This window comes from Apteryx mantelli, chromosome 8, assembly GCF_036417845.1.
Source record: "Apteryx mantelli isolate bAptMan1 chromosome 8, bAptMan1.hap1, whole genome shotgun sequence".
NCBI classification, from domain to species: domain Eukaryota; kingdom Metazoa; phylum Chordata; class Aves; order Apterygiformes; family Apterygidae; genus Apteryx; species Apteryx mantelli.
Window position 1 is genome coordinate 12,458,168 of NC_089985.1, and position 238,206 is coordinate 12,696,373.

The 238,206-nt window shown below is 51.5% G+C and overlaps 1 protein-coding gene across 2 annotated transcripts; it reads left to right on the forward strand.

The window, feature by feature from the left end:
* The first annotated feature begins 25,916 nt into the window (after positions 1 to 25,916).
* On the forward strand, positions 25,917 to 188,526 carry PBX1 (PBX homeobox 1). Of its 2 annotated transcripts, XM_067300640.1 has the most exons (9): positions 25,917 to 26,433; positions 29,144 to 29,217; positions 156,201 to 156,445; positions 159,890 to 160,080; positions 161,173 to 161,308; positions 164,866 to 165,025; positions 172,992 to 173,104; positions 174,579 to 174,668; positions 183,374 to 188,526. In XM_067300640.1, exons 1-9 carry the CDS (start codon positions 26,243 to 26,245, stop codon positions 183,464 to 183,466), a joined length of 1,293 nt encoding a protein of 430 aa, XP_067156741.1. In that variant the 5' UTR covers positions 25,917 to 26,242; the 3' UTR covers positions 183,467 to 188,526. The 2 variants fall into 2 exon arrangements, with proteins under 2 accessions (XP_067156741.1, XP_067156742.1); XM_067300641.1 differs by lacking the exon at positions 172,992 to 173,104 and having other exon boundaries at positions 183,374 to 183,454.
* The last annotated feature ends 49,680 nt before the right edge of the window (positions 188,527 to 238,206 follow it).

The following is a 238,206-nucleotide window of genomic DNA, read 5'->3' on the forward strand; positions in this document are numbered from 1 at the left end:
ATCTTTGCTGTGTGGTCACCAATGGGCAGAGTATTTGCCTGCACCATTCATCTGACCATTAGCATGCAGGCTACTGTGTTAGCAGGAAAATACAGCAGGCAGGATCTCAGTTTTATAACTCACCTGAAAGGCAGTATCTTTAGCCACAGATGAACCCTGGCCCCATAGATGGGTGATGCTCTGTATCCGATGGGGAGGATCTCTGCTTCTTGCACCCCAGCTATGAGCTTCCCACCTCCACAGTGAGTGTCTCTAATGCTGTTATGTCCAAGAATCTTCCCCAGGTCATAGTCTGCCACCAGAGGAGATGAGGCTGCCGCAGCATTTGGCTTCTTCAGCAAGGCACCCGCAAGGTGAGGGGCCCCCCCTCACGCCTGGGTGGGAGGCATGAATGTCCCCCCACATGATGCCGGGAGCCCAGACTCGTTGCAGAGCTCCTGCGTGTCCCTGGGGAAGGCAGGGTGGGGATCGCCAGCCCTGTTTTGAACCTGGTGCTCGGGGGTAAAAGGTCGATGCAGTAACTCCAAAAAGAAAACTGCTAAACAAGAAATAGACTCCTTTAAAAAAAGTCCCTTGGAGAAAAGATATTTCAACCCCTTTTTGATTTATGACCTACTATAGGATATTGAGACATTATTTACAATCGATATATGCTCCTGCAAGACTCCCGCTGGAGCCATAGACCCTGCCTGTTAGAGTGGAGACTGGTCAGTGTGCTCCAGTGGAAGTGCCAGCCATGTCCTCCTGGAACAGGCTATAAAGCCGGACGCAGCTGTATATCTTTCAGAAAATGGACCTGGTTACACATGTCTTTGGGCAGCTGACACGGGGATATAGTTTAGGGCTAAGACAGCAGTTCAGTAGCAGAAATCAGCATTCCTCAACCTTGCCAATAATGAAATCTCTTGCGCAACGTACTGAGATCCACGGCCTTAAAGGTGTAAAATGGAGTTGTTCAGTTGACTTATAATGGACCTGGGCCAATTTTGAAGCAAGCGCTGGATTTTATTCTGGGATTTTATCTTTAAAGGGGGATTTGCAAACACTTTAAGGGGGGGAAAAAATTCATTCAGCGTAAAATTGTGTCCTGGCCAAATTCCAGTTTGGGTAATTACATTCTCTTTCTTTAGTGGCTGCAGGACAAAGGGCCATTCATCACGCTCTAAGCTGCTGCAAAGAGCTCCCGTGTTTCACCGGAGAAGTGGCTGCATTTGAATCGAAGCGAGAAAGTTTTCTCCCTGTGATCTAGGCTGCTCCAGAGAGTAATGGATCTTGGTACTATTTTAGGATCCTTTTGGGTGAGCTGCAGGGGCAAGAACATTGTCATGTGATGATCGGCCTCCAGCAAATCTGGGCAAGTAATACATTCAGCAAAACAGATTCCTTCCAGCCTCTTGTGGCTTGTCTTTCACTCCAAGGACATGCTTTGCTTTGCAAAGTGCCATTGGAGCTCAGAGAATCTTGCTAGAGCAGAGGGAGCCGGATTTCCTTGCTGCAAATCTTCCATTTTGGAAAAGCCTACAGGCAAGTGATAGGGTTGCGTACTGCTGAACAGGACTTGAGGACTTTGGGCTGCATTCGGAACGGGCACTGGGGTGCCCAGGAGGACACGAGTGCTCTGCCTTCCTCCTCCCAGGCCTCCAGCCCTGGATCCCAAGACAGCCAGGGAAGAAATACTTGCAACCCTTCCTCCACTTCCTAACTTGGAGAGGGGTCACACCTACATAGTGGACCACGGTATTCAGCAAAAGCAATCTAGCAACAAAACAACAGAGCATTACTTCCTTATCTCACTGGTATCACTCTTTGCAACAGCTCTCTGTCTTTAAAAGCAGAGCAAGGCCTCTCTCCTTAGCCCCAGTAATTGCAGCCTCGGTGATCAGGTACAAGCCATACGAGGAGAGAACAGCTACATGGGGTGAGGGGGACAGCCTGGCAGGGGCATGTCTGCTTGCCACCCATGAGCTGACCTGCTGGGGAGCATCTTTGGCCTATGTGCCTTGAGAGTGTCCCTTTAAAGCAATTTGTAGACTGTTATCCTGTATCATTAACCTAATTAGTGTAATTGCCGCCATTTATGTAATGAGTATAAATACTGGAGGAATCCCATAATTAGAAGATGTAATTAGGTAATTAATAGATGACATGGTAACAAAAATCCAGGGGAAACTTTGCAAGGTGGACACTGTGTGTGTGTGTGTGTGTGTGCGTGTTTGTGCCTGTGTGTACATGGCTATTCGCACGCATTGGTCCTGCCAGGGTTTGTAGCAGATGTGCTCTACAGTTGGTTTGCAGCTATGCTTGATCCCCCTTATATTACGCTGGCAATGTAAAGGGACCTTCAGGTGACATGGAGAGGCTCTGAGATCTGTATAATCTTGCAGAGGGGCTCTGGAGAGCCATGTCCTGCGTAGGGGGAACAGCAGAGGTATGGCTGTTGCCTTCCCATATAGGCACTCTTTGCTTTCAGATCCTGAGAGAAACAAGCTGAATATACCGGCGGTCTGAGACTTTCCTGGGCCCTAGACTGGAAGGTGGCTTGAAGTCATGTTTGCTCCATGATGCCTCTTTGCTACAACCAATGCTGGAATAGCTTGAAGGTCAGTTCCTAGACACGTAACCCACCCGATAGGAGGAAAGAGAAGGATACGCAGGGTTGTGCTTGGCTGGGTTATGGAGTCTTGTTTTAATTCTCTTATTGGTTTGGCTTGGCTTAGAAAAGTGATCTGAGCTGGAAACTGTGTGTGTGCTGATAAGGTTTCTGCTGTACTTGAAGAGCATTTTTTGAGGGGTGCTGAGCTGTGAATGTTTTAGCTGGACCCTTTCTAGTTGTTGAAATTTTTACTTTTTCCTGCTGCTTTTTGTCTCTTGCTCCTCAAAGCCTGTTCACGCTTCCAGAGTAGTTACACGCCCAGATGAGTCTGAAGAAAGTAGTTTGCAACTAAGGAAAGACTTTTTGTTGTGGATCAGTTGGATTCCCAGCTCGCACCTGCTGGGAGGAGTTGTTACAGCTGGCTTCATGGCAGGTGAAGAAATCTCTCTTTCACATGCACAAACCTCTCCAATATTGCTGTCTACTGTCTGGTCGAAGGGACCATCATGCTAAGATTTACAGATGTTTTCTCCCAAATTAGGGTCTTAAGTTTAGGTCTGAACATATAAAGATGATGTTGACTTCGAAATGTCAGTGCAACAAGCCAGGCCAACTGTGACCTTTCAGCCACCAGATTCCACTCCTCTAAATCAAGGCCCATCTAATTCTTCAAAAAGTAAAAAAGCTTTGCATCCCCATAGCAAAGCAGTTTCCTTTGCTCTTGCCTTCCTGCAACACAGTATAGGCTGCCTGAAGCTCTCAGTCTTCCTTCTAGCTGGCTCTGGAAAGGTCGCTCTCTTCCAGTCATCCCCACAGGAGATGTAGATGGGCATCATGCGGAGCTGGTTACCTTCTCCCTCTGACCTTCCTACTGACTAGCTCACTCCTGCGAAGACCCACTGATCTTCATGCAACCGACCTCCAGTGTACCAGGGATGAGCTCTTCCTCTGAGGCCAGAGTTGCCGGAACATTTTGGTGACATTTCTGACATTTTGGTGGCTCTGGTGCTAGCCCCAGAGTTGCAAGAGAGCCTTGGAGGACCGGTTTGACCTTTGTGAGAGCAGAGTGGCATAGCGCTGTGGTCAGGGCAGGCTGGAGATCTGCGGGCCACTAGCCTGGGAATGTGCCAGCGAAACAAAAAGGTGCTGGGGCAGGTTGTGCCTCTAGGAGATCTGTGCGACTGTGAGTGCTGCTTGAATCCTGCTGTACACCAGAGGGGTAAGCTTGACTTGAAGGGGTTTTTGTGGCTTTTAGCCGGGCTACTAAGAAGGGAAGTAACTCCCCTGTGTCTTGGCTGTGTGATTTCTCCTTTGGAGAGAGCCCTGGGCTCTCTGCACACCGTCTCCGTGATAATTAATCAATATTGGCTTGTTTTAAAAAGGCCATCAACCTTGTGGCTTTTACTCTTGGCCTCTCTACCTCCTTTTTGGTGCATGTCCTCTCCAAGAGTTTAGCTCATTTGCATTCCTTGGAGGAGCACTGCAGCCAGCAAGAAGTCACCCCAGGACCTTCAGCACTAAAAACGCTGGCCTGTATGAGAGGTCAGAGGGGAGCTTTTGCAGGCGTCAGGTGGTCAAAGGCTGCATAGTCCCCAGGACCAGCAGCTAGAGGGAGATATGCCCTCACGCTCAGGGCCAGAATTGTCTATGCTATTGATTTCTGTTGCAACGCCAAAGAAAATCCTCTGGCTTTCCAGTGTTTAGGGTCCATGTAATGAACGGCCATAATGCAGACTTCGTTGCATGGCATAAGTCATTCTTGAGATCAAAGACTTTTAAAATGGCTCCTGCTGGAATTTTTGCCAAAGTATTTCTTAGTCCCTGTCTACATGGGAAGTTACACCAGGAAGGCTCTGTCTAGACATTTTAATTCCAGTATAAAAAGGACCTTTTTCCCTTTAACCTAAATTCTCTTGCAAACGGCATTCACAAATGCACAGCCTGTTTTAGCAGTATAAGACCCTCCCTGTAGCAGTATGTTTAGATCTGTTTGAATTCCCAGCCTGGACTGCATCAAAACCTGCTTTGCCCTGATGCCAGGGTTTCTGGTCCTGCTGTGGCCCTGGCTCATGATGTCGGAAGTGGGTTAGGGTTTGGCAGCTGCTGGGCCAGAGGCAGCTCGTGGTGCCAGAAGGAAGCAGAGGGAGATGCTTCTCTGTGGTGTAATGCTTTTCCCGCCTTCGCCTGATGCTGCTGTTTCTCTGCGTAGGGGAGCCCTTGGGTGACTCCTTGTCTGAAAAGTGCCGCCCTCCCTAGGGATCGTCCCTGTGTTGGGCTGCGCACCTGAACCCAGCCAGCACTGGAACATGGTCACATTTCTCTTGCGGAGTGTTTCTGCAGTCCTTCTCCTTAACCCTGCTCTGCCTCTCCCTCTGTCCCGATTCATGGTGCTAGCCTTGTTCTAACCGCCATCCTCCCACTGCAATGGGATGTTTCCCATGGGGCACTCTTTAGTAAAATCTTCCCCAACTGAACCTCCCGTGATTCATCTAGGAAGCTGGTTTTGGGATTTATCCACTAAGATCTAAGTTTGCTAGAGTCATGTTGCATTTTGGCTCATTTTCCATGTAGTGACCTCTGAGTCCCAAATTATTTGACCTTCAAAATTTGTTCTGAAGCTTTCCAAGCTCTCGAGATCAGCCCACCAGGCTTGCAGAGCTGACAAGAGGTGCTGTTTTTCCTACCCTGCAGTCAAGGAGCAGGATTCCCATAAACTGGTTGTCTGAGCGTTTGCCAATGAGGAGTACCTGCCATCCCGTCTGGAGCATCCACACAGGCAAGGATCACTGCTGTTTCTACAGGCTCATTCCTTGCTCTTGCCCTCGCCAGGCACTGGAACCACAGGCAAAACACTGATTTGTTTTTTGAGGTCATGTCTAAACCTCTGCCATCAGTGTAGGGCAGCTGTACTTTGTCCCTTGCTCTTCTTTTATGGTGAAAATGCTTTTTGCTGTGTGTTTCTGTATCCTCTACCTGAGTCCTGCCAAGTTTAATTTTGTTCCTGTATTTCTTGATTTCCAGGTGTGTCTTCCTTTGCTGATGTCTCCCTCATCCCATCTATTTTGCTCTTACAATCTTGATGCTTAGGGTGAAAATCCTTTTTATTTTTAAGCATGGTTCCAGGCTCAAATCCTTGCTTGAATGGTTGTTCCACCTGCTTTTTGCTCTCTAACTACAAAGAAAAGAAAAAAACAGCAGTATCTCCCATGTTCAAGTCCTTAAACTCTTCAGTCATGTTGAGCATGTTAATAGTGTCTTAGTTCTGGCCTAGTTTTGTATCTCTTGCCGCTGAATTCAAGTTTCTCTATCCAGGGTCAACCTGAAGTTATTTTCTAGAAATGGCTGGCTGTTTGCCCAAACCCTGGCTAACGTGGTGTCAGAGGAAAGCACCAAAGAACGGGTGGAGGACTGGGCACTGCGAAAGCTGCATCCCCCGTTGGCCTGTCCACACAGCCTGCAGGGTGACGGCACTTGCTGTCTCCGCAGGGAGCAGAACTGGGGCCGCAGGATAGCGGGTGTCTGTGCTCCAAGGAAAACGGCCTTGGAGGAGGAAGAGGGCGGGAAGCTTTAGCTGGGAGTTGCTGACTATCTTCCTCTATAAGATTTGCTCTGGTTCAAAGCAAAATGTATTTGAGGAAGTCATGTGGCTTATGATAGACAAGAGGATCACAATGTTGGATTTTTTTTTTCTCCTAACTATCTCTATCTACATATTTATTGTAAGTCAGGTTGCCCGGAGTGTGTTATGGAATGATTACCCTGTGCTACCTTGCGATAACCTTTCCAAGAAAGTGTTTAGATAATGAAACTGCATGAACTAGTCATTAATATCTTATAGGTCAGAGTTAAGGATGTTGCATTGTGATGAAATATGTATTTCTTCCTATTTCTTAGGAAAATGGGCTTGTGAGACAGAGTAAGATTTATGATGTTCTTAATTAGTTATTTCCTACCTTTCAAAATGTTTGGGTTTCAGAGATGATATGATAGATAATTAAGTTGTTGTCACAGAGCGACTTTTAAAATGAAATGTTTGCTCTCAAAATATTATTTATCGCAATATATACATCGTATGCATGCCATGATACATACACACGTGTATATACATAGACAAATATATGGGTACACATCTCTGAAGCGTTTCCACGGGCGGCCGTAGGAGCAAGGAGAGCAACGCGTGCCTCTGCTCTGCCCGGCTCCAGAGTCGGGCATCGCAGCAGGTCCCGCCGGGGGCAGTGCGGGGGGAGCAGCGGCCCCAGCGGGCGCAGCCTTGCCGACGGTGACGTGCAAAGGGGAGCGCTGCCACGAGCGGCTGCTATTCTTGCCGTGTTTGTCCTTACTCTCCTGCTGGAAAGGAGACCTATAAAGGGGAAGGGAGTTGGCGTTCTGCCCTACCTTTTTTCTTCTGCTAGTTTATGATTTAACCCCAGAGTTTCTTTTCACTTGTTTTTTTACCTGTTTTTTTTGGTTACATCAGCAGGCGCTAGATGCCCACACTGGCCCTATGCACTGTGGGACTAGCCCTGCTCTCCTCCAGGCAGCACAGCATTCAGGAGGGAGGTTTCTGTGACACTCTTTTTCTTCTCTACTTTGCCCTAAAAACAGGAGGGGAGAGAAGCCTGAGACCTCCAAGGTCTTCTGCTAACAGCCTTTGGAAAGTCCTCCAGACCAGGCATCACCAGGGCCTCCTGCCAGTAAGACGGTGCTGCTGAGAGGTGGGCTTTTGTGACTTTTTTGCTGTAATAGTAAAACCTAAATGAAGGGAGCTGCATCCCTCATTGCTACGTCCCTTGGGGGCACTGGAGGAGGCTGGAGGGAAACTCCAGGGAAGGCAAAGGGCAAATGTCCACTGAATCCAATGGTCTTTGGAGGTGGTCCCTGAACCTGTGGCCATCATGATGCCTTGTCACTGCAGGGAGCAGGACTGCTGCAGAAGGAGAGAGGTCACCTGGAAGTTGAAATGTTTTTTTGCAGTTTTCATCAAAGCTTTATAAATAACAGACAAAACCCCTGGGGAAAAACCTCCCAACCAGCTGCCTGTTGCAAATACTCCAGGAAATGGGAGGCAGGGGGAGGAGGGAAGGAAGGCTAAACTGAGCAGACTTTATTTTTAACAAGGGCTATTTCAATCTGTTTTAACCTGCGTGAAAAAAAGAAAAAGTCAGAGTCATGAGAAGCTCCTGCCAGTGCTGTAAGAGTCTGTCGAGCTGAGCTGCGAGCCAGCTCCGGCCGGCGCAGCACAGACACGATGTCTGCGCCAGCCCCTGCTCCGGGAGATGACGGCTCAGACGCTGCCAAGGCCGTGGTACAGACGAGGAACTCAGGGACAGAGACGAAGAGATGTTTTCAAGGTCTCACAAGATTTGTCTAGCAAAGCCAAGAAATGAGCTTTTGTCCGCCCAATCCCTGGCCTGAAAGTGCAAGATCTTCCTTCATTTATGCAGCTAGCAAAAAAGTTAAAAAAAGAAGAAAAAAAAAAAAAGAAAAGAAGAAAAGTCCATGGTATGAAATTTTAGAGGACACTGCAAACCAAACACAGGTCAGTGAGAGTCCTAAAGTAGCCCTCCAGGCCTCAGTAAATGCTCTCAGCCTTGATGAGCGTTCGCCACTGGTCCTGCTTCTTCAATTTGATCCCGTTGTGCTGCTTCGATGCCAAATGCAGAGTGACCCTGTTCTTTGTGGTGTTGCTGGTGCCCCAAAGAGGCTAGAAATTTCCCAGAGAAACTGGAGCAGGCAGTGGTGAGCCATCACTTTTCTGCAGGGCTCTCGTATGTTCCCGGCTGTTGTGCCTGGTCCCTGGTACAGCACGGTAAAGTTTAAGTTAAAAAACAAACAAACAAGCAGAAAGCAACCCCCTGCTTTTATTTTGCTTTCAAAAAAATTCCATGACAACCTTTTTCCTCCCAACTGGCCCTCACTAAAGCTTGCTGTTTGCAGTACCTGAACTCGAGGCATATAAAATGACTTGGCAGCGTCCCTCTAATGTTCCCCTGGCACTCTTCTAAGAGCGAGGGTGTTAACCTTGGTGTCCTGGCCACGGTCCAGGGTAAGTAATTACATCGGCCTCTATAAATTAGCCCCGTGATCCTAGCTGGGAACTGTAGTCGTCACTTCCTCCAGAGCTGTGCAGCAGCGCAGGGTGCCTGATGTGCTCCACCCCAGGATCAGCTGCATTTCAGTGCACGGGATGGTGTGGAGCGTGGACAGAAGGAGCAATGTGTATTCGCTCATACTAACATTCAGTGTTCAAATTGTTTTGGGTTTTCCTGGGGTTGCAGATGCTGTATGACAGGCCTGATTCTCACTGCTCCTGCTTCTGTGTTTGGACAGGGAGAGTGAAGAGGGCAGAGCCGACTTGGTTCAGGCTCCCTATCCCATATGAGTGACCTGATAAATTGCCATCAGTCAGCTGAACCTCGGTAACAGTCTCTCAGCTCGCAGCTAAAATTGGCTGAAACGGCATGAAGAGAATTGCTGAAACCTCCACGAAAGCGATTTAAGCTGAGGCACATGACGTTGCGTTTGTCATGGGCCGAAGCACATGCGGGCCTGCTAGCACAGCTCAGTGGATGCGAGGTAGCACGTTACACCACGGATGCTTGAACCGTAAGTAACGTTATAGTGAGATAGCATGTTCTAGCTACCTATGACCCAACCCCACCTTTCCCTAGCACGGACAGAGATTAACTCATTCTGCCATGAGGGACTTCAGTTAGTTTCTGGTGAAAGCTGGAATTTGCCTGGATGTGCAGGAAAGGTTAATTTAGGATTAGCTACAACGTACTGTCCAAATTTCCCAGTGCAGATTGCAAGCTAAACCTACCTAATCAAGTTGGAGCTGAGATACAAAGTGGGGGATATGGATGGTACACCAGACAGAGTTAGAAGGTCTGAGCAGGAGGAGACATGGTGGCACGTTCCAGGCTATCTGGTCATTGTCCCTGTCAGGTTGGTTGTTTGGTCTTTAATTTCTGAGATCAGGTACTGAAAAGCAGTGGGATAACTGATAGCAGTAGGTGCTCTGGGAGGATCAATATTCAGTTGTTTTCTGGTGGCCTTTCCCCTTGTTCTCATGTGAGCTTTCCTCACTTCCTTCTCGAAGTCTTGCGTGTCTACCCAGCATAGGAACTCGGACAGTGTCCGCCAAAGCGAGCTGCCCACTGGGTATAAACCAGCATAAGTGGCCTGAGAGGCAAAGGCCTACATAGTTTTCCCATTGTGGACTGGCATGGCTTGCTGGAGAGCAATGGGGCAGATCCCTGGAGTGCAGGATGGGGTTTATACCCTGCGGGACCTGACTGCTAGGTGGTGCAGTGAGCTTTCCCTCTCTGACCTGTGAGCCGTTCCCCGCCGGGCAGCGCAGGCCACGGCTCCCCGCTGCGCTGCAGCTCCCGGGACCGCCAGCCGCAGAGCGATTCCGCCTTTGCATCGCTGTTCTGTGTGTGGGAAAGGATTTCAAGAAACAATTGACCAAATGAAACCTCCATAATGCTTCTAAATACTCAAACACATTAGACATGCCTGCCCAGCTCAGAGATAAATTAGAGCTATTATCACTAGAGCACAGACAAACAAACGGAGGGCTCTCTCCAAACAAGCCATTCACTCAAGAGACGGGATTTACAAGGGTCAGGGAAGCCGCATGAGCTGCAAGCACCTGCTTTCTTCTGAAACCTCTTTAAATTGGCCATATTGACTGGGGCAGAGGGAAGGGAGCGAATACGGCTCTGCCCGTTGGGATCTGGGGAGTCATTTCCACGCAGGAGTGTGGCGCTATGATTTGCTCGCTGGCATTTTGCTCTCCTTGTCCACAGTCAAAGCTGGAAATTGGACTGTTTCCTTTTCTCCCGCATGTGGTGACTGCAGGATTGAAGGGCTGGAGTGTATCTAGGATGCCAAGGCTTTTTTGCTTTTGTCTTGGATTTTGTTTCCATTTCCAAGGAGGGGAGGGGGAGCTGGTGGTATAGTGGTGTTGGGAGAAGTCAGCTCAAATCATCATCTCAGCCATCAGCAAAACTGCCTGAAAAGGGCATACAGAAGCCAGAGCAAGTATTTCGAATTTGCTTTTGCATGGCAGCTAGAGGAAGGAAGGATCAGAGGCAGAGACTCAAAAGAGTAAGGAAGAGATTGTTATTCTGCTTCACCAGCTCTGGCTGCTAGCGCTTGGGTGCAAGTGCATGCGCTGAGACCGGCCGGGGTGTGAGCAGGTCCCGGGCGCCTGTGAGCTGCCCGTGGGAAGGGGGAGAGAAGCTTTCTGGTGCGGCCACGCTGCGGGGGCAGAAAGGAGCTCCCTTCAACATCTGGGGCCTGTTCACGCCCTCCCTGTCACTGGCTGTGATTTTTGTCTGCTCATTTCTCCCCCGGCTTCGGGCCCAGTGGACTCCTGCCAGCCAGGCAGCGATGGGCTGCCAACCTCCCCTCTCCCAGCCTGATGTCCGCAAGGAGCCGCTGGGGCAGCGCCCACCTCCTGCAGGGCAAAGGCACGAGGGAGCCTGGGACTGGGGACCTGCTCTGGTGGCATGTCTGGAGAAGGGCCATGGTCAGAGCAGGGTTTCAACACTTGGCCAAAGCCTGGCGAGTTGGCCCTGGTGCGGGATGGGGGCTCTGCAGCGGCGCGATGCCCGCCCTGGCAGCGGAGTCGGCGTTGCCGGATGTTCTGCATAGCCCGAGGCGGTGCTGCCTGTAGTGTCTGGGATGGAGGGTGTTATTCTCCTCTGAAGATGCCCTTGAACCTCCAGGCTTGGTCCTGAACCAGAACGTCGCTTTTTGAAAGACGTCCAGGCTCCGTGCCTGACCTCTGACTGATGATGAATTTGCCATTTCCCTTGTTAACCGGACCTGGTGATTAACTACCCTCACGGTTCAAAAATGTCTTTTATTTCTCATTCAAGGTTCCCTCACTCAGTGTTGTCAACTCTCACTATTTATTTTGGGTTTTGCTGCTTACTGTGCCTTTTACCTGTGAGCCTAACGAACATGCCAATCTCAGCTATTTTCGCTCCGTCAGTATCTGGGATCAAGTCACAGCAAAGATCTTCTTTGACTGCTGAGCAGACAGAGCCCTTTCAGTCTTTTGCAGGGTTGACGCACAGGCAGAGTAAAAGCTGTGCTTTTAAAAGTGTACTTTTAAAAGCTTACCAGTGTCTCGAGTGTGTGGGGCTCACCCCACACAATCCCAATCTGTGCGCTTTTATTTAAGGTCCCAGCCTCTGGAATCAAGCAACTACAGGCACCTTTTCCACTTCATGAAGGCACATGTTACAGGCACCTTTCCCACTTCAGAGACAGCCTGAAGGGTGCAGGCGGCCTCGCCGTCAGCATCACACGCGCGGAGAGCACCAGAGTTTGTTTTCCATCGCACTTGCTGGCTTCCTTCGAGGGTCAGAGGTCTGCTGTGTTGTGTTGACCTCCCCCAGCTGAGCTAACGCACTTGAGAAAACCCACGGTTTTGGCTTTGTTTGTCTTCTGCCACTTTTGTCACTCTCTCCGTGTCTTCTGGCAGTGTCACCAGACGGAGCCCTGCTGTGGTTACCGCGCGGGCTCTGGCGCACTTCGGCAGGGCCAAGACTTTGCTGCTGCTCCCGCTGCCTTTCCAGGGCTGGATGGAGCTTGAAGAGAAGGAAAAGCTACAAACAGGAGAAAAACTTGGAAGGGAAGCAACAGAAGAAGGAGAGACCCTGTAGCCCTGTCCCCTACAGGAAAGGCTCTTTACCTGAGTCCGCTTTAATGCGGGAACCTCCTAGTTTGCAGTTTAAGAGCTGACGCAAGCTGAAATGGTTTATCAGGATGGCACCTTAAACTGAAAGCAGTGCTAGCATGGGCACTTGTGTGCCAGTGCAGCGAGCCTGTTCAGGGAACTGATCCTGCTCAAAACTGATGCTGTTAAAAGGTGATTTAGGTCAGATCAGGCCTCAGATCCAGCTCACCTGCAGTCTCAGCAGTAACAGAGCTAGTACACGGAGGGAGGCAGGAGCGTGGGTCTTCCAGCCCCCCTTGCACTGCTGGGTCTCTGCTGGGGAACCTGCACATGGGCTAGGAAGGCAGTGGTGGCGGCATGATCAGGAAAAGCTTGCAAGCCTCTTTAATGGGCAAATTATAAACCAGAAGTGTTTCTAAATGAAACAGCAAAATCCATTGTTTTAAAATATTGAAATTGTTTCCCCTTTATTCCTTCCTCTCTTTATACTTCTTTCTAGCAAAAAGCTATTTGTGAAGCTGGATCTAAAGAAGGAATAGCTTTGGTGAATGAACCCCAGATGATTTTCTGGTGATTAAAAACTGCAGCAAACTTTACTAATTGCAACCTGCCTCCCTAAGTTTCTTCAGCCCTTTCAGTGAGGCCTGATCTTGTCCATCATTTCCAGGCTTCAAGCTGTGGGTACTGTTGCCCACTACATCTGCTTTTAAAAGGACTTTGGAGGTTGGGAGGTTTCTTTAATGGGAGCATGTTTCTAAATACTATGGACATTGTGTATGTGTGCACATGCGCACACTCCTTTCCCTTCCACAAAGGGATCAACCAGGTGGTCATGCCCTGAGATCTTTAGGTATTTATAAAAAAGCTGCATCTGCATCTGCAGGGGTTGAGTTCTTAGGGGCTGGGGGAAGAAGAGGGAAGGCTCTGTGTGTGCATGTATGTGTTACACATGCACAAGTTCTCCTGGGATCCTTCAAGGTGAAAAAAAGGCCTGTTGGTAGCATATCACTAAGGTTAGTGCACTCACTTCTCACTTACTGTACAAGGCCTAACTGATAGTGTTGTTAAAATATTCTGCGGTGGATGTGGGAGACAGTGGTGACTTGTGTTTTAAGAAATGATCCAAGGACCAGAAGAGGTAGGTTGTGTCCTTGCATACACCTGGCACAACTTGACGAACTTGGGAGAGGCTGCTTAACCCCGGTTTTCAAGGACAGATGCTTAAAGATGGCCAGCTGTGCACCCCTCTTGGTACCCAGATGCCGAGTGTCAGCAGAGAGACTGACCCTTAGCTCAACTCCTTTGAAAATTATCTTGCTTATTTATGTGATGGCGGGGGAAAGATGTGTATTTAGATGTCAGCAAATAAATTAGTTAGAAGGCAAAGAATTAAACTAATATTCTTAATTTTCTTCTCTGTAAAGTAGACAGTCTTGGGTTTTAGTTGCTACGGGAGTAACTGAAAGGTTTCCCTAGCAGAAGTGAGAGCTCTACCCAGTGAAACCCTGTAAGAAAGAGTTCATGCCCCAGACGGGAGGCAGACAGACTAGACAGACGGTGCAAGGGAAACAGAGGCAGTGACTGGTGTTTCCGCGTGTCTGAGGGAGCCCACAAGCTCGGGCAGGGCCAGTCCAGGAGCCCAGGCCATAGGACTGGCCTGCTTTGCCCTACAGCGATGCTCATAACATTGACCAAGGCACGTCACTGTTGCCCCTGGTGTCACTGACTGAAAAGCACTTTTTGAGGCAATAGCAGCAGTGTGCTATTATTTCTAGGCTATAGCCATTCACACATTTTCTCTGCAAAATGGGACCCACCTTCCTTTATGTGCTTAGTTTGTGCTTGTCTGCTATTCCCCGCCCCTGTGGCGTCCAGCACAGTGATATCCTGATCTTGTCTGGGGAGCTAAAATAGTGCAAATTACCCTCATCCGCAGACCCTTTGGGTTTGAACCTGAGTGCTGCACTTTTGCTGTAGTTCTGTGTCCAAACCAGTGGAGCTAATGACCTGAAACCGTGGGGATGTTTGGACACAGGCTGCAACTCTGTCTCTCGGTAATGCACTTCTCAAAGGATTAGGAGAAGCTTCCCTGGCAGTGGGAAGGAGTCCAGCCTGGGGGACCTGGTGTGATAGGAACTGACAGGACTGGAAATTTGATTTCTGACTCTGTGTGTGTGCATTTCTTGTGAAAGAAGAAGAGGGAGAGGGAGCCAGGAGTACTTTGAATCCTGCAATCATTAAAACCAATTCCACTTTTCCTGCCCCTGCCCACCTCCTGATATGTGTGTGAAACAATCTTTACAGCTACACAGCCATCAGATGGTATCGACCCAGCGGTGGAAATTGCTATTGACTGCTGCTGGTGCTGCTCTCTGCACTTCCGTGGCTTTTAAAGCGACACTATTCAGGTGATTTCACTTTGCACATGGTACAGCTTGGGAAGCCGTGCCTCAAACAGGCCAGAAAGAGCATGTGATTTGTGTGTGCATGTATGTGCAACAGACCCCACAGTTCGTTGCTGTTTAGCTGAGGGAAGGATGTTAGAATAAGCAGGAAGGCATGCTGACACCAGAAGCAGTTACCTAATGGGAAGATTTAGAAATTTGTTTTTGTCTTTTGTCTGTCATGAAGGTATTCTTGTGTCCCACTAGAAATTTTTCCTTTCAGATCCACTGATTAAAAATCCTCTGCAACTGCAGCATCAAGACAAGACCAATCTTCTACCCTTATGAGGGTGAAACCCATGTTCCTAAATGGACTGTGGGACTGGATACATTGGTTCCTTGTTTTAAGGGACACCTCTAACACTGCATTATGAATTCCTGTTCAACTGCATTGGGTTCCAGAGAAAAAGCGGGAAATAAGGCAAATGATGATATTTGCCTTTTTAATGTAAGTAGTCTGTGCAGCCTAAAGAACTCATTTCATCATGAAGCACAAGAACAGGGCTCTGGCTCAGGACTGTAAAAATGCATGTTTGGTTTCCTTTGAGGCAATTTATTTGATGGTATTTGGGTATTCTGGCACTTGGGTTTGGCGCTAAGCAGTGGTGAGGGGAGATGATAAAAGAGCTGTGTAAGAGCTAGGGTTAGAGTCTAATCCCAGCTCTGCTGAGTAAATCTAGCGCAATGCCATTCTCATGTCCCTGGGATCACTTGGGTTCCTGGCATAAAGAGAAACCTGAGACTGAATGGAGTCAGCCTAACCATGTCTACACAGGGGTGGTTTGCTCCAACTTGCTGCTGTCTTTGAAATGACTCACTTTGACAACTTGACATCAAAATGCAGGCATGTCTTCACCGCTGTGAACCAAGCTTTGTTCCTGGTGAAGGGCTCTCCTGCATTGCTTGCGTCCGTCCGTTCACAGACGACCGGTGCACCACACAGTGAAGGCACCTGTCCTGCCTGCGGTGAAGATGTGGCGGGGCTGCTGAGGACATCACGTCTCGCACTGCCTTCTTCTGGACAGACTGTGATGATGGAGCCTCTCAGGAGGTGTTTTCTCCCGGGGTTTTGCTCTGGGACTGACAGTGGCACAGCAAGCTCTACCTGCAGTCTGTGTGCAGTTCATCTGCCAAGCACTGGTTGGACACTGACTCTCTCTACATTATATGGCTTTGCTGGGCTATGAAAATAGCCTCAATGTGCTCTGGTAAATGAGACTTCTCCCATCAAGGAATAAAACAGGGTGCTACCTGCAATAGTCTGCCTTGTGCTCCTGACCTGACCAAGCTTCCATCTTTCGTTTGCCAGCAAGGCTGGAGGTGCTGTTATGAAAGGGATGGATGTTGCTATTTCTCATGATGCTTTGCCTTTGCTGTCCCTTCAGGCTCATGCCTTTGACTTCAACCACGTGGTACTGGCAAGGAGCAGCAGCAGGCCAGATGTGTCTAGGAGTGTGCATGGAAGCAGTCCCCTTTCTTGGCTATCTGGAACAGGGAGAGCTTCTGAGCCAGTCTGTTAGCTCAAATGCTAGGGCAAATAACCAGGGCTATTAGCTCCGAGCAGCCCCTAACTGAGCCTTGTTTTCAGGTCACAAGATTAGCAAGTTGCCCGGGGTTTCAGGAGACGTGGCTTTTCAGGACCGACATGCAGTCTTTCCCCCGCTTTCCAGCCCAAGCCCTGGGAACTGCTCTCCCTGCTTTACACTGAACCCGGGGGTCCGTGTGGTGAGTCTGACCCTTCTCAGTCTGGCTCTGTCTCAGCTGAATGGGAAGAAGAGGGTGAAATAGAGCTGGAGATGTCGAGAACATGTCCCTGTGGGATGCTTTGCATTCCCAGCTCCCTTCAGGGAGTGTTGGGCAGGCTGCAAGGGGAGCTGGTGTAGGGCTGGGAGATGGGGTTAACCGGGAGTCAGCAGACCTGTGGGATGCTGAGCTGAGGACTTGGCAGTCTAGGCAGTCTGAGGTCTGGCCTAGAGAGTGGTTTAACGCATCAAGCGCTGCCCTGAACACTTGCAGCAGTTTTCCTCTGAGCAGAAGGTAGAGGCCACCTTTGGGTGAGCACACGTTCCTTTGCTGCCTTTGCATCTGCTGCCAACCTTTGGGCCAGTCATTTCAGTTGCGGGGGGTTGATGACAGTAAAATACCTGCATTCCCTTCCCTGCAAAACCAAAAGGCTGCAGCTTCCTCCGCCTTGCCTCCCTTTCCCCTCTGCTCAGGGAGGCCTGTATTTCCCAGTGTGTTGCTCTCATTTCTGTCCTCCCACCCCATCCCCATCCAGCTGCTTGGAGCCCGACACTGCCTGTTCCATGGGGATGGTAGGGACCTGGATGGGCACTTCCCCTCCCTACTCCTCCTTGGGCTCCGCCAGCATCTTTCTCTCTGCCCTAATTCTTGTATTGTTCCAGAAATAGACTATTCAAGTGGGGAAAGAACAATTAGCTGGAGGAAGGGGCTGAGCAGCCTGGAACGCCAGAGGAGTTTCAGCTCTTTTATTTGAGGCCAGGGAAATGCAGGCCTAGTTGGGTCTTCCTAGCCTGGGCCTTGAAATTCAGGCTTCATTGAAACACCCACTTGGGGCCTCTAAAATCTGAAAGCCAGATCTTCACTGCGGGTAAATTGGTACTGCTTCAAAGGAGGTTTATTGATTTACATCCTTTGGGGATCTTCTCCAGTCTGAGACTGGGGGGAAGGCAGCACGTTAAAGCCATCAGTAGCCTTCTGAGTTTTATGCGTCCTCCTTTCATTTTCCTTCTTGCTACAACCATGGTTCCCTCATCCTCTCTCCAAGCAGCAGCAAATATTTTCTGGCCTTCTCCCAAAGAGCCCCATCCCTTGGATACCTTGGCATTTATACTCATTAAATAGAGGGTGGGAAGGTGGAAGCTGCTGCTGGGCTGTGGCTTGCCCTCTGGGACAGTTGCTGAGCTGAGCAGTTCAGTGGGCCTCCCATTGAATGTGAGTGCTAGGTGGGTTTGAGCTCACTGCGGAGCCCTGCCTGCAAACGCAGGGCCTCCGAAAGCTCTGCATTTCCCGGTCCTGTACTTCTGAATTGTCTAATGCAGCGGGACTGCATTTTACCACCTTGCTCATCATAAAGAGCCTGTTTCCTTCCACCCTCGTTGTTTGATTTGCACACTTGTCCTGCAAGAAAGAAGGCACTGGTTTTAAATGAAAATTACAAGTAAAATTTTTGTTTTGAGTTTGGGGTTTAAAATCAAAATAAATATATCCTAGGGTAATTTGCTGATGCAAACAAACTTTTTTTTTTTTTTTTTAAAGCAGCAAACTCATCCTTCTGAATGCATGCTCATGAGCAGGGCTTCTGTCATCTAGAAGCTGATATACCAGTGTCCAGTGGGTTTGGTGGTTTTAGATTATGATGGTGTGTGTGGCTTAAAGGTCCTGGTGGTGTTTTCATTCTAGTCCAGGGAGAGACTGCCGGATCTGAACACTTGCTGTTTTGTGGGCTTTGCTCTCATTCAGAGATAGCCACAGCCCGTCCTTTCTGGCCTTTCCTCTCGGGCCTGTTCCTAGGGAAGGCAACTGGTTCCCCCAGCCCCCTCCAGATCCCCAGGGCCACAGCCACTGGATGCCGCTGGAGTATAGAGGTACCCTCGCTGAAGCAGCCTTTGATAGTTTCTCTTTGTTCTGGGCTTAACTTGCCTAAATCTTTTTGGGGTGGGATATGATATGCAACCTGACAGCAGTTCTAGGTGAGATTTTTGTCTCCTTTGTGGATTTTCTGCCCAGTCGACCAGGAAGAGTGAAGTTCTCGGTGAACAGTGACTGGCTCTGGGGGCAGGTTGCCTGCTGCTGTGATTTGTGTTTATAATCTCTGCAGCACTGCCTCCTTACTCACAAGTGAGGGGCAGGTGGCTTGGGCACCTCCTCAGAGTTTGGGAGCCAGAGGGAAGGAGGGGTTACATGTGTCTTGGAAAGACAAGGTCACCAGCAAGGTTGGGTAAATATTGTTGTTTGGGCTGACTGTACAAGAATCCCAACAATTATGAGGACTAAACAGTAATTAAAGTGGACACCCCAGTTTTAGGTTGTTGGCTATTTGAAACTGGTGCTTCCCCAGCTGGTCCAAAATATAAGGACATTACTGGGAAAGATACTGGTAAGATCAATAGATGGGCTTCACACCAGGACATCCTATCTGTCCTACAACCTTCGGTGTCTGCCGGGGGATGTGTTTCCTGGGCTGTGAAGAACCAATATGGGATGCAATCATATATCAGTGATTATATCGATCACTGTCGCAGATCCGTTCAGTCAAGGACACCAGTGCCTTTGGAAAGGAAGTGTCGTTCCTGCTCTGGGAGTCTGGGGAGGATGTTAAATGCGTGGCAGTGACTGCGTGAGAGGGGAAGTGACTCTGTTTTAGGGAATGCTAGGCCCATGCTCCAACCAATTAGTAGAATGGAGCTGAGTAAAGTACAGGAGGGACCAGACTGATAATAAGCAAAGTGCTCAAATATGGGAGGTTGGGGAAGAAGCCAAATGAAAATGAAATGAAAGGCTATGGTCCAACTCTGGCAGTCATGTAGAAAGGAGGGGACAGCTGACAGTAGGAAAGCCTGCAGGAACACTGGGTCAAAGCCCCAGCTAGAGAGATTGGAGGAATCTGTGGACAAGCCAAGGGGGGGGACTTTTATCGGAAAGAGAGTCAGCAAATTTGAGTTGTTGGCTTGCTTACAGCCATGGAGACCAGAGTCTGTTTCTCTGACCTCTTTTCTCACTGGAAGTTGTGCTTTGTGGTGATGGCCAACTTGAGGGATGCATGGGATGGTAGAGCTGTAACTCAGAGAGCAGCAACAGTCTCCTTGGTGTGAAGTCTTTGCACGGGAGGACACTTTCCTCCAACTTCGCTGCTGATATTTGGGGTGGCAGAAGGGCTTTGCCCTATCCCTTGATTCAGAGGGGTCTATCCTGGGTAGTGGGGGTTGTCTTTAGGGTAGCTCTATCCCCTCTTCTGTGCAGATGAAATCTGAAACCCAAGGTTGAGTCTCTTCATTGCAGCCTTTATCAGCCTTGGACATCTGTGGAAAGCTCATGAGAGGAAAACCAGCTTCTGCCTGCAGATGAACTCCATAAAGACCACTTGGAGGTAGCTGCTGTGGGAGAAAACAGCCCAAAACCATGAGTGTCCATCTGAGACAGGAAGAAAGTCATTCTAGATACCTATAGCTCCCATGGGGCAGCAGGGGCTTCTTTCAGAGACACTGTGTTCAAGGCAGCTACTGCATGATCACATCTAGGTGCCAATCTCTGCTCTTGCTGCTGCTTCACAGAGGTAAGGCCTTTCCTTTTCTTGTGCCTCCATTTCCCCATCAGTACAAGAAGGCTAGGGATACACCTTCTTTGTAAAGCACCTGGAAATAGACTTGTTACAAAAGTGAATCCATACTGACGGTGGTGAAGAGAAGGTCTCATTTGCCTGACTTGTGAGATCTCATGGGGTACAGTCATGTGCTTCCCTGCTAATGTGGCTTTCCCCTTTAAAAAGCGCTGTGCAGAATGGGAGACCCACTAGATAAGAGTGGATTTAATGGCTATTTTGTTACCCTTTAAGGAACAGCAGTGTATTAGTTGAAAGAGGGAAAAAGACCTTTTTTGTTGGGTCCAGAATGGACCTGCTTTTATTGCAGAACTCTATGACTGTTTTTGTTGATACTTCCTCTGATAGCTTTTACCTGACTTGTTTTCAAAACCCATGTTGAAATTTTTCAGTCTTCAGAAACAGCATTTCCTTGCTGAAATTCAAATTTGGGGTCTGGAAACATGTCCAAAGTCATTTTGTAAATGGCTTGCTACAATGTAGAAGATGCAGAAATAGGATATTCTTTAAGGGTCGTCACTTTTTTATTTCTGGGAGGGCAGAGAATTTATTTTAAACAATGTCATTTTCTTTTTAATTATAGACATTTTTGTGAAAAAAAATTGCAGGAGTCTCTAAGAAAGAGCATGTGATCACAATTAAAAGATGTGTTGTGCTGTATCAGAAGGTAGCATTTAAACTGAGAAAAGACTGAATATTGACTATAACTCATTGTAATTATACCATCTATTTCAAACATGTAAATATGTTTGGTAGCACTTACATGTTTATGTCAGCTATTGGGAAAAGCAGTTTTCCTTTTTGGTAAACTTCTGATGATAAGAATTTTGTTACTTGCATTTGAATAAGCAACAAACATCAAGTTTAGACACAAAAAATTTTTGTGTGAAAAGAAGTTGATCCTCTCTCCTATGGTTCTAGTATTTTATCCATATTAAGGTTGTTTGGAATAATATTGTGAGAAAGAGGTATTAAAAACAATGCAAAACCATGCATATCTTAACCAAATACACCACTTACCATACCAAGTCAATGTGAGGGGACTGAACAAGAGACTGGGAATGAGGCGACTGAGAATCTGTTTCGGGCTCTTCCACCGAGTGGCTAAATGTACACTAGCAAATCACTTCTCATGCCTCCTTCCTCACCCATTAAATGGGAATAATGATATTTAGCTCCTTCTGAAAGGGCTTTGAGATCTACAGATTAAGAGTGCTCCATAAGACCCAGGTACTTTGCTAAGGTCTGATACACAAACCCCATGAAAACTCGAACATTGATTTAACCTGACACCATGAGTGAAGTCATGTCTCTGCTAAAATTGATGAGAAAACTCCTTTAGCTTCTGGGGACTGGGGTCCTCTGCCAGGGGAAATTATTCCGAGCCCATTTCCCTTCCCTTTGACACTTTCTTTTGCTGGTGATAAAACAGAGTAAGAAAGAAGGTTAATAACTAAATTGACAAATAAACATTCAGTTCAAAAAAGCTACACAGCATTTCCAGGAATATTTAAGAATCTCCTCTGAAAACCAATTAGGAATTTAAACTCTGCTGCATTTCAACCCAAGAGAGACAATCCATAAGGAGCTCATCGTGTTATCATGGCTGCACTGGCTGGGAAACAGGAAGGGTTTCTTTTTTCCATGGAATATGTTAGAGAAAATTGCAGAACAGGGAGGGAAATGAATTCTGTCACTGTGGATGGAGGAGGGCATTGCCATGGGGGTGATGTGAGCACTGTTCCCGACGGTGGGGGCGAGAGGGTCTGTGGATGGGATGTGCCAGCCAGCAGGCAGAGGGGCTCTGTCGCAGCGGTGGCCTGGCCCCAGCGCAGGGTGGGAGGTAAGGCCCCACTCTGCCGGTGTCACGTACAATCTATATACAATCCGTCTCCGGGTATTCAGATCCTGGACAGCAAAGCAAAACATTCCGTGGAACTCAGACTCCCCTCACCAAAAAGAACACGTGTAGGGAGCTGCAGGCCGGGGGACTGGCTCGCATCCTCGTGTGACATGAGCGCTGAGGGACCAGTCGATGAACTTGGGATGACTGACACAAACCCACGAGAAGATGCTCCACTCATGGGTGTTCAGAGAAACAGAGTGCGTTTGGCCTTCGTTTTCGAGGGCTTCACTTTGCCACAGTAATGATACATTAACAACAGCTTGATTTACATTTAATAAATAATAGGAATGATGCTTAGGAGCCAAGATTTTAAACAAGGGGCTCCCGTAAACATTTTCTTCAGGAATCTGTGATAAACCAAAGATAGCATTAGACGTACTTACAGGGAGTGGGGAAGACAGACTTGGAATCCGTCCATCTGCTGCACCATTGAAACAAAACCACTTTATAATAACCACAGAGGAAAGGAAGCGATGCAGCTTGGCGTATACACTTATACTATGTGTGGTGGAAATGTTTATTCTTTATTTCAGAAAGATTTAGTGGGTGTAGAGATAATAGAGCATAGTGCTTGCTTGTATCGTGGGGAAGGAGGGGTGACGGTATTTGGGTTTTAAGGGAGTCCAGTGTCAGCTCCCATGGGGAATATTTTTGGTAATACCTATTGCAATCTCAGGCACTTGGAAAGCAGAAGGAGGCAGAGGAATGAAATGTGCTTTTCAGGAGAGGTGTTGTAAAGGCTGCAGGATTAGCTATGTCTGACAAGAAGGATTTTACAGACTCCAGTAGACGGCAGAGCCTTGGCCATTCCTGCCCTGCCCAGTTGCTCCCCCAAGGGCCCTGTGCTGGAAAGCCTCCCTTGTGGTAGGTCTCACGGCCTCCTGGGTCGCTTTCCCTTCTCCATGGGTAATGCTGGGGGGGCCACCCTGGACCCACAGACAGCTCATCTTCGGCACTTGCCCCCTTGTGTGCCTCATATCCCACCACTGCTAGCTGACCTGCAGCGTCTCCCTGCTCCCGTCCTCTCGCATCGACTTGATCGGCTGAGGCACTGCATTGTGACCTGGGAAACGGGGAAAGGACTTGTCCGTGGGGTCAGCAGGACACCCTGTCCCGTGGGCCCTGCTATCCCTGGGGCACCGCTGCCTGCCCCTCCCCACCACACCACTCCCTAGTCTGCAGCTCCATGCTCAGCTCAGTTGTGGCTCGTCTCCTTGGAGCTGCTCAAGATCAAATAGGAAAGACCCTGTCCTGACCTCTGGGGATGGGACAGTTCCTGCCAGATTTTTAGACAACACATGTCTAGACTTGGTGTGTGAGCAAGCGAGTGAATAGATGACTAAGTGTCTGAAAGTTTGGAACTTCGGAGAGGAGTCCCTTGGCTGATGCGTTTTTCTTGGATTAAGTTCCATTTCCTGTGAAGCCATGTAGATAATGGATATTTTCTCCCATTTTTTGGCCCTTTCAAAAAAGTAAAAAATATATAGATATATTTTGGGTGAGAAAACAGAAACCTTTGAAAAATTTTGGTAAATCAAGAAAAAAAAAAAGAACGTGTTGAATGAAACATTTCATAGTGACAAAAATCAAAACATCTCACTTTGGCTTCAACCACTTTAAAACATTTTAATGTTTCGAAAGGAAATTTCAAAATGAAAAGTCATCTTTTGCTTAAAACACTGGAAAGTGTTTCATTAAAAAAGAAGAGTGGAAGCAAACCTATTGCCTTTTTTTTTTTCTTTCCAATGAACTGGATGGCTCTTTTCCCAACCTGTGCTACAGTCAGGAACAGGGGATGGCCTGTCTTCGCTTGCGTTAAAATGGACCTGGAACTTAGCAACCCTCACATCTGTGAAAGGGACAATCTGAAGAAATTGTCCTCCAAGCAGGAAATTCTTGTGATTGCCAAAACTGCTTTCTATTCCTTAAAAATACAAGTTTGCAGGCCAGCCTTATCCTAGGGCCATCCCTGGTCACCTGCCAGTGCCTACAGAGGTCTTTTTAGCCAGGCGACAGTCTGAGATCCAGGGGAACACAGAAAGGGGCTGGGGAAGTCCTTTACTTCTCGAGTGCTGTGACGCCATAACCAGCCCGTGTAGATCTGAACAGCAGTTGCTGTGGCCTTAGGACCTCTGCTAACTTCCCCTGCTCGGAGGGCATAGCGGCTGGGCAGACCACTGGCTACAGAACAGGCTTGGGACTGTTGGGGGGTGTGTGGGTCCTGCTGGTGTTCAAGGGTAAGGGACACAGCAAATCGACAGGCTTGCTTCAGAGGGACATGGCCTTTCCAGACCTTCCTCCTCCTCCCAGACATCCCCCTGCAGGCCTATAAATGCAGGTGCCCTTTCTTCCTCAGGCTAGTGAGGCATCTGAGCAGCGGCTCATGGAAGAAGAGCAGAGGAAGAACATGAGGAGAAGATGGATATCCTCTGCCCGGCCCAGCTGCCCTCACCCCACTGTGTCCTGCTCCGTCAGCAAACACCCACCTTGCTCCTGCCCTAGTTCTCACCCCGTATTCCCATGTCCCTGTTCAGCCACCGAACGCCTGCTCCCCCCACCATGGCTGGAGACAAGATGCCTGCGTGTGGGTTGGAGAAACATCTGACATCTTCTAGGGTGGTGGATCCCCAGAAGCCCCCTCTTCCATTTCCGGGGCTGTTTTTGCTTGTCTGCCTCATCCCTCCCCATCCTTCCTCGGAAGGCCTTGGAGGAACTCAATGGCGTGTGAATATTTCCAGGCAAATCACGGCTCCTTCCCCCAAGCCGTGCAAGTCACAGCCCCATTTCATCCCGTGGAAGGAGAGCAAAGGGATCAATCAGGAAACAGAGCCCGGGCAGGGATCGCCTTGGGACAAGCCGGGGGACTCGCAACGTGGGGTGCGCGGGAACGGCCCAGCTCCCCGGAAAGGCCCCGCTCGTGGGGCTGCGCGGGAGCCCGGCGGACGAGGAAGGAGAGCAAGGAGAGGGCACGGCGAGGAAGCGCCGGCGGCCGCGGTGAGCGGGAAGGAGCCCGCGGGCGCTGGGCGGCAGCGGTGCTGCGGGGCCGCGGGCTGAGGGGAGGCGCCGCGGCCTCGCGGGCGGATTCAGCAGAGCGGGGGGCCGAGGGGGACGTGGAGGTGGGCCGGAGGGAGGCCGAGGAGGCGGGAAGGCCGGCGGCGGGGAAGCCGCGGGGCGGCAGGCAGGCAGGCAGGACGGCCGAGGCGAGGCGGCAAGGCCGCCCCTGGAGCCGCGGCGGCGGCGGCGGCGGCGGCGGCGGCGGGCGCTTTAAGGCGCGGGCGGGGCGCGGCCCCGGCCCACCTCTGAACCCGGAGATTGACGGGCGGGCGGGCGGCGCGGCGGGGCGGGGGCGGCGCGGGCGCGGGCGCGGCGGGGCCGCCCTTCCCGCTGCCGCCGCCAATGGCGCCGGGGGGGCGGGGAGGCGCCGCGGCCCCGGCCTCCCCCCTTCCTGCTCCTCGGGCTCCTCCGTGCCAGTTTGAGGAGTCCGGAGCCGAACAAAAGCGGGCGGCGAGCGCCGGAGGGGGGGAGCCGGCGCGCGCAGGCCCGGGGCAGAGCGGAGGCCCCGCTGCCGGGCGCGGCGCGGAGCGGAGCCGGCGGCGAGGCGGGCGGCGAGCCCCGAGCCCGGCCCGGCCGCGGGGTGGGGGAAAGTTTGGAGCCCTCCCCCGGTGCGCGCGGCCCGGCCCGGCCCGGCCCCGCTCCGGCCCCGGGCGCCCGGCGCTGCCATCGCGGCGGCCGCTCCGCCGCCGCCGCCGCCGCCGCCGCGGCCCGGCCCGGCAGCAGCAGCCCCTGCGCGGCCGCCGCAGCCCCCGCCTCGCCGCCCGCCCCCCGGCCGTCCCTCCCGGGCGGCAGGGCTGAGCTGCCCTGCTTTTGGAGTCGCCGCCGTTTCCCCTCCCATCCCCGGAACCCCCCCTCCCTCTCCCCTCCCTCCCTCCCTCCTCCATCCCTCCCTCCTCCAGCAGCCAAAGGGATTTTTTTCCCTTTCTTTTCTCTCTCTCTCGCTCTCCTTTTTTTTTTTTTTTTCATTTTTCCCTCCTCCTCCTCCTCTTCCTCCCCGCCGCGGAGCTGGAAGCCAGCGTGAAGGATAAATAAAAAGCAAAGAGGAAGAGGCTGGGGAAGAAGGGGGGGGGGAAGGAAAGAAGAAGAAGAAAGCGAGCAAGAAAAGAAAGCGAGCGCGGCGGCGAGCCCGAGCCCAAGCCCCAGCCGCGCCGCGCCGCCTCCCCGGGAGCCAGGGAAGAAGGCGGCGGAGGGGAGCCGGGGACTGGAAATGGATGACCAGCCGCGGCTGATGCACACGCACAGCGGGGTGGGGATGCCGGGCCACCCGGGCCTGTCCCAGCACATGCAGGATGGACCAGGCGGGGCGGAGGGGGAGGCCGGCAGGAAGCAGGACATCGGAGACATCTTACAGCAGATCATGACCATCACGGACCAGAGTTTGGACGAGGCGCAGGCCAGGTGAGCGGCGCCGGGGGGGCTCGGCCCGGCCCGCGGGGGCAGGTGGCGGGGCCGCGCCGCGCCGCGCCGGGCGGCGGCGGGGAAGTTTCCCGGGGCCGCGGAGCCGCCGGAGCCGCCGGAGCGGCCGCCGCCTTTTGTGCGCCCCGGCGCCCTTTGTTGTGCGCCGGGGGAGCCGCCGGCCCCGCTGCCGCCGGCCCGAGCCGCGGCGATCCCCGCAGCACCGGGAGGCCGGGCCGGGCAGACTCGTTTCTCAAGAAATGGGCCGCTTGGGGTGCGGGGGAAAAAAAGGAGGTTTTCTTCCTTTTTTTCTTCCTCTGCCCCCCCACCCCCCCAACTTTGGGGCAGTTTCCTGCGGGTTTGCGGCGCGGCGGGGCGGGCAGGGGCGCCGCGGCCCCTCGGCGGGCGGGCGGGCGGCGCGGCTCTGCCTCTGCCAGCCGTCGCGGTTTAATTTGAGAGCACGGTTTGTTTTGAAAACCCTGCCAGACTTAGGAGGAGGTAGATGTGTGTTGAATTCCGCCGAAAAATGCATAAAGTGCTGTTCCATTTTCGGGCGCGTTTTTTAATGTGTTCCTTGCGGGCCCTGTGTTATTATTTTTAGGGCCGTGTTTTTATGCTTGGAGGACGTATGTAGAGGCTTTAAAAGAAAACGCGGAGGTATTTAAAAGGAAGAAAGGCTGCAAAAGCCGGCAACTGAATCACCCGTGGCTTCAAGGAGCGCAAAGCTAATACGCACCTTCAAAGGCACTAGCAAAAGTTGGAGGCGAAAAAATCCAAAAATTGAGGGTATAGTTGGAAGAAAAAAAAAACAAGTTGCCCCAAATGGTCGGGGGTGCATTTGGGTTTTATTCTGCGCTGCCGAGCTGTTAGGTGTGGTGTCGTTCCCCCTGGCATTTATGCTCCGAACTGGAACAGATTGCTGGAATACATTGTTCCTGGAAAAACGCACCGCGCAGCCCCCTCGGCTCGCTTTGTGGGAACTTCCAGAGGGCTCGAAGTAGCCCCCAAACCTCTGTTTACATCCCATCTCCCTGCCTTCCCGCCTGGCGTGCAGCTCCTTGTTCCCGAAAACGTTGCTTATGGGGATGATCTTACTAATTCTTCTGTGTTCTTGCAGGGGCAGAGTAGATCTTAGGAGGAGGAAATACTGCACTTTCTCCCCGGTCAGCCTGGGGGAAGCGAGGGGTCTTTCTCCTGAGAGTGCCAGGAATCGTGTGTTCCTGCATGGGTAATTTAGTGCAGTTAATCAAATCAATAAAACCGAGCCAGAACAGATCTAGAAGAAGGCTTTATGGTTTTGCTTTGCTGGGCTATTTCAGCTGCTTCCTCACAGTAGTTTTTTTTTTGAGCTGCCAAACACGCAGTATTTATCAGTGATGTTTGGCTTTGTATTTCTTGCATCCATCCCTCTTTTGCATGGTTCTTTTGCTGCCTTTTTTCTTTTTTTCTTTTTTTGTGTGTTAAGTTTTGGGAAGTTGCAAAGTGCCAGTATTAATTGTAAGAGGGCCCCTAAAGCTTATGTATGTGATTTGTTTATACCCAAATGTCTGCGCCCATCTGGGTGTGCTGATAAGGGGATGCTGTGGTTCCGCGAGGGTATCTACCTTTGAGAGGCTTCATCGTGTATATATAAATCTTTTGAACATGTTGTGGGTGGTGGGGTAAGTAGTGTGAATGTTTGCCAGATGTTCACATCGTCTTCACATGTAATTTTGGTTGGTAAACAGAATTCCCGTAACTGACGCCTGATAGGAACAGCCCTTTATACAACTAGACTCTCTGCAAAATGATCGTGTGGCTTAAAAAATAAAAAAAAAGACTGCTGCTTTGCCTCAGCAGGCACATGGTGGGTTTCAAAACCATCAGATTAAAACCCTCCCCTTTCCCCCCTGCAGCTCCCCTCTTTCCTCGAAACCCGCAAAAGAACGGTCAGCTCCTAAATAATAACCGAAAACAGAGACATTGGATCAGACTGTCCCCTTCCCCAGAAGCATCTGGCTGGGTTTTTAAATGTGCCTGCTGTCCCAATTGTAAAGAATTAAATTTTAACACCTGCAAATAAGCTGGGTGCCCACGAGAAGCGTAGCATGAGCGTGGGGAAATGCATTTCTTTCTCCATATGTGCGTGTGCCTGTGGCTGTGCGTTTCCGTACTCCAAGTTGGGTGCTGAAATTCCCTGAATTGACAGCTCTAATCAAGGGATGTTTCCAACACTGCGAAAAGGGGGGCATTTTTTTTTTTTTACCCCCCTCCTCTCTCTTGCAGAGTGAACTGAATGAAACACATGGTTGAATTTAGTATCGGAGGTGGGAGACGGAAGGAGCCCTCTCCGTGCATGTGTGTTTTTGAGTAAGATAGTCAAACCAAGCTCGTCTTCCCACAGCTCCTGCCTTTGGCTCGGACCGCGAGGCTCTGCAAGCCTCTTGGTGGCAAATACTATTTTCAGGCAGTTTCCGAATTGGCATAATTCATCTCCCCCCGCTAGGCAGGCGGCTGCTGGCGACCCCGGCGCTCGCTCGCGGGCGCCTCGTCCCCCGAGTCCTCGCGGGGCGAGCGGCGCTGCCTCCGCGGCCGGGCCCGGGCGCCGTTCGGGCCAGCGGCCCCGGCGAAACGTCCCCTCCGCCTCGGGTGCGCGCGAGCGAGCGGCTCGGCGTTTGGAAACTTCTCCCTGGCATCCTAACCTCACCCTCCCTCCCGTTTTTTTTCTCTCCAGGAAACATGCTTTAAACTGCCACAGGATGAAGCCAGCCCTTTTTAATGTCTTGTGTGAAATCAAAGAAAAAACAGGTAGGAAATCAAAGCTGTTGGTTCTGTGTTTTCCTTTCTGCTCCTTAAGGGTATTTATCGTGCAACAAAGTTTGTGCCTCCCCCTCACCCCCCTGTGCATGTAGTATTATTTAAGTGGGGGGAAATAGCTACCCAGTGTTTAATGCTTCTGGCATTGGACTTGCATAATGTGGTTTGTGTCTGCAAGGGAGAATATCGTGGTTTAATTTCTATTGTATAGCTTCTTTTTATTTGTTGCTTTTTGGGGGGGGAGAGAAAAAAAAATCAAAACCCTTACATTTCTCTCTTGCTCTAGTTCCTTCTTTAAAACTTGGCACTGTTTTAAAAAAAAATCTGAATACAGAGTTAAAAAAGCAACAAAATGAAACTGTACGGTTTTGCTGCTATTACTAGTTATGTAAATCTGAAGGCCTCTTACTTTTATTTTTTAAGGGTTAAAATGCTTATGTCTGCCAATCATCCAGGCTAGATCACCTAAGAGCAAGTTGTCAGTTGCCTTTAGTGAAAGCAATATATTAGATTGTTAGTTACTTTAGGGTTCTGTTGTTTTATGACATGGGGTGTTCTCAGGCTTCTAAAGAAGCTAATGACATGAGAGCGTCGGTTCTGCTGTTTCCCACTTTCCAGACCTCCTACCATGTACTAACACACTTATAACACATCCCAGGGGGGCATTTAAATTTTAAAAGCAACAATTAAAAAATAGCAGTCATCAATCAAGGGTGATCTTAAACAACAGATGCTCAGGGAAGGACATTTAGCAACATGCACCACTTATTTATTTATTTGTTGGAATCTCTTTGAAAAAATGGGGGGAAAGAGGGGAAATTCAGAAGGGGGGGGGGTCGTCTCTGCTGTTGCCTTTCTGAGCCGATCGGAGGCGACCGGCAGGCTTCTCCGTGCTGATCCAGCTGCCTTGTTTTAGCAGGCTGCAAAGTACTTGACTTCCCCCCCTCCCCTTTTACAACAAGGACCGTAACAGTCAATAATTCATATCTAAACCATATAAGCAAGGGCATGACATGAATGAAAGTGACAATAAATATGATTGCACACCCAGTTGATATACATTGATAGTTACACATAAAGGGGAACAGCTTTCGAAAACCTGAATCTGAGTCTTACTTTTTTTTTTTTCCTTAAATATATATAAAACCACGTAGTGTGAGCAGCTGATTGAAAATACAATTACTTGACTCTTGCAATATATATAAAATGACTAAGGGGGCCCTTTGTTAAATGTTGTTTGTGCAGCTTGTAACCTAGACAAAGCACCTACTGATGGCATTCGGCTCTCTGAAGTCCTTAAGGCTGCGCTGCCATGTCTGACCTTACTGAGAAGTCGTTCATTATGTACTTTCCATAATATAATGTAATGGACTCTGTATGGGAACCTGTATGGAATTCATATGATGTTGTGTAAGGGAGGCTGTATAGAGATAAATTTTATGGGTGGTTTAAATCTCTCTCTGTGCTTCCCCCCACCTCCAAAAAAAAAAAAAACCCAAAAGAGAGGGAGAAAGGGACCATCCAGTTCCTTTCCATTCTCCCGCTTTCTTCTTTTATTTTCTTCTAGCCAAGGAAAATGCTCATCTTCCCTTTTTCTCGCAGTGCGTTTGTAATGCTGCATATGTTGCCCATGCAGTGGGACTGTTTAGCAGGGTATCTGGTCCATCGCGGCCTGGCTTTGCTGCGGATGCAGTCGCAAAGTTATGGGATGGGGAAGCCGGGCGCCCTCCTGCCTGGGGGTGCTGTGGGGTGGCAGGGAGCTGGGGACAGCTGGGAGGTGTATGCACCCATAGTGGCCGGGTGTGCTAATTCCCGTCTCCTGGGTAAAATCCAGAGAGATGGTAGGTTGAAGTATGAAAATGAAGGATATTGAGGTGCGGACTGGGGCTGTCTTACTTTTTTTTATTTTATTTGCCGTGCCTGGGTTATTTGGATTCAAGGCTGCTGTAAAGAGGTCTCTGAAGGGGTGCAATGGAGATGGCTTTAGGAGCACTGTTTATCTGCCTGCTGATGTGTTTACGGTGAATTATTTTGCTTTGCAAATTGGAAGACCTCCTCCCCTTCCCCTCATCTGCGTCCCCAAAAGTCACACTTTGTAAGCAAGCAAACGGCCAGATGGTATTTCTTTTTATTTTCCATCGGTGCTTTGTGGGCCCGAGTCTAGAAGGGAAGGTGGCCTTGAATTTCTGGGGATGAGGGTACCGCTTTCTTCTGTTTGCGTACTCCTTGCTGGTGGTCTCGGGAGGGTCTGCGCAGGTGGGCAGTGGTGAAAGTTGAGGCAACTTCTCTCTCTTCCCGCTTTTCATTTTGATTCCCATATTTTTGCATGTTGGGGGGGGTGTGTCACGTACGCTGCTGTTGTCTGAAATCCTGGTGCTTGTCTGTGGTCACTGGTGGGTGTTTGAAAGTGCGTGTGTACATCTTCCCCCCCTCCTCCCCAGCGTTATGATGTGCGGAAATGTGCATGCAGTTACCCACTGCCTGATTTAAGTGACTCCAGAGCCTTATGGAGACTTTACCACCGTCTCTTGCAACATTATGGCTAATATTTCATGGCGTTAACGTTGTCTGAGCAAACCCAAAGTGTCCATAAAGTTGTTAGAAAAAGAGGTCGTCTTTACTGGCCGAAGAATTCCCTTTTGCACGCAGACTCTTCAATTATTTTAAAGGATTTATAGACGTTTTATTTAAAAGCTCTGTTGTTGGAATCTGTCGGTTGTCTTTTGTCTGCAGCTTGGAGGTTGTCTCTTCTGGGGTGATGTCTGTTTAAAAGTAATAAAAGTTGAGAGATTTGATCCAAGTGGGAGCATGTAGGAAAAAATTGCTGCTTAAATATACATATAAGTTGTCTGCGTTCATTTGGTGTGTTTTCACTTGCTGTTGGTTGCTTTGTTGCAAGCGGAGGGGCAGGACTGCCTTCAAATGGCTGGCTGGCTTTTTGGAATAATAATTATGGAAATCGGAGGCATTGTTGTCCTAAATACAATTGATTCCTCCGTCAATAGGAATGGAAATTGGAAATTGGATTGCTGATTTATATATTAAAAAAAAAAAGTTTGAAGGTGGGGGTATGGGCTCTGTCTTTCTGTCTTTTTTTCCCCTTGTTTTTTTCCTCTCTCTCTCTCTCTTTTTTTTTTTTTTTTTTTTTTTTCTATTCTCTGCCTGAGCAGAATAGCTAAGCAGAGGAATCAGGCAAGGCATACGCAGACGTGGGGTCCTTGGATGGCAAACTGGAAAATATCTGCTGTCAAAATGCAGCAGCGTCTCTTTCAGCTGCGAGCCTTTCCCAACTCCCCGCTCGCTGGGTCGGCGCGGATCGGCGGCGAGAGAGGGTGCGCGCAGGATATATGACCGTTTAATCTGATTCCTCCTCCTTAAGAGCTTTCCGTGCCGTTTCACTTTCTCCCCGCTCTTTTGGGGGAGGTGAGGGCGGTTGGGCGAATTCGGCTTCTTAAAAAGCCCCTGACTTTTTATTTCAAATGCCCTGATTTTATTTTCTTAGCCCCCCTCACCCTCCTGTGTCAAAGTAATTCGGGTTTGGAAGAAAAACGTACATACCACCAACAGATAAAATTTACTAAGTGGAATATTTATAGACAGCACTGATTAGCCGTGCAATTGTTGTTGAATAATGGGTTTGTGTTTTTTTTTTTTTTTTTAATTTTAGAACATAATAGCTATATACGGTGCCTCTTAGCTACCTTTCCCTGTGCATTATCTTCACCAAACTTAACTCAAATCAGATCTTTGGAGGAGGTAGGATTTTTTTTTCCCCCTTCTTTTCTTCCTTAACACCCCTTTGTTCTCTCCAGCTCTGTGTTCAATTAACACCCCCATCACAGAACTGTAGTCTTTTTTTTTTTTTAATGTCTGTTACTGTATTTCACTTCTGACACCTCTCTTATTATTCTTGCCTGCCGTTTCTTTTTAATATAGCAATTACGTTATGGGGTTTCTTTCTTTCTTCCTCCCTCCCTTCTCTCCCCTTCTTTCACCCCCCCCCCCCAAAACCAAAAATCCCACCGAAAAGGAGGCAGAGGGGGGAGAGGGGGCAGGTGTGCTGGATGCAGAGCTGCATGTTTGCTGGGGTGCAGAGTGTGGCTGTAGGAGCGGGATGTCTTCTCCTGCCCAAGGCCCATCTAATGAAGTTTTTCACCGGGCGGGCTGGGGTGCAGCTTGCTTTCCTTCTCCCCCTCCCTCCCAGCTGTCGTTTAAACCCTGCCCTCAGTTTCTCATTATGCATTTCCACTGGGGTTTCCAAAGGTGCTGCGGAGAGTTAAACACCCCGATTTGAATTTCAGTGCAGCGCTGCACCTAAGGCTTAATTCTGCTCTCTCAAAAGCTCCTAATAAAGGTGCTCCGGCTGCAGCCCGGAGGATTGGGGGGGCCGCAGAGCGATGCCCCACTCCGCGGTTCGGGCGGTCCCGCCTGCGCCCCGCTGCTCTCCCCGCCGCCTGGGCGAGGAGGAGGCCTCGGCTCGGCCTTTCGCCTGGCGGGCGTCGAAGGGGAGCGTGCCCCCTTCCGCCGGCAGCGCAGGCCCCCGTTGGGGTCCGCCGGGCGCGTCGCGCGGCTGCGTTCGAAGGGGGAGCGGAAAATTCCCGTGGGCCGGCGCTCCCGCGGGCCGCGCCGAGCCGAGCCGCCGCGGACGGGAGACCTCTCTGCAGCTGGCGATTAAATTGCTTCCAGAAACCTGGCGTCCTTCAGGGAGAGGAGGGAAGGGAGCGTGCGAGAGGCTGGGCGGCTCGGGGGGTGCCTGGGCCGGGGGCTCTGTTATTGCAAGGGGGCGGCGGGGCCCGGGGGCTGCCGGGAGGGACGGAAACCCGCCAGCCTCGTGGGAAGGAGGGCGGCCGCTGTGCCCCAGGGGCCTTCGTGCTCGCGGCCGGCTCTTCTGGGCTGGACCTGTGAAACGACGGCAGTCCTGCCTCTGAGCTTTCCTCTTCCACCGTGCCGTGGTCTGTCAGGGGTTTGCTGAGGAGGCGCGGATAGCGCTGGAGAAATGTTTGCAGGGAGATTTCCTCTTTTTTTTTTTTCTTTTACTTTCTTTCTTTTTTTTTTTTAATTTTATATTTTCTTCCTCTCCCCTGGTAGCATGTGGTTGGAGCTCTTTGAACGGAGCAGGCTTAATTAGTTTAATCAAAATTGGCCTCCTGCAATCCACAAGGGGAGGAGGTGGAGAGCGCAGGGCTGCCAGCAGGCTGCTTCTCTCGCCTCCTCCCCCTCGGGCCTTGCAGCGAGGCGGCGAAACCAGGCCCGGCTCGGGCGCAGCGCCGCCGCTCCCGCCTGCCTCCCCGCGTGCCGGCGGGAGGCCGTTCGGGGAGCGAGAGGGCAGATCCCTTTGCTTTTCCCTTCCCAGGTTTCGGGTTTTTTGTGGGGGTCCGACGGCGACTGAACTTCGCGGTCGCGGAGAGCTGAGGGTCGGCGCTTGGTGCGGCCATCGCTCCGGCCCCCGTCGTGCGCGCCACGTGCCCGGCCTCCCCGCGCCGGCCCCGGGTTTCTCTCCGCTGCGGCTCCCCGTCCCTCCAAACGGCCTTGGCCGCCGCCAGCACGCCGTGCACGAGCCCGGGGAAAGAGATCTTGTTATTGGGCCTTGTAGCTCCGAACGAGAAAGTCGGAAGATCTTTCAGGCCTAAATTTCTCCAGGGAAAATGGCTCAAGTTCCCTTATTTGAGACCTGCGAAGGGATTTCCCCCCTGCCAGCGCTGAGTGTCTGCGAGCAAAGCTCTTGTAAACGGTCGCAAATGTGAGATTTATTCCTGTTAGCAGGCTCCGGCTCTCGGCGCGCAGGCCCCGCGTTTGAGGGCAGCGCTTGTAAACAGAAAGCGAGAGAAACTCTGAGACAATTTCATCGTGTTCCTTTCTCCTCGCAAGGAAATTACTGCATGCAGCAATTCTTGAGGGGAGCAGGGTGCTGTTTTAAATGTAAATGGTTTTATTTGCAATGAGATACACTAGACTGTGCCGCTGTTTGCGCTCCTGCCGAATCAGAGCTGGGGACTTTGGAGGGGGAAATGGAGAAATCCGAGATGCCTTCTCTGCCTTTGGTTCGGCACCTCGTTTCCCAGTTCCTCCTTCGATCCAGGACCTGCTGTGCTCTCCGTTAATGAAGCTCTGTAGAAGATTTTGTGATCTTCTGCAAATGTGCTGTAAAGCATTTTACTGTAGGTTTTTTCCCATCCTTCTCTTTAGGAGTTAGGGCCCTTCGGGATGCGGGAGAGGCCATGCTGTGTAGCCTGCGCTCTGTGCACGAGGGCAACGTTTGCAACCAGTGTGAAATATGACTCTCCCCTAGTGCCCGGTGGGAGCAGGGGGTGGGTTTGCATCGAGAGCAGTAATACATGTATATATATGTGTGTGTGTGTGTGTATATATATAATTTTTTTTCTCAACCTTTTTGGTTTTCTCCTGCCTCACATTCCCAATGCAGTATTCTGTGCAGCAAGTTTCACCCTCCTCGTGCCGCGCGTGCTTCGCGTTGGTCTTGGGCGTTACTGTGGAGGGAGGTGGTATGTGTAGCCCCAGCTCCGCGGCCGGAAGTGGGATCCCGCTGCAGGGCGCCCCCCGGCAGCCTCCGCACTTCTGGGCTGATGCTGAGATGTGCTGAATCCTTGTGCTTCTGGGCGCCTGGTGGGGAGAAGCAATACTCCCTTGTGCAGCAGGGATGTATGCTCTCCTGCGTGTACAGCACCTAGCACAAGGCGACTGTGGTCCTGGGTTGGGGTTTTGAAGGAGCTAATGTGATTTACAGCAGTGGGTCTGGTTAATAATCTATAGCAGCTTCTGTATACTCAGGGGCTGCTTTTATTCCCAGCCAGGTGTTTGCAGACCAGATCAATATGGCCCTATTTGCATGGGGCTATCCATAATCTAATAAACCCAGGCCCTTCCCAGCCTCAGTGTGTGTCCTTAGTTTTCCCCAAACGTACCCGCAGAAGCTCCCCCAGCAGGGTCGGACTGGCAGGAGGCCCCAGCGGTGGGTGAAGCTGCTCGTGAGCAGTATCTGGCCTCTTGACTGCCAGTTCGGAGTAACGCACGACGGCCGAACGCTGCCGGTCTGCGTGAGGTGCCAATATAATAACCTCTACCGGAGCCCAGCCTGCAGGCACACCTGTGTTTTTGGCTCTTTGGGTGATCGTGGGCGCCCGCGTGGTTTTGTGCAGACCGTCGCTTCCCTGGCACGCTCTGGCGACGGAGAGACCGGAGGTTTTTCAGTGAAATTCCTTCTCTGCTAATGTCGCCTTTGGGGAGCGTCTGCCTGGAACCGCGTTTGAAACCAAAAATGATGGTCTGAAGGGCCAGGCGGTCGGCTCGTGCCGAATCCTGCGCTGCGTGTCTCGGAGGCATTGCATCCCCAGTTACCGCAGTCAGCAATCTGCTGACTTAAATAATACAAGGTGGCGGGCAGTATAGGTATAAATTACAGAAAGCCGTGGCCTAAGGAGGCTGTAGGCTGAACACATTAAAGCGTGGTGGCGTCAGGCTGGGAGCAGGCTCGGGAAGGAATTCGGGAGCCGAGATGCACGGGGTGCGGGGAGACGCTGTGCTGTTTTCTTGTGGATGTGGGTGTTTGTTTGGGCCGGAATTGGCTTACTCTGGTGTCGATTAAAAAAGGCACTGAAAAATTAATCTCTTGGCCTTGTGCTTGTGAAACCTGCCCCTGGATTTTTTTTATTTTATTTATTTATTTATTTATTTATTTTTAAGCCAGTACAACGTGATCCTGAGACATGCAGTCCTGCAGTGATCTCAACCTTCGAAGGGGATGTGCCAGGGAGGGGAAAAGCCCCTTTCCACCCTGCCTCTGGATTGTGGGTCCCGGCTCTTCTCCGGCTGAGCGAACAAGTCTGCACATCTCTTGCTTGCTTTAAAATGTACCAGTCCCGCTCTGAAGCGGAGACGAGGGAGGCCCGGGGTGCTGCCAGCCGTGGGAATGGCCCCTGGGCGGCCCCGCTTAGCTCTTAGGGCAGCTCTGCCCGCTGGAGGGGTTTTTGCGCTCTCCTGCATGCCGGTGGGTTTTGATTAACTCTTTCGGGGACATCCATCGGCAGGTGGGCTCCAGGGGACGGGATCCTGCAGCTTCCCGGGGCGGTTCTCATCTCTGAGCCGCGGTTTTAAATCTGGGTCTCTCACTTTTCTCCCTGTAGTCACCTTTTCTCTGCTCACCGCTCGCTCTCCCGTCAGCGGTTGCTAATCTCTCTTCCCCAGCCCTTAATAGCTTTCTTCGGGCCTGGTGAACAGAGCGGGGGAATGAAGGGAAGAATCCAGGCAATCATTTTGCTGGGAAAACCTCTGAATACAGATTTTGCTTTACCGGCTCCTTTCCTTGGCGGCAAACATGAGGCGGCAGCAGCATCAGGCAGCCCTGCGGAGGGGATCGCTGCTGGAGGAAGCCGCTTTGCCAAGCTGCCTGTCTGCAGGTCTCTGCCAGCCGCGGGCTGTTGTGCATGCTGAAGAGCAGTTTGTTGTCATTGCTTCTCAGCATTTTGGGGAACTCGCCAAAGCAGATAATAGAAATCCCCTCCAACACCTTCCGAAAGCAGTGCGTTGTCTCCCCGCTCCATGTGTTCTGGGGCCCTGATCTTTTATTTATAGGTGAAGCCTTACCCAGAATATCTGTAAGCAGATATCCCTAAGCAGCAGGGCTCCCCCCCCCCATTTATTTATTTATTTATTTTAATATATATTGATAAATTGAAAGTCCCAGAACGGCCAATGCTGTGAGGAGTCACAATGATTTAAAATGATAAACTGTGCTGTTTTACTTCAGCATTGATGCAAATAAACTGAGTTGGCTTTGCAGGTGGAATCAGCCTGTCTTTACTGCTGTTGGCTGCGTTTTGTGTTTTGTCCAAGCCCAAACTCAGAAACTCAGTTCATCACTTTTACGTCCCCTTTTCAGTCGTTTCACAGGCAGCATTTTGTAACAAAACATTTGGCCTAGCCTGGCTGGCCTGCCTGTCCTTGTTATTAGAAGAGGAAAATCAAGTTTCTCTCCTGGTTGGATAACATTTTCAAATTCCAAAGTGATGTCGATTAGCAAAATTAGCAGTGGCAGGTTAACGGCAAAAATACCGTTCCAGTTGCTCAGTGTTCATTGTTCTTTGCTGGTTTCCTAACTTCAGTGGTCCCGATCCTGTGCGTGTTTACACAGTGCAGGATTTTTTCCCTCTTAATTCAGTGTGACTGTTTCCTTTGACATTTGATATTTACAAGGCTGGAGCCAAAATGAAAGCGAATCTGCCTAGAAGTCTCCGAAACATGCCTAATTTCAACATTAATGTTTCAAAACCCAAGCTGCTTGTGGGTGTACGTTTGCTTGTTTACACACCTCCTTCTCTCTCCATGTGCAGTGATTCTCTGGCGAAACATTAGGAACGATACAATACCTAGAGCTTGCTACTTCTGCCTCTGGATGGATAGGGCTCTGGGTTTACGCTGTGAATTCAGCTTTTAACTTGAGTAGCCTCTAACTGTAAAAGGTTGTAAATGTATTAACATAGTCTTTTTGTTTTCTTTTTTTTTTTTTTTTGGAATTTAAATGATATATATGAAAATCTCTAGGCAAAAGGTTCAGTCCACAAGTTAAAAGAATTGAGTTGGGAGATATTACAGTAATTGATTCTGACTTCCTAGCACCGGGCACACAGCGTCGCCCAGCACTTTTTGTATGAAGCTTGCGCTTTCTGCTTAAAGGGTGCCTTTTAGAAAGGCATTTGGTCTTGTGTAGAAAGTTGCAGGCAGTGGGAAATCCACCGCCATCACGGAGGTGGTGTTTTGGAGGGTTTAATACCCTTTGCTTTGAAAAGGGGTGTGTTTATTTCTGATCCGAATTTGCAGAGCTTTGTCTTTCGGCTGCTGAATTTTGCTATGCGTTTGCCTGCTCAGGCTGGAGAGCCTGCTGCGTTCCTGCTCCCAGCAAAGTTGTGCATGTGGGGGGAGCAGGTGGCAGGAATGGTGTTTTCCGTGAATGTGTTATTCCCCCGGAAAATCCTGTCTGTTAGATCTGGTCAGCAGATGTGAAGTGTTGATCAGCATCGGTGGTGGGAAGGGGAGTTACAGTATACTTTGCTAATGGAGAAAAATCCGAGGAGCAATTCCTTGATTTACGCGTTCAGTTATGTGAAATGAAGCAGTCTGAAGCGCTTTGCTCAGCAAGCTCTTAGTGGACTGCTTCTTCCCTTATATTTAATGCAGAATTTTCCAAAGTGGCTGTTTTTCAACTTTGTGACACGAATGTGGGCGCTCCCTTTGCAGATGCGGATAGGGAGGCGCAGAGCCTTTTAAACGCGTATGGAGAAACGTTGCCCCTTCAGGCTGTCGCCCGCCCGCAGTGCCCGCCGGCGTGGGACCAGGACTGAGGAGCACATTGCATAGCTCGCTCCGAAAGCTCCCGTGCAATTCTGTCCCCACGTGGCTCAAAAGGTCACTTAGCGCGATAGCAAATGTTTCATTTTTTTTTTTTTTGTGCCCTCCTCCAAATAATCAAATAAACATCTTTCCTCTGTTATGGGAGCTTCTGGTGGAAGCATCCCGAGAAGGATTATCAGCAGGAGCGTCTGGGCCCGGGCTGCTCCTCTCCCGAAGGTCTCCGGCTGCTATTTGCACATGCTGGGATCTGACCGCAGTTGGCATTTCCCCGGTTGGGTGGAATTTACTTTCCGCCTGGCAAGGGCATTCGGTAACATTTGCTCACCTGGGCTGCTTAAGCTTTGGAGGGGTTGGGGGATATGGCGGAGAAGGTCATGGGGCAAAACTGATCTTTTGTCTCTGCTTTCCTTATTGGCAGGAGGGAGTGGTGAGAGCAGCTGTAAAATACTCTGTGCTCTGCCTGGGCATTAAGCAGAAGGGGGAAAAATGCTTTATATAGCACAAAGGTACCCGTGCAAGCTTCTGGATCCTACTCGGTTTGACGTTGGGTAGATGAGGGATTGGCCCCTGCTGTGGAGAGCTCAGACCCTGCTGGGTTTCCTTCTGTGTTGGTGGATGGGTCAGGTAGACAACCGGGCCTGGGTTGTGGCTGCTTGGAAGGTGCTTTTTATTGCAGAAAGGGGTCCTGTGTTTCCATTTGGATAGGTTTAAAGTGTGTGTTTGGGAAGGGCACCTCTAGCCTGAGGTGGGATTCCTCATTAGAAATGGCAGTTCTGCTCAGATCGGCTGCTGAGACGAGCAGGAGACTCAGGTGCGACCTTGTCTCAGCCCAGCTCCCCTGTCCCTGGGCGAAGGGGCCTGGTAGACACTCTGCTCTTTCTGGCTGGTGCGTCGGGTCGATATTTTCACTGCGGTGTGGGGGAGCGGCGGGGTGGGGACAGCGAGGTCTGTGGAAATATTCGCTTGTCTTTGTGCAATGCCAGGTGTGCCTAGAAAACTGTACAGTCCTGGCCGGCTGGCTGGAAAGGGACACTGCAGCACAGCGGGGATGCAGCAGTGTGACAGCATGGTTGGAGGTTTAGGAAGACGAAGACTATCCCATGGGCAAACGTGGGGATCGTTTACCTTGGAAAAGCCGCAAACAGTACGGAATGAGATAAAATACAGAGAGCGATGGAGGCGGGAGGAAGACCCTGATCTTTTAATGCATATAAGGCAGGTGTCCTGTACACCAGGAAGGTGACACAGTCCACGCTGATGGAAGAACAAGCTTGATTTTCCCTTTTCTGCAGTGTTCGACTAGGCCTTGGGAATATTCTCTGGCAAAGGGAGCATACCCAGCTTGACTGGATGCTTTTGGGGCTAACAGCAGTAGCCAGTGATCAGGGCAGAAAGCAAGCACTGGAAGGGCTGTGACATTGTGTGCTTCAAGTCTTAATGCCTACTGGTTAGAAACTGTTGGTTTTGGGAGTACCAGCTGCTGGGGCTTGTGAAATGAATATTGAACTATGTTGAACTGCCTTATTTTAGGAGGGGAGGAGAAGGTACGGATCTGGAGCGAGCTGCCAAAGGCCTCTTGGAGATATTGTGGCAAACCGCTAATGGAAACCAAGCCTGGGCTTCCTCCTCCTTGCCCGTACAGTTCAGCCAGGGAGCACGCTGTATGCCTGTTTGGTGGAGCTCGCTCCATCTGGAATACCGAGGCGCGTGGCTGTAGGCAAGGGCGTTGGACAGACCCGCTTTATTATATGTAGGCTGTGATTGAGAAAGGAACTACACAATTAGGAGAGGTCCCTGTGGTTTGTGTTTGAAAGGAGCTTTATTAGAATAATTTTTAAGCTCCTGTTTAATCAGAAGGCTGTCTGCTGATTAAAATGGAAACCGCTTGCACAGGCACTGAGAGTTGCTGGCGTGTGCGGCTGCTCTCCTGTTACTCTTGTGTCCCCTCTTCCTGATCCCTTTCACTTTCCCTTTTACTGTTTCTCTTTCCGCTCTGCGCTTCAGGGCTGCTGGACCAGATTGAGGCCCCCATTCTTCTCTGTGAAGCCACAAAAATCTGACTTGGGCAGTTGAACTCCCCGTGGTCAGGTGCGCTCCTGTTATGTATCCACAGTCCCTCTCTGCCTGGCAGCCGGTGTTGACACCCCCATGAGATTGGTGGTGACGGTCCTCTGTTGGGCAGCTCTTTCTGGGTCCTTTCCAAGGGTCTCTTCGGCCTCTTGGCCTGAGGGCTGGGGTAGCGGTTTGCCTCGAGTCTAGTCTGCAGTGTGCTGCCTTTCCCCTTGACAAGGGAATCTTTTTCCTCTGCATGGGGATGGATGCTGTCTGATGCGTGTCCCTCTTCCCATGTTTCAGCTGGTGCCGTCGTCTTTTTCTTGCATCCTGGAAGAACGGGACCAGGTGGGAGTCACAAAACAGGGAGAGGTCTGGACCTGGGGGTAGTGGCTGAGGTGCCAGGTCTGAGTTTTGTATGCAGGAGACTTGTACTTCAGTGTGACTCAGCCTTCACAGCTGCAATTGCCTCCTTGCCTTCGAGTCCATGCCTTATCTCTGACCAGACAGTGCCGGCACCACGGGCCAAGAGGGATCCTCATTGGTAGTTTGCCTTCTGGATAGGGCTGGCTCTTGGGAAAAGCCTGGCCCCGCTCCTCTCCATTGCACAGTGCTTTGGAAAGCTCTCCTAGGTTCAGTGGGGGAGCATGCAGAAGATCTATGTGAAGAGCAGATGAGAGCCATATAAAGACAAATGGGAATCAGATTTAGGAAGCCGACGAGACAATCCTTTGGAAGGGGAAGGGGCAGGGGGACTGTTTGCTTTAATAAGTCTCCTTGGATTTCAGGCAATAACACAGCAGTGTTTTTTTTTGTTTTTTTTTTTCCTTTTACCCTCTCTTCCCCCTCTTTCCCAGTCCCCTCTCTTTTCTTCTTTTCCTCTTATTTACTGTTTTCAAAACATCTCTGGTTCCAACAGCAACAGCATCTCCTCTTTGGGCTCCCACCCTCTGTGATTGGGGTTACGGGCCAGTCCAGCTGACCTCTTGTCCAGTTTTCCCTTCTGTCTGGTTATCCCTGTCTGGAGCTTGTTCTCCCTGACCGGAGCCGTCTCGAGCCAGGCTGCCTTGGCAGAACTGCTGAGGAAGGGTTCCTTCCACCGCCACAGGAGCTTTTCAGCCTTTTTGGAGTGAGCAGTGGACCAGGCTTTTCCAAACTGAATGATGTTTTCTCTGTGGAGTTGATCTGTCCTGGCACGCTCTGCAGTCTCTAGGGACAGGCTGTGTATGGAGCAGATCAAAGTTTCTCTGTCAGAGGTCCCAGGCAGTGCCCCCAAGATGCTTGTGTTACCCCTAACATGTGCTCTGCAGGGACCCGGCAGTGACTGGTGACTGAAGGGGTGGCCGCTGTGTTCCCAGCCTTGATGGCCATGCTGTTTCTCTGACCGCTTCCCTTTGCAGAAATGTACTCTTTTCCCATTCCTCCCTCTTTTCTCTGTGGTCATCGTCTTTGGGTGCAGCAGGCAGATCTGCAGGGCGGTTGGAGCTGTACGTAGCTTTGGACAAAGTGAAGTCAAGCCTTTGATCCCTCCTACAGACCTGCAAGAGTCCCGGCACTCTCTACCCCTGTCCCAGGCGGTTTGCCTTGGTGAGAAATTGTCTTCGCAAGCAGAGAGGTGAGAGTGCAGCTGGAAATGGCAGTTGCCTTGACCATCTCCACAGGTCTCCTTCCTGAGCTGAGTATCTTGGGCACTGCACAAGGAATAAAGTTTTTCCTGTCTTGGATGGGAATGTATCTCCTCCGTACTGCTGTGCACGCAGTCAGAGGAGATCTCTCTGTTGCCTTTTGCGCTTTTGCTGATCCAGCATGCCGGACTGTTGTGGTTGTGTGTCAGGTAGAGCAGTTCGATCTGGAATTGTTTTTCTCTTTGGTGGCTGGCAGAGAGAAAACGGATCCAGAGGAACCTCCCATGCATTTTAGTGGTTTGAACGTGGATAGCTCTCAGATGCTCTCCTGGGCTCAGTTGCTGATGTGTTTGCAGGGCCTTAGTAACTCACTTAACCTCTATCTACCTAGGAAAGTAAGTTCCCCTGCTCTTTTGGGATGTGCTGGGAAGCCTGGTGATGAACAGCCTCAAGTGTGACCTTTGGATTTCCAATTGTTTGTGCCTGAGGCAGGTATTTTCAAAGTGGCAGAGCAAGAAACGTGTCCCCAGTCAGCCTGTGGATGGGGACTGTGTGCTCCCTCGCACGCCATTTCATGTGTGGACCTTCACGTCCAGAGAATGATCCTACGCAGCGTGGTGGGCTTGGTTTATATGGGCACCCTTCGTGTCTAACACTGAGCAGGTCTCGTATGAGTGCTGCAGAATTGCGTATACAGTTGCAATAATTTTCATGTGTGGCTTGGCATGTCTTGCAGATAGGCTTTGATGCTGATGATACTCGAAGGGCGCTGTGTCAGTCTGATCTTTGTGGTGTGGCTGTCCTGTGCTGTGGGTCCCCAGCACCAGCCTGCCTCTCCCTGCAGAGGGGGAGTACGCCCGCCCTTTGGGGTGAGAAGTATGTTAGCTGCTTCGCCAGGGCTCAATTTGGGAGAAAGTTTGTGGTGGCCTTGCTGTCATCACTGACAGCCCAGGAGGGACTGATTTAATTAAATCTGCAAGACTATCGCAAGGCTTTCCAGTTACAAACTGGTTTGGCTTTGCTCTGAAAAAGCAAAAGAAAGCCGAGCATGCCTCGCAGTAGCTTTTCCAGGTCCTTGAGGTTGGCACGGGGGGAATCGCATCCGTGGCAGCACAGGGGGGGGCCTCCTCCCCTGCTCAGTGAGAGTCTGCAGAGACAGAAGTGGTGCTTGTAAACCTTCGCCACTGGTATTTGGTTAGGATGTCTGAGGCCTTTTGCCTGTGCAGCTGCACTGTGGACTCTCATCTCCCCTAGCTCACGTAGGTGGGTGCCTGTAGGCGCCAGGGGAGCTCTTGGGTACGTTCCTGTGCTCCCAGGCCTGGCTCAGCCCTGGCCCTGGGTGTATCTGAGAATTCCCCATCCTGCATTTCTTTTTTCTGTGTTTCCACAGAGGTCTGTGCATAAGGTACCTCTTGTCACTGCCAGCATGCTTCACTTTAACCATGCCGTGGTGGTGCGTGGTTTTTGGAGTGGTTTTTTTTCTTTATTATTATTAGGAAATTCCCATTTGGTTGCTTTAAAAAGCAAGCCCTTGTGGCTGGCCCCTGGCCCGCCGCTAACAGATTTGTTTGAGAAAAGGCTGCGTTGGCATCCTGCTTTATTGAACATGCCTCCTGGGAAGGCGGTTTGAATATCCTTCTGTCTCCTCGGAGCAGGGAGCTCTCAGGACTGCTTGCCGCCATGGGGATGGGGAATGTTCTCCTCTCTTCTCCCTTTCCCTCCCACCCCTTTCCCTTGTTCAAGCCTCTCTTTTTTTTTTTTCGGAGGAGAGAGAGCTATGCACGGTGCGTTCCACTCCATGCGGCTTTTCTCTTTCCCCACGGAGTTCATCCAAAGTTCGTATCCAGACGATGAACAAAGTCACTCAGACCTTTTCCTGACTCCTCACCCTTTGTCCTCATCACTTAGTGACAGACAGGAATCAAACGCCACAGACGGGCTGACGGGACGGGGTGTGTGTGAAAATCCTCCGTTAAGGAGGAGCAGAGTGGCCCCAGATGGGTGTGGGGGCTGATATTAAACCCTGTCCCCTCCCCAGCGCAGAGCTGTATTTACTTTAAAGGACAGCGGGGAGGTGCAGCATTTCTTGGTAGAAACCAGAGAAATTTTTAGTGACAATAGACATGAGGAGGAAGGACTGGATGGAAGTAGCCCCAGTGTTCAGCGCTGGGTACGCACCCCATCTTAAATAGGGGAAGGAAGGGGTGAAGGGCCATTACAGATTGGAGGTATCCATGCCTTGGCAGGAGGGATGGAGGCTGCAAGCGCAGTGCTGCAGACGGAGCTTTCCTTGGAAAGGGGTCCCGTGCAGTGCACAGCTTAGCTCTCAGGCACTGCCATCTCCGATGGTGTTGCATGTCTTCATGCATGCGTTTGAGCTAAGCTCTGTGCTAGAAGAGGGCACTTTTCTGGGGAAGAGGACGGACATGGTCTCGGGCTGTTCTGCACAGTCCTTGTCCAGTTCTATTGTCTGCATTGCCCTGGCTTGGTCTTTGGTCTCACCTGGCTGCAGGGCTCCCCTCTGGGCGCAGGATGGTGCTCCTCTGAGACCGCACTGGGGGAGCGTAAGGGTTGACTTGCCAGTGCTGCTCCTGGGGAGGGCCCTGGAGGTCTCCCTGCCTGCAGGTGCAGTCTGGTTTAGCTGGGGTGCTGCCTTGGCTGTGCTCCTTTCTGTAAGCTGTAAGCTTGCTCCTGCCGAAAGGAACCTGCTGCCAAAAGTTGCAGCAAGACCGTTTCCTGAGCTGGCGTTTGAGGGTGCTCAGGAGATCCAGTTCAGGCTGGAAGAAAGGGGAAGATGAAACAGTTTAGCCTTTTTGTTCCTTAGCTCTTGTCCAACTCATTCATCTGGCAGATGCTTTGGATGCTCCTGATGGGTATTTAACCCTCTCCTTGGCCTCCTCCCCACCATTCGCCTTCTTTCCTCTCTTTTTTTGAATGAATAATAACAACAACTTAAAAAATACCAGGAATGTCTGGAAGTCTCAGACATGGAAAAGAGAATGGCAGCACCTCATGGCAGAGATCTTGCGGGTACTTTTGGAGAAGCCAGACTGTCTGTAGCACCAAGTTTGGCAGAGGTTGGGAGGGTCAGGATCTCTCCACAGAAAAAAATAGAAATCCTCTGCTTGGGGATACTGCAAAAGAGAGATTGTGGATTGCTGTGATGTTCCTTATGAGTGGCTCTGCGGGGACATGTTGGTCTGGGCCCTGTTTCAGTCTTGGAGCTTCTCTTGACTGGATGCCTCATTTCTGTGTCTAGAAATCAAGGGCTTGCCCTGTCTCCTAAGGGGATCTGGATTGGGCAGAAGGCCGTGGTCCCTTGGAAAGTAAAGAGCCCAATCCTGGCACGAATGTGTGCTCAGGTGCAGCTGGTTGAAGGATCAGGGCCTAAATCCTTCTGGCTTCCTATGCCCTGAGACGATGGTTCCCACTTCCATTTGTCAAGGGCAAAACAATCATTCTTTTCCATGTGATGATTTCTAGAAATGTCCTGGTGTTGCAGATGTTGCTGTTTGTTCCTGGTGTAGACGAGTAGTTGCAGCCTCCTCTAATGTGTTACTTGTTCAGCTCTCTGGAGCGAGTTTAAGGATGTTGTATGAGGCAGGGCTGTGGGGCTTCATCTGTTCTGAGGCCACCCCGTTGGGGAGGAAGACATTGCAAACATCCCTGGTGTAGACAAACTCTGTACCCTGCTGTCAAAGGCATTGGTATGAGAACAGGCAGGGAGGGGAAACACTGCTGTCAGAAAAGGAATCAGTAAGGAGCACTTTCATGGTCCTTAAATCCCAGGAAGTGCCCAGGAAGCTGCAGGTACGGTGAGAATCTCTTTGGTTCAGAGAGAGCTAGCTCTCAGCTTAAATGGACAAGAGCAATGCAGTCTCCTGTGTTAGAGGAGAAACCAAACTGCTCAGCAAGTCCCAGGCTCTGGCTGAGCTGGGCCCTGGAGGGACAAACTCACCCAGGGCGTGGCAGGCCGAGTCTCCGTCCCTGGCTGCAATGTCCCACCTGCCTCCTGCCAGCACCCACTCCTGGTGCCATCCTCGGTGACAGCACTGCTGCCTACCAGCGCTGCTTGTCAGGGGTCACCTCGGAGGCAGCAGGAAGGGACTGGGGAGGGCCAGGTTGTGCCCTGTTTTGTTAGCTGATTTTGCAGAGCTTGCTGATCTGGCCTCCAGCCAGCTCTTCTGACTCACAGGAATCTTCTCATGAGTCTCCTACGCCCTCCATTACCTGATCCGAGTGCTTCCCAGCATGTAGGCTCTCGCCGCTCTACCATCGCAGAGCCGTGGCCCTGAAGGGAGCCGTGTATTTACACAGCATGTGTCCACTGCGGACTCCTGCAGCATGTCGCTGGAAGGGAGCTGAGCCCAGGTCTCTGCTGTCTCGCTGAAGGACCTTTTTGCAGTGCATGCTCCCCTTTGCTAGGGACCATCTTTCCTGACCTAGCAGACAGCAGCAGCCTGTCTGTCTTTAGAGACATTTGCTCTGTTTGCAAGACAAAGTGAAGATTATACTTGTTATGAGGAACAAGTTTGGTGGCTTCTCTAGTAAACTCAATGGGACAACAGGAGGTGACCAGAGTCACAACTCCATGTGTTGATGCTGCAAGCACTGAAGTCCCTGTGGAGCAAAGGCAGGTGTGAGACATGCCTGGAAATCCCCGTGTTACGAACTGGGAAGTCTCCTTGAGTTCTTGGCTTGCCATTTGTGCCTTGAATTTTTTGCATGCAGCTTTACCTCCTCACCTCTGAAGGGAAGCAGCTGGGGTGTGTTCCCATCCGAATCTCGTACCCCTGCAAGATGCTTGGTTTGGCAAGGGTTGCTGTTGCATCAGGCTGGGCTGTGCCCAGTGCCTCCCAAGCACAGGGAGAAGGCGCTGAGGGAAGGTCTCGGCAGTCCTTGCCAGCTCCGACCGCCTGGAGCGTTGGTGCTGCCTGCCAGCCCTCTGTGGGGCAGAACCACTCCTCTCTCCGCAGGCACTGAAATGCTGCGCAAGCCAGGAGCTGATGCCTGATGGGGCTGTGCATGTGGTCAGGGGTGTCCTCCCTGCTGTGCCATTGCTTCCTGCCTTTGCAAACACATTTCTGCTCTTTTCCTCCTGCTCTGGGACTCCTGTTGCTGTATGCAGCTCATCTGGACTGGGATCTTCTGGCTGGGCTTATGGGATCTCAGAGCAGGAAAGAGAAGCTTATAGCAGGAGCATTGGCTCAGAAATAGTTTGATATCGTGGACCCTCTGGGAGCTTGGTGAGGGGTGTGTTTTTGTCGCGCGACTCCATGTGTGATGTGAATTTGTCTCCTGTGGGTCCCAGTAATTTGTAAGATCTGGGTGTTTTGGTGTCTCTTTCTGGTCTGTGTCTACCAAGCTGTGTGACATCATGCAAATAATTTGCATCGTGCCTTAAATAATTTACAAGTATCTCATAGAAGACCCCAGAGAACAGGGGGAGATGCTCATTTTGGTATTATCAGGGACTTGTATTCTCTGGTAGCCTTGGAACAAACCTCTCCTACAGACTGTGTGCCCACCTTGTGGGTGGCACAGCCTGGTGCAAAGGCAGGGAGGTGTTTTAGTGAGAAGGGGTGGTTCATCCCCCGTGCTTCTTGAAAGGGCTGACTGCTGAGAGGTATGGAGACAGCTCCTTGTTCTGTGATGCAGGAGCCAGAGCGGTGACTCACCTGGCTGGACCCCTGCAGAGAGAGGAGGCCTGCCCACAGCCGGTGGAGGGTGTGGGGACGTCCCTTCTGGATGGGTGGAATATCTCTGGCAGCTTGCTTCCTAGTAAGATGCTTGTGGTTCGCTTGATGTGATGAAGTTATTCAGTGAGCCCTGGCATTTCTGGATGATATCTAAGGGCAGGGTCTCTTGCTTGCCTTCCTCCCACTCCTCCTCCGGTGTGGACCAAAGAGCATCTCCCTAGGACTGGATGCAGCTGAGAAGGTACAACCACAAGGGCAAGTGTGGCACCTCCACCTTCCAGCGGTGAGAGTGGCGGCATAGGTAACCTGCTGCATAAGTTTCATGCAGAACTGTCCAAATTTTTGCCATTGCCCCGTGAGGATACTCCTGGTGACTTGCAGAGATCCAGGTTTGCCTCTGCTCTGGGTTTGGATATGAAGCCCGGATGCGTGATGAGCGGGAGTGGACTTCTGGGGGATTTAATGGCAGAGAACCAGAGATCTCCCCTTTTGCAGAAAGCATTGAGCAAGCAGAGAGTGGGGTACCCTTCTCTGGGATGGGGGCTGAGATTTAAGTCGCCTATAACTCGAGGTTCCTATTTGGGGGGGGCTTTTTGCAGCCTGTTGTTAAGGGGGGAAGGAGGTGTACTGAAACTGGTATCCAAAGTGACTTAGGCACTGATGTTTTACTGCCTTTTCAATGGAGCCAGAGTCCCAGGGCTCTTAAAAATTAACCACTTGTTTGCGGTTGCAAGCTCCCCTCTTAGCAGGAGGCTGGGTGCACAGTCCCCTGTGGCCAGAAGGGATTTAGGGTGCGGGGGAGCTTTGCTGTCTCTCCAGTATGTTCCCCATCGTGTGTCCCAGCCTCGTCAAGTAGGACAGCGCCGCTCAAGGTGCGGGATCCTTGGCAAGCTGGCCTTTCCCTTGGCGACGTTGCCGAGCCAGCCCTGGAGCCGAGGTCTCTTTCTCTCTCCTCCTACCCCTGCTTGCCTCCTCCGTGTCTGGGGCTTTGTGAGCCAGCCGGGTGTCAGTGCCAGAAACCCTCGGTGCCGCAGCAAACTTCTCTGAAGTGTCAGTGTGTAGCGTTTGGGTCCCGGCCCCCCTCCCCGCCTCTGCCCCAACATTTATCAACAACCTCCCTTCCCTCCAAGTCGCTGAATTCTTTCTTTGTGGCGTCATCCTCCGGCCAGAAGCCGCCCCATCCCTGCTCTCCCTTCCTCCGAAACGAGCCCAGAACTGCTGGGCAAACATTTCGCCTGTTGTTATTACAGTATTCCCATCTGCATACTTAGTCATAAACCCCTTTTAATTCCAGCCTTTTCTGGGGCGGGGTTAAGAGTTCAAACCCATCATTTTTCTTTTGGGGCTGGAGGCTTACAAAAGCTGCCTGCAGCGAGATTGTTCTGGAGGACGGGCCCGAGAGCGCGTTTCGGGGGAGGGAAAGGCGGGGGGACGAGGTGGGGGCTGTGTGCGGGGAGGGGTGAGCGCAGCGGTGCTGGATCCGGAGAAACCCCCCGGGGAAGGCTTTGGAAGAGGTTTGTGTGGATTCAGGCCGCGGAGCCAGCCTTGGCGCTGACGCACGCGGGGCGAAGGCCGCGGCATGGGGGTGCTCCTCGCCAGCCCGCCCTCCCTTTCGCTTCTGCTCGCGGCGCTGCGGCTCTCCCGAAAGCCGGAGGTGGACGGGGCTGGCCGTTGCTCAGAGAGGAGATGCAGAGTCAAGTCGCGCCTCTGCTGGGCGTGCTCTCGTTTGCCAGGTTCCTGGGATAGATTAACACCGAAACCTTGAGAGGAACACTTCCAAGTGAGAAGAGGAGAGGAGCAGCCCTGACATCTACGAAGGCCCTTACAGAGGCCCTCCATGCAAAAGGTGGTGCCCAAGGGGAGGCTTTCAGCCTCCTGGGAGGCAGTGTAAGCCATGCCACTGATATTTTAAAGATGAAAAATACATTGCTGCCTCCTTTTTCCCCTCCTCATTGTGTTCTTACTTTAAACCGGTGCCTTCTCCCAGCTCGGAGTGAGGAGGGTCCTGCACCAGGACCACTGGAGACGTGCTCTGCAGTTCCTGGACTCACCTCCCGCTCTGCGCAGGCATCCTCAGGGCCAGATAAGCCCAGGAATCTGTGTGCTCCTTGGAAAACGTAGGGATAGGTTGGTTGTGAGCCCACCTGGACTTAGTAGGTGGCTGAAGTCTTCCCGCCTTCTCTTAGGACCTGGCTGCTTTTATTACCCCTGTGTCAAAGGCTCCTGGACGTTAGCACTATGCGCTTTCTGCCAGCTCGATGCCATGCCATCGGGGGAGCAGGGAGGTAAAAGGGAGGGTGCTGGGGGGAGCAGTGAAGATTTGGCGCCTGAGAGAACTGGCTGCGAGAGGCAGCTTTGCTCCCCGACACCCACAGCAGTGAAAGAGCTGAGAGCGGAGCTGAGTTTGGAGAGAGGTGGATCCCACCTCTGTGGAGCTTTTCTCTAGCTCAGCGAGTGAGCAGACGGTTGCTGTACCAGGTTATGTCCCTCTATGTTTCTAAGGTTGCTTTTCTGGTTAACAAAAGAGACATCAACTTCCACCCTTTTTCTTGTCCCCATCCTCTGCCCTTGTATCCCCCTCTCTGAACTGGGGACTTGGTGGCCGCACAGTCCCAGCTTTCTGTTTGCCTTTCCGTGAGCCACCCAAAACTCGCCAAGTTGTTTGCACAGGGCGGTGTGAGGTGAGGGTGCTCCTAAGGACAGTGCTTAATTCCTGGAAGAGAAATGGTTTGCGTGTCCAGGCACTCGCCTGTACCAGTGCTGTGGCGCGGGCAGGCTCGACTCAGACCTGTGTGCAGTGGAGATGCTTTCTGCCTCCTTTAGCACCTTCTCCCTCCCTCTCTCTCCCTCCCTCTCTCTCCCTCCCTCTCTCTCCCTCCCTCTTTCTCCCTCCCTCTCTCTCCCTCCCTCTCTCTCCCTCCCCTAAATTTCTGTTCGTGCTGGCTCCTGCCCCATCTCGGTCCTCAGCCCTCTCGCCTGGAGGTTTCCAAGGCAGCTGCTTTCTTGGGGCTCAGAGGCTTGCTGGGTACGTGCTGAGATGGGGTCCTGCCTTTGCAAAGAAGGGACCTTCCGAGGCCAAGGTAGGGGTGCAACATGTGTAAGTTGGGACAATTTTATTCTTTCTTCTTTGCTATTGTTTTTAATTCTCCCTGTTATCGAAGAAGAATAACCCTCTCTGTCTGAGAGCTGTCTGCCCGAGCAGCTGGAGGTGGACCACCAAACGAGTCCCACCAGCAGAGCCTTGCCTCTTGCCCCTCTGCAGTTTGGCAGTGACCTCTTCCTTTACCAGGAATTGGGGGCTCCTCTCTTCCGCTCCAGGACCACAGGGGGTTCCTGCTGTCTGCATGTGGGAAGGGAATGGGGCCAGGGACCTCCAATAAGGGCAGCTCGATGCTGACCCTGCCATTTCTCCTGGAAAGCTTGCCTGGGTGCACTGATGGGTCTCTGCTGAGAGAGGGCTTGCGGCACATTTACCCGCAGCTTCATCTTCATGCCCTGCCGTGCCTCGGATGCGAGGCGGAGGGGCAGAGACTTGGGAGGGTGCTGCGCTCGCTGCGTGGGGCTGGTCCCACGTGCCGAAGAGCTTCCTCCAGGGCGTCCCCACCTCTGCCATGGGGCTGGGGTCTGGGCGTCCCCTCTGGGGAAGGAGCCAAATGCCTGCTGGGCTCCCTCCTCCTGCTCACATGCTGGGGGGCCACTCCGCACTTATGCAGGATCAGGTGTTTTTTCTGGACTTGAGAGGTATTACCAGCTTCTTTTTCCTTTGGGCAAAATGAGGGCTTTCTTTCCGCGCCCCCCCCCCCCCCACACACACACACTTAAAAGGTCTTGAGGAGGAAAAGAAATAATAATGTGTATTTGGATTGACAGAAACGTACAAATTTGTGCAGCTCAATTTCCCAACATGTTTCAGCATAGACAACTATCTTGCTTTGCTTTTGGGAAACAAAAAAAAGATGGAAATGTCTCATATTTGCATTTCTGAAATTAAGCCCTTGCATCATCTTTTAATAAAAGTTTTTTTCTGAAGTTTGACTTCAATTTTGTATTATAAAAAACTTAATCATAAATATAGGCATAGTTATGCCGTTTAAAAAAAAAAGTCTTCAGAGAAAAGGTATTTGAGCAATTCTATTTGAAAGTTATGAAAGTGAGGCTTCTTTTGTAGGGCTTTGGAGTATTTTTGTTTTGCTCAGGGTTTTTTTTGTTGTTGTTGTTGTTTTTCTAATTTATTTAGAAGATTGGTGGGAATGGAAAAGCTCAATTCAAAAAACCTCTCAACAAAACCACAACCTGCTAAAGGGAGATGAAGGCTGCAGAACTGCACATTCAAAGACAGGAAATGCCAAAGTGAAGTTTTTACGAACAACCTCCACTTTTCCTCTCTGTGCATATCCTGCCATTCAATCTTTAATTGTATGATCATGCAGTATTACCCAATTTGGATTATACGATAGCTTATCGTACGCAGTTCTTTCCCCGGTTTTCTTAGATGCACTGATTGAGTGCTTCATGGCACTATGGATATCGAACAGCTGAAGGAAAATAATCTGAGCAGCATGCTCCATATTTTAGCAGATCATGTAGAGGTTTTCTTAAAAGCTTGCCGGCATACATATATATAGGTACCATCATTTTGCAACTGTATCCATATGGGTGGAGTTGCGGGGTTACCCCAGGCAGAATTAGTGGTTTGAATTTGCATCTGAATTAGCTTTACCACTTGATCCCCTGAATCACCCTGAGAGCTGCACTTCTAGGTGAAGACATTCCTTTTCTTACATGGGTGCTCCATGGTTATTAAGCAGCTGTAGAGGGAAAAGACCTTGTCACGTGAGAAATTTGTCAAAAAAAAAGAGGCATGAAGAATGAATATTAGTGGAAGCTTTAAAAAACAATAGCTTTTACAGCTGTTTTTCTATATCTTAGTGTGGTAAAAAGAAATGCATGGTCTGGCAGGGCCTAGGCAGCTGCGTCCTGGCTCTCATAGTTTTTAGTCCTCAATAAAACTCAAGCTGTCATCCTTCTGGCCTGAATAGTTTGGTCTTTGCTTGCAGCTAACGTGATAAAGAGTCTTTGCATGTTAGAGATGTACTTTTTTGTTTGCAAATGCAAGGGTGGAAGAGGAAAGGCCTTGCTGCAAGCAAAAGTCACTTGTGATCTTTTCCGTACTGCTTTGACACTGGGAGCAGCAGGGTGGGAAGGAGGCAGGCTGGAGAGATTGGGTGGCTTTCCAGCTGTGAGCACGCCCGAGTTTGCGCACTCCGAGTGTTGGGCCATGCCTACCTGCCCTCTGCATGCTTGGCGAGCCGTGGCTTGTAAGCAGTGGCGGGCCCTGAACATGGGCTGCTTGAAGCAGTGCAGATCATTGGATCTTCCATCTCCTGGCTTAGGGGGAGCTGAGGGGGTTGGGGCAGTCCACCAGTTTCATTTGTGTTTTTGAGGGGTGCTGGTTGACGTTGCGAACAGCTTTGCTGTTCAGCTGATCGGCTTTGCTGATCTGGGCTGCAAAGTCAAGAGTTGATCTTTCTGCCACTGTGTGGAGCTTTGGAAAGGAGCTTTCCCCTCCGGTGATCAAAGGCAGGAGGTGCTTTGCCAGGCTCTGCTGAATGCTTGGAAATGCCCAGCTGGAGGCTTTGCAGGGTGCACACAGTGTTTCTATTAGACCTGTTTTGCAGGAAACTTGCGTCTCAAAAACTGACTGGCTTGCCTCTCCGGTGTGGGGCAGGGGAGTAGGCTCAGCTGTCACCAGGGAGCCAAAAGGTGTGGGTTTGGTTTCTGGGCATGATACTTTGAGTGATGCTGGTCAGGTCATTTTGCTTCCTTGTTGGCCTGCCTATGCAGCAGGGACATTATACTGCATCTGCAGATCTTGTGGCTCTTTGGTCAGTTAAAGCGTCTTAGGTTGTTGGCAGAGAGTGGAGAGGAGAAGAGAACCTACCTGTCGTCCTCTTCCTGCTGCCTTCTGTCATGCAAAAAGAGGGTCTAGCTGGGTTACTGGAGTCATATGCCTTACTGGTAGGAACCAGGTGGGATATTAGGCAGAAGATGACCACTGGTGGAGGTAATAGAGTTTTGATCTGTCTTCTGGAGAACAGAGCCTGCTGATCTCAGAGAAGCATTTGAAACTCTTCCCCACTTTCACATCCCCATCCCCAAAGCAGATATTTTGGTGCCAGATTTGAGTATTTACAGTCATCGTTCACCCAGAGGGGCAAAGCTGTGGATTGCAACGCCACCTCCTAATCCCTGTGCAGAGCTGGAGAACATGTGCATGGAAAGGGATGAGGGTTACATGACCTAGTGGAGCTGTCTGAACATTTTGTTAAATCAGGGTGAACTTTCGGTGTTGTGTCTGTGTGTGGTTTCCCATTGTTCTCCTGCAAGGAAGGCCTTGCTTGTCAGTCCCAGGAGCTGGTAACGTGGAATATGCACACTCCTCCTCTTCCTGCCTCCTTTTTTTTTTTTTTTTTTTTTAATGAGAGAACTGGTAAGATTTGTCCTCTCCCTGTGATCACCTGTGCCTTTTACCTTTCTGCTGCCTGATGCGTTAATTATGGCTTACAAAACGGTGTATGCCAGTAAATCTTGGAAGAGGTCGCCCCCATCTCTCCAAGCCATGTGCGTCACATTCCAGCTCCAGGAATGTCCGGGATGGGGAATGCTCTATCCTCCCGACTCCCTCCTTTCCACCCCATGATCCAAGGGCATGTTTTCATCTCTGCTGCTTTACATTCTCTCCCTCTCTTCTTTACGTGTTGCTTGTGTAATTGTTGGCTGTTTGTCTGCTAATGATTATAAATTAGCGGCCGAGTGTATAAAAAGTTAATGAAGTTCTGTTAGTGGAACCATTACGAGTTCCCAGGCTGGCACGTACAGGTCGGCTGAGCCGGTAAGAAAAGCCAGACACCAAGTCCAGCGTTTCAGGGTATCAGGTTTCAGCTTGCTCACTCTTTCCTGCTGTGTTTTTTTTTTCTTTCTGGATGGAGCCAAAGTTGAGCACTAGGAATGCCAAAAGGTGGCAGGTGATACTTTCTCTGCTACTGAGTGAAAAATCACCAAAAAGCTCTCATTTCTCTCCCCTTTCACTTATTTGCAGCCCACTCATTCCACCTTACCAAGGCACATGCTCTGTTCGTCCCTCCTCCCCTGCCTCTGTCCTGGCTATTTCAGGCCTGGGGTCCAGCATCTGAGGACCCCCCAGAGCCCTCAGTTCTGGCCTGTACTAGCTTTTCCTCTGCATCTGGGCTTCTTGGATAGAAATCAAATGTCTCAGATCCCCTCTGCTTCTGCCGCTTTGCCCCTTGGGTGTTAGGCCATATCACTGTGAGAACAGCTTCTATCACGGTGCTCGTGGGCTAGGTGTAGGAAGGGATGTTGGAAGAGAGAGCACTGATTAGAGATCCTGCAGATATAAAGCTTTCTGCTATAAACCTCCCACCCTCTTAATTTTTTCGTTACTCAGAACTTGGCAGGACTTAAACTGTGCGGCCTGGAATTTCCCCGGGTGGAGGTAGATTTGATAGCGCTTGCTAAAATGAACCAACTTGCAGAAAAATGAGATGAAGAAAAAGAAGATTTTGCTTTTCCTTCTTGCTGTGCGCGAGAGAGATTTTGGAGGTGCTTTTGAGACTTTCTGACACCCCCCTCTCCCTGGAAGCGCTGTGGAAATCTGGCAAATCTGGCAGTGGGATTGTCTCGTGTCACCATTACAAATTCAGTGGAATCCGGAGCAGTCACCCGTCTGTTCAGCCAGTCTCTATGGAGCCCGTGCAGCATTTTGGCAGCTAAACACTTGAGAGCGCCTGCCTGCCCCAGGCGTGCTCCGATCCGAGCGCTTGGAGGCTGCTCTTCCCCTTCGCTTGTTCCTCTGCCGTGCCTTTTCCTGGGCAGCAGCTGCCGCAGAGCTGGGAACTGAGGGCAGCACGCTGAAGTCAGGATCTCTCCTTTTCCTTTGGGAACAGCCTGCCTACTGTGCATCCCCATTGCTGCGTAATGTCTCCACTGTGGCTCAGCTGAGAAAAAGACGTTAGGAAAACCCTGACCATACTCGGCTCCTGGGAGTCGGGGCAAGTTCTATAGGATCAGAGACATCTTGGGACCCATCAGCTGGTGCCTCGTGTGGGATGAGCCACGGCACAGCAGGCAGCCGCCGCTGAATTGGTGGTTGAGCACCTTGGCGAAGGTGCCATCGTTTCCACCAGATTCAGATTTTTCCCAGATGGGATTATCAGCACTGTTGTGGTGCTTTTCCCAAGTTTAAGGGTGTTAACACTAGTCTCCTGGCACCGTTCTAGACTGAACGATTGCTTTCGCCATCCCTTATTTTCCCCCTGCTGCTTTCACTTAGGGCTGGAGTTCGGCTTCGCTCTGCAAGGCTCCTACTTACCTGTGCTTACCTGTGCCTGGGCTGTTCAGGAGCTGGTGGGCTCCATCCCAGGACTGGCTATGTCCCTGCAGAAATCATCCTCTGCCGAGTAATGCGCATGTATGGTTACTCAAAGGATGGAAGGAAGAGTGTGAGTGTTGCTGGACCTCTGAGATGTGTTTCAGGGTGGGCTTGAGTTGTGAGCCAGGTTGACTGTCTGGATAGAGGATGAAGTGGGGGAAGTGAGGCTGTGCTCGATGCAGGCTGTGAGCTTCATACAGGCTGCTTGAAGTCAGCAGGAGTCTTCCCTTTGATTTGACCACGGTTTGCGTTAGCCCCTGGCTTTTGGGAAGGGTGAAGTGAGGCTTGGAGAGAGCTGAAGAGGAGCAGCCCTGCATGCAGCTGCGCACGCAGGGATTAGTGCCGGGAGGCGTGGGTGAAAACCGGAGCTGGGAGCAGGGGAGCCAGGAGGCCTGGTGGCATCTGGCATGTGGCAGGGATTATGGGCAACCGTCCTGCTCTCCTCCTGCCTTCCCAGTGCCAGCGGTGCCCTGCAGACGGTCTGTGCCTGAGTCCCGAGTGTCATAGCACCAGCATTGCTGGTCTTTGCCTCATATGCTCACAGCCTCATCTTTCTTCTCCGTCATCCATGCCAACCCTTGTGTGTGGGGAAGCAGGAGGGGATGTGGGGTCTGTGTGTCCCTCCCTGCATGGAGGAGGTGGTGGAAGGTGCAGGGCTCATCTTGTCTTGGACCTGGAAAGCGGAGGTGGAGGAGAAGGGGCTGAAACGTTGACGGTGTGGATCTCGGATTTGGAGTGTGAACCGCTTGCTGGCAATCCAGCAAGGAGACGACAGGCGGGAGCTGATGCTCTCTGTCGGGGACCTGCTCCGTGCTAGCTGCAGGCAGCCAGGAGAGGACCGTGGGGATGGGATGGGATGGGCTTCCGTGGGTTCGCCCCCAGCCCGTCTTCACAAGCCTCATGCTCTCTCCCTGCAGCTAATTTTCGGCCTGGCGCAGGCATTCCAGGAATTTGTAAGGAATTATCGGGCGGATGGCGGCGGGAACGGGAGGAGGGGAAGAGCGGGAAGACTCCTGCAATATGAACCATCTGGTCTCAGTCTCTCCGAGCGGCAGTGTCTGGGATAAAGGAACTGATCGAAAGCAGACATTGTTTGAGACAATAAAACCGTATTACACGTTAATGAGAAAATACATTGGAGAGCCGAAGGCCTGGGGCGAGCTGGGTGTTCTCCTCCATTTCCTCTCGACCCCAGCACGGCCTGGTGCTTTGCCCGGGGGCCGCAGGCAGCCGGCAGCTCCCTTCCCCTCCGCTCCCGCAGGCTGGGGTCAGGACGGATCCTCAACAGGAGGAAACGTTGAGCTCCGTGGATTGACTCCTCCGGTCTCAAAGCTGGGCTCGCAACCCAGCGCGCTCTTACGGCTTGGCTTTCGGGCTTCCCGACGTGCTGGTTTTTCCAGCAGGGCCGACCTTTGCTGAGGGGTCTGAGGGGAGGGAGCTGTGGATAAATGCCTGTTATTAGCAGAACCCCCCTGATCCCCCACCCTGCGTGTTTTTAGGCAAGGGAGAGGCAGGGGTTTCAAAGGTGGGGATGGAGAAGAAAAGAAAGGCCGGGGGGGGAGAGAGCCTGGAGTCTGTACCTCCCAGTCTAACATTTTCTGAGATCTTTCTTCACCTAAGGCAGGAGTGAGGGAGCTGACAGTCCACAACAATGGCCCCTTTTCTTCTCCAGCGCTGGTGTTTTCATAGTGTTGGGTTACATCCCCCTCGCTTTGGGGGAGGGCGGGAGGGAAGGGGGCATTTATAGAACCTGACACAGGCTGCATGATGTAATGTTATTTTTCAGTGCTGAAATGAGGCAATTTTTCACTCAAGGTCAGCAGAATTTATGTCGAGCCCTGCCAGAGGGAGGGAGGCTGGGGCGGGGGGTACGAGATGGGGTCTCCAACCAGTCCCTACAAGCCCCCGGCACCCCCTCCAGGTCTGCCACAAATCACGATTCCCGAGCAGAGGTAACACACATGTAACCCTGGAGCCTTCCCTGCTCCCCCCTACCCTTCACCTCATGCTTGAACTTAAATATTTTAATTAAAATAAATTTGGTTGGGAGCGTGGAGCCAGGGAAGCCCACTGCAGACCCTGCCTTCGGTACCTCGGCCCTCAACATCTGTTTCCTATTGAAAGCTCTTTGGAAAGGAGACATCACCCCTCCTCCCACCCCCGAGTTTCAGTCCCTTTGGAGATCCGTGCACAGGCCTGTCTTTCCAGTGGTTTGTCCTCCTTTCAGCCTCCCCCCAGCCTAGCTAAAGTTTTGTTGAAATAAAAATAAACAAACGAAGTTGATTGCAATGAGGGCGGGCAGCAGGGAGGCTCACATCTCATCACATGCAAGAGCCCTTATCAGGATTTTCCCCCCACCATGCAACTGGTGGGGCTGGAGGAGCTGAGGATGGGGTCTCTGTACTCACCAAGCAAGGAATAGGCTCTTACAAAAAATAAGTGGGAGTGCCTTGTGGGGATGCACAAAAGTAGGGACTTGCTGCTATTGCTGTGCATGTGAAAAGCTGTTTGCACCCTGTAAAGGAAAGCTCTGCCTTCCTCTGACTCGGAAGAAAAGACAAGCTGATGCCCCTGGTGTGAGCATTTTTGCATGTTGATCCTGTGACTGTCCCTAGTCATGGTTTGCCTCCTAGTTGTGGTAGGAAAAGACTGGCCATGCCCTGAAGACCAGTGGCCTGGTGGTCTGAGGAGAAGGTGGATATGTCCCGCTGTTCCCACTTCTCCTGCTTGCATGCTGCCACCAAGACGGTTACTTCAGGGAGAGCCTCATAGCTGCTGCTCCACAAAGCATTTCCTGGCATGCTCTGTCTGGCTTAGATGGTTTGAGGTGTGGGCAGCTCAGGGTTGCCCTGAGTTGCTGTGGTCTGTGTGGAAGGCTGCTTGGAAGAAGCATCGCGAGTGGGTGGGGTGTTTGGTTGTGGGCCCTGTTGGCGTGTGGTATGCTGTGCCGCAGGAGCATCGCTGTGGTCTTCCAGCAGCATGTCAACATGTAAAAACTGCTAGTGTTTTGGGGGGGCAACTCTTCTGTGCATCCACTGTCTGATCCAGAACCTCCCTGCTATCGTTTGAGGCCTGGTTGTGCTATTTGTGTGCCCTCTGTTTGGAGAGGTGCCACCTGTGGTGGTGAGCTACAGCATTGTCAGCATGAGAACTTCTTTGATGCTCCTTCCAGACTTGGTATGCTCTCTTGTGATGGGCCTTAAGGCTGCTTTCCTAAGGAAAAATGGCAAACTAATGACTGAGCCTGTTGGTTCCTCCCCAGCCTTCCATGTTTCAAAGGAATTTTGGCCAGTTTTTACAAAATGGGACAGGACTTTGCTGTGCTCCCGAGAAGAAATGTGGCTGCGTGAATTCTGGGAAAATTGGGGCATGCAGAGGAGGGAGTGTAAGACCCATGCAGGGAAGAGACTTGACCTGGTGTCAGTGATGCAACGTCCAGTTTGGCCCCACGTATGGGCTGGAATGAGCCAGAGCACAGATGACCTCGTTTCGGTCTGGCCTGGCGCTGGCCGTGGCGCTGGTATGGCTGCGGAGGGCAGACGGTGCCGTGGCTGCCCTGGGAATCAGGCTTTGCTGGCTTTACCCTTTACGCAACAACCTGGTGACATGCGGCAGACTTGCACAGTTCGAGGAAGGAGAAGACCCACTAAGGCTATTTCAGTGTGCCAGTAAAGATAACAGGTCTGTAAACGCTTCTGTAAGCCTTCCTGGCACGTCGCGGTTGTGCTCAGTGGGTTGAGGAAAGGTGAGAAAAGCCCGACGGGGTGGTGTGAAACTTCAGATCTTGACACAGGCGGGTGAAGAGAACAGACTAGAAACTTCTGAACTCAAAAGTTGGGTCAAATCCCAGCAAAAACTGCAGCAGGCTTTCCTGCAGCTGTTGATTGTCTGGTTGCAGGATTTGTTTCTGTCCTGGTCACCCAAGAGATGCACTGGATGAATGTGGTCGTTGCAGTGACAAGTGCTCTCCAGGTGAACAAAAATGAAATAGCTATAGGATTTGAATGGATTTGTTGCTGTTGAGGTTATTTACTTTATTTAGTTGAAACTGGCTGTTTTGGTTGGTTAAACAAGCCTGGTAAAGCTGCTTTCTTCACTTTCTTGTGCAGAATCAACGGGCTGCACAACTTGAATCCTGGTCCTTCAGAGAAAAGCCAGGTTTAGGCATCTCTTTAAACTATATTTTTATAGTGAAGCCTCTGTGTCTCACCTATGTGATATGGCAAAGTCCAGAGGAATATGCATCTCACTTCCTTTGATGTGTTTTTTAAATAAACCATGTGTGTTTGCAGTCTAGAGTCTCTTCCTCTTCACCCTAACTCCCCTTCAATTTACTAAGCCAATGCATTTAAAACCCAGCTCTCTGGATTCGTGCTGGCAAAAGTTCTGGGGCCCCGTCTGGAGGAGTTGCCTGCCTCGCGAAAGAGTGGCGTGTCCCCGGCCCGGCCAGGGTAAAAGGGTCGCGGAGTTCAGCGGAGGGAAGGGAGATGGGTGGGTTAGCGAAGGGAGGGCAGGCGACTGCGTTTCCGGGAAGGTCGCTGCGCTGCTCGGGTTTGCCATATAAAGCCGGAGGTTGCAAAGATGTCCAGATGTGGAAAGGTCAATCCAGCGTGCTCCTGCCCAGAGAGGGGAGAGGTTCCCTCTGGCCATTTTAATAAAGCGCTGCCGCCATTTGGGAGCGCGGGAGGGAGGGAAACTGCTGGTGTTCAGGAGGTGGGGAGAGGATGGAGCATGGGGAGGGGGGAGAAAGGGAGATGGTTGAAAAACTACTGGAAAATAAATCTGTAGCATGTGAGAGCTGGTTCTTGCTACGCTGAAGGATTTGAAACAAGGTTGTTTCTCTTCCCTTTCCTGGAACTTTTTCCTGACCTCTCTCGAATCTGAAAGCATTATCTAATGTTAGTGGCTTTTCTTTTTTGCGATTGTTACTTTTGGCTTGAAAGCCAGGAAACAAACAAAAGCAATATGTGCTGTGCTGACTGTTGTAACCCCCCCTCTCCCCAAAACAATGGATGGTTTCCAGTGTCCGTATTTCAATGAAATGTTATGGTTGGGGCAGCAGGGAAAGAAGGGAGATTGCTTTAATGTGAATGAATACATCTGCTTGCTTAGAAAGACCTCGTGGCCCTTCTCTGGCTGTCGAAGGGCCCTGGGGCATTGCTGACCTCCTTGCAAAATGCCTGGGTGAGGGTGGTACATAGCTGTGTGGTGATTTAAGAAAGGAGACTTGGCTGAAATGATGATGCGATGAGCTGGTTTTGATTCCCTGGTCCCCCCTCTGTGTCTCTGGACCTCTTGGCGCAGGTTAGGCACCTAACACAGCTGTAACCCCTGCATGCCCCGGATTGCAGAAGGGGAGGCACAGGTACCCCATGACTTTCCCAGAGTCTCTCCCAAATGGGAGTATAGGGAATTTCGCCCCTTCCCCTGGACTCCTGTTCCCGTAGGCTACCAACTGATCCCACTGTCTCCTGCCCTGTGTTTTATCTTCCTGGTGATAGTTTCCTGGCTGTGATGCTCCTCTGGTATTGGGACCAGCTGCTGCATGAAAGCACGCGCATGTGCGAGACACAAAGGTTCTGCGTATGAATGAGTAAAAATTCAGAAAGTCTAACGCCACGTTTATCTCATAGAAGAGGAATTTTTTGGTAAAGACTCATGAAAACATCCATCTTTCCTATGTTGTTTTGTTGGTGGTGCCGCCCACAAGGATGTGTCCTACCTCTGTCTTAGGCATGTGGGGGCTTCTCTTCAGATGCGTGTGTAAAAAGCCTCTGGGCTGTCTTTGCTGTGCGTGTTTTGTTTTGTGTTTTTATTTTAATAAAATGTTGCGTGTTGCTTTGTATCTCCAAGCTGTCATGGTAGTAGTGGTGGTTGTGGGGTTAGCTCGCAGCAGCTGAAGAAAAGCTCTTGGTTGTTTCCTTCTTTTCACAGCCTCCTCCCCATCTTTGTATTAACATCTGGACAAAGATAAATGCATGTGGGCTGTTTTCGCTTGCTTTGACTTCTTCACGGCATTAATAAAAAGATCATTTCTAATTTGGAGGAGCGGTGGTATGGCTTGCGCTGGGGTTCGCTCCCCAGCCTCACCCCAGCTCTCCCCAGACAGCAGTGTGTTGAGAACAAACTCTGCAAACTTGGCACAGGCAGGGGGAGCGTAAGTGAAAGCTAATTGGAAGCAGCCCTAACTTGCACTCTGCTGGAGCTATTTACAATATCTTTCATGCAGTGACTTATTGAGTTATTCGCTCAAAGGAAAAAAAAAAAAATCCCTGCTTATTTATAGCAACAGTGGTAACCACTGATACATGAGCTGGCTTGGACATGGAAGCATCTGTCCTGGTCAAACCTTTGGCTATTAATTCATATCCTTCACCCTCCAGCCCTGGATGCTTTGAAACACACAGATGTCTGTCACAAATGCTGCTGTTTGGGGGGTTGCATTTTGGGTACCAGAGCCCTGGCCTTTCTCTTATGTTTTTGACCAAGGTCCTGTGTCATTGCACCATCCTGAGTTGTTGTTTCTAACACCCTTGATCTCATGCTGTTTAGTGCCTGGTGGGTGGTGGTTTTTCATCGTCAGTTTGACTGGGTTTATTGCTCAATTTTGCTTAGTCTGAGCTGGCCGGATGAGGGTGTTGCCTGGCATTGCATCGGACCATTTTTATCTTGGGGCTGGGGAGAGGGAGTGCTCAACTTTGATTTCGAGGGAGGGAGGAACATGTGCGTGTCTTGCGCTGGATACTCTGTTCAGGGCGTTTCTGTGTGGGACAGGGCTGTGCCGAGTAGGTTTGAGTGGTGTCCTGAGGACAGACGAATTGAAAGAGTTCAGCTTGGGGCTGTAATTTGTCCTGGAGACCTTTAGCCGCGTGCTCTCTCTGCACACACAAAGTTATTTGCATGATGGTTGATATACAGGAGTGTCTCAGCCAACACTTGGCTTTAAATCAGTTTGCCTGGATGTTGTATGTGGCCTTGATGTTCAGAACAAGGCGGGGGGAGTCCCTCTATCTGTGGCGGTCGTGTTGTCCTTATCTCCAGGGTGAGGTCTGGATCCTGCCATACTGACATGGTGGTTGCTCTGCTTGCCTTGGTGGTGGACCCTTGGAGGCTACTGTCCCCTTGCAGACTTTAGACTCCTTCCTACAGCAGGTGAGACCAGTGGCTGTCAGGTCTCCTAGTTCCTCCACTGTCCAGCCTGTCATGCTGGAGTGCCTCAGTGGTGGGGTGAGGTCCAGGTTGCTCTGGGATGGTTAAGAGGGGAGGCAGAGGGTGGCTGCATAGGACGGTCACTCTCATGGGAAGGGTGTGCTGGATCCGCGTTGGGGTTCAGAGCTGGAGTCTCGCTTCAGTCCTGGCCATGGCTTCCATTTTATCCCAACCCTGATGATGGTGATGGTGGTTTGAGATTTGTGATCTTGATTCATCCCTGACCTGCACCTTACCCAGATGCCAGGGGAAACGTGCAGTGTATGTGAAGTGTCTCCCTGCCTGGAGACGTATATTGTACCTTCCACGTCACCCTGGTTCTCCAGCAATTGGCTTCTGCCCCTGCCTCTCACCGATTTTGTTGTTATTATTTTAAGCTTAGTGCTGATGCTTTTGATGTTCCCTGCCTCATATCTCTGCACAACTCCTGCAGTACCAGCCCCGTGCCTTTCATTACTGCGTTAACAAACTCGAGTCGTGCCTAACGAGGATGCCTCATACGTTATGCTAATGATCAAGAGACATGTTAATGATATTTTAGAAGCCTAATTAGTGGAATATATAACTATATGCAATTTGGTAATGGACTGTGACAAGAAGTTGTTAAAAGGGGGCTTGACAAATCCAGTTGTATGTGGCCTCAGACAAACAGTTGCTGAGAATAGATGAGCAGAAACAGGGTCTTGGTGTGTGTATGCGCTTGTGTGTGTTATGTGGTCATGCTAAGGGGTGTGTTTTTGGTGCATGCACTCATCAGCCTGGCTGATACAAGCTGTTTTTGGCTCTAAATTTCCTATTTTGCTTCTTGAACTGACATGACCAAAGCTTCAATTTATGGGCACAGTAATTTTCTCTCTCCATCTGTCGATATCTGCACGCATACATATAAAATACAGTCAGTCTGTCTGTGGTGGGGAAACTGCTCTGCATATGGCCAGTGCTGTGCCGGAGGTGACATCCTGCACCGCCTGGGAGGAAGGAGAGAAGTCAGAACAGGACCAAGGCTCTCACATGTTGAATATGTCCCAAGAACAGCTCGCTTCATAGCAATCATCCACAAGCTACATGTCCGTGCTCAAGCATGCACAACTTCTGACCCACAGGAGGGCAGCAGGTCTGAGAGGCAGCATATTAAAAGCACTGCCTTGCCTAACACTAGCAGGAGGTGAGCTCCAGGGTACCCACTTCTCCTCCCTGAGTAGCGAAGTGAGCATCTGGCTGTAGGTATCTCCATGTGGACAATTACAGCTGTTTCCCAGACTTTTTTCATTTGACCAAGGCAGAGGTGTTTTGCACAAGACTTGAAACTTGGGTGCTTGGTTAAAGCCAGGGCTGAGTGTTTGGAAACTTGACCTCCTCTCTTGGCTAGGCCAAAGAGTAGTGTGAGCCCTAGACAAGCAGGCTAGATCTGGACTTGAAGAAGTGCCAGCTGGAGGGTGTAATATGGTGGCCAGTGTGTCGATGACTAGACTGCATGGCTTGCCTAGTGGGAATTTGAAAAAAACAAATCTCAGTCTCATGTTCTCTGCATCCTGGGCACTGCTCTGTACAGTCTGAGCAGAGACCTCCTGCTAACAACGGTGAGGCTGTTGGTTGTTATCCTGCCTATTTCAGACTCCCTGAGGTTGAAGACTGCTTCTTTGTGCATCTGGCATCTCTTTTGCTTAGTAGAAGGAGAGCCTTCTTCTGGCAGCTAGTGGGAGACGAGAAGCCGTCTTTCTCGCCTGTGCCCTGCTGCATCATTGCTGCATGACCTGGGGCAACTGGTGGTGTTGCTGTGCTGTGATTTCCCATATGGGAATAAGGTGGCAATCCTTCTTTGAGAGCAACTGAAAATAAGACTGGAGACAAACAGTTAACGATATGAATTCTTGTTGCCCATGAAGCAGTACCAATTATTAGATCTTATTTCTTGATATCAAGCCTAATTTTTGTCCTTCTTAATGATTTCTCAGTTTTCCCAGCTGTATCCTGAGAGCTGCACTGTTTCATTACTTTGTGCTTCTTCATATGCATGACTTATGTACCTGCCCTAAAATCAAGACTTTAATAAGATTAAACTCTCATTTAAACTCTCAGTGTCGTATATATGAACAACACATCTTTCTCTATGGGAAGGAGACACTGAATTGAAGGGTCAGGGAAAGATGTAGATAGCCTTTCTGTGGGTTTCATATGTCTTGAGAGAGGTTTTCTGTTTTTGTTTTAATTTAATATGGGAACAACCTGCTAAGCATCTGGACTTCAGGCCTCAAGCGTGTTTCTGCTCCTGAGTAAGGACCGGCGCGTGCTGACGGGGCACGGTGCTGCCCTCTGAGGTGCTCCGGGAGGACCAGCTGCAAGGACGGCAGGATCAGCCGGTCCCTGCTCGGTGTGAAGTCCGCCCGGGTGTCGGCAGTGCCAGGGCATTTTGTGCCTTTCGCAGCGGGGCTGCCAGAGCTGACGCCGCTAGTGGTGCCCTCTGGCATGTCCGAAAGCGATGGCAGGCTGTGACCTGTTGCCCGCGGTCTCCCTTCCTTCGTATTTCTCCCTGGCCTCCTGAGGAGAGGCTGCTGTGCGGTTGTCTCCTTAGCATCTCTTGCAGAAGAAGGTAAGGGATATTTCCAGACCTCCTGCTGCTCCCCACTGCTGATGAAGCCAGTGATCCCTTAATGTCATCTGTCCCTCCTCGCTGTGACTCCTTGGGGCCTTGTTTTGACCAGGGAGCCGCAATGTGATCCATGATGGGGAGCCGGTCCCGAGAGCAGCTCCTTGCCAGTGGAGCTGCCTGAAATGTTCGAATCAGGAGGAATTTGCAAGTGTTTTAAAGCTTGGAGAACTTTCCTGCTGTTGATTTTTCCTCCTCCCCTTAAATATTTTTTTTTTAATGTTGAAATTCTTTTACTTATTTGGTTTTTTTCCCCCCCTGCTAATAACTAAATTATAATGAGGCTCCCAGTGGGATTAAGAAAAGAAAAACCACAAAAAACCTTGCAGAAATTATTCCTCCCCCCCCCCTTTTTCTCTTTTCAGTGAAATCCATTCTGCATAATAGCTCTTTGTCTTGCTTTGCAGATAGGCACGGGGGAGGCCAGGAATGAGAAATGAAGCAGCCGCGTTGTGCGGAAGAGTTCAGGAGTTTTGCGCGGTTCTCGGGGCTTGTGCGCAGGTGGCCTGGGGCTTTGCAAGTTGCTGGCCAGCCGCTCGCTGGGAGCCCCACGTACGTCCTGGCGCTGGCCGGGGGACCTGGCCTGTGAGCGGCAGGGCTGGGGGGACGGCGGCGGAGCGGCTCGGTGTGCCGAGTCCCATGTGTTGCTCTGGGTCAGCCGAGCTCTCTCCGGAGGGTGAGTTGTTTCTGAACAACTTCTCCTGGCCACAAACTCCTCCTGGGATTAAACCTTCCAGCCTCAAGCTGCTGAGGGAAGACCTTTTTTTTTTTTCAAAATTGGTGCCTCCTGTTGTGTGGTGAGCACAAACTGTGCACCCCCCATCTCCCGCCAGCCGTGTGGAGCACGTGGGATTCGTGTCCAAGTGCTGCCCTGCCTCTTTTGTGCTGGGTCTAAGAGAAAACTCTGATGACCTCACCTTGGGTTTGCCCCAGCCTCCCCACCATTAGACAGGTGTAATAAAGGAGGAGAATCTTTACACTCCGTGATTTTATTCCATGGATCAAAGATCAAAGCAGAAGAATACACAGTGACCATAAAATTAACTGCTTTTTCAATTTTACAATGCTTTCAGTGATAAAGAATCATATAAATTTAATATTAATTAAATACTTAGCTTTTAACCTCCTCCTGCATCTACTTTTGGCTGCTTGTTGGGGAAAAATTAATTGGGCATCTTAAATCTTGTGTTACTAAATGCTTTGACAGGGGGTTTCAAAAGCACTTAGAACTTGAGCAAAATGTATTTGCACCATTCGTCCTTCCACTCACCTAATTGAAAAATCTTAGAGGGGAAAGGGAGGGGGCAGGGAATCGAAAAAAAGTACTGTTTTATGGGTTTGTTCCTTTAAAAAAGGGGAGGGGGAGAAAAAAGGCATAACTTATAGCTGCTCTTATGGTCTCTGCTTTAATTCAATCCCCCGTCACACTTAACACCTTGCAAAATGGAAGCGATTGATCTTCTATTACACATGGCCTATCGATCCAGAGCTGCATTGCTAGCAATGCATTACTGGTTACTTTCGTGATGTTCCTATGTCATGCATTTCTCTCTTTTTCCTAATTCTGCTCAGAAAAATGGTGTTGTGCATTCTTTGTGTGTGGAAGATATAAACATGAGTGTATGTCTCTCCCTGCCTACCAGTATGGTAATGTATATTATTAGCTTCCCGACCATTGAAATGCAGCTGCCTTTGGGGTAGAACCCAGCAAGCGGCTTTTTAGCGGCAAACAGCAACACTTCATAAATGTGTGAGGAAGGAATTGCAAAATACTACCATCGCGATCCAAACCGGAAAGATTCAGTGGGAGGAAAGCTCTTGGAAATCAGTAATGTTGCAAAAGACTTAAGGAGCACAGCAGAGAGCAAATTAGATGTGTTATTTGCAGTGCGGTTTGGCAAAAAGAGTGTAGCAGTGGGCTTTCTGGGCTGCATAGACCACACTTGATAGAGCAGGAGAAATCTTAGTTCCTTCTCCTAACTGGGTATGGCATGTGTCTTCGAACATCTTATTAATGGAATAGTACTGGTAAAATAAAGGGAATCTAAGGAACTCTGGAAGTATGGGACTGAATCTAGGGAGTTACTGAAAGAAATTCTACCTTCGTGGTAGAACCTCATTAATTTCCACAACTGATTGGGAGATCCACTAGCAGATGTTGTCCGAACAGGTATTAGGGTAGTAGAACCTAGTATGAAACACCTAGATTGAGAATTATGGAAACTCAAGGGAATAAATGAATGAGCAACTCCAGGATGCTGACTTGGAGCATATCTTCTGCTCATTGAACAAATGACATTTTATCTATTTGTGCTATTTCTTTGCACGGCAGTGGAGTTTCATGGCATCTTTTGTAAAAGCAAAAGAGTGGTAGTAACGGAAGATCTTTTCACAGGTGTATGTCTTGTGCTCTTGGCTGCGCTTTAAGGAGAGCTGGTCTCTGAGTGTGCAGTAACAGGGCTGCGCAAGCATGATGAAGGTTGCTTGACTGAGAGCCCATCAAATCAGAGGCACCTCCTAAGCGGTTTTAGGGATGGGTGGACATGGTTCAGGGCTAAATTTCTGGATCTGGATTTTTGAGCAATGCAAAATTAATGATTGTCTGGTCAGTCCTCTGGCTTTGGCTTGTTGCATTAGAAGTCTATTTCGGATTCTTGGTCTGAGTTTGAATTCAAGCTTTCCCCTTAATTTTGGGGGTGTTCAGACAAAGCTTTTTTTTCCAAAAAGAACCTTTTTCTTGCTAAATTCAGGGAGCATGTGTTGCCACACTGCTTCTCTCTGGATGAACTGATGAGGGATGTGGGTGTCAGGTGGTGAGTAATTATCTAATGCATAACACAGAGCTGTCCTCTGAATAGAAACTGAGGGGTGAGATTCAGGATGGACAGGTATAAATTGAAAACCAAGGCCAGAAGCAGGGCCCAAATAATTGCTGAGAATTATACTGCAGGGGGCAAAAGTGGTAAGCTGTGGGGCCTGAACGGATTTTGCAGCACCCTGTGTATTTGGTATGATCTTAAGTATCTCTTCCATTGCAAGCTCCCAATTGTTTGCCGAATCAATGTTAAACTGGGGAAGTTAGGGGGAAGCAGAACAGCCTGGTGCAGATCATCATGGACAAATACCAGGAGACTCTTTTTCCCCTCCCTTCCTTTCCCTTTCCCTTTCCCTTTCCCTTTCCCTTTCCCTTTCCCTTTCCCTTTCCCTTTCCCTTTCCCTTTCCCTTTCCCTTTCCCTTTCCCTTTTTCTTCTCTAAGGTTTCCCTTTCCCTTTCCCTTTTTCTTCTCTAAGGTTTCCCTTTCCCTTTCCCTTTTTCTTCTCCAAGGTTTCCCATCCCGTTCTTGGCTGGTTCAGTGCTTACGTTTTTAAGGGAGATCCCATACTTGATGCCATCCCTGAAGAGGATGCTGAGAACCATCTGGTCCAGCAGACCTGTTTAAGGACTAATCATTTCAAGGACCATTGTCACAGAGCGCCTAAAGTGGCTAGGCACTTTGCTGAAAAGACACATCCTCTATACACTGTAACATTCAGATACAACACTGGCCCAACGGGATCTTTTCTGTACCATTTTATGCTGTTGGAAAAACATGCAAGTCATGACACTGGTCCTCTATAGGCAAGCAGTGCCCTGATTTCTCTCTCCCAGGCCATATGCTTTGGAAGGCAGGCGCTGCTACTCTTCCTGTGCTGACCCCAAATCCCTCAATTCAGCCCTGGGAAAATTAGCTGTGACATCCGTGTGTGCTTTGCCTGCCAGGGTCTCACCCTTTCCTCATGAACCAAGGGGCTGCCACTCAGACTTAGTGTGTTGATTGATCGATTTATTCTTAAATCTCTTTGGGTTGGATGGAAGGCATTAGTGAAGGGCCGAGCAGTACTGATTCCACATGGGCTCTCACTGTTGGTGCTTGGGAGGCATGAGGAGCAGTCCTCTGACCTAGCTTCAGGTGTCTAGATGAATCCCAGACTCTGTGCATTTGAGATCTCGGACTCTGTCTTCGCTTGCAGACCTGTTATTGGTGTATTTAAAAAAAATGTTGCAAGTCTGGATGTGTTTTTGAACAGGACTAAATGAAGAATGTACCAAAGTCATCTTTGAGGTTCACTGTTGACTATCCCAAGTCACCAGTGCCACAAACGCTGCTCGCTTCCATCTTCCTCCTAGACATTACAGATGCTGGGCTAGAGACTGGTAGTTGCTTAAAAGGCTTGGGTTATCCCCAGTTTTCTGTATGCAGCAGTGGAAGCACTTTGATATGGTTTATGCTACAGGCTCTATAAGAAAAGTCATTGAGAAACAGCATTACACCACTGAGAGTTTTCTAAGTAGTCCTTTGTGTGTAAGTGTGTAAGATAATATTAATGGGCAAACACTACACAGTGCCGCTTACCCATGGTCCCCAACCGTGGCTGGCCCAGCAGCAGCAATAACAAGCTGCAGAAAGTGCTGTGGGGCCACTTTGTGCTTTGCTCTGCCCGATGACTGTAATTTTCAGGTTTTAATTTCTTTAGGATTGCCAGCAGCAGTGGAAGGTCTCCTGGGTGAAGCAGTGCCCTTGAGGCGTGGGTTGAGACCCTGCTGTGTGTGACTATGTGATACAGAGAAAGCGGAGGAATCTGGCACCATGGCACGGCCTGCACTAGGGCTTTGCACAGTCAGAGAGGAGATGCTATGAAGGAGGTGGGGCGGTTTTGTAGAGACCTCGCATGATATTGGGAAGGATCAGTAGCTGGCTTAAACCCCGGTAAACCATTCTGCTGATGATAGGGGAGCTTTACCGATTTATACCAGCTGGGACTCGTCTTGTTTTTTTGCTGCATGCCTAAAGCTGTGTGGGGCAGTCAGCACGGGACTGGGCCGTTATGCTGGTTTTGGCTTGTTTTTAAAGGCCCTTGGTAATGTTTCTGAATTGCCCAAGCCTTGCTTTCAGGAGAAGCTGAGAAGTCTCATTCATAGTAAGCTTTGAAAATCAGACTTGGGGTCTTAAATTGTTGAAATGCTTTTAAAAATGTTGATTCTCCTTTAGGATCTTAATTCTCAAATGGAGGTTTATTTACTGCATGCCTACCGTGTGTATATATGTCCATGCTAATTGTGGTAATGTGTAACTAAAACTTATTGGAAATGCTTTCATGCTTTAATGAAACTTATAAAACCTTAGACTTCGGTAAAAACAAGAAACGTTTCAACTTTGGGGTCTGAAGCAAGGCAGCTTGTGGGAGAGGCGAACGGTGGAGCTGGCTAGACGAGAAGGGCATCGGAAGGGTTGCTGCGGTGCTACTGGCCAAAGCTTGAGCGGACGCCAAAGAGGAAGCGAACAGCGTGGGCCATGCGTATGTTCAGGGCAGGTTTGCAGGAGCAAGAGGCATTGCAGTAAAAGGAAAATAAAAAAACGTGCTCTTGAATTCAGTGGGAGCAGCGCATAGGCCAAGACTGAACCTTGTTGGCAAGGTAATCCCACGGGTACAAAAACTGTGTCCGGTGTGGATTCTTGAAAATGAGGCACAGCTCTTCCCACGAGCCGTTACCCTGCCGGGAATGTGCCGTCCTGGCAAAACTCTCCCAGCCCGGGTGGAGCTGTCCTGACAAAGTGCCACTTGTACCCGATTCAAGAAGGCGCTCGGTGGGGGCCAAGCAACCTTGTCTGTTGAACGTGCAGCAGCGCCAGATCCGTCGCCCACGTGCGAGGCTCCGTGTCTCGTAGGGGCTGTGCTCCAAAGGAGGCTCATCTCCACAGATCCCTTTTGACTCGTAGGACGAGTCTGGGCAGCAAGGGGTTGAAGATGTTGCTGCAGATAAAAGCAAGCTATTTCTGCAAGCTGCTGGCTCTACCGGGCTGCGTTGGAGCAGTGGAGAGTTGGGCTCTTTGTTCTCGTAGCTTGCGATCTCCCGCTCTGTACGCTCAGGTTGCTGAGCCATGCTCAGCATATCCCCTGACCGTTTCTTGGGGGGCACAGGGGGACGCTATAATTAATCCTGAATTGCTGGGTTTCTCCCTGCTTTATTCAGGTTCTAAGTGGTGCCGAGAAGCGAAGGCCTGAAGGCGGATACAGTTCAGTTCTGGCCACTTTGCCAGTTCTGGCAGGAGGAAGAGAGTGCTTGAATTTGGGTCAGTCACTCACCGGCGGCTCCTCGGGGAGGGTCTGATTTCTTGTTCATGGCTCTCCAGGAGAAGCGGATCGCCCAGTTACATTCAAAAAGGCTCACTGGCCTTGTGAAACGTGCAGGAGTTCTTGTTACCTGCTCCAGCCACGGAAAATTAACTCTGTGCTTGCAGTTTGCTCTGGGGAACTTTTCAGTCTCTTGCCCTTAATTCAAAGTATTTTCCCTTGCTTCTCCCTTTAGTCCCGTCTCCATAAAAGCAAGTAAAAGGAAAAAGAAAGAAGGCAGTGGAGAGACTAGAGAGGCGACGGATGGGCTGATCTGTCAGCGAGGGGAATAGATCTACTCGTAAAGCAGTTGATCCCGCCAAGAGCGGGAATTGAATGTAACTGAGCCGGGGTTGGCAGGCCTGGGTGGGAGAAACGCGTGCGATTCCTGCCCGTGCGATTGCCTGCCAGTGTAGGAGGGCTTCGTTGCTCCTCGGTGCGAGTGTGCGCGCACACACGTGTGTGTACTGGCAAGAAGGATCGCAGCTGTGCTCTGGCCAATAAATATATATGTCAGAGAGCAAAGCTGAAAACCTGCTTTAATGTTTTGAGCTGAAATCCTTCCCTAGTCCATTTGAAAAAGATGTGGAAGTGAATTTGACTCAACTCGTAGTTAACACTGTGGTTTTTGGGATCATGCTTTGGTTGAACAGGGATAATTTGCCTTTATTTATTTTTAGCCCCCTTCCAGCACAAGCAGGCCCAAGGTGGCTGCCCGTGTGCCTGTGGGGAGGGAGCTGTTTTCCTGGTTTGTGGTCAGCCGTCAGCGTGGGAATGACTTGCCTCCGTGGTTTTTTGGCTCCTTGGCAAGCCAGCGCTATTCAGACCTGAAAGGGCAGTTCCTCTCCCAGGGCAGGCTGCATCCCGGCACTTGCAACACCTTGGGCCCAGCTTCCCGCGGCGTGAGGCTCTGCCCCCACGTTCCTCTGCATCGTGGGCCCCGGGTGCCTGGTAGGATGGGACCACGCGTGCCTGTCTCCAAGGGATGCCCTGGGGCTGCCGGTGATGTTGCCCTGCTCCCAGATCCTCAACCAGTGCTGCATCTCCATCCTGGTCCCATCTGAGGCCACTTTCTCCTTGGGCCCGACCTGCACCGCGTTGCTTCCCCATGGTATTTCCACACCTCCGTATGGAGCAGAAAGCTCCATGTCACAGCCAGGCAGACGGAGCGGGAAGGAGACCCCATGACCCTGCTCGGGCAAAGCCTGCTGTCTGCAGCCCGCGGGAACGTCAGTGCCTGCCTCCCCTGTCCATCTCCCCCTGCACACCCTCCTTCCTGCCGTCGGAAGGAGGGAAAGAAAAGGAGGAACAACCATATGAAAAAAATGTTAATTTATTAATCACGGAATATATAGCAGTTCATCTGAAATGCTGTTGCTATGCCAACACCCTGGGAGTTTATTTTCTTAATCCAGGAGTGAAGCGTTTGGTCCCCCGCTCTCCTGCTGAGCTATTTGAATATGTTGCTGCTGCCGCCGTATCTGTTTAAAAGGGGGAAGGAGGGAAAAAGGGAAAAAAAAATAAAGTAGGCTAAACCACCAAAGCAGTCAGATGCAAAGCAGTAAGAAGCCTTTCTCAGTACGACTTAGTAAAAATGACACAAATTAATATACTCTACTTAAACCAGACCAAGATTAATGCTTCTCTTTCAGAGCAGCTTAGTCCAACTGTCACTCGACAAGCGTTCGTCGGACAAAATCAACACTAATCAACATTTATTCCTCTCTTGCCCTTGGGTCTGAGGAGCGTAGAGCGGGCTGCGCCATTCTCCGGCTCGTCTCGCCACGCTTTTCACCCTCCATCCAGCTTCGCCATATATCACCCTTCCTCTCTGTGCTTCTGCTTGTACGGATCCACACGCTCAGCTATCAGGCTACATTAGAGGCATGATAGATTTTCTGTTTTAATTTACATCTATTATATTACAACATAACAGATCTTGATTCAGTGGAGACCAGTGTCTCCTATAGCCAGACTCTTTGGGAGGATTTCTGCATTAACTTATTAAGGCTGGTTAGAAAGTGGCTTCAAATAGACTTGCCTTTTCATTCTCCCTCTCTCTCGCCTCCGTGTGTTGAGCTAAGACGTCTTGGTTGCACCTCGCTTGGGGAAGCATGCGGCTGTCTCTGCTTCCTCTCGCAAGCTGGCCGCAGGGCTCGGAAACGAGGCCTTCAGGGGGGGCTGGACCCAGCCATGGTGTGGACAGGCCATTCAACACTGCCTGTTGCTGCTGCTTGACACCAGACTGGTTTTAACCAAAGCCTGAAGAGGGCCTACCCTTGCCTTCAGGTGTTGCTGTGTGCTCTAGACCACATAATGGGAGAGAGGGGAAGAAACGGGCTGTTTATCCCTGTTTTACCCCAGAAGGCCTTTGTGATGAAGGTAACCTGCCCAAGGTCACCAGGAGGATCGCTGGCAGAGGAGTGCAGATCTTGGGTCTGGATGGCGGGTCTTAACATTGAAACCAGTCAATGAACTCAAGAGGCCAAGGTTCCGATGGACCATAACCAGAATTGCAATTTTCTGTTTCTTTTCCTTGTGCAGGGTGTAGAGGTACTGAAATCATGAGTGTCTGACACATGTAGGGTGGAAGTGGTTTGTTAAAAGACGTGAATTCATGGTTCCTTTCTCATGACCAGGATACGAGTTCCTGCCATACCTTCATGGTAGGGAATGGATAGGTTTAATCTAAGTATGTGGCTAGGAGATTTCTCAAGATCTTGCCAGGGCTCCACTCTGGCTGACCATGCCTTTGAGCGTTGGGTCTGTCTTGTTTGGTTGTCCAGAGAGTCTGTGGAGAACAGAGAAAGGGATAGGAGTGAAAGAAACTGGAGAATGCTGTGTTTGTTTTCTCTCTAGTTAGTGGAAAACCAGTGAAGGTCATGATGCTATTGAGCCCATTTTGGCATAGTTTGAAGAGCTCTTCCTGTTCATGTAACCTTGGACTATTAAAATGGAGGAGAGGGAGTTCCTTCCTCCACCTTCCAATATCTGTACTTTGTGTTTAACACTTTTTCCCTGATTTACCAGGTAGGGCACTCACTTGGGGTTTGGATGATGTGTGTTTGATCTTCTTCTTCTTTTTTTTTTTTTTTCTTCCTCCGGTGCCACAGATACTCTATGTAATTTTGGATGGGACTCTTTGGCCTACAGTTTCCAAGATGAGAATGTATGGGAATTAGGCTCCTGGGGAGACTAAAAGCAAGGTTCTTCATCCTTTCATTGGTCTAAAGTAAGGACAGCAAGCATTCCCTTTCCTCACAGGCTGAAGGGGTAAATATAAGACCAGGAGCCAGGTGAGAAGTGAACCTCTCTAGTAACACACACAACTTCCAAGCAGCCTCTGCTTCAGGTTTTGTGTGCAAGTGCAGATCCCTCTGTGGAGGTGGTAGACTCACCTTTGCAGTGAGTCTACTTCTAACCAAGAACAGGTTAGAAGAGGGTAGTCAGGGATGTGCTGGGTACTCTTGTTCTAGCACTGGGGAAGGTGTTGGTCCATACCTGTCTTCCCACCCCTCCCAGCCTGCTGATTTGGGGTGTGAGGTGCCAGGCTGGTGTTCCCATTGGATCTCCCAGTACAAGGTTGGTGCTGATGTAGTTAGTTTCTGTTCTAGTCCTGCGGATCGTGGCATAAGCTGAGGTTGCCCTGTATTTGGACTGTGTTAGGCACAACCCAAAGTCTAGTAATAGCCCCTATGGGATAATATTCCTTTCCCCAGGGGTCCAGCCTGTGATTTCTGCATTGTTACTGCCAAGTTTGTCTCCCTGGCATGCTGTTATTGATGGATGGTTGGTCCCAGGGCAGGATCCAGTGAAGAAAATTGAGGTTATTCTCTCAGGTCAAAGCAGAGCTTGGTGATTTTGCTGGGAGTCCTGTGGCCCTGTTCTGCTGTAGATCCGTTTTGCCCACGTTGCTAAATTTAGTTTAAAAAGTTGTAATTTCTCCACTGCTCCTGGGTACCTCTGCCTCTGCTGAAGCTGTGATGGGGAGGCTTCCTCTGCCCTCTTCTCCCATCGTGGCCTCTGTCGAGGCTGCGGGCAGACAAAGCGCAAGAGCGCTCTTCTTCCAGCCCAGCCTCTTCCTCGGGTTGAGTCAAAGGCTGGGCTCAGGGAGCTGGTGGGATGTCTCTCTTCCTCTCTCTCTCTCCCCCTCTCTCTGCTGGTGTGAATGAAGATTTGATTAATGCGGGCACTTTAACACAAGTGCCATTTTCCAGGCTGTAGCTCTTGGCACAGGGAGCTCCAGCCTGACCGGAGCATAATGGAACTGCAGGCGGCGTCTGTGTGCCTGCGCGAGCGCCGGGGCGCTTTACGACGTGTTTGGAGGGGAGCGCCGGGCTTCCGTTTAACTTTCTTATTACTCAGCAATAAAGTAAATGACGCTTAGTATAACTTTGCACTTGCAGGACTGCAGCTCCATTTAAAAAAGCAAAGCTCCAGGAACAGGAGGGGCTCTGTAGCAAACTCGTCTCTGGAAACCGACCTCGTTAATTTTAATGGTGGGAGAAATTCTCCAGCTGGGGAGAGAGGCAGGCAGAGACGACGAAATGCGGCAATTTCAGTGCTGGCAGCCCTGCGGAGTGGGGGAGGACAGTAGTTAGACTGTGCCCATGGGAGATGGGCTGGGGCAGACATCACCGGGGAGCCCTGGCCGGTTTGATGACTCATAAATTCACCAGGCTCCTCTCCTGCTTGAAAAAATGGTCTTGAGCCAACGCGCGGTCAGAGCCTGCCGTCGCTGGATGCGAGCGGGCGGCCGTGCTCTCCGGACAGGGCCACGAGGCCGGATGCGGACCGATCGCTTGAAGGCTGCAGACAGCTGCAGGACTTTGCCAGCTCTTGAGGGAGGTTTTTGGAAAGGAGATAACGTGCACAGGAATTAATGCTGTTTGTAAAGCACTGGGAAGATGGAAAGAGCTATAGAAGTGCTGTAATTAATAGAGGCTGGCTAATTTAATGCTCTGCCTGGACATCATCTGTGCTGATATATATGTAAGGAAAAGTACCTCCATTAGCACTAGGGAAAACTGTTCCCCCTCCTGCTCTGGGGATAAAGCAGCCAGATTTATTTCTCTTAATTGCCTCCAGGAACTGAAGTATAAATGTCTCCGAATCTTGGAAGTGGACTTGTCCATGAGATAACGAAGCTTTGTGTTGGGTCTTTTCTTTTAATAGATGCTCAACTGCCCTGTTTTTGAAATGCTTGGCAGAGAACAGCCTGGATCAAGGGTGGCTAGGAAGTTACAGGACAGTACGATCCTTCAGCTCTTAGAGAAAGCTGTGGGGGTCTGGAACAAACTGGCTGTTACTGGGGCAAGTGGAGAGTTTGCCGCGGAGACAGCTCTGGGCTTTTCTCCTCACCGCCAAGCAGGACGAATCTCCCCATGCGGGGGGCGCAGAGAAAGCAGCAGCGCTCCGGCGAGCCCGTGGAGAACGGAGCAAAGCGTGACGTGCAGTTGTTCACTGGGGCCCGGGGACAAAGCCGCCGGGATGGGGGGGACGCGGGCCGGCCCTGCAGGACTGCCCTTTCTCAGGGCTCCCGCCGGTGCTTCTTCACCGGGCCAGGACGTGTCCATGGTAGGCTGCCGGGACTGGGCCGGGATGGCTGTGGGGTGAGCACTTTAGGTTCCTGGGGAAACTGAGGAAGGGGAACATCCTGCAAACCTGTCCTCGGAGGTGCCGCCCGCACCCGGGGCGGGGAGACATGCGGCAGAACGAAGAGGGTTTCTCTGGCAGCAGAACGTGGAAGTGCTGAGTGGGAAGAGGTGGTGGAGAAGGGGAAGTGGTGGTGGTGTTAAATGAGAGGAGAAGTCCCAGCTCATCCTGGTGAGACACCCAAGGAGAGGCAGAGACAACCAATGTAAAACTAATGCGAGGAAAATGTTCTTGTCTGCAGTTTGTGGATTGGGATTCTTGCAAGGCTCAAAGGTTCAGATGCTTGATGTTTTTCCCACCTGGATGTCAAATATTAAGCCAGATGTGGTGCTGCTTTGAACTTATGCTGTTACAGTAATGGTGCTGAGGGCTGTGCTTTTTAATGATGTATTTATACTGGAGAAAGTCTTGCTTATATTGCCCCCCCTCAAAAAAAAGCCCGTTGGTTTTGTTTCAGGATCTAGTATAAGCTGCGTGTGTTTAAAACCATGCCCTCGTTTACCTCGTAGTATGAATGGTGTGAGCTGTTTTGACAAGTCAGAGACATGCCCCTTTTGCTTTTCCTGCTGTAAATTCTTTCTTTAGTTTTCTAGTAACTCATTTTTGTAGCCACTTATCAAAAGTGCTGGTTAGCGCAGCTATGCTGCCTTTTCTCCTAATGTGAACCAAGCGCCAGCCTCCAAAATCCATATATAGTTCTCTAATAGAGGTTTTCTGAGATACTGGCTGGTCACAATTACGGCTAGTTTCTGTCCGGGTTTGGATGTGCTCGGCTCACTGGAAAGTTGGGTTATTCCCTGTGCCTGAGTATGGTGTTGGGGCCTGCCCAAGTCTGAAGGCATTGGCCTTATATGCATAGGAACAGGCAGTTTCTGTATAAATGTTTTTATAAGGGCTATAAACCGTGCTGCTTTGGAGTGCAAGCCAACCACTGAACACAAAGTTCAGGGGAAACTTCACTGGGAGCATCTTATTCCAAGCTCTTTCTCCACGGGGCATGTTGTGATGATTTCTGCAAAATCCCGAGCTGGCAGGCGACTGCGGAAGCGGGCAGGGATGGGGGTGAGCCGCGGCGGGGCTCGCCCAGCTCCTGCCCGCGGCTCGGCGCTGCTCGCGTGAGCAAAGAGCCCTGAAGGAGCTGGGGCGTAAAATGAGCGTGGAGCTTCCCAGCCGCCTCTGCCGGACGTGTGTGTGTGCGCGTGTGCATGCATCTGTGCGCGTGTCTCCTCTCCCCTCTGCTGCAAATTGGCTCCCCTCCCGGCTGAGGCCGGGCGACATTGGAGGTAGCAGATACCGCAGCAGGATTCGATAAGTGACCTTCTCCCTGGGTCACTGGCTGCCAGGGTCAGTTGGCTGCTAAGCTGCATATCAGAGATGCTTTTCCCTGCTGGTGAAAGAGCAAAGGAGAGATCCCGCAGGAGGAGGAGGAGGGGGTGGCGGAGGGGGAGGGCCGGCCGGCAGCTGCAGCAGACCTGACCCGCTGGAGGTGAGCAGCCTTCCTAGCTCCCGCTGCGCAGGGCCTGGGCCGGCTTTGTCTGGAGCTGGCCTGGAGGAGGAGGAGGAGCTGGGGCTGAGAGGAGAGAAAGGGGTGGTGGTGGTTGCCGCACAGGGCAGGCATCGGACCCTTTGACTTCAGCCCTGCTGCATTTCATGAGCCCGAGCCAGCCTGCCAGGCTTGCCCGAGCCTCAGTTTCCCCGGCTGTAAAGCCGATGATCAGTTCCTTGCAAGCCATCTTTATTTGCAAAATGCTATGGAGCCTTGGGTAGAAAGTCCTAAGGGGCCCGACACAACACGCATGCATCGAGTGAAGGCTTAGGTAGCCTAGCTGCTAAGGCTGACATTTTCCTTATGGGGGCTGCAAAGCTACAACTAAAGCAGGTCTCCCTGCAGGAGGCAGTGTGGCCCATCTGTGTTTAATGGGGACCACACAAAACGGCAGCTGGCCCCAGGCCCAGAGATATTCTTGTAACTTAATAGTGCCCTGCAGAGAGAAACAGTGCTGTTTAGGGAGTACAGATTTTTAAAAGGTTTTTAGGAACCCAGTGCTATGGAGAGGTCTCCTGCAGGACATTTAAAAGTGCTTGCTACCTACCTTTAATTGTGTGTCCTTACATATTCCCAAATTACTGAAGTTGAGTTCTCCAGAATGTCTCTGGCTCAGGGCCACAGAGATAACAGGTGCTCTTCTCCCATTGGGGCCTCGCCTCCAGGGACTTGAATAAGTCAGCCCGGAAAGGTCTCCGAAATCTGGGCCAAAGTGACTTAGAAGTTTCCAGTGGGACTGACACCCTGAGTCACAAGGGCATGTCTGATGATTTTATCCAAGATGCTTTGGGGCCCTCATGAGGCCCTCTTACCAGGAAGTATACGACGTTTGTCCTTGGAAAAATCAGGTGATCCAAGGCAATCCACCAGAGATGGTGCTAAAGGCCACATATTTCTCCATTTCTGTAAAACAGGCCAGGAGGACAAGCCTTCGTTTGCAGAGAAGCTCCATGGAAAGAGTTTGGTAGAGCTGTTATCATCTACTGAATTTGCTTAAGTGATTGAGCAGAGCGTGGGTCACTTCTAAGTGAGTTTGCGGTGAGAATAGGTGTGCGGTGCGAACTAGCTCTGCCGATGACCCAGCGCATCTGCTGTGGGGATGTATCCCCCCAGTGACCGTACAGTCAGAAGGGAATGGCTCTCGGGAGAGGCTGGAAGGAAACGTTTGTGGCCCAGCCTGGCTGAGCCAGTCCTGCTGAGGGGGACATGGGGAGCACTGTGGTCAGCTGTGAGCCACAGGGACATCCATCAATCCTCTGCCCAGCTGGCTCCTGGAGAGGTGTCAGAAGGCGACAGCTTTCAGTCGCTTTTGACCTGGGCTGGATTTGAACTTGTGACCTGGAGATAAAAGCCTTTCTCCTCCCTCCCCAGTTTCAATGTCCTTTTCCGCGAGTTGTCCAGGGTTTCACGCTTGCATCCAGCCAAGCTCACAATGGAGAGAGGTCATTTATTGTGGTGGCCTCCCTTTTGCATCCCGTTCTGATTCGTACCTTAACCACGAGGCCATCTGGCTTCACCGAAAGCCTACCTGCTGCCTCCTTTTCTTCCCTCTTGCCCTCTGCTCCCCCACGCTTTAGCTCGTGGAGGCACAGAGATGTGCTGGCAGGTACAGTGTGCCATGGCGAAAGGAGAAGGACTAGTGGTCCTTGGGTTGTTAGCAGGAGCTGTTGGAGAGCCCTAACAAATGATGGGACTGTGCTTTCACCAGCCCTCCATGGTGCAGAGGCAATCCGGGCATCCTGGAGGAGGTGTTGTAGTGTCCCCTGGTCCTCAGAGGGCTTGGGGAACTCTGTGCCCTCCCTGAATGAGGAGAGAGCTAGGGAGGTTCCTGCTAGAGAGCCTCTGGGCTCTTAGCACAACTTCATGAATTTGGGGGTTTCTTGGATTTGGGAGTTCTTCATGTCCCAGGGGCTCACAGAGCTGGAGGGGCTTGACAGAGTGGCGTAGGGATGGGAGACGTTTCCGCAGGCTTCCCTTCCCTCCCCACCTGGGGAAAGGAGCCGTAGAGCTGGGGAGGGAGAAAAGGGGTCCGCGCAAACGCACGTTACATCTGCTGTTAATTTTGTGATTGGAAACGAAGTAACAAAGGGAGGTGGTGCAGCGTGAGGATGGTTTAACCTTGATAAAACAGTGATTTCACCAAGGATGATGTTCTCCCATCTATCTTCATCCATCAAGGCGCTGCTGAAATATGCTGATGAAGCCTGTGGATAGGAGTACAGTGCAGTTAAATGGGGCGTTGCAAATGCTCTCTGTACCCCCGTGAAAAGGTGGCGTTACTTACTGTCCAAATTTAGTACAGAGAACCATGAACACTGCCTTTTGCTCCGTGGGCTGGGGCAGAATGCAGCCAGGGTGGTATCTCCTTTGGGGAGGAATCGGAGGTGGAAGTGGCATCTCAGCATGATCCCTTAACTCTCCCCCCTTTTTAGCGCTGCTAAGAGTTGCAAGTGCAGAAGCTTTGGACTAGCACTAAATAAATTTGACTGTGCTGTGCAAATGTCCTCCTTCTCCCATCAGAGGGAGAGATTTGGTTATGAAAGATGCCAGGTTTGCAGGTAAGGTGATGCTCCTTTTGACTCCAGTTGAACATCAGCTGGAGGGTCTGGTCTCTGAAGGAGTGGAGGATCCAGGAGGAAATCCCAGGGCTTTGCTGTTTGTTTGGCTACCATGTGTTTTGCCTGTATGTGCTGTGTTGGAGTAGCAGTAATTAAGCTTTATTTATATGGGGCTTCCCAGCTTGCAGGGTGGGAAGTCACTGTACGTGGGTGTGAGCGCTGCGTGTGAACTTCTCGTCAAGTTTGGGGATTAGCAGCACGGGCCTGAGTGCTGCAGTCTTTTTTGGTCAGGTATCTAACGCCAGTTTATTGGCCGCATGAGGAGATCTGAGTGTAAATGTAGATAGGTCAATGGTAAACTGAGCCCTGTAATCCAAGCTGTTGTTTTACCCAACTCCGCTGGGACTAGCGGCATTCTGTTGGGGTTATGGCTGTTGCACAAGGCTCCAGCATTTCCAGTCTTGACTTTCAGCAACTGCATCCCTGAGTCAGAGCCGGCTCGCAGCCTCTCGGCAGAGTGGGGAGTGCTGGATTCTGGTGTTCACAGGAGGAGCCAGGATCTCCTCACCCTGGGAAGGAGCGAAGCAGAGCTGGCAGGGACGGTTGTTCTGTTCCTGCTGCGTTAGGAGAGCAGGAAGGAAAGGGCAGCAAGGCTGCCGCTGCAATTCCCTCGTCCCAGGAGTAACCATGTCCTGTATACCCCAGCGTCTCCTTTGCAATAGCTGCCACCTTTGCTGAGCAAGGTTGATGGAAAGTGCTGTAGCTGGCTTGCTGTCTCTGGCAACCTGCTGTCCTTGGCAGATGTAGGGACGTGCTTCTCCCTAGAGCTGGCTCAGCCCTGCATTACGTATCTCCATAAATGTCTGCTTTATGTCCTGAGGCAGGCCATGGTGTGTGTGGATCTTGTGTCACCCGCGTGCGTGGTACAATATGAGGCAGGGCATCTCCGCCATCCCTAAGTACATGGAAGTGTGTTGGAGCCATTTTGGGACAAAGTGTGTGTGTGGGGGGGGGATCTGGAGATGGGTGCCACTGGTAGCATGGGGCCGTCCCTGACACTCAGAGCTGAGGGCTCAGACTGTGCTCAGAGAGCACTCCATCTCCAGCCAGCTCTTCCTATTGCAACTGTGTTTTCCTAGGTTGTCCTTCCAAGAGCTGACCAGGTGTGACCATGTTCACCTGCAGGCCTCCTTCCAAACTTGTGCTTACAACAAAGTAAAGTTATCTGAAAAGATTCTGCGGTCACCAGGGCTCTGACCCAGCTCCAGAGCTCTTTTCCATAAATAACCCAGACAAGCAGATGCCTCCTTACAGGCATGACATACGTTGAGGGCTGGGTAGCTCTCTGTGGACCAGGAGAGGGTAGCTCTTGAACGACATGTCCATGCAGTGGAGCGTAAGGCCTGTGTAACCTTCAATGGGGACGGCAGACAAGCCCGGTCAGAGTCTGAGCGGCAGAAGGAGTAGGACACCTGTTGAAGGCATGCAAGACTCTAGGGAGAGTAAGTGATGGAAGAGAGTGCAGCTCTGAACAGTCAGAGCTGCTGAATCTTCTCTGGCACAGCCCTGCCTTTGGAGAGCACAAGATCTCTCCTCTGGTGTGGCATGAGTAGAAAGGCTGGAAAGTTTAAGAGCAGGAGGCAGAAGAAGATTGAAGACTGACGTGCCGCTTTGTTTCAGGCACCCACCAGCTTTCCAGAGTAATGTGATTTCACATTCCCAGAGCTCCCTCCATATTTAGTCTTCTGGGTACTCTGTTGCCACTGCTCTGTGCCAGCCCTGGACCACACTTAGGGCTCTCAGCTGGCACTAGAGATGCTACTCAACTGTAGTGAGATCATCCTCAGCTTGGCTACCTCCAGGCATGGGCAAGGACATAGACATAGCACAAACTTTCAGCCCATGGATCTTCTCTATCCCACCAGCAAACTCCCTGTTCAGTGATAGTCAGACTTTGTGATGGCCTCCCTCTTCCTCAGAAATCTCATGGGACGTCTTGGGAGCTGGGAGTCAGAGTGGCAGGGTGGTTCAGGCCATAGGCTAGTCAGCTTATAACGCAGCTGATTTTTCCCTTTCTCAGCCTCTTGTGTTCCCGTTCTCCCATTGCTGCTTCTACTCCTGATGCATTTGGGAGCATTTGGAAAAAAAAAGTTGACAAAAGAAATGAATTATGCATAAGGAATTAATTTCCTTGATGAATAGGGACTTACAAACTCAATTGCCATTCGCTTTCAAGGGATGCTTGGGGGAGTAGGGGGAGGGAATAAAAGCAGAAGATGGAACGAAGGGTGAACGGCTGAGTCTGGAAGTGTTCCTGGCCTTTGAGTGGACTTCTGGAAACAGCCCTGGGTCATTTAAACCATATGATGGATCCCATGTTCCCATCAACGTGTGGGGTTCTTTACTGGTGTGAAAATCACAGTGCTGAAGATCCAGCAAATCTAGCAATGTGTCTGACAATAAGTCCCATCCTTTGCTTGGAGGAGGAGGGGGAAAGGGCCAGATGAGGGTTTTCCCTCTGTTTTAATATGTGGGGAAACTGAGGGGGCTGTCTGTGTGACTTGTTCAGATCAGGTACAGGTCAGGAGCCAATACAGGAGTAGATCTGTGGGTTCTTGTGCTCCAGAAGTTTGTCTTTTTTCCCCTGTGTGCCCTTCTCTCCTGTATGCTGCTAGGTCCTCGAAGCAGAAAGCAACTGAGTGAAGATGCTGAAAAAGCCTTCTGGAAACTTTGCCCAGCCAGAAAAAAATTGCCTACAAACCCAGGCAGAAAACTCAAATTCCTAAATGGAAATACCTGGCAACCCAAGGTGTTTGCCTTACATTGAAGAGCTGATCTCTTGTGCTGTGGTGTTGGCATACATGGGAAGAGGTTTCTTAGTGGAGTGATGGGACAGGTCAAAATTTTGGAGGAAAGGAAAAGTCTGCTTTTGCTTCCAGGTGCTCTTAGGATGGGAAGTATTTCATCTCACAAAGCACCATGGGAGTTGAAGGAAACTGTTCTGACTGTTGCGCGGGCTGATGAATTTGAGAAGTGGTGGGCTGAGCGAGGCATGGAGCGGAGCCATGCTTGACCCTGAAGTCAGCAAGAGACCAAGCAGAATGAATGCTTGGAAGGTCAGTGGCCCTATCTTCCCCAATATCTGGTTTCTCAAAGTCTGTATGGCTGTTCCTGATAAACTGCAAATAGTGCCTGCTTCTCCACCCAACCTTCTGTCACCCGGCTAGTTTGGAGCAGCCCTGCTATAACAACGAGCCTTGTCCTCCTGAAGGGTACCTCTCAGTGGAGAACCAGCAGGAGAGGGGACTCTGGAGATGAGTGAGGAGGGTGTGAGGCATCTCCCACGAAGCAGAGTCTTTTCTTTGGAAAGCATGTGGAGCCCTGCTAGAAGTGGTCTTTGGACACTGAAGAGAGGCCTTGCCATGCGTGGGTCAGCCAGACCCACGGGTGCAATGATGCTGTAAAAACTCAGCGTGTCAGGAGCACTGTCCATGCATGCATCCGTGCCCTTGTGTGTGCGCCGTCAATCCCGTGTTACACTGGTGTGGCCTCTCTGTGCTCTCCAGCTTGCTCTCCTCCCTGCTCACTTGGTTAACCCCGAGGGTCGACGGGGATTTGTACAGTACCTGTCTCACCTTGCTGTCCCCTTCCCTGTCCAGTTTGTGAGGGGTGGTGTGTGGGAGAGGTGTACCGCAGATGGTGCAAAAATAGCAACCCCGTAGACCCAAACCGTGGGGGCAGTTGCAGAGAGCGTGCGCTCACGCCTGGCCCGCTGGGAAGAGTTAGTACAAATTGGGTTTTTCTCGCTGCTTAAGCCGATTGAAGGAATGTGCGCGTTGAAGGAAGGATAGTCTAATGGCTATTTTTCTTCCCCTTCCTCTTCTCCCCCACCCCTTTGCTTTCCCAAGCGCAGGGCAAAGGGATCTGTGGAAAGGGGGCTTTGGAAGCTGTCGCTTTGCATTGCGTGGATGGGGAAAGGTCTCTACCTGCCTTATTTTGTCCCTTTTGCTTAGGCTGTCAGCGCTGACAGTGCTCATGTTTATTTCATCCGGCGTGGCGGCTGTCTCGTTTCCCTATCCTCCGATGTCATTAGCGCGCCGAGAGCAGGCCCTGCAGTGCTCAGCCTAATGAATTCCGCTGTGGCTCTTCCTCTCCCCACCTCGTTACCAAAGCTCAAGGTGTCAAATTAAACCCGGCCTGAGAAAGGAGAGCGAGAACAAGGCGAAAGAGGAGGAGGGGAGGTGGCGAACAACCGTCGCAGGGTGCGGGAAGAAGGGCAAGGCATGTTGCCGGGTTGATTGGGTTCTAGGGTTTCCCATTTCCCAGCTACTATTCTTTTTAAGTCGTTCTCTTTGCAGCTGGGATTTCTCTGGGTGGCTGGACATGCTGCAGTACCAACGGTAGTGAGGTTGTCCTTGCCAGAGTGTTATTTCTGGCCCCAGTCCTTTTCTGGTGGTTGGGGGAGGAGGAAACACTTTGTTTTTTGTCCCCACCACTGAGAAAACATCTTGGTGTCCTCTGTCTTGTCACCACTGGGTGCTCCAAGGTAATGTGGAAGGCATTTGTGGGCATGAAAGTGCCGTTTTAAAGAAAGCACGGCTGTTTTTGAGCTCCTAGCTTGCCTTCTGGGTTGTGCCCTCAAGTTGTGATTAGTTCTGCAGGTCGTTTTATGTGAAGGTGAGATCGCTGGCCTCCAGAAGCTGGCCGTTTCGGAGTGAACTGCTGTCTGCCGTGAGAGCTGCGCAGGTTGGGCCGAGCTGCTGGCAGCTCTGCTGCTGCCCTTAGCGCTGGGAAGCTCTTTTGGGTCGCATTTAGCTTTTCTTTAGTGTTTCTCACACCTTGCTCAGGAGGGCCGCGGTGCCCGGCCAGGGCTTCGAGGCTCCCCTGCCCTCCAGGTGCTGGCGTGGCAGCAGGGCCCAACACAGGGCAGTGCTGCGGGAGGCCAAGTGGGGTTTTCCTGCATGGCATGGAGGAGGGGAGTCTGGCCCTCTGCGGCCAAGGAGAGATGTCCGCAGCAGGCTTAGAGTGATGGCAGCCTGTCCCCATCCCTTCCCCCCCAACCCAACATCCGTCTTGGCTCTCATTGATTTAAAATAGTTTTGTAATGTAATTATCTCCTCATGGATAGCCTTTTTCATTACGTCGGCTGCTTCGGCTGTGGTGAGCATATTAATGTGGGATTAGTACCACAGCCGAGCGTGCGCTGGTGGTGGGGAGGGAGGGAGAACCAGCCCCCTCGGCAGGTGACCTGGCCCTGCCGCTCTCCCAGTGGCCGCTTCCTGTCGTTCACGCATAGCCTTCATCAGAGGATAAGGACCTGCGAGTGGCTCTGTGGTTTTGGAGACCCATTTTGGCAAGCCTGGAGAATTTGGCTTGAAAAGTGCCAGCCTGTGTGAAGCAGCTCCGTGGTCCCACTGTCTCCTCCAGCTGTGACTGACCCTGTCCTGCAGCATGGGCATCTCCTTACTTGGGTGAAGGGTTTTGTGGTTCTCCCTTTGGTCTGTGTCTCCTTGCTGGTTCATTGGAGACCTAAGGCCTCCAGCCTTGTTAAACTTCTCTGTAACAGTGTGGCCTCTTCCCTTGTCCCTGGCCTTTTTTGCAGATACAAACCTGATGGATAGAGAAAAACATTTCCTCAGTTTTCTTCCGCTCTCAAATCCCTGCCAGCTGTTGGGTCTTCAGCTTGTGGCAGGAGAAAACTTGTTCTCATCTCTCTTTAAAACCTAGAAATTAGCAACGGGAGAGAACTGGCTAGTCTGTTCCTTTGCTTGTACTTGAGTTAGTCATATTTTGTTAGTCCTCCTCTTCCCTTGGTCCTAACAGCCTTGGTGGGGGTGTGCTTTGGCTGCGTTTGGGCACTGCTTTTGGCTTGAAGGGTTTTTCTGGCAGGGGATGAAGCCATAATAGTCTGTCACGTTTCTTTTTGCTTTGCCTCATTTGCTGAGGGGGGACGCCCAATGAAAAAGGGTGACAGATGCCTGTTTCTGTGCTCAACAAACCTGCGTTTCCCTGGCCCTTCTGTCCCGGGAGGCGTCGGCGTCAGCGCGGCGCGGGAAGGACATGGCAGCATTGCCTGCCTGTGGGACCCAGTCCTCGTGCCCTCGTCCTTGTGCCCGTAGAGCAGAGCGCGATCCCAGTGTTCAAACCAGGCCCCCTCCTGCCTCCAGCTCTGTCAGGCACATGGCAAATCTAGAGCACAAGGAAGAAGACACGGAGGAAGGAGGTGTCAGACACTGCTCTCCCCTCTCTCCTTCGCGCAACTGGCTGCGAGAGCCGGTGCGGGACACAGGGCCATTGGAGTGGGCGTGGTTGGATTTAAGGGCTTGCAGGTGAGGCTGGCTGGGCTGTGCGGAGCTGCAATCAGGAAGCGCTCTCTTGCGCTGTCCCTCGGGTGATGGTCTTGAGGAGCCATTGACTTTACTGGCTCCTGAGATACTGTCACTTCTGGCAGTGGCTTTTAACCCCATGTGGGCAGCTGGGGCACAGCTGGGTGCAACAGGAGGTGAGGAGCAATTTCACGTGCAATTGGAACTGCAAAGGGAGAGTAGAGGGAGGCGCGATTTAATCGCCTCGGCTGGCTGCGGGCCAAGACCACCAAGGTTAAAACACCTCTCTGTTGCAAAGATGCCGGGGAGGACTAATTGTCATAATTCGTCAGCTGTTTGGCACCTTGTGATGTGTTGTCCATGCAGTGTCCTGGTGCTAGGGATTGGGTTCAGCCTTGGGGAGCATTTGAACGGCTTTGAGGCTTTTCTGGAAAGAGGATTAAATCTGCTGGCCTGGGTGACTCCAGGGGCCTTGGCTCTGGCTCTGGGGGATTGGTGGAAGGGCCTCAAAAATCGCCTGCCTGAAGGTGAGGAAGAGACGTCTGGTGGGTTTTGGTCTGTGGCCACTGTTGCTTGGGCCACTTTCTTGGGAGGTTGGCTCTCAGGTTGAACAGGTGTTTCAAACCCAATCCAAATGCCTGACTTGGCCCAACCACATTTGGCTCTTGAAAAGGGCTCAGTGCCAAAAATGCTGCGGAGGTAGGATGACCCTCTCCTGTCGCAGAGCAGCAGAGTATGGCTTCCTAGCTGGGACATTTGGCATGGCCCCAGTGAGCTCCCTGGGCATAGCAGTGCGGACCAGTATGGCACAGAAGATCTTGAAGAGGAGCTGAATGGTGTGAAAACCTGTTAAAGTGACGGACTGTCATAAAGCAGAAATGTTTTCCCTGTACTAGTCTGAATAAAGGTGAGAGAGAAGGAAATGCAAGTTTCCTCTTTTGATTTGACCCTTTGGTTTTGATACGATTCTGGCCTGTTGAAAGAAAGCAATTCCCCATGCAGCAAAAAGGTGTAAGTGTAGCCTAAAATGGACTCTATGTGAGTATCAGTCTGTTATGTGGAGATATTGCCACTTTTCCCAACCACGGGAGGCATTGAAATGCAGCCAAGACATCTTGATATGAGGGGTTTGTATCGTGTTCTCTCAGGTCACTGGCAGTAGTCTGGCTGTCTCTTTTCCCCTGAAGACCTAGGAAATCAAAGGCTTGGGTGACCAAACAGCTCCTTTTGTTGAGAAAGCATGCAGCTGTTGTATGGAAAGTCCCTGGGTTGTCTCTGCGAGTGGGTATCTCAAGATGTTTCAGGGTGGCTGTGCCAGCTCAGGTCGAAGGTACACCCAGCCCAGGATGCCCTCGTTGGCACAGGCTGGGGGCAGCTGCCGGGGGAAGGAGCATAAGCGGCAAGTCAGGAGAGAAGTGACCCTCCCCTGGTGTCCCTCCCAAATTTGAGCAGCAAGCGGTTCCAGCCAGACCTGAGCAATGCTCACCGCGGCAGCTTGGTGTTTGTATTTCCCGGAGCGTAGCACAAGTTCGCCTACTCAGCTGGGTTGCTTTTGTTTTGCTTTGGATTACAGGAGTGAGGATTGTTTTTGATAACTCTTAGTGACAAGTTTGCTGTTGCTGTTGTGATTCCTGTTAATGCAGGAGGATTATAGGGAGATTCTCCTCGTTATCGCTGAATGCTGTGGTGCTCAGCTTCCCAGCTACCTGTCCTGGAAACACATGGTCAGGGCAGGCAGCAGAACTGGGGGCAGCAGTTTAAAGCTTCTTATATGACAGGGAACAAGTCATTCTGCATCCATGCCTCGGTTTCCCCATCCATGCAGAGGCTGCTATACATTTGCTCCTGCTCTGGAGTGCAGTGGAGACAAATTCATTCAAGCACTTTGAAGTCCTCTGAAGAAAAGTGCTGGAGAAGGACAGAGGCTTATTAATTGTTGTTGAGAATATCTGTCAATCCAACATAAGGAGCTGCTTGCTGAATTTCTACTGTCTGCTTCTGTTGAGAAGAAGATAGTGACAGTATTAAGACAATCAGAATGAGGCTGTCATTCTTACGGAAATCAGTCCTGCAGGCTAAAAGCCCTCCTTGTTCTTAGAAGCTGTATATCAAAGTTGTGATGGGAAATAAAACCTTGTCCTGGTGCTTTTCTGGGGAGGCTTGGCCAGCCTTCAGGCACTGGTGGAGCCACAAACATGTAGACATTATTTCTTTTGTGGTGGCCTTCCTCTTCCAGGAACTTTCTGCACTTCTGCCTTCTGCTTTCTGGGAGCAAAGGATGGAAGAGCTGCTAGCTGGGTTTTTGGGTGCTTGGCCTTCCTGTTGACACCAGCCCATGTTTGACTTGTGACTTCCTAAAAAGCTGCAGGTCAGTCAGAATGGTAATGGGCAGCTGTCATCACATGTGCAAAACTCATGGCTCTTAGGGGTGATGGGTTTGTGCCTGACCACTACCCAGATTCGGTTACCTGATAGATTTACATTTCAGTGGTCTGAGGAGGGTTCTGTGCAGTTATTCTGTATGTCAAGAAGGCCTCTGCAGTCCTTTTCTGATGTAGTCTCTCCTGTGGTGTGCTTGGGCTCCTGAGCAGTCGCCCTCTCCAGCATGGTGTGCATGCTCCCCCATGCCCTGCTGATGTTGAGCTGATGGGTCGCTGCCAGCCCAGATGGTCCGCGGGCCAGATTTCCTTGGCTGGTCAGCTATCAACAAACCAAATGGTGACGGCTTCTATGTCCTACAGCAACTCCATCTGGCAGAACAGGGGCGGCATCCCAGCTGTCTCGGTGTGACATCAAAAATCGCCCATGGAGCCATGCTGCAATTCTGTATCTTTGATGCTGGCTCTGTGTGTTGTCAGTATTCTTCCAGCAAAGCCATTGGTGGGAGCTGGGCTTCCTAACCTGGCCCAGCTTGAGCCAGCATGAAGATCTCCTCTTTATTTTGCAAGTGGAAGAGTTTCTGGCACAGGAACCATACAGGTCTTGTAACCTTCTGCCTTACCAGGTGGCTCCAGTATTGAGGCTTGTAGTGCTTCTTAGTAATGCCCCTCATCCCTTCCCAGCCAGCCCTGGCCAGCACTGCCCTGCTTTGGAGGGTGTGTGAGCCCTCAGCTGACATAGCTTGTTGGTGGTGCTGGTCCCCAAGGCCCTGGTCTGTTCTACCCCACTCTGAGTGGCATCCCATGGCCTAATCCAATGGCTGCCACTTCTGGCTGGTGTTTTGGGTATACCACTGTCCTTCTCTGAGCATGCAGGTCTGTGCACCCTTCCTGATCCAGGAGGAGAGAGGAGAAGCATCTCCCTCCACCCTCCCCGGCTCCCAAGACCCGAGATAAGGTTACCCTCTATTTCCCTAGTGCCCTCTGAACCTAACCCCTGCTGTGCTGTGGACCCCTCGCCAGCCTACTAATTAGATGTGTGCTAGAGAAGTGATTAACCTCTCAGCTGTCTCATGCTCTGCCTTGATTCATGTGCATCTCGGGGTTCGTCGCTCTGTGCACAACTCTTCTGAAGGGGCGGTCGAGGTAGGAACTGCTAAAGCAGAGCTTGCCACTGGGTGCGTTCATGTCCTGGTTTGTGATGCTACCCAAAGAGCCTTTCGCTCGCAACTTGAGGAAGGAGCTGTGGACCCCGTCTTGGAGTGCTGTGCACCCAGTAGCAATGGAAGAGAAAGTCGTGGCGGGGACAGAAGTCCTTCTTTCCTTGAGCCAGCTCATTGCCACTTCTGTGCTTTCACCCTGGAAAGGGCTGCAGCGGTGATTTGTCTTGTAGGGTCTGACCCCTTGTCATGGGATGTTTTGCCTTGCTGAATGCAAAGAAGGCCAGGGTGAATTTGATATTGCGAACTGGGCATTGCTGATGGTGTGTCTCATAGTTTGGAAGCAAGGAGAGATCTCCACGCCCCAAGGCTGGTGCCAATAGGCAGAGTTGGAACAGTCGCTGGTGAGAGGTCTTGCTGGGGCAGCAGAAAAGAGCATCCCCCACAACGATGGCCATGGAGACCTGGCTGATACCAAACACCGTGTGTAGTTGGGTATTTCCCCTGCTGTCTGGATGTTGCCATCAGAGCCTAAACCATGCCCATAGCTCTGTTGAAATACCTCCTTCCCACCTGGAAGCGGCTCTACCACTGTTCATTCAGACCACCGCTCCGAGCAGGCTCTGGGGTACTTTTCTGGCAGCTGCCTGTACCCACCACCGCAGGTGCTGACCCGGGACGTCCCAAACTCGTCTTCTCACTTTGTAACCTGAGTTAGCCCAAAAAGCCACCTCCTTCTCCCCAGCTCCATCCAGCACTGTCCCCACCCCCTGCCTTGACACTTAACATCTTTCTAGTGGATGAATTTGGCAGTGCCAGGCTGGGCTTTCTTGCCAGTGTGGCAACAGCCACAGCTCCCAGCTTGTTAGACTGAAAGAATGTGCCGTTTTAATTAATGATATGTAAATATCCTTGAATGGGCCGCATTTGCATATTAAGAGAGATTTGCGGAATCTGCGGAGTAATATATTTTAATTAAGGATTAATTAAAAATAATGGGAATTTCATTTCGCCTGGCAGAATCCGTTTAGATCTTAGCACACGTCTGCTTGGGAGTCTGGTCTGAACACGCTGCCGACGCGGCCCGCAGCTGAGACCAGCGCTCGGGTGCCGGTCCTCTCCCAGGCAGGTCCCGAAACCGCCGGCGGAGGGGCAGAGCGGCTGGTCCCCTTCGCCGCGCAGCCCGGCTGCGAATTTTTCGGGCTGTTTTTTGATATTCTTTATGGCAAAATAAGCAAATGGCTCTGAGACACGGAACACTAGTTGTGTTGGCAATTATGTTAATAGCATGCTATTAGGCTATGATTCTATATGAGCAATTGGGGAGAAGAAATGCCTTACTGAGAGAGAATGATACAACAGACGTCTGTCTTATTGATATAGCTCCAGAGGAGCTTTCTGCGTAATTACACTCTGCCACTTTTCGGAGGTGGGGGAGAGGCTGCGGCCACGGGATGGAGGGGAGAGCGGGCCCCCGCGCGTGCCCATCTCCGTCCCCCGGTGCTGTAACTCGGGTGGCTCGTGGAGCTCCATCGACCCGCGATGGAGAACGTCAACGGGGAGCCTCCTTGGGAGAGCGGGCACGAGCGGGCGGCTGGGAGCTGCCGGGGTGGCCCAGGCGGGTGGGAGAGGAGGGGAGCGGGGCAAGGGCGCGGGTGCCTCCATCGCGCCGCGCTCCCCTGGCGCTAAGCTGGCTGCGGCGCGTCGAATGCAAATGGCGAAAATGCAGTTTGTGGTAAGTGTCCGCTAATAAATAACCTCGGAGTCTTCTCCCTATCAGGCAGTGACATCCTGCATTTCTCTTCCCTGCCGCACCAAGCCCAAGACATTTAATGATGTGGTGCTCCTTACGGGATGTGCTGTCCATGCTAAATATCTCCAGCCTCACAAAATGGTGGGAAGAGAGCCCAGCCCGGCTCCCGCGCCCCCGCGCTGCTCGCCCGCCCGCCTGCCCGCCCGCCCGCGGCCCCGGGCGGAAAGGGCAGCTCCGGCCCCGGCCCCCTCCCCGTGCCGGCGCCTCGCGCGGAGCCGGCCACCGCTCTCGCTCGCGGTCGCTAGAGGATTTCATTAACTGAATGAAGTAAAAAATAATCAATTTCAGATGTTCCCAGTGTTTGTGGTAATGGTCTCTCTAACCATTCTGATTAGCCGAGTGAAATGGAATTTTTCTTTTAAATTACAGTGCGTTGACATTAAATATAGGCAAACTTTGTGTGTGCAGGGGGGGAGGGGACAGGCTTTTTGCATTCATCCTTGTCCTTCTCCCTCCCTGTTCATCATTTTGTGTTATCTTTCCATCACCTCCCCCCCACCCAATCGTGCTGAAATCTCCAGCGACTTCTTTCTGCTACCCAGAAGACCGATTTTTCTTGGGTTTTATGAAATGTTCCCCGAGGTTTTGGGCTGGTGGGTGGTGTGGGTGTTTGGGTTTTTTTTCTTTCTTTTTTTTCCCCCCCCTCACAGTGTTTGGGGGCCAGCCTGGCTTGTAGGAACGATGCTGCGCAGCAGCGATGTTCTCCTCCTCCTCTTCCTCTCGGCTCTGTGGTTTTGCTTTGTTTTCGCTGGTGTATCCCTTTCTGATTTGCGGTTTCCTTCTGGTATTTTGACCGGAGAAATCTGCATGGAAATCAATAGCGAGAGCCTGCATGTTTGGAAACAGGTTGGGTTTGCTTCTGGAGCGCAGCGCCCCCCTTCTCCCACCCGCTCCCAGCCTCCCTGCCCTCCTCCGACGGAGCGGGCTTTGCCCTAGCTGAATTCCCAGCTCGGTAGGGAAGCTCTCCGGCATGCGCGTGCCTGTCCGTATGCCCGGTACCTTCCCTTTCTTCCCCAGACCCCTTCCCTTTCCGAAGGATGAATTCATTAGACTCCGAGGAGCCCACAGCGGCTTTTCCATTATTAATTTTTTCTTTTTATTTATTTTTCATGCATTCTTCCCCTACCTTCCTTTATTCTTTCTCTCTCTAGTAGGGTACGTGTGAGCGTGGCTGTGCTCTCTCTAGGTGTGTGTGTGTGTGTGTGTGCGTGCGCCTGTACAGTAGAGGAGCGCCTACTGTTTGTACTTTTCCTTTTGATAAGCTGTCATCCCCCGGCCCTGCGCGGGGATTTGATCAGAGCGCTCTCTCGACCCCGTGGAAGACATTAAACACCCTCCCAGACCCTTTTCTCTGTCTCCATCTCTGAACCTTTCACTCTCCTTTAATGAGAATTTCTCCTAATTATTTCAGTGGCTGCAGCACAGGGACCGCAGTGTAGTTAGATCTTGATACTGGGACGTGACTGTTATGCTGATAAAGGCAAAAGATCAATAATTTAGGCCCCAGCGTTAATGGCAGAGCTGAGAGCTTAAGTGTCTGTATTCAGGTTTAGTCCTGAAGGTTCCTGGAGTATTAATGATTTCAGGAGGAATTCCCCCCCTTCCCCTTTTCTTGTGCTGCCATTGCTTTTTCCTGAGTCCTGTATCTTTTAAAAGCCCTCTTTGCTCATTTTTGATTTTATTTTTGTGCTTTCTTCGTTGTTTCCCTGGCGCGGTGCTTTGCAGCCAGCATGCTTTGCTTTCGAGTTGCCCCTGAATTGCCCTTATAAAATTTATTTGGCCGTGCAGCAGTGTGTTAGAAAGCAAATGGGAGAGAGGGAACCTGGGGAGGGGTGGAAAGGGTTGAAGGGGGGGCATGGAGGGATAAAAAATGTCTCCTCCTGCCTCACTTTGGAGCCTGCAGGATGGGCCCTGCTCGGGAGCTGAGCAGCAGTGCTGCATCCAGGCCGTCACTTGGGTCGGAGCGTGTTTTACAGAAACTAGATGCCTCTTTGGTGTCTTCATAGGTGTCATGTAGCTGGAGATGCGAGGAAAACCCTCCGAAGGGGCAGGTGGAGTTTTCCTTAACCCCCTGGGCTTCATCCGAGCTACCAGCACCATCTCCCTGGTGGGAGCTCAGTACCTCCGAGGGGGAATGGAAAAATCTCTGCGCTTCTCTCTTCCCAGCCCCACAGCAGGTTTGCCTTTTTTGCAAGCTGCTGCTGCATTTTCTCCTCACCCTGGTCCGGATGGTCCGAACCATTCCTTGGCTGCCTGGCTATTCGGGAAGTGTTTTGAGGCCCAGGGTGGAAAGGGGGAAGGTTAGTGAGGGAGAAGGGAGTGGGGTGGGAAACGTTAACCAGTTTTCAAGTGAGTCATAAGTACTTCCCTCCTTGGGTTTTTTCTAGCCTGTTAGTACTTGAGGATTCAGGAAATACTGAGTTGATTTGAAAGAAGATGACAAATGATGAAGGGAAATTGGGGGATAAAGACTGTTATTTAGCCACTAGGAGCCACGGCTGGAAAACACTGTTATATGCATTAGCTGGTTAATGGGAATTTTGCCTGGGTTATCTCCATCCTGATTAGGGGGGAGAGGGTGGGGTGCTCAGATTCCGTTGCTTTTCGGTCTGCTTGGCGTCCCAGGCTGTCCTTTCGTGGCAAAGGGAAGCAGAAGGATCTGTTCAGAGCTGCCCTGCAGTACACAGCATCCCTTTCCTCACGTGCTCCGGCTGTTTCCCTGAGGATTGCTGCCCCCCTATCTGGGGTTGGTGCTCAGGCTCCTTCCTGAGCCTCTTCCATGTGCTGCTGGTTCTCTGCTGCTGTCCCCGGGCCCTGGCAGCTCACCCCAGCTCGGCGGGAATTCGCAGAGCATCGCTCATCCCTAGCAGTATCAAGAAGTGAGTGATGCGTCCTAAATTCCTTAGTGCCACAAACCGGACCTCACCAGGTTGAAATACTGATTTGTGTTTTTTAAGGATGTCTTAGGTGGGGGAGAAACCTCACCGTAGAGGCTTGGTCTGTCTGTCATGTCCTTCCTGAGGAACATAGTGTTGGTTTTTGTTCTCGTTCTGTTTTGTTTTCCAATACCAAGTGCTATGAGTCTCATCTCTCCCGAGACTCCAGAAGCTGGGGCTTTGGGGGGAAAAAAGGGCCAAAGAACGTGAGTATCCCAGAGAAGTGGAACTTGGCAGTACTGCAAATACCAACGAGCTCTTTGTTCCCAGCTGGAAATCTGAAATGCCTTCTGGTTTCTTTCCTCGCTCTTTGCTAGCGACTGAAGGGTCCTGTTGGCATCCAGGGGATGGCATGTACCTGTGTCTTGGCTGGCTTTGGACAGGCAGAGGAGACTGCAGCTTAGTAAACAGTCCTGTAGCTGCACGGTCCAGCTGGCTTCTCCTAGCTGCCTCGGCTTGGCAGGGCTAGCCAGAGTATAAATTAGTTTTAACTTATTGTAGTCACTGAAGTATACAAATATAGCTGAGGACATGCAGGGAAAACATCTGGCCAGTGCAAAAGTGCTTGTTGGCTTTTATGTGACGACCTTATGCGGGGTTGGCAGTGGAAAAACTTAAAAGCAGATTTTTTCGAAGAAGGAAAAGGTGTTTAAATGCTGCCCGATTCCATTCTGTTTACAAAATTATGCACACATTTATATATACATGTCTGTATGTATGTAAAATGTATATAAAATCACATATGTAGGAGTGCAAAGGTGTGATGCTGGGAGTCTAAGTTGGTGGCCTGGTAGATACAGGTTCTGTTGTAGAGATGTGCTCCAGGGAGTAAGGGAGCCCCAACATTACGTTTCTTCCTGAAAGGTGGGAACAGCGTGGTCTGGTCCCCAAAGCCTGCTGCTTCTGCTATAGAAAAAAAGGAGACGGACCTTGCTGGAAGTGTGGCATGCAGGAGCAGGGTAGTGTCGGGCCAGCCTGTGTCCCAGTGGGATGGGATGTGAGGGTGCCTCCTGGCCCGAGTGTGTCACATGCAGTCATTCGCTCTCTTCAGGATCTCCTGGTCCAGGGTGGCAGGGAGGCCTTTAAAGCATACGAGTGTGGGCTTTGACCCACTCCAGAGGTGCTCATTTCCCTGGTGTTGCAGGTGGTCATCTCCTGTTACCAGTCCAGAAGCTCAAGCACCATCTTCAAGGTCACTTTGGGTTTTGTTCTTGCTTTTTCTGATAGTCTTAATTCGTTCTCATGGGCAAGAAATAAGACTAATGTTTTGGCCTAATTGTTTTCCTGGCCAGGTTACGCGTTAACACCCAGGTGTTCGGGTGCCAAATTCTGTTGACTTCAGTAGGATCTTCCTTATCCAGGGCTGCCCGAGGCTCTTGATAGATTTTCTAGGGTTGGTTAGTAGGTGGATTTCTGGATGTGATGGCCTTAGGCAGTGTGTGTGTTGAATACATGCAGAGCTTGTCTCAGCAGGCTTTGGAGAAGAGAGGACTTTAAGGACAAATGTGAGTTGCTGTAGGTTTTTCGGGCTGCCAAAACGTTGGTAGTGAACTAGGGAAGGATTCCCCAAGCTCTGCCGATATTTGTTGTGGGTAGCCCAGGGGAGCAGGTATTTGTATCTGAAATGTTAATAGAGAGACTGAATTGAATCGTGCATACTGTCGGGGGAGCGGTAAAAGCCATTTACAAAAGAAGCCAAGAGAAGATCAGTAGAAATGCACACAAACCCTAAAAATCCCAATGTGACGCCTGAATAATCGCCTATTTGTCTGGGGAAAGAGATTAATCCAGCCAAGGTTCAGTTTAACAGGATTATTGAATGTGGAGGGGACAGAGGAAGGGAACGCTCTGGGATTTTTCCATATCACTTCAGACCATGGATCTTTGTACTCCAGTAGCCCGATCAATACTGGGAAGCTTCAAGAGTCAGGATAACTTCGCTAGGTGTCAGTGGGTTAATTGTACTGGGATGTTTGGCTTTTGTTTCAAGGTCATGGATGGGGTATGGCCATGGATGTGAACCCTGTATATATGGATTGGGCATTTCTAGAGGTGTAGTTATATGTGTGGGTGTCTTGGGAAGTTGTCGCTTGTGGTTCTCATGCACCAGGCTACAGGGAGCCAGCAGCAGGCTGGGACCCAGACGTCTGGCCTGAGACCGGCCCGTTCCTTCCCTCCTCTGTGCTCCTCAGGCCTCTTTGGTTAGACAAGGAGCTCTTTAGGGTAGAGCTGGGCTTGCACAGTATATACTGTGCTAACGCTTTTGCTCCTACGGAAACCTGCATTTCTTATTATGGATGTGGATAGCGGCAAAGCAGAGTCTTGCAAATAAGGAGGAGAGATTTGCAGCGCCCCAGTGATGGTGCAGACCTGGGAGTGGGGTTGGTGCTTCTGTGGCACCACACGTTGCATCTTTCTGTCTGTGTACCTCGGTCCTGGCCAGGGCATTGTGTTCCTTTGAGGAGTTCAAGACTGTCCTCAAAATTTGGCATTTTTTAACCCTAGCACTAAAAATATATATTTTTCCTCTAACCAATAGTCCCAAAATCTGACTGCAACTCCAAGGAGGTTACAAGCAGAAAAAGGCCTAACCCTTTGGTGTCCGTTGCAATGCTATGAGGAACTATTCTTTGGAAAAGTCAAGATGGAGATTTAGGGGGGATTTTGGGGAGGGACATAAGCCCTTGATCAGCCTCTTTTGAAGGTCAAGGAAGAGACTTCCCAAGGGGGTGGATTAGCTGTCAAGTGCCGTGGGACTGGCACTTCTTCTGAAGCAATTGATGTTGATTCCTGCTGGAGACAAAACCCTTTCATTGGGATCATGCCCCAAGAAGTGGGGGGGCTCATGGCCACTTCTGCCCTAAAGTGCTTTCTTGCCTTGCTGCCATGATCCTAGCAGCTTGTTTATTTTAAACTGTATTCTAGCCATTAATGTGTTGGGTTTTTTTTAAAGCCAGCTTTTTACTCTAAAAGCAAGCAGACATGTAGAGGAGAAGGGAGACAGTTCTGCTGCCTCTACAACATTCCCACAAAGCAGATCACACGGAACGAAGTGAAAGAAGTGTTTTTATAGTATTGCCTGTTTTACGTAGAGATAGAGTGTGTGTGCGTGTGTCTGTGTGTGTTTGTGTGTCTGCTTTATAACATAAAGCAACCCCAGTGTCTCTACAGCATTCCCAGAGAGCTGTTGATGTGCTCTCAGATATTGCTACTTCTTTTAAGTCTACCTTATGTGTAAGGTATCTTGAATACTTGGTGAACAGAAAAAGAAGCTAAAGAATAAAAAAACCTGTGTGTGTGGAGGGGGGGGGCAGAGATGAAAGTCACACGTAGGGATTAACTGGCTGTGCTTTTTGCTGAGCCCTTGTCTTCGCTTGCCTTTGGCATGTCTGGGGAAGCAAACTGCTTGTGGCCAGAGCTGGGGAGATGGGGGGAGGAAGCTGACTGTGACTGTGGTGGCTGCTGGGGCAGTTTTTGTCCTCTGTGCTTCTCTTTCCCGGACAGTGCAATCTGGCTGGCTAGTTTTACTTTGTGTATAGTCTGCTTCATTTTCCATTTCTCATATGTGAGGCTGGGTTTATTGCTCTGGAGTTGCCAGTGCTGCTGGGAGGGCAGAGGGGCTGAGTCCACTTCTGAAGCCTCCCTTTTCCCACTGTGATGCCAGTAAAATTCCTTAAATGCAGTAACAAGGACCCGTTCCCACTGTAAAGCAGTAAAGCCTGTCATTCAAAAGTTCACAGACTGTACAAGTCCACCATATGGTGTTACATGAGGATATGGCCTGTTCCGAGATCATCTCCTGTAGGACTGTGGTCCAGTAAGCGAGTTCATGCATGCTGAACTGGTGTGTATGGAGTCTCACTGTTGGAAAAACTGTGAAATATCTTGTGTTTGAAAACCCTTGCTCTGACTGTCCTGGGGTGTGGTGTCTCCCTTGCTGTGCTCCTCTGCCTTGTCCCTTCAGATGAATATTTGTTGGTCTTTTGGTGTGACCTTTTGGGGGGGAAGCACGGAGGAAATTCATGGACTGTGCTGGAGCTCCCCTTTTCCTTTTGGGGGTGGTGAGTATGTGCAGGGAGGAGAGGGATAAACACAGCAGCATTCACATAAACAGTATGTCACTATTTTATAAAGGCATCATTTTCCTATTATGCTGTTTCCATGCGTCTAACCCACCGATTATATGTAAAAAGCCTTTCAGCAAGCAGCATTGCTGCTTATACACATGTGAGAGTAATAGAAGTGATTTTGTCTCTTAAAACACTCTTTTCTGTCTGACTGCTCTTCCTCCTCTATGCAGCAAGGCCCCCAGTTCTTCTCCAGGACTACTTTGCTGCCCATATCCTCACTCCTGAGGTTCCCCCCTCTCCCTGCCCCAGCTCCCCTTGCTCCCACCTCTGTGTAGCTGCTGCATTTATTTGACAGTGCATGTGAGGAGCCAAGGACCAGTGATAGAGAGAAGATGCAGCCACCTCCATACCTGGCTGACTGCTCCATTCCTTGGGAATACTGTGGGCAGGAATGGGGCATTTTCTTACATGCATCTCTGAAAACCCCACTGAAAGGTGCAAATCTGTCCAAAGACTTTAAGGTGGGAGCTGGCTGCTGGTGTTGCCTTAGAATAGGGGCTGTGACACCCCCTGAACAGCCTGAGTGAGTCTGGAAATGTTTGATTTGGAAGGAGATACGTGCAGTGGGTCCTCATTAGAAAATCAGGTCTCTTGTCTCTGCAAGGCAAAACGTATGGACCAAACAGGCTGTTTTCTGAGTGAAGTCTGGCCTTTGTTAGCTGGACTGTCTGAGAATCCCATCATTAAGAGACTGCTCTGCAACACCCCCCTAGGAAAAGCGGTGCTCTTACCCTCATTTAATGGGGATACAGCAGTGGAAGGTGCAAGTGGAGGGCTTGCACAACCAGGAATCTTTTAGCATGGGCGCCCTGCTTCCTTCCGCTCTTCCAACAGTACAGGATCAAGGCAAGGTCCAGAAGGAGCCTGAGGGGACATACGGACAGCCATACTGGCTCAGACTGAAAATCTGGCTACCCCGCTATCTCATCTCGAATAGTGGCCAAGCCTAGATGTGTTGGGAAAAGTCTTAAAAATAGTAGGGCAGGAATGGTGTGCATTGTGTCTTTGTATTTAACAGCTATTGATGGGATTTCTGCCCTCAAACTTGCTTGGTGTCCCCCTGAACCTATGCAGAGGTTTAGTATCCAGAACAGCCTGTGGTGAGGAGTTAGCATAGCTTAATGGCATGCTCTGTAGTTCATAGTATTTGCAAATATTCATTGGAGCCAGTTCTTCAGGGACAGTGTTTCCAGACGTGGATTGGGAGCATGGTACCTTAGGTGGGCAGGATGTTGTCTGGGAGCCTTGCTATGATGATGATGGCTTGAAGTTTGGCTGAACACTGGACCCTAGGACAAGCAGCCAAATAGAGCCTCTTCTTTCCAAATGGCTGGCCTTTTTAAGCAGTTTAAATAGCAAATAAATTCTAACAGGCTATGCAGGAGTGCAGTCTCAGGAGCAGGCATCATCTCAGTGCCATCACATTCGAAATGGGTGTCTTCCAAGCATCTTCTCACTGCTGTCCTCTCCAGGCAGCCTGCAATGTCCTCCTGCCATCCCAGCTGATCAGCCTTCACCTGTGTGGTCAGTGTCCCCTCGCAACACGCCCCAGGGCCATGACCGCAGGGTAGTTCACACCTTGCCGGCTTCCTCTTGTCCCACCCTGGGACTTGGTCTTCACGTGGGACCAGAGCCGCCCGGGGCCACCGGCGAGCAGGTCAGGTCGGCGCTCTGCTCGTCTTGGCTTTGCCCTGCGCTTTCTCTTGGACGAGCTCCTGGCTGGGCAATTTTCTTGCTGGTAGGAGCTAGCCCAGGGGATTTTGGTCACCACTGGGCGCTTTGCTGTCGGTGTTGCTCTGGAGGGAGGTTGGAATACTGTGAGTTGAGGGCAATGGAGCTCAACAAGGGTGTAAAAAGCAGGGAAAGGCTGTGTCGTCTGTGTGGAGAAATGGAGACCCAGTGACCTGCCCAAGAGCTCAAGGGCAGCCCGTGCTGGACTGAGGATGCCTCCATCCTCCCCAGGTCTCAGCCAGCGCCTTTCCCCACGGTGAGGTTGTCCATCCTTCCATCACCTGGGTTCTCCCTTTCAATCCGGGTCTGCCGAAAGGAGACAAAACACACGGTGCTGCTTTCCTGTCTCCCCATGCGGAGACGCGTCGGGCTTCCCGCTGCCGCTCGGCTGGCTTGGCGCGTCCCGTGCCCGGCGCGGTCTCGCGGCGGGAGGAAGGCTGGCCGCCGCTCTCGCCGCGCTTCCTCCCCGCGCCCTGGGTGTGCTGAGCCAGGGATGAATGATTGGGGCTCAACAAAGTGTTTAAACACCAGAATTGAAATTAATGTCCCCTCATTGCTGCTGAGGCTGCCAATACATTACAGCAAGCACCTTCCCAAAGTGAAATGAATGTTTGTTTATCCTCATGAAATATACATCAAAACATGTTGGGGGGAGAGGCCCTTAATGAGGGAGAGGGTTGGGTTTCCATTAATTCCCGGCCGGGAACGGACGCCAGTCCCTTTCTTCCCTCTTTCCTTCCCTCTCTGGGCTTTATTTTTGATGCCTAACCTGTCCGCAGCTGTGTATCCAAAAGCATTAATATGGCTTTAATGAAAACTCCGGTTGATCTGTCCAAAGATATTGATGAGTGGTCCTCAATCGTATTAATCTTCTCATTGCGGGAGGAAATGAAGGCGGTGAGCGAGCGGGTCTGTCAGGTGCCACTCCGCAGGGGAAGGAGAGCTGGGAAAAGCCTGCTCCGGCTGCCCGGGAGCCTCTGCGGAGCCGGGGCTGGGCAGCTGAGTGTTGTCGCCCCGCTTTGGGGAGATATAGATATATACATATATATTTTGGCATGGGGTTTATTTTTCAGTTTTGATTCCTTCTTGAAATTGAAAACAACCACCTTTTTGGCTGGACTGCACAGTGAAATTCCAGGCCGGTATTTAACATTCAAATCATTAAGTTTCTGCCAATAAATCCATTACTGTTAATTATATTGAAGGGGCTAACGATCCGTCGACAATATTCTGCCATTGATTTCCATTCGCGTCGAATCAGCTCCTTGCCTTTAATCCATTCCGGGGCATATGTGCGCGTGTGCATGTGTTTGGGTTTTTTTTTTTCTTCCCTCTCTTCCCTTAAAGCTTTTGCAGTAATGCGGTGTTCTTGCTCTCTCTGGCGATCCAGTTCTCCCTAAGTGCAGAATGTTTCTTGATAGGAACAAGCTACATTTCTTTATGGCTTATGGCAAACTGCCTTGATTACTTCTACTGTTGTACCCATTATGTGAATTAAATATGTATTCAGTTGCATGCTGCTTGCGTTGTTATTGCAGGGTGACATATGGTAGTGACTCAATTAGAATGAAACTAGCATTAGATAACCCTTCTGATTACAGGCATCCCAACCCGTTCCTTAGGCTGGCGGCTGCTGCTGCTTTGCCTGAACTCCTATTACCGGCGGACCATGGGTTTCTTTACCCGTTATCGTCTCTGCCGCGCCAGAGGTGGGCTTTAGGTGGGAGCCCGGCGAGGAGAGAGCGTGCACGCGAGCCGGGGGCATCCTCAGCCCCTTGCAGCCGGCGGCGTTGCGCCGCTCCCCCCGTCCGCGGCTGAGCTGACCCCTCAGCCTCTCGCAGACGGGATGCGGGAGGGCGTCCTTGCTTTGGCGCCGAACCTCCCCCGGGGCTTTCCAGCACAACGGTGATTACCTTTCCTTGGCAGCGGTTTTTTGGAGCCCGCGAATGCCTGAGCGCCGGGGGCCATCCGCAGAGTCCCGGCAAACCGGGCTGTGATGAATAACGCTGCTGCGGTGCAGCGCTGTGCAAGCACCAGCGCCTGCCCAGTGGTGCGGGGCTTGGGTAGCGCTCACGGCGTCCGAGGATGCCTGCAAAGCCCGGGCAGCAGCAGCAGAAGGGGCTTAAGTTGCATCTGACTCTGGTAGATGGTACCAAGCTCTGTGTAAACGAAGGGAATCCAATGAATCAAATGGTAGGTGATTTTTTTTTTTTTTTCCTGCCTCCTCTTTCTCCAAATAAAGTGAGAAACGTCCCGAAAGCCGCACAGGGCTTTTCTGCTCCTCTCGGATGCAGGGTCGCACGCGGCAGCGCGTTTGGAGAGCGGCGGCGTGGCGGCGGGTGGCTTTGTCACTGCTGCCCTCTGGTGCGCGCGCCGGCCCGGGACCCTGCGGAGCCCCCGGCGGCCCCGCGCTCGCCCGCTCCCCGAGGGGCTCCGGGTAGGAGCTTGGGGATGCGGGGGGATTACGTTTGCTGAAATTGGAGGATTTTCTGCTTCCTCAGCTTCATTCCATCCTGCAAAAATCAGCCCTGAAAATGTGCCCAAATCTCATGCTGCTTGAAATGAGAAACTGCGTAATGCCGCGTCCCCCGTACGCCTCTGCTTCCGTCATTTCCACCCATCCCAGGACTCTGCTCCAGGCCAAGATCAGAAGTGCTGCTGGTCTTGTGATCAAGTTTCCAGTCCTGAATTTTGGTAGAAGTACAGCTGGGAGGTTTGGTTATTCCACACCACACCCAACCTTTCCGGGTTTATCCACAAGGTGTTTTGACTACCCAGAGTTTGGAGAACTACTTGGAAACTGGGTCAGAAAGGTCATGAAAACTTCCATGCAAAACATTGTCTCTCGTTTTGGATATGGTTTTTACCCCGGCCAGCTCTAGATATTGTGCCTGGGAGCCTGAAAGATGGAGATCTTTGAATTGATTGCAGTGAATAAAATCAGTTTTGAAATCAGCCTCAGCCCCCTGCCACGCGTGAAACTCGCAAATCCGCCGCTTTAATTTTATAATTTTACAAATTGTTTGTCAGCAAATCCTGATTAAGAAGTAAATAGGAAATGGATTAATTACATAAACATGATTTGTTTCTAGAAACAAATCTCAGCCTATGAATTGTTTGCAACTGCTTCTCTTCGAGGGCTGCTCTCAGTGTGTGTGCTGTGATTGGCAACCTGCGTCACAGGGCCCAGTTTCTCCTCGCACATTGGGCAAAGGAAGTTTTTTAAACCGAAAAATGACTGCGATCAAAGAGCAAATGACACACTTGCTGGTGACAAGGTTTAGCTAAAAACAAATTTTATCTGTATATGTATATAGCTATTGAGGGCATATGTATGAATGGAAAATAATACAGCGTCACAAAAGAAAAAAAGCATTTGTGAATTTTTTCACAGAAAACCACCGAGTTTGGTTTGTGGCTTTTATTTCTTCTCTTGCGTGTTCCACTTGCGAGCATGCATATATAGGTGTATGTACCTACACATGGGTCTGCATGCATATTATGTTGTCAGACCTCCGTGGGAAGCTTATTCTTGCTTTTGCAAGTGGAAAGCTGGTTTTTACATAGGAATAAAGGCCCTTTGCAGAGGAGTACCAGGAGTCTGTGGCAAAGCTAGTGGCTTCTGGAGTATCAGTCCTTTCTCCCATTCCAGTCAGTAGCCCAAATCCCCCTTGCTTCCTTCCTGACTTGTTTTCTCAGAGACTCCGAAGGCTTTTGTAGCTAAGCCTGGTCCTCACCAGGCGTCTTGCAAGGTCAGGCGCAAGCGTTTCCCATCTCTGGCAGAGTTCTCCAAATTTGGGTGAGGCTCACTGTCAAATTGTGGGAGAGGAGGAGGCGTAGGTGGCTGGGGAGCTTCCCCCCAGTAAAGGGCTAGCCTTGGTCCTCTGGCGGAGGTGAGGCCCTTCCTTGCAAGGAGTCAGAGGATTTTGCAAATTTTCCAGACTCGAAGCTTTCCTGGTTGCGCAGCGGGTTTTTCCTCCCAGACCAGCATTCCCAGGATGAGCTGTCGGAGGTATCGCGGGGCTCTCCGCAGCAGAATCCGTCCCTTTATTGCTTGCGTTGCTATCGCTTGTGTTGCTTTTGGCTGGAAAACCGTCAGCTCTTACAAATGACTGGCAGCAGCCAGTGTCAGGCCTTGGCAGGTGTGTAAACAAAGGAGGGAACGGATTTCTTTTTTCTTTTTTTCCCCTTTTTTTCTGTTTTTGAAGGAGTCGTTTTCAGTATGCGTGTGAGATGTGCCGTGGTGCAGTCCCATGTGCATTCCCATCTGGGGCGTGGAGTGGCCCTGTCTGGTTTTGGGAGGATCTCAGCTTTATTTCAGAGCAAACACAAGCGTTTGCAAAAGGACCGGGAGCAACCTGCCCTCTTGGAGGGGTGGCTGGTGCTGGGATGGCACCATCCCCCTCTCCTCGTCCCCGCTCTGTGCCGTATCCCTGACCCAGAGGCACCACGGCGGCGAGGGGTGAGGAGGGGAAATTGAGCCGTGAACAATCAGCTGCCTGACACAAAGGGGCTCAGGAAGGGAATAAATGGGAGGTTGTGAGCACCGTGACGGTACGCTGCCTGCTCCCTGCTAGCCCCAAGATTTCCTGGGCTCTTCAAACCTCCTTTTTTTGTTTTTCCCCCCTATGCATTTCCTATTGCCTTTGCACGCGTTTTCTCCTTGCCTTTCTGCAGTTTGCGGGTGCATCTCTGCCGGCCTAAGCAAGCTGCTTGAAGAGCAAAGCGCCAAGTGTGCAGGGCTCTCAAGGGCTGTCTCTCTCTCTCTGATTGATTGGAAAAGTTCTTGTGCATGTATGTTTTTTATTTCCAATGAAAAACACCTGAGCAGGTCTCAGTGTTTGTACAGCCCGCTTAGCTCATGGAGAATGAAGGCAAGCTTTCAGACAACGGCTTAAAATAACTTGTCAACATTGCCCTCCTAAGGGAAATCCAAAATATTGAAAAAAGTGGACTTTTCTGCTTTATTTTTCACTGTAAAAAAATGGCCTATCTTTTTAGGAAGTTTATTATTATTATTGACTGAAAATATTTATTTTGGTGCGTTTCTTTGCCTTTGTTGGGTGCTGGGATTTGCCCTTATTCTCCATTAAATGTAAATCTTGGAGCTCCGGCCTTGTGTTTGCCCATGGCAAGGTGCTCAGAGAGATGTTGCAGTGATCCCAGCTCGCTGGCGAGTGGTCCGGTCTCGGGTGGCTGGTGTGCGTGAGCCCGGCCCGGCTCTGTGCCGGGGGTAGCGCTTGCTCCTGCTGGGCTGAACGGGCTCGCTCTGCCAGCTCCGCTCCTCCTCCAGCCCCGGTCGAAGGTAAATCCGGCCACAGCGCTGGTATTTGTTCCCTAGGGAGGAAGGTCTAGATTTCAGCTTCGGGGAATTTCAGAGGAGTGAAAGGAGATGGAAAATACCGCAGGGCCACTAAGCTGTGAGCTGGAGTGGATTATTAAAGTGGATTAGTGATTTCTGATCAGGGGCTTGCGTAGAGCAGATGGGGTTTTGCCTGCCGCCGCTGTAGGGTCTGCGGGGATCACAGCGCGTGGTGGCCAGCTTGAAGCCACGGCATCACTGACAGATGCGTTTTCAGGAGCGCGGAGGGCTGGGCCGGGCCTGATGGGGCCTGAAGAAATCATCTCATTGCCAGGGGGACCCTCTTGTCTTCAGTGGCTCATCACCCCCCGCCCGGATGCTATCGTTGACCATCCCTTGAGAGGTCCTGCCTTTCTGCCGGTTGCTGCCCAGCTCCTTACCCCATCCCTCCTTTTCCCCTGGGGCATGTGGGGGCCGTGAGCAGTGCTGTCATCCTCCGGTTTCCCAAGCGTTGCAGCCTCCGTGTTGTCTTTGGCTCTTCCTTCCCGGGCTGTCCGCCCCCGCCTTGCACGGGGGCGGCCGCAGATTCCTGCTGTTGCATCTTCAGGGCACGCACTGCGAATCCAACACTTCGCCCTGGCTGCGGCGCTTGGCTCGACCCTGGCGATCACATGGCCCTCTTCTTGGCGGTGGTCCTCCTTCCCTGACTGCCTGTGCCCTGGCTTGTGCAAGCCCAGTTTCGGGGTGTCTGTTCCTCCCTGTCAGTCTGCTCGGACTTGCCCTTCTCCACCTTCCTCCGGCTGCTGTGCCGCGCGTGTAAGAGATGCGAGAGGACATGCTGCCTGATGTGTCAGGCTCTTACCCTCCGCAGTCCCCGGGTGCCTCTCCTGCTGCCTGCGCCCCGCTTCCTATTTGTAATCCTGGCGGTGCTGGTGGTGTTTTGAAGAGGACTGAACACGCTATTATCCATATATCCTTTTTTCTTCTGTGCAAACCCCTGTGTCCTCCTTCCCAGAGAGCAGCCATGTGGTGGGTCCTCACCGAGGGGACTTGAGAGCTGCTCCCGGCCCCAGCTGGTGGCACCGCTCTCTTCCAGGGGCCTCCTTCCCTTGCACCCTCGACTGCTTGGGGTTTTTCTTGGCCCCGCGCTGAGGACACAGGGCGTCAAAGCTCCTGGCATTTCTCCGTGCTGGCATGGTACCCTCGTCGCCTTGTCCCGAGAGCATCACAGAGGGAGGCACGAGGGGCCACCACTGCTGCTGGGAGCAGTGAGGCTGGAGAAGGGCCACACTAGACCCATCCTTGATGCAATCTCCTATTTTCTGCTCACTGCCGGCAGGAGACCGGGGTGCCATAAAGTCCCTCCTTTTTCCCTGCCTCCCCCCTTCCTCGCCTCTCCTCTAAGCCACCGTGTCGACGGGGGGATAAAAGAGCAGGGTCAGAGGGGATAGCAGGGGCGGGGGGCTGCCGGCTCCGGCTTTGTCTGAATCGGAAACGCCGTGCAAATCTCTGTAGGTCGTTTGGACAGGAAGGAAATTCCCTCTTTCCCTCTCTTCTTTCTCTCCACCTTACATGCATTCACTTTTTTTCCCCTTTCTCTCTCTCTCTCTCTCTTTATTCTTCCTTTCCCTTTGTAGAAAAAAAAATAAAAAAATAAAATAAAATAAACCCCCAGCAGAAAGCAAGCTGTGATACTGTCGGGCCTGGCGTTGATGTTATTTATTTTCCTCAGTTGCTGCTCTGGAAGCCCGGAGTTGACAGAGCGGTTTTGTAGAATAGAAACATTATAGACTGTTACTGTCAGAGTGTTAAATGTGATGGATAGAGAAATACAGGAGAGGGAGGGGACTTTATACTAGCCATGTCTGCGAGCGAGGGTGCTCATGGGAAAATAAACCATCCGCATATAAGAAATGAATGAGGTAATGTGGCGGGAGGTAATGGACTCTTGCAACACGCCGGAACAGGGATGCGTACGACGGGGTGGACTTAACCCTCGCTGCTCCGGCTCCCCTCGCCGTGACGTGGGGCTGGGAGGCACGCGGGCACGAGCGCGGTGCTTGCTCCTGCAAACGCTGTGTCCGAAAAACGACGGGCACGGCCGAGCCGTCCTCAGCCGCCGAAGCTGAGGGCTTGCTCTGGAGCAGGAGGACCAGCGGTGCCGCACGCACCCCTGCAGCTTGTGGAACTCCTTTTGCACAGGCGTCCTGTATAGAGAGGCAGTCCCACACTTGGAGAGAGGCTTGGGAAGTGCCCCCAAATGATAGGGGAGGTCTCTCCGGTCACAGCTGATCCAGGCCGGCTCGCCCACGTGGTGCCTTGGCTGGAGCACGGCTGCCCAGAGGGTGCGTGGTGCAGGCCCTCTGCTCGCAGGCAGGTGCTTGTGGGCAGAGGAGGCTGAGTAAGGGGAAGGGCTAGGGCAGAGCGAGCTGGAGGTGCCCTTCTGGGATGAGGATGGCTTCTCTAGGGCTTGGGGTTGATATGCTTGCATGGGAACTGGAGTCTCTCTGATGTCCGTGCCTCCTGTATACGGGAACTGGAGTCGCTCCTACTCGTGTATCATGGGAGCCAGCGTCGCTCCCTTTCGTCCTGGGCGTACCTTGTCACATAGGTTTTTTCTCCTTTGGAAAACACCTTTTGTCCGTGCGCTGATGTTCCCCTGCCAAGACTGATGGATATGCTACCCAGCCCAGGTTCAGTGTTTGAAATATTCCCCCAGCCCGTCCCTCCGTAGTGGATCTCATGGCAGGTGCCTGGCAGGACGGTGCTGCTGAATGGTTGGAGGCACGCGAGGAGCTGGGCTGTCCAGAGGTTGCCCCTGGCTCTGCCTTTGCTGGATTGTGCCTCAGTTTCCCTCTCTGTATTCTGTGACCTGCTTCCCGAAGGTGCCGAGGTTTCATTAGTGAAAAATACCTCTCTGGTTCCTTTTCATCAGAGTATTTGTTTTCTTTTAGTAAGATCAGAAGGCTCCTTGAAGCCCCCAGCACGTGTGCTGCTCGCATGGCAGTGGTTGCTGTAGCGCCGAACAGAAGCATAGCCTGGGGTTGTGAGCAGCCTGGGATGGGGCGCCTTCGTGCCCGGCACCGGCAGGTTCGGTCCTTGCGCATTGGCAGTGTGATTTGCGCTGCTTGGGAGGTGCAAAGGTTGGGTGGTTCTGGGATTGGGGCCCAGGCGAGGGGGAACGCAGAGGCTTGGGACCTCAGCTAGGATGCACGTGGCCCGTGGCAGCTGGTCATTCCCTCTGTCCCACATCAGAGACTGTTTCCCATCTCTTCAGCTTACACGTGGGGAAACAGAGGCCGTGTGCATCTCTGAATTCTTCTGGTTCACATAAGTGGCTTTTCCAGTCGTCTACGTAGCTCTCAAATTGTATTTTGGAGGCTAATGAATGTTTGGTGCTCGTTTCAGTCTCTTCTCATTACAAAGCCTCTCCATAGCTCCCGTTGCTTTTATGGCCTTCGTCTGAACGGTTTGCACTTCGGCTTTCTGCCGTTTGGAGCGGGTTCAAGAACTTGCCCCTCGTGAGGAGACCACCCTGGCGTAGCGTCTCCTGGACGATTCGCTCACGTTGGACAAAAGGAGTCAGTCTGGCAGAGCCCGGGGTGAAGCAGCGTGATTTCTGCCCCGTGGGCGGCCAGGCTGCGTGGACGTAGTGCTTTGTGCAGCCTGAGTGTCTGTGACTGCCCCTTCCCTTAACGCTTCGCTGGATGGTCAGTGTGACCATGCCAAGTTTGTCATAGTCAGTGTGCATGAGTAATTAAATTACATCCTTGTGCATTTTATCCTTGCTGACTTCTACCTACCATCTTATCTCCGGCTCATATGCAGCTTTGTTTACGCTTCCTTTGAGGAGTATCTCAGCCGCCTTGAATTTTTTACTAACCCGCATTATTTCTGTTCTCCTCAAGCTTATCGCTGCTCATTTTCTTTTCCTGGCAAAAAATGTATCAAACAGCAGTAGACCTTTCGATGAGTCTTCTAAGTCTATGGCCTTGTTGAAAAAGCTATTTATTTTTACTCACTTCCCTTTCTTAACCAGTCTTTACCCCTCGTGTTTACTTGGAGAATAGTTAAATTTGTCATTTATGAATAGCCAATAAAATTGCTGGGAATCTGAATAATGTCAGTCGTACTTCGTCTTTTCTGTTGTTGGGTGCTCAACAATCCTAATAGATTAGCGAGGTATGTTTTGTTTTTTCTTACAGGAACTGTGTTAGTTAATCTCTGTGGTATTGTGTCCATCTTCTGCTTTATTCTATCTATTTATCATTTTAGCTGGTGAGAGTCACAAGTGAGACTCACAAGTCTCTGGATCTGTGGCTCATCTCACTCCATTTTTTAAAAATAGGGTATGACACTTGGTGTCCTCTAGTGTAATGAGAGATTGAGCTGCTAATGAAAATATGCAATCATTTTATTTCTGAGTCCCTGCAGAACTCTTAGACAGGTATTATCTGGTCCTGGCGACTCCTCATTTTTCATTTTCCAAACGTGTCCTAACATCACTTCTTCTGACATCTCAATCTCTGATTGAGCCTCAGCTTTGCCACCTGAAAGATCCACCTGACTTGGGGACTGCTTTGTATTTTTGCTGAGCTGCGATACCTGGGTTCCCCCTGTCCGTGCCCGCACTCTTCCTCCCGTACTGCAGGGCCTGGGCAGCGTGAAGCGGCCTTCTCTGGAGATCGCCATAATGGACGCTCAACTCTAGGGTTGCTGCTTTCACACAGACGGACTGTAGGTCGCGTGACAAAGTTTTTCCTCTTCGCTCGGTTTGTGATGCTGTCAAGCTCCCTGCAATTTTAAAATTGCAAATAAATAACTTTGAGGAATTTCCTTATATTTGCCTGCTGCTTCTGTAGGATTTGGGCCAGATTTCTTTGGGATTCTGCGAGAATCCCCCGGAAGTTTCGGTCCAGGAGGAGCCTGGGTGCTCCGGCGCCGCTGCGGGACCTTGCTGCGCTGCCGGCCCGCGGGGGCCAGCCTGGCTCCTGCTCCGCGGCACGGGGCTGGCGGGGCGACGGCTTCGAGAAACATTCTTGCAAATCCCTTTTTATTAGGTGTCCTCACATCGTCTCCTTCCTGAATGACACCGCAAGAGGAAAAGAGTAAAAAAGACGAATAACCTGTTGTTTGTTTATCTATTTTTGCTCTCTTCCCGAGAAGGAAGGCTGCTCTCCAAATCGACTTGATTTGGTGAAATGCTTCCATTGCAGTGTGTCACAGATAATTTATTCCTGGTTGCTGTAATCTGAAGAAAAACAGAGAGAAGGACCTCTAGTCACACGCGCACACACACAAAAAAAGTTAAGTATTCTTGCTTTCGCTGACAGTACAAAGGTGTCATATACGAGAAGGATTGACACAGACCAAAGGGTCTTGTGGGAAATATGATAATAACTATAAAGAAGACAGATTATTCCCCAGTTGCCAACATTCAAACCTTTTTACAGTCAGTTCAAACATATAAAACTTTATTGCTGTAGCAGAAAGGGGAACAATTTCTGGTTGCACAGCTTTCCCAGGGCTGGGTTTATACTGTCTGTGTTATTGCTCTATAGTGGCATTTTAAAGTTTATTGAACAAGACTTTTACAATTGAAGGAAGTATATAAAACTGTAAATTTATTAGATTTTTCAGGATAAGTGCCCTTTCTAGTTGTGCTCAAGAATTCGGAGCTACGAGAAACTGCTAGTTACAAGACTTATTAATATTAAAGACTGAGAGAGCGCACATTTTATACCTTAACTGATCTAAAAAATAATATTATGATATTACTGAAAATCTGAGCTGTCACAGAGCAGGGTGTGTAGAGTGTTCATATAGTTTGTGTATGTATAAATATTCTATAGACTTTGTGCAGATACGTATATATGTGTCTGGATATGCCTTGTGAGGGTGTATACGCACGTACTTATGAGGGTGTCTACACATGATACATAAACAAGTGTACCTGTGTATTAGATCATATGTAAATCTGTGTTCCTATATATTATTTTTATATGCATTAATTTCCTGTATTATGCGGTGCTTTCTAATATGGAGTCTTGGTGCATGTATAAGGCTTTTGGATGATGTGGAAATACAATTAATTGGGTGCCTCTGCGTATCTGACAGCTATACTGTGGTTGTTTGCATGTGGTATTCGTGTGCGGCTCTATGCAGCTTTGTGTACGAGGATCTCCAGCATGTTAATTATGTAATTTATACCACGTAGAATATTCACTTGTTATTTTATGCGTAAATACAGCGCATATGTAAGCGATGATACGATGACAGGCCCCAAAGACCTGGGTGTCTGCCTGAGTCCAGTGTCTTCGCTTTAAGGCTGCAGTTAAGTAACGCTAACAATAAATTTGAAGGGACTGGATTCTCTGGTCTGCAAATTTGCTCAGCGCTGCTTATGCAGCAAAAAGAGAATATAATGCTGCCAGAGATGGCCCTTGGAGAGTTCCCCCTGTGTGCAGTCCGTGTGGGAAACCAGGTCTTGATGGGTCCCTGTTGTAAGTTTTCTTTTCCGGCTCCGGGATGGTTTCGCTAAATACGTGTCTTGAATTAAAATAAGTCACCAATGTGCTCTTCCGTCCGTTGCACAGGGAACATCGCTGCCTGCCCACGGTGGCCGGGCTTGGAGAAGCGAGGTCCCTGGCATGGGTGGCGGGGGCTCGGGCCGGGCGCATCTGACACCTTTGCCCACCGGGACACCTTTGCAACAGGCCACAGCCGCCGCCTCTCGCCTCCGTCCTCTGGTTGCTTTCCATCCTGTTACTGTGTTAGTCTTTTTAATTAGGATTTCTATTAGATTTGGCGAGGTTTTAGCTGGGGAGAAATAATCTCCCTGTAATTGCAGTGTGTGCATGCACACTTTGAGGAGGAGGAAGGATATGAATGAGAAATGATAGTATTCAGTGATAGCCAACACATCCTGAACCTTGGGATGTCTCTGCATCTCTGCACACATAAAATGGGTCCTCATTTAGAAGTGGATGATGATAGCAAGCGGTGGGAATCTCCACCCGGGCAAATTGTCTCTTTAAACGCCTTTCTCCTCTGCTGGCACAGGGCTGGGGGCAGGGAGAGAGAGTGGTCGGGAATAAATCCCTGCGTTAAGGAGGAGAGCTTTTCTCCAGCACTTCGGTCTGTCAGTCCAGCATGGCAAAGCAAGGAAATTTCTTCAACTTTGGCATCTGTGATGGCAACTTGAAAGGGCCGCGGGTCCTTTTGAGGCTGAAAGGGAGTAAGCAGGAGCAACATGAAACGGCAGCGAATGTAAGGAAGTCAATAAGCCCTGAATCTTTTATGAGACCTTGGATATTCCGATCACAGCTCCGCTGACACCGAGATTGGAATACAGATTACGTGAGAAAGCGTCCGTGACTCGAAGCCCATTCTTGGGTCTTCCGCAGGTTTTTAACTTGCCTCCCTGTATTAACATTTTGTGGATGCTTTGGGGGGATTCCCCTTTTCTCCTGCGAGGAAGGTACAGCTCAGGTGGTGTGGTTTCTCGGAGCCAGGGCTGGCTGGAGAAGAAGGTGGGAACAGCGTTAGTGCAGCTAACGGGATTGAGACCCTCATCCCTGGGTATTGTTAATAGCAAAGCAAGGCCGAGCGAGTCAGAAGAAAAGGAAAGCGCGCGGATGCCTTGTAATCCCGCACGACGGCACTGGAATCGCAAGGGTCCGCGCCGAATTCATTTTGGATTTGGAAAGAAAAGGAGAATGGGAGAAAATAAGGAGGATGGGGGAAAAAAAACATAGACCCCTGCGCAGAGATGAATTTATGCCTAAGCACTTGTCTTGGGAATGCAAATGTGTTTAAGACTCTCTGAGCTAAATCACCTCTTTTGGGAAGAGGGAGGGGGGAGAAGGGGGGGGGAAGAAGTATGACACAGAGAGGACACCAGGAGAATGTGAAATGAGGGTTTGCCGCCCCTCCTCCTCCTCCTCCTCCTCCTCCTCCTCCTCCTCCTCCTCCTCCTCCTCCTGCGGCCTGCGCGCTGGCGGGGAGATGGCCGGCGCCGGGATGAGGCCACGTCAGATCTGATGCGGCGAGGGGGGTCCCCAGGCCGCTACCCGGACCCCTGGCCGAGCCGGGGGACATCGCGGATGTCCCCACCGCGGTGGCATCCCCTTCCTCTCGGGTGCGCGCGTCTGCCAGCGTGCCGGGAATACCGTGGCATCCCGGAGAGAAAAGGATGCCGGGGAGGAGGGCAAGGGGAAAAGGGAAAACGGGCGAGCAGGCGGGAGGGGGCTCGGGAGGACGCGGCGGACCCGCTGCCAACTGGGCAGTTGTGCCGCTTGTCGGGAGGCTGCCGCTAACCACTCGTTACAATTAAAATGAAGTGTCCGTCAGCGGCTATCTTCGCTGTGTGGCCCATATGTTTCTGAGCTGATACTGTCCGGATTATTCTGTTTGGGAGAACGATAACGGCTGTTTATAACCTTGGCAAAGACTGAGGCCTAATCAGGCTGGAGCACATTTTCACTGACTGGCTGATAACGGGCTGTTAGCTGCCTTATCGCCGGGGAGAGATAGGCCAAAATAAGCAGATCTGTGAGCACAGGAGCCCAACCGAGAGGCACATACTCTGGCCTGGCCTTTATTTTTAGATGCTTTTTCTTTTTTTTCTTTTTTTTTCTTCTTTCCTGGCTGATTGCAGCGAGAGAAGGGGGGATTATTCGAGCAGGGGATGAGGGGGGGCAGCGGGTTTCAAGTCGCATCAGTAAATGGCGTGAAAAACCAGCACGGGAGCCTTGTCGTCCTTCCCGGGTGCCCACGGCGTGGCCCCTGCCCTGCGGTGCCTGAATTACCCCCGGGGACCACCCCGCCTGGGGTACGCGTGGTCATCTCCATCTTCGGGGAAAAGAAGCAACCCTGTCCGTCTGTCCCTCGCGGCGTCCCTCGTTCCTTCGCTTTCTGCTTGCTTTGCCCTCTCCCCCTGTCCTCTTTACTCGGGGGCCGGCTCTCCTGGATGGACACGCTGCCGGCCGCCGCATCCCTGGTGCCGGCGATGCTCAGCAGCGCGGGCGGCTCGTGGCCAGCAGGGCCTCGCGGAGGAGGCTGCACCAGAGTCAGAGCCCGGGGCCTCGTTGGTACCCGAAGGCACGTGTCCCCTGCTCCTGCCACCCACGGTACGGTGGGGGTACGGATGAAGGTGACCGGTGCGCTTGGTCCTTCCCGGTGGTGAGGAAGGGGGGATGAAGGGGAACAGGCTGCTTTTGGATGGCATCGGTTTGGTGAAGAGGAAGGCTATTTCAAAAGAGGACAGTTCTGCTGGGGTTTGTCCCCAAAAGGGGTTTATGCAGAAAAGACGATGCATAGCTGTGAGACCTGAGCATTCCCGCTGCGGACGCCACGTTGGGCCGGAGCGTCTCGAAATCACATTCACTCAGATAACTAATGAGCCTGTTTCCATCCTCCCTCTTTTTTCTTTTTTTTTCCAAATTATGATCAAGTCCTGCAAAGAACTGTTCTTTGCCTGCATGTAAGAGCTGTAGTTTTGGGGAGTGTGTATGATTTCCTGCATATTGAAAGGAACAACATTAGACTTGGCCTTAAATGGGAGGTCACCCCACAGCTGCCGTATCCCATGCTAGGGAGCTGAGGTCTGTTTCGAAGGGGGCTGCTGGGCACCGCTGCTAAGGTGTCGCTGCAACGATCTCCCTGAAGACACCCTCACCCAGTGAGGGTGCCCAGGGCATCTTTCTAATCCGGATTGGTATTAGACTATTCCTAGGAGCTGGATTTAGCACCATCCTCCTCCTCCGCATAGCCGGAGTCTCGCTTCATCACACCTGTGTCTCCTCTCTCGAACCTTCCAGTGGAAACGGTCCAGATCACCAGCACCGCTCTTCCCTCCCTCCCTCCCTTCTTCTTTTGCTCAGGCTCCGTACTCTGCCTCGAAGTCTCAGGCAGGTGTTCAAATAAATAATGCAGCTAAAAATACCTTTTGGCAGCAGCTGGGAGTTCTTGTGCACGGTGCCGGAGTGGTGGGAATACAGCATCCCCGCTCCACGGGCAGGTGCGTATGTGAGCTCCAGAAAGTTAGAACAAACACTGCAGGCACAAGGGTCTACATGCCTTCTGGGCCCTTCGCAGCCTCGCAAACAAACCGAGACATTTATTCTGTCTGCCCCGGTTTCGAAACAGGCGTCACCTTCGCTGAGCGCGTTCGCAGTTGGCTTTTGTTAGGAGGATGCTGCCGAAGGGACCCACCAGCTGCATCCTAGCTTGTGTACGAATGTCAAGCTGTCCCTGTGCTCAGGCTGTATCGGCAGGCATCAGGAAATAATAGTTTGCACTTCAGTAGCGTCTCGAGCCATTTCCCTTTGGAGAGCGCTTTGTAGGCTGGATCACGCAGCCACCTCCCAGGAAAGATGCTGTGCCGTGCTCGGCCACCTCCAGGGTCTGCGAGAGTGCTTGTCACTTGGGGCTGTTGGAAGGGGGCTTTGGAGCCAGAGCTGCGAGAAAAACAGGGGAGGCAATTTTGTCTGGTTTGCTAGAACTGGCTGTTGTAAAATCTCCTCTAAAAAAACCTCTGCTGACTGCCCCTTCCCAGGGAATTGCTTCAACTGAACTGACAGTAACGTTTCCTCCTCCTTCACCAGCCTAGCTAGGCTGGACCTGGAAGCCCCCGACCCTGGTGGGTGTAGCAGGACCCATCTCCACTGGCACTTGTCTCCTGGCTCTGCTTGGAGACCTGCCAAGAACTCCCTTGGCAGCAAACTGTAGGACGACAGCTTTAATTATTGCAGCAGGAACATGGCTGGGGGCAGAGCATCTTTCATTTGGCCACAAACAAAACTGACCTTGGTTTTCCTCTTGCCCGGCCGATAGCAAATTGTTCGCTCCAGGTCAGTGCTGCTCCTGCACTGATGGGCAGAGGAGAAGGGCTACTTGACTGCTCCTTTCCTGCACCTGTGCATTTTGGGATGCCTTCTGAGCCAGCTGTGTGCCTTTTGGTAGGTTGTCCATGTACGCCTCTGCCCAGAGAGCCGTGCACAAAGCCCTGTGCAGTGTTGGCGGTTGGCTAGTCTCTCACCAGGCTCCTCTGTGCATATCATATCCCCCTTTTCAGAGACATTAAAGACCAGATTTTAAACAGAACCCGTATCTTTCCCAATGATGTCTTTAGGAGACGTTGCATTTTAGGAGGTTGCCTCCCCCAGGAAACCCTGGTACCCATTCAAAGGGATTGGCAGTGGAAGTGGCTTGTTAAATAAGTACCCAAGCAAATCTGCTTGAGTCCAAAGACAGAGGCAGGGGAGCTGAGATATTCCTGAGTTTTCAGCTGCTGGTGGTGTCCAGCACTCTTTGGGGACACTGAGCTCTGCATGGATGGAGGCCTGATCCTGCTTACAGTGCTGGCAAAAACTATGTTAGCTCTTCAGTACAGGTGCCCTTCCCTACCTCCCTCTTCCCTAGGAGCAAGTGTGAAGCTGCTAGTGGGGCTGGTGTGGTGAATTCGGGTCACTTCACTGTCCTGCCATGCTTTGGCCACATTTTGGGTTTGAGCAGGGCTCCCTTTGAGGCCCGAAAAGATAAAATCTAATGGTGTGCTAGAAGACGAAATTCCAGACAGTGAAGAAGATGCTATCTAGGAATTGCTGGCTGCTTTTCCACGCTTTTTGGGTATATTTGGCTGTCCTGGGCCTGTTTCAAAAGTGGAAGTGCAAATGCAGTGCAAAATCAACTAAGGGCTAGGCAACTTTTGAGTGAAAACATGAAAAACTGTTGTATGGTCCAGCGCACACACGCACAAGCACATCCATGGTTACTTATCTCACTCCCGAGGGGTGGGGGGGTTTTCTGCATCTCAACAGCCTGTTGGCAGCCCATGAAATGCAATCAGAGCTACGTGGATGCCACAAGCCAGGGCAAACTGACTCTTCCCATCTCATCCTGCACAGAACAAACGGAGCTCAAGGTAAAGTGCTGGAATTTTGTGATGACCTTTTCTTAAAGCATTATAATCAAGTTGAACGTTTCCAGTTGTCCCACTAATGTTTGCCCCATGGGGGAACGCGTCCTGCTTTGAGGAGGATGTTTATGGCGACTACCACACGTGCCCCGGGAACTCATTGTGCTGGATGCCAAATGCCTGCCATGGGCAGGGGGAGGAAGAGGACAGAGGTCCGGGGCTGCTTCATGCCTCATGCTGTAATGCAGCCAGGGGAGCGTCTGCCGCTGAATGCCGTGCATCTGCTACAGCCTTTGCTTGCGGCTCTTCAACACACATATCATAAAACATACGCAGCCCTGTGTGTCGCTGAGCACCCACAAGGCCTCTAAAGTGTGATTTCAAGGCGTTCCTGTTGGCTCGGGCTGTGGCATTAGTGTCTTCTTCCTGGGAATGGTTTGGAGTTGACTTGAGGGAACCTGGGGCTGGAGCCAGAGGGACTTGACCCAAGGATATGCAGAGGCTTGTGGGCACAGAGAGCCCTCAAAGTCCAGCCTGGATGCAGAGGAAGCCTTACTGGGGAGGAAAGATGAGCTGTTTACTCTGCTGCATCTCTAGGCTGATCTCTCTCATGAGATCCCTCTGATCTCCTTAGGCTGGTGTCTGTTATGCTTTGTCTGGGGACATGGTGTTCAGCCATCAGATGTGGGGTCATCTGATCTCATCTCAAACAGGAAACTACCCATCCTGTCACCTTAACCCTGTGGCTTGCCTGGCACAGGGTGACCAGGCTTTCCACATCCCTCGGCCAGCACTGGAGAAGGTGACGCTGTCTTCCTCGATGAGGAAGGGGGACAGGCTCTCCTGCATGTCCTGCTCTGTCTCTCAGAGCCACACAAGAGAGGGGACCCAAAGGCACCTTTAAGGCTGCCCATCCAAACATGGTTATGTGTCTCTAGCAGGATTAGGAGGATGGCCACCTTGCTCTGGGGAGGGAAGATATTTTTGCATAGCTTTCCCCAGCCAGAGAGAGGTTTGGCTTGAAAAGTCTGGGGCCTTTGGGCGTGTTTTTTTGGCCCTCACCAGATTTTTGAAAGATGTTTAAGGGATGGAAGATGGAGGTAATCCTGTGTCTGAAGCGGGTTGTAGCTGTGGGGAGACACAGGAACCCGTTACACTAGAGGTACAGGGAACTGAAGGGGCTTTGGCAATAGCAAAGGCAAGAAGGTATTTGTGGGAGGTGGTGGGAGAGGTACTGCCCAGGGTGGAGGCAGCCAGGCCGGGGGCAGCAGCAGGGGGAGCCCGGCCAACCCTCACCAGCCTCGCTGGTTGTCAGCTGCTTCCCAAAATCCAACAGCCACATCCACACGTGGGGTGAACCCCTCTTCCCCCTTATGCCTGGGCTAGTTTATGGTCCATGGGCTCGGCTTATGGTCCTTGGTTCTCAGAGGATGCACGTTGCCTGAAGCATCGCTGACAGCCCTGCTGCCCTGGTTTGTAGCTCCTGGTTTTCGATTGTGCTCCCTTTCCGCCTGTTCAAGCGCGAATGTGCAGTGGCAAAATGAGAAAGGACAGGGGTTAAAAACAGCCACTGTGGTAATAATCGCCTCTCCCTGCCCGTCCTCGGCATATCCCCGGTCACGGGAATCCTCTCTGCTCAGTCTAACAAGGTGCCCTAAGTGCCTGCGCATCTCCTGGGATGTGAGGGGCCGCTCCAGCCACACGAGGCGTTATCCCACGCGTGTGCGCTGGCTTTAAAGGCTCTTCTGGCACAGCTGACATTTAGCTTGCAGTGGCTTGGAACAATACATATTTATGAAGAGTGAGCAGGAGGGTGGCGAGGTGCTGGCCGCAGCCTCCTGACCCCAGAGACGCCGAGCTGTTGTGCGTCGCAGCCAGGACTGCAGTCAGCTCAGGCAGTTTTTTTTTTGAGATTTCTCTTTGAAATGTTCCAGCAACTCCTGTTCAGCGTTGTTCCCTTCTCCCCCTCCCTCCGCGCTGGTGGTGGATGGGAAGGCAGAGGACGGCCGAGCTGGGTGGTGCTTCCCGAGGGCTGGCGCTCACTGGGCGAGCGGCTAGCAGCCACGTCATCCCTTACCGTGTGGCCTCGGGCCTTATTTACTGCAGGCTGCTTGAGCTCTGTTCGAGGACAGGACTGTAAATTTTCTCGGGGGCTTTTTAGTGGTGTTCATCGGTGTGGTGCCTGGCTGCTCCACGGACACGCACATGTTTATTCTCGCAGTAAGCCACCTTCTCCACACACCTGGGCTCGTCTCCAGGGCAAGACCTGGGATGGTGATGTTATTGCCCACCTTCCCTCCTCCTGGCAGACCTACTTCCCTCCTCCCCCTCACTGTGTATCCAGCTCTGCTGGGAATGGGCCCGGTCCCATGTCCTCCCTCCGCAGAGCTCCCTTGTGTCCTGCCCTGCGTCTGAATTGAGCACCATCCCCGTGCATGCTGGCCGAGCGTAGCAGGAGGCCTCAGCTTGGGAACCTGGACCTGTCTCCAGCATTGCCTGCAGCTGCCCAAGCTGCCTTTGCTAGGAAAATGCGGCATGGGTCTTGGGGGAAGGTCGCTGCGCATCCTGGAGATGTGCAAATGGCTGTTTTCCAAAGGCCTGTTAATTTAGGCAGGTTTTCCTGGAGGTGGCCAGAAAAGTACTTCTTTGCAAGCCTGCTAACACTTCCATCCTCCATTGGCAGCTGGAGGGTGCTAGAGCTTTTGATAACAGGAGAATCAGAAAGGTGAACAAAAATTCCGTTTTTTTTTTCTTGGGGGGGGGTGGGGGGTCCATGTCCTTTCTTCCTCTCCTCTTTAAACAGATGAACCTTGAGGTTAGAAATGAAATGAAAAGAATAAAGTTGGAGTTGAGATGCCCTGCAGAGTTTCATCCCAAGCGGGCCAAGTTTGACTGAGTTTATGAGCAGGAGACAAGGGGGCCTGGGGTAGAGGAGGCCTCTCTTGCAGGCGATGGGATCAGGCTCACTGCCGGAGAGCAGCACCGGCTGCATCATGTGGACGTGGTCCGAGATCTGCATGGTGATGGTGCTCAGCTGCTTCCTGCTCTCTGATGTGTTTATCCTGTAGGAGGTAGAGCAGTGCTGTGGGATAGTTGGGAAAATGAGCCACGGGACAGCCAAAGGACATAGGACTAAAACCAAAGGTCCCCTTGGGAGTCAATGACAGGGCAGAGAGCTAGACCAAGGTCCTGAGACCCCTGTGTGTAGCTGAGCCCTTTTAGCTGACTCAAGTCCAGTTTTTGAGTATGTGTCCACTCTCCTAGGCTAGGCTTTATTCCCAGGCATTAAGTATTTGCTGGTCAAGCGGTCTCCCAGGCGAGCATGGAGAAGAGCTCCCGTCTCTCTGCCCAGCATCATGACCCCGTCTCAGTTTGGCACTGGCCTCTCCCTCCTTCACCTTCCCCCGGGCTGGGCAGGGCAGCGCGCTCCTCTGCGCCGGGCAGGTTTCCCGCGCACAAAATGGCTCCAGCTCTCTCCTCGCTTCCCTGTCCTCCCCCTCCCCAAAACTTTTTGCTCTCAGGTTCACTGCAGAGCTGTCCTCCGTTTCAGTTGTTCCCGGCTGTCAGAGGTTATATATATCTGCTCTGTTCATGCTCATCCTCTGTAACCATTTTCTGCTACAGAATCTTCTGGCTGCTCGTTGAAGCCTTAATCCGTAATGCAGCGATCAATGGGTGTGCGCCTTTACTACTCGGATGCTCATTTTTTAATCCCCACTGCCTCCTTCAATGTCATCCCTTCCCATTTTTCTTTATAGAATTTCAGGTCTACTGTACCTGCTGATTACTTAGCGGAGACCACTGGACATCTCCCTTAATTAATTCCATCGATTTCTCAAATCCCACAAGGTTTGGGGTCCTTAGATTTCTGAGGCAGCTAAATGGAATGTCTAAATTCCGACATTTTCCCTCTATAAATTGTTTTGCCAGGGAGATGCTGGGAGGCAGCGCTCCGGCTTTATTTATTTGGAGGTGATACTAGCCCAAGAACCTTGCCCGTCCTTGCTGCGGCGGGAGGCTGGCGCGAGGAGGGCGTTCGCAGGGGGACCGCATTAACCCCTGGCGTCCGGCCGTGGCAGGCGCTCGCGCCCCGGGGAAGCCGGCGCGCGCCGGAGGACTCCGCTTCCACGCGTCCGCAAGCCGGCGTCACCCATCGAGGTAGGATGCCAGCAAGGCAGCGGGGTGCAAGCAGCCGCCGTCGGCCACGGCCGCTGGGCGCGGAGCCGAGGCCTTGCAAACGCAATAAAGCGCTGCAAAGGGATCTATTTACCAGTTGGGCCTGGAGAGCGGCAGAGCCCTCGCCGCGCGAGGCAGGGGAAGACTCTGTTGCTATGCACAGAGAGCTTAATTTTATTATTACTCTCTGCTATTTAATGTCTGTCTCTCAGGCAGCTGGTGATGTTTTAATGAAGCTGGAATTGTATAGTCTGTAGCGCTGGATAATCGTAAGCTGCCGAGTCAGAATCAAATTAATAATTCATGAAATTAAAGTGTATAATTAATTCGAACTGTGCAGATGAGGAGGGACCCGAGTCCTCAAGCCTGGAAGGAGCACATGTGTGTCTATAAAACATGCATGCGTGTGTCTCTCTGCAAAGATAGGCCCATCTACGCTGTTTCTCTGACTTGCCTGTGTAGATCTGCAACGTCTTTCCTCCTGAGCCCCAGGTTTTGGGGCCTTTTTGCCTTCCTGGACTGTAAGGGTTAGTTTTATTTTGTTTTGTTTGGGAATTTCCCCCCACACATACTTTTTTTCCAAGCTAAAACTTCCACACAAGGTCTTGGTCCAAAAAAAATGATATTTGGTGTCTGGGGAAAACACCTGGCTGTGTGTCTGAGCATGGCCATGTTTCCCTTCCTCTAGAGAGCTGAAACAAGGTGTGCTTCTCCCCTCCACGTTGTTGTTAATTTTTTTATGGTTGTGTTTGTTTTTTGCCTTGACCTGGTGTGAAACAACTGTAGATGGAGATACACTGGTTTGCACTTATAAGGACTTCTGCAGCAAAAAGTCCAGAGGAGCTGTTAAGACTTTAAAAGGAGGAGAGGGTCAACTGGCTGGAGTAGCGATTGCCCCAGATACGTGGGAGGGTCATTTTGCCATGGTGGCTTCCCAGTAACTTGTAGTGCAAGAGAAGGGATATGTTCCTGACCACATAAGTAAAAGGTGAAGGGTCTCGAGCTGTTACTTGGGCAGGTAGGAGATGCCATGAAGGATGCAGACTTACAAGTTTGTGATGTGCCAGCTGTGAGTGGAGAGCGCAATTTAATCCTTTCCTGAGCAACACTGAAGGTTCAGAGCTTCTAACTTAGGATCTGGTTGGATCCAATGGTAACATCGCTGGTCCATCTTGCAGGAGGCACTGAACCAGTCTTCGTATTTCTGCAAGGGTTTGCCACCATCTAGAGGAGAAACAGGCAGGTGAGCAGAGGAAGTTGCACAGCTTCGCCCCCTCTGTCATCCCTTTCTGGGGGGAACAGGCCTTGCCACGTCCTGATCTGGTGTGGGGCAGCTGGAGGATGTCTTGGGGGCTGTTCCTCTTGAGCCTCTCCATGCATGGGAATGAGCTTTCTTGTGTATCTAGAGATCAGGCTTTGTAGCCTGATGTCCCCCCCCCCCCGGCACCTGTCTGTGTAACCGGTGCCGGGTCCAGGCTCAGGAAGCAGACGGATGCTGGGGGAGGTGGCCGTGCACACAGCTCTTTGGTTGAGGGGCAAGTCTGTCAGATCACTTCCTTGGAAAACAGAGTCCCCATGTGGGGCAAGGGGTGGGAAAGGAAAAGAAATATTTTCAAAATGAGAGTCAGGGAACTTTTGATACAAACAAAAGCACAGGCCGAAATGAAATGTCTGATTCAGTCCAAAATGACCGTCTTGCTATGAGTTTTGAGTGGCCCACGTGCTGAAAACTTGGTTATTCATTCAACTTGTGTTTCTCATTTAGCTTCTGGTCGAAGCTTTCCCTTGTCTGATGATTCTTCTCTACATAATGAAGTCTCCATCCAGTAACTAACGGTGCTTTTGCGTTCAAATTAAAAAAAAAAAAAAAAAAAAAAGGACATTGTCATATTATAGTTTCACATGACATGGCAGTGTCTTCTGATTATTGATGCCATATCACAGTAATATATGGAAGGTCTAGCTCTTCAGCAGGTTTTCCAGGTTAAGAACTTGACAGAGGAAGATTAGAAAAGATCCTGAATCTCCAACAAACTTTCCATCTTTGTCCTTGACTGCTCAGTTTCTCATTGTACCTTTCTGCCTGTACGGACTACCCATCACCATCCATTAGGGACTAGCAGGTGATGTTCCCCAACCCCCCAGAGACTCACAGTGGTCTGTCTGGCCAGGGTGTTTACTGCTGGATTAGGAAATATCTCCAAAGAAACATATTGCAGTCCTAAAGACTGGCAGAGTTTAGGTTGAAAATAAGCAATAGAAACAGGCCCCTGGGAAGGAGAGATGGTGCAAGAGGAGCTCGGTCCTTTCCGCTTGGTTCTTTCTCTGGACTAAGAATATTTTGCAGCTTTGAAGGCAAAAGCTTTAGCATCTGCAGGCTGTGCAGATAGCTGCTGGCTGATACTCATGGAAGGGAAACAGGACCAACCAGGCTCTCCTGTCCCCACCGCTAAACCATCTGGGCTCGTTGCTGCTTCTGTAGAGCTGGCCCCTGTACTCTTTCTGCCTGGCTGGAAGAGGCTTTGCCTACTTGGTTACAGCTTTCCAATTTATTTTATTTTCGTGGAAAGCAAAATGTTGGCACTGTAGATGTGGGGGTTATATTTCTTGAAGATATTTGTGAGGGAATCTTTTATTCATATGAAATATTTTTTAACCAAAATCTGGCTGTAGCAAGATAATATGATTTGTTGTAAATGCCATATCTGTGAAAGATCTCAGTTAAAAAGCTGATAGAGTATCTACTTGAAAACTATTGATAGAAAGGAAAATTGCACTGCATCGACAGTGAGTTCATTTCCGGGGTGTGAGTCAGGGGAAAAAAACACCGTTTGAAGTTTCCTGCAAAATCCTTTTCCCTTTTGGAGCATCTGGGATTAATATGCGTTTGTAGCCATCTCAAGCTAACATCCATGCAGGTAGGTGTGCTTTTCAGAGCCAAGAACGTGAGAGATTTTGTGGAGGGTTTGTCACTTCAGTCTACTTAATTTTTGCTGCTCCATTTAGCTGTTGGTGGCCTTTGGGGCTGTGGAACACAACTTTCCTCCTTGTGAGGAGGAGAAAGCTGTGAATTCTCTATCTCCTTAAGCAAGATGCAGACAGCAAAGTGTGGGTTTCTGGGGAGGGTGCGTGTTCAGTGCTAACTGGTTAGTGGATGTTTCAGTGCTTGGCTCATTTGCAGTGGTACATGGGAGTCTCCTCTGATACGGTGGAAAAAACACATTTTTCTGTGAGGTTCTTGTGTGCACAGGAAATTCAAAAGGTTTATTTTACTTATTTTCTGTCAGGGGCAAATGTAGCTCCTTTTAATGTTTCATAAAATTAGATTATTTTGATAGCTTCCAAGGTCTGCTGCATCCACTGGCTTTAACAATTCGATACTGGTTTATCCCAGAAGACAGAAAATATTTCAGTACCGAAGGGTTCTTCACCACTCCCTGCCCAGGGTTAGGGAGCTCGCTGCAGAGATGCACCATCCTTTGTGTGCTGTATGATGCAGAGGCAGGATAGACAGGACTTTCACGTTCATTAATTGTGTGCAATTAAGCCCTGAGGTTTTGCGGCACCCGATGAGATCAGGCAGATTGCTTTTGGGCCATCACCGTTCTGGTTTTGCTCTTGAAAGTCCACAGGCGCCTCTGCGTAGCGGTGGGGATCCCTGTCCCATGGTCTGGGTGCTGCCGAGTTGCGTGGGTGGAGGACCTGCGTCCGGAAGAGCGTAAGCTGCTCTTTTGAACCGTCTCCAGTGTTTTTCTGATAGCTCAGAGCCAACCACCGCGTCCTGGCAGTGTGGGACGAGGGCCTGCCCGCTGTCGGCAGCGAGCCCGGGGCAGCACGGTTTGCTCCCTGAGCTGTTTTTTTCAGCGTTCAAATACCGCAGGCCGTAGCTGGGCCTCGAGTACCCTGTTTCACCTCTCCGTCTTGCGGTTTCCCTATTGTGCGAAGAAAGGGAAGGGGAAGGATTTTTCCCCCTCCCTTTGAGCGCGGCTAAACATCAGCAAAGATCGCCGAGGTTGCGCGGCGCTGGGTAAATACTGAGTGGTATTAATAGTAACCTGCCCCTTTGGATAATGCGCTCCCCTTTGGAGCCTAGATCTTTTATTATTATGATTACTGTAGCTGTTACAGCACAGGAGGCAGGGGAGTCGCGGAGCAAACCTGGCGGCCTCCGCCGCCTTGCACCGCGCCGCGGGCAGGCTGGGGCGAGCGGCTCTTTGAGCCGTCTCCGTGACCCCTTGCTGGGTGGGTGTCTGCGGGGGCGGCTGTTTCATTGTGGATATTTTATATAAAATCCTGTGAGTAGCTCCTGCTCTGCAAGGGAGCGAGAGAGGGTGCAAGGGAGCCCTGCAGCTCCGTGGCCCCAGTGGGTCACCCAGGCTTGTCCCCAGCACCCAGGAGGACCTGGGCTGGTAGGGGACCCACGGGGACATACCCAGCTCCCCTTTTCTCTCCTGCTCCCCATCTTGGGCCATAGCTGCTTCCTCCTCCACCTCCTCGGAGAGATTCACAGAGCTCCTGAAAATCCGGGTTGGCCGGCCGGGGGAGACGCTGTGCTGGGGCAGGTGGTGGAATTAGGGCAGGGGGAGCCGAGGCCCGGGGTGGGAGCCCGGCCGAAAGGGTTACTGCGAAATGCAAACAAAAACACTATGCAAATGAGCTGCTTGCAACAGGTAGCCTTAATCAGATGCTGTCAGATGAATTCAGCATCTCTCCGATTGTCGCCTGCGCTAGCCTCCCATTCGGAAGCCCTCATCTGCTCCAGATGTGGTTTAATTTACTGCGACTTGGCTAATTACTGTAATTAAGGATTAATTACTGTTAATTACTTTCACATAAACTCAACGCCAGTCAAAGAGCGGATCCTTATGAAGCCTGCCACAGCAGCGAACACGCGCGCGGCAGCCTGGGTGGGCCCGGCAGGTCCTCGCGGCGCTGGGGCGGCTGGTCCCAGGGCCGTGGTGGCAGCGCCCAGCCCGGGCCCTCGCCCCGGCGGGTCGCCCTGCCCTCCCCTCCCGCCCGGGGCCATCGGGCAGTCGTGGCGGGGCTCCAGATGGCGTCCACCGAGCCAGCCGCTGTTATTATCGTTAATAATTAGATGGAGTGGGGATCTGCTGTGCAAACCCCGGTTATGAAGGGGACGCTCGCCGTGTCTCTAGCAGGCTCTCGAAGGATGCAACAAATGAGCCACCTTTCTCGCATTAAGTCCTTTCTGCTTCTCGCTGCTCCCATGCTCTGCTTCCTCCGTCACTTCCCCCTCTCCTGCCCGGGGACCTTGCTGGAGACAGCTAATATGTAAGAGAGACACAAATTGTTATGCTTCCCCCAGCGTCATGCATGCAAAAAGGTGCTTTAGCAAAACAGGGAAAATCAACTCTGTATCTAAGGGAACGGGAGCCGTGAAAACCAGTGGCGGGTGTGGGAAGGAGCATTGAAAATGATTAATATACGGTACAGTATACAATATTCCCGCTGAACGGCTACGTAAGATAGGGGCCTGCTGGCGGTGCAGTGTCTGCCCTGCTCCGAGAGCAACCGACTGGTCTGTTAGACTTGTTAGACTCTGTATCCGTTGGGTTTATTAGTTTTTAAAGTCCTGGGGCTTTTTCCGCTGTTGCCATCCTTGCGTGTGTGCAGGCGTGTCTGAGCTGCTTGTGTGCAGATGCAGAGAGGAAGATGACGAAGTGTGGGGCAAGAGGGAGTCGAGCCTGGCCAAGATGCTCCACAGTCTGCAGGAGTGCGTCTCCCCTGTACCTGCCTGCAGCACTGAGCAGAGATCACGACGGCAAAAGCAGCCCTGCCTCCGGAGTAGATGGTTTGCATTTGCACACAGCTCCTGCTCCTCTAAGGCTTTGCTGAGGAGCAACCGAGGGTGAGCTGGAGCGTGCCCTGCACCTTGCTGCCGCGTCGCACGCGAGTGTGCACGCAGCGTGCCCGCGAGGGGGGATAACGGGAGCGAGCGCCGAGCGCTGGGTAGCGAGACGTTACTGCCGGCTGCGCGTGTGCTCGTGTAATATGAAGGCAGGATGCAGAGAGAAAAATAGGAATGATTAGATCGGTATTGTTCTATTAGATCTCTGCCTGCTTGCTATTGTGTCTCAGCATTTGAAGATGAAACATATTCATTTAGCTCCCAGGATGAATGGTTTTAATAAGGGGAGCAAGATGAGGTGGGGTAGTCCTGATGACTTCAGAGACCCATCAAGTCTCCCCCTAAGGCCATTTCAGTGATGACATGGGCCACACGACCATTAACACTGCAATCAGGACAAGTTTTCTGTGTCCCTGCGTATCCTTCAGCTGGGAAGAGCGTGTTTTGGAGCCCAGGAGAAGATGTGTATCAGCAGTAATCAGATTGAGCCTGCAGGAAGGGGAGGGCTGAGGGTGAAGCATGGACTCTCCGGGCAGGGCTACCTGCAGGAGGCAGCTCGGAGCGGCGAGGGGGAGCCCAGGGAGAGGGCCGGGCGCCGAGGGGCTCCTGGGGCTGGCAGTGGGCAGCCGGGCACAGCAACAGGCTCTGGGGCTTCGCCGGCAGGTTGCCAGCCAGCATCTGCCAGGTTGCCGCTTCCCGCATCCCGCCACCCCATGCCGGCGGCCGAGACCTCGCAAGGCTCATTAGCGGTTTCAAAGAGCTCCAGTGCCCCTGCCTGCCTCTGCTCTCCCACCCAGCCCTGACCGCTTCATTACAGTCTGCCTCCAGGCCTGCCTTGGCCTGCTTAAGCCTCCAATCATTATAATTACCGTTATTAGGAGCAGCTATGGAGGCAGGAGAGGGGGCCGCCGGTGTCCGCTTGCCCTGGCCTTGCCGGGGTGCGCGGCGGAGCACGAGGCAGGGGACAGCAACCAGCGCGCCGGCTGTCAGCTCCGCTCACCCCGGCTGTCAGGCGGGCGGATGTGGAGGGGCTCATTGCTTTAATTGACACCTTCCCCTCGCATCCCACGCTCGTCCATCCCAGCCTCATTCTTTCTTTCATCGTCCGTCTTTTCTCCAGGAGGAAGTGTGGCGTGGGCCAGCCCTCCTCCGTGCCCTGGCTGCGGGAGAGGCTGGCACGGGGAGAGGGGGAGCCCAGCCCCGGGCACGGCAGCATGGGGGATGCACTGGAGGAAACACCCGTACGGTAACGGGGAGCCCTGCAGATGAAGGCATGTTTCGGAAGCACGGTTGCATCCCTGGGATGATAGTTTTGCATGTGCGGATGTCCCTGAACACTGGAGCATCTCACGTGGATTTTCTTGCTTGTGCCCTTTTCCAAGGCACTGCAGAAGTGTCCCATATCAGCACCCTTGGATAGTTTCTGCCCGTGGAAGGAGCAGAGCCCTAAAACCCATAGGTTGCCCTAAAACCCTAAGGATTTCTGATCATGGCTTGCTCTTTTGGAGCATCTCTTTGTGCTCTTCAGCAAGAGGGAGCAGGAGCTCTGTGTGTGAACTGATGGTGTCACAAGGCCTTTGAAAACACAGAGGCAAGGGGGAAAGGTGGGGGCTGAAGGAGCTGGCAGGGATGGCTTCGTCTTCCCCACTGATCTCTGATGAGAGGAGGACTTGGGTGAATGCCCTGGGTGCTGGGGAAGCCTGTGACTCAGCCCTAGCAGGGCCAAGGCTTTCTCTAAAAGGCTGCTCTTTAGGTTAAAGGATGGTTTTGGAAAATCCATTCTCAGGAGCTCTAGGTGCAATGGGTGCATTCAGCTTTGGGGAAACTGAGGCACACAGCAGCTGGGACCCGTTCTCAGCCCAGCTGCCGGGGTGCAATTGCCTGGCATGGCTTGCGTCTCCAAGGAGCTGTGATTCGTATCCCATCCTCTCCCACACCCTGAGCTGAGGCCCTCTGAATTGGCCCGCTCCCTCCAGTGCCCCATGGGTTTGGCCATCTCAGCTAGGCACAGGCTCGATAATTCGTCCTTCCCTTGAATGTAGGTCTCATAACGCTTTGCTGGGATCCTGGATATTCCTGCAAGGACCAACCCCCCACTTTGCCTGTGCCTGGTGGGAACGTGACTTGCAAATAAAATCTCGTTGCCCCTCTCTTTCCCTTTTCTATGTTTGCCCTGCAGGAGGTCCCCTTGCTGCTGGGACTTCTCCCCTGCAGTTCCTAATGTCATTCAGCCACCTCCCAGCAAGCTGCCTCTTCTGTCCTGGGGCACAGATGAACCCTTAAAATCGCAGCAGCTGAAATGCAATTAGGATTTCTTTTTTTGTGTGCGGAGGCAAGGTATCCTGGGAGGTCACAGTGGTCATGTTTCATGAACTGAGTCACTCCCAACACTCAACGCAGGCAGCCAGCTCAGGCGATGGGGAGAGATGTCCCATTGACTATGCTGTCTTTGTTATGTATTTATTTTAAAGTTTGGCCCTTTGATGTCTGACTTTGCAGTTTGTATTATGCCAAGAGGCTCAGAGCAGCCTGTGTAATTAGCCCAGAAAATGCTGCTTTCATGTGGGTTGGGGGACCCAGGCAGAGAATAGATTTCCAAGGGCTTTGTTCTGCTGCAGAGAAATGTTGTTTGGGGTTTGGTGGGTTTTGACAGAGCTCTTCTCGCCCTTCCCTTTTTCTCCTACTGTGGGGTGGAGCTCAGCATTTTGGCAGTGAAAGCACACATGGCAAACAAGCCTCCTGCGGGTTTACAGGAGACGGGCCGCTCGTTTCTGCTCTGTGTTTTCTGCTACGTACAGAAGAGCCCGGGGTCCGGCGCTGCTGTGCTCCGCTCTAGCAAGAGATCTGCCAGAGTCATGCTCCAGCTCTTCCAGGGGAAGAGTCAAACAACCCAGCCCCAGATCCTTGTGGGATCACTTCCCATGGCTACAAGTTTCCCTGGCTCCTGCTAATAAGCGTATAAGGCAGGGCTCTTGCTCTTCCAAGCTCTGTTGGTATCTACCTCCGGATGTTGTTGCTCTCTACACAAGTGCAAGCACACCAGTGTAGTCACGTACCACGTGGTGTGTCCACGGTCTTGGTCAGCTCTTGAGCCAGTGATTGCCGTGAGTGGCTCGCGTTGAAGAACGGCAGCTTTGGTTTGGTTTGAGCTGTGCCTGCTGTGTGGTGGAGCAGTGAGAGGAGCTGCTGTTGCATTGTGAGACTGCGATGGGCATAGCAGAGCAGGGACTGGGGGTTCTTCCTGCGCGAGAGCTTTGCAAAAGTACGAGGCCTTTCAGGTCGTTTGGGCGTGCCAGGTTGGAGTTTCAGCCTTGCCTTTTGCCCTGCTTTTCCTCTGCCAGTAAATCAGCAGCAGCAGGTCAGCAGGTCCCGGTGGCTTTTGCAGCAGAGCAGGTACAAGCACCTCCATCGCTGGTGCAGTGGGTTGCATCCCTATGCTGCACTGCTTTTACCTGCTGCTTGGCTTGTCTTATTGGCACCAGCGTTCCTCTTTCCAGCCGAGCAGTCGGGAATGGCTTGCAGAGCGCACAGCTCCCATCGCTGCCCCCGGCTGAGCAGGCACAATGCCCCGTCTCCGTGCCAGCGGGACCCCGGGAGGATGGTGTTTACGATGGCCAGACAGTGGACAAACAGGGCGAACGGGACCAGCTGCCTCCCACCCCGGCCATCGGAGCGTGCGGTGGGAAGGGAGCGCTTGCAACCTCGTGTTTAGGGTTTTCCTCCCCCTTGAAAGCAAGTGTGATTTTTCCACACGGCTGCTCCAGAAGCACCGCGCGGGGGGACGGCGGCACGCTGCCTCTGCTCAGGGCGCTTGCTGCGACGCTGAGCCTTTCCAGTTAAGTAGTTTTCATTCCCACTTGTTAGTGGGCACTGCCTGAGTTTCCTTCCCTCCTGTCTTACCCCCTGCCCTCCTCCTCCCGCTGCTCAGCATGCGTGAATTCAGCGATGCCGATGCCCGTGTGCAGTAGCAAATGCTGTCTCTGTGCTGTGCTGCTCCTGGCAGGCACGTGGGACGTCTGCAAAGAGGAGCTAGGGAGTACTTGGCTCACGCTTTTCAGTATGGTGAGGTAAACTGAGGCCCAGAGCCGTTATGGGAAATGCTTAAGACTGTAGGAAGAGTTGGTGGCAGAGGCTGGGGCTGCCTCTAGTAATAGGGGATAGGAGCTTTCCTTGACTGTCCCGTGCTTCTTGCAGCCATTTCTGCACAGCACCATGCAAAGCAGGTGCAAAGCAGCCCCTACTTTGTGTTACTACCTTTGCTTTGCTGCAGGTATCAGGGAGATGGAGGATCCCGATCCTGTAGTTACTGTCCTGCTTTTAACGTTAGAATTTCCTCCGGGATTAAATAGGGCTCCGAGCAAGCCTGGGGTCAGGAGTCCAGCGTGGTCCAGCCAGCAGCACTGCCTGCTCCTGGCTGGACTCCCGGGAAGACTGGCCTTGTAGGGACCATCTGCATCCATGCACCCCAGCAGCCTCCAAACCTTTTGACTCCACACATCTTCCTGGATTGTAATGGATCAGGGCAAGAAGCGTCTTTCTGAAGTTGTTGTGCCTTGTAGATGCTTTGGCTCCTTCTGTGCCTTTGTGGGGCGGAGATATTGCTGTTCAGATCTTTTCTGGGTCCCATCCAGGCCCTCCAAACTGTCGTGTGACCAGCGGAGAGGGGCCAGAGATGCCCCTGCTGGAGAAGTAGAGATGTCCTGTTGCCTAGGAGGTAGATGAGCTGGCAGACTGTTTTTCAGGATCCCAGGGACTTGGCTTGGAATAATTTCTGCATCAAGGTGATATTGTGGAGATGCCCAGCTCTTTGCGTGACAGGTTTTCCCCACCTTGAGAACAGCAAGAGACACAGAAAACTTCTGAAACTGAGATGCAAATGGGTTTTTAATTTTTTTTTTACTTGGTCTCTCCTGAGTCTTGGGAAAAAAAACCCAAAAAACAAGAAAACAACCCACCCAACAAAACCTAAGCCAACAGGTAATTATTTTTCCTCAAAGCAGGGCCGACACACTGAGCTAGCTGCAGTGTACATAGGCAGAGGTGTTACCTTTTTCCTCCTTTTATTTCTCCTGTATCTTTTGATTAAAAGCCTTGTACCATCTTCCTGCGTAGAAGGTAGTTGTGCAGCCTCCCGGGGAGAACTCCCTCCTCTTCCCGCTTCTGATTCATTCAGCTTTTGTTTGCGGGATGAATGGGATACGGCGGAGCCCCTGGGCGCGGGCCGGGGGCTTCTTGTGCGTGCGCTGCGCGTGTGCCTGCTGTGCGAGTGTGTATGTACCGTGTGTGTGTTATATGTGAGAATATGGTATTTAGACCACATTAATGAGTATACAAGAGAGTGGGGAAAATGGATCGTTTATGGTTATGATCTGGCTACTGTCAAAATAACGTGTTATTTTGACGGTTGCTTTGTCTTTGCTCTCGGAGCAATGTGAAGGTAGTTTCTTAGCAACAAAACTGTGTTCTCAAACAACACCAGTGAAAAACAGCCCCCCAGAAGAATAGCATCGGGGGGGGAGACAGGCTTGAAAGCACCTCTCTAGCATGTTCGCTGGGCACGGCGCATTAATAAATTAGATAGGGAGCGTCTTGCTTGACAGCAATCACTCACGCACGTTAGCGGCGCTGTGCAAGCACTGCCTAGCCTGCGCGGACCCGGGGAGAGCGCAGGTCCCTTTTTCGGATGGGCAAACTGAGGCAGCTTGAGGGTGAAAGTGGATGACGTGATGGCCTGTAGGAGACTTGGAAGCTCTGCCTGGAGCTCTCCGTGTTGCTGGCCGGGGAGCGGGAATGGCCTCGCAGCCCCTCGGTGCTCAGTCGCTCGTCCCTGCGTAGCAGTTTGCTGGAGCCGGGAGCTTGCTCCGGTGGAGGCGCGTTCGGAGCTTGTCCCCCTTGGTCGCGCGGGGGTGCCTGGGGGGTGGTCCCGTGCCTACCAGGGTCATAGGGGGGTGGGTTTGAGAGGAGCAAGCGCTTTGCCTGTGGCTGCAAACGTTCATTTCTGGGAGCGGTGAATGCAGGCCTCGTGGGAACCCCTGTGGGTCCGATTACGTCATCAGAGCTGCCTCAGGCTAACAAAATACACGGGGAAAATTATCACGCGTTTCTTTGCTGCAAAGTGGAGGAACAAAGATGACCATTTAGCAGCAGAGAAGCATCCAGTTATTTGGCCTGGCAAATCAGGCTCCCTCCAACACGGGCGCTTTCCCTGCACGATGGAGGTTGCGTGCTGTGCCTCGTCTCTGCTCAGGACTCGGCGCCGGCTGCAGCGGGCCAGGCCCTCGCCCTGGGAAAAAATAGCGTGGCCCGGTGTGAGTAGATGGAGAGGCGTTTTTGCACACCTGGAAAAGGCTCTGCCAGCGCTGGAGCTTCCGCAGTGCTCATTCCCGACACGTAGGGACTGGCAGGCAGCGGCGTGCACGACGCGTGAGCCGAGTCTCAATGAGAGTTGTGAGAGGCACCATGTGCCTCGTCCGGGTTCGTCAGCCGCGGGGATGGGGATGGAGGGTGCGTGGAGGGGGACGCCACCGCTCCGCGCCCTGGCGCCGCTCCTCGGGAGCCCTGCGAGCGAGGGCTTCGCTCGGAGGCTGAGCCGGCTGGACCCGTTGAGGCGCTGGGCACCCTGGGGACGTCACTCTCGGAAAGTGCCCGTGTGGCTGAGGAGCCTGAGCTCCGTCCTGGTGCAATCCCCGAGATGCCGTCAGGGCTGCTGGGGAGTTTGTGCCCCCTGTCTGCAGGAGGAGCCCTGCGCGGAGGCGAGCTTCTCCCGCGGCGCGGGCGTTTTCTGGCCCCCGCGTTTGCAGGGCCAGGAAGGTCCGATTCTTGGTGGGCTTCTTCAGAGGGTCCATCTCAGCAGCTGCTGCTTTGGCTTCCTCTGTGGCTGGGTGGGACTGCGTCTCACAGACAGACTCCTTCAAACACGGTGCGGTGGGTTTGGTTATTTTTAAGGCCATGCCGTGACTCGACAAGCCCTGACTCATGTCTTTCAAGCGTTTGGGGCCGGCAGCTTCCCGTGGCCTCTGTAGGACTGGAGCGGCGGAGAGGAGGAGAAGTGAAGTGAGGAGAGAAGAGAGGGGAGGTTGGTAAAGCTGATCTGTTTGTGTTCGTTTTCTGTGTTTTTTTAGTTATTAACAATTTGAGGTAAAAGTTGGGAATTTCTGATTAAAGGGAGGAGCGTGTGGTCTGCATATTGGGGCCGCTCCGCCTGCGCACGTGTGCTGCCCCCAGCGTGTGCAGGACGACACGTGTGTGTGCACCCCAGTGGGTCCCATCGCTCAATCCCACGGATTTACCTGCAAATGCACCCGTGGGGGGGCTGGCCGCTCCCCGCGCCGCGGCCCGCGCGCTGACACGCGGACGCACGCACCGCCGCGCGGACACGCGCCCCTGCCACCTCTCGCGCCTCCTGCCGCCCGGCGGGGCGGGCGCCGTGCGTGCCGGCGGGGCCGTGCATGTGCACTCGCGCGCCTGTGTTTTCATGCAGATTGTCTCAGATGGATCCCAGAAGGAAGAGGGGAGGGAGCTGCCTGCAAATGATTTGGCAAAGGTTTTCCTGTTCAATTTGGAGCGTCTCTCCTTTGAAGCCAGCGCTGGGTCTTGTGTCTGCGCTGACGTTTGAGTCCATGAGAGCAAACGATTCCTGCAGCCAAGTATCTGCCAGGCTGTGTCGGGAGAACTTTTATCATTTCTGTCACAGACATCACAACTCGCTTGTCTTACCATACATCTTCCTAAATGTGACAGAATATTCAGCTGTTATTAATTGAATACTCTCTAATTTAACTGCTTAGCGGGAGCGAGAGCGACTGGTTTGTTTCAAGGCGCAGAGCCGGCGTGGGGCTCCGGAGGGCTCGCGGTGCGGACGGGCACCGAAGCGGGGCCTTGGGCCCGGTCGCGGGGGGTCCTGCAAAGGTGCCCTGATCCTGCCAGGGCAGGGCACGCCGCCGCCTCCAGCGTCAGCACGGAGGGTCCCGGCACGGGAGCCAGCGGGCTGGCATGCGGGAGAAACTGGGGTGGCAGCGAGAGGAGAGGTGAGCTTAGAGCCGTTCCCGCTGCAGGCGCTGCTGCCATCGAGGCTTTTCCAGCGGCTGTTTTTCCGGCTGAATTTGTGTCATTCGCAGGTGGATCCGCTAATCCAAAACCAGCTCTCCGAAGAGTGACCGGGTCTCTGAGTGAGCAAAGCCTACTCGAGACCAGTCTGCTTCAATGCCAATCATGAAAAACGCGCACAGCTTTCCCACGGAGATGCAACAAGCCATTGGAAGGGCCCGGGACAATCCGGCAGCTAAGGGGAGCGGGAAGGGCTGCCGGTTGGGTTTAGTCTTTCGAGCTTTGGGCTCTGCCAGGGCTGTGGAGCTGCCGTCTCTGTTGCCCGGGGCTTGTTCAGCTTTGGGCAAGCAGGGGCCAGGCAGCAGGTGCAGACGTGCAAGACTCAAACTCCTGGTTATGGCTCCGTGACTTCCTCCTCCTCGGGGGCTTCACGTTGAATCCAAGGAGCAGTAGGGCCATCGGTAGCCTGTGGCTAGGGGGAGATGGCCCATGTGCAGATGGATCATTATTGCAGGGTTGCTCAGAAGCTCCAGCTCATCGCTGTGGCCGTTTCCTTTGGAGGATGCGGGAGGCAGCCCAGGTTTTTCATGCCTGCGTGGCTGGGTGTGCAGGGCACGTCCTCTTTGGCCTCCCACCATCCGCATGGATCCGCTGTCCAGGTTTGGGAGCAGAGCCCTCTGCCACCCGGATGCAGCGCCGGCCAGCGGAAAGGGCTGCAGCTGGGCACAAAACCGTGGACGAAGCGGCCCAGCCTTCCCCAGCCATGTGCTCCGGGACGGCCAGCTCCTTGCACCCGCGCGTGCTCGCCTCTCTCTGTCGCTCTCCATGAAAGTTCAAACCTGGAGTCAAGTTTATTGTTTCTATCTCGTTTATTTTAAGTATAGTTTTACACTTTATTATATGCTGTGACATCTTAAATGGAGCCTGTCACTCCATCTTGACTACTGCTAGGGGCTACAGCCACTTACTGTGTCAGGCTTTTCGGCAGCCCTGATTAACGATATCAAAACGAATGGATCCCAGCGCAGGCACACGCACGAAAATCAAGGGGTGATTTGCATATTGAAATTGTGCACGGCATCGAAAGGATATGGCTAATACAAGTATTCCACCAACACACCCCATGGATGCAAATACGCACTGCCGTGCATCCCTATTTAGAGGACGTGTGCGTGTTGTTAAGGTTTATACACACACACACGCATATATATATATATATATTTACTTAGTCTCTTCAGCCAGAGGGAAAAAGCACTGGCCCTTTTTTCCCTGGGTTTTTTCTTCTCCCAGGACAATATATCAATTAAGATAGCTAAATGGAATAATATTTTTTTTCTTGTGAGCCTGTTGGGATCTGTTGCAAAATTACCCATGCAAATGCTTTTTTCCTGAAAGTAACATTTTGTTAGGTTAATTCATGCACTGGAAAAACAAACTTTCTGTTCTTTCAGTCCAATCTCCGCTTACAAGTCAGGTTTTTGTAACCCTGTCATTAAAATGCGAGGTAGCCTACAGTAATTTGAATATTTCATTCTGCCGGCTGCTAATGCACTCTGCATTACAGATGGTACTTGCTCCATCCTTCTGGACTGGGTTCAATTATAAATGAAAGTAGGGAGCTGAGATTTGTCTTTTTGTCTCTGCTTAGCTGGAATAACACAATAAAGCTTGATGGGTAGGAATTCCTCAAGCTGCCTCCTCTTTGCCTGGTACGTTTCCCGTGTAGCTCTCTCCTCTTGACTTGCCTTTCAAGTCCAGCCTGGAGTACCCGGGTTTGCGGTGGTGGGGTTTTTCACGATTCGGTTTTGCCTTGGATGCGTCGCGTCCCATTTTCGAAAGCGCTCAGTTCAGCTCCTCTGCTTCTCTCTGTTATTTGCCTGTCCCTGCGTCCCCTTTTGCCGCCCGGGTGGGGACAGGTAGTGGGAGAGGGCTGCTTGAAACGCCGCGTGGACGGGAAGGAGGGTGCCGTGGAGCGGCTCCTGCGGTGGACAGGGGCTGCTCGGCTGGGGCTCCAGCCCGTCTCATCGCACTGCTGGGAGACGAGCTGCTTGCCCTCCCGGTGCATCCCCGACGGGGACAAGAACGAGGTCCTTAGCTGGAGAGACGCAGCGGAGCTGAAAGGCAGCCCCGTTCCAGCCCAGGGTGGGGGCTGCAGTCTCTTTCCAAAGCCCCTGTTAATGACGGGGCCCCTGGAGAACCAAAGAAAACATTTACCTCTGCTTTGCGATTAACAAAAGGGGAGTAGCAAATCTATAGTCCAGCTGTACAGGGGCTCTATTACATACAGATGCCTTTTGCGAGCTCCTTCCCTCGTCTCCGAACGCTAAAAGCAGTATTGCCGAGGGAGTCGGAGGAGGTGAGGGCAGGGCTTTCAATTTGGTTTTACATTTACAAGGACCAGATGGCCCGCTGGAGATGATCTTTGATCTGGGACGCAGCCGGAGTTTGTCGAAAATTTTTGCTCCCTTTTTAATCTCCTGTCTGTTTATGGTGTGGGCCTCTCTCGCAGAAGGCTGGAATTTAAAGAGCGAAGGGGGGGTTATACGCCTGGCTCTTGCCAACGCGCCATCGCTTACCTTTGCGGGCTTGATGTCAGAGGGTAGGTTTGGTGGTAAAAGCACCGAGGTGGCTCGTCCGAGGTCACCAATCCTCTTTCTTGGACCTGTCGTTCAGTCTCCCGCGTTTCCGCTCCTTGCTTCTCCTGTGAAAAAGGGCACCAAAACTTCTCTTTCACCACGTGACTGTCATAAGCTATCTCAGTCTTAAGCTCTTTTTGAACAGGACCTCTGTCTTTCTTGCTTGTACCCAGTAAAAGGAGCCTTGATTTTCGTGAGGGACTCTAGCCCTGTCCGTAGTAGATGTAGGAACATACAAAACTGGCTCCTGTTACACCACTGCCCTGCAGCACAGAAATTTGTGTCAACAAGATCTTGCATTGAATATAATTAAACACATGCAGACGCCTTCAAACAGAAATGTCATTAATTGATCCTTTTAAATTATTTTTCCCCATTTTCTCTCGTGTCTAACACCCTTTCAGGAACGTGGAGATGTATGGCCTCTTTCTCTCTTCCTCTGCTTCCTTGCCATCAAAGGCCAATTTTGGGTTTCTTTCTTCCCCCACATGTTTTGAATGGAGCTGAAATGAACGCAGCCGATCCTATTTCACAAGCGCTTGGGCTCTTTTAGCGCTCTCCCTCCTGTCCAAACAGATCGTTTACAGAAGGGGCCTCTATTTAAAAAAAGGAACTGAACGTTCAGAGCCGTTTTCAGGCCTTAAAACACTGCCGACCGGCTGTTGCCTTTCAAAGAATCGGGCTTTGTCTTCTGCATTCAGGCCCTGAAGACCGGGGCAGCGTTTGACACTAGAATCAGCAGGTCGACATGGTGGCGTGAGGAGCTGAGCATCACACAAAACGTGATCGTTTATTTGCCCGAGGTCATTGTCTCCCCCAAAATTGGATTGTTTGAGCCTCAGGTCAAAGGCTTCACTGTTGTTGTGTGTTCAGGGCTTGCCTGAGTAGAGGTGGCAAAAGTGGAAAGTTCATGTTGTCTGTACCTCTTCTGCTGCCTTACTGGACTCAGATGCGATGGCTCTTTCCCGAGGGAAGATGTATTGTACAGGGTTTGCAGTAGTGGGTATGGTGGAGCTCAGGCACCTTGCTCCAGATCCAGAAGATGGGTTTGTACCTTGTTATATTTGCACCAAAGACCATCTGCCATTCCAACAGCTGTAAATACAGACCTAGCCGTTCAAGCTGTGGTTTCATGGCCGTGTGTCTTAACCATGCTAGCCCGATGGACCATCTAGTCTTGGGCCAACTTGACCTCTCTTTGATGCTGTGGATGGGGCAAGCTTGGAAACCAGGCAAATGGAAGAGAGGAGCACAGGCAGATTTTGGTCTGATGTATGTATAGCGTTTGAGAGAAAAACTTTGCACGTGTGCATAAGAAAGATCTGCAAGCAGCTAGAGGAACATTTAGTCCTGGAGAGCTGTGGTACTTCAAACACACGTGGGGGTCACATGCATATGGGCTCAAGGGAGGCTGACTCTGGCCCAGTCACCTTGTTGATGTCTATAACATGCAGAGCAGGAGGCTGTCAGGATTGGTTTGGGAGGCTGCAGTGACTACACTCAGGTTATAGCAATGTGATGGTCTGGTACTGTCCCAGGACATAGATGGCTGAGATTTTCCAGTGGCTGATCTGTTGCATCCAAGTGGTGACTGCACTGCAGGAGTTGGGGTGGGATTTCTCCTCCAGAAAGGTAGGTGCTGGACTTTGACTGGCCTCTGAGAAGACGATCACTGATGGCAGGCACCACTGATCCACTTGTACTCAGTAGTGGCTGCACTGGTAAGAAGGAAGAGTGTCAAGGGGCATGCTCAGCTCTTGCATTTTTTCAGAAAGTTGGTGCTGGAAGTGGGAACGTGGTTCTGGGCAGAAACCATGCCAGCAAGTGAGAGGTGGAGATCAGCTGCCAGCGGAGGGAGGGGACATGGCCTGAGGGCACTGTCTGCAATGGGAGGATGTTGCTTGTCTGTCCCTGGCTCTTGGGAAAAAAGCCTGCCTTGGTTTCTGTATCATTGCTCTGCACTGTCTGCCTTTTTGAGAGAGAAAGGGAGGAAAACATTGGAGTATTTCCTGCTATCGCTTGACTCTGAGACCTGAAGCTTTAGAAAATCTCTCCTGTGTTGCACAAAATGCTAAATCTAGCCCATGGCAACACTGTCAACTTTGTGCTTGGTGAAAGAGTCAGAGTGCTCTCAGTCATGTGGTGGACAGTGGGTCCCTTTGAATTAGCAAACCTGAGACTCGAGTAGGACATGGCCATCTAACAAGCACCAAGCCAACTTTTCTTGGATGGAGTCTCAAGGGTCATCTTTTTGAAGGATGGCTGGAAAAGAAAATCTAAAATGCAGCTTTTCGTCTTGGGCTCTTGCCAGTCTTTTCACCTATGACTTTCTTGTCCTGGCTGCTTTGTGTGTTGAGCAGCAGTCCGCCAGCTCTGTGTGTCCAGGGGAGATGACCTTTTCAAGAGGGGAGCAGGCTCGAAAGGCAGCTTCCTTCTGGGGAAAGCCTCTCTTTGTTTGCCTCGGGTTTCAGGGCTTGGCCTGGGGCGGTCAAAACGGGACCCTTGTCCTCAGAGGGGCTCCGGAGGCCCTGGGTTCTCATTAGCAGATTCAGCTCATTCAAAGGACCCATTTCTTTTCAGCAAGGAGAATTCATATGCAAAGCGCCGAGCTGGAGTGGGAGGCAGATCCCAGCCTGACTGGCGTTCGGAGGTTTTTTTATGATTGGACCTGTCCTCAGAGCAATCCTGTCCTTTGTCTGTGATTTGTTCCTGCAGGGTTTAGGGAATCCTGCTCCCGCTCCAGGCTCTGAGCTGGGCAGTGTTTCCGGGCATGCGTCATGGTCCGAGCCATCTCTCGGGGACTCTTGTTGCTTTGTCCCTCTGCGACAATTTGCTCTCTCAGTGCTGAGAGGGGAGTCCAGCCCAGCACCCAGCCTCCAGCAGATGAAGGCGAGGTTTGGGGTGGAAATCCCCTGCACCCCTGCTCTCTGCAGCTGAGCGAGGCACGGGCTGAAGAGCCTTTACGAAGCCGAGGAGCTCTTTACAAAGGCTGACTTTACAAACGGGGAAACCGAGTCGTGGCACAGCAGGCCCTGGCCATTTGAGGGACTGAGGCTGAGCCCTGTGTTTAGCCCATGCATGCTTGCTCCTATTCTTCTCACTGGAATACCAAAATCGGATTCTTTTCCCTCATATCACAATCTAGGGTTGGAAACCTCCCCCAGTACCCTCCCAACCATCTCCAAGAGGCATGGGAAATGCACGTGTGTGCATGTGTGTGTCATCCTCTTCCCCTTTGCCGTTTGTAATGCCAATTTACCATTACAACCACCAGGTTTTCTCCGAGGCAGATGCTATCCCTTGAGCCAGGCCAGCCTGTAGTCAATTAGCTGTGCTACGTCTTTCGCTCAAATCCGATCCAGCAACAGAGCAGCGCTGACTCTCGTTCTGCTTTTCTTTATCTCCTGCGCCTGCTGTTCAGGGGCACTGGAGGTCTGTCCTCCTTTTTTTTTTCTCCCCTCTCCCGTGGCAGGGACTGGGGAGGCTGGGGTGAAATGGAGAAGGCTGTGTGGCCACAGACGGTGTGGTCTGTGCCGTGCGTGCGGGAATTTGAGACGCGCACTGTTTGCTATGCAGATAAGGGATTGATTGCACTTCACAGCTGTAACTGGAGCCTGCTAATCCTGCCCTGGTTCGGGAGACGAACTGTTTCCCCAGATAAGCTGAGTGCGGGCTAGCGAGCGCACTCTGCACGGGGGACGGGTTTCAGCATCGCCACCTTACTGAAACCTGCTTCGAGGTCAGGTGCAGGAGCCTGGTGTGGGGCCGTGAAGAAGACATGTGGGGTGGTCAGTGGGAGAGGGAGAGGAGCTGCAGTCGCAGTCCAAGGATGCGGGCCCATACTCATCTGTGCTCTTCCAAGGGAAGAGTGACGATAAGATGGTAAGAGAGCAGACGGGGCTGACCTCTCCATGTCTGGAGTTCAGCTCTGGGTGGAGAAGGTTGTTTGCTGAGCATTATTAACGGGGAGTGAAGTTGATTTGCTTAATTACATGGAGTTGTGAGGGTTTGCTGCCCTGTGGGGCATGGCAAAGGAGTAGAGTGGGACAGTTGGCTTTGGTTGGCTTTTTTTTTTTAATGCTCGTAAGCACTTTCAACTTGTTTTCTGTGGCTAAAGCCACTTCTGCTTGGTGATGTGCGTGCAGTCCAAGCAGTTCAGACAGCTGCTGGATTCTGAATGTTACCTGCTTCCAAATTTCTCCCTTTCCCATGTGGTTACGCAGAGGAGTTTTGCCACTGAAGCTGATGGGAGTTAAGCACCAGCCTAAAGCTAAGCATCTGTGAGTAGACAGGGCTTGTGGGGTCAGGGCTGTAAAAAGAAAAAGTGTTTAAATTTGATCGGCAATGCTTTGTTCGACCACTACAGAGCAATAATTGGGAATATGAAAACGAGGTTAAAAGTTTCTGTGCCTACCTAAGTTACTAGCCATGGGCAAAAGTGGTTGATAGAAGCAAGATGTGGGGAAGTACTGGAAAGAAGGGCTCATCTGTGTTCGTTCTGCTTTGCAGGGAGTCACATTTCCCAAGGAATCTGGTTTTCAGTAATCACCACAATATTGTGCCTTATTTTTATGGAAAAGGCTATTTTAGGTCATTTTCCAGTTTTGTTTTGTTTTTTTTTCCAATGTGTTAGTGATAATTTTCCAGACCTTTTGAGCATTGTGCTGCCAGATCTTTGCTCACTATGGCAACTAGTTTGGCATTTGGGGAGGGGTTAGGAGAAAACTTGTGCAGACTGTTTTCTGACACGCTAAAATACATTTCTCTCTTCTGCCGCTTACATGGCACATGCAAGCTGCATCCCCCTGAAACGATGAAGAGCCTCTACTGGGAGCTGAGTGACTTTCTGGCATATGATAAATTCCCCTCTCTCATTCCCCACCCCACAAAATGATAGTGTGAGGGTAATTCAAACTTCTTGTGAATTCGGGTTGAATTTAGGAAATAATTCGGCCTCTTCCAGCCCAGAAAGATGGGAAATGTTCCCCCTTTTTTCTATGGCAACAGTTCGGTTGTTTTGAAATTGACCCAAATTTTGATAAAAAAGAGGAAAAAAAAGAGGGAGGAGGAAAATGATTAACATGAGATAGAAAGAGAAGATTTCATTTTTGGTTCAGGGAGACATTTTGATTGATCTGAAATTGGGTTTTGATGTGGAGGGGTAGACAAGGAGGAAAGGATGGTTTGGAAAGGAAATAAATAAATAATGTCACCTTAAAAGTGGTTTTTCCTCCGGTGTCCTCAGCTGAGCCACCAGTCTGAAGAACCCAGTATTCCCACCGCAGTGGCTTCTGTGAGTGGTGAAGGTAACTTGCATGTTCCCAAAATTGGTGGCGGTTAGGAGGTTGCTGGGGGAAGTGTTGCTGCCCCAGGCATCTAATGCTTCTGTTGTCAGCTGTGACCCTGGTTGGGTCTTGGTTAGGACTTGTTGGCAACTGCTTGGGTTGGCCTATGGGGCTTGATGGACCATTAATCTGTCCTTGGGTCGTTCAGTTGTGATGAGCATGTTTTCCTGTATCCCAAAGTCGTGATGCTGAGCGCAGTGCACTGCATGGCCGGATATGTTGCCAGAGTTGGAGCGTGCCTTGCAGTCACTGGAGGACCTTCTGCTTGGGTTTAGCTTGTTACGCAGCCCCTTGCTTCAGGCTCTGTGGGAGTATGTATCTGTGCACAACTGTGTGTTTGTGGAGTGAGTGAATACCCCTCCACCTCAAAAAGCCTCTCTCACAAAATTGTTTTAAGTGCTTTCTTTCCGAACAGCCCTGACGCACACTCCAGTGTCAGGAGAGGAGGTGGCTTTGTAAGTGTCCAGGGTGACTTTGCCACATTCATGGGTACAAGTGTCTTTTGTTGTTTGTTGCTGTGATTTGTTGGTTTGTTTTATGGCTTTAGACTGTGGAAATTGGTGACAGAAACGGCCCATCAGTTTCACAATGTTCCTCCTTTCTCTGGGAAATAAATAAATAAGTAGATGCACAAAAAGCCATTTTGCCAGCTGAAATTTTCCATGCCTCATCTCACGGCAGCCTGTTTTGGAAAATCTGAGCAAAATCTGTTCATCCATTTGTAAGTTTTGGAAAGGTTGGAGAAAGGAGGGGAACTTTTATGTCAATTTTAAGAAAAAAAAATCACTTCTCCTTGTTCCCTCTTCCTGGAAGGGTGTGCGCCTTTGTGTTTGGAAAGTTCAGCCTCCATTTACATTGGAAATAGGTATCTCTGTTTTGACTTTCTGAGTGACTTCTCTTAAACACCGTTCATACATCCAGCTCGGATTTAAAACCCTTGTGATTACTTAACACTGAATATTCCACCTTGCTTGTTGAGAGCATTGATATCCATTTAACATGGACACCATATGCTTTGCCAAGAAGACCTTTACGTTGCTGTCTATCGCATGGATCTCTGAACTGGTGGTTGAAGACACAGCGCAGACAGAGTTGTTTTAGCATCCTACAGAGTGCTCTGGGAATTTATTTATTCTCTGTGAACATAGGGTCCCTAAGGTGACTTTGTGTATAAAGTGAAAATCCAAGTCAACAGTTGCAACAAGAACACGGAACTCAGCTTTGGTGACCTCTGTTCAGAAGATTTTGGTGGTATAAGGGAGGTCCTGTGCGAGAGGTCCTGCTTCCCTGACTTCTCTCCCATCATCTCATCACATGTAGATAGGCCTGTGCCTGGACTAGGGCTCCTTCAGGATTCTTGCAGTGATTTCACGTGGGCTGGGACTTGGTTGAGTTAGAGCATTTAATGCCTTGCTATGTATTGGCCAAGCCATGGTCAAGTTTTGCACATATACTTGAAGCATGTGGGTGATGCAGTGTGGGTGCGTTAGCTTAACTTGGATTTATGTAGCTTTGGGGCCTCTGAAGCAAGGGAATTTGATGCTTCCCTTTGTGTGTTGGGTTTGCTGTTATATTGGGATGCAGAAGAAATTAAGTTGCAAATATACTTGAATAGAGGAGGAAGAAAAACAGGGGTTTAAGTAGGTGCATGGTGATGTAGTTGGCGTGGGGGCAGTTCTGCAAAAGCAGAGTTTGGAAAGAGTTAACTCGAGTCCATGCCATCAGAGGTTAATTGAGGAAGTAAACCCTGGCTGTTCTGACATGGGTACGAGTGTGCAAATGAGTACAGGAAAGTTATAGACAGACAGCCACAAGCCACTTAACTGTATCAGGTCCTCGCAATTTTAACTGTCCCCAGATATGAGGCAGAGGGGAATATTTTTATATCAGGTTCAATACTGTTGATCTTAAATGTTCACAAATGTAGAATCAGGCCACAGTGAATATTGAGATCAGCTTAAAATAATGAGATTTCTTACAGGTTTTGTTAGCAGGGATATTTGTCAGCGTTCTGGCTGCCCCTGTATTTGCCAGCTGTTGTTTTAGACCTGGAGGTTTAAAAGAATGTCTTTAACGAAAAACAGTGAAATATGTGACTCCTGAAGCTGGGACTTTATGAACCCAAGTAAATATTGTGAACCATGGTAAAATTGCAAAAGGTGACACGATTGATAATGTTTAACCTGTCAGTAGCATTTCAGAGTCAAGCTGTGTGGGTCTGTGCAGGATGTAGACAGGAGTTCCTGCATTCCCAGGGATGAACTGATGTGCATTCTTTGTGTGTACAACACTACGGGAGCATTTGCAGGTCCCAGGCCAGGAGAGTGTTTGGGAAAAACTTCTTCTTTCCTCGATGTGCAGGTGAGGTTTTAGTGCTTTGGTAGGTGAGGGCCGTTGTGGACAAGGAGGAATCTTGTCTCATTTGTGTCTATGCAAGCTCTGTGTCAGAGCAGCCAGTGGTACTTTCTGCAAGTGACATTTCTGCTCAAGGCATCTGTGATTCACCCCCAGGAAAGTCATGCAAAAGGCCAGCTCACAGCCCCATGGCCGTGGCAGAGGAATCGTTCGCTTCTCTTGAAACTCCGTTGTTGGGTGGTTCCCCCCCGCAATACATCTTAGGCACAGTGGAGGCAGGAAAGAAAACCCTTCTGAAAATCACAACCTAATTACTCCCATCTGCTCCGGCACTGCTTCCCATTTCTGCCTGCCAGGATGCTTGTCTCCGATGCTAAGTAGCACATTATTTTCGATAAGTTGCAATCATTTACTTGAAATCTCCTTCTCCTTTAAAATGTCCCCCTGGAAAGGCAATTCAGCAAGTTGGGAATGGGCAGGAACAAAGATGAGAATATCCAAAAACAGGCAGTCCAGCTTGGGCTGGAACGTGGACTCTCCTCTGGTACTCATTAAAAGTACTCGGCAGGTTTCTTTCAGGGTGGGTTTGTTTAAATGTCCAGCTGCTGGGACCAGCTTTTGGCTGATATTCTCAGCAAATGGAGCTGTAGAGGAATTGCCAGCTTGTATAGTTTGAGGGTTTTTGACCAGACAGCAGATTTTAGGGGACAGGGCTTTTGACTGCTGAAGTCAGTGGAGAATTGAAGAACCCCAAGGTACATGGTAGCCTGCAGCAAAACCCTAGCAAGCAGCTTGTGCCGGTTCTTGAAAATCTCTTGTTTTGTCATTGCAACCTGGGCTGGCCTGGTCTTGTTCACTGTGCTGTCTTCCTCCGAAATGTCACTATTGCATCCCTGGAGAGTCTGTTCCCAATGCCCTGCCTTGGCTTGTTCTCCTCCAGTTTCTTCTGCTTACCCTTCTCTTTGCGCTTAAAAAATCTTGGCCACGTAGAAACAGGGGTGACTGCACATGCATGCAGCAGTGTCCGAGATGGGCTGGGACGGGGAGATACAAAGACAAGAAGTGGTGGGGAACATTGTACCGAAGCTGGCTGTATCCTGTTGTGAACAGATACCTCCTATTGTAGGAATCTAGCCAGGACAGTCATATGGTTGCCCCTCTTGTATTTCGTTGGCTTTAGGCAACTGGCTGCATTAGGATAAAAAGCTCTTGCCCTTTCTGGAAGACAGGTAGAGCTTGGAGATTTGAGCCTCCTTTTCTGGTCTCTGCCACCTGGCTCCCTTGGCCACAGGGAGCATTGCTAAGCCATCATCTCCTGCTGTGCTGCTGCCATCCTCCCTGACCACATTTAGTTGCCTTCATGATGTTCTTCTGCCAGTGCTGCTTGGGCCTGTCAGATTGGAAGGGTTTGGTATGTTTGGAGAGCAAAGAGTCGTTGAGCTGAGGCCTTTGGTGGTGGAGAGAGGTGGCTGCACGCTCAGCTCCTGCACTGAACTGGCTCTGCAGCTCCCTGTGGAAAAGTGCTCCCAGGAAGATGGAGTAAATATGGGACTGGGAAGTTGGGACGGTGGAGCAGGAGGAGGCCTGGTAGCCACTTTAGTGGGTTTCTTAGGTGTCTTCAAAGCCCTAGGCCATCCCTCAGGACGCAGTCCATTTTGAAGGCACGTGCCCAGCACAGTGTCTAACCAAGGGATGTCTTTCTCCTGCCCTGTGACCCTCTGCCCTGGCTGTAATTCGGGCTGACCAGCTGCCCAGCGCTTGGGAACACTGTACAGCGTTGTGATGTGGGGACACGAAAGCACAAGGGGGGCCTGCTGCCCATCTCACGTGCACGTGGGGGCTGGCTGCTCCGCAGGTGCTCCTGGGGACCAGAGCCTGGCAGATTCCCAGGTCCGTGGGACATAACTTGGTGACTCGAAGTAGTTTCCATCCTGTGTCCCTGAATCACAGGGCAGGCAAAGAACCCAGGGAGTTATTTTCGGCATTGCCTCCTTGCCTGATTCTCGAGGCCAGCCCTGCCACCGCGTCCCTGTGTCCCTGCACCACTGCCAGGCAACAGAGCAGGCCCACGATCAGGGCTCGGATGATTTCCTCCTGCACACGGTGCCCATAATATCTTGCTCGAGAGAGAGAAAGAGCAAGCGAGCGAGCGAGCTTGGGAACCATTTCCCAGGCTGCGCGTGCTGGAGATGCCCAAGCAGAAAATCCGGGCATGACCCAGTGAACTAGAATGCCCCGCTAGTGCGGCTCTCCCGGGCGAGGGAGTTAGCGGCGCGCAGCTGCACGCTGCCTGCCCGTTCGCTGCTGCGCGCCCGCCTGCCACGGGAGCAGGGAGCGCCCGGCCCCGCGGGGCCGTGGCAAGGCAAAGGCAAAGGCGGGCACCGTCCCGTCGCGCCGGGGTGCCCCGCGACGTTTGGGGCATCGCTGCCGCTCTGCGCGGTGTTTGCACCTGCAGGAGCAAACTCTTTGCAGGCAGGGAAGCAGGCAGGGGTTCGGGTTCAGCAACGCGTGCCGCCACTGCCCTGCTCCCCGACTGCGCTCCTCTCCGAGGCAACGGGGAGCAAAGCCCCCGCCGCAGAGGGGTCCGCGGTTCGGCGGGCCCCGGCTGCTCCTAGCGCTGGTGTCGCCGCCGGTCACCCCGATGCGGTGCCCGGCGAGCCGCGGGGCCGGAGGCAGGCGCCCCGGCCAGGATCTGAAGCGGAGCGTTTCCCCTCTGCGGTGAGCTCGGGAGCGTTTTGCAGCAGTGCAAATGGGGACAAGGTGTGTGGTTTTGCTTTGATTTTAAAATACGTGTGTGTGTATATATATATATATAAAATATATGTAGGTATATATATATATATGTAGGTGTGTGTGTATATATATATATAAATTGTGTGTGTGTGTGTGTGTATAGATAAATATGTATATATAAAACTGTATTTTGAGCCAGGTGTGAGATCTCCGCGAGGAGCGAGCACCCTCTAGCGGCATGTGACTCGGCTCCTGGGGTTTCGGAGCCAGCAGGAAAGCAGCCAAAGACAGAAAGTCTTGCTTCGTTTTCCTCCCCGCCGTCCCCCTGGCTGTTAGTTGGTGTCTTTCTTTTTGTTTTTCCTTTTCCTTTCCTTTAATCAGGAGCAGCGAACGGCGGGTCGCGGGGACCGCAGGCCCCACCGTGGGCACCCGGGAGCGGGCGCAGGCTCTCGGTTCCAGGTTTCTGTCGGAAAAGCGCCGCCCGCTCCCGGACAGCGGGGGCACGGGAGCCGAGGGAGTGGGAAACATCATTCTGCTTTATTTCTTTTATTTTAATTTCGTGTGAAAACTGACAGCCTGAGGAGAGCGGAGGCCTTTCGCGATTATCCGCGGCAGCGCCACGGCGCGGGTGCCATAACCCTCCCGCCGCCTGCCCCTCGTGCGCCGCCGCCGTCCCCGGGGCCAGCATCCCTGCCGCGGGGCGGCTTCCCGGGGCTGAGCCGGCCCCGGCTTGCCACGGCCACCGGGAAGGGTAGAGACCGGCGTTAAAGCCCACGGCGGGGTGTGAAACCTCTCCTATATCCCGCTGTATCCCTGTATGCCCCCCATTCTGCACCGAGTGCTGCGCGGCTCCGTCGCGCGTCCGTTGTTATTTTCCACCGGCTGCTCTTCACCCCTGCTGGGGACAGAGATCTCCCGGGCTGCAGGATCCCAGCTGCCTCCCTCTTTTGGGGAACTGGGTTGGCTGAAAGCATTTCGAGCCGAGCGGGAGACGAGCCGGGGGGAGGTGAGGAGGGGTCCGGCCGGCTCCAGTCCTCGGTGCCGGCTGCAGTCGCTTGCGTAGCGCCGGGAAGACAAAAAGCAGCTTTTAAATAATCATTTTGTCTTCTCCTCGCCTGAGCGCAGCCTTCCAGGGATAAATAGGCAGCATCAGTTCTGCTTAGACACATTGGCCTTTTCATTTATTTACTTAATAGCGTTATTCTCGCTGGCCAGCCAAAGCCACGTAATCGCTGCGCGGTGCCGGCCCCGTCTCACCCCGCTGGGTTTTGTCCGGAGCCGCGTGTCCCGCGGAGGGGACCGTCATGTAGCGCACCCGGCACCGCAGCGTGCGTGTATGTGCACATCTACACACGCGCGTGCGCAGCGGGGCGCCAGCCGCACCGTCGGCGCTGGGCCGTGCGGGTGCTTCCCGTCGCGCGGTAATAAAGCGGAGCCGTTATACGGCGCTTTTCATCGTGAAGGAGCTCTCCAAACATAACCTAATTAATCACTTGCGCCTACCCGTCAGGCCAATGATTCCTGAGGTGTTTAATCTAAAAATATTTCCCTTTTGAAATCCCCGATGCGCCTGTTTTGGCAACTCCGTTTTCAGTTTGTTTGTTTGGGGTTTGTTTATTATTTGCCCACGTTGATAACCATTTTTATTTCGGCTTCGGATGTGCTTTTATTTAAGGATTTTTTAGCAGGAGGACAGGGATTTATTCTCTCTCTTCATAGCCAGTATATCTCTCCCCTGTATCTTGTCATCTCTTCCCCTTTCCTCTTCTCTTTTTAAGGATTTTGGCTAGTCTTACCTCTTATTTCAGACTAGGGACCGCAAACCCCAGACCATTTTCTGACGTCTTCCCTTGAATTTCCTCGCCGGTGAATCGCGTCGCGCCAGGACGGCTTGATCCGGGGTGTCTCACAGAATCCCTCTTCTGGCTTCCTGGAGCGATAGCGTAGACGGGAGCAGGGAGAGCGCGGCAGACAGAAATTCCGGATCTTGTCTCCTTGGGTTTCCTCGAGCTCTGAAATTGGCATCTGGATCCAAAGTTGGCACTGTGCCCCCATCCCTATTTATATAAATGATTGTCCCTAGTGTGGAATTATTTATTATTAGCTCATTCTATTGGCAAATTTACTGTTGTAGGGCTTTTTTTTTTTCCTTTTTATTTCCTGACCTTCTAAGCTTTGTTTACAGTCAATGTTTTAAACACAAAAATGCCTGTGGAGTTTGAGGCTTAAAAAAGCTCTGTTACTGTGTGTTATCCAAACCTCTCCACAGGGTCTTTTACTTCAAGTGATTTTATATTAATAACAACTGTATCTTTCTCAAACTTATTTCAGAGTGAGGAAAAACATACCCCTTGTTTGGTAGGGCTTTTTGTATTTTACTGCTCTGTTATAGCTTCTTACTGGCAACTGACTTGAGATATATTTTTTTAAAGACAGTGAAAATCATTTGCTGTTGTTTGTGCTGCAAATTAGGGGGTCAGAAAAATGGGTCAAAGTCATCATAGGTGTAAGCAGGCCCGGCTTTATTAAAATCCATGGGGCATTACCCTGCTCTGTCAGATATATAGAGGTAGGGTGTGCACGAGCGTGTGCAAATGGTGTGTGTGTGTTTGCAAAGTGTTTTGAGTTCCTCTGCCAAAGGAAATGGGAAAACAGAATTCATTTCTCTTAGGAATTGCCTTTTTCTGTTCACTTGTTGAGCCTTTTTTCCCCCCTCTTTTTTTCCCGCAGGCACACACACCTGCGTGTATACATGCAGAAATCTAGGGTTATGTTTGTGTGTTCAGACACCAACTGCATGCATAACCAAAATGGCATTTCCAAATTATATTAAAAAAAAAAAGCGAAAATTTTGCCTGTGTGTTTATATATCAATACATATGGGTGTGAATTCATTCAAAAGGCAGAGGGAGAGATGGTGTGTCCTACGCCCACGCGTGTGCTCCGCAGAATATGTCTCTGCCTCGCTCCTCCGCAGCCCAAGCGCGTGCATGTACGCCGCTTTGCTGGAGCCGGCCGCTCAGGGCTGCCTCTCTGCTCCGCTCTCTCCAAAGCCCTTTCTTTATCCCGCCGCCCTGGCACTTCCAGCTTTCGCAGAGGCTGGAACGTGCCCCTTTGCTGCAAAGCCAGCCCGGAGCGGTCGCTGCGTTCTGGTGTAATTTTGACAGGAAAGCGCTCAAAGGAGACTGACTTTTACTCAAAGCAATAATTGAAACAGCGAGTCCAAAGACAGGGGGAAAAAAATCTCGCTTTGGCAAGTCGTTTTGTGAGGATTGATTTATTGTCGCCCCCTTTTCTTAGCACAGTTTAAACTTCACTTGGATGATCAAATTTTAAAAAAAGGTGCTTTCCAAAGAATAAGATTTATTTGTGCGTTTCTTTGTCTTTTGTTAGGTGGCTAAAAGCTCGTTGTGCATTAGTGAGGCTTTGCGAGCCCTGTCCATCCACATTTAAAGATAGAGGAACTGAGGCACAGCCCTGCCCTGGGCTCTGCTCCTAACTCTTCGCCTTGGCACCTCCTGCAGGAGGGAGGCCGAGCTCTTTCCCCTCTGCCGCGTAGGACTGTGTCTGCTGGAGGCCGCTGCAAACAGTGCAGGATCAGGCCCCAAATGATGTGTTAGGAGATGTGAGAGTGCCTCGGGGCGAGCTGAGAGCTGGAATAGGGACTTCCAGCTTCCCATCCCGTGCTGGAAGCAGGATATGGCCCTCCCGACTTCTTTCAGCACGAGAGCGGCAGTGAGGGGGATCGGGCCGATGCAATGGGAAATGCCAGCGATTGCAAGCGCGCAGTTTTGCTGAGTATCTTAATCCAGAACGTCAGACTTTGCATTAATTCTGCTATTCGGCTCCTACCGGTTCTGCCCTGTTTCCTTCGTACAGGATAAGAAGAAAGAGGCGCAGAAATGGGAGTTAGGAGTTAAAATGCCTTGCTTGCTGCTTCCACCTTGAATTCTCAGCTGTTTGGGTTGGAAAGCAAGGGGCTGCATTTTGGGAGCAGTCATGAGAGCACTTGGGATTCAGATTTCCCTTTTGGGGTGCAGATCCGGGTTCTCTCGCTTTTGCCCGGGGAGGCCCTTTCCGCTCGATACGAGGCTGCCGCTGTCCCCGTTGGTCCCCAGGGCGCGACTCACGGCTCCTTTCCCCTTTGTGTCTCCGTGCAGTGCTGAGCATCCGGGGAGCCCAGGAAGAGGAGCCCACGGACCCCCAGCTGATGCGGCTAGACAACATGCTGCTGGCCGAGGGGGTGGCCGGCCCTGAGAAAGGAGGCGGCTCGGCCGCCGCCGCCGCTGCCGCCGCTGCCTCCGGCGGGGCCGGCTCCGACAACTCGGTGGAGCACTCCGACTACAGAGCCAAGCTCTCCCAGATCCGGCAGATCTACCACACGGAGCTGGAGAAGTACGAGCAGGTAACAGGCTCATTCGTGCCGCGCCGCCCGGGCCCGTCGGAGGGCAGGGGCTGAGCCTTGGGGACGGCGGGCGCAGGAGGAGCAGCCCGAGCCGGAGCCGGCCGCGGTGCCGACGCGGATGTGCGCAGCCTGGAACGCTACTGACATCTATTGTTAAGAGCGTGCGGGCAAACGCAAACTGTTGCTTCGTTTTGTAACGAAAACGCGGGGTTTTAGGCTTGGGACTTCGTTGTTGTTGTTGTTCTGGCATGCGCTGTGCAAACACGCTCAGAATTTATTGCCCCTTTATTTTCTTCCCTGACGTTTTGCCTAAAATTGGCCCTGGGCAGGGGGACTTCTTTTTGAGCTGCTTGCCTTGTTATAGGCAGTTTTTCAGGGAAATCTAAGCAGTGCTTGAAGCAGAATCTTTCTTGAATATTTCTTCTGCCTGAAAAGTTAATTTTCCAGAAGGGAAAAAAAAATGTGTGACTTTTTTCCTGTGGAAAATGATTCTTAAAAAAAAAAAGAAAGAAAAACTATTTGGGTCATGAACGCAACTGTTAGTAACATTGACAATTGCATGAGAAGCTTTGCAGACCAAAACTCAAAATTGGTTTCTTTCAAATGCTTCCAGATGTTCTGCAGACCTCTCTTCTCTGTCGCGCGACTTGCCATTGTGATGAATGTGGTTTCTACCCAGTGGTTTTGGTTTAGAGAGTGTGAGCAAGAAAATATCCCTCCGTTTGGGAGAAGGACTGGCTCCACGGCCAAGGGCCAGCCTGGGTTTTCAGCTCTCTGGTTCAGCTCCATCCTTTGCTGATGCTCCCGGGGCTGTGATCCAAGGCCGGCACTGGGGTCCTTACCAGGCGCAGCTGCAGCAGACCCCTTTGCTGGGAGCAAGCCAGCCTGGCTGTGCCAGCCTGTTTTGCCTGGATAACTGCATGTGTAGAGGCGCCTAGGTATGTCTTGCTTCTTCAGGTGTCTGGTTGCCCAAGCTAAAGATGCTGGGCAGGATCTTCAGGCCTCCACCTGGGGGTAGGAGACAGGAGAAGGTCCTTGTTCGGCACTGAAGGGTTGTTATTTTAGATGGGTGTCCGTAATTTGGAGCTGGAGTCAGTATTGGAGTTTAAGAGGCAAAGCATGGTCATGTCTTTAAGGTGTTTTCACAGTGCATTAAATGAGGAATGACAAGGGGGTGGCCGGCCAGAGGGAACGGACGGGGGTGAAATTGCAAGGGTGACCTTTCATGTCTGTCCTCAGCCATTGCTGCTGCTCCCTCAAGGCAAGTGCACTGGGTGGCATGGCACAAGGGCTCTTCAGCTTTCTCCCATGGGTAGGGGCGGAGAACATGACAGAGCTCATCTTTCAGGCCCCAAGCTGAAGAGAGGGAGAGAGACCCCCAGGTCCAACCCCAAGGAGAGATACCTGAACAGCAGAGCCAGGGAGGACTCCTCCAAGGGCACAGCTGGGCCCAGGCTTTGCAGAGGGCATTTCTGCTCCTTCCTTATGTGGGTGGGAGGTTATTTGTTTGTTTTGTTTTTCTGTTTTTCTTTCTGCATCATTTTTGCCCCTCAAAATAGACCCCCAGCTGAGAGAAGTGTTTACCACCAGCCCCCTTGAGTGAGATAGGCCACATCTTCCCTGCTGTAATCCCATGGCTCACCCAGAGCTTTCCCTCTGGCTTGTTCATTCTCGCAACCCACTTAGGTTGTCACTTTTACCGCAAAGATGCTTTGCAAATGGATGTGTCAGGCCACATTTTGCAGCTGTGGCGAGGCAGAGCTGGTATTGTCACCTGCACCCCTGCAGTCCTTCTGCAAAGCCAGGGTTCAGATGTGGTTTTCGACCTGCGTGCCCCTGTTTCTTGTCCTGTCGGCAGAGCATTTGGAGCAGAGCACCATCACTGGCTGGAGGGAGCTCAGCGCCTGGCTTCACATGGTATCTGGCTGTTGCTGTGACAGCACAGCTCTCCTGCAATTTTGCCTTTAATGCTCTTATTTCACGCGAAGAGGAGACAAGCTAAAATTGCTCAGGCGTCTGGGAGCAAAGAGTCGCCTGGCTTTGAGCTCTAGTAACTGCCGCTCAGCCGGCGCCCTCCGCCTGGGGGAGATCAGAGCTGTCAGTTGAAGCTGATGATGGGCAATTTGTGGGGCTCTGCTGGCCTAGTGACATCTCCCTGTTGGGTCTCAGCCACGGAGGTGTGCATAGGGACTCGTCACCTCCCGGACTAGTCACGGGCAGGCTCTGGGGATGATGAACAGAGGGGGAGAAGCTGCTTGAGAAGCTTGGAAGCGTAGGATGGGAAAGACATTAAGTCAAGTCTATGTCATCAGTCCGCAACATCAGTCTTTCTTTCCCCTTATAACCCCTTTTTTCCCATCATGGGATGGGAACCAAGGACACTGTTCCCCGGAGCAGCTCCACATGTCCCAAGAGCACCTGAAACTTCCAGAGCCATCAGTGTCTGAGTGCTTCTCTTGGCCTAGTTTTTGGGGGCCTGGATTCCAGACTGGTTCTGGGAATTGGAGGAGTCCTGTCCTGCCAATGAGGTGCCGGAGAGATGCAGAAAGAGAGCAAAACCCACACCTGGGCTGGCTGGGCTGTGGACCATGTGGAGGACAGCAGAGTTAGCAACAAGATGTCATGGGGTGCTGTCTCCAGCTTGCAAACAGTTCCCTTTTCATCCTGTCCCAGGGCAGGTGGTTGGGCTGAGAAGTTGCCTATTATCTGGCTTCGTGATTCCTCCTTTCACCCCCCTATTGCTCCCTCTGCCCTGCCCTCACAAAATGGCAAGGGGGCAGCAGGAGCAGCCAGACAGTGCTGTGCCAGCAAAAATCTAATTTGGGTTGTTACCTGCTGCCCTTTCCTGTCAGGGCTCCTGCCTCATTCAGGCTTTAATTATTGTCGTTATTTACTTCTTATCAGATGTGCTAAAAGCCCAGAGCGTGGCTGTGTCTCTCTTGAGAGCTCTTCTCGTGAAGCACGGAGGTGGCTCTGCAGGCACCGGGCGCTGGAGTCTGTCTGGGGCAGCGGGAGGAGGGATGAAGGACTGAAAAGTTCATGGTTCTCCTCAAATGCATCTATAACTCCTCCAGTCCCATCCGGAAAAGCAGCGTAAAGGCTGGAATTTCTTCATGCTTCACATGGGTCCCAGGGTTTCACTTAGCCTAGGTCCATCCATGACCCCTGACAGCAAGGAAATTGGCTCCTGCCTTTACTTTAGTGTGTTTTGGGAGTCTTTCATGCCCTCTGCCTTGTAGGCAAGAGAAATTCATCTCTCCCCTGAGAGTCAACAGCCTCCCAAGCCTTGCCTTGAGTCTGCCTTGACAAACCCCGACCTCACAACTCAGCAGCGAGGCTTCTACCTGTGTGTTCGTCCTTAACTGTGTTGCCTCTGTACTGTCCTTGACGCCATCGAATGACCTTCCGATCCTGGGGTTTCTTTTGCTTTTCTTGCCATCCCAGGCATGCAATGAATTCACCACCCACGTGATGAACCTGCTGCGTGAACAGAGCCGGACCCGACCGATCTCACCGAAGGAGATAGAGCGAATGGTGAGCATCATCCACCGCAAGTTCAGCTCCATCCAGATGCAGTTGAAGCAAAGCACGTGTGAAGCCGTCATGATCTTGCGCTCCCGATTTCTGGACGCGCGGTAAGTGCACTCCCTGAAACCCTTCTCCACACCTACGGTCTCCATTGGGGGTTGGAAAGTGCCTTATGGAGTCATGGCAGAAGGCATCCACTTTCTCTTTTGGGCCTGTGGATGGAAAGATGAGATGGGTCTGGGGCGTTGGGTTTTGTGAATGAACAGCTGTGAAAACAAAGGATCAGAGTGAAGGTGCAATATCGTTCAGGCCTGGGAAAGGTGTTCTGAGGTGCTGGAGTGAATCGAGGTCCATTTGCAGAGCAGTGTCTCTTGGTTCCCCCCTTAGCTTCCTCATACCTTGGTTGCCTGGGTCCTGGCAGGGGAGGGAAGAACAGTAGTACAAGACATTCACAACTTCTGTGTCAGGGAGGATCCCAGCTGTAGCTTGAGAATTGCATGTTGATGATTTTGCTGTGGCAAAAGAAAATTCTGTGGCATATCGCAACAAGTCTCTGTGGTCAAGATGTTCACTTAGTTGGGGATGAAAGCTAATCCTCCAGCCCATCCTGTTCCCTCTAGTTTCCTGTTCTTTTCCCTCTGTTTTCTTTGTCCCAGATTTTCAGCATGCTGCAGAATTATTTTCACTCCCCAAGCCAGTTACGTGCAGGCTGAAGGCTTGGGCTGTGACTTGAAATGGGGAGGAGAGGCAGCTATGATTTGGGGGCACTTGGGAAGAGGTAACAGATGGCTAGTGTCTAGCTGTAAATGGAGCAAACCTCACCAGGTTTATATCCTTCACTGCTTTTTTCACCCAGACCTTTGCAGAGTAGTACTGACATCGTTATCCAGGGCAACCAGACTTTTCAGGTGTAGGGGCTGGTTGCCAGTTTTAAAATTTCTGTGAGCTGGAGAATGCAGTGATAATTTGAGAAAGAGACTTATTTGCTCTGGAAGGCGCTGAGAAAAGAGTTGCTGACAAGGTTCCGTTAGAGGTTTCTTGATCATGAGTCTATTGCACGCCATGCTCCCAGGAGTAGGAGAAGGAGGGAGGGAAGCGTGGAAGGTCAGAGAGTATCAAAATTACATTTTTGTTTCTGGATCCCTGGCACTGATTCCCTTTTCTTTTTGTTCTGTTTTTCCATCTTTTTTCACGCCAAGGCGAAAGAGACGAAACTTCAACAAGCAGGCTACGGAAATCCTGAATGAGTATTTCTATTCCCATCTCAGCAACCCTTACCCCAGTGAGGAAGCCAAAGAAGAGCTAGCCAAGAAATGCGGCATCACAGTGTCACAGGTAAGAGCCCAGAGATACAGCGAAGATGGCTACCGCTAACAAGAAACCTTGCCATTTTGAAGGGCAGCCCAGACCTCAGTGAAGTCAGTTATTTCCTAGTGCTGACTATTTAATTACCAAATGAGTGCTTGGTTTAGAGCAAGGTAGTAAAAGTGGATAGGAGAGCAGAAGGAAGACTTGCAGGATGAAGCTATGGGTGGAAGAAGAAGAATTTTGGAGAGGTCTCAGAAGGGACTGCATAGAAATGATGTGATGTGACCCACAGAGGCAAAGACAACTTGAATTATTTGCATAAATTTGAGGCAGCCACATAGTTTCTGGAATCTGTAGCTCTGACCTGGGAGCTTCCAGGAGTCAAGAGAGTACAGTCAGTCCTTGAAGTGTTCAGCTGTACGTTGTTGAGGCCTGCCCTTTTATTTCCTCTCATTTTGGAGCACTGCATATGTTTGGAAGCCAATCTATATGACCTGGTAGTCTCATCCTCATCCGAGCTTAGTGCTCCTTCTCGGCTCCCCTTGCGTTTGCCATCTTCGGGCCCTTTCCTGCCCAGACACATGCCCATTCACCGCTTGAGTAAGCTGAAGACAGCAGTAGCATTGAGTGTCCTTGCAAGAGCTTGTTTGCCCTCAGCAGGAGCAGCAGCATCCAAGGGGATATGTCATCACTGTGTAATGCCTGCTGAGTGACTCTGATTGCATCCTCTGTGTTAGAAGACCCAAACATCAGTTCTGCTCAGTCACCTACAAGAGACAGGACACACTGGCTCAAGTAAAGCTAGAGTTTTCCTGAAGCATCCCCTACCATTTTAAATTGATCTGTTCATACTTATAACTTCTGCCTTGCAAAGAGAAAATGCCCAGGAGAAACACTACACTTATGGTATTTCTGACTGTGCTAAAGTAAGACTGCATTGTACCTTGTCCCTAGGATCTCCCTTCCTCTACCTGGTACCTGACTGTTCATCCAAAGAAGGTAGAGAGAAATGCAGATGCAGGTTTCTGATTTTGCTAAGACTAGGTGGGAGTATGGGATACATGAGTCTGTACAAGTCATGAGCTGACCTCCAAGGCTGACCAGGGTTAGGCAGGTTCTTTGCTTCGCAGGTTTTGAGATGAAGATGAATCATGGTGGCCATGTATTCTGACTTCCTTCCCAGTGGAGTTCAGAGCAGTTCACTGACTGGCTCCAGCATTCGAAGCCAGAATATCTATTGCAGAGAGATCGCCAAGTGGGAAGATAGCAAAGAAGCACATTGGCATTAGTGAGAAAGCTGGAAGGAGAAGTGGAATGGAGTTACTGACTAACAGTGCCTGCTCCTGGTGCAATATTCTCTCCCTGGTCTGGGTTGGGCGCTGATTTGAATCGTTACCTTCTGCCTCCCAACATCACCTGGAGTCTCAGCAGGTTATATTTTCTTTATCCTGCCCTGCAGCAGTGTAGGGCTGGGTATATGCAGTTCGGTAGCAGGTAGTGGATGAAGCCACTTCTGTACAGAAGCTGTGGAGCGCTCTAGGAGCACTAGAGATAGAAAACATCACAGGAATTAAACCTTTCAGATGTCAGCTATCAACACCCAAGCCAAAAAAATTTCCCTGGGGCGAGGAAAAAATTGGTGAACTCCCCAGAATGAGCATCCAGTCTTGTCTTCTGTGTTTTGGCACTTGAGCTGTCCTTTTGGAAGGGGGAGCACTGATGTGCTGCTTTGACAGTGTCACCAGCAAGCCACGGGACAGTGTCCTTGCAGTCAGGACAAAGAGGTTGTTCTTCTCTGAGTCCCAGCTCAAGTTTGCACCCCAAGCAATCCCAGGAAGGGTTGGAGTTCTCCTGGGAGAGTACAGCATCCTCGGGCATTTGACCATCTAGCCTACTCATCCCTTTGAACTTTCTAAATCAGTGTCAGTAGCAGCTGGAAGTTGTCTTCTGCTTAGATTCTCCCAAATCTCTATGTTCAGTGATGTCGATGAAGAAGCTGAGAGCTGCTTCCCAAACTCTGGACTGAATCTTTCCCCTGTCTTCCATGAACTTGTTTGTTGTGATATGGTGTCCATGAATGAACAAGGTATTGTCAGCAGGGTTCTGGGTGGGATTTTGGGTAAAGAGTTTATGGTGGTTCAGAAGGTACCTTGACATTTTCCCTAGAGAAGCAGCTCTGGCAGGATACTGCAGCTGGATTTCACAGACTTGAGAGTTTCCTACCGCTGTGCTGAGCCTGTGACATACAAACTTTGGGGTGTTTATCCAGCCGTCTGATGGGTTCTCCAGGTCACGGTATTTTTGAGCGTTCGCAGTGCTGGTCCCAGGATGCCACCTTTACAATCTGCAAAGATCACCTGCTCGACCTCTTCTGGGGGCTTTCTGAGGATTGTGCATTGCCCTGCTGCAGACCCAGGAAAACACCAAGTTTGACATGAGCAGAGCTACACTGCTTCACTCGAACTTCAGATCTGGCCCATCATTTTCAGCTGTTTCTTTAATTTTATAATAAATCAACCAGTCTCATTCAGCGCACTTTTAGGCACTTGAAGGCACCAGGCACATAGAGGTCTCTGGGGAATCACAGTGGAAACATCTCCCATAGTCTCTGCCTGCCTTCCTCATCTCTCAGTGGACTTTTTGAGGGGTGGGGACACAAGATGTGAGCTGACAACCTGAGCTTGAGCATAGCTGGGGTGCGTGAAACAGAAATCAGAACGGAATGAAATGAAAGTCATCTCAGCTATCTTAAATATCCATTTTCCAAAGGTCTCAGTTGTTCACTGGGACCAAAGCTAGGTCTTCTGATGTGCCTAATGCTGCCTTTCCAGTCTTCCTCTGAATGTGTTCTTTACTCCTAGTTTATATAGGAACGCATGCTAAACCAGTACAAAGCAGATTTCAGCTGGATTAAGAGCATTCAATTCTGGACTTTTGCACTGATTTAACTCAGACAGGTTAAAAGCAGAACTTAAGTGATATCAAGGCAAGTTTGTGTGTCAGCCAGGCCTGAGTATCTCATGCAGCAAGCTGGGTCCTGGTCAATAAATTCTTTGGGGATTTTTCCTGAGAGCTGCCCAAGCTTCTCTACAGGGAAGGAATGGGACATCTGGGAAAGGAGCGGGAGGAAATGCATTGAACTGCTGTCCTTGTCAAAGGGACACTGAGGAGGAGGCAAATAAAAAGTACTAAAATAATACATGTTCATTTTTAAATTTTGCAATTTCAGGGCTTTTTTGCTTTCTCACTTTTTTAAACTCGTCTGATATTTGTGTGTGTTTCAGGGGGTGGGGGTAGCAGTTAGTTACTGTAGAGTGTCCCATTAATGGAAATCACATCCATAGAGGAACCAAATGTATCCACACAAACTTGGCTTTCCCAAGTGGGTCTGACTGCCATTCCTGGGGTTGGTGTGATACAAGCAGTAAAAGGTGCCCCCTTCCATATATTCACATTTCCTGTGATAACAGGGGGGAAAAAAAGAATTTGCACTGCTTAACCTGAATTAACCCACCTTCCTCACCCAGCCACGCTTTCCGGAATGGAAACTTTAATGTCTTTGTCTTTTCTTAAACTCGCTCTAGGTATCAAACTGGTTTGGAAATAAGAGAATCCGGTACAAGAAGAACATAGGTAAATTTCAAGAGGAAGCCAATATTTATGCTGCCAAAACGGCTGTCACGGCTACCAATGTGTCAGCCCATGGAAGCCAGGCTAACTCACCCTCAACTCCCAATTCAGCTGGTTAGTTTTTTTTTTTATTTTGGGTTGTTAGTTGTTTGTTTTTTTGTTCGTTTTTTTCCCCTTCCCTCTAATCTTTCTCTCTCTCTCTCTCTCTTTCTCATTTTCTCCCCTTGGTTTTCTGATTTTTTTTTTGGTTGGCTTGCTTTTGTGGTCTTTTTTTTTTTTAAAAAAAAAAAGATAGATGGGTTTCTAAATTTTGGGGTTGCTTTGGGTGGGGAATACTTTATTTTCATTTCTTTTTTTTTTCCTTCTTGGTTCCCCATTCCGTTCTGGTTTTTGTTCAAAAAGCGATGTGATCAGACCGTCTGACTGATGGTGATGTGCTGGGGGTTATATGCATGGATGATAAACACAAAAAACAGGAAAATGGCTAGAAAAAAATTGCTTGGATGATTGCTTGCTTGTTTTTTGGGAGAGGGAGAAGGGAGTAAAAAAGAAAAAAAAAGTCCTTGCATACTTGTTCTGTTTCGCTAGGGGGTGAAAGCATGAGTGGCTCTAATTAATAGAACCCAACACTTGTGGGATGTCCCAGCTCATGCCATTTTGGGGGTTGTTTCAGGTAGATTTTTATCTTTTGGTTTTCTTTCTACTGTGGTTATCTTTGATTGATTACAGAAGTGTCTGGATCACCTGCAACAGTGTGCTCTGTGTGAATTTTATTCTCCCTTTGTGTCAGTATGGAAAATACTGAAATCCATGGGTTGCTTTGTTCCCCTTCCCCCTTCCCTTTCCCCCTCTCCTCCCCATTTGTTGTGGTTTCCATTTTGTTTGTTTAGAGGGTCAAAGGCACAGAGCACTTTGCCCAGATTTCATCTCCTCCGCTAGAGAGTGATACTTAGTTCGTTCACAGTGTCTGCTGCAAGACGAGCTGATCCAAAAGTGATCCCATACTGTGGTTGGCATGCTTTGTTCTGGTTGTGCTCAGCTCCCAAGAGAGATGGGAAAATTGGGACCTGATTAAAAGGAAAAAAAGTTAACTTCATGGGTGCCATGTACCTAAAATTGTCTGTACAAATCTCTTTGTGCCTATTTTCTTTTTAGGGGTGGGAGGGAGAAGGGGAATGTATCACCCATGTGTCTTTGAGCTTGGTGTCTGATCACGATACCCTTTCTTCAGGGCATGAAGCGTGCTGTTATCAGGTAGGCTACTAAGAGGAAGGAAATGATGGAGGAGTGAAGGGGGAGGCGGGTGGGAAGAGAAGCCGGATGTTGAACAGATCATTGGTGGTATATCATACAAACGCTGGCTGTTACCATGACATATAGTGAGTGCAACTTTGCCTGTGACAGATACCAGAAGACTCACACCCCAGAAACACCCCTGGATCTAGAGGATCCGGGAGGAAGGTGGAGGAAGCAGAGCCAAGGGTCAAACAAATGAAGAAACACCAGTGTGGGTTTCTGGCTGATTTCCCAAACCAGCCCTCCACAGGAGGGGAAAGACCATCTGTTATCCAGGAGCTCAGGTGGTAAACGGTGGTTGATCTCTGTGCTGGGGAGCTCATCCACACCTCCCAGTGACTCACGTGACAGTTTGCACAAAAGCATTTGGTAGGTTTAGTGAGTTGGCCAGTGGAGAGAAGCCCCTGTGCACAACTGCTTATCTTCCAGGGGGCTTACCTGCTAGGAGGCTGCTAGCCCACCTGGAGCAGGAGATGTTGCAGCTTTTGGTTCAAGGTCAGAAGCATTGCTGGAAGGCATCCTTCACGCCTCTGCATGCGCAGGGTTGTCTGTGATGGGCCGTACTGTAGCCGGAGCAAGCTGTGCTGCCAGCTCTGGTTTGGGCGAGGTGCTTAGAAGGTTCAGGAGGAAGTTGTAGAGTTTTAGAAGGATAGATGGTTTGCAAAAATTTTCGTTCTTTTCTTTTTCTTTTCCTTCCATTGTTTTAACTGCTAAAGATTTAGATGCAGTTTTAAAAATGTCATCCTTTGCAAACAGCTCACTCAAAATACTTGATCAGATGGAGTCTGTTGATGTTAAACCCCTCCTCTTCGTTTAGAAAAGCCTGGAGGATAGACAGCAGAATTGTGTGTGTTGTCAGAGATACCCTCCTGCATATGGCATTGTCCTGCAGTCCGCACCAGCTTGAAACAAAACACAGGTTTTGTTCTTTTCCTCTTTCTTCAATTGGAGTTAGATCTAATGTCCTGGAATAGCAAGGGAGAAGCTCCAAATGACTTAAATGGGTTTAGATCTGGTCTACGTATAGTGGAATAGGCATTTCCCCAGTGCCTGCCCAGTTAAATATTGCTCCAGTGCAAGTCTCTTTCTGCGACTTCCCCACAGGCAGTAACACGGCTGTTTTGAAGATAAATTGGCCAGTACCCTGCAGTAAACGACTAAGATAATCCCTGGATAACACTACACTTTCAAGGAAGGACAAACAGTCTTGTTATTAATGTGTAAGACTTGAACTCCTGGGTCCTCTTTCTGGCTCGCTTGTCTGTACTCCAGAAACATTGACCTCTTTTCATGTGCCTAATGTGGTAAAGCAGCACAGTAATGTGAGGGGAGCTCTCAGGCCATGAAGATCCTTGTTCTGCTAGAAAAAATGTGTGCTCTAACCTGGACCACCAATTCCTGACACCTTCCCTGTATGCTGCAGCCATGGGATGGGAGAGCAAGGGGGACGCACCTCTTTTCCGCACTGCAGTAGTCTCTGGGTCAGCTTGCAGTGATAGTGGGATTGGATGTCCTTGGGTTCCTCTCTTGAGAAGGCAGCTGGAATGGTCTCAAGATTTTATCTCCAACAGTGGTGTGCCAGGTTGAGATCTCCCCAGCTGAGCCGTGTAGATGTAACAGCTGCATCAAGCATCCCTGCACTATGTTATTTTGGGCAAAGGCATATCCTGATGACATGCAAAGTCATGTGACCTTCCCTGCTTCAGGCCACCCTGTAGCTGCTAGTAGCAAGGGTACACCTGTACCTGCTAGCTGTGAAATACCATTCCATTAAAGATTTGGAGGATGTTGTCAAGGCCCTTGAAAATCCAGTCCTCAGATGTGCTGAATCACCCTGGGCAGGGGCAATGTTTGGGAGGAACATGGAAATGGATGAAGAGGTGAAGAACTAACGTGGATGGTGACTCTCCTATTATGCTGCAGGCTTTTTTCCATTTCCAGATCATTGTCTGAGACTTTGGTGAGGAAGGAGACTGAACAGACTTGATTTGCTGGGAATTTTGGGGGCCTTCTCATTTAAATAAAGGTGTTTTGGAAGAAAGAGAGTAGGCAAAAGACAGGTCATGAGAAAGAAGCAACCAGCAATGTAGTCCCTGGAGGGCTGTGATGTTGGAAGAGGATGTGGAACTGTATGTGATGGGACCTGGGACAGGAGCTAAATTCATTTCTGCTGTGGCTACGCAGGCCCATCTGTTCTTTGCATTGGTGCACATGTTACTGGAGATTGGTGAATGGCTACAGTCAGTCAAAGAGATTGGCCACACATTGACAAGGGCAAGGATTGCATCTGTCTAGCCATCTGGCATGTTCTGAAGCAGGGTCCCCCATCCTCAGTCACCCAGGCCTGAATGTCAAACACCTTTTCATCCCGAATACACACAGTTGGGCTTTATCAGCCAGATGTTCAAATAAGCTGAGATGTCTGGCTCATTTGGGCTAACAACTCCCCAAACTCACTTTGATTGCCTGGACAATCTCAGCACAAAAACCACATGGTAAATGAAAGTTATTTAATGTGGACGAACCCTTTTGCCAGCCAGATTCCTCAAGGACCACAAACAGGTGATGACATGCGGTGAAATCTTCCATGCAGAGCAGCCAGAATTGTCCTGAGGTGTTTTTTGTTTTTTTTAACTCATCTTTTTGTTTTGTAAAAACCTTCTTGCAAAGCTGCTGATGGAGGCGATCATGCTTTCTGGAAATATACTTCATCTGGCACTGGCCTGATTGTTGCTGTGCTCTGTGTCCTCTCTCTTCTCTGCCTTCCTCCACTTTTTGTGACACTAGTTGTTCAGAGAGTGCCAGAGTGCGGGGCTGGAGAGGACCCTGCGAGAGCTTCAGTGGAGAGATTATCCTGATCATGACTGAGTGTTGCTTGGCAAGTGGAAAAGGAACAAAAAATTCCCTGCTGGGCCTGCTCAGAATATTTTTGTTTATTTTTAGACCTGATGTCAAACTCGGTGGCTTTGTCCAGCTGAGGAGCTACATGGTCTATCAGGTTCTTTCATCATCTTTGGCCATGGTAGGAGCACAAGGGAAAGCTACCTCCTGTATCTGAGGGGAGTTGAATTCTGTGCTCTTGATGCGTGGGTGTCCCTGCCATTGACTTCAGGTAGGAGTCTTGTATACATGACCAAAGTTGACTTCAGTGGTTTAGTGTGCTGAATGTCCACCTGACTGGTGGAGAGTGGAATGAAGCAGCAGATGAAGATGGTTTGATTTCAGCTCTGATGAACACCATTACTATGTTTGTTTATTCTTGACACCCTTTGAATTGTCAAATACTTTAGAGAGAAGGACTTGTTAGACATCCTGGAGAATTTGAGGCGGAAGTGGAAACTGTCAAAAACTGTTGGCATTTGAGAAGCTGGTGAATGAGCACCCTGAAGAGTTGGAGGTGGTGCAAAAATACCAGCAATCAAGCTTGTGAGAATTTTTTAATTGGAGGTAAACTTCAAGAGAGTTTTGCTCATCATAAGTGTTAGGGATTGAAGAGAGATCCCTTTGTCGGCATTGTGTAAATGTAGACTTTCACCCGAAAGCAAGATCTGAGTGCCTTAGCACAATTGTTTCACTTAAAATATTTCCACCACTTTTCCTGGAGTTGCTGTTGGATTGATGGAAACCCAACACTAAGGAATGATGGTGATAGGCCTTGGGTTTGATAAGATGTACAGATGCTGAGGATGAACCACTAAATTCCACACTGCTTCAAGCTGCAATGAGTGTTGTTTTTTCTGGTATTCCTTTGTCTCAATTATAGCATCAGGGGACTTCCATGCCAAGATCAGAGCCCTTTTGTCCTGAGTAAGCTCAAAGATGATCATTACCCCTCAATTCTTGAGGATTCTGGGATTAAATTACGACCATTGAAAAGCTCTGGTGTGTTTAAAATGGAGCCTTTTAGAGACACAAATTAGATTTATGATGGAGCTTCTTCCAGTGGAAGGATTTGACTTGTATTCCCTGGTCTTGTCCCCACTGAGGATACTAGCATCTTAATTTTAAGGGCTCTTCTCATTCCTGCCTCCTCTCCCAACCACCCCAGTGCATCAGCTCCTCATAGCTGCTTCTCTGAGACTTTGGGCCATCATAATTTTCACACGTGGCTAGTACGTACAGAGCAGAGTGCTGAAACAGCAGAGTAGGCAGCGTAAAGGGCTCTCTGCAGTTATGGCTGTGATACAAATGCATCCATACATGCGGGCCATTGGTATGCGCATATTTATCTTTGCATCCACATCAGCAGCAAGACATATTTACCGTTTAGATATGCACATATATTGTAAAAATACCCTGTGCCAATAGCAGTGTATATCTTGCAAGTGACATCTCCAGCGCTCCTCATGATTTCCAAGACACCGGTGCTTTTCAGAACTAGAGTTTGTAGCTGTTTATTTTTATTTCCTCACTCCCATTCTCAGTTTTACAGGAGGGTTTGTTAAGTTTCAATAAAATATCAGTTAAGTTTACGTTGGTTTTATTTTTTATTATTATTATAATTTTGTTTTGGTAGGGGAAGGTAGAAGATGTTGCTCTGCTGGGGATAGAGTGATAGCAGTGTCTTGTCAGTTGCTAAGGGATTCCCGAGTTCTCTTCCCTGCTCTGCCACTGACTATTTGTGTGATCTCAAAGGTTTTTAATCACCTTAGAAGAACAGGACAATGCGTTCTGCTTCTTGTGAGGGTCAACTGAAAAGTCATTGGTTTTCAACTGCTGTGGGAGTACAAAACCATCTTATTGCCCTGTGCTTTTATTCCAGTGTTCAAAGTGATCATTTAGAAAACCTAGTAAGAAGCATCTTTGTGTATGTGAAAAGTGTCCATCTTCATGATTACAGCTGAGCAGTGTCAGGGTGGCATATCCTCGGTCTGCCAACTCGCTTCCATGACTTCTGCTTTTAAAATAGCAAGTAACCTGAGAGGTTGGGAAGTGACAGGTGCCCTTTGTCAGCTGAGTGAAGGAGGTGGTGGTTACAGCTGCCTTGTGACTAGTCCCGGTTGTTTTATGCACCATTGTTTGATCGTTCTCTGGAACACGCTGGGCAGGGTTGGCAGTGAACACAGACAATGGAGCTATTCCTGGCTGTGCTCCTTCTAGGCATGAGTGGGAGGGTCCTGATCCAAGACTCACTTTGCTCAAGATAAGTCTTTCTCTTGACTATCCTGAGTGTTGTATCTAGCAGTGATTTTTCTGCCTTCCTTTAATTCTGAGACTTGCTAGCACTTGGTAAAAGAGCCTTTTGCAAAGAGAGTGGTAGAAAGTTTAGAGAACATGAACCCTCTAGCACAGACCTCCCATCTGCTCCCTGACCTTTCTTGGAGATAGTTTCCATCAGAGGATCCTTCCTGCTTGATTTCCAGGGGAGAGCTGGAGTCTGTCCAGAGTGTTCCTTCCCTCTCCAGGACAAGCCAAGAGATGGGCTGTCAGACCTTTCTCAGAGCGTATGCATGAGCCATCATTGGGCAATTCCACCAGGACTGTGGTTGCCAGTCTTCCAAGCTGGAAATGGCAGTGGAGAAGATGAGAGTGTATTTGGGGTTGGAGCTGAAAGTGTAGCTGACCTGGGCCCCTGAAGTCTCTCCTTTCCAAGGCTAACGTCATGTTTATAACCAAACCTTGCACGTTGAGCTGTCTCACACTTAACGCGCTGATCTGCACGATAAGTTCTGAAATAATCCCATAAAAACTTTTTATTTATTTTTAACCCCCTTCCCTCCCCCCCACCTTCCAGTTACATGATGGGTTTGTTTCTCCTGTTCAGCAGTTGGTAGGTGTTCAGATATCTCAGAGCTGGAAGCATAAAACCTTGTTTCTGCAAAGGCAGGAAGATTTTTTTATCATTCTTTTTTTTTTTTCTTATCCCACCCAGTTGTCTTCACTGTTACCATTTTTTTCAGTTTAACGTTGGCAACTGGTGCATGCGGTGGGGAATTTGCTTACAGAGCTTGTTCTTCTTGGGCAGCTGGCCCAGTAGGAAAGATGACACCCTTGCTTTCTCTCATAGCCCATCACGATGAAAGACACTTGCCAAAGTGATTGCTAATGGAAGGCTAGCCCAGGTGCCTTCACGTTTTTGTGCACCTTCACTCTTGGCGTGCTGCAGTTCCCACCAGTGATGGATTTCTTGTGGAGGACAGTGACATCCCTTCTATTGCAGTGTCCTGAAGGCAAACTCCACACTCTGCTCCCTTGCAGAGCTCACCTTAACTCAGCGGGAGCTCTGACCTTGCAACTGGATGGTGTCTGGATGTGTTCACCTTGCAGAGAGCATTGCAGTGTAGATTTAACCAGGCTGATCTGAGCTTCTCAGGAGCCACAGTAGCATGGGTCTGGTTAGCCTTGCTGAAAAGACTTCTGCTTTCGATAGCAAGGCTTGTTTGAGTAATTCTGTTCTCCAGTACAGTCTGCTGGGTGGACACCTCCAAAAATCAAAATTTTCGAAGCTGCCTGAAGGATTTTGACACCCTGAAATGAAAGGAAATGGCTGTCCGAGTCTTCCAAGATGGGTTTTGTTTCTCTTGGTCCAGAGCATGAAGAATCCTTCCTCCAGCTGAGGAGCTGTTCAAAGACATTCCTGACATTGAGGTGTAACAACATGTGGCTTTGAATAACCTTAAGAGTGCATCCTTTTTTTTGCTTGCTCTGTTCTTCATACTACTAACCTGACTGTGTGTTTTGTTTTTGTGGTTGCTTTGCATGTTGTTCCTTCCTCTTGGCTGAGAGTCATGGGGTGGATCTTTTTCCTTTCTGTGATTCAGGTGCCTCACTCTTTCCTTTCCAGGTTCTTCCAGTTCTTTTAACATGTCAAACTCTGGAGATTTGTTCATGAGCGTGCAGTCTCTCAATGGGGATTCTTACCAAGGGGCCCAGGTTGGAGCCAACGTGCAGTCACAGGTAGGGACCCATCCGATGTACTGCCAGTGAATGCATTAGTGTTGGAGGAGCCTTTGATTGTATTGGCACTTCTCCCTCCCGTCCGAAAAGAGCAAATCTCAACCAGCACAAACGAACCAACCAACACTTAAAAAAGGCAAAGCAAACCAAAAAAGCAACTGACCAACCTAAAAAAAGCAACAGCAACAACCGCCAAAAAAATCAATCAAAAAGAAACCAAAACCAAACACCCAAACAAACCAACAAACCATGGTCTTGAGGAAACTTGCCCACACTTTGTGAATGCATTTGGCTCTGGCTTGATAGTCGTACTAGGAGGAGAGGAGGTTTAGGAGAACAGGCATGTACTCAAAAGAAAGCAGCTGAGGTTTAGGTTCTGCTTGCTTTATTCTCCAAGGGAAGGGGCCAGATGTTTGGACTGGTGTCTCGTTTTACAAGGTTTCCACTCATTCCTTTGATGCCAAACCAGGTGTCTGCTGAAAGTGCTGAAATATGCAGCAGCTAGATTTTTTTTTTTTAATTAAAAGCCACCCCCTCATCATCTCTCCATCTCCCTAAAGCTTAGGCACTCACACCACCCATTTACAGACCAACAAGACAGAGCAAGGGAACTTTGGGCACTGTTACTGAAATGTCAACCCATGCTTTGGACAAAAATAAAGAATTAAAAAGAAAAAACAGTAACTCGCTCTGATCTCCCACTTCCCATCTGATGTCCAGATATGCCGTGAGTCTGCTCTCTGGCATCTAAGGCTTTGTATCATGTTGAGAAATGACAGCCACTCTGACACCTTCATGTTGGGCAAAGAGAGCTTTCTAAAGCCAAGGTTGCTCCCCCTCACCAAGCTGGATGCAGAGAAAGCATGCCATCTGTGGGCAATGGGCTGTGCTCACCATGCATACTGCTGGCGGGGACAGGATGGGGTAGTGGAGGGAGAGGAAGGGGGCACACGGAGGAGAGATGGCGATCCGTTGTGGTGGTAGGTATATTCTCTCTTGGGGCCCTCCAAAACGAAGGGAGGAGCCACACTTACCCAACTCCGATGATCTTGTTCCACTGACATGAACTCCTGGCGCTCGGGGCCGAAGGGTGGCAAAGGATAGGGGTAGCAAAGTGGGTCCTCAGGTGCAACCGTGAGCCAGCTGCAGTGACATGCTCCAGCGAGTCCGACCCCCACACTTGCCATGCTGTTTTCCCTCTGTGCTGTTTCTGTCACAAGGCTTGAGACCAACAACAAAGTGTGACAAGGCCATCGGGGCAGGCTGGCGGGAGGTGAGGGAGGCAGGAACAGTCCTCTACCTTGGATGTCACCCTGAGACCAATTGCGGTCCTTTTTTTTCCTTCTTTGAATATATACCTTTATTACTGTTTGTTTGTTTGTTTTTATCATGCCAAAGATGAACGGAAGCAGCTTTGCCCGCCTAACCTTTCTCCCACTCTAATTTGTGTCTTTGTTGTCGTTGGTTTGTTTAGGTGGATACCCTTCGCCATGTTATCAGCCAGACAGGAGGATACAGTGACGGACTCGCAGCAAGTCAGATGTATAGTCCGCAGGGCATCAGTGTAAGAAAAAAAAAAAAGGCTTGGGTTCTTGTTTTATTTTTTTCCCCCTTCCATTTTTGTTCTCTCACTACCAATTATTTCAAAGCCATAGGGCTCAGAATGCCACTTAGTAGGACTTGTCTTTGCTTTTACGGTCACCTAGTTTATTGCTTCTGTATCGGTCACGCCAGCGGCAGAGTTTTGCCCACAAAAAAAGTGGCGACTGGGCAGGCTTTGTGCAGGCAGCTGGCGTCTAGGCCTGTCAGAGCGGATCAGCGTTCGCACGGCACCTGCGGCCACACGCGTTCAGCTGAGAGGAACTGCTAAACAGGTGACACCTAGTGTAACGGCAGTGGGGAATGTCACCATGAACGTCCAGGCCTCGAAATCTCTCCGCAAGGAGGCCAATGGCGGCATCCGGAGCGGCCATCTAAAAATAACCCGTCCCCAGCCAGCAGCCGAAGCTGGGCCAGGGAAGAGGGAGGGCGTTGAAAACACGGTGACGATGGGGTCGATCGTAATGACGGTCACAAATAAAGCACAAAAGAAAACGCAACCCGAGAAAACCTCACCCAACAGAAATGGGAGAGGATGGGAGGGGGAGGGAGGGCTTCAGAACATCTTCTCCTTGTTCCTGGGTGCGCTGGCGGGTTCTGACTAGCATGAAAATTCATAGCGACAAGCTGTGTCGTACAGGGCAAAATCGATCAGACACACACAAGGAGAACCGAGTGTAGATTTGGGACAGCAATCCAACTTCATTTCTCAGATCAATCGTCCGCCATCTCAGCGGCAGTGACAGCAAGCTGGGAGAAGGGGGCAGCCTGGAAAAGGAGGCTGTGCTGGCGGAGTGAGTTTTGCTGTTGCTGTCTGGGGCGGCGAGGGGAGGAGGGGGCGGTTGGCCATGGGCATGGCTTTCTGCCGCTGTGGTCGCTGCAGCCCCCTTCGAGTGGTGAGGAGGATACAGACTGAGGTGGGATTATCTTGGGACGAGCAGGAAGGCAGCATCTGTTGTGTTTTGCTGCATACGTGGCTCATGGGAAGGGCTGGAAGAGGAGTCTTGTTGGGGAGAGGGGGGGTAGAGCTCAGCCCCAGCTCTTGGATCACCCCTGGCAGCACCATGGGTGTCTTCCTCAAGCGATCCGCCTCCAGAAGTGCAGTGGAGGGACATCTGGGGAGCTCCCGGCTCTGCCAGCCAGCATCTGTGACTTCTGGTCAATTTGAAATGAAGGCACTGAGAAGGAGACATGATACAAGAGGAAGCACTGAAAGAGCTTCCTCACACCCTCCAGCCCTTCCGTCCCTCTACGTTTCACTCAGGGAAGGGAGAACATGGCCTCGGCTGCCAACTGTAGGTTCGCCCAGGTGGGACGGCAGCCCCGTGTCCAGGCAGCCCAGCGGGAGCATTGACCTGATGCGTCTCTCTTTGCGTCCCTTCCTCCTTCTGGCCAAGGAGGCCACCTGGGTTTTGCCACGGGCAGGACCTTGCGTGTGAAAGCCTTTGGGCCGTTGGTGTGGCAGAGGCCACCACCGAGGCAGGGAGAGCCCCAATGTGCGAGGAAGGTGGGAGATGCAGTTGGTAGGGTTGGGTGCTTTCCTCCCCTCTTGCTTGGGCGCGCGGAGATGGAGCAGGCGCTGGGGCTTAGCAGGAAGCTTGACGTCACGAGGCAGAGCCAGGGAGGATTTGTGAAGTAATGTAATTGAACATGTGCAGATAATTATGTCTCATTACATAAGCCCGTTGCAAAAACGGTGCTTGAAAATGCCACATGAAAGAGCCTATCGTTCCGCATTAATTTCTCTGTGCACTGAATTTATTCCCTTTCTGGCTTTTTAATACTTGAAGAGTAAATGAATCAGAGGCTGATCATGATAAGAGATGATACTTTTGTCTAAATTAAAATACCCCCAAGGAAAGAGGCTGAGCTGATTATGGTTGCAGTTGGCTTGGAAAATAACAGTGGGCTGAGTTAAGCCAAAATTTGCGGGGATGGTTGCTGCTGGGGATTATGAGACAGGGAGGGGGACGACGGGAGAGAGGAGAAGAAAGAGGTACTGTTAACCAGAAAGCCAGATAAGAGGAGAACAACTGGTCTAGTATTTCCGGCTGTCAGCAGTGGTGGTAATGGGAGAGCCCGTATTGCCACGGACAGCACTGGGAATTGGCAAGCTGACAGAGGCTCTGAGGTCCACTCTGCGCTTCCCAGGTGGGGATCTGGGATGTATGGGATTTGATGGCTGCTTGGGTTGATTTTCTAGGACAGCAGAAGCCCAAACTGGCCCAAAGGGGCCAGACATGGGAATGCTCTTCAGAGAAGGACAGGGTGGCAAGTGGGCAAAACACCTGCCCAGGTTTTGGGGATGATTCCTCAGTTCCAGGTAGTGCATTTCCCCACAGGTAGCTGCTCTAACTCTGGCAGGCACCTAGAGCAAGGCAGAGAGTAGGGAAGTTTTAGAGCTGAGCAGGAACTTTACAAAGCATCTTCTGGGTTGTGTCTCTCTCTCCCTGAATGTTTTGCTTCCCTCATATCCCTGGCAGCATGTTCCTCTCTGTGGCTTTTATTGTCACTTATCGTCCTTCCCAGTAGATCCCAAAGTGCTTGATGAACCACAGCCACGTGATTTGTCCACCCCTGAATTGTGGCTGCCTTCTGGGGAAGCGTTGTTCCTCAGCAAAGTCTAGGCAACTGCTTTATCCAGGCACGGGGAAGAAGAACCCTGTAGCCTCATCAAAGATGCAGGCAGGTTTTTCCTGCCTCTCCCCTAAACCTTTTAATGCTGAGGGAGGGCTGCGGGTTGCAGGAGAAAGCTGCTAGTGACACAGAAAACTGTGCATCCCCCACATAACTCGAGCATCCCCGTGAGCCATTGGAAGGAGATGAACCGAAACCTAGTCAAGAGCCCTGTCACAAAGATCTCTGCATAGGGCTGAGGTTAAGTCATCCCCAGAGCCCGTCAGGTCTGGGAAGTCAGAAACAGGTTCCCCAGCTCCACCGTTATAGACCTTGGCAAGGGAGACAACGCACAGGGTTTGCGTTCCTTGGTGGAGGAGGAATTTTTAAATGCGTGTAAGTCATGACAGCCGAGGACAAAAATATACCCCAAGCCCAGTTTCCTCTGTGGCTCTTCTGCGAATGTGTCTGCTAGTCGCAGCTGCTCGACGGCTGACAGAACGCCCCGTGCTGCTCCCGTCAGCTCTGCGGGGCTAAAAGGGCTGGAGTCAGTTCTGCATCGTTACCAGAATAATCAGCTATGTCCCAACCAGCACATCCCTGTGACCTGCAATGATGTCTGAGGCAGAGAGAAAACAGCTGGCTTTTCATATCCCAGCCGGAGATACGTCGGGAAGCACTCTTCCCAGCAAGAGGAGGGGGCTGTCTGAGGCCTCGTGCGTCCGTTCGAGGAGCAGTGGAGGGACAATCGGGACAGGAGCCTTCGTGCAGGTTTCCTGCCTGCCTTGGATGGCCCTGGGAGGAAGGAGGGACCCTCTGCCTGAAAGGAGCTGCTGCTTTGGGCCCGATTGTGCTGTTCTTGCAAGCTTTAAGGTTGGGGTTTTTGCACAGTTAGGCTTCAGGTGTCCGATACACCTGGACAGTGCCTTTTCATGTGGGTCTGCATGTATACCCACTCTTGGGTCCTCAAGGCTCGGATTTCCAAAGGCTTTAGAAGTCCGAATTCCAGTGACTTCCAATAAAAGTCGGACCCTTTATTCCCATAATCTGTTGGAGGGCCCCAGCCCAAAGTGTTGCCCTTCCTGCACTACTCTGCAAGCCTAAATTCACAAAGTATTTTAGGTTCCTAAATGCCTGTTAAATCCACCTGGGGACAAGTGCTGACCGCTGAGTGAATCTCAGTGCTCCCCCGCTGGTTCAGCAGGGAGATCTTTGCAGGACGGGGCTCCCCCGATGTAACAACACACTTGTGCTATGAAGTGCAGTTGCTCCAGTGGATTTGCCTACAAGCACACTGGTAATTCAGAATGAGGTTGCTACAAATGCATAGATCAGCTAGCTAATTAACTAATGAGTTATAATCATCTTAACAAAAACTCTTTCAGAAATTTTTTTTTTTTGGAGTCCCAGCTCCCCCCCTCTTTCTCTCCCTTGTCCTTCCCATCCCTAACCCTCTAGCAGAGAAAATTGGACAGGCCAATTTATAGATTGTTTAAAAGTCTAGTACAGGAGGCTATTTTTAAAGTTCATCAGTGTGCAAATTTTTGATTTATGAATGCTGTTCTGTGTTGCTGTGTGTATTTACACAGCAATATTTGTCATTAAGATGTTGGTAGTCAGTAGCAGGATGTGGGATTGATTTTTGCATCCACTCTTGTCAGCTGAAAGCAGGGATCGTCACAGTGCACTTCAATGGCCCTGATACTGTAGGATGCTTGTGGTGAGAACCCTTTCTCCAAGAATTTGTGCCTTGCAAAGAAAGCATCCGTAGCTCTGCCCCTCCACAAGCTACGATTCACAATTGAAAGCTGATCTAACGGGTATTCAGTCCATGAGCCCATCTGTCACGTATTTGATGGCTTGTGGGAGATGTCTTTGCTTGTCCTGAAGACTGCAGGAAAAGAGCTGCTGCCGTGACTCTTGGGAAGTGACACTGGATATTCCTGCATGCTGCCAGATGCCTGCTGACACCTACTCACGTGTCCCCTGTTCTGCCCCCTTTGACTCCTTGACCCAGAGACAGTAGCACAGGGTCTAGCACTACAGAGGTTGCAAGAGGAGCAGCCGTCTCTGAGCTCTTCTGTGCCTCTCTCGGCCTCCTGGGGCAGGGGACCAGTGCTGACGAGAGAGGCATGTATCTAGCATGCATCACACGTGGCCTATGGTAGCGACCCCTTCCACCAGCTTGCCCGCAAGCCTGAGATTGCAGGCGTTTGTTAGCCGCACATCGTTTGGCAAACGAGGAGCTTGGTTTCCTAGGGCTGGCCAGATCTGATTGGGTTCCCTGTTGTTTAATAAGAGCTTGAGTGCATATCGTAAGGAGAGACTAATAGGCTCTTAAAAACCCGCAGGTATGAAATCTCTTTGAGGCTGCTCCTGTTCCATCAGGTTCTCAGTTTCCCCTGTATCTGATGCATTTGGAGGCTGACCTGACATCTGCCTGCCCTGTTGATGGTGGGACAAGGATTTGGTCACAGAAAGCAGGATGTTGAGACAGCCTACCTGCAAAGCAGAAAGCTCATCAAAAAAGAGACAGAAGCTCAGCTACCAACCCCTGGGCTAACAGCCAACCAGACTTGCTGGAGGTGACAAAAATGCTGTAAGACCTGCAGCAATAAAAGAAACAGGCACTAAAAACAGTTGCTTCAGCAATCCATCACTGTGGCTCCACAACTTGGACAGCCACCAAGGCCTTGCCCATGCACTGAGACCAGATGATGATGTTCAAAAAGATGTCCTGAAGTCCTTTGCTCTGTCTTTGGCTTCTGTCCCTCCTGAAGAAGTCACAGCTATGTGCAGGGGTTCCTGAGAGGTTCTGCAAGGAGCAACAGTCGCTGCTGACTCCTCAGAAAAATCCGTTGTCTTTGAGGGAGATGTTTATCACAGCAGATCCCAAAGTGTTTATTATGGTCAGATCCCAACTGATCTCCTTAGTTAGGGAAAAGAGGCAGGGCTGACTGGATGTGTCGTGCATGTGGCCTTGACCAATGCCACAACTGTAGTCCAAACCCCACCACCCATAGTGTACACAGCAGGCTCCCGAACTTTGTTCAGGCTTCAGTGAACTCTGCTGGCTACGATGGGTTGAACTTTGGAAACAGAGGGGTGAGTATGGATGGTGACTGTATGTCCTCAATGGGGTGAAGGACCCAGCCTCCTCGTGGAGGGCTTGTCCGTACCATGCAGCAAAGGATGGCCCAAGATGCTCCAGTTGTGGCCAACCCTGGGGCCTCTTTCCCATTGCTCCACCCGCAACTGGGGAGCCTTATTGGGCTGGGAGAACAGAGCTGTGGGGTCTGTGGGATGGAGGGAAGTGCCTTTGGGACCAAACCCCACGGGAGGTTAGGTCAGCATCTCCCCCAGTCCTCTTGTCTTCTCACTGGATCCTGTGACAGAGGTGGTCATGAGGGCACAAACTCCTTCCCTGCAAAACAGGAAGGTGATTCCCAATCTTGAGTAGAGTGGGGCTTCCCAGCATTTTGGGGGGCAGAGGGGGACAGGGAGAGAGATGCTGAATATCAAGGCACCGCAGTCATTGTCTCTAAGATGTTCTCCCTCTTGCTCCTTTCAACCGCGGCTGGCACAAAAAAGCCTCTCTAAAAATAGTTCAGCACGATAGGGACCGAGCCCTGCTCCGAAGGGCCCCCTCCTCCTCTTCCCCCCTTCTGCTCGCTGTAATGACCCTGCAAACACTAAATGGCATCTGAGTGCATTAAGCAGCAAACGCTCCGGTGACATAGCAATTACGGCTCTGAAATAGATTTGGTGCGTCACGGAAGATAAGGGTTTTGAAAGTTTCTGTTGTGATTATAGCTTGTAACTCCAACAAATAACAGGCTTTGTAATAAGAGGCTGCCAGCACAGCTATTGTGGTTCTCTCTCACTGATGGCACGTAAATTGCTATTAATGTCCTAAGTGTACTTGAATATGCCAGTCTCTGGGCGGTGGAGTTGGCTCTGTGTCTCTCTTTACACGGCCTGTCATTGTCGGGCTGATAATCTACAGTAATTGCTGCCTCTTGCAATGGTCCAAGATGTGTAAGGGTGGATATTGGATCTCGGGGAACACACAGACTGTGCGTATTGGTGCCTGTGTGTGGGCGCGACGTGATCTGCCGCCTTGCGGGGCGCGATGGGGGCCTGCCGCAAGCTGGCCCCGTGTGGCCGTGTCTCCTGGCGCATTGGTGGGCAACCGCGGTGGCGGGATCTCTTGGATGTTACAAGGCCATAACTGTCCATGCATCGCCTGGTTTCACGCTTGGGCCCAAGGTGTAGTCTAGCAGTCTTTGATGCGCCAGATCCAGTAGCAACTTCAGACCGTGACTCCTGTCTTTGTATTGCCTAAATACCTTTGCAGGCACGGGCCGAGGTGGTGGCACGTGTGTTTGCACGCTTAGATGTGCATGCAGAAGGATGCACAAGCTGGTTGTGTGTGTGGCTCTGCCTTTTCCCTATCTACTTTTTACGTGCCCTGGTGCAAGTTAGTTTTCCCACTCCAGCTTATGTTTCTGTGGCTTGCTCGTGGTCAGCTCTGTGGTAGCTGCTTTGCTCCTGTCTCAGCTGCCTCTCGGTAGCCCTTTGCAAGGGGCAGGCACGGAAGCGATGGTCAGCGTATGTAACCACCAGGGAGCTGTGGACGGCTATGGGCTTTCTGCTCGTTCCTCTTCCGCGCCTCGGGGTGGTGCGGCTTTTCCTCCCCTTACCCCTGGGGCACTTTGGGGAAGCACCACGTCCCCAAAGCGTCCTTGCTAGTGGCATATGGCCCACCTCCAGCCACCCTCGCGTGCTGCGCTGACGCGAGCAGCTCTGCGGCCGCCGCGTGGTCCCGGCGCGCCGGGACTGTCACGGCCGGTGATGGATGCCCCGTGTCAGTGGAGCGCTGCGGAGGGAGGCGCCGGCGGAGGCAGCCGGGGAGGGCCAAGCAGCCCAGGCATGTCTAAAGCGGGACGGCGGCTGTTACCAACTTGAGCGCAGGCAGGAGTTTGGAGGGATTAATTAGCCTAGCACTGAATCAATGTCAGAGCGAGCCGAGGAGGCTGGGTGCGACATCTGCTCCTCTCCGAAGGGGACGGCAACTCCGAGAGGAAGCAGCAGCCGGAAAAGAGCAGCGTCTGCCTGCTTCCTGCTCCCACTCGCTGCCATGGGGGCCCCTCTGGCCAGCTCTGCTCTCAGGAGGCCTGGAAATTCAGCAGTGCGTGGGAAGGCACCATCTCTTGCATTGCCCCCTCTTGCACCAACTGGCCTGTTTTTAGGAGGAGAAATGAGTTTCCCACCCTGCTTTGCTGTGTGACCCCTCAGATGGGCCCTGGGGCCAAGGTGCAGCGATTGCATCTCTGTTGCGATGTGGCTCGGAGGAGTCCGTCAAGGACGGGCTCCTGGTGTGCACGGAGGGCCCGCGCCGGGAGCCAGCGCAGAGCTGGGCTCTGGCGTGCTGGCTGCAACCTTGCCGTGCTCGGCCGGGGGGGTTCGCCCAGGAGCAGGCTCCTCGGCGGGAGGGATTTAATGGGACCCCCCCTCGGGATGGCATTTGAGGAGGTTGTCTCAGGACGTGGGCTCTGTAACGAAGCGACATCCGGTGCGGGCTCTCGGGATGGGTGCCAGATAAGCTAAGCGCCAGGAAGCCGCGACTGTGGAAGGAGGCAGTTCTCCTCTGCACGGCCCTGCCGGGGCGGATCAAGCAGAAGGAGCCGCTCTTCTCAGCGACAAGGCTCAGTGCCGATGGCTTCCCTTGGCCGCAAGGGCCAGCGTGGCCGGGAGTCGCCCCCTCCGCGGTGGCCCTGCAGCCCCTGGGAGACGGGCAGCCCGCGGTCCCTCCCCGCCGCTGCTCCGCAGGAGGAAAGGTGCCCTGAAACCCGCCGAGGGAGGGATGGGGCCATGGGGAAGGGTCCTATTTGGGGGTAAAAAATGCTGAGTTTGGGTTGCGTCCGAGCGTGGCCTTACCGCTGCAGAAATGGGGGGGGGGTCCGCGGCGGAGGGGCTGTTTTGGCCGGGCGGGCCGTGGCGGCGGGTGCGTGCGACGGCGGCTCACCCAGCTGTGTCTCTCCGTTCCCGCAGGCTAATGGAGGTTGGCAAGACGCTACTACCCCGTCGTCGGTGACCTCCCCCACAGAAGGCCCTGGCAGCGTTCACTCTGATACCTCCAACTGATCTCCCGGCAAATTGCATCCCTGGCTGACCCCGGCCCCCGGCGGGGCGGGAGGGGAGGGGGCCTCTCCGAACACCGCAGCAGTCAGACTGGAGGTGAACCCAATCAGCACACACACGAAGACTCCTTCTCTTCTCTTCTCTTCGTCGGGATGCTTTTTTCAGCCAATCTGGACACTTCTTTATACTCTCTTCCCTTTCTTTTCTGGGTAGAAGCCACTCTTCCCCCCCCTCGCCGCCACCACAACACCCCCCGCCCCTCCCCACACCTTCCCACCGAAGCCTATTTCGACAGGTAGAAGAATTGTAAGGAGGAAAAGCAAAAATCGCCGCCGCAAAAAAAAAAACCAAACAAACCAAAAGCAGTGCACGGCCTCGTGCTGGGTTTCTTGTCGAGGAGCCAAAAATGTACCTCAGTCGAGTCTCGCTCCTTCCCTCCCGGGCAGCCCCCCCCCCCCCGTTTCTTGCACGCTACCTCGCAGTGGGAAAACGCCGCATCAGCCCTCTGTCCTGCTGCTTCCTCATCACCGCTGGTGCTGGGAAGAGCTAGCAGACCGCCTGCCTCCCCGCGCCACGGTTGTGCCGATGCCTCGGTGAGTTGCCCCCCAGGGCAGTGCCGGTTACAGGGCAGATGAACGCAACCCCGCTGCACGTAGGAGAAAGAGCCAAATTCCCCCGCTGTTGCTCCCCATGGCTTTCAAAAGGTACCAGGCCATTCCCAGACCCGTGGAAACAGCCAGCCTGTGCTGTCCCCGGCGCTGCTCTGCCGCAGATCTCGAACACGTTGGCTTTTCTGAGCTGGATCAGATGCGCTGCTCACCCGCGTGTGCTTTGCAGGAAAGCCCCGAGAGAGATAAAACCCCGCAGTTGTGCCCACCGGTATCCTTCACTGCGATACTGCTAGGGATGGGGAGGAGAGGAGGGAAGGAAACAAAGCAGAAGGAGGCAGGTGAGAAATTATCATCACTGATAACGAAAGCACTGAGCGCATCCGCAGTGTTTTACATGATCAAGCATTAAGTAATGATTGATGGGACCCATGCAGTTTTCTCGCAGCACCTAGGGAGGCCAGCAGTGGATTTTTTCTATTGAGGAAAGCATCGCATGGTGTTGGCTTGTATTTTTGCCTACGGGGCTACCTGCTGTAGAGTCGAGCAGGCGTCGGGGGCGTCCCGGGCCATGGAAAAGAAGGACATGGGTTTCCCAAGTGCTGACAGGGCCCAAAGGGTTTGGGGGCCTCCTCCGGCCGTTGCATTCCCCAAGCCATGCCAGAGAGGCAGTGGTGCCTGGCACGTGTGTGGAGGAGTGACCGTGACAGCGCGGTCTGTAGTTAGCTCCTAGGATTGGTAATGACGTCAGGAAAGCCGAGGTTGGATCCCAGAGGCCGGACGCAGTCCATGCGCAGGGTGAATGGAGTGGGTGATTTTGGTTACTGTTAATACAGCAGGTTTGCTTGAGGAGGAAACTCTAAGATGAGTGGATGTCCCTCTTGGGGATTTTTTTCAAATTAAGCTGATGGTTTCAGTCCTTGGAGTTACTATGGCATGTGGCATCCAAAGTCATGGGAGAACTTGAGTGATCCCCTGGCTGGCCACAGGTCTGCTTTTTGGGTGACTGGTGACTGGTGGTAAGCAGGGTTTCTTCCTGCTGAAACACTCCTTTAGACAGATGATGTGGCCTCTCGTTTAAGAGCAGGATAACAAATTTGCCCCATGCAATTGGCCAAGCTTTGCCATGAGCAATAGGGCAGGAGGACGTTGGAGTGTAGAAGTTTTGGCTGCAAGTTCTTCCAGCAGGCAAGGAGGCCAGGCCAACCCTCTGCGTGTCCAGGGTAGGGGTTTGCAGGATCAGAGCCCAGGTTTTGTGCAGATTTGTGTGTGTATAACGGGCATGGCGCCTTGTGACGTACTGTAATACCTCTTCACTGCATCTCGTGCTCTCCCAAGTCCATGGCTCGTGCTCCCTTCTCCACCCTGCCTGCACCGGCGTCTGCTTCGCCAGCCATTGCGAGATCAGAATAATGCTAGCAGTGTTGAGCGGGAACCATTCAAAATTAAAGCTCTGCCAGAAAAATTTCCACCCTTCCATTGGAAAAGATAATGGAGATTGGCCTGCAGCCCAGCACCGAGCGTTTTCGGTCCCGCAAAGGTGACGTGTTTGCAGCCCTGAGGCACTGTGACCTTGCAGAGCTGGGCCAGCAGCGTTAGTCGCATGAAGCAGAGGTCAAGCGTGGCTTTCCATGGGGAATAACCCCAGAGCGCTCCCAAGCACTTGCTTTGAAATTTGGGGATTTCACCCAATTAAGAGAAATCTTGATTCAGTAGATTTTTTTTATATCACAGAGCTGGTGGGGATCAGAGTAGGACTTTGAGCACCTTTGAAAGGCAGGCTTTAAAAATGGCAAAAACTCCTGCTTTTTGTTCATTTTTTGTGTCGCTAGCGTTGAGAGACTTTGCGTCCCTCGCTGAGAAGACAAAGGCCGGGCTCTGGGGCCACTGGGCGCCGCGTGCCGGGTGGTCCTTAGTGGGCAGAAGCGAGTACGTGGAGAGCAGAGAGAGGTTGTTTCCCGCGAGGGCCGCCCGCGTGTGCCGCCCACCTCCTCCTCCTCCTCCTCCTCCTCTTCCTCCTCACGTGGCCTCTCTCTGTAGTCACCGCTGCTCCCAGCGTGGCCTCCTGACCGTTCCCATCCCACGCGCGAAGCCGAGGCCTCATTCCAGCACCGCGTTTCAGGGTCGTGGAGGTGAGGCTGGGCTCGCGTGTCCCGAGCAGCGGCGCCGAAGCGCTCGGCGGGACGGGGCCCCTCCGGCGGCCGGCCGGTCGGTCGGCCCCGAGCCGGGCGGCGGGAATGCCATGGTACCTCTTGAAAGCGAGCCCTTCGAGAGCGGAGCCGCCCCAGCACCGTGTCCCCGAGCGCCGGCGCGCGCCTCTGCCCTGCGGTTGCTGCCTGGCCCTGCGCCCCTGCCCCGGGCACGGCGGGGACTCCTTGACGGTACTTTGCAAATCACCTTTTCGGTTTCCCGTTTTTTGCCCCTCCGGTTTGCATTGTCGTAGCTGGCTGGTCGCTTGCCCTTTTTCTTTGCCTTTTGTTTTTTTCGGTTGTGTTTCTCCTCCCCCCTTCCCCCCCCAAAGTGTTGTGGGTTTTTTCTTCTTTTTTTTTTTTTTTGTTCTGCCCAGAAAAACCTGACTTCGATACCAAAAAAACAAAACGAAACAAAAAAACAAAAAAACAAACAAAAAACTGCAGAAACTCAAAAAAAATAAAAATGAAAAAAACACAAAAAAAACTCGACGATTCTTTCAGCTTTATTAACATTTTCCATTGTTTCTTGCGATTTGTGTCTCGTTCTTTGTAGTATTGATGATAACGAACATTTGATAATGAATGTTCTTGTATATTCAGATAAAGGAAAAAAAAAACCAAAAACGCAGTCTGAATTTAATAGTGTTTATAATAAAAAAATAAAAAATGACCCTCTTAGCACGCAAAATTGAACAGGGGGAAGGTCCCATCCCTGTTCTTTCTGTGGCAACAAGCGCTTCATTCCTGTATAGTTTATAACATCAAACTACCTACATTCATCTTCTTTTTTTTGTTTGTTTTTCCCATTTTTTTTAATTTTCTCGCATTTGTGAATTAGTTCAAGAATGCTAGAAAAGTGTAGAGTTGTGCACACTCATTTCTTATTACACAATGTTTAAAAAGTGACAGTAATTCATTTTGTAAAACTTAAAAAAAAATGGTTGGAATAGTGAGCATTAATAGGTACATTCTAACACTTTATGTTTCTTAACGTTGAGACCCAGAAATTTCCTTTTTATTATTTTATTTTTTGGCATTATTTTTGGGGGGGGGGGGGCTTTGATGATGATGATGATGATGATGATGATGACGGATTTCTTTTCACCTGTCCGAGACAACGGCCTTGCAGCTTCCTCTCCCCTCCGCTTTTGGTCCGTGTTCGAAGTGATGTGAAAAGTTACGCTGGCTTTTTTTGGCTGTTTCTCCTGCCTCCGTGGGGGCCCGGCCCCGGAAGATCCGTCGGTGGCTGCTGCTTTGGGGCCGGGGCGGGGGGGAGCCGGCGCCTCCGGAGCGGCCGAGGGGTGTCGGGGGGAGCCGGGGGAGCCGGGTCCCGAGGCTGCCGGTCCCGGTGCCTCCGTCCCGGGGGGATGCGCGGCCCCGGGCCCTGCCGAAGGGCTGAAGGGGGCCGACGGCCCGAATCCTCCCCAAATGCCGTAGCCCCTGGGCCGCGGCCCCCTTAGGCTCTGCCCCGGACGCTGGCCAAGCGGCTGCCCTGAGCTCCCCCGTGCCGTCGGCGTCAAGCGGGGCGCTCGGCCCCGCGACGAGGGGAGCGACGCGAGCCCGCGGCTGGCCTCGAGCCGCAGCCCCGTTCTGCGGGACGGGATCCGGCGGGCGCCGCCTTCCCCCGCGGCCCTCCAGCCCCCCGGTGCCTCCGGAAAGCTGCACGGCGGGGTGCAAGGAGAAGTGCTGAGCCAGAAGCTGAGCGGCATCGTTTCATTTTTCTCTTGACGATATTTTCCCTCCCCCCCCCTCCAAAAAAACCTGAACTTTTCACATCACTAATCGGTTTAGGGTTCGGGGTGTTATTTTTAATCCCAAGGCTACCTGGAGTCCTTTTGTTTTCATACACCTTTATTATTATTATTATTATTATTATTATTATTAAGACAATGTAAATCAGACGTTGCCTGGGGGGTTGGTTTTGTTGGTTTGCTTTTTTGTTCTCCTTGCAAAGCCCTTTCTATCCCTTGTAAAGATGATCCAGTTGTTCTGAGTTCCTTTTTCTTTTCTCTTTTTTTTCCCCCCTTTTTTTCCCCCCTCCCTAATGGATTCCAAATATTAAAAAAAAAAAGAAAAAAAATCCCTAAAAAAAGAGTCTCTGTTCTGACTTGGTTTTGAAACTTTAAGCTTTTCTGCTTCTGTAAAGGAAAAAAAGGCCTCTGTCTTTCTGATCCCAATTGAGACTTTTATGTTCTATGACGATACTAACAAGGTGTAGGTTTTACAGTTTCCTGATTTGTACTGGTAATGCATATTCCAAATAAATAGTTTCTTTTGTTGCAAAAAAAAAAAAAAAAAAAAAACTTAAACCAAAGCTGGCGTATTTTTTGCAAGGAAAAGGAGCGAGCCTGGGCCCTTGGGGAGTTTTACATCCCTGAAGATGTAAAATCCTGCGGGGGGCACCTGGTCGCAGCCGGACCACCCCGGCTCCTGGCCCCGTGTCGCACGCACCAGCGTCTGGTCCGGGGGTGGATGCAGATGCTGCCGTGATTTTGGGGCTGAGCGAGGGGAAGGAAGGAGCGGGTGTGCCGCAGGGAGCGCGAGCAAGCGCACCGGTCCGGCGCCGGGCTGCCGGCGCTGCCCCCTGCTCCCGGCGGCGGGAGCTTAGCGCAGCGGAGGGAGGAGAGGCAGGGGCGATTCCCCATGCAGAGCATCCCCCACTGCTCCGGGGGAATCCCTCCTCCTGCCCCCGCGCCTCGGTTCCCCCATGCACGGCGGGGCAGGATGCCTTGTGCCGGGCGGCCGCAGCGCTCGGCTCGGGAAGAGCCAGCTCTCCCGTGAGCGTCGCGGCCGGGAATCGCCGGGCGGGAAGGGCTTCGCTGGCCGGCCGCGGTGGCCGGGCCTGGCTCCCGGCCGGCAGCGTTGCAGGAGTGACGAGACAACGTCCAACCTGGAGCCCACCTAAGTCGGGTCTCGGCAGGGCGGTCCCAAGGGAAGTGCTGCTCCGTGCACACAAAAAACATGCTTAATACCTCTTTCGTTAGCTGCTGTTGTTAACCACTTTTTTGAACTTTTTAGTGCGCTTTTTCCAATACACTAGCATGGGTTTTCCTTTATGAAACCCAGTGATGGAGCGGGGCTGTGGAACAGGATGAAGAGTTTATTGGTTTCTTATGTTTTCCTGGGTTTTCAGTTAAGAACCAAATAGATGCAAGCTTTGAAACTGTTTCTGAGGGGAAAACACTTTTCAATCTAAAAAACAGTCCATGAGTGGGATGGAAAACAGCACAGCTGATCCCTCTACCATTCCCTGGGAAAAGGAGACTCGGGCTGCAAGTTTTCTGTCCCTCCCCTGGTGCCGGACAGCCAGCGTCACCCACCTAATCCCCCCGGGAAAAGCCCCTCGGGGTGCGCGATGGCGCCCGCAGGAGCCGGGAGTGCCCTCGGCCCCTTGGCAGCTCCCGGGACAACTCGGCCAGCCCGTTCCCGTCCCCCACATCGCCGTGGCAGTGGATCCCAAAAATAACCCCCTGCCCGGCATTGCAGCCCTGTGGCCCCCAAAGCCCTTGGCGTGGGGAGGGTCCTGAGCCAGATGAGCTGCATGAGCTTCTTTTTTCCTTTTTTAACGGCTGCATTTTTGGTTTTGGAGGAAAAGGGCCTGATTCTAACCCGGTTTGGCTCCTGGAGCAGCGGTGGCCAGGAGGGGCTCGGGGGGGCCGCGGGGCCCCCGGCGCGCTGCGGAGGGAGAGGGCGGCCGTGATTTCCCCACTCCCCGCTGCCGTCCCGTCCGCGAGCCAGGCTGAGCCGGCGATAAATAAAATCCCCGGGAGCCCCGAGGCCGGCGCCCGGCGTTGACGGGACGCCCGGCCCCGCTCGGAGGCGCTGCCTGCCGCCGCCTGCGCTCCCCCGCGGACTCCTTGCCGATGGTTACTCAGTCGCGGCGTGACCTTTCGGTGCTAAATAGCAGTGCGATATCCGTGCGGGCCGGCCTCCAGCGCCGGCGGGCAATCGGCTGCATCGCCGCCTCGCAGGAGACCCACGAGACCCCCCCCCGGCAGTGGCACGCCGCCCGGCTCCGCGCAAGCCCCCGGCCGCTATCTATCTACCTATCTCCCTCCGCCGGCGCCCCCCGCGTGCCGGGCTAAATGTCAGCGCGCTCCCGGCCGCGCGTTTCTGATGATAAACGCTCAGCCCGTCGCGGAACAGCCAAACGTCAGGGCTCGGGCTGGCCCCGCGCGCCGGCACCCCGGGCGGCCCCGGCACGGAGCCCGCGGGCGGCCGGCGGGCGTTGAGCAGGGCCTGCCTCTCTCCGCTCGCATCTTCCCTCTTCCCTGCAAAAAGGAGGGGTTTTTGTTGGTTTTTTTAAGGTAGGAAATGGCAAATCCAGCCTCCCGGAGCGTTTGGGCGGACCCTGCTCTGTGCCGCATCCTCGCTCGCTCGCCGCTGGCGGCAAAAAGGGGGACAAAGCCGCACGAGCCAAAGTGCCCAGCCGACACTTTTATAGCTGGAAAAGTATTTTGGATAAGTATCTCCCAGTCCTCGAGGTCCAGCCCAAGCCAGGGCAAACCGAACTCCCTGGCTGCATATACCGATGTGAAAAATCCCCCCCACCCCCTCCTCTTCCCAAACTTCCCACATCTGTTAAAATTTTCCACGGGGAAGGGCTGAGTTGGGCGGGAGGGAGGCTGCAGGCAGCACCACTAAATTGCAAAGCCAATTTAGCCGGGATGACATGTTTTCTAACCGGCAAGAAATATCACCCCATTAGACTAAGCCACTTCTAGTCTAACAAGGACCCTGCCAGCCAAATCCCACTATTTTATAATTGTTTGCATTTTCATTATAGAGTCTTTTATCTCCTCCCCGTCTTGCTTCCACACCTTTCTTGTGTTGTTTCCTGTGCTTCTCCATCTTCTCCTTATATGAACATAAATTTTTTTGGGCAGCTGAGTTTAGCCCTGCTTGCCCAGCTGTGGGCCATTGCTCCAGCGAGAGATGGGGCTAGGAAACACGGCCGCTGGCTCCCGCCGCCCCGGAGGGGTGGTGCAAGCCACAGGTGCCTCTGCCAGCCCTCGGGCCCAAACGCACCTTTGAACTTACACAGCCAATAGTTAAAAACTGGCTTTTTTGGTGTTTTTTTCTATTTATTTCATTAGCGATTCCCCTTGCCCTGGTCCCCGACCACCCCAGGCGGACGGTTTGCCTCTGCAGCCCCCCACTCGCCGGCCGAGCGACTGGCGCTGATTTACGGCCGCCGCACGCCTGGGTCTGCCCAGCCCTCGGCACAGCCGGTATCTGCCGCCTCTTTTCCTGCGCTAGGGGCAAAAAGGTGTGGGGACACTGGTGGCACGGGCGAGCCGGAGCCTTTCCGCGCCTGCAGACGGAGGTAAAAGTTTCTTGCATCGGCAAAGCACAAACAGCTGGCAGCCCGCTTCCCTGGATGGGGGTGGACAGTGCTTTTTTGAAGCCAATGGGTAAATTGAGGCACGGAGCAGCTCCATGACCTGCCCAAGCCATCCGCAGAGGGAGCCCAGGTGTCCCGGCACCCCAGGCTGCCTGTGCTGGCTCCCAGCTCCCAGCGGCCCTCCTGTGCCTGACTTTCAAGCACAAAAACCAAGCCTTTGGACGAAAGCACTTGAGATAAGAAAGTGCATTTTTAACGCAAAGAGTTGAACCCCTGGAAAAGATTTTTGACCATGCAAACCTCCCCTCACAAAAAAAAAAAAAAAAAAAAAAAAAAAAAAGTCAAGCAGAAGGATGCAGAGCTCTCCTGGAGCTTTTTCCACCCACAGGCAGGTACAGGGGGGGTAGGGGGGGGAAGGTGTCTCTCCCCTCCCCGGTTGCCTTCCCCGTCTGCAAGGCTGGGACTTCCCGCATCCCTGCCCGGCAGCTCACACCAAGAGCCAGCGCTGCCACCAGAGATGGTGGCGGGGGCAAACTGCTGGTGCGCAGTGGATGGCAAGCATGCCCCAGATATTAATAATCCTTCTAAAATAACCGAGTGGTTTGGAGGCATTAAAGTTATAGTTTGCAGTAAACCCCATGTCTGTTTGCTGGAGACTTTAATATATTGCAGGAAGTTTCGCCTATAAAAGGTGATTGTTATGTTTTCTCCAGTTCACCAGGAGTATATAACTTACGACCTCCATAAATGTGAGTGGGTCTCGCAAGTCAGTCCATCAGTCTTTGGAGTAATTCTGCTTTGTAGTAAAATATTTTACTGTGCTTCCCTCCTGCCCTGGATGCAGGCAGAGCCGCTCCGTCTGGATGGGCTGGGGGCCAGCGCCTGCCTCTGGGGCCCTCCCCGGCCGGCACCGCGGGGGAAAACACTGCTGTGTCCTTTGGGGGGGGGGGAAAAAAACTAAAAATGACCCTGCCTGGAAGTGTGAACTATTGGGAACGTGGGCTACACCTTTTAATTATGGCTAATGAGGTAGGGGTTTAATAGCTCTCTATGGGAATTGGTGTGTCCTTCTGCACGTTTGCTCTTCGATGCCGCAGTGGGCAGGGGTGGTGGGTCCAAAAGCAGCCGAGGTTTCCTTGCGGGAAGGGCTGAGTCGCGGGACCGGGATTTTTCTCCTTGCTGTCGCTTCCCAGCGGGTAGCGATGTTGTCGGGTTTTGCAGCATCACTGCCACCAAGATGATTCGTTTGCCCCCAAACTCGACTCTCATACACAGACGGCTGCACGCGCCCAGCTCCAGCATGCGGGGCTGCAGGCGGGAAAGCTCAGGGACTCTCGGAGATCCCAGCTAATTAAAAATGTAAATTAAAGGTCAAGCCTCATGTCGCAAGGGCTGCTATCACTTTGCAAAGGTGTGAATTACAGGAGCGAGTTACTGGCAGAGCGGCAGCTTTCCATTTCGAGGTGAGGCCCCGTCTCTCGGAGGAAGGAGAAAGGAGCCTTTTGGAAACGTGCAGAATTTTTGCCCCGATTTATGAGGATTTTGCAGGCGGAGAGCGGCAGCGCCGGCACGCGCCGTGGCTGGGATGCTGAAGCTCTTGCTGAGGCTGCGCCAGCGATTACCCAGTCCTCTTGCTGACTCAGCTACATCACGTCTCCCCTCATCCTGCTGCTAATTAGACTCCAGCCTCTCATCTTGTTAATAAGCTTCCAGTTCATTTGCATACAAAAAAAAAAAGGGAGAATGAAAGCAAGCAGCTCGTTTTACCTTCAACATGTGGCTAAGTCTTATTAAAATATTTAACTTTTTATCACGGCGCAGAAGCAGCTGTTTAGCCTGAGCCCGGCGCAGGCAGCTGCAACCAGTTTGGCGCTTCCCGGGCGCGCTGGACCTTCCCCTGTGGAGCAGGAGAGCGGCACGCATGTGCCGACCGAATAGCCATCCTGCGGTGAGTCCTGTGCACCGCAAGGTGCTAAGGGCTGGGGTCATTTCCAGTTATTGCCTGGTTTTGCCTGATCTGATTTGCCCCCCCACCATTGCTCAGGCCAGTGCTTCTGGGACTGAGGAGTACCCAGGTAGCAAAAGCCACATGGGTGATGGGCCCTCAAGGTGTCCCTGGGTAATACAGCGCAGAATATTGGGAATTGTAGCTTGGAAAAACCCATGTTTATCCCTCCCTAGGAGTACCCAAGGGAAATCAGAAGTGAAAAAGCTGCAGAGGGGCTGAGAGCAGAAGCGGCTGTAGCTCCTGCAGGCCAGGAGGTGCTTGCAATGGGGGCTGCACAGTGCCCACATCTGGAGAAGAAATGCGGGTGACACGCTGGCCGAACGGTGTCCAACACGCCATGGTTTGCAGCACTTACAGAGCCCGATTTGGGCATCAAGTGGGTAAATCCCATCAGGTTTCCAGCCCACGCTGCGCAGCATGCAGCCTCCCGACGGGAGCCTGTCCCGAAAAGGAGCGAGGCGAAGGCCGTGTTAGCAATGCAGGCGAACGCTGGAGTGAAGGTGAACTTGCCATCCCAGGCTGCAGACACGCAGGTTATTTCATTACGATTAATTAACCCGGGACTAAGAGATTTGCAAGTTAACCAAACACCGGCTTGCTTGCTGGAGCCCAGCCAGCATGGGGGGGGGGGGGGGGGTGATGGGACGCCGCTTTCTGAGCTGCCTCCGCTGCCAGCTTCCCGGTGCCAAGCGCTCCGGAGGACACGGGCAGGGTGGAAGGACCAGCCTGGAAAATTGCCCACTGATCTGCTACAAATATATCGCCAGTCGCTGCGCCAGCGGTCCCGGGAGCAAAGGCAAGGGGTCGGCGCATCCCGCAGCGCCTCTGCCAGCCCCGTGCTGGGCAGGGCGGACGCGGAGCCAAGCCAGGGCACAAGGATGCTCCCGCCTGTGCCGAGAGCCGGGAGCCGAGCCCAGCCGGCTGCTGTTTCCCTGCTCAGCCCCGCTCCTGACTGACTGATAAAGCCCTTTTGCAGGAGGCTGCAAGCGGCACGGCGGGGCCAGGCACGGCCGCTCACGGGAAGCAGCCTGGGCCGGAGCTCGTGGGTTTTCCGGAGGATGGAGGAAACAGCTGCCGTCTTCAGCAGCCTCGGCAGGGAGCGTCAGCACCGGCGCGGCGCGGCGCGCGAGGCCGGCAGCGGTGGGCGCCTGCCCCGGGAGAGCTCGCCTCGCTGCGCCGCGCTGCTGCGCGTCCGATAAATAGCTGTCGCCCGACTTCCAGAGCGCCTGGGCTTGCGTAAAGGCTGCTCCGAAAGAGCGCTAGCGGTTAAACAGCTGTGACCGCTTTATGAAAGAGGCAACACAAATGTAATTTTGGATGTACATAGTTACACACACACATGTATACCTATATGTGCGTATATCACAGAATGTATAAATACTCAAACATATGTGTAAAAAATATATATAATATGTAATATATAATGTGATATATGATATATATGATATACATGTATACACATACACATACATATACACACATGCATGTATACATGTGCATATATTTAAATACACAAACATGTAAAATGTATCTATAACATATAACCTAATACATGTAGATATACATTCACATGTATGTATGTATATACATACATAGACATAGACATACATATATTTTATATATATATATATATATATATATATATATATATATATATATATATAAAAAGGTGAAAGTGTCTTGGTAGTCTGTGAGGTTCCCAATATTCTGGACACTTGCAAAGCCCAAGCAATGGTTTTGGTGCCTAGAAACAACGGTTGCTTTAGGAGGGGACTGTGATGTGAACTAGAGCTGCCACCCCTGCAAAAAAGCCTCTCCAGGCAGCCCCTTCCTGCTGCACATTTTTAACAGGCAAGCTGACAGCACGGCCAACACGGGTAGCTGGACGGACGACGTATCTTAGGGCAGCCCTCTGCCCCGCTGTGGGCACTGGGTACCTTCCTTACACCCCCTTTTGCCACCGGCACGGCCACCTCCCTGCCCCAGAGGCTGGCCCATCTCCACCGTGGCGCGTGCCACCGCTAGGTCCATGCTCGGCACGATCCCGCCTGCTGCAGAGCCTCTGAGCCCGGCCAGTGCCACGTGCCGCACAGAGGGCCACAGGCGCAGCAATGTCCTGCCTGCAGCAACCAGGCCTGGGGTGGGATGGGAGCAGGCTGGGGACGACCAGCGTGGGCAGGTTTTTCACGGACGGAGGGGTCCCGGCCCGTCACACCTTTAATCAGCGCCAGTCAGGAGCAGTCTGCAGGCACCACACCAGCCATGGGCTTGACGGAGGGATTTGACGGGAGGTGAAACGATAAGCTTGGGAATGTGGAGGCTGAGAGTTTTTGCTTATGCATTGGAGAAAATGTGGAGGGACAGACATAATACGCAGCCACTTAAACCTCAGACTGGTTCCTTGATCCTTCTAATTACACGCGTCGGCTGGGGAATTCGCAGGACAATTAGACTCCTCGCGCGCTGCCGCGCATTTGTTGGAAGGCGACGGTGGTGAAATGCGATCTCCCCCCATTTCCTTGGGAGGCAGCCGCTGAGTCTCACTCCGGATATTCGTTATGCGCCACTGACATTTAGTGTGGAGCCTGAGCACGTGAAATGCTTTTGTAGCGCTCTTCCCTTTTAGCTAACAGGGGCAGACAGCGTGGCCCAATGGATCCCTCCAGAAGTACCCACCATTTGGTTGTGGAGGGCACTTGCCTTCGCTGGAAGATCCGATGATAGTGAGGAACCCGTGGGAAGTCCCTGGGCACTGTGGCTGGATAGACTTATTAAGGACAACACCTTCTCCAAAGGAAGATGATCTTACAAAACAGCCTAGAAATGCGCTGTGCCCAGGGAGCAAACCAGAAGCTGTCACCAACACAAATGGCCACGTTGTTGTTCAACGCATACTATCCCTAGTAACATACCAGTGTTTTTATTGATGTCTTGAGACCTGTTCTGCTCGTGTTAGGAGACGCACCAAGGAAAAGGCATTCAAGGAGCCTCCCTGGCTCACTGTGAAAGAAAGTTAATTAAGCTCTTTTTGGCATATTAGTGGAGACAGTCTTATTAGAGACATTTGGCGTTAATGATATGCATGTACTCTGCTCCCACAGAAAACTGCATTTAAATAAATTGATACACAGTTCAGCTGTTATCATGTCTTTAACCAGCACTTCCGCTCTCGCATTATACAAACTTAATTGCCTCTGAAGTCCAACTTGTTTTTTGCTTTTTGACATTAGCTGACAAATCACTTCCCCCATTAATCTAGCCTTGGCCATTGCTCATCTACAGCTCTCCATGGGGAACTGTCTGTGAAGATGACTGTGGTTCCCCTGCTCCACCGCCACCTCCCCAACATGAATCTGAGTCACTTTAAAGGCAGAGACCAGAAAGCCAGGAAGGCAGCAACTGCTGTTTGTCTACAGAAGGTCTCTTCCAGGCCACGTGCTCTCCTTGGTGTGCCTCAGCCCTGAAGTGGACAGCGGCACAACATGGATGCGGTTCTCAAGACAGCCTTTGCTCCTAGGAAGAGAGCTAGCACAAGGACTAACTTGAGATCTTCACCCTAGAAGTGTCCAAGAGTTGTGCTGAGACCACACTGGCATTTCAGGCTGGCCATCCAGGGGCAATAACCCACAGCCCCTGCTTGCCCGGGTTTGAACGCCCAGCCTTGGGGCAGAAGCCTCTGGCTTGCTGTCCCAGGTCTTTGGAGCTGTCGTCTTAGGCTTGATCAGGAATTATTTTAAGCAGACTCCTTGCTAAGTTGTGGCTACTGGCCAGAGGCTAGAAAATGGTGCTCTCCAGAAATATCAAATCCAAGCCAAACTACAACGAGTGCTGGTACCTTACAACAGCCAAGAGGTAGAACAGTATCACCTCTTCTTATAACCCAAAGGGCATCTAGCCCCCTTTAATAAGAAGCCTATTTCCAGGAGAAAGGCAAAAAGAGGCAATGATGAGATTGCTAAGTAAGAGCATTCCTAGTCCAAGCCAGAGCTGCTGGGCTCAACAGGAGGTTTAGCTTTCGCTTCAGATCAAGAGCTAACATGAACATAAAGGCAAAGGGGCAAAAGCATGAATGTCTGTTGCTTTTAGCATCCCTTTTTGACGAAGAAGAGGCTGGCTCCCAGTCACAGATCAGAAGACACAGGATAGTCCAGAAGGAGCAAGCACTTAGCTAATGAGAACTGGCATAATTCAGCTGAGGCCCAGGCTGCTCACGTTGGTGTGTGTAAGCCTCACCTCCTCCTTGGCTCCCTTCCGACCTTCACAGCATCGTCTGGATGCCTGGGAAGAGCCAGGTTTTGCAGCCCATTGAGGCCATGCTCTTGGGCATCAGTGCAAGGCAGCCGTCCCCAGCTCGCCTGGTGCCCGCGATCAGCAGGACCCTGCAGTGTGAGACCATGCCATGCAGGCAGGTCCTTCATGGGCACCTCAGCTGGCTCTAGAGCTGGTTTCTTTGTTTTTGCAATATTGCCTCCCACCAACAGAGTGCCCCCTGGCCACCCTCGGGCAGGGGTCAATCTTCTGCAGCTTAAGGGCACGAGCTCAGCACACTGCTCCACTTCCCTGCCTGCTCCTCTCTCTGGCTGGCTCCACATGTGACCACGAGATTACCAGTTGCTTGGCTTTTTTCTTCCTCCTTTCAGAAACTTTAAAGCTTGATGTGAGCTGGAAGGGAAAAGACAAACCAACCAGGGGCTGCTCAGCAGGCTTTGAAACTGATTTGCGGTGAAGGCTTGCGAGGAGTATCCTCAGAGACTTCCCGCTGCGTCTGGCCAGGTGGACGGCAACTCACAGGCGTACCTGTCTTGGACGATCAAGCCTTTGGCCTGTCTTCTTTGTGTCCTCTGAAGGTCAAGGCTCTCCCTTTCCTTGGGCTCTCTCTGCGCTGCGCGGATACTGCCTTTTGCTGGCGGTAATAGCTGGTGTGTGACTGCAGCAATAACTCTTCCTCCATCTCTTCGGTTCTTGGCAGGATTGCTGTCGCCAGAGCTGAGCGCCACAATTCCCCGAGAGGCTAACACCCCTGCAGCCAGCACACCAATTTTGCTGAGCTTTCCTAAAGTCTTTTCCGCTGATAGAGGAGGGGGTGCGAACGCTGAGCCGTAACCCCCAGCTGCCAGAAACTGCAGCGGTCCAAGAGATGCTGCACCCAGCAATAGCTCGCTGGAAAGCGCCCAGAAATGCAAACACCGAGCCCTTGCCCGGGCCTTGCTGCCTCCAGGAGGAGCTGCCAGTGCATTCCCGCGGCCCTCAGAGACGAGGCACAAGGGACTCAGCAGCCCGCGTTTTGGAAAGGGCACATCATTGCACTCTGCCGATAGCGGCACGGCACAGCCTGCAGCGCTCGCGCTTGCCAGCAGCGGGCCGGGGCCCTTCCCATGGGGCACTGCTTGGCAGCATCCGAAAGAGCAACGCTAGCCCGCTGTAACGTGAACCTCTTGCACGGGCGAGATATGGTCTCATCCCACCCACAGCCCTGCCCCGGTCTTCCCTTCGGCCACTGACAAGCGCCAACCAGCGCTGGACCCCTGAGACCCATCTTTGCTTCCTGGTTTATATCACACGTGAGGCAACTCGCTACGGCACAAGGTCGTTGGGAGGCCGAGTGACAGCAAGCAAATTACGCCATTAGAGCAAGACGCTGAAGCCAAGACAGCTGCTAGTTCAGAAGCCAAAGGAAATCTTTCGTAGGGGTCTTGAGGGGGGCCAGCGTTACCAGCTCGGGGAATGCCGTGCCCTGTACCCGCTACGCTGGCCCTAATGCGGTAGGACAATTTTCTGACAACGAGACGGTATCAGCGCAGCCTCCCGTATGCCAGGATCATGAGACGCAGCTCTCCGGCAGCAACCTCGGGTCCCTCTGCTCTGGGACGATCCCTCTCGCTGCCCTTTGATCTCTGCTCCGCTGACAGCTTCCCCGAGGATATTTTGTTGGTAGTGTCAGCCTTGACCATTGGTTCTTCACGCATGACTATACCGTGACGTCTCTGATGTGGTGCAGTCAGAAGCCGGCAACTTCAGGGAGCAATTAAAACCGAACGCGTCGTTGCGGACAAGAGCGGCTTTGTCCACCGGCCTCAGCTGTTTTCCTGAACGCGGCACCAAACCACCCTGGCCCCCAGACTCACCGTTGTCCCCAGGTTGGCTTTTCCTCACCTCTTAGGCCTAGATACGTGATAGCCATGAAGCTGTCCTTGTCCTAAACGGATGCTGAGCATCGCCGTCGAAGCCACCAGGGCTGCTGCTGAGCAGGGATGGTGACAAGCTGCAGCTCGGGCCGTACCCAGCGCCGAGGCAAGGATGGCTTTTCAGCTCACCCCCCGGGGCCCCACCAGCGAGCCCCACGCCGGCACCCGTCCTGCCACGGCGCAACCCCGCGTCTGCTCCGAAGGCAGGATGGAGCCGGGAGCCAGGGGATAAACAGCCGCGAAGGGGCAGGATTTTGCTCTCCCGGGGTGCCAGCAGCCACCAGGACACCCTGCTCTCCAGGGGCGCAGGGGCACTGGGAGGCAGAAGACGAGTTACGGAGCCCTTCGCGGGGACGCCCGGCTCCCGCCGGTCTCTCTCGGCCTCATCGCCGGCGGAGGCTGGGGCCCGTGCCCGCTGTCTCGGGGAAGCTCGCGGCCTGTCAGGCTCGATCAAGATCTTCCCTGCTCGAGCTCACGTGCCGTCATTATTTTAAGACCGGGGAGGCCAACGCGGTGGGTTTTTTATGCGATTAGCTGCCGAGATGAACGTTAATTAGTTTTCAATTTCCATAAAGTACCCCTCTGACAGAAAGATTAGTTAAATCTGCTAATGGCTGTGGATGATCACTCAGAAATTGGGAAGGGGGCGGAAGAGGAAAGAGGGGGCAGGTGGCGAGGGGAGGATAAAAAACGGGGTGCAACCTGCACCGCTGAACCGTGCAGGGGGGAGAAAGCCAGCGGGATGGCACCCGTGTGCAAAGCAGGCTGAGGCTGCCCGGACAGACAGGAGCGAAGGATGGAGACATGGGCAAGGGAGAAATAAAATCCAGGTGTGCCAGGGCCAGGCCTTGCAGATAAATCCCATTGCTCCATCCGTTCTCTGCTGACCACCGTCCTTCTCCCACGAGGCTGGAGAAGACGCCAAACTGCCTCAAACGGCAGCGGCACATGAGGCAAATACAGCCTGCACACACCGAGACCTGGGGTGGGGAGGTTTGCAGTTGTCTTTTTATTGCTTTTATGCATTTCCCCCCTCCAAAAAAGGCTCGGAAATAACTAGCCCCCTGCAAACGAGCCAGTGCAAGCCAGGGGAGCTGCTGCAGCCCTGCTGGGCAGGGAGAGCAAGCGGCCCCCTCGCGCCCTCCCCGGCCACCCCCTGCCCCAGCCGCACGATGCCCTTGGAGGGGAATTGCAAATGACACTTCATTAGCAGCTTGAATAAAGCTGTTTACCCTCTTTTCGGCAATGCCCAAAAGCTACTGTAATCTTTCGCACAAACTTCTCTTCAAACAACACAGCAGAGCTGTAGGGGCTGTGCGGGGAGGGGATTTACCCCCCCTCCCCACCAAGTGCCTCGCTTCTGGGCCGGAGCGATGCTCTTCCCGGAGGGTACGAAAACAGCGGGAAAGGAGTCGGGAGCACGCTGCCAGATGAAGGTCCCTGCCGTGTCCCCCCTCCGCCCAGGGTCACCAAGGCGGCCGGTGGGGACGGCGCCCGGGGTGCCTGTCCCCGTGCCGGGCTCGGTGCCGCGTTGGCCGGGCGGGAGGCTCGCCCCGGCTCCGAGAGCAGCTGGGCAATGTGGCGAGGAAGCGCCCGAACCCGCCAAGCGCCGCCGCCTGCCCAGCGCCTGACGGAGAGCGGGCTGAGAGCCGGCAGCTCTCGTTACCCGTCCCCGGGGCAGAGGGCAGGCGACGCTGAGCGGTTGGGATGCAGCCTGGATCTAACTGTACACCAACCCGGGGCCCGGCAAGGCCGTTTTTCTTTCCTTTCCGCCACCGTTCAGCTCAGGGATGGGGCCAGACCCCAGAAGCAATATTTTTGGGGGCCAGCAGAGGCTTCTGCATGTAGAGCACGGCCAGGCAGGACTGTACGCAGCCCATCGGGCTGGGGGGGGGTCTCCTCTCCACCCCGCACAGGGAGCCAAAGTGCCCTTGAGTAATTTCATGGGATAGCTACCACTACCTTCACCCCCCCTCCCCCCCCCAAAAAAAAAGAAAAACAGACGGAGAAGAGCACTAGCAGCTCTGCACAACGAGGAGTTTTGCATTCCAGCTTGGTCCACCGCAATCGTGCAGCCTGCGCGCTTTGGCCTCTTCTCGCTGCTGGGCCGTCACGGTGCAGCGCCCGATAGCGGCCGGAGCGCTGCCTTCCCCCCCCCCCCAGCGTGGCTGGACGCAGGGAATTTGCAGCATTCCCGAGAGGGAGGCAGAACTGCTCACCTTGGGAAAAGCCATTTAAGAGTCAGGGCACTCCAGCAAAGCACCCACGAGGAACCGGCCCCGTGCTTCCCGTCAGCACGCCCGGCAAGTTAAGCACGTGTTCAACGCCAGGGCATGAGCTCGGAGGAGTGGGGATGCCGGGGTGGGCGAAGGCTGCGGAGGGACCCGGGTTCGGTGCAGACGCCCCGGCTGGAGCCGCTGGCTCCCCGCGTTGCCCCGCGCCCGGCAAGTGCGGCGAACGGGGCGACCCCAAAGCCACGCTCCGCCACGGACACCCGCCGGCATCCCTCTTCCTCGCACCCGGGGGCTGCCGGGGGAGAGGCGAGATTTGCAGGGAAAGCGGTCACTACTCATAGCTCCCAGGCGGCAGATAATAAATGCACGCAAAACTTTCCCTCTCCACACAAAAATTGCATCGCAGGCCTTTTTGGCACGGAAAGCTGCAGAGACCCCGAGCAGACGGGGGGGGGGTCGGATGGGGATCAGACGCTGGGGAGGAAGCTGCATCCCCCCCGTGCCGCCGTCCCGAAGCCGGCGCGGTGCCACGCGGCCCCGGCAGGGCGAGCACGCCCTTCGCCACTCACGGCTTTGACGTTATTCGGCTGGACAGAAGGATGTCTGTGCAAATCATTTTCAACGCTCTTACATATTCATAACGGGCTAAATATAGGGGAGCAAAGTGGGAGCCGGCGGGCAAAATCCTCTGCCCGGTCAGAGCGGATGACTTGCGCGCCGAGACGAAATGCCAGCGCTCGCCCCGGCGCGCCCCGCGGGGCGCAGAAAACCATACCCGCGTCCCCGCCAGCACCCAAACCGAGGCACAGCGGTCAGGATTTTAGCCCCGGCTCCCGGTGGCCAAATGCAAATAACATTTCATGCGGCCCCGGCGTTTTGTTGTGACTTGCAGGGATTTGCGGCGCGGGGCCGCAGCCCGGGAGCGGGTCTGGCCACGGCCGCCACGCCGGCCCCCCGCGCCCGGGAGCCCCCCGCCCTCCCCCGAGTCATGTTTTTCATTAAACGGGAAGGTTAATGATTTCAGTTATGTAAAAGGCAAGCAGCTAAATGAGTATAAATAACCCTTTTTCTCGGCGGCGGGGAGGGCAGGGGGCAGGAGGGGCGAACGGCGCCGGCACTGGGGCCGCAGCTAAGTCCCCGCCGCCTCCACCGGGAAAATCCCCTCCCAGGAAGCGGGGCCGGACTGCGGCTGGCGGTGGAGAAAAGAGCCAGGAACGGGTTTTCCCACCGGGATTTGGTGTTGGGGAGAAAGCTGTCTCAGTTTTGGCTTTTCCCCAGCCCGCACGCAAATGCCCCTATGGTAAAGCTTTGCAGCGTGCGGTGCCGCCGAGTCCCCAAAGTGCACAGGCTGCTTTGCTCACAAAAAAACAAAAGGAAAAAGCGGTCACTTCTCCCCACACATCTCCCCTCCTGCTCTTCCCAAAGGAATCAAGTCTCCTGGCTTTTCTCCAGTGCAGGCAGAGCCCTGCTCCCTCGCCAGGCCCCAGCATCGCCGAGCAGCACCAGGGACCAAAGTCCTTGGCTTGCATTCATGCTCCCTCCAAGAAAAAATACTGCGGAAAGTTAAAACCGACAACTTGTTATGGAAAAAGGTAACAGCTCTCTGTTGTTTCGCAGGGTCCCACTCGGCTCTAGCAAGACTGGCACTTAACGTGTGCCGAAAAGGCCATCAATAACACCAAGCCTGGCAAACAGTATTTGCAAAATCATGGATAACTTTTAAATAAAATTTATTAGCCAGTAAATCTGCTAGCATGCCTCGTAAAGATGTCCCTGCCTCGTTGCTGTAACGCATTGAAATGCAAGCCCTGGGCAGCGTATTTACACAGCTGGCCCGCAGGTACGAGCACGGCTCCCGCGGCCCTCGGCGGGGGCAGCCCCGTGCCGAGCCCAGCGGCTCTCTGCAAGCCCTGACCGCCGGCGCCGCCGGCTCGGAGCAACGCTGCGGCCAGGCGGAGAAGGCTGCAGACGGCCCTGTGCTTGCCGGCACTTCCCAGGCCCGCAGCTCGCCGGTCTTCAACCTAGCACCGGTCCCGAGACCTTCACAGCCGACAGCACCGAACGCTTTGCTTAGGCTGATAACGAGTGTCTAATTTCCGTTTTTATTCTGCTTTCTGCACTTCTCCTGAATTTGCCCAGCTGCAAAAAACCCAACCAAAGCTGCAGGCAGCCCTGCTTTGCCAGGCTGGCAGCAGGACCGACATGCAGGAGCATTTCAGCAACTCTCCCTGCGAGGTGACAGCCTTTCATTCTGGCAAGGATTTTCCCGGCAAGTCAAAAAGGGGGAGATCCCGCGGTAGCTGGCACAGCATGAGCGGTCACCTTTGCGTTTGCCGCGACGGGAGCGCTCGGGGGCTACCTCGCCTTGTCCCCGTGGTGTTAAACAGCTGCAGCGGTGTTCTGGTTCAACGGCGGCTCCCGTGTTGGGTTTTTTCGGCAGGATCACTGGTACCCGCAGGCCTGCGACATCTGTTCGGCAGCGCTCTGAGCCGCGGCGATGGCTGGCAGCGCTGCTCCCGGCGGCTTCTGGGGACGGAGGGAAACCTCCAGGCTGCAGAGCACGGCAGCGGCGTGCAGCTAATTCGCAGTCAGGCTCACGCGCGGGGACAAAATTTTGCAGATCGAGCTTAATTTTTGGCCTGCTGCAAGTTTGCAGTTCAGCGTGAGAAAAAGAAGGGGGAGGAAAAAGGGGGGTTTTCTATTCTGGCGTTTGAGTTAACATATTTTGGGCATCTGTTGTTAGAAGAGCGAAGCATGTCCCTCTCCAGCACAAATAAATCGGCTCTTGCATTGGACTGGTTGAGCAGAAACGCCGAGCATATGCTTAGCACGAGCAGCGTCACTGAATGCGAAGCAAGAAAGGTCGGATGTGCATGCGGCAGGCTCTTTTAACAGGGGCGCGAGGTGCCAAAATGCTGGAAAGCGGGTACGACTGCCCAAATCTGGGCAGCCAAACGGGGAAAGGGCCGAGAGCCGCGATCAGCAGGGCTCCTCGAAACACCCCGTCAGTCCCCTTGATCTTAGCGGAGAGGTTCAGTGCAAAGAGGTCTGCTGGCGTCGCCAGAGATCAGCCCCCGGCTGGCAGCACGAGCTGCGTTTCTGACTTCTTTAGCCGAACTGCCGCTCGCCGAGAGCCGACGACTCCGTGGTCAGGGTGGGGAGAGCTCCCGGTTCGGCTCACCCGAGGTTAGGGAAAGAGCGGCTTTGCCATCGCAGCGGGGAAGGAAATCCCGCAGCTCGGGCCATCCCCGCAGCACCGTCAGGCTGGTGTCCGCTGCCGGGGCATTTGCAGGGATGGGAATTTCCAGGGGCGTGCGAGGTGGTGCAACAAGAGGCGGGCTGCATCGCCTTGGCATTGCTCTGAAAAGCTGTGCCCTTGGTGTCCTCCAACATTTTCCTCTTGTGAGAAACTCAGCAATGTCTTCTTTCTGAGAGGGGGGAAAAAAAAAAAAAAGTATTCTGTGACTCATGAAAAGGCACGATAAACTGCAAACCCCACACTTGAACAGATATGCCGCTCTTTCGAGGTAATGAATAAACCTCTGAAGTAATAAATAATCCTAGTAGATATTTTTCAAGTTTTTCATTCATTCTTGATAGATGGATATTTTTTTTCCCTCCATTAAAAATATTATCCCACTACAGTGGAAATCTAGAGCTCCCATCACAATTTCTGGACCCCCCGGCTTCACCCCATGCTAGCCAAAGTGTCTTTTAAAGCCCCACCTCCAGGAATCAAGGGATTAGGTGAGAATGAATAGCTTTCATTAAAAAAATCAACCAAAACAAAGTTTCTAGCTATCTGGTTAAAGAAGAAAGCTAAGAACCCTAAAAGCACAAACCCCAGAAGGATTTATTTTAATTAGGCTGATTAATTTACAGCATGCAGTCTTTAAAAATAAGCATTTTAAGCCAATCTCCTGATTCTGCGAAGGGCTGTCTCCTGATTCGGGAGCCACTCTGCTTGGCAGGGCTGCGGTGGCCGTGCCCGTCTTCTCTTTAACTGTCAGACGCACGAGAGACATCTCAAGAGGCACAAAGGCACAGAAAGCTCTCGCCTCTGCCGCGCTGCCAGCGATAACCTCCTCCTGCCCAGCCGGAGCACGGCAGAGTCCTGAAACTCGGACGCGGGTCTCTAAAACGCCTTTCAGGTCACCTCTGAGATACATTTAGTAACTCACCTTAATATTGATGCCCTCCATATGCATCGCTGCAGAAGGACTCTCGGCCGTGGCCACGGTAATTATATGTTCAATATTAACGGTCTTCATCCGTCAAAGCTCCCGGGCGTGCTCCCGATCTCCGTCCTGGGGAGAAGTTCGCCACTGCCAAACGCCGCCCAGCAGCAAACCACGTGACGGACTGGTGGAGAAGTCAGCGACTTCATTTTAAGACCATCTTCCAATGTTACTTTAAGATATTAGACCTGTAAAAGGCCAGAACGAAAGAAGGTGACAACCCTCACATTTAAAAAGGCTCATTTATCTCAGCTCGGGGCACACGAGCCTCCTGCCAGCCTTTGCTAGCCCGATGGACCAAGGGCCAAGGCAGCCGCTGACGCTGGCCCGACCAAGCAATGCTGATACTGGATGGCCAAAGAACCTGATCAAAGTGAGATAAAAAAGGGCTTTTTCTAGCTGATCCTTTGTGCTATTAGGGCCTTTTCCTCTGGGCAAGCATGAAGGCTGCTTCTTTCCTCGCTCTTATTAAAGTCAGGGCTAAATCCCTTGGGGAGCGGGGAGGGCAGATAACCCCCAGCCCTCCCGGCTCCGTTTCCCTCCTGGCTTTGCACGGTTATTGCAGCTCCCCAGGAGCTGCTGGCCCAGGCAATATAGCCCTTCCTCCTCCAGGGAAAACCCTCGCGCCGCGGGAGCCCTCCGGCCAGACGGGCCGCGCAGCCCCGGCCGAGGAGGTCGGGGCCGTCCGTCCTGCCGAGCCCCCGCTCTCCCACCCAGCCCGGCGCTGCCGGGGCCGGGGCAGGCCCTGGCTATTCCCCACAGCCCTCTGCAAACAGCAATTACAGGACCAGCTGGCAACGCTCCCCCTCCCAGACATTTCAAATCTTTACAGAGCTGTTAGAAGGGCAAAAGGGAAAAGGAGGGAAAAAAAATCCCCTTAAACCACTGAACTTCTACTGTTTTCTTCCTTTGCAGAATAAACAGCTAAAAGCAGTTTACTCTTTTCTTCTCCAGCGTTGCAGACATTTGTCCCCAAGGCTCAAAAGCTCTGTGTGATGAATTCCAGCAGCGGAGGGGATTTTTGAGTCTGCTTTTGAAAAGCCCCCAAACTACAGGTTTTACTACAAGAAAATGCTGACGAGGCCTTTGCCGTCTTGGCTGTCGCGGTGCAGAAGCGCAGCAGGGATGCGCGCAGGAGAGAGAGTACACAAAAAGAAAAGAGTGAGAAGGAGGGCTGTGAAGGAATAAACCTCCTGTGTTTGGATATATACCTTTAATGGCAGGCTAATCACTTATATTGATGCTGATTTAAGGCTGGGGATATGGAAATCCCAGGGATGGCGGGCTGGTTGTGCGTAGCTCCAGCTACCTCTAGTGGAAAGCGGGCAGAAGCGGCCTCCTTTGAGGCACTGGAGGCTCTGCCCCAGCCTGGAGCAGGGCCCTGTCCTGGGGCATGGTCTGGGGGACCTTGTCAGCTGTAAAGGACGATGGAGACAGGACTAAAACGCAAATAAATAACAGTCTCAGCTCGTGCACAGGCAGATTATTTCAGTAAACCGCTTGATCTCCAATTCATCTTCCCCGTGAAAGTCATTGCATGAAGGACTTTATTTACCGCACGGTGCTTTGCATCCACCCATTTTTAAGCCTCCATGCAACATCTAGCTGCAAGATGTGCTTAAATCCATCGCTCTCAGGCCAAACAAAGATGTACATGATTCAGTCAATTGTGTTGTGTAGAGCTCAGCCTAGACCCTATGTCCGGGTGGCTTCCTGCCCTTCCTGCCTTTTGGTGGCCTCTCTCCCCCGGAAAGGCCAGGAGATGTTTATTCCACGTAGATGGGCCAGGTGCAAAAGCTCTGTGTTGTTCAAGATCTTGAGGAGCAAAGAAGAGCAGGTCTCAACACTCCCACCACGGCAGGACTTCCCGAGCGGCCAGAGTTTTTTACAAAGCTGCAGGCAGGCTATGAAGCCCTTTTCCCAGTACGCGGCTGTGTGATTCGGTCCCTCAAGGCCTGCTGTGGTTTCATGACATCCCTGTAAGGACACCTAGCAAGGCCAGGATCGGAGGGATGCCCAGGGATGGCCACCTTTCTCCTGGAGCACGGCCGTGCCGTCACCACCACTGAGACACATCCTCAATTAACAAGTGCTGCTTGCACGCAAATTAGGAAAAATGCTGCTCAGAGCAGGAGACATCATTATTCCCATTGCAATAAGCATGCCCTGGCTGCAAACATGCATGATTGCAAAGAGCTGACAAAAAAGAAGGAGACGAGCACAACGAGGTGCTTTCCTCAGTGAGCAAAGCATCTCAGCGGCCCACCCGTGTCCAGGGGCAGCCGTGTCCTGTGCCAGCCATGGGAGCAGCCCCTTTGCTGGGTTTTCTATGCGTAACCACATGGGAGAGCAAAACAGCTTGCTGCTCCCTTCTGCCCTCGAAACCTGGTGAGTTTGTCCACATATTCCTCCTCTGCCATGAGGGCTAAAGTGATTTTATTTCAGAAAAAAAAAAGCAGAGGTACTTACCTACTCACATGACTCCAGGAGCTGGTGCTTTCCAGACCGGACCCAAATTGGTCGTTTTTAGCAATGGCGAAGCAGCCACAGGAGGCAACACCACTCTCCATCCAGGGTCCCTGCTCCTCAGCTGCCCAGGCACCATGCTGTCCGGCACGCTGTAACAACTGCTATAACACACACAGCTTCTCTAATTATGGCTACGGCCTCCAAAGGAACAGAAACATTTTTCAATACCTCCACCGAGCTGTGGTCTTGCAGCCTTTGAGTCTTTCTGGAAGAGACCACTTGCAATGGATCTGGGGCAGCTGGATGCAAAGACCAATAGCCAGTTTCACCCACACCAAAATCTTGTCTTTCATGCTGTTTTTATTTGAAATGGAAACCAAACACAAGGGGAGGAACCGATGCAACTTCCCCCTGAATTTCAGAATTCTCTGAAAGTAGCAGCAAAAATGGTTAACAAGCTGCAAGTGTCAGGGACAAGTGGGGCTGATGGGAAGGATTAGACATTAATGAGAGCCATCTTCAAAAGCATCCATCACTCCACTTTCATGAGTTTCTTAATGCAGTGGGAACTCTGCCATGGCTGGATTCCTTTTATTTAAAGCAGAGATAAAAAGCTAGAGAGGTATTAATATTAATTAAAGAGAGGCATCTGCAGAAACTTTCTTTACCCTGCGTCACACCCAACTCGCAGTCCCGCTTCAGTGAACGACCAGATTTTTTCCAGAAAGAACTAAAGCATTCCGCAGAATTTATGAGCCTTTGTCACTTCTACACTGACTTTTATCCCAAAGGACAGAAAGCAGAGACAACACCCGATGAAAGCTGGTCGAAACCCAGTTCTCTGTCCTGGGGCATGCTGCAAGCGTTTCCATTTTCTTGAAATTTCCTCCAGAATTTCTGCAACGGGAAAAACCCTGCCCCCATCCCCCTTGCTGAAATAGGCTTTTAATTTTCAAAAAAAGGGAGAAAGCTGAAAAGTTTAAAGGAAATATCTGCAGTTTGCGTTCTTGCTGGTAGAAACCTGGAGCAGGTGAGCCCAGGAAGGGAGCTCCCGGGGCTGCGGCCCCCTTGCAGGGGCTTTTGCGCCGTCGGGCTGCAAATGCCTCCCCCGGGACCATGCTAACAGTTTAATTCCCGAGCCCCCGTGACACCGTGCTTTTAATTGATCCGCGGCCGGGCACGCAGTTTTGCAGCCCGGGTCCACATGCTTCACATTTAGCTGCTGTTTGTCTCTTCATTTTTTTGTCAAACTTTGTCCTTGATCTGCGCAGAGCTGACTTCGCAGCCAAAAACTGTCGAAACCAGGCATCTCCAGATGACAGCGAGTAAACAAATTAGCTGCAGTTGGGAATTGTTTAAATGAAATGACACCCCGGAATGATCCAGCCAAACACACGGTACCTGCGCGAGTGGTAACAGATGGGCTAAAGCGAGGACGAGAAAGAAACTGCCCTTCTAGGAGAGCACCACGAGACCTGGGTTACCCCTCCTAGCTGAGGGCCAGATTTTCTGCATCGAGCTTTTTTCCCCGTTAAGAGAAGAGGGGAATTAGGAGTCAAACGCTGAGCTTAGCATGGGCTGTCTGCACGGCCACAGGACAACGTGGGTTGGGGAAGTGGCAATTCCTTCGTTTACCTCCCGGACAGCACTAATAGCAGAGCCTGAGGGATCTTGGGCAATACCCCAAAACTCCCCCCATGGAAAGAGCATCTCGAAAGACTCGTGCGAGCCCGATGTTTGCTCGCAGCCCCGTTCTGGCTGGAACAGGCAGACCCTGCAGGTGCCCTCCTGACGGGCGCGTTTCGATGCTCTCGTTCCTCCTCGTGCACCGTCTCTCCATGGAGCGTTTTCCGATGTTTGGCAACACCTCTGTATCCCTCTGAGTTTTTGTCGCGAGAGCAACCTGTGCATTTCCATATGAACGAGCTCGCTCCAAGGATTTTACGTCTGCAGAAATGAGTTGTTTGGATTAGGAAAGTGACAGCTGCACATAAAACCTCCATGCTTCCCTTGGGTTATGGCACAGTCGTGAATGACGGTGTTTTTCCAATGGGAAGCTCCTTTGGTCTGTGAACAGGGGGAGTTTCACATTTGAGGGTTTTCTTAGGGCTACAGATTTAACTTGCACTGAGTGTTTTGCTTCCAGTTACAGAAATTTCCAGGGTTTTCATTTGTTCTTAGTAACAAAATGCAAGAAGACTCATGAAACAGAGAAAGGACTATATACAGGAGGCTGAAAACAGATTTACCAAATTTGATTATGATCCATACAAAAATCCATCACAGGGAAGAATTAGGCTGGAAAGTAGATTGCATCAAGATATTCTTCTGCTTCAAATGTCCATAGACAGAAGCTTCCCCTGAGCACGATCCCCCCCGAACCATCGAGGCTGCGGGACCCCGAGGCGAGCGCGGATCGGCCCTGACAGCGCCCTTCCCCAAGCACCGGCCGCTTGCTCCCGACCTCCTGGAGCTGCTTTACAAGCTTAGAAAGCTCAGTGCAAACAAATCCTCGGGCGCCCAAAGCACGAACGGTTTCATGATACCGTCAGCTCGTCGTCTGACCTTCGGCTGTTGCCACTGCAGGGGTGTTTGCTCCTGGCTATGTTCTGCAATTTTGGGGAAGGTGCATTTTTTGTGCTGTTTTGCTCCAGAGAAAGGTTCTGCCTGGGCCTCGAGAACAGAGCAGAAAGTCCTCAAGGAGACCAGAACTTAAAAAGAGGTCAGCCCCTACGGGGCAGCTTTGGGGGAGTTGCGGATGTTGAAAAACAGAGTTGCACTGGAAAAAGTAAAAATTGCTTGGCTTTATCTGCAGAGCTGCCTCGTCTGGCCTGGCGAGGAAAGGTGGGCAAAGCTCTGCCCAGCGTCCCCCTGCGGCCGCAGAACGAAGCTGTAAAGGGGAACCCGGGGAAATCAAATGCAACGTGTTGAACCCCAGCCACAGAAAAGATTTTCTATGCTTTATGGCGCTAACCACCAGCTTCCCGGCCACGCTGCGACAGAGGGCTCGGTCCAGCCGTCGCGCCGAATGCTCCTGGTGACAGGTTTGCTCAGCGCTTCCCTCCCTTCTGCAGGGAGCCAGGCACCCTCGTCCCAGCTGACAGATGGGGAAACCGAGGCACAGCCTGCTCAGCACACCTGCACCACGTGGTCAGCCAGACTGTCCCCACTGTCCCCCCAGCATGCTCGCAGCGCAAGGGCAAGCCTGAGCACCCGCGTGACGGCTGACCGGGACCAGGAGCGGGGCCATGCGCTGAAGACATAGCCATCACGAAACCAGGAGCCGTGCAAAAAGCTGCAACATGAAACACTGGGTTTAGCATCAGTTTGCTTCAGTGGAGCTGGCTAAACCATCAACCCTGAAAGCGGTGGCAAGTCAAGGGGTAAATAAAAGAATCAGGTTAACAGGAAACAAGCTTTTCCCTAAATTTTCCAACAGCCTCCTCCCCAAAATCTACCCCCGAGTGAGCCATGCAGCACACACGGATGAGCAGCCTTATAAAAGCTGCCCTGTTGTCTAGAAAAACTACCGAGCTCGATAGTTAAGAAATGGAGCCGAAGACTTGCTTATTAAGCTAAAAACCTGTTAGAAGAGCCGTTAGGCAATAACTACGTGCCGGGCAAACCTGCGACAGCCTTCTGGCTGCGATTAGATACAAAGTGCAGATGTTGTGCAGGGAAGCTGTAGGATGGAGATATCCCAACATATGTACTAAACAGGCTGCAACAGCGGCTGGGTGGGGGGCCCTGAAAGTCCTCGTATTCCCGACTCCTCCTCCCGGGACAAGGACGGGGAGACAGGGACAGGTCAGGAGCTGCCTGGTGGCAATACTGCGGTGTGAAGGGCCATGTTGGGGCCTGCTGGTAACTGGAGTTTGGGTACTGCTTTTCTTACCCAGGCCTGCTCTAGGAAGGGGGAAACTGAGGCACAGAGGCTTACCGCTGGGTCAGCCAGCCAGTAGCGCTGCTGCCTCCTGGACCTGGTTGATAAATGGGACGGGCGAATCCTGTCACCTGCCAGCCCAGGATCGAGTGCCAGGAGCCCCGTGGACCCAGGCAGAGGCATTCGGGGTGCACCTCTGCCTAATTGCACGCAACCGCTTCTTCGGCTGCCTTGAGCCAGTGCTGGAAACAGCTTTGGAAATGAGACGACGGGAGAAAAAATAACAAAAGATTCGTAACCCTCTGGGACACTTTCAGCTGCGCACTGAAGAGATCAAGAGCAAAAAATAAAATAAAATAACTGGCTCAGTAGGGGACTATTGACTGCAAGGTGAGTGCGCAGCACGGGGGAAAGGGAACCGCCGGTTTTGCGCTCAGCGAAGAAGAGAAGCAGCAGCAGCAGGGCTGCAAAGGAGCCGGGGGACGGCGAGGGAGCCGCCAGCCCGTCGCAGCCCGTCGCAGCCCGTCGCAGCCCGTCGCCGTCGGTGCCGCGGCGGACGTGTCGTTCGGGGCTCGGCCACGAGATGGAGGCTTCGGCCCGCGCGGAGGGAGCGGGCGGCCAGGAGGGGCCGCGCTGCGGCGGCAGGTCCCGCCCGGCGCCGGGGTCCCCGGGCCGCAGCAGCCCCGGGGGCGACCGCGACCGCCGCCGCCGCCGCCGCCTCCTCGCCCGCCGTCCCCGCGCCCGGCCGCCCCGCCGCTGCTGCCCGGTCCCTTCTGCAGAGAGGGCCCGACTTTGGGGCATCTGGAAAGAGCCAAATTTGCTGCAAAACGTGGTTGCTTTTCCTCTGCCGAGAGCTGGCTGCGTGCTGCAGGTTGCATTTCTGCTAAGAGCAAAGGGGTAGGAGGTGGCCGAGCCCCCCCAGCACACCCAGCTCCCACAGGAGCCCAGGGCAGGGGTGCGGATGCCCACTGGCATTTCTGACCCCCCCTGGACAGGGAGGAAATCTCCAGGAGAAACTCCTGTCAGAAAAACAGGTTTCAGCCAAACAGTGACATTTTCCACTTGAAGTTTTTTTCAGATGGCCATCAGGAAAATTAGGAAAAAGAGGCCTGAGCAGGTGCTTCCCATTACCTTGCCTCTTTGGTCAGCTGAATTCCCACCGAAATGGTTTGTTTCAACTTTATATTCCAGAGCAGAGAAGGAAAGTGTACCCAAAATGACATTTCTATCAACATTTTCCCACAAAAACAGCTTGCTATCTGTATTATTTAGAAGTTGCAGGTCTCCCCTAAGGGGAAGAAAACTCCTTTTTATCTCTAAACTGCTTTCAGTTAGAAGCACAACCCCCCCCCCCCCCCATCTCCCTGTCCTCCAGGGTACAGGGCGAGGTGTCCAGGGCTGACAGCAGTTGCTGTCTCGCAGTGCCAGATTCACCGGGGGTTGTCCAAGCCCTGAAGTGCTAGGTGCTGTATGTGTAGCTTTTGACTGCTCTGGGCTGCTTTGGTGCAGGGCAGGGGGCAGTGGTGTCTGTGAAAGGGATGAGAATGAACTGTCCTGTCTTTCTGATTTTTTTTTTTTCTTCCTTCCTTCCAGAAGCCAAGACTTGCTGACAGAGAGTGACCCATCGTCCTGGGTGAACACGGCTGGAAGAGGGATAAAAAGGCACCGGCCACCCCGGCGGATCCCGCTGCCTCCTCCGAAGGGCTCCCCGGCCGGCTGGCCAGGCCCCCCGCAGGGCACGGTGCCGTCACGGATCCGTGGTGAAGGTGATTAATTAGAGGCTCGCCGGCAGCGGTGAACATGTGTCGGCCTCCACATCTGCCCCTTGACAGCAGGGCTTCGTAGGCGAAGTGTCACCGCTTTCCCGCTCACCTCCTTCCCGACGTAATCGGCTGCGACATCCGCACCAGCTGCTCCGGGAGGCGAAACGCCGGCCCGCTCCTGAGGAGGGACGGACCCTTGGACCGGCTCATCCCTGAGTCCTCTGTGGCTTGGCTGGCATGCCAGGGCCCTGCCATAACACCCAGGGCCACAGAGAGCTCAGCCAAACCATGTGGTTGCCTTAAAAAATTATATATATATATATATATAAATAAAATATATATATATATATCCCAGCTGGTGCTGGGACCTTAGCTGCCCCCAAGGGGTTAGAGCACAACCTCCCTCCTCAGCTCCCGAGCTTTTGCACGCCCACCTGAGCTCGTGCATGGCTCCTGTGTCCTCTACCAGCCCTTGCAGCAGTGGCCAAGGCAAAACTGCCCTCACCTGCCTGCCACAGCCTCCGAGGCTCAGCAGGTAACAGCAGGAGCATTTCCTCACCTGCAGTAAATTGAGACTACAGTATGCAAACATTTGGATGTCAGAGGAGCTTGATCACGTTTGTGAGCACACTGGTTTCTCGTTATACATAAGTGATTAACACAAATGTGCATAGCATGCCAGTGTTGATGCAAACTTAACAGATATACTGGCTCAAACATATTTACTGCTGCTGTTAGATGGGGTGGGACAATGAAAAACATTTGGAGACTTTTAAAACGTGGGATCTATAGTGCCGTGGAGGGCGAGGGCTGTTACACACTGCACTGTGCTGATAGTCAACACGCACACACAGACCAGATAAAAGGCTGCCTTATTATCCCAAAGAAATTTTAAGGAGCTGATGGTGAAAATCCTGCCATCATTATCCCCATGCAAATTCCTTGATGGGATTCACTAGAGTCTCTCCATTCCCAGGCAGATACTGGTGAAATCCCATTCTCCCCCAAGCGGCCCCAAAGCAGGCAAACCCACAGTTAAGTATCATCTCCTGATTTCCCGAGTCAGATCTTGAACTGCTTTCCACAAACTCCACAAGCAAGGAAGGCTTGTTTTCCTGTCCCTGACTCCGATTCCTCATTACCAGCCTTCCCCTCCGTGGAAACCCTGATAACACCCCTCTCCTTTACCTGTCTATTCTCAGAAAACTTGTAGGAACTTAATTATCTTTGAGACTTCTCCCCCTGTCAAACCAGGCTGCAATGGGCCAGAAACAACCAAGAGATAATAAAGGGGACAGACAGGCAGCGGTTACAGGAGCAGTCTCCTCTGGAAGCAAGGTTAAAAATACACCTCCCTCCCATCAGAACCCTGGGCCAAAAGCAAGAAGGAGGGTAGGGCGAAGCCTCCCTTCCCGACGAGCCGCTCCCAGCGTATCTACAAGTGGGAATTGAGACGATTAAGAGGCGAGAGATGCTGGTGCCGGCCGTCAAGCAGCGGGCCAGTAATAACCTCATTATTAGCCTGGAGATGCCGGGGCTGCAGATGCCATCCTTCTGCCGCCTGCATGCTCCCGGCAGCTTGCGGAGCCAGTCGGTTGTCAACCCGTCTCCTGCCTCTCACCTTGCTTCTCATTAGCTTCCCACTGCGCTAACGCGCAGGCAGATGGGGCAGGTCTCCGTGGCTCTGGGAAGGCGAGCCATGGCCAGGCAAAGGCACCGACCCACTGCACCGGCCCGGGAGGTGCTGGGGAGCACCGGTTTCTCATCCACCTGTTGTCCCCTTACCACCACCGCATCCTTCACTTTGCTGTGGGGTTGCAATGCTCTCCCCATGGCTGAGACCAAGTGAGGGCACAGCTGGTATAAAGTGCATTTCACAGGTTACAGCTGGGTAACACTGTGCTCACCAGCTGCCTTGCCAAGGTGGCTGCACTGGTTCCTGGTGTGCAACAACCCCACTGGGAAGATGAGCTAGAAGCAGGAGAGCTCAGCTCCACGCAACACAACAGCCTTCGTAGTTCTTGCAGAGCCGAGATGTTTGAGGCACTTGGGCTGCTTCAGCTGGCACAGGGGAGCGAGGCCCATCTCCTGGGAGAAGGGGACATCCCACCACGAGCGCACCATGTGCAGCAGTCTGTGTGTGGCACCAGCCCTGAACTTTCAGAGCCCAGGGCATCATGAGCAGCAAGTTGCCTTGGGCATCAAGGGCGCTCTCAAGCAGTCCCAATCCCCACCACATACAAGATACTTTTATTCTCAGAGCTGTGCAGAGATACCCTCACATGGCAGCAGCCTGGCAGTACTGCACCAAGTGCAAGTCCCTGTTTCCAGGCTTATAGCTGGGTAGATACCTCCAGCCAGAGATGCCTTATCCAGCAATGTCAGAGATACCTCTCTTGAAAGCAAGGGCTCCCAGGTTTGTTATTTAAGCATCAAATTGCTTAAGCACATGCAGGAGGCCAGCTGCCAGCACAAACATTGTCAGCAGCAGTGGTTTTCCCTCCTTCCCTTCCTACAGGGTCACCATTAGAGGCTATGTGCTTCTGATACCCCACAGCTGGCCCCATCGCACCCTTTCTGCCAAAGCCATCACAGCACAGCTCTCACAGCAAGGTTATGGAGCAGAAACTGTGCCGATGTGAAATCACCTGCCCTCACACCCACTTCAGCCAGGCCTTGTGACTGATGGGCCAGACTTGCTGTAGTCAGATGCTAAGATCACCATGGAAAGAGATGTCTAAGTCCACAAGGCCTGGGATTTGGCTGACCAGACCCAAGCTTCACTCTTCCAGGTGTGGAGCGCAAGGGACAAGCTCAGTTAGAGACTGAAGGAAAGGTGCTGCAAACAGGAGTTGCATCCTGGTCCTCTATTGCACAGATTTAGCCTGTCACTCATGCAATAGCATCACAGCATTACGCTGGCCTGGCTGGCATTGCTCACCATCAACTGAGGAACTGCCTAGGGCACCTCTCGTTCCCTTCTGAGGGCAGCAGGATTATTTGCTTAGAGAGATCACACTCAGACCTAAGTGCCTCGCGATGCTCCTTCACAGCCATCAAGGGTTTGCTGTGATGACCTGAAGAGTCCTTAATAGTCTCTTGGAGGGAAATACAAGACAGTGGTGATGGTGCCACATGGCTGCAGGAAGAGCCCCCCATATGTTCCTCTAATCCAAATGCTAAAAGTCTAAGCAATTTTATCGCATTCAAAATATTCAGCCACTCTGATCATCTTTGGTTTTGGCTACCCAGCACCATCTGGGATCAGAAGTATCAAAAAACTGCATTAGGGCATTGGTGGAAGGACAGTGCGGGGAAACATCTCAGCCCCCAGAAGTTTGCAGGCCTTTCCACAGGCTTCTCCTGACCCCATCCAGGCAACTTTTTTTTACTTGCCACAGTCCCTACCAGGAAAGCCCAGCTCTTAACCATGACTATTTCTCCTGCTCAATGGGAGACTTATTCCGCTCCTGCAGCAGCAATCCACACACCAACACAGCTCTTGGCAACAGAAGGCAGTGTGGCTTCCCAAGGCTCTGGCATCAGTTTCCTTCCCTGGCTGTGCTGAGACCTGGTCCAGCTCTAGTTATGATCACATCAATGTCTCTGCAGAGATCTGTGGCCCCAAAGACATACTGAAGCCATTGCATGGCCAACATTTGCCTAAAGGAGCATCCAAGCTCACCATGGTTGAGCCCTCCCAGTTCTTCTAAAGCAAACTGAGGCACCTCTGCACCAAAACTAGTCATTTGCCAAGCCATGGCTGTTTATGTCAGACCTGGAAGAATCAGGACATGGAAATGGGATTTTTCTGGTTTTATCATGCGCTCTGATAACGCTAGGGAGCCTTTTTGGAGAAGGTGCACAAGCAACTACCCTTTTTGTGTGCCCTCTCCCCTCCAATTCCCTTGCATCCAGCCTGGAAAGCTCATGCAGCCCTGCCAGCCCCTCACCTCCCACAGCCACCAAGTGCCAGCAGAGCTGTGAAAACACCTCCGCTCCCAAGTCACCACATTTATTGAGGTCCCAACCACATGGGAAAGGGGGCACAGCATGCCCTGGCTAATTCTGATTGCCAGGGCCCCAAACAAACAGCTCTTCAGCACTCATTGGGGCAGGATGGGGCTTTTTCTCTCCTTTGTCCACCCAGGCTGCAAAGCAAGGGAAGGAGATTTAAAGGCATGCGGTACCTGTGTGAAGCAGAGGGGGTACGGGTGTGTGTGCAAGCGTACAGAGCTATTAATTAAAATTGCTCAGTCAGATGCTATAGAGAGATTAGTTGTCACATTGTGTTAATGGCAAGCTTGGCAACGCTGTGAGAAGGGGCAGGACTGCCCGCCGTCCCCTCAGCTGTTCAAGTGCCACGTTTATACCCAGCCAGAATGACTAATTGGCAGGTTTTGTCGAACAGAAGCCCCCTTGTTATTGGGAAGAGTTCGGTGCCTTAATGAAGAGGAGAGAGGAAGGGGACACATGGGCGCCAAGCTCCCATGGCCACCTCACAGACAAAGGTCCCGTGGGGCAGTGCAGAGGGACAGCTGCAGCCCTGACCTCGCAGCAAAGGTGCAGCAGGGGCTGGCAGAGCCCAGCACTGAGGGACAGCTCAGCATGAGGCTCTTCACAAGTGCTGCGAGTGCTGGGCAAAGCTGTGGTCCTCCCTGGAGGTAGGCTGCAACAGAGACACAAACATCTTCCCAGAGCCCTCCTGGTGCTAACCGCAGGGGATATGCAAAGGGCTATAGCCACCGCACTCCATGGCTAGTCATCCTCAGCAGGGAGCAAAGCCTCTGTCCTCGCTTTCATTCCTTGCTGCAAAGAGGAAGGAAATGCAGAAAGCTCTCCAAAATGTAATGCCTGGAGAGCATTGCAGGCTCCATCACTGACAGATGCTAAGCACAGCCTCAGCAAGCACCTGCCATGACTGGAGCAGACACCACCCTGCCCTGCATCAGGGCATGGACTAGAAGGGAGCCTGCTCTAGCCATCCATCTTTTCTCCCCTCTTTTTTACCCTAGGAGCCTCCTTCCAAGTTTTTTCCCAAGCCTCAGAATTAACCAACCTGTGACATGGAAAAAACTCCTAATCTCAGTCCTTTGCTGCTCCCAGACAGCCATGGAGAAGTGCTGTCCTCCATGCCTGGCAAAGCAGCCCTCAGCAGAGGTTTTTGGTGATCACAGATGTCAGTGTAGCAGGGAAAGACTGGAGACATCCATTATTAGTACTACAGCTTTCAAAGGGCTCAGCTGCAGCAACTGCTCCTGCCCACTCTATGGGTCAGCCCTGCCCCAAGGAGAGAGGAACCAGAGGAAAGTGCTCTTCTCCCCATTTCAGAGGGGGCTAAAGGACACTTGAGCATGGAACCACAAAGTTATTTAGGTTTTTAGCACCTTCTGACCCCACAAGATTTATACACCTTGGGACATTGATCTGGCAAGGTCCCTTGGAGAAGTGACAAGTGGAGAAACTGAGGCACAGAGTGACTGCATCACAAAGCCCAGGGACTTGCCAAGATGGCCCCATCCAGATGTTTGCATGAAGTTTTCAAATCAGGCCATCTGTGGCCTATTTAGCTTAATAGCACTAGCTTCCCACCAGCCTGGCTTTTACTCACACTCAACTTTTTCTCTTGGGTATTCAGGCTTTGCTGGAGGCAAACAGGCAGCACACGGGGCTGCTTTCACAGGGCAGTCACACTTTTCTTCTCACATCTTCTTGAGAAGAAGCACTAGAGAGATAAGACTTTAGTGATAGCCCTAAATTCCCAAGCCAACCCACTGCCTTGAGCTGTCCCCAGACACCCCAGCTTGCCCTGGGTGAGGGCAGACGAACCCACGCTGCTTCTGAACGAGGCTGCCTACACACAAAGGGTTTGCAGCGGGAAAGTGGATCCCCCTCTCCAACCTCTGCTCACCCAGCCCCCTGGCCAAGCCAAGCCCAGCCCTGCTCTCAGCTGCTTTTCTAAAGCCCCTCCAAGTGCCACAATAACAAACTGTCTGTGTCGTAATGGAGCTGCATGTGAAGGATTGGGTGCCCATGATTGGCAGCCTAATAACAGCCCTCCAGCTGGTACTGTGTCCAGGCGAGCTGCACCCCCACAGAGGGAGGCACAGGATGGAGAGAGGCTGTCATCTCCTTGCAACCTCCATGGTGACAGTCCTGCTGGCACCTCCAGGCAGCTCTTGGAGCTGATAGCATCACACCCTGTCAGCCCCAAAGACATTTGAGGGTCTTGGCTTCTGGGGGGTTTGCTCAGACAGCTCTGGCAGAGTCCTACCAGACAGGACACCAGTGCATGGGAGGGAGGGCAGTGACTGGGGTTCGTTTGTGAGCCAGCATTGAGCGTAGCCATTAGCTTCCCTTTCTGTGCCTCGATTTCCTCATAAAGGCTCTTCCTTTGTAATTCTAAATGCATTCTGCCAACACTAGATTATAAACTAAGCTTTTTCACCCAGAAAGCCTCCAAATGTCCTCGCATAGGATAAAATAGCACATAGTTTAGCAGTAATCTAAGAGAAACTTTTTACTTGGACAAAATGGCATGGCTGTGTGTCAAGACGAGAACTGTTTGGGCATGTTTTGTGCACACTGTAGTGAAATTTCTACAGGCCTTTAGAATAGCATAGCAACTAAGCTGGACATGAACTAAACCTAAAACCAGTAGCCAAATGGAGTCATTTCAGCCCAAACCTGAGCTGTGTGCCACCACAGCTGTTACTGTTATCCAGCTAGGAGGTCCTCTTGACGATAGCTCAATTATAGCTATCCTCTAATCACTGCAAAACCATCAACCTCAGTTACGTTTCACAGCCGTGACTTGGACCTCACTTTGCTACCCAGCCTCCAAGCTAGCTTTACATGAAGTTGAGGCAGGCAAAGAAGCCATGAAAAACACCATTTGCTATCTGAGGACTAGAAGCCAAATTTGGGTAGGGCAATTTGGTGGCTGGAGATGCACGAATACCAACAACATTGGTATCATTCCTACCTTCAAACAGCTTGGCCCTAAATGTTTTTTTCAGAGGTCACTGCACAATGCCCATACAGTCCCTCAGATCATCTCCCTTGGCCCCAGGGTCTACTTACAGATGAGTTCACTCCACGTGCACTCAATCCTGCAGGTTATTCCTTAAGCACTACTCCAAGACAATTCACAAAAAGAATCCAAAACTTTTCCACATATTTCCCACCATCTCTGCTAAGTTGCTGGTTTCCTGGTATTATTTCATGCTCTTTTCTAACTTGATCATTTTGCAAGTTATCCCAAAGCAAGTTTCTGCAGAGAACCTCAATGCCCATCAGCAAGGGATAAGGGAATCTGTCCTGAGGCCTTTGCTTCCCTTGCAACTGAGACTTCGATTCTGCAAACGTGCTGAATCCTTTGCTGCCAAGATGTCCTATCAAACTGAATAGACCAAAACAAGGAAAGTATTGAATTGGTCTAGAAAAGTGTTGGATCCAAACTTTTTGTTTTCTGCTCTCAATCACTTGAAGTCATGCACTGTCATCTCCTGTGCAGCAGTTACCTGTCACAGAAGACACTTTGTTCATGTATTTGAGGCCAAGTTCTATTCACTGAATGTAATGGGGCAAGATGAGTGATAGATTGACACAATTAATTTCTATGTTCCCACTAGTAAGATTGATTTTAAGGCAGTCTTTACAAGGCACTGAATGCAAGGGAAAACTTGGCTCTGATCTTTTCATTAAAGGTCAAAAGGATGCTCAGATCTTCTTATAGGAACGCAACAACAGTTCAAATACCCTTCAGGGTTTTGACATCTACCCCATTCACATGAGTATAGGAAGTGCCTCTCTGGTTGCCTTTGCTCAGGAAAGACCCACTGAGAAGGTCACATGAATGCATCTTTAGTGCTACTTAACACCCAAGACTCTCTCAAACCCTCCTGTCTACAGAATATACATGGAGGTTGACTTTCACTGCCTGTTGATCTTCTAAAGATGAGCTATGGCACTCTATCCTTTTCAATCAACCAGTACCTAACCAGGGACTGACTGTAATTAGCCCTCCATTTTGTTACTGCTGTAACAGGCAATACATTGCACCACCAGCTCTCACTAGCAGGAGGTCTACCCTATCCCATTCCACCCCATCTGGAAGGACATGCCCCCCATACAAGCAGACATGAATCATTAGTTAGTGGATGCATAGGAAGCATGTCCTACCTGACCTTTACACTGCTAGAAGATGCTCAGAGATGAATCAGTCACAAGTCTACTCTACCCCCACTTACAGCAACACCAGTTGTCAGGGGTTGTTGTTCTGGGCATCCAATTTGGGGTCTGGTCCAATTTTTATCTAAATTGAGAGCTCTGCAGTCCCACAACATTCAGTGACAGGATGGGAACGTAAAACACATAACAGCTTATGAAGACTGGTTTCATGGTTCACATCAGGTAAGTAAAGTATCCTAGCTTCAAGGAAGCTGGGGATGAAGAAACAACACAGGTTACAGCCTCATCCCCTCTGATGCAAACTCTGATAGCTGATGCATCCTCTCTACAGCCTGTGCTCTGTATTTCTCAAGCCTTTCTTTCCATGTACTTGTTAGGCCAGTCCCAGTCCCAAACATGTGACCCACCACCATCTCCTTTCCAGAGTCCCTGTATGGTTTCTCAGAGTCCCGTTGTCCTCTTAGCCTGCTGAGTATGTGCCTTATTTGCAGTCATTTCCTTGCATGTCATTTTCTACACAAATGCATCACATCTTTCCTGAGGCAGAACTGCCCCCCAAAGATGCATTTTCTTCTTAACACAGATGTGCACACAGAAGTCCAACCTCCACCACACTTTTTTGAAAGCAAGGACACCAAGAGGGGAGACAAGTGCTTTCGATACAAAAGTAGGTTGAATTCAGCAACAAATGGAGGAAAAGCAAATTATTTTCAAACCCGGTCCAGATCACTTCTTGGAAGACAGGTCATAACATCCAATACAAGTTGCTGGGCTTAATCTGCTCAGCACCCTGTGAAGTCCTCAAAGTTCCCTGACTGTATCTCTCCAACAGAGCTTTCCCTGTCCCCGCTGTCTGGTCATGCACCATCCTTTCCTCTCCGCCTCTCCCCTCCATGAACAATGCCTGGCCTAAGCAAACACCCCACAAGTGGGCAAGCAACCGCAACAAAGCAGTCCCGCTATGCACGGCATCCCCACTCACAAGCCAAGCCAGGAGATTCACCTGTGCGGCCCAGACAGTGAAGAATTGTTTGGAGCAAAACACTGTGCAATCAAGTGGAGATAGCAGAGGCAATGGGGTCAGGCAGGCTGCCTGGGGCATCTTTCATCTCTGACTTCAGGAGGTGGGGTGTAAAGTGTGCATTGGCTGGGCCCAAGGCCCGCTCAAAGGCAGCCTTGTTCCGCCAGCTATCTGCCATCTCTCTGATGTCACAGGTTTCGTTTGGGCAGCTCACTTCAAAGGCCCCCTTCTTGTGCTCCCCTCACCCTTTTCTCTTTTGGGTTCAGATTTTGCTATTTGGGGGATAATAGTCTAGCTTTCCAAAGAGCATTTTGCTGTGCAATAAAAATCAAAGATGCTTAAAGAGCAGCCGCCCCTGTTAACTCAGTTCAAGGAGGGCAGGGCTGGAACAGGCAAAGGGAAATGAAGGTCTCTCACTCTCTCCTTTTGTCCCATGCTCAAGCCCTCTATGAGCATCAGCAAATTTGGGCCTATCCTGCCCCCCACTATCCTGCTCCATTGACAAGCACCCCCCCTTGTATTGCATCCAAACACATTTGTCACAAGGAACCTCTGTGGCCTGATTTAATAGTATCTGGCTCCTGCCATCAGCATGTGCAGCCCCATGCACAGAGGTCCAGTTTTAGCTAGGATTTCTAGGGCCTGCTGTAAAATCCTCCTTAAATCATATCACCTTCAAGGAGATGAGCACTCTGTGCTCCCTGGAGTCCGATTCACCTCCTCCAGTCTGGGTTTCCCTCCAAACATTTTTGGGCACCCAAACACTGCACTTGCTGAGCCCTTTGAGGCTTGGCATGCAGGCAGGATGGCAAAATAGCAGCCCTATGTTAGCCATGCCAGTAAAAGACATTCTCGGCTGCAGCATCTTGCTGAATGATCTCTGCCAAGTCACACAAAGTTACCTAACCCTGCTCAAGAGAAAGGTGACATTTCAAAAGGTTATCAAGGCTCTGGGTCCTTCTCACAAGCCATACAGAGACCCAGGGCAAAGCCCCCACCTCACACAGCTCTGCAACTGTAGAGTTAGTTACCTACCAGAAGAATTTCTGTTACAGTAAGTAAAACCTCAGGAAACTCAAAGAACAGGACCTATTCAGACACAGCCTGTGAAAAAGACTTTGGCCAAAAACAGTTTCCCCACTTTTTTTTACCCCACAGCTGGGTCTACTGAAAACTGTCCAGTATGGCAAACATCCTTCTGCAAATAACATGGTTCCAGGAACTGGGGATTTAGAAGGTGAAAAGCTGTAGCAGGGAAGAGGAATGGGAGGCCTGGGCTCAAAGGAGGTGGAAGAGGGCTGGTACCCAGCAGGGGCCAGGGGATCCTGGAGATAAGCTATTTAAGCTGCATCACCACATGGTGAGGGCCACCTCAGCAGTGTCTCACCCCACAGGGATGCAGGATGTAATTTGTGTAGAGGAAGCCATTCCGAGGCCTCAGGGAAAAGTCCATGTCAGAAATCCTTGGAGGTCACTTAATGTTGACAGCATGGAGAGAGGCATAGGCACCCTAAATACCAGCATCAAAAGAAGCATCCTCTGCTTCCCAAGCCAAGTGACCACAGGAGGATTTAAGGGACTTGCAGACACTACTAGCAGGTATTAAAAGTTCACTGGGGCTGTAATAGCAATCTGTCAGCTTCCTGCTAATCCGTCTTGACAGAAACTTTATAAGAAGCTGAAGTGTGTTAAATAGTCCTGGAGTTTAAGCAGAGCAAAGTCAAGGAGGGAGGTTTAACATGAAAGTTACTTTCCTTGGACCCCTGACCAATGGCCAATTTAGGGTTTGGCTCTGTAACCCATAAACTGTCTCTTAGACAAGACATGAGACCTTTAGAAAACAGTCACCCAAACAGCGCTGAGTGGCACCCTGAGCAGCTGATCCGCTGTCCCCCACCCAGCTGGCACACTCGCCGATACACTTTGCAGCACAATAGCAGCTCTGTGCACTCGCACACAGCCGCCCATGCTCCTGGAGGCAGAGAACAAGGCACTGGAGGGGGCCAAGGGGCTAACAGGGGACTCTGATGCACCTGCACTCACCTTGGAGTCAAGAATGCAAATAATTCACATCTGCAAAACCTGGGAAACCCATTAGCTCTGAAACTGGATACATTCACCCTGCTAGGGAATTTTGCCCAAGTCTGTGCATCACCATGGTTTTGAGGACAGTTTTATCGACTGATTATCACAGAGCTCTCAGTCTGGGCTGCGTCACGCAGGTGGTTTGTCTAGAATGGTATTTTGTGGCCTCAAATCCATGAATGTTAACAGACAGGACACCCAGGTGCACTGTCCTGGGGAAAGCAGTGCAAGGTCTCTGCCAGGACACCCAACCCATGGCACTGAGTGTGGCACACCAGTACTGGCCAGTACACTGCACACCAAAAGCGCAGCTTGGTATAACAGGGCCGCAACTTGCCTGGCACCGAAGGACTGTTTCCCCTCAGTCTCCTACACAGAGAGAGGCTTCCAGTTAGTGTACTTTAAGGTCCATCAGCTGAGATCCCACATCCTGTGGGTTCCCACACCAGCAGGATTGGAAACACATTGCAGGAGCAAGTTTGTGTTTGTTGGCACTGTTCTGAACATTCCCTGCAGTCAGTTTGCTCTGGAGCAGATGGCAAAGTTTCACCAACATCTCTGTATTTCACTACTCTATTTCCCATGCATTTCCCAAGCCTTTTGCCTTTAGGTAAGGATCCTACTACTCCCCTTCACAAGCATCCTATGCAATGAAAAGCTCCATGGGGAGCACAGATCTCAGGGTGACTCAAAACATCTACAAAGCAGCCTGTACACTATTAAACTTTCAACCTTCCAGAGGTCTGTTGCACCCACAAGTTCACTAGAACTTGAAAGAGGGGTGGGGAGAGAGACCTTTAGTTAGACAGAAAAGCAAAGGAGTTTCTCTTATGACCCTGTCAAGGCACCAGTTACCTGGACCAGAGGCCAAAAAATAACATCATATCCCTCACCCATTTTGGCCTAGTCTCCTGACTGAGAGAAAAAATTAGCCAGTAACAGGAAAGCATCTCCACCACCACTCTGGCATACTCGTAGGACTTGGCTCAGCTGAGCAAAACTCATGGGGTAGACAGAAGAATGACAGTAGGTCTGTGAACAGTCAAACCTGTGGAGCCTGGTTTCCTGCGGCTTTGTGCATCTCCTTGATGGGCTGGTGTGCCAAGAGCTGTGACCCTGGCTTGACATTCCACCTGCAAGTGTGACATTGATAACAGGGTTCTCCAGCATAACTCCTGATGTCCAGCAAGGGCTGTGCTCACACTGAAGTCTTTCCTTGGCAGGGAAAGAGAAGCAGAGGACAGATTTATAGACCTCTTCTCCATCCCTTTATATGACACCTGCAAAACCCTATTTTTTAGCTTATCAAAATTGACTGAAATTAGCCAACAGCTCCAAAAATTATTTTGACAAGGAGGAGAGAGAACAGGCAGTTACACAAGCCCTGTTTGAGCAGAAAAGCAAGGTAGAAGCATTGACAGGGAAAAAAATCCTCCATGGTGAGAGAAGAACAACAGTCATCACCAGTCTTGCTGGGGGCGCAATAGCAGCTAGAAAGGGCACACTTGTCCTGGAGCTGTTGTGCTACAGCACAGCAAACTCCCTGCAGAAATAAGGAGGTAAGTAGATGCAAACTGGGTAATTTGCTATAAAGCCCTTGCGTGCAGATGACCCAGTGACTGCTTGCTTAGGAAGCACCTTGAAACAATCCCAGAGGAGTTCACAAACTAGCATTGTCATTTTTCCAAGCCCCCTTTCCCCCCCAGCACCTTGTCATCATCCTCATCTGGGAGCAGAGTTGTTCCCAGGTAACCAGATCCCCCCCAGCCACAATGCACCTACTGTATTTGCACTGATCTTATCAGGAGGGGCTGGCCCAGTGTGCATGGCCAGGCAGCACCTAAGCTCGGGTGGCCTGGGGCTGCAGAGATGAAATAAGACTCTTCCTCCCTGCCTGCGCACAGCCGGCTTTGAGGCCTTCTGCAGGGAAAGCTGCAAAGCACAAGTATTTCATTGGGGAGCTCTTCCACACCAGCTCCAGCCCTGGCTAAATCACTCTCCACCAGGCACTTCTGTCAATTCCTTCACAAAAGCCAGTGCCACCACAAACATTTGTTAGCTCCTCACATGCTCCTGGCTGGAGGTGAGCTGGTCAGACCAGCAGATTTTTATTTTGAGTAGGACAAAATAAGCAAGTCAGGGAAACAGCTGTTAAACTGCAGGAATAATCAATTAAAGGGCAATTCCATCTTCTTGAATAAATTTGCTTGCACTTAAAAGCTTTCTAAAGTAGCTGATTAGCCTCTAATTGATGGGAATCATAAAGCCCAGGAAAGATGCAAAGCAGCTCAGTTTTTACAACCATTTTTGGGGTGCAACATGAGCTATGGATCCCACCACTGCTGCCCAACACACTGTGATGCCTTTGAGGGTGACATCTGCCCTTGGGCTTGCCAAAGACTCGCCACTATTCACTAGTATCTTGTTCTGGGTTCAGTGTCCCCTCTCCACCCCATGCCCCCAGATAACACAGTTAGAAGTTGAAAAGCCACTGGTCATTAAATGTTAGCCATGTTGCTTCCCCTCTCTGCCACCGGCTGCAGGAGCCTGGCCATGCTTAGCCAACAGCCATGGAGAATTGTATCCATTTTTCATACCTTAACTCAGAGGGTCAGAACAGGCTTCCAGGTGGAAATCAGACTTCCAAGGTCTTTCTCTTGCACTGGCTTCAGGGTGAGGGTAAGGGTTTGTGTCACCTGTCTTGGTGTGGGCTCCAGCCCACCAAGCACAGCCACCCATGCAACAGCTGCACCCTCTCTGCTGAGCCCTGCCATTGCACACACTGCTCCAACAAGAGGGAAGCCTGGAGAGGAGGTGAGAGTCTGGGTGGCCCACCTTTCCAGCAGGGCAGGCCAAGACAGCCCTTGGCTAGTTCATGGTGTCTTGTTAGGCCTCCCAGGCACCCATGACAGGGCTGTTCCTTTTGTCCTTCAGGGTTTTTCCCTTGTATTTATTGCAGAAGTGACAGCCACTCCATCTACCCCAACAACCTTGATTCCACCTACAGCTAACATCCCCTCCTTTAGATCAACCACTCTTCCACATTTCCCACTGCATGTGTGGTCTCTTCTGCTGTCCTTTAACCATTGTGTCCTGTCCAGGCTTCTCACCCTGTTTCTAACTCCTCCGCTCCAGCCTCAGTCAAGGAGTTCTCAGGACAGCAGTCCTTACCCCATGGGATCAGTGCCTCGCTTGCCTTGGTGCTGTCAGGTGCCATGGGGATGTGTCTGCAGCAGTTCTGCTGGCTCATTAACAAGGTCTTTTGCTGGCAGCACTGGGATGTCACCACTCCATCCCTCACTCCTCTGCCTACTCAGAGACCCAGCAGCCAACAGTCAGTTATAGCTTCTGGCAGGCTCCAGCTAATCCTTTGGAAGAGTTTCACCAATCTCCCCAAATTCCTTGGGGCCTCTCCAGTTACTTCATGAATACCTACATATACTTGACAGCAGAGCCAAACTCTCCAATCTTGGGACACCAGCACTAGGTTGCCTAGACAACATTGATCAGCCACCCAACGCACAGGCATCATGCTACATCTTTAGTTCCATGATCTCATACTATATTTTCCGTAAGGTCCCTACCTCATTCAGCAAATAGGTGGTTGTTCACTATTTCCCATATCCTCCTCAGCCTGTGTACACAGCCTCAGGGCTCTCTGTGCTTGCGTGTTATTCTGAGTGTGTTTAGCACAGACTTGTTTCCTCACAGATGCTCTTGGGAAAGCACAAGCAGCAAAGCCTGAGTGCTCCACAGATACATCCCTTCACAGCCCCTCCACTCTGAAGCAGAATTATTGCACCTGTACTGCAGAGGAGCAGAGGCAGGAGTGCTGCCAAGGGCCAGCCAGGTTTTGAGCACAGATCCAAGATGCCACTGCTCACGTCTTCAGAGCAGTGAGCCTGTTGGGGCTTTCTAAGCAGAACCTTAAGTTAAGCTACAGGAAGGTCCAGCATGTCAGCAAACCACACCCAGAGGAAGATGCCAAGGCACACAGTTAGCAATGCCTGCGAAGAGCTGATTCACAGGAGCTCTGGAAGGGATACAGCTACAGCACCCATATAGCCAAATGCCTCAGTTACCAGGCTAGCTTCCTCCCACAAATCCTTTGCTCCTTCCCTAGCTTCTGCCAAAAGGGAGACAGCAGCCTCCCTGGGGGGAAAAAGGACCACATGGGCACATCTTAAAGGGCATGGGATGTTCCAGAAGATTAGTCCAAAAAGTGTTCTTGGCTCTTCACTTCCACTTGAAGCCACCAACTTAAAGTATCCTAGGGCATTGTCTACCGCCCCTCAGAGGAAGAGGGACAGTTTGCCCCCAGCAGTTTCCAGCCTACTTGTTCCTGGAGAAGGGAAGTCTCCATAGCAGTCACTGAGCTCTGCAGAGCACCAAGGATGCAGTTTGGAACGGTCTCAGCTCAAGCCTGCCAAGAGCAGTAAAGCACTTCCAACAGGCAGCAGGAGGAACATAGATCCTGTCAGCCAAGACTCTGCAACACAAGTCTTTTTACAAAGCAAAGGAATGGACAGGTCTCTTCCCCTAAGGACAAGCCACCAGCTCCCCATCTCTATGCCATGGGGCTTGCTTGCCTGCCTTCTGCCATTTCCCATGCAATGGCATGGATTTATACTGCCCCAAGACCAAGATTCAATCCCCCAAGCAGCATTCTGAATGAATCCTGTTCTCAGGATCACCAAAGGAGAAATCCGATCCTTCTCTCTGAAGCAGCAGCCTGGAGGGCGCAAGGCAACAGCAATCTGCTGCTCTTCACTGAAAGTCCTGTCAGTATTTGATCACTTTGAGTGTTTTGACATGGTTCTCAGTTGGCTACACTAATCCTCAGCCTGTGAATTTATACCTGTCAACCAGGTAAGCACATGTCAGCCTCCACATCAGTGCCTAGGTCTATAGCTGACAAGATAACCTTTTCATGACCAATACATTGCTACCCAGAGGAATGGAGATAAGAATTTGGTCTGATCTCCAACAAGATAAGAAACTTACTCACCTTTTTACACCTGCAGAGCTTTTGATCCTTTTCCTGCCTTTCCATTGCAAGTCTTTACCATTTTATAAAGCCTTTAAAGTGAACTTTCTGTGCAGAAGATGAGCAGTGGGAGAAAAGACTTAGAAAAAATACAAGTCAAATTTGGACAGCTGGTGTTACCTGGTATCTTGTTCATAGACCAACCATAAGGACAAGGCATTCACTCTTAGTGGTTTGAGCCTTATGTGTCGCAGCACAAGCATTTTCTAATAACAGGTGATGCTTTGTGCCCAGAACAGCATCAGTTTAGATATCAGACATCTGGCAAATGATTCCACTCTAGGAAGGTGACAAGAGCAATCAGAGCTGCGGCCTTCCCCCCACCCAGCAGAAAACCAGCATTTGCCCCTTTCTGTGGCAAACTCTCATACTGGCTCCTTTCAGATATACAGTGCTTGGCCACACCACACAAGAAAGCACTGCCACCCCAACAACCTGCAAACACCAGCACTGCATGGACTTCCCCCATCACTTTCACTGGGGCTCAAGCATGGCCCTCCTCACAGCAGCAAGCTCTGCTTGACTAGTAAGCCATCCGCTTTGGGGTCTCTTAGTGCCCACATTTCAGCTGGTGTAAGCCAGCACATGTCCACTGACCTCAGAGTCACTGGCTGAGTCAGGCTATTTTAAGCAAGCCAAAGGATCCAGGCCTTCTTCATCTGGAGGGTAGTTTTCCTGGACAATGTCCACTTCCAAGACAACATTTCCAGGAAGGTTGCTTGCTCCTGCTCCAATGTCTGTGCACTACATATCTCCTACAAATACCTAAAAACATCAAGATTTAAATCTCCAGATGCAAACCCAGCCTTTCCAGCCAATATTGGCCAAGACAATTTTAGGTTTCATTCCAGTTCACATCTGCCCTAAGCCCCTGTACCATCCATTCACAAAAAGCAAGTTAATTAACATAGTATCACTCAGAGCTAGCTCGTTCCTGACTATCAGTATCATCTAATCAGTGCCCTCAACTGAAAAGTAATCTCTGGTTTGATCTTTCCTTGGCCACCAAGCTGTGTCTGAACAGAGGGGGCTTTGTTCATTCAGACTCAGAGACATGAAGGTCAGCTCTCAACCCCTTCCCATCACTGCCCTTGCCATAGAAAGCAAGGTAGAGTCTGTTTTCATGTCAGAACTTGTTTTTTTCTTCCTAGGTTTGACAGGAGGCTATCATTTGTCCTGGGGGGTCGCTCCCCAAGCCAAGAGCAGGCTCAGATGTACAATGTAATATTTCAGAGCAGTGCCCCAAAACAGCATCCCAGAGGAGCCAGCCCAGGGCCCAGAGAGCCTCCATCCCACCATCCACCAAGATACCAGCCCTAACAAGAAGTTGCCTGCCACACAGCAACTCCATCCCCTGAGCAGTTTCCAGTAGGTACTAAGACTACAACTACTTGGTTTTGCTTTGGCAGGATTAGTCCAGACCCTAAAATAAGGCATACCAGAATACCACATCAAGGTGACAGGAGGAACCACACATGCTACTGCATCACACAGTTACAAGCTGAACTTGTGCTTAAGCTGTGTCAAACATACACATCGGCTGGCAGAAAAGGGACAGGTTTAAGACAGTGAACTCCACTGATTTTACTAGGTGAGGATCTGCCCTCTTCCACAGTGCTGACCCCAAGCAAGTTATATACTATGTATATTAATTCTATACATATCTACATAAACACCTTGAAATATTGTCATTATATTAAATATTTCTGCAGGTTTTTAAAACAAGTAGGCAATCAGTCTGCATGTGAGATGGCTTTCATATGGGTTTTATTTGGGGGAAAGTAATTTAATATGTTCAAACTGGTAGCTATGCTTATGGAAAGCCAGACTGATGTAGTGAACATTTTTCAAATAAGAGATAGGCGTGGGTGAGGAAGAGAAAGATTTTATCTTTAAGAGATTTTGTTTAAAAAAGTAAAATAAGATATTTTAAGAAACATCTAAGTGAAGCATTTTTTAAAGCAATTTTAATAACCATTAACAAAAATACCCATTTTTCTATTGCAAGCCTGGGTGGCATTTAACAAGCCATTACCTACACCTGGATCCTAGAAATCAGACTTCCACTGGCTTCTTGAGTCACAGCAGTTCCCCCCACATCATACATTCTCCACCCCACCTGAATCCTCCCTCCTTCCACAAGCAAAGCGCATCTTCCCCTCCAGCTCACAGTATCTATTAGCCTTACCCTGGCCCAGATCTCCTTTGCTCCGCTAGTACCAGCCAGCATTTCTCCAAGATCACCAAATAAAGCGATAGAGTTCAGCTAAACTTCAAGCAATACTTTCTCCAACCTTCTCATAGTGGGACAGATTTGACCCTTTTCCCTGCTGCTGTACAATCCACCTGGGCCAGACTGACATAGCTAGGACCTCATCCCTATTTCTGTGGAGAAATCACATGCAGAAACTGTCCCCAAACCACACTCCTCACAGGCAGCCCTCCTTGTGCAAGGAGAACTGTTGTCTCCACAGCTGCCAAAGTCAGAGGAAAAAAACCCAAACTAAAAGATAAGATTCTTCCTTCCCATTTCATCCAGCCAGAGGCCTCAGTTGAAGAGAGCCAGCTAAAAAGATAATGCCTAGCCAACATAAAAAAGTACTAGTGCTCTTTGGGGACCCAACCCAAGACACCAGAAAGGAGCTTTGATTTCCACAAGCACTGGAAGTTACTCTACTCTCAGACTCCATGTGGATGCACCAAGCAGCAGGGTGAACAGGCACCCCTAGAGGCACCTCATATTTCACACTTTGGGGTCTTGTAGGCTTACAACCCACTTGGCCTGGCCAGAGCCCTGGCACCAGCTCTGCCTGTAGACCTTCAAGGGCTATTTCAGGCTAAAGAATTTCCATCCAGCCTGAGGGCAGGATCTGCCACGCAGTCCACAGCACCCTGGCAACACCCCTGCAACAGCCCCTGCCCTTACATTTTCCAGGTGAAGCACGCACTAGTACCACTGTCCCTACAAAGAAACTCCTCAACACATGCTTTACTCTCAGAAAGAGCAAGGGCTTTAGAAACACAGCAAAACTTACAAAAGCCCCTACCCTGTTGTCCTCCAGAGGGTCTTCAAATACCAGGACAGCCAGATTCCTACAGCACACCTTCCCCCAAACCCAAGCACCCTGTGAATCCTGCTTTTATAGGGTTTTACAGTCCCTCCTGTCAGATGACCATGCAGAGCTCTGCAAGGTCTTCACCTGGTGACTCACTAATTACATCCTAAATCAGCAAGCAGGTTTCTCTGGGCCACAGGTGAGATATTTCTACTGGAAGAGAACACCTTGCATCTCAATAAATCTTATTTATTCTCCTTGGGAAGCCTTCTCCTACAGGCTAGAAATTTCTCCAATCTCCCTCCTGTGCATTTTAACTCATGTTTGAGGCAACAGAGGCCAGAAATGGGCTTGGAGAAGTTGTATAATGAAAACATTATTGTCAAGAGAAAATAGACCCTGGTCAGTGATTAAAAATAAGTCTTCATTTTGGGGAACAAGTGGAAAAACTCAGCTGCAGGATGACCTAGAGAGCACAGCACTGAGCCCTTTGGGTCCAGCAGGCTGTGCAGCATGGGGTGCAGCCAGGGATGGTGACCAGCACAAGCAGGACCTGTGTACCCAGGGAAGGCTTAAGCACCACCCAAGCTGTCTCCTGCAGCTCCTTGTCAGCAGACCCTCCCCCCCCCCCCCCATTCGGAGGGCTTTGCTGGCCACGGGGAGTGTTTGGAAGCGATTGCAATTAATCGCCTTCTCAGTGCCCACCTTCCTGCAGGTCGCAGGGCGATTTCGGCTCGAGACCCTCCGAGGGAGCCGAGGACCACCTCGCTCCATGACCGACTGGCGCCAAAACGCTCCTTTGACGAGCGAGGCCTCAGGGCTGGCTCTGACAGTCCCGACTGCTGTGCGCGGGCGGCTAAACCCCGGCTCTGAGGTCAGCAGGAGGTTTCGCCGCGCGAGAGCCGTCACCGAGACGAGGTCTCCCCACCTGGCTCTCTGCGAGGAGATCTGAGCCTCGCTGCCCAAGGCCAGATTCCTTTCATTCCAGCTGACAGGAGCAATCCCGTTGCCAGTCTCCTTCTTGACTCCTTCCCAGGAGCGATTAACGAACGTCTTCATGCCCAGAGGTCCCGACAGACACCCCGCCACGCAAGTCGGCCCCCCTCCCTCGCCTCCTTGGGCTGTGTCTGGCAAGGAAAGCCTCTGCCCAGGCTTTTGGATCTTTCTCGGGACGACAGTAAAAACAGGCTTTTGCATTGAGTTTGGGAGAGTGATGGAAGGTTTTCATTTTCACCTGAAATGCTAACATTTCAGGTGTTTGCCTCTCTGTGTGTGTTCATCTAGTCCTGAACCCCAGCCCTTCAGCCCCTGCTGCGGGGCCTCTTGGCAGCATCTCCGCAAAGATACAAATCACTGTCTCTCCTTTCTCCTCGCCTTCCCCACAGCCCCTCCACCCCGCCCCAGAAAAGCCAGGGGTGTCTCTGGAGACCCACCCCGACCTCCCGAGTAGTCGAGCCCCCTGCGACGGCTGAGGACTCAGCGTTCGCTCAGCTGGAAGTAGGTCCTTTGATTCTGCCATTTCAACGCTTTTCTGTCCCGAAGGAGAGCAAAAGTCCCAAAACCACAAGAAATTCAGGCCTTTCCTGGAAACTACAGTTTGCAAAAGAAAAATTACATGTTTTCTTCACGCCGTCAGACCATTTTGGAATATTGTGTTCCATAGGTTGGACTTTGAAAGCATGTTATACCACAGGAACAGCAGAGCAGCGTCAGGCGAAAAGCAGGAAGAAGAATGCCTTGTTTTGAGTGTCTCAGACAATGACTTGTGGGTTTCTGGTCTTTTTCACCATCCCCAGTTTGCTGGAATCAGCACGTATTCACAGAGCGTCTCCATGTCAAGGAGCTGTGATAAGAGCAACACCTGTTGGGAAATACCCACCCCCATCTTTCTGGCAGTCCTAATGCGGAGCTCCGCGTGGCCCTGGCATGGAGAGTTGGGGTTCATAGTGAGGCGACAGTCCAGGTGAGAGCGCTCATGGGGTAACCTGGCCTGCAGCAATGCCACCCAAGCCTGGGGCCCCCTGCGCTGGAGGGGAACGGGTGCCTCCCAGCCATGCTCTGCTCTGTGAGCTTTCTGAAACAGCAGCTGGGGACACTAAGGAGCTAAAAGATGTGGAGGAAAGGCTTATATGAAAAGTTAAATTAAGACCCTTGCTCTCACCAGACCTCCAGAAGCCCTGGGAAGGTCATAGGTCTTATACCCTTTGCCATCAGCTGGCCTAGGTGTCTACTCCTGGTCCCAGGGCACAGGAGGGAAGCAGGGGCAAGGCCAGCGGAGTCAGCCATTCCCCTCAGTCATCACATGCTGCTCTTAGTACCACTGCATCCTCTCTGCCATCTTCAGCCACAGCCACCGCGGCAAGTTTCATTTGCCTGGGAAACTCTCTTGGCAGACCAGAACTCATTCATTCAGGAAAGGTCTTTGCTGATATCCTTGCTGCCCTGGCTTGTCCAGCTTTCCCTCAATTCTAAGAGCATAGAAATATTGCAGGCAAGTGAAAATATGAAGCAGTGTTTTTTGGTGGTAAAAGCACAAATGAGCTCATGCAGAGAGCTGGGAAACAGGCAAAGATTTTTTTCTATTTCTCTTTTTGCCCATCCCCTTTCTACAAAATCCTTCCTTGTATTAAAGGAGGTCGCCTGGTGTCTGGCCTCCCTTTTTCTTTGGTCATTTTGGGTGGGAGTCATCTCCACTGCCTTTAGATGTCTAAAAGTTGGTTGTTTATAGCTAAACTAGTCCTCCAAGGACCTGCTGTGCTTGGTGGAGAGCCCAGGAAACCCCTCCCTGCCACCGCGGCTTGGTGTCAAAGACAGAGAAATCGCCCTCCAGATCTGCCAATCTCTGTCTATTGGCAGCAGGGGAACATCAAGGATCAGTTTAGTCCTAGACCAGAGAGTACTTGATATCTAAAGCCCAATGAGCAGAAACTTCCCCTGCTGTCTCACTATACCCTACCCAACACCTTTCTTTCTTTGGAGATATCCAAACCTTTCCCTTTATGAGTCACTGGGACACCTCACACAAGAAGAGACCAGGCATTTTTGCAGAGTTTTTTTTTTTTTTTTTTTTAATTTCATCTTGGTATGCGATTTCTGACAGTGTGTCAGCATCTCCTGCTGGGTCAGCCACCTCCAGACCCCATTACATTCAGTGTCAGCTCATACTGTGGCGATGAGCCAGTGTTTTGAGTCTCACAGTCACTTGCATGTCTTTACAGGTTGTTGTTTACATAACTTGTGAACAGCAGCGCAAAAGGACACAACGCATGAAAACTAGAGTAGGGATGAGGTGATGGTCAGCTGAAGGCTTGACTCTAAGGAAAACTTTCCCGAGGTTCCCATGGCTTCTGCAGAGATGACTGAGCATGTGGGTAGGAAATGCAGGTCTCCTCTCCTTTTCACCACCAGCTTTGTCCCAAAGACCCTTGGGAGATGACCTGGGCTGCCAGGCTGGGTGCAGGCGCCGGGCACCGCTGAGCCTCCACCCAAAGGGATTCACAACCCGAGGGGAGCGATAGGGGCTGCTGCATTTCCTAGAGTCCGGACAACCACTCAGTTTTGCTGTCCCCATCGACCTGCTGACAGAGGCAACAGGCTCCTTTGCCCATGCCTGGAGCTGGCCCTGCCTGGCATTTCAACTGCCCTTTAAAACCAGTGGGGCAACCTGAGAGCACCAAAAACAACCAACCCCAAAACCCGAACCTATCATCGCCTGAAATGAACTGATGTTCCTTGCCTGCCACTGGGCTTTTGCAACCTAAACATAACGTTTATAAAAAGTAAATTATTTCATCTTATAACTTAAGTGCATTGAGTATTTCCTTAAATATGGTTCACGCTGAAAATAAAGTTACTTTTGCTGTACAGTAAATTTCTGATAGACTTAGAAATAAACTTTGTTGATACAATCTGTCAGGTGTGCCTGTGCAGTATATTACAGACAGCCACACGGCTCCGCACACACACACACGTGCGTGCCCACACACACACACACATACACACACACACAGCCCCCATCCTCACGGATGGGGAGATGTTAGGGTCTCTACGTTTCTATATTCGCATGGGAACATCTATCTTAAAAGTCCCTGTGTTTAAACAGCGAGCGCTCATGCCAGTTGAGCAACAGAGGGAAAAAGCCACAGCGGACAACACTGCGTAGAAAATTTTCCCTGTGTTTCCTCAAAATGTTGTCAGCTTTTCAAATCTCAAAGCCAGGCTGACATTGCAAATTCCCCCAACAAAGATGAATAATTTGCTCTTTCTGCTGTTAGGACCAAAGGTCGCACGGAGAAGATACAGTGCCAGGACAGCCTCGCAGGAACGTTTTTCCCCCTCGTGGCTAGTTTCCCTCCCCCTACCTTTCCCCATGCCGGAATTAGAAATTGGGGGCCACGTTTGAAATTTGAAAACCCAC

Bases quoted from the DNA above. Each gene is read 5' to 3' on its own strand.
- PBX1 (XM_067300640.1), top strand. From the start codon at position 26,243: ATGGATGACCAGCCGCGGCTGATGCACACGCACAGCGGGGTGGGGATG. The intron at 29,218-156,200 runs GTAGGAAATCAA...GTCTCCGTGCAG, and splicing joins TGAAATCAAAGAAAAAACAG to TGCTGAGCATCCGGGGAGCC. The intron at 161,309-164,865 runs GTAAGAGCCCAG...AACTCGCTCTAG, and splicing joins GCGGCATCACAGTGTCACAG to GTATCAAACTGGTTTGGAAA.